This window comes from Myotis myotis, unplaced genomic scaffold (assembly GCF_014108235.1).
Source record: "Myotis myotis isolate mMyoMyo1 unplaced genomic scaffold, mMyoMyo1.p scaffold_m19_p_7, whole genome shotgun sequence".
Classification (NCBI taxonomy): Eukaryota; Metazoa; Chordata; class Mammalia; order Chiroptera; family Vespertilionidae; genus Myotis; species Myotis myotis.
In genome coordinates, this window is record NW_023416379.1 from 37,648,084 (window position 1) to 37,890,624 (window position 242,541).

Genomic DNA, 242,541 nt, shown 5'->3' on the forward strand with positions numbered 1-242,541 from the left:
GAGAGAGATGGAATCATCAATGATGAGAGAGAATCACTGATTGGCTGCCTTCCGAACGCCCCCTACTGGGGATCAAGCCTGCAACCTGGGCTTGTGCCCATGACAGGATTCGAACCTCAGGACCCTTCAGTCCAAAGGCCAAGGCTCTGTCCACTGAGCCAAACCAGCTAGGGCGGCCCCTTTCCCATTTTAACTTTCAGCCACCCTGGCTTCCTTGTTGTTCCCTTCCTCCCTCCCACCCTCCATATCCCTCCCCCCCCCCCCCCTGCAATATACACACACACACACACACACACACACACACACTTTCCTGCCTTAGGGCTTTGAGGTAGGCATTTTCTCAGCCTTGAAAGGTTTCTGCCCATACTCACTGACTAATGTCTATTCATTTGTCAGAATTCAGTGTAAGCGTCACTTCCTCAGGGAGGCCCTCCCTGACATTCTAATCTCAATCAAGCCACCCTGTCATATCTGTGAACAGCACTCGACACAGTTGGCTTAGTTTGTAACTATTTTTACATCAGGAGCTATGCCTGTCTGGTCACACTGCAGCCACAGCTCCCAGCCCAGGCATAGGGATGTGTTGTTTGAATGAACTGACCATAGGTGCAGGGTGTCTTAGACATGCCACCTGCCCTGCCAGGGACCTAATTTCTGGCTCCAGACTCAGGAAATGAGAGGTTGGGAGGTGAGGTATGGATGGCATTGAAGGAAGATAGAACATGATGTGAATTAGAAGAAATGGGTCCTGTCTTAATAGCTTAGGTTTTTAACCGCGGCCATTGCCAGCAGTATTATTTGCAAAAATATTAAAATCAGGTTCCTTTAAAACTGATTTTTCATGTATCAGTCACTTGTTTGCTGGCTGATGTGACTGTGCCAGTATTTTTAGTTTATATACGACACATATAATATGGATAATGACTCAAGATTCTAATTAAGAAGAGAAAGACTTTTCGATTAATAATCAATTTATTATTTTAGTTTTAATAGAGGTCATTTTTTTCTTTGAAGAAACTTTACATAGAACTTGCTTTGGATCTTCTAGTCTGTACATTTCTTAGTCACTGACATTGAATAATAGGATTTTAGAATCAAATGGGCTGATGAGGTTGAGTAATTATACAGTCTCCGTTTAGAGATGATGAGACAGAAGCATCATGGTTGGTGACTTTCTCAAGGTCATACGTGCATCTCCTGGTGAAGCAAAGCTGGAATCTGACCAGATCGTCTGGATTACAGACCAAAATAGGCCTCATTGCTTTCTGCTCCTGTGTTTATCTTTAACATAAAGTGAAGCTTCAAGTCAGCAGTTTTTCAGTATTGATGAAATCATTATTGTTCTGTGATCTTTTTTAAAGACAAATCTTACCATTTGCCCTTCAGAGAGCCACATAACCCCTCCTTTGACTGCAACAGAAGCTACTGAGTCAAGGGCCAGACCCAGCTGGCGCTTTGCAAATGCGCTAAGTCCAAGCAGTTGGTTGTTACCCTCAGCTAATGAAAGGGAAATGGGTGTCTGTAAGGGCCTGGTAACTCATTTATAGTGGACTGTAGAATGCTTCTAATAATATGTATTTAAATATGGGTGTGCCTGATGTTTGGCACATTCGTTTCAAGCCAAATAACAAGTCACACTCAAGAGTCAGGATAGGCCCAGCTGGGAGGCTGCCCTAGTTTCCTGAGCGTGACCTGGCTGAGTTCCCTGCCTCCCTGGCGGAGCAGGCGTTTTCCCCCAGCCTCCCTTCCCCTGCTGGCTTAAAGCTCAAGCTGGGAGCAGAGTATTCAAGTCTGACTAGGTCTCCAGACAAAACACAAAGTGAGAATAAAGAGAAAGAGCCATAGGGCACCCAGGTCTTTCTGATCCCTGGATCTCAAAGAGAGCAAACCTCCCATTCACTCCTCTGTTTAGCTGGTGTTTCTAGTGTAACAGTGTCACCTGCTCTCAACAAGAAACAGCTCCTTATAATGCCAGCCTTTCATTTGTCACGTTGTTACCAACACTGATGTCGTGGAGTCAGATAGACCTGGGCCCCATACCAGCTCTGCCACTTGCGTGCAACTTGTTGCAGGTCCCAGGACCGCTCTGACCCTCGGTTTCCTTTTCGGTAAAATGGGGTGGTTGTGATGACCGAGATCAGGGGATTCTCATAGCAGACGCTCAGGAAGTCAGAAGGGGTGTTTTATTAATATCAGCTAGCTGATGAATGACCTCAGGCTGTCTCCTCACCCGGAGCAGGAGGAGGTTTTGATCCCATAGGTCTCTCCAGCCCTTCTCAGCAGGGACAGTTCTGAGGGTCCTCACTCCTAGGCATTCTTGAGTCCTGGGACTCTCGTCCCCCGCCCACACAGCCCTTGCATTGGCTCCGTTCTCGGCAGCGAATGCCACCGCCCTCCCCCGCTCCCAACACCCTCTTTGTCCTCTCACTTCTCCAGCCGCCGTGCAAGCCGCCGATTTCGGAGTTCCCAGGCGTAACTCGTGCCCATTGCCCACAGGCTGGCTCTAGGGGCGGGCTTGTCGCGGGGGGGGGGGGGTGGGGCGCGGCGGACCACGAGCTTGAATCCAGCGTGGGGCGCCCGGGCCGCGGGTCTCCGGGTAGGAGAGTGAAGACAGCGTAGAGACTGTCCCGCCAGCTTCGGCAAACTTCTTGCCCAGCCCCAGCGCTTTCCGCCCAGCGCTCGGAGAGACCGCGGAGCAGGATGGCGGCCTCGCCGCCGGGAAGGGCACGCTCTGCGGACCCAGGCACCGGCAGAGAGCCGGGATCTCGGGCTCCGCGTCCCCCGCCAGGCCGGGTCTCCGGCCCACAAGCGGAACCCGGCACCTAAGGTGCCACGCCTTCGGGCACCACCCAGAGGACTGGGCGGGCCCGGGCTGCCCCGAGCCGGCGATCGCAGGGTAATGAGATGCTAATGAAGCGCGAACAAAGCTCCCGTGGAAGCCCACGCGCAGAACTCCCCGGCCGGAGGACCCGCGCCGCCCGCCGCCCAGCTCTCCATCCGAGCGCTCCCACCTCCCCCTCCCCCGCCCCCGCCCCCGCCCTCCCACCCGGCCGGCAGGAAGCGGCCCCACCCGGCTCCGGAGCCGCGGGTAAGTCGTCCAGCTTAGCCAGCTGTGCACCCCGGCCCGCGGTGGGGTGGGCATGTGAGGTGGGGTGGCTTCTGGGGAAAAGGGGTCCTGGGCGCGCGGACACCCCTCCTGGCCGGTCCCACCCGGCTTCCCTCGCCCCCGCCCCGCTCAGCCCGCTCCAGACTTTCCCGTCCAGAGTGAGAGTGGGCCCCCCCCCCCCCGCTCCCATCTAACTCCCCCCCCAACCCCCCGCCGCGGTCCGGCTCCTCTCCATCCTCCCGGACCTCTTGAGCCCTCGCACATCCCCAGTCCTGGCGCTTCCAGGCTCGGTCGCCCCTCTGTCTCCCGGGCGCCTTACACCCCCCTCCCCGGAGAGACCTTTGCTCTCCTGACCTCCTGCCGGCCCCGGCCCAGGACATTTGCATCGAACAACTTGGGTCTCCCTCCCCCGCTCGGCCGGGCCCGGCCCGCTGGTCTCCGGCTGGGACCGGTGGAGCGGCCGGCAGGGGCGAGAGGGGTGTCGATCCATCCCCGGGGAACTGCGCCCATCGAGGCCACGCACCTCTCCTCACTCCCCCAGCGGCAACCCCATTCTCCGCGCCCTCCCCTTCCTCCGGGCCCCACGTGAGAAAGCCCCCTGGTCACTCCTCAGTGTGCGTGGGGCCCGAGCTAGGGAAGGGGGACAAAGGGAGGCCTTGTTTGGGGAAATTCCTAGGAGAGCACGCCTGAGCCCACAGGGGATGGGGGTGGGAGGAAGCTGGGAGGGGGAACCAGGCTGCTGTGGCCCCCAGTCCGTCCTGGAGGCCCGCTGAAGAAGACAGGTCTCACAGGGGAAGTGTCTTTGACCACAGTGAGTCAGAAGTACACCCCGTGCTCCCTCACCCAGTCAGTTGTAACACCAACATCCTCCCGCTGTTTGTGAGGCATTTTGGGTGGTGGGAAGTGGAACCTTCACCCTTACAGACGTCCCGGCCCTCCCTCAGGAGGGCCTCACCGTGCTAAGGAGAAAAACGTTGCCCCTGGTGTAAGGCACACCCCACACCCACGTGGCACTGAGGCCATCAGGGTCACCTGGCACCGGGAGGCGTGGGTTAAGGTGGGGGAGTCTGTGTGCCCAGCAGCTGGGGTTGCAGGTGTGTGGTCTGCCCCACAAGGAGAGCGCTCCTGGCTAACATGCCCTGTCCATGTCTGAGAAATTTCCCGACTCTCCGCTTTCTGCCCTGTGGACCCCAGGGATGGAGCAGGGCTTGGAGATCCCTGGTCAGGGGCCACTGAGCTGGTGGCTCCTTCGCCTCTTGTGTGCCGTCTGTGCACAGGACTGCTGATTTTTCATTCCCAAATTTGGCCGCTTTCTCTTGGAAGGGAGAGCAGCTGTCTACAGAGCAGACTGGGAGTGGGCTGGGAGAGAGAAGCAGAGCCAATCAGGGGAGGACCTGGCCTGCTTTCCTCTCCTCCCCTGCCCTTTCCCTTCCTCCTTTTTCTAGCCTCCCCTCCTTCTCTTCTCTCCTCTCCAGCATCCTCTGCTTCTGTCCAGCTCCTCCCTTCCCTGAGGGATCCAGGGGCCTCCATGGCCTCACCCACGTCCACCAACCCAGCACATGCCCACTTTGAGAGTTTCCTGCAGGCCCAGCTGTGTCAGAATGTGCTGAGCAGCTTCCAGGGGCTATGCCAGGCCCTGGAGCTGGAGCCTGGTGGGGGGCTGCCCCAGTACCATAAGATGAAGGCTCAGCTCAACTACTGGAGCGCCAAGTCGTTGTGGGCCAAGCTGGACAAGCGAGCAAGCCATCCCGTCTACCAGCAGGGCCAGGCCTGCGCCAACACGAAGGTGAATACGTGGCGCCTGGGATGGGGCTTGGAGAGCGGGGACAGTCAGAGGGGAGATGGGATGCTACGCCCACACTGTCTTGTGTGTTCACAGTGCCTGGTGGTGGGCGCTGGTCCTTGTGGTCTGCGGGCTGCTGTGGAGCTGGCGCTGCTGGGGGCCCGTGTGGTACTGGTGGAAAAGCGCACCAAGTTCTCTCGCCACAATGTGCTCCACCTCTGGCCGTTCACCATCCACGACCTTCGGGCACTCGGTGCCAAGAAGTTCTATGGGCGCTTCTGCACGGGCACCCTGGACCACATCAGTGAGTGACGCCTGGCGGCCTGCATGGGCTGTGAGCCTGCGTTAGAGACAGCCCTGTAGGGGTCTGCTGGGCCAGCCAAGAGGCAGAGTGGAAAGATTCAGTTCATCTGGGTGACCTTCTGGACTCAGGTCCTTTATCTGTAAAATGGGCAGTTGGATGGCGTGATCTTTAAGACTTCCAGCTCTGACCAGGCGCAGACTGGTGCCTGGGGAGGCTCTGTGGTCCTGGGTCCCTGTTCCTAATGTCCTCTCCCTTCTAGGTATCCGGCAGCTTCAGCTCCTTTTGTTGAAAGTGGCATTACTGCTGGGAGTGGAAATTCACTGGGGTGTCGCTTTCACTGGCCTCCAGCCCCCTCCCAAAAAGGGTAAGTACTTCTCTGCTCCTGAGAACCACCTTCTGCCAAGGACATCTTGGCATGTGGAAGAAATAGTGGGGTGGGCATCAGCTGAGTCTCCCTTTCTAATAGTGTGGCCTTGTGCCAACTGCTCAGAGCCTCACTCTGAGCATCTGTAAAATGGGAGTAGTATTCCCTTCCCTCCCTACTTTCCATAGGAAGTTGCAAAGGTATTTTGACAATGTATCATTGCTTTCTAAACCATAAAGCCCTTTAACACATTTATTTAATTATGTCACTGGCTTGTCCTGGGAATATAGGGGCCCCTTCAGATTCCCACACCTTTGTGCCTCTCATGCCCTTTGCCTCAGGGAGTGGCTGGCGTGCCCAGCTCCAGCCCAATCCCCCTGCTCAACTGGCCAGCTATGAATTTGATGTCCTCATCTCTGCTGCTGGAGGTAAATTCATTCCTGAAGGTGAGTGATCCCTTTCCTAGAAGTCGTCAGCATCTTGAGCTTCTCCTGGGCCTTCCTAGGCTGTTACACCCCTCATTGTCCTGCCACTGTGTTCCTGCCCCCATCTCTAGGCTTTACAGTACGAGAAATGCGTGGCAAACTGGCTATTGGCATCACAGTCAACTTTGTGAACAGGCGCACCGTGGAAGAGACACAGGTGCCCGAGATCAGCGGTGTGGCCAGAATCTACAACCAGAGCTTCTTCCAGAGCCTGCTCAAAGCCACAGGTCAGGGCCCTTCTCTGTCATGGGCGGGGGGGGGGGGGGGTGGGGGGGTCCTTTCCCTGTCTGACTGTGGGCTGGCTCCCGCTTCTCCTGCCCGCCCAGACCTATCCTCCATCCAAGGAATCTTGGCAGCAAAGAACCGGTGCCCCTGGGAGATTCAGCAGGCACAGCCCCACTTTGCTATCCAGCATGACAGGCCTTGGAAATCTCACAGAATGGGTGTGATTTTGCTTGGTGCTGTCTTATATATGCTTTAATATATAAGCGATATAAATTCAAAATGAAATTGGTACTTCAAGAAGATGCCCCATGTTTATTTTGGTTTGGCACTGCCACACCCCGTGGGGGCGTGCGCACCCTAGTTCAAGAAGCCAGGCTGTCATCCAGAAGCATGTGCCCACGTGTTGCAGGTCTCCCAGCTGCTGCCCCACCCACGTTCCTCTCTTTGCTCCATGCCCTCCGGCCTTCCGGGCCTGGGACAGATGGTCTGTTGTGCCATCAGAACTCATGGGCTCCTGTGTGGGGGGCACCCACTGGAGTCAGAGAGGTCGGGCATGGCTCCAGTGTTTGGAGAGGTGACATATAAAAGGAGGAGACACATATCCTGCCCCCTGCCCTGCCCCCCAGGCATTGATCTGGAAAACATTGTATACTACAAGGACGACACACACTACTTTGTGATGACAGCCAAGAAGCAGTGCCTGCTGCGTCTGGGGGTGCTACGTCAGGTGAGGCCAGGCCCAGGTAGGAAGGGGCTAGGTGTGGGCCCTGGGAGATGGAGGCCAGGCTGGGACATAGTCTGCCTTACCCTCCACCCCTGGCGTGGAGAGAGCCTGTCCTGTCTCTGGCCTGACCTTTCCTCCACCTTAACGAGCTCCTCTCCCCTGGGATTGCTGGTAATCTGAATCCTACTCTGGGCTAAACCCCTGACATCAGCCACAGGACTACAGCCGTCAGCTCCCTGAGGGCAGGGGCTCTGTCTCTGCCTCTTTTGTTTGCTGGTTATTCCCAGTACCTAGAATGGTGCCTGGGTTGTGTACGTGCCCAATAACTATTTGCTGAAAGAACTAATTGAGCACCTATTATATGCTACGTGCTGTGGTGAGAGCTTTATATGCCTTGCATTTTCTCACCTAATTCCCACGAGGATTTGAGACGTTAGGTGTATTATTTCTAAATGATGGAAAACTGAGGCTCTCAGAAATTCAGTGACTTGTCTAAAGCAAGTGTATGATAGCAGCAATGGTTCTGGGCTCAGGAGCAGGGTGAGTGCTGAGGAAGGGGCTTGAGCCTGGGAGGCAGGACACTCACATGCTGGGCCTGGCTCAGCCTTCAGCTGCAATGCAGTCCGGGGAAGCCCCTTCTTGGGGCCTGAGTGTGTATACCTTCTACACTCAAGGGGACAGGGCTGCCCAGTTGACGTCGGTTCTGATCTGCTGGCCTTGCAGGACTGGCCAGAGACCGAGCGGCTGCTGAGCAATGCCAACGTGGTGCCTGAGGCTCTGCAGCGCTTTGCCCGGGCAGCTGCTGAGTTCGCCACCCATGGCAAGCTCGGGAAGCTGGAGTTTGCCCGAGACGCCCGAGGGAGGCCTGATGTCTCTGCTTTTGACTTCACAAGCATGATGCGGGCAGATAGCTCTGCTCGCGTGCAGGAGAAGCATGGTGCCCGCCTGCTGCTGGGGCTGGTGGGGGACTGCCTGGTGGAGGTGAGGAGTCAGGGTGCCCTGAGTGGGGGCGGAGGAGGGGCTTAATGGTGCTTAGAGAGACAGGGACTCCTTTAAAGGAGGCACAGGGGTTCCATGGTTGAGTGGGGGGAGGTGGGGGGAGTTTGCCTGTTGTGGGAAGGAACCCCCTCTGCTATGACCTGGGGAGCATCTGGGCTTGGACACTCCTGTGGGACTCTGAGCTGCTTCCTATCCTTCTGACCCTGCAGCCCTTCTGGCCCCTGGGCACTGGAGTGGCCCGGGGCTTCCTGGCAGCCTTTGATGCCGCCTGGATGGTGAAGCGGTGGGCAGAGGGTGCTGAGCCCCTAGAAGTGTTGGCAGAGCGGTGAGGCCTGAGTTAGGGGGTGGGGCAGGAAAGGGCTAGCCATAGGACGGACTGCGGGGGGGTCTGGGGGCGCTGGTGGAGGGAGGGGAGTGTTGGATGCATAGATGGGGGCCTGGACAAAAGAGAGGGGTGCTTGCTGATGGGTGCACTCTGACTCATGTCCCTGCCCCCCACTTTTACCCCTCCCACCCCAGTGAGAGCCTGTACCAGCTCCTGTCACAGACATCCCCGGAGAACATGCACCGCAATTTAGCCCAGTATGGGCTGGACCCAGCCACACGCTACCCCAACCTGAACCTCCAGGCTGTATCCTGCAATCAGGTCAGCATCCCTGGCACCCTCACCAGACTTCCCGGGGGGCCCCTCCTCCAGGGCAGGCCTTTCCTCCAGACCTGCGCAGTCCTACCCCAGAGTTGGCCCTACCCCGGGAGGGTCCGCCTGCCTTGAGACCTGAAATGGCTGCCGTAGGTGCGAGATCTGTATGACGTGATGGCCAAGGAGCCCGTGCCGAGGAAGAAGGACAGCACCGACGCGGGGAAGCCTGACAGTGGTGAGCAGGCCTTCCTCCCGGGCATGTCCAAAATCTTTACCAGCCAGCGAGGCTAAGCACCAATTACAGAACAGCTGCCACCTCAGCCCGGAGCAGGCACTGGAGCACTGATGGTGGGCAGGTTTGGGGCGTCTGGAGAGTGGAGGGAGGGGCAGTGGAGCCCTCAGCAGCAGCTGTTGGCCAGTGTGTGGAAGTTTTCAGAACCTCAACCACTACTTCCACAGCAGCTGAATGGCTGCCATGCTGCCCTGTGCTCGGCTGCTCTGCCTGACCCCTCCCAGCCTTGCAGACTCCAAGCTCACCTCTTTTTGAGCCGCTGGGCCTCCCTTGCCCCTCACTTCATAGCCTGCTGCCGTCCATGTAGCTAGCAGTGATTGCCCCTTGTCCATTCCCTCACTTTATTCCAGAAAAGGGTTTGTTTGTTTTTATGGGAAAATTGGGATGAAGGAGGTACTGCTGATGGTGTCAGGTTGGTGCCCTAGTAGGGGCGGGACCCTGCCTCCCTCTTCCTACCAACTACACCCTCGAAGCGGGCTCTCTGCGAGCCCAGGGGCCTTGGGCACAGCACACCCTCCTCTCCCAGGGTCAGCGGGCACACAGGAGGAACTGCTACGCTGGTGCCAGGAGCAGACGGCTGGCTACCCTGGTGTCCATGTCACCAACCTTTCTTCCTCCTGGGCCGATGGGCTGGCTCTGTGTGCCCTGGTGAACCGGCTGCGGCCTGGCCTGCTGTGAGTTGCAAATGAGGCTCAGGGGTCCCTGGCAGACCACACCTCTCCTTCACACCTCTGCCCCTCCTCTACTTCAGGCAGTGTGGAGTGGTGGGCAGATCACTGTGTGGGAGTTAGCACACCCAGCTGAGTCCCAGCGCCACCACTTGCCCAAATCACTTCCCCTCCCCAGGGGTAGTATTCCTGCCTGAATCTGCCTGTCCTCCTGCCTGAGAGTCTTATAAAAATCAGATGCATTCAACAGGGGCAGCTCTGTGAGTGGTAGAGATCTCCAAGCTAGAGGTTGTCCTGGGATCGTGGTGGTGGCGGCGGCAGTATAGCACAGAAAAGAATAACCCTTCCGCCTTCTGCCTTTGCACTCCCCCAGCCCTTCCCACTGTCCCTATACCCACCATCTCCCCCTCTGATGGGGCCAGGTTCTGGTCTCCCATTGGCTTCTCTCCTGATACCCACAGGGAACCCTCAGAGCTGCAGGGAGTTGGGGCTCTGGAAGCGACTGGCTGGGCGCTGAAGATGGCAGAACATGAACTGGGCATCACACCCGTGTTGTCCGCACAGGCAGTGGTGGCAGGAAGTGACCCACTGGGGCTCATCGCCTACCTCAGCCACTTTCACAGTGCCTTCAAAAGCACAGGCCACAGCCCAGGTGAACTGGAGGGTGGGACGAGGAGGTGTGTGTGTGTGTGTGTGTGTGTGTGTGTGTGTGTGTGTGTGAGAGAGAGAGAGAGAGAAGGGGAGGGGAGGGAGGGGAGGGGGGAGGGGAGGAGAGGATGCCTTCTGAGGGACAGCCTGGGAGAGGTGTCCCTTTGGGCTGGACTGTGGTTGGTCTATTCTGGGGGCACAGTATGGCCCACCTACCCTTATACCCCGACTCTCCCTGCAGGCCCCGCCAGCCAAGGCGTCCTGGGGACCTCCAGTGCTGTACTGTTCCTTGGCAAACTGCAGAGGACCCTGCAACGGACCCGGGCTCAGGTGGTCTGGGCAGTGGTTCCCAGTGAGGGTCACTGGGGTGATGGGGGGAAGGGGAGGACTGGTGGTGCAGAGCCCCATGCTGAGTGTAGGATTTGTTACAGGAAAACAGGGAGGATGCAGGTGGCAAGAAGCCACGCCTGGAGGTAAATACATGCAAGGGCTGGACAGTCCCCTGTCCCATGTTCCGGTCCCTTTCCCGGGACACTTCCCCATGTTCTGTGCCTCCATGTATTGCTCCCCCCGCCCACCCCTCTGTAGTCTCCCTTCCTAGTCTCACTTCCCTTCCCTTCCTATTCATCTGCACACATCCACTCCCCAGCTGATCCTGCCTCTACCTCTACCTCCCGGCTTGAACACTTACCTCCTTAGGTAGAGGCTGAGTCCCCCAGTACTGAGGAGCCACCTGTCCCAGAGGCTGGTGTACCCCTGACACCCCCCTCACATCAGGAGGTGAGAATGGGGGTTCTGCCTACAGGCAGAGGTTTGGGGTCAGGGAGGGGGTTTTGGGGATAGGGGAGAGCTTTCCAGCTGACCCAGTGGCACGGGGATGGGCGCAGGCTGGTGGCGAGGACCTGTGTGCACTTTGTGGGGAACGCCTCTATATCCTGGAACGCCTGTGTGCCGACGGCCGTTTCTACCACCGGAGCTGCTTCTGCTGCCATGTCTGTGAGGCCACACTGTGGCCAGGTAGCTACGGACAGCACCCAGAAGATGGTGAGTGGGCCCAGGAGGCCCCGAGAGGGACTTTGGGCATGGCCTGCCTGGAGGCAAGGAGTTGGAAGGTGGAGGGGAATTGGAGTGCTGGGCATGAGGTGGAAACAGCCTCAAGATGGCACTTGGTTCCCCTGAGCTCATATCTCTGTCTCCTCCAAAGCCCCAAATGTGGGGTTCTAAGGAACCAGGAGGCTAACGGAAGTTCACCTGCAAACCCAGAGTCCTATCACCCCACCTCCCTGATAAATGGAGCCCCTGGGCATGTGCTGCCTCCATCTGATGCCTCTCCCCCTCTTGCCCTCCCCAGGACATTTCTACTGCCTCCAGCACCTGCCCCAGCCACGTCACACAGAGGAGGGCAATGACAGAGGCCCCGGGAGTCAGGTAAAAGCTGAGAGTGTGTGCTGGGGGCGGGAACATGAACAGAGGACTTTAAGCATTAAGCCCAGAGGACTTTGCCGGGGGTAACTGAATGTTCCCCACTAGAATGTAGGTAGGGATTTCCGTTGTTTCACTTACTGCTGCAGCCCAAGTATTCAGAGCACTGTCAGACACTGTCCAGTAAATGAATGAATTCCAGGGCCCCCATTTGTCTAAAGGGATAGCCTCAACCCTGCACTGGGAAGGTCACTGACCAGACCACACGGTGGCTTTTCTAGGACCTCCCCATGCCATCCGGCCCCTCGACTCCCGTGGCCCCCCAGGAGGGGGCCAGTTCTGTCCCAAGCCCCAACCAGCCCACCCGTCGGCCGATTCGCCTCTCCAGCCCAGAACGCGAGAGGTTGTCCTCCCTTAATTTGACCCCTGACCCGGAAATGAAGCCTCCACCCAAGCCCCCCCGCAGCTGCTCTGCCTTGGCCCGCCAGGCCCTGGAGGGCAGCTTCCTGGGATGGGGAGTGCCAATCCAGAGCCCCCAAGGTAACTGCTCTGCCCGGAGGTGCTGACCCAGGGTGGGGATGGGCAGGTGGTGCTGGGATTCCTGGAGGGGCATGCTGGGGAAGGGAAAGGGAAAGGGAGATTGGGGACCCCAGGTCATGTCTACTTCTCTGCTCAGTTCTTATGGCCATGGAGGAGGAGGAAGAAGGGAACCCCTCCTCCAGTGAAGAGGAAGAAGAGGAAAAGGAAGACGTGGCTTTGGACTCAGACATGGAACAGGTGCGTGGAAGAAACCTGGCCCCCTGTTCTGCTCATGCCGTCCCACCCCCCGCCACAGGAGAAACCCACAGCTGTTCACGCCTCCAAACCCTGTTCTCGGAAGGCCTTCTCACCCAGTCTGACTCTTTCATGGCTCTAAGCTTCCATCTTTTCTACCAGAACTCACCCCCCTTCTAGCCCAGGTTCCTTTTGGTCCCTTCCAGACCAATCTTCCCCAACCCCTATCCACCAAGAGGCCAGGCCCTGCCCCTGACTGGTTTGACCCGCCATAGGCTCTGCTGACCTTCGCCAAGAACTCAGGCACCATGGACAAGTACCCCACCTGGCGGCGGACCCTGATGCGCCGCGCTAAGGAGGAGGAGATGAAGAGGTTCTGCAAGGCCCAGGTGGGACTAGGGCTTCCCAGTTCTGATGGGCTCAGTGTGAGGCTCGGGACCAGAGCTGCGCCAGTGCTCCGTTCTTGAACAATCCAGACTTCCGGGTCTCGTCTTGTCCTCCTCAGAGCATCCAGAGGCGACTAAATGAGATTGAGGCTGCTCTGAGGGAGCTGGAGGCCGAGGGGATGAAGGTGGAGCTGGCCTTGAGGAACCAGAGCAGTGAGTGAAGCTGGGGCAGGATAAGCTGGGGTACCCCTTTGCCTCTGGCACTGTGTACAGCTCCCAGTGATCCCCCAAATCCCTGAGCTCCGGCCCACAGCAGGTCCCATTCCTCATGCTCAGGACTCCTATGGCCCTGGTGGGAGGCCTCCAGACCACCCGTTCCTCTTCTTCTTTCTCATCAGGTTCCCCAGAACAGCAAAAGGCCCTATGGCTAAAACAGCTGCTACACCTCGTTGAGAAGAAAAACAGCCTGGTGGCTGAGGAGGCTGAGCTCATGATCAAGTAAGGGACATGGGGAGGTGACAGTGTCTTATGAGCCAGGCCCAGCTAGGTCCTTGGGCACCATGGACGCTGTGCCCCTCTATCCCTGCCCTCCACAGGGTGCAGGAGCTGAGCCTGGAGGAGAAACAACTGCAGCTGGACCAGGAGCTTCGAGGCTACATGAATCGGGAAGGTATGCAGGATGTGGGGAGAGGCAGACATCATGGGGCTTGAGACCTCAGTCCTCTAGTCAGAGTCCCTCCAACTTGAGGATGCCAGAGGAAGGGACAGCAGCCCCCACTCTGCCTGCAGTTCCATCAGAGCTGTGCATCTGGGCTGCCGCTGGGAAACAAAGCTAGAAAACCACTGGTGCTGACCAACCTAATTTACAGATTAGGAAACAAAGGTCAGGTTGTAGAAACCACACAGGCCAGGATTAGGCTGTGCCTCTCTCGCCTCCCGGCCCAGTTCTCTAAGCTTCGTCTTCTCCCTTCAGAAAGCCTAAAGACAGCTGCCGACCGGCAGGCTGAGGAGAAGATCCTGAAGAAGCTGGTGAGTGTGGTGAACCAGCGAGACGCCCTCATCCGCTTCCAGGAGGAGTGCCGGCTCAGCGAGCTGGCATCAGGGCCAGAGGCCCAGGGCTAGAGGAGGGTGTACTACCTGCCTTCCTCCTAAAAGACCATCCCACCCAAGGACAGTGCCACCCTGCTCATCTGGGCTGCCTGGGAGAGGGCCTCACTGTTGACAATAAAAACGTGTTTGCCACCCACAGGACTGAGGCTGCCCGCAGATGGGAGGTGGGATGTGTAGGGAGAGCAGATGTGTAGGAAGGAGCCTGAAGGTCTACACCAGTGATGGCAAACCTTTTGAGCTCAGCGTGTCAGCATTTTGAAAAACCCTAACTTAACTCTGGTGCCATGTCACATATAGAAATTTTTTGATATTTGCAACCACAGTAAAACAAAGATTTATATTTTTGATATTTATTTTATATATTTAAATGCCATTTAACAAAGAAAAATCAACCAAAAAAATGAGTTTGCGTGTCACCTCTGACACGCGTGTCATAGGTTTGCCATCACTGGTCTACAGTGTGACCGTGGCTGACCATTGGCCCCAGTCACTGCCTCTACAAGAAAAAAAGGCAGAGCCATCCAAGTGCCAAGCTTTATTGGTCCTCAGCCCTGTTCCCCTCCTGATGACCCAGGGACAAGGCTGGCTGAGACTCTGGACCCAGGTCCTGGGCCTCCCTTGCCCTTCCCAGCACATGCTGGAGCTCAGCCCGGGCCTTACATAAGCCCTTGGCCTCCTGCATGTGGAAGGTGTAGACTGCACCTGCCCCCAGCAGCAGTCCTACACTGGGGGTCCACAGCAGTATGGCAACTTCCCTGACCCCGCCTCCAGCTGCCAGGCTACACAGCACTGTCAAGAGAAGCAGCCCCAGACCAATCACGTAGCCAGCACAGGTGGCCCACCGACGAGCTTGAGCCACAGCCTGATCCAGCTCTGTCAAAGCCTCCCTGAGCACAGTGACCAATGGTGAATTCTCTGCTGGTCCTAGAACAGGGCAGGGCAGTGGGGCAGAAGAGAGGGTCAGCGTGGAAGGGCTGCCCTGTGGTGGGGAGGGACCAAAGGGAAGGGTGGGGTGGCTCACCATGGGTAGAGCTCGGGTCGTGCTGGGGTGGGCTGTGTCTCACACACAGAGTAGCCATCAGGGCCTCATGATCAGAGAGTGGGGAGCCACTGTGAGGGTCAAGGCCTGTGGTAGTTTTGAGAGTCTTACAGGAGATGTAGAACCCAGAAACTGCCTGGGAAAAGTAAAGGCCAGAGAGGGAACATTGCTTTCCCAGAGAACCAGCTCCTGGCTATCCCATTCTCCAGTCATCAGTGAACTAAGACTAGACTAGACTGGACACAGGAACCACACAGGTTGGTGAGAGAAGAGACACGGTGGGTGAAGACACAGTGTGGGGCGAGGCCTGACCTTGTAAAGCACATAGTCGATGCGGATGCCACAGGGAAATGGCTGCAGTTCCTTCTGGTTGACGTAGCAGTTGTCGGGTACCATGGTACAACCTTCTTCAGAGCCCTAGGTGAATAGTTGGCTTGTGCCAGGATGCAGGGGAAGAGGGAAAGAAGCTGGGCCTCCAGGTGGGGAAATAATCAGGCAAGTCCCTCACCTTGAAGTCCCGGGTCTCAAGGTAGGCATCACGCAGTCCTGTCCACTCCTTCAGGAGGCGGCAGCCCAGGTCCTTTGGGTGCAAGTTGAGGTCCCCGCACAGTAGAACCACGTCAGCCTTCTTGGATGTATGGCTGGGGAAACCGGGTGAGTAAGGCCAAGAATTCTTCCCTCGCCAGCCTCTGTCCTATGAGTGAGACCCTGGCCACCCCTCAGCCCCTGACCCCATCCCACTTCCCTTGTCAAGCCCAGGCTCACACACTGGATGAAATGGGCCAGTTCCCAAGCTTGGACCACACGATGTGCTAGGTAGATGTCCTTCTGTCGATTGTACTCTGCGTGGAGCTGAGCAAGATAGATGAGATTACAGCAGATGCGACTGAGGGTCCCAAGGGAAGGTCTGCATTAAGCCTGTGTCTGTCACTTGGCACGGTGCTCGGTAAAAGCGGGTGAACCTTGCCTACTGACTTTAGGAGAGCCTGCCCTCACGCCGCACCCCCAGGGCGGTCCAGCTAGAGGAGCCCCGTCTCTCCCTTCCAGGACCAGGCTGCCTGTCCCAGCCCCCAGCACTGCCCGCCCGCTTCACTCACATGGGTCACGTAGGCATTGAGGACCAGTCCACTTAGATGGAGCACCAGCAGCCCGACAGCCTTCCCGCAGAACCAGTCACCATGATGGATCTGCAGGCAGGGGCGTGCAGGAACTCAGGGCTGCTTCCCTCTTCCTGCCCATCCCTGCAGCCCTAGGAAGCTGCCTCCTTTAGGGTGTTAGTGAGGGGTCGGGAAGGGGGGGTGGAAGAGATCAGGCATACCATGTAAGGGTAGCCATTGAGAGTGTAGACATGCTGGGTGAATTCCTGGATTGGGTGTTTGGAGAAGACACAGAGGCCACTGCCAATGATGCCACTGAAAGACAAGTCCTGATTAATAACAGCCAGAAAAGCAGGAAGAGAAAGAACCAGTCCTCTTCCCTTCCCTTGTCTCAGCACTTATCAGCTACTTCTTTCTGTCTCCTGCTGGGGCCAGCCCCAGAACACAGCTCAAAGCCACAGCCTTTGTGGGATGAATGATAAGGTGACAGAATGATAAGGTGACCCGATGATAAGGCCGAAGGTGAGCTGAAGAGCTAGGATCTTCCTGGTTCCACCCTCTCCCGCTTCCACACCCAGACAAAAGTTGCTGGGGAAGAGGGGGGCGGGTGCAGGCCGGACAGGGGGATGGCAGGGCCCAGAGCCTCCGGTGTCCAGGCCAGTAGGCTGCTCACCTCCTGAAGTAGTGTGCAGATGGGTAGGTGGGCAACAGCTTCTGCCTCAGGTACTGGAAGTCCTGCTCACTCCACACCTGGGGGGCGAGGGGAGAGACAGTCCGCCTGGCTCTTCCCTCGGGGGGGGAAAGTGCAGCCACCGCTCCTCCCACCGGGCTCCCCCCAGCCCACCTCCTGCAGCAGAGCCAGGTCGAAGCTCTCCAAGTTCAGAAAGTCCGCCAGGCGCTTCATGCGGTCCGCTCGGTGCTTGCTCAGGTAGGGGATGGCCCTAAGGACGGAAGGGCCAGGGGGGGTGGCTGCTGGGGTGCTCGGCCCTCCGACCCACTAGCGGGGCCAGGTGTGGGTTTTGGAGGTGCGGGTTCCCCCAGCCCCGAGATGGTAGGACGGGATGTGAGGATGGCCTCCTCCTTCTGCGGCCCCAGATCGCACCCCGCGGAAGCACTCACCAGCAGTTGAGGTTAAAAACCCTCAGTCTCATGGAGAAGTTGGGCTTCATGGCGGGACGCGCTAAGGACAAGTGACAGATGGGCTTCCTCCGCGGCGGGCGCGGTCCGACCCGAGCGGGCGGGCGGCACCTCCTCCCGGGGCGGCGCGCACAGGTGGTCAGCCCCGCCCCCGCGCTCCCAGGAAGGCCGGGGCCCGAAGCCGCGCTTGGCTCCTAAGCCCCCGCCGCTCCAGCCCGGGGCCCCCTCGCGATCCGAGACAGACGCCCGCGTTACCGGGGCAACCGGGCTGCTGGCCCCAGCTGGCTGCCCCCCGAGCCGGAAAGGCGATCTGTGGCGAAGCCCGGGAGCGTACCGGAGCGAGGCCCGCGCGCGGGGGGACGCGGACGGGCGGCGAGCCGGGCTGAGGCACGAGGGGCGCGGGGCTCCCGGTTCCTCTCCCCCGAAGCTGTCCTGGGCCTCGGCGGCCCGCGCGCCCTCGCCCGCCTCCCACCCGGCTCCCCAGCAACAGGCAAACCAGCCGGGCCGCCGCCGCCGCCCGCCCTTGGCCCCGCCCCCTCCCTCCCCCCTGCGGACGTGGGGGCGGGGCCGCGCGGTTGCCCGGGCGACACGCACTGTTTGTGCTCGGAGCCGGGCGCGAGCGCGGGGATGGCGGGCCAGTGCCGTTCGCCGTCGCCGCCCGAGCGGCCGCTGCAGGTGAAGGTGGTGGGGGTCTTCAAGAGCTCCAGCTTCCAGATTGCGAAGAGTACCGCAGAGGTAACGGCGAAGCAGCCACGAGTGCGGCGGCCCTCCCGCGTCCTCGCCTCGCCTCGCCCTCGTGGAGGCCGACGGGGGCGGGGGGGGGGGGGGTCGATGTTCCGGAAGGCGGCGTCCCGGCTGAGCGGCGCCGGTCTGGTTGGACCTGAGCGTGCAGGGGAAATGTGCGGGTTCTGCGGGGCGGGCATTCCACTTCGAGAAGGGCTACCTTTAAAGGGCCTTCCGAGCGAAGGAAGCCTTCAGAACCTTGCGGGGCACAAAGGTAATTCCTCCCCTCTGCGTAGCCACACCATTGTGTTCCACATTAACTTTTAACTGAAATTACAGATTTTAAAAATTCACGAAAAAATGTTTAGGAAAAAGCTACCAAATAATTAGCTGTTTTTTATTTTTTACAAACTCCCACTCCAAGTGATTTTTGAAAACCATTTGGGAAGTTTTTTTTATTATTATTTAAAATTTCTATAGCAGTCACTACATTCCAATCGAAGTAGGTGCTTAAGGGGATTTCTTCATAAATGACCAACCATCAGGTGCTTTGGAGAATACAGATAATTATTTGTAAACACACAGAGTGATCTAGATGGAAAAACACTTTAATTGGAATGATGTGGCCAGGTCAGTGATGTTGCAACACTCCTATAACCCCAATGCCCGGGAACTGTAGAATGCAGCATGTCTTTGGGGTTTGCTCCAGAACTGATGCTTTAAAATTATGCCACGCTTCTCTCCTTCCCACTCGACTCTAGGACAATACCTTATTCATGTTTCTATCTTCCAAAGTACTCAGCTGGATACTTGACACAAAATGTTCCCAAACAGAAAAAATCTCAAATTGCTATCTTGCCTAGTCCAAGTCCACAGAGTTAAAGAAAAGTTTGTAATTATATCAAGTCAGGAAATAGTAACTAATTTGTGAAATAGGTAAAGTTTACATCAAAATGACGAGAATAAGTGATCAGAAGGCTGTGGAAACAATATATGGATCATCAAAACAAGTAGGAATTGTTTGTGTTAGTTGGGCTTAACCTAGTTTTATGGCCTAAATTGTAATTCATGTGTTTGAGGAATTTTATCCCTTTGTTTTTCTCAGCAACTTTTATGAAAGCACGTGTTTTCTGTGCCTGCTCCACACTGTAGATAAGGTGTGGGCAATGTTTTTGTGTAAAGTCCAGATATTAGATTATTAGGCCTTCGGGCCCATAGATTCTCGATGGCTACTCCCCAGCTCTGTCCTTGTGGTGCAAAAGCACCCACAGACAATATGTAAATGAGCGGTGGTTTTCCAATAAAACTATTGTGCACACCACAATTTGACTTGCATATAATTTCACATGGCATGAGATATGATTCCTCTTTTGATTTTTTGATTTGGTCTGCTGTAGAGCACACACTAAGTCAAGAAAACAGTGCCGTTATTATGTTAGTAATGATAATTTCCCTTTCATAAGCTTTGCCTACTGTAGCTCTATTTGAATATGAAGACATCAATGTAAATTCAGTTAGTTCTATCTCAGTAAAGGATCTGTGAAAATAAGTCCAATGTGATAATTCGTGAGCAATCCCAGATGCCTGAGTAACTGACAAAGATTCAGATTTCTAAAGAGTAAGTATTACATAATATACTAATTTGGACGAAGTCTATTTTAGAACAAACACTGAATTATGAAGAAAGTGTGGTTAAGTATGCTTAATTTGAAAGCTGTTGGGCTTATTAGTTATTCCAGGTGGTCCCTCAGTTCGAGACAGTCATCCTGCACAATTGCCTCAGACTCCGCAGAGCCCGGAATTGAGAAAAAAGCACACATCATCTGTTGGTTGGGGACAGTAGTCTAGGAAGGAAATGGAAACCAAGATGGCAGCATAGGGGAAATGGCCAGATTGCTCTTGCCCTCTTCTGCTATCCCTAGTCCCAAGGCAAGACGTACTCACATCCTGGCTGTCTACCCTTGAAACATGCCAGATCAGTGTCCTGTTAGACGACGATGGGAGAGGCCAGCTGTCACTGCTCCCTGTTGGCCCATCTGTTCCTCAGACCCACTCAGAAAGGTGAGGCCTAATTGTTGTTGCCTCAACTACCTTCTCTTGCTTTAGGAGGAGGCAAAGTATGACGGATGAGGAGTTAAAACTTTTTATTTTTGACAGGGATTGTTAACTAGTAAGAAAATTTTCTCTGAATCGTAAAGACAAAATAATACAGGTTAAACTAAAACATGTTCAATATCTAAACCTAAACATATTTAGTATTTACTTCTCTTTTTCCCAAGAGGTATAACCCCAACAATATCCTTTTGGTCATTCTCCATATATGAGAATTAAAGCAATAATTAAATAATTAAATAAATAAGCATCTATTTATTTTAGTTAAAAGTATCCATAGATCCACTGAGGGTTAGTAAGAGTTTAATTTAGGAAAACTGGTCCTAAACGAACGTGGCAGATCACAAAACTATTGGCACAAACTTGTTAATTTGTTAATTTGTTTATTCAGTTGCTATATGTGAATGATCCACTCAGTGCCAGATGTTGAGGCCAGTGGAAATATAGGAAAATTAAGACATAGTCTTTGTCCTCAAAGAAACAAATAAGACCAGTATGGACTGGGGAGTGACTTAATGGCAGTAAACACAGGGTTCTGGGTGGCTGGCAAGGGGCATCTAACTAGACTGCAGCTTGGATATGCGTGGTATAAAATTTCTTGGAGACCTCATAAAAACTGGGGGAAATTATTACTACTTTAAAAAAAGCTTACTATCGCTTCTCGGCCCTTTGGCTAAGATCAAGTGTAAAAAAGCTTACTCTAAACTAATTGTTCTATTTTGAAACCTAGTGTCTGAAGAGCAATTTTCCATCCAAATTTGATGATCCTATAATGGTTCCTCTTCAAGAATTTGCATGGGATCAATATCTACAGAAGAAGAAAAGGGTAAAGGATATTCGGGGTGGGGGAAATGAGCAGAGTTTTCCCTGAGGTATTTTTATGCATTGTTTTGGAAAAACTGAGGTAGTAATTTTAGTGCAACTAACTTTTATTTCTCTAAATCATGCACTTTTCCTAAATCATTTCATTCATTTACTAGGCTGATTTTAAGAAAAAGTAAAATATTTACAGGATTTTCTTTTTTTTTTTTTTTATTAAATCTTTATTGTTCAGATTATTACATTTGTTCCTCTTTTTTCCCCCCCATAGCTCCCCTCCTCCCAGTTCCCGCCCCACCCTCCGCCCTCACTCCCCACCCACTGTCCTCATCCATAGGTGCACGATTTTTGTCCAGTCTCTTCCCGAATCTCCCACACCCCTTCCCCCCCCAAGAATGGTCAGTCCATTCCCTTTCTATGTCCCTGATTCTATTATAATCACCAGTTCATTCTGTTCATCAGATTATTTATTCACTTGATTCTTAGATTCACTTGTTGATAGATGTGTATTTGTTGTTCATAATTTGTATCTTTACCTTTTTCTTCCTCTTCCTCTTCTTAAAGGATACCTTTCAGCATTTCATATAATCCTGGTTTGGTGGTGATGAACTCCTTTAGCTTTTCCTTATCTGTGAAGCTCTTTATCTGACCTTCAATTCTGAATGATAGCTTTGCTGGATAAAGTAATCTTGGTTGTAGGTTCTTGGTATTCATCACTTTGAATATTTCTTGCCACTCCCTTCTGGCCTGCAAAGTTTCTGTTGAGAAATCAGCTGACAGTCGTATGGGTATTCCCTTGTAGGTAACTGAGTTTCTTTCTCTTGCTGTTTTTAAGATTCTCTCTTTATCTTTTGCTCTTGGCATTTTAATTATGATGTGTGTTGGTGTGGTCCTCTTTGGATTCCTTTTGTTTGGGGTTCTCCGCGCTTCTTGGACCTGTAAGTCCATTTCTTTCACAGGTGGGGGAAGTTTTCTGTCATTATTTCTTCAAATAGGTTTTCAATATCTTGCTGTCTCTCATCTTCTGGCACCCCTATAATTCTGATGTTGGTACGCTTGAAGCTGTCCCAGAGGCTCCTTACACTATCCTCGCATTTTTGGATTCTTTTTTCATTTTGCTTTTCCGGTTGGGTGTTTTTTGCTTCCTCGCATTTCAAATCATTGACTTGATTCTTGCGCTCCTCTGGTCTGCTGTCGGGAGTCTGTATAATATTCGTTATTTCAGTCCGTGTATGCTTAATTTCTAGTTGGTTCCCCAATATAACATCGAGGGTCTTATTAGTTTTCTCGTAGATCTCATTAAGTTTATCGGCGGCTTCTAAACAGTTCTTGAGAGACCTTAAAAGTGTGGTTCTGAACTCTATATCTTCCATTGACAATTTTGTCCTGTTTCTTTGTCTCCGCATTTTGTTATGCTAACTTGGTGCACTCCCTAGTGGTCTCTGTGCGCAGTCTTGTAGTTAAGCCTTGATTGTTGTAGCTAATACCAGGGAGGGTTTGACCTCCAGGCCAAGTGGCTATGAGAATCAGCTGTGTCTGCAGTGAGAGAACTCAGAAGTTAGCACCTCTAGGGAGGTGCTAATCTAGCCTTTGCCTGAGGCTATCCGGTAAATGCCTCTTCGCAGGGCTTGGGCGGGGCGGGTCGCACAGGATCAACAGGGTGGGCTGGAGAGAGCAGTTATGGCGGCTCTCAGTCCTGTCCCCAGGGGCTCTGCCTCTCTGAGTCCCAGCACCCGCTGCAAACCTCGGAGAGAAAGCTGCACTCGCTCTGACCGAAGCCAGACAGTCCCGCTTCTCCCGTTTGAGTCTGGGTCCCTAAAGACTCGCCGGGATCTGGAGCTCAGAGTCTGCGACTCCCTCCCGATTGAAAACGCCAACCGCGCCCTCCGCCGCCAGCCCGCTCCGCGCACTCCGCACCTCAGAATTTGACTTCAGCACTGCGCCTCCTCTGAGTGTCCGTATGCGTTTCTCTTTCCTCCTAGTTGTAGGACTTCCATTCAGCCAGCGTTCCTGTGGTTCTGGGTGATGTCCGTTCCGTCTTTTAGTTTCACTTTTGAAGTAGTTGTTCAAGGCAGCAAACTCCGGCGTTAACCTATGTCGCCATCTTGGTTCTCCCAGGATTTTCTTTAGGAAGGCATGTGATAAAGGTAAGTTTTAAACTCTCAATGCTGCTATTTACCCCTCTTTCCCTGCACATTGCTCACCCACACTTCCTCTGACACCCTGATGCTCAGGTGTTATGGCCTGGCACGCGTCTCTCTGGAAGGTTTTGGTTTTGGATCACAGATATAATGAGGGGCTTGTGTTGCCTGGGGGAACTCTGATGACAGGCACCAAGTTCCCACAGGGTCGCCTTGTGCTAACTGAAGTTTCCTTCTCCGCCTCTCCTCCCCAACAGTATGCTTGGTGACTCCCAGGGCTAGCAGAGAGGGCAGATAGGTTTTCTCTTGGGTGCCAACCCTGATAAGTTGTAGTGCTGCCTGGAGGATGTGATGTGGATTCTAAGGTGGCATCGTAGCTCAGCAGTGTCTCATTTTGCGCAGTGGTGGGGGCTGGAATGGTGTATACGCCTTGCTTGATACCCCTGGCCCAGTCCCGTAGAGACTCCCAGTCCTGGTTTCCCTTCCCCACCCGATCTGGCCAGTGGCTGATGAAATCCCATGCCCCCTGACCAGATCAGTTTCGATTGTTCTGTGCTTGATTGCACAAGGAAGTCCTGTGACCCTGTGATTATCATGCAGATAGTGTTGCTTTACCGGACACCACTTCACTCTCCAGTCACAGGAATGGTACAGAACTGAGTCAAGAATACCACTCGTGAAGTCTCATGCCATTTTCATAGCCATAGTACCTTTCATTGGCATTCAAATAGAATCATAGCTAACACTTACAAATGGTGCTTATTATATGCCAGACACTATTCTAATAGCTTCTACATATATTAACTCTAATCCTGACACCAACCAGGGTGGCCGATGGCCCTGGTTTACCTGGGATGAAGGAGTTTCCTGGGATACAGAAATTTTAATGCCAAAGCTGGGTCAGTCCTGGGCAAACCAGGACTGTTGGGCACCCTAACATAAAACAATGTTTTTCTTTTTAAAAAATTTTTTTTTATTAATTTCAGAGAGGAAGGAAGAGAGAGATAGAAACATCAATGATGAGAGAGAATCATTGATTGGCTGCCTCCTGCACACTCCCCACTGGGGATTGAGCCCGCAGCCTGGGCATGTGCCCTTGACCGGAATTGAACCTGGGACCCTTTAGTCCGCAGGTCGATACTCTATCCATTGAGCCAAACCGGCTAGGGCAAACAGTGTTTTTCTTAATTTTTATCATCAGACTTACTATACTGTGTACCAACCAGCATCACGCTCTGCACCTCCAGGAACCATGGTCTTGGGTTTTACTTGCACCTGCTCCTCTGATGTTTTCCCACTATACTCTTTAAAGAGTATTTTCTTGCCCTTTTCAGCCTGGGTTGTTGACCTTGAAATGTTTTGTGTTCTCTTCTCCTCCTGCGTTTCTCATGCGGCCTGAATGAGGCTTTTAGATAATCATTGCTGCTGCTTTCCTATTCTTTATTCCTTATTCTTCCTTTCTTCCTTCTCTAACCCTCCTCTCCCGGATAATTATCACTTTACCCTTCTCTTCCCTTTCAGGCCAGTATTTTGTCCTTCATGTAAGTGTTGTGTCACGTGTCAGCTGTAGTGCTTCTTAGCACATTCGCGGTTAGGTCCAGGCTGGCCTTGGTCTTCAGCAGAATGTGTTGCACACCCGAGGGATGGCTTCAGGGCTCTTAAATGCCTTCCTCTCTGCAGAAAGGCAATGTCATACACCTAGTGCTGGAAAGCCCCAGAAACCAGCAGGTTCCGTCACTGTCCTGAGGCAGGCGAGGACTCCTCATGTACAGAAGACAGAGTTGAGGCATTATGTCTTCAGCCTCTGAGTAAAGTGTATCTCCTACTGTATGTCTCCGTGAAGCGAACCAAAATATCCACAGTTAAACTTTTTCTCCCCTTTTCCAAGTTTTGTGTCCTGTGAAATGTGATAACATTGGTCGAGTTAAGCAGTCTGGGAAGTATTGACCTGTAAGCTCTATCAGTGATTTACAGTTCAGCATGAACAAGTGTATTGTCTTTCTTTTTTTCAAAAATATATGTTTTATTGATTTCAGAGAGGAAGGGAGAGGGGAAGAGAGATAGAAACATCAATGATGAGAGAGAATCATTGATTGGCTGCCTCCTGCACGCCCCACATTGGGGATCAAGCCCGAAACCTGGGCATGTCCCTGGCCAGGAATCGAACAGTGACCTTCTGGTTCATAGGTTGACGCTCAACCACTGAGCCAAGCTGGCTGGACTCTATTCTCTTTCTTGAACAGGTTTTGATAAGGGCATGGGAAGTGACAGCTGAATAAGAAATCTCTAGAGGAGCTGAAATGGAACGAGTTAGCAAACTGAAGGCAGGCTGTTCCCTAAACCAGCATTTCTCCAAGTGCGGTCTCCAGACCACCTGCATTGGCATCTCCTGGGATCTTCTTAGAAATGAAAATTCTCAGGCCCCACCCCAGAATCAGAAACTCAGGTGGGGCCTTGGGAATTTGTAATTTTGATTGCCCGCTAAAATTAGAGAACAGCTGTCCCAAATTAGACATGGTTCTGACATGTGACATAACACTGGGAATAATAAACCAGAATCCTCAGAGGGGACACAACTGGGATTAGGAGGTTGACTGGCAGTGTCGTGTGGATGAAAACGCACTTAGTACTTGAAAGTGCTGATGCAGGTGAGTCCCCTTCCTCCCTTCCCCTCAGGTGCCCAGAAGGTCCTGTTGGCCCTCACCCTGACCCCACCTCCATGAATAAAGCATTCTTCCCATGCTTTGCACTGAAAACCGTGTCTTAGAACCCCTGACCTTCCCATGTATGCACACTCCATGTGTGCACACAGTCAGATGTGCTTCAGAAATGACACTACAGCCCTGGCCGGCCTGGTTCAATGGTTGGAGCATCGGCTGAAGGGTCTCGGATTTCATTCCAAGTTAAGGGCTCCTGACAGGGTTACAGGCTCACACCTGGGTTGTGGGTTCGCTCCCCACTCCCATCGTGGCATATGTGGTCAGTGTTGCCCCCTCCTCCCTTCCACTCTCTCTGAAAAGCACTGGAAAAAATATCCTCAGGTGAGAATTAACCAAAAATAAAAAAAATGACACCACAAATTGCCTTTCGTTTCAAGTTACTGTAACAAGTTTGCTACACACAGATTTTTATTACCAGGTCATCATCTATTTTCTATGATTATATCATTTAAGATTATTTTTAGGTCATTCTTTGCTTTAAGTGATGTCAGAGTCTTGAACAATGTTCTTAAATTCTTGCTGAGAGCAAAATTCTGAGAGGTGGCAAAAAATATATATTTTAGAGATTTAGACCTAGAGCTGAATTCAAGATCTGGCTTGTGGATTTAGCATGTGCTTATTGCTGTTGTTTTCTTTCTTTGTTACATTTTTTTTTTCCTTTACAGGAACTTAAGAATGAAGTCTGGGAATATTCTTCCAATGTCATGTGTTTTATTAATGATCTGCTGCTGGGTGATGCACTTGAACTTCAGAAATGGGCCCACAAGGTGTGGAATATGATTGACTTTAAGCCTCCTGCACTTTATGAGGCACTTACTATGGATTTTTCTACTAAATTCTTAAGCGACACCAAGGCAAGTTACACTGACTTTTAAAGAAAAATAGTGGAATCTTTGATGATTTATATTGACTCAGCATTAATTACTGATATCCTAATGAAGGGAATATAAAAGAGTAGGAAACCAGGTTTGCAAAGGATTATAATGTGGTAGGGTTTGGCAGCCAGGAGTATCTCCATTCAGACATTCCCACTCCCCTTAGAGCAGTGGTTCTCAACCTGTGGGTCGCGACCACCGGAAAACACATATAGCATATCAGATATTTACATTACGATTCATAACAGTAGCAAAATTACAGTTATGAAGTAGCAACGAAAATAATTTTATGGTTGAGGATCACCACAACATGAGGAACTGTATTAAAGGGTCGTGGCATTAGGAAGGTTGAGAACGACTGCTAGAGGTTTATAGACATTATCATTTGTGTTAAAATATAAAGACTCTCCGTCAAAGAAGGTCAAACCTATCGCTCACTCACCTTCAGTGTGAGATATTAATTAGTACTAACACCTAAGTGACAGTTACTGCACCAGGAGAATGGGAAGTTTGGGAAGGAAGGTGACATTTTAAAGCATGACACACAGTTGGTGAGAGCAGGATGCCATGTCACTGGGGTTTCTACGGCAGAGGACAGTCATGAAGTCTGAGGTCCAGAGAGTGAGGGACAGACGTCGGGATTGGATGACAATAGAGATAAAAGTACTCTGTAATTTTGCTCACAAAGTTTGTAGCAACAACTATACCACATGTTGAAGATTACTACATGCTCCTGGTGGCCTGGGCCTACAGAAAGATCCAGTGCCTTTCTGAGCTGTGCAAGGGCAAAGACCAGTATCTTGCATCCCTGTTTAACCACTGCTGGAACGGAATTTGAAACATAGTAGGTGGTCCATGAATGTTTGGTTGAATAAACAATGCACTTGGAAAATGTAGAAACTACGGGGTGCAAGGCGGCACTTAATGTGCAAAGCAGTACGTGGGGTGCTCTGGGAATAACTGGGACGGCAAGGAGACCAGAAGTACTGGGGAAACGCGGCTGGAAGAAAGAGTATCAGTCACGATTCTCGATGTCATCTATACTAAGCTACTCTGATTAATTTAGATTAAGGAGAAAGGGTATGTATTTAAGGGATATTGGTAACCTCACAAGTGACAGGTAAGCTGAGAACCTGCTTTGGTAAGCAGGTAGGGACCAAAGGAAGCCTGGCCACAGGAGAAAATGGCCAGAGTCACCCTCCCAGGAATGTGCAGCCAAGGACTGCCATGGGTGCCCGCTGGCCTGGGTTCAAATTGTCACCTTCCCTAAGAATAACTTCTCGCTGCCCTTGTGTCTTTGCGCAGGCAGGAGCACCTACCTAACTAGTGGAGCCCAGGTCATATCCCTGCACCCAGGCTCTCACAGCATGGGAAGAGGGAGAATCTGGCCCCTTCAGGGTTTGTGGACGGTGGCTGGGCCCTGTGGGGAATTGCCCAAATAGGAAAGGTCTTCAGCTGTTAAATAGGAAGAAGAGAAAAAAAAAAAACCCCAACAAACCAACGGATCCACGGAAGAAAGGTTAAATCAAGAAGGAACTTTTCATAAAAAGTATGACACAGTCCTTTGCTTTTCTGGAAAAACTTTTTTTTTAATATATATTTTATTGATTTTTTACAGAGAGGAAGGCAGAGGGATAGAGAGTTAGAAACATTGATGAGAAACACTGATCAGCTGCCTCCTGCACACCCCCCACTGGGGATGTGCCCGCAACCAAGGCACATGCCCCTGACCGGAATCAAACCCGGGACCCTTGAGTCCACAGGCCAACACTCTATCCACTGAGCCAAACTGGTTAGGGCTGGAAAAACTTTTAGGGCTGTGCAGAAACAGGCTGGAGTCAGGGAAGCCTGGTGGCAGGGCAGCCTTCTGGAAAGCTGCTATAGCAGCATGGGCTAGAGGTAAAGACAGTTTCCATTAACTAGTGGCAGTGAGGGAAGGGGACCTACGTTCCAGAGAAGATCCTTAGGTTTTTGTGTTTTTTCCCCCCCAAATGGTAGATTTTTCTTGCTCAGTAAAACCCAGGGACTTGTTTACCTTTGGGTTGGATTGATGTGCTACATAATTATATTTGTGTGTTTGGCTGCTAGGTGACATTATCTTGTATTGCCTTCCTTTTACTCTCTTTTCATTATAATTTTCAGAATTACCTGCTCTTGACAACCCCAGAAAAATAAGATATTATTGCACAGGGAATCATGATTTTCAGTAGATCCTTCTTTTTCCTTTAAGCCTGTGAAGTTGACTATGTTATGCCTCTTACTCTTTTTTTTTTAATTTGTTTTATTTTTATGCCTCTTACTCTGAAGTGATAATATTCTTTTATAATCAAGAAGTTGTAGTACAGAAGCTGAGAGGCACAAATCCTATGTAATAAAGAGCTAATATGCTAATTAGACCGAACAGCAGAATGACCGTCCAGACGAACTTCTGGACAACCATACGGACAAAGCCAGGCCTGTTAGGACCGAGACAGCTGCAGCCTTGCAGTTAAATCCCATTGGGTCGCTTGTTAATTATAATTAGTAGGGATGCCAGAATATACATTATTTTAATCTTTCCATTAAAAAGATTATTTAAAAGACCAGTGTGGCTCAGCAGTTGAGCCTTGACCTATGAACTTGGAGGTATTGGTTCTATTCCCGGTCAGGGCATGTGCCCAGTTGCAGGCTCGACCCCCAGTGGGGGACATGCAGGAGGTGGTCGATCAATGATTCTCACATCATTGATGTTTCCATCTCTTTCGCTCCCTTTCTTAAATCAATAATAAAAAAGGTTAAAGTGACATAAAATTAATGAGAGTGATGATTTCATTTATGTTTCCCAGATTCTTAAGAAATAGGACATGGCAAATTATGTACCTTTTAAATCAGGTGGCATTTTATGTATGAGAATGGTGTCTAATATTCAAAATGTGTTCCATTAGATGTGCTCTGCTCCCTAAATGAATGCCACCGTGATGGAGACTAGTGCTTTCATGCTGGATGCCTTTCGGTAGGGCTAGACATCTCACAAATGTTAGTTGTCTCTACTGGAAAGGATGGCAATTGAAAGCGAGCTGGGAGCCTCTGGGAACGTGAGGACATGATTGCACAGCACCCCTCTCCCAATCCCTGGAATCACATCTCCTATGGATTTAGGGGCCTTATTTTCCCTCTCAGAAAGGCTGGCCTGGCTTTGGTTAGCTAAGCTGAGCTGCCTCTGAAAATCCAGAACACATAGTAACCAAATCCATGGCACTCACACTGGCTTTTTCCCCAAAATTACTCAGGAAAGAAAAGAATTACCAGTCTCTTTTCTCAAAGGGACTGACTGTCCTTTCCACAATTAATTTGTGATGTAGTGGCTACCTAAGCCATGTCTTCTTGGTTTTGTTGATGGGTTAATGTTGCTGAAAGGTTTTAAAAAGTGTGTTATTTAGGTTGTAAAGACTTGGTATAATAAAATGAAACAAAACTCCTTAAATGATTCTTTTAATTTTGTTGTTACATTCTCCACTGGGAATGCTATTAACATCTTATCAATAAAAATATTGTTTTATCTTTGGTCATTTTTTAAATTTTCTTCCAAGATATTGACCTGCATTATCCTTTTCTCCTGAATTTTAATAGCATGATTTTGTGTTCTTGGATATTTCTATTGGTCTTCATCCAATTGGAAGATTGGTTTTTGAGGTAAGAGGTTTTGTTGTTGTTTGTTAGTAAGTTGGGGGGAGTGGAAATATGTAACTGTCAAAATGTTAAATATTTAATCTTTTAAATCTTTAATTTTATTTTGTAGCTATACTGTGAGGCATGTCCCAAAACATGTAAAAATTTTCAGGTCTTGTGCACAGGAAAAGCAGGGTTTTCTCAAAGTGGCATCAAGCTACATTATGTCGGTTCGATTTTTCATCGAATAGTAAAGAACGCTTGGGTACAAGGAGGAGGTGAGTTTACAAACTTAATTGCAACATCAAATCAGAATGTCCAAATTTTACTTACTTTTGTAAAATGCATATAGGATTAGATACATTTAATATCAGATGTTTGTGGGAACCCTAATCAGAGTACACCAGATGTTCAAGGCCAATTTGCCATATGCATGTACAAAAGCAAGGACACAGCGGTTTTACTGTATGTGCTGTGCAGATGTACCTTTCTATAATGCAAACATTGATGTCACTATTTAGCAAGAAGCCTCTTTTGCCTAAGTTGGTGTAAAGATCCTAGAGGCCCAGTGCACGAATTTGTGCACCGGTGGAATTCCTTGGCCTGGCCTGCAGGGATCAGGCCAAAACCAGCTCTCCGACATCCCCCGAGGGGTCCTGGATTGCAAGAGGGCAAGCCAGGCTGAGGGACTCCACCAGTACATGATCAGGCCAGGGAGGGACCGCAGGAGGGCTCCAGGGTGTGCCCGGCCCGTCTTGCCCAGTCCCAATTGGCTGGACCCCAGCAGGAAGCTAACCTACTGGTCGGAGCGTCTGCTCCCTGATGGTTAGTGCGCATCATAGCGGATGGTCAAACGGTCAGACACTTAGCATATTAGGCCTTTATTACATAGGATGTTACTGACCAGCCAGTACATGGCTGCTTTGCACAGCTGCTTTGAAGAACTGCTTTGTCTGATGGCTCCTTAGCAGCAATGGCTACTAGGTCTGCAATAAAGTCTCTCTCATATGCCTTTGACTTCTCATATCTTCTCCACCTAATACCCAGCATCTGGGGACCTGTACACCCCACAGTTGGCATAGTTGAGCAGAATCAAGGAGTAAGTGCTCCAACAATGTTGTATATATTTAAAGGATGTTTTTCATATGGCCAAATGATGAGTTCAGATATTCATACTCTTTAAAAATTCCCTAATTATTAAAATAAATCTAAAGTATGTTATCAGGAACATTCTAAAATAACAAGTCATATAAGAAAGTAGGAAAACATTTTTAATCAAAATGTATTTTTAAATGCTCACCTAAATAAATTAGAGTACTTAGAAAATACAAAGCTTTTAAGAAACATACTAAAGGTGGAGATTTGAAAATAGAATAAATGGAAAACAACTTATTTTTCACCAAAGATGTTACATTATTACAACTGAAAAGTAAGACCTAGAGCATTTTGGTTTCCTTTTTGGTTCTTTTCAGGTCAGTCCTTTGGCTTTACAGAGTAAGTGCCTGGTTAACAGCACAAAATTAAATTTGGGAAGCTTTGGGGGAAATATCCCAGAGGGAGAAATTAGTCAGCAATCTATATATATAACAGCCTAAGTCACTGGTCAACCGGTAGCTATGACATGCAATGACCACCAAGGGGAAGATGCTCAATGCACAGGCATAGAAACATGGAACAGACTGATGAATCTCAGAGAGGAGGGGGGCGGGGGAAGAGATTAACCAAAGATCTTATATGCGTACTAGAGGACTGGTGCACCGATTTGTGCACCGATGGGGTCCCTCGGCCTGGCCTGTGGGGATTGGGCCGAAACTGGCAGTCCAACATCCCCGAGGGGTCCCGGATTGTGAGAGGATGCAGTAAATATATATTTAAAAATATTTAAATCAAAATTTCACAGAGCGTCTTGTTCCGCTGCTTTTCTCTAGTGTTCACAAGGTTGGTGGCTTGCTTTCTGAGATTTCCTGGCTCTGTTCCCCTCCTTACCTTTGCTCTGGACTTTTCCTAGCCTTCAGTGTGATGGTCCACATCCAGCTCACTGTTGATTCTTCTCTTTCTACTCTGTAGGGGCCCAGGGTTCTAGGCCCCACTTCTGTGGGTTCTAGGACTTTGGGTGTCCCTTCCTCTATTAAAACTATAAAGAATTAGCCCTGGCTGGTGTGTTCAATGGTTAGAGCATTGGCTTGTGCACTGAAGGGTCGGGGGTTTGATTCCAGGTCAGGGGCATGTGCCTGGGTTGCAATTTGCTCCCCGCCCCCTGTTGGGTCATGTGCTTGCAGAAGGCAACCAGTGGATGTGTCTCTCACAACAGACTGATGAGAGAGTGCCCTCCCCCCCCTCCTGCTTTCTCTCTCCCCTCCTCCATCCCTCCCACTCTCTCTGAAAAGCAATGGAAAAAAATATCCTCAGGTGAGGATTAACAAAAATACTAAAAAAGTAAAAAATTGTATTTCACAGCTGCATTGATATTAAAAAATATATCTTTTACTTAAAAAAATCATTATATTACAAATGAACTCCATTTCCAAAATACCAGATAATGAGTTATCACTATAGGGTTCCAAGGAATGAAAATTTGAACAATAATTCTTTTTAAAGCACCTATTTTTATTCTTGCTTTACAAATATCCTACTGTTTCTATTTTATCCTCTCAGTTTAATCTTTCCATTTTTCTTAAAAGATGGACTATGTGATAACTTGTGAAGTAAGCAAAATTTATATGAACACATTTTAAAAAATCATTATCACAATTATAATTTAATACTTCATCATTTCAAAGTTTACATTGTAATTTAACCTACCTCCAAGAATTATTAGGAAAAAATAGTGTCTTGAATGTAAAATTGTTTATAAAATGCATTATAGTAATATTTTCATGGTATGAAACTTATCATAGTCATTTGTAAAGGGGAATCATAATTTAAAGCATTATTTACCCTGCCAATGTTGTGCTTTCGTTTTTAGTTTCATAATTATAATATTTACTTATTGTTATTTTGCAGATATAGTGGCTGGAAAAGGAGATGGTGGAGAGTCAATTTATGGGCCAACATTTGAAGGTATGTATCTTTAAATTTTATCAGTCATATATTAGTTGATTATTCAAATTTAGCAGGACAGGACAATTCACAACTTAAGATAGTGTTTGGGATAACATACTAAAAGTGGGAGTTAAAAATGGCACCCCAGGCTAGTCCAGAACAGTTTTGTACACACATTTTTTTCACTTTCCTAAGTATATTATTTCTTTAGGATAAATTCCTAGAATTACGATTGTAAGGTCAAAGGGAATTGATTCTTAAAGCTTGTAATTTGCCATTCTCAGAATTGGCACCTTGATTATCCTCCTGTTTAGGCTGTCAGGGACCCTGGGAAGATGGGTAGTGGTGGTGGTGGTGTAGTTTTTTAATTTTTAAAATCCCAAAATGAAAACACGAAATAATTAGATAGAAAAACTGAAAACACATGGATAACATTTATAACAAAACTGATAAGCTAAGTTACATAAATTCCAAAGTACAAACAGGGAAGGGCAGACTGCCAACAGCCACTGTCAGCCAACAGCCAGAAATCTGTGTGGGAGAAAGCAGGGCATCTGAGGGACCTGAGGACAGCTGAACCCCAAAATAGCCAGTCGCTGGTGTGTGCAGGGGGCTCGTAGTAAGGTTCAGTCTAGCCTCTGTGACTCTGGAACCTGATCTGAAATGGCCCTCTTCTAGGACAGGCTCACATTGAGGAGGTATTGCTGGGAATGGAATCAAAATTATGCGGGATATAGGGACAACAGTGAAGAAGAGGAAGAGGGGATAGGAACACAGTTAGGAAATCTCAGAAAGCAAGATGCATATCTTGACCTGCAATTGGAAACAGCACAAAAAGGTTTGTGAAGTTAGAAAAGCTTCTTCTAAAGCTACACCTGCTTCTAAATGTTTAGGAAAATTAATTTTACCTAATAATGAACAGCAAAAAGTTTCATGATTATTAGAAGGGAAAAAGGGAATAAGGAATAGAGTAACAGCACTACACATAATAAAAGCACACTAGAAAGACATGCTCAACTTTAAGCAATAAAACAATTAAAAAACCCCAATATAAAATAAAACAAAAAAAACAACAACAAAAATGAAAGACATGCTCAAAATAGATCAAAATTGACAATTTCAAAATGAGCTAAAAAACATGAATAAAATGATACAAGACAGAAAAGAACTCATAAATCAGAATTAGGAAAACTCAGCATGAGGTTATAAACTGAGGAAAGAATAATAAAAGAATTTCAGAAACAAACTAGACAGAACATAAGACCAGATAAACACAACAGATACGTACCTTAAAGAAGTAGAAGGGCCCTGACCGGTTCAGTGGATGGAGCATTAGCCTGCAGACTGAAGGGTCCTGGGTTCAATTCCAGTCAAGGGCATGTACCTTGGTTGTGGGCACATCCCCAGTAGGGGGTGTGCAGGAGGCAGCTGATCAATGTTTTTCTCTCATCGATGTTTCTGACTCTCTATCCCTCTCCCTTCCTCTCTGTAAAAAAATCAATAAAATATATATTTTTAAAAAGAAGTAGAAGGTAGAGGGAGGAAGTTGGGTTTATGGGCCTTTTTTTTAAATCCTCACCCCAGGACATGTTTTTCATTTAAGAGAGAGAGAGAGAGAGAGAGAGAGAGAGAGAGAGAGAGAGAGAGAGAGAGAGAGAGAGAGAGAGAGAAAGAAATTCATGTGAGAGAGAAACATTGATTGGTTGCCCCCCCCAAACATGGCCTGATGGGGCAGATGAAATATGATAGAGGCTAATAAGTAAAATATTCCATAGTCCTGAATTTGAATTGGAAATTTCACTTTAAACTCAAGAAGTATCTCATCTATATACTAGTATATAGCTGTGTCTACTGAATTGGTCTACAAACAACCACCAATCCGGTCATGATACACATTCCTAGCATTTAGATTGTTGTTTTGAAATGTCATTTCTCACTTAAAGAAACCAGGGCTTTTGGGAGAAATGGCAGGTTCCAATGATGGAACAGGACATTACAAAATGAGTCTGGAGCCTCATGTTTAGTCATGCTATCGTCAGAGGGCAAGAACGCTATTAAAGATTTACTAGAATCACGTCAAAGGCCTCAGGAGCCCATTTGAAGAGGTTCTCACTGGCCAAAGATGGAGTAATTTGAATAATAGTTGCAATGATTTGAAACCCAACACATATATTAAATCCATGAGTTCATAATAATATTATTTTATAAATAAAGCCTAATTGCTTAGAATTTGAACCTTCTGTCCAATAGAAGACATGTCTCAGCTCATCTCCTCACCTGCCCCTCTGGAATGATAGGTAATGAATTCATTATTTTGAAAACTGATAAATATAGAGAAAGAATCAACCATTTATCTTGCCTTTTCTATGAGAACTAGACTAAACTAGACAAGGGGAACCATCTTATCATATAAGTGTTCCAATTATTAGTGAAAAGGAAATAATGGAATATCACCATTTTGCTGCCCCCATTATAGGCATTTGGATGTAGGCGTTTGCTGCATCAGTCTCGGCTGTCATCCCCAAAACAGAATAGAAAACAGGATATTATGAGCCTTCTGTTGAGAGGACACACCACCAAAGGGATAGAACAGGAGTCTGATTGAGCTTCTGGATCCAGCTGCCCATTTGCAAGAAATATGACCAGTTCTGCCGTAATGTGTTCTTAAGGATCTCTGTGCTATGTAAAATCATGCAATAAAAACCACAGGACTTATGGCAGAAATGAGATTAAAAACAAAATGTTCTCGGTGACACATTAAAAAATAAGACAGTAACCTAATAAAAACAGAAACAGTGTTACACATGTTTTGGTTACGAAACACCCGGAGGAAATTGCACTTGAGTGGGCAAAATTCATTATGCTCAACTCCTTCTCTAACTTATCAATCAAGGTGAAATAAGCATTTTCCACACAAGCAATATAGCCAAACTGACAGGACAGAGAACAGAGAAATAAGTATATTGAACTGTACCATGTGTGTGCAACGAGCAAGCTCCAGGCTGGGAGAAATTCTAGAGGTTAAATAGTTAGGTTCATTAACAGATTAAGTGTAAGGAAAAGAAAGGGATAGAGGCAGAACCTGTAGATTAAAAGAGATTTAAAAGGTATAACAAGTTGGGGGTTAATGGGGGGGGGCGGGATGAGGACACATTTGTAATACCTTAACTAATAAAAAAAAATAAAAATGAAAGGTATAACAAGTCTTAAAATGGGGATGACTAAACTATACTACCTAGGGGATGCACTCTTAGATGGTAAAACTACAAGGAAACATTACGTACTTGATTATGTAGAAGTCAGGGGAATAGTGACTTTGAGGGTGTGGAGAGGGACTTAATTAGGGACTTAAGGGGAGGCTGGCAAAATTCTTCTCTTGGCCTGAGTGGTGGTTAAAAAGGTGTTTGCCTTATAATAATTAATAATTATATATTTGTTTTCTGTGGCTTTTTTGTGTCTGTATTTTAATGTAATGAAAAGGTTTTATTTTTTAATTTTTAAAAAAGACATATATTTATTGATTTTAGAGAGGAAGGGAGAGGGAGGGAGAGATACAAACATCAATGATAAGAGAGAATCATTGCCCTAACTGGTTTGGCTCAGTGGATAGAGCGTTGGCCTGCGGACTCAAGGACCCAGGTTCGATTCCGGTCAAGGGCATGTACCTTGGCTGCGGGCACATCCCCAGTGGGGAGTGTGCAGGAGGCAGCTGATCGATGTTTCTCGCTCATCGATGTTTCTAACTCTCTATCCCTCTCCCTTCCTCTCTGTAAAAAATCAATAAAATATATATAAAAAAAAGAGAATCATTGATTGGCTGCCTCCTGAACGCCCCCTACTGGGGATTGAGCCCACAACCTGGGCACGTGCCCTGCCTGGGAATTGAACTGTGACTTCCTGGTTCATTGGTCAATACTCAACCATTGAGCCACACCAGCCGGGCTGAAAAGGTTTTAAAAAATAATATTGAATCAGTGGCCAAAGTGTAAGGGAAAAGTAAAAGCTAGTTTCCTTTTAAAATCATGTGAGACAGCTTTATCAAATGAAACCATGCAAGTGACAGCATTCATTTATTTACTCATAAATCAGGAAACTCCTAGTTTGGTGCCTACAGTGGTGCCAGTGCCTTTGGAAACAAAGATGATATGACCAAGTTTCCACCCTCCAGGATTGTAGTGTTTTTGTGATGACAGATGCTTAAACAGGTAAACTATAGGTGCTGTGCTGATTTTTATTCCAAAGGAAGAACTAAGTGCTGTGCGACAAGAAAGAACAACTAACTGTCTGGGAGTGGGGGCAGTGGCCCAGAGCAGCTTATGAGTTCAGTGCAGACCGGCTCTTCCTGGAAGCTTTCCTGGCATCCTTAATCCCGACGAGAATCCACCCTTCCACTCCCGCCACAGCTGTTAGCAGATCACCCAGACTCTTTCTGCTCGGAGGCACAGTCTCAGACAACTCGGGCCTTCTGTCCAGGAGGAGACCCATCTCTGAGCTCAGTGGTCGGCAAACTCATTAGTCAACAGAGCCAAATATCAACAGTACAATGACTGAAATTTCTTTTGAGAGCCAAATTGAGGTACGTTCGCTGAGGTCGACCCCTTCCAACTCTCCCACCCACACTTACCTATCTGAAACAAGTATACAAGACAAGTGTGGATGGGAGAGTTGGAAGGGGTCGACCTCAGCGAACGTACCTCAAAACAATGTACCTCCCCCGTATCCTGGGGCCCACCTGCGCCGCGTCTCCTATCGCCCGACCGCCCGACACCCCCCACTTCTTCTAACGCCACTTCTTCAAAATAGACTCGCCCAGGCCGAAAACCGACTTCTGCGCATAGGCCAGGAAGTTTCAATCGCAGGTACGTGCGCGCCCGCACGTGATATTTTGTGGAAGAGCCACACTCAAGGGGCCAAAGAGCCGCATGTGGCTCGGGAGCCACGGTTTGCCGACCACTGTCTTAGCTCATCTGCTCACCTGCCCCTCTGGACATCCCTGTGGCTCTGTTAATTATCTTTCGTTTCTATCCTTAGACAGTTATGGGGATTTGGTCTCCAGATGGAGGCCTGGCCTCTGGTGCCCAGGGAGGCCCAGTGTGTTTAGGGAAGTTTCTGTTACTGTTTTGTTTGTGTGGAATGCAGAATTAGAAAACCAGTAACCAATCAAGTGAAGAGAGGGATGCTCCAGATGACTGTGGGCGAGAGACCATGACGAGTACTCAGAACAGCCACAGCATGGGTTTTCCTCCTTTCACCCCTGTGGATTGTTAATACATCGGACTGAGAGTCCATCCTCCAAACTTCTCTCATGGGACCCTGTTTCTGTGAGACGCAGAATTAAAACCCAGAGCTTGTTAAAAACACTACAACCACAAAACTTACTTTTATTAAGTTGAACACAGTGAATTCAAAAGAATGAATATATCATTTAATTTGATGATTATTTTATAAATTGGCTAATATTTTTTTTTTTTTTAATTTGAGGAAAACCTTTTTTGCTTTGAATTTTGCTTTTTTGTCTTCCCAAACCCTAGATGATGAATAGTAACCCTTTTTTTCTCCTTCTATTCTTTGTATAATAATCCTAGTCCTTCCCATCCTTGAAGGATTGGTGACTAGATTGGCTTGGGCTGACTAGAGAAATGGTCAGTTATATGAAAAGCCAAAAAAAAAAAAAAAAGCATACATTTTTAAATACTAAATTATCCTTGGTACATTAAGTAGATGAGTTTCTTAATATTAGCTTGGGCCCTAATAGACACATCACTTAAAGTCTAATTATCTACCCTTGCCAGGTAGCTCAGTTGGTTGGAGCAGCATCCCAGTACGCCAAGGTTTAGGGTTCAATTTCTGGTCAGGGCACATGCAACAATCAACCAGTGAATGCATAAATAAGTGGGACAACAAATCAGTATTTCTCTCTAAAATCAATTTTTAAAAATCTATTTGTCTAATCTCAAGATCTTTAAATGAAACTGGACATTAATAAAAAGCACAGAGCCTGATGTACTATCTACTCAACAATGCAACTGAAAGTTATTCAAAAGGTTTTTTTGTTAATCCTTACCCGAGGATATTTTTTCCATTGATTTTTAGGGAGAGTGGAAGAGAGAGGGAAAGACGGAGAGAAACATCAATGTGAGAGAAACACATTGATTGGTTGCCTCCTATATGAGCCCGACCAGGACCCAGGCTGGGGAGGAGCCTGCAACCAAGGTATGTGCCCTTGACCAGAATTGAATCCAGGACCCTTTGGTCAGCAGACCAATGCTTTATCCACTGAGCAAAACCAGCTATGGCTACAAAAGTATATATATATTTTTTTATTAGAAACAAGAACTGAAGAAGCCCTGGCTGGGTAGGTCAGTTGGTTATAGTGTCGTCCCGATATGCCAAGGTTACAGGTTTGATCCCCTGGTCAGGGCACATACAAGAATCAACCAGCAAATGCATAAATAAGTGGAACAACAAATTGATGACTCTCTCTCTCTCTCTCTACCCATTCCTCTCTCTCTCTAAAAAAAATCAATAAAGAAAAAACATTTTAAATAAGAACTGATATCTGGGTAGCTATTTAAGAACTTTTTTTGGTGAGATATATCCTATGTATAGAAGGTATAAATGTATATTTAAAAATAATTATAAAGCAAACCCTCATCATCTTTTTCAAGAAAAACCTTCATTTGTCTATCCTCAATAACTCAATCTTCTATAAATAAAAAATAATTCCATATCCCTCACTGCCTCTCTTCCTCCTTCCCTTCCACGGTCTCTAAAAATGAATAGAAAAAAAATACCCATCTTGCTAGGCATCACACTTCATTTACTTTTCTATAACAAGAAATTAGTGAATAACTTATTAAAATATTGATGGTAAAATTAGAGCAGTAGTTTTTAAAAATTGATATTATAGGATTGAGGTCAGAAAGTCTACTTGACATACGGTCCTCAGAAAATGATATGGAAATGTCCCAAACTGCCTGATTATACTTTTACCGGAGAGTGCAATGCAGTTTCCAACACTTAAAGTAGTTGCTTCCATTATAAGTATCAGAATGAGCTTTGTTTTTCTGAATTATGGTGTTTCTATTGGAAATTGAATTGACCTTTACATTTCAGAACCCTTTCACACCATTGCTCCCTTTTTGTCCTAGTCTTTTATGGATCACACCATTCAGCTCTCACACTCTCTCCCTTCTGATCTTTGAATCAGAATGAGCTTTATTTTAAATAAATTCAGAAACTGATTTTTTTCACATGAATTCTGATTTCTATTTCAAACAAGCTGTTCCATTTCACTGTTAACATCATATGTTACAAATGATGTCAGTTTTAACCACAGAGCAGTAAGGGCTACTCCTTCTCTTCCTGTAAGTGGCAGAGGCAGGCAGAACTCCTGACTCAGGCAGTGTAATGAGAGGGTTCTGAGTTTCTACCATAGCCTTTACCTTTCCGTAACTTCCTTTTACTCTTTATTGAAAGTCCATGCCTGTTCATGTGACCTAACTCACCCCCGCCTTCCCCCTGAGATTCCAGTCTGTTCCATGCTTCTATGTCTCTGTATCTATTTTGTTCATCAGTTTATTTTGTTTATTAGATTACACATATGAGTGAGATCATGTGATAATAGAAATATTTTAATGACCTACTGTTTATTGTCTTTTCTAGATGAAAGCTTTTCAGTTCCTCATAATAAAAGGGGAGTTCTTGGAATGGTCAACAAAGGCCGTCACAGCAATGGTTCACAGTTCTACATCACGCTACAATCAGCTCCCTATCTAGATAAAAAATATGTGGCTTTTGGGTACGTGTATTGTAAGTTAGTGTATATTATAGTCATATATGTAAAAATGTGGTTCAAAAAAATTGGATTAAGTATTGTATGAAGTCTATGGGTAACTAAGAATTTAAAAGCAAAAGTAATACAAATACAAACATTTAGAAACATTTTGTGAGAAACTTGCTATCCATAAAAACCAGAAAATATTTAGGAGGCACAGCCATTATAATATTCTGTTTATCTATCCATCCATTCATCCATTTTTGTTCAGCCTAAAGGATATTACCAAATCTAAATTATGTTGAATAATACCATAGTACTTAATAATGTAGATATATTTAGATGCAGAAGTGAGATGAAACCATTTAATTATCCATAAATACTGTGAAGAGATAGATGAAAACTATCTAAATTGCAAGTAACTTTTTAAAATCCTCACCTGAGGATATTTTTTCCATTGATTTCTAGAGAGTGGAAGGGAGGGAGGAGGGAGAGAGAGAGAAAGAGAGAGAGACATCTAGACAGATACTTTGGAACCAGAGAGACACATCAATTGGTTGCCTTCTGCACATGCCCCTATTGGGGCTGAGGAACCTGCAACCAATGTATGTGCACTTGACCCAGATGCAAAACCCACTACCCTTCGATCTTGGGCCACCGAGATCTAACTACTGAAGAAAAATGGCTTGGGCACAAGTAACCTTTTTTTACTGAACAATTTAAAATATGGAGATATCCCTGGTAATTATTAGAATACTAGAGGCCTGGTGAATTGTGCACTGGTGGGGTCCCTCGGCCTGGCCTGCGCCCTCTCGAAATCCAGGACCCCTTGGGGGATGTCAAACTGCTAGTTTCAGCCCAATCCTTGCAGGCCAGGCCGAGGGACCCTAGTATGCATATAAGATCTTTGGTTAATCTCTTCCCACCTTCCCCTCCTACCCTCCCCCTGAGATTCATCAGTCTGTTCCATGTTTCCATGCCTGTGCATTGAGCGTCATAGCTACCAGTTGAACGGTCACTTAGGCCTATATATATATATATAGACTAGTAGCCCAGTGCATGAAATTCTTGCACATTAAAAGGGAATTAATTGCCCTAACCAGTTTGGCTCAGTGGATAGAGCATCGGCCTGCGGTATCAAGGGTTCCAGGTTCGATTCCGGTCAAGGGCATGTACCTTGATTGCGGACACATCCCCAGTGGGTAGTGTGCAGGAGGCAGCTGATTGATGTTTCTCTCTCATCAATGTTTCTAACACTCTATCCCTCTCCCTTCCTCTCTGTAAAAAATCAATAAAATATATTTTTTTAAAAAAGGAAATTAATTAGAGATATTTTAATATTGCTATTTGCCCTTTCTCTATAATAGAAGTGTGAGAGAGGAAAGGAAATTAGTAAAATGTATATGAAAATAATATATAAATTTATTAATAAATAAACAGTAACAAAAGGATATAACAACAGAGGCATGATATAAAAATGACAAAAACATGATATGAAAACAACAAAAACATATAAAAACAACAAAAACATAAAAACAACAGTGATGCAAACAATGACTGATAAAGTGATTAAACTTATTCTAATATCTCCCTGTATACCACATTAAGAGTTAAAACACTTTCAGAGTGCTTGACTAATTTCCCTTATGATGAAGTACTTAGAACTTTAACTGTAACATCACATGCTCTTCAAACTCGAGAGAAAGCAACATATAACTGACCATGTGCAAAAATGGGTTTAGGCAGGAATATGCCTACTTTGTCTAGAGTTTGTCCTTGTGATTTATTAATAGTCATCACAAATGCTGGCATCATGGGAAACCATCGTCGAATCAATTTAAATGGGAGGCCAGTGTCAGATGGGGACAAATTAATTCTTGGAATCAGAACAGCCTCTCCCTCTGCAGATCCTGGTAATACTTCCGCTTCAATAATGTTAGGTCATAATCTTTTGATAATAAATCTGGTACCATTACAAAGACCCCATTTATTATTGAGATTTCTCAATAGCATGATGATTGCACCCACTTTCAATTTTAATTTATGAAATGGCATTTCTGAAGGAGTAATACTATTAAGAAATTTGATGGGAAAATTTTCCTTTTCAGTATCATCTGTGGAATCAATGGAATCATCACTCAAATATGTGTAAAAATCTCCATCGAGTATATCCAAATTTTCTTCATTTAATTTTTGAACATGCTCATTTTTTGGACAAAGAATTGCACATTTAGATATATTTTTAATATTATCTATAGCAGTGGTTCTCAACCTTAGTTGCACATTAGAATCACCTGGGAATCTTTTTAAAATCCTTATTCCTGGGCCTCATCCTCCAGAAATTGTTTCTTTGTTATGGGGTGGGGCCACAACATTAGTAACAAAGAAACAGGATTAAAACTTTATTGTGGGGAGCCACTACAGTGTTTCGGATAGGGTCAAGCCTTGGACTGATGAGAGGGCACAGTCCTCTCATTGCCACATGCAAGTTCCAGCTTGGAGGGCAGGGCCCTCCCAGCACAATTATAGCCAACAGCTGTAGTTGTAAGCTTGAACCTATGGTCTGAACATGTGGCCCCACATGCCTGAGTGATGTAGGCTTGATAGAGTTCAGGTGCATGTAGTTGAGTAGGATTGAAACCCAGGAGAATGTTGTAAACATCTTGGTCATGCCCTTACTTTGCCTCGTAGCATCTGCTATAAAATAAAGGCATGGCTGTGGGCGTGGTTGCTGTGTCTCAGAGAAGCAGCATCCCACCGAGACCAAGCTTTCATTCTCTTGTCTGTCTTTTCTAAGCCTTTCAGCTGCCCCGACTCAGGTTCACCCTTGGCTGTGCTGGCGCAGCACACTTTATAAAGATCTGCCTCCACGCTCCCAGGGTGGGTTCCTGCCTCAAACCCCACCCTTACAGGAAACAGCTCTGGGAAGCAGCTCAGGGGAGGGCGCAGCTGTTGCCAAGACAACCCCTGCAGGACTGACTAACTTCCACTTGGTCATGGTTCTGGTCTGGTCGTGATGAACACCACCCAGGGTTTTTATATAAGTAGATTATTAGCAAGATGCTTATAGGCCTGTAGACCTACAGTGGATGAATATACTTTTCATCACTTCAGTGTTTCATATCGCTACTTGATTATTGAAGTGAATATTCATTGAAGTTTACTTTTTCTTCCCTGAAATGATGTGAAGTGTTAGAATTTTTCTGAATAAGTATTAGATTATTCCAGTCACTCCATAGGGATAATTATTAACTCTTCATCCCATGGAGAAACTTCATGCCATTTTACATTTTAACCACAAAGTTTACATCTGGCAATTGGAGCACTTGAAATGTGGCTAATGCATCTGAGGAACTAAATTTTATTTAATTTTAATTAAATAGAAATAGCCACACATGCCCATATTTGGGCAGTGAAGGTAGATGAACTCCTAGGATTTTGGAATTAGTTGAATGGTTGGTGCCATTCACCAAGCTAGAGAAGACAAAAAGGATATGGGAGAGATCATGAATTCAGGATGGACAAGTTATGATTTGGATTAAGATACAACAGACAGGTGGTAACTCCTGAATCCCAGAAATAGGTATTCAAGCTGGCAAGGTGTAGAGGCGTGGATTTGGCAGCTATTGACATGGCAGCTGAGCTATAAGCTAGACCAGAGTACCATCATTCACAGAACAACCTCTGAGCCTTTGCTTTTTTGTTCATTCTGCCTCCCTTCAGTTTGCCAAAATTCTGTTCAAGGCTTAGGTCAGAAACCTCTCTGATTACGAAAATGAAACTGGTTGTCCTCTATGGCACACTGTGAATACCACAAAGTAGGGACTGGGTCTCATCTTGTGCCCTAATACCTGTAACAATGAGGAGGTACACACAGTAGGTGCTCCTTCAGTATTTGTGAAACCAGTTTCGAGAAGAGGCTTCACATTCTTTTTGGACTGAGGTGAATCTGTCCCTTTTCCCCTGCTCTTCATCCTCAGAATGTACCTTGTGTCCTGCTCTGTCATGGTTTCTGATTGGGATGGCAAAAATAGAGCCCAGAGGCAGACAAAGATGACTAGAGCATGATCAGTGTCAGCACTGACCATGTCCCTATGAAGGTTCATAAAATGGAAATTTACCTTCCCCTGAGCCATGCCTCAATACAAGCATTGGTAGAGAGCACATGTTTAGGACTGTCTCTCTTTTTGAGAGAACCATCAGATTAGCTCCACTCAGATTTCTAGCTTGTGGCCAGTGAATGTCTACAGATACTGAAACCAGCATGGTGACTTTGTTCATGTATCTTTTATTCATGTATTCAATGGATGTTGATTAGGTGCCTACTATGTGCTAGGTATTGTGCACTCAGCAAAGGCATGATCTCTGCCCTCATGAATGAATCAGAAATGAATCAAAGAAGTATTCAAGTAAATATCAAATTTACCCCTGATTATTCCTATAAAGGGACCTGGGAAACTTCCACAAGGAAATGATTGAGCTAAGACCTAAAGGAAGGCCAGGAATTGACCAGACATAGGGGTTGGTGGTGGGGACAAGAGCAAAGGAGACAGCAGTGACAGGAAGGGCTCAAGGTGCTACTGAGGTACTAAAAGCCAGTCCTCCTGGAGCAGAGAGCAAGGGGCACATGCTGCAAGACAGTCCTGGAGAGGTGTGGGAGGCCAGCCATGGTAGAGATTTTTGGTTTTATAATAAGCATAATGGGAAATTGTGGAAGTGTTTTAAGCAGGGAGGTGAAATCAGATTTGCATTTTTCAAACTTCACCCTGACGGTATTGAGAATAACAGATTTGGAAGGGTCCCAGATAGATGTGGAACCATGGCACTCTGGACACATTTAGAACTATTTATTAATCACTGATGTTACTTTAATTTGTAGGAAATATCCTTAGCTAAGTAGGGTAGGACTCAATTTAGGAATGTAAGCTAAATGTGGAAATGTATGACTAAATTTTTCACTTTTTCTCCTATATTAGGCAATTGATTGAAGGAACAGACGTTCTTCAACAACTGGAATTGGTTCCAACAGAGAATGAAAGACCAATACAACAATGTACAATTATTGACAGTGGAAGTGTTTATGCTTGATTTTCAAATCAGTATTTTCCGAGTTTATTATGTATCTGATCAGCTGTTTCTAGATTTAATTAAACCATGCTTGATAAAATGTAATTTGAAAACTGTCACAGACGCAGTAGCAGTTGGTTTACCCCAAACCCAGTATTTCCCCTTTTCCCTTTCTTGCCTCTGCCGTCTAGACTATAAAAGCACAAAACTCAATTTCCCAGGTTCCTTTACTACCAGGAGGAGTGGTCATGGGATACCATTTTGGCCAGTAGAATGCCAGTGGTTCTGACCCTTGCCTTTCATCAGTCTTGAATGCACTAGAGCCATAAAAGAAAGGCCAAGAAAACTGCAGAGATGTCAGTCCCAACTCTTGAGCTGTGGAACCAATACCCAAAACTACCTATCTCTGGACTTCTTACTATATGAGAAAAATAGAGCCCTGTTTATGTTGGTTGTGTATTTTGTTACTTGTAGCCAAAGCCATTCTTAATTTATAGCAGTACCTAATGAATGACCCTTGAATCCTAAAATATTTTTTTGAAATAGGTTTTTTATTTATTTGAGAGAGAGGGAGAAACATGGACAAGAACCTTCTATTGGCTGCCTCCTGCACACCCCCTACTGGGAATCAAGCCCGCAACCTGGGCATGTGTCCTGACCAGGAATTAAACCAGGGAACTTCTCAGTGCATGGGACATCGCTCAACCAATTGAGCCACACCAGCCAGGGCAAATCCTAAAGTATTTGTAATTATGTTTTTGTAACTACATTATCTACCATGAGAAACTTATTAAAAAACAAGAGACTATAGAAAAAAATAATTGTTACATTTCATTGTTCATACTTAGCATTCAAAAAAGGCTATGGTTGGATATTTTTATATGACATGAATAGTATGCTTATCTCTGAGCCATACCAACCAAGGGCTTGGGTTGCAGTCCCCATGGTGGTTGACTCCTGAAATGTTATTGGGGATCCAGCTTTATCAGAGATTAATCTGAGATTTTCAAACCCATGACACCTGGGAAACTTTTTCAACAAGACTGCTGGACCCTGTCCTTGCCCTCCTCAAGAGTCTCTAAGATGTGTGAGACAGGGATTCTGTGCATTTAGCTCTCTCCCCAAAGGTTCTTATTTAAATGCTGGGCACTAGTCATTTGGGAATCATTGCAAGATATAATGGTTTCAGCCCTCTTTTTTTAGTCAGTGACATGCTTGTTAGTGGTGACCCTGCTCAGCTGCTACCGCCATCACCATTCTGCTCCTGCCCTGCCCAGAGCCATTATGCTTTTCTTGCCCTTAGATTTGTCTTCAAACATAAAGTCTCTTTGGCCCTGGCTGGTTTGGCTCAGTGGATAGAGCATTGGCCTGCAGACTGAAGGGTCCTTCCTGGGTTCAAGTCTGGTCAGGGGCACATGCCTCGGTTGCGGGCTGGATCCCGAGTGGGATGTGCAGGAAAGAGGCAGCCAATCAATGATTCTCTCTCATCATGGATGTTTTTCTCTCTCCCTTTCTGAAATCAATTAAAAAATACGTATTAAAAAAACAAAACAAAAACATGAAGTCTCTTTGAGCCAATCTTATAGAGACAGATCTCTAATTGACTTGGAGCTTGCCAAAGGTAGGCATATACTTAAAAAAAAATGATAGCCCTGACCGGTTTGGCTCAGCGGATAGAATGTCAGCCTGCGGACCCAAGGGTCCCAGGTTCGATTCTGGTCAAGGGTATGCACCTTGGTTGCGGGCACATCCCCAATAGGGAGTGTGCAGGAGGCAGCTGGTTGATGTGTCTCTCTCATCGATCTTTCTAACTCTCCCTCTCCCTTCCTCTCTGTAAACAATCAATAAAATATAAAAAAAAAATGATAGACTCACAGGAAATTACAAAAATAGTAGTCTTGTGTGCCAATCATGCAGTTTCCCCAATATGCATATCTTATACAACTACAGTACAGTACTAAAATAGGCAACTGACATTGGTACATGTACTGTCATTTTATTGTGTAGATTCACATGACTGACACCACAATCAAGACACAGAACTTATCCAGTGCCACAGAGAGCTCCCTGGGGCTACCCCTTTGTAGTTATACCTAATGCCCACCACCATCCCTAACTCCTGAAAACTGGCTCAGCCCAGCCGGTGTGACCAAGTGATTGAGCACTGACCAATGAACTACAAGGCCACAGTTCAATTCCTGGTCAAGGCACATGCCCATGCCTGGGTTGCAGGCTCAATCTGGTGAGGGGCATGCAGGAGGCAGCCAATCAGTGATTCTCACATCATTGGTATTTCTCCTCTCTTTCTCTAAAATCAATAAAAATATATTAAAACACACACACACAAACCAGTGCAATATAACAAAAAGTTGTATACTAAGATCTGAAATAGAGATAAAGTATGCTGTCACATTCTCAACTGACCAGAAGCAGCCCAGTGTTAAGGATGTGTGTTTTAGAGGCAGACAGCCTGAGTTTGAGTCCTAGCTCTGCCATCCCTAGCTGCAAATGCTCAGGCAACAACTCCACTGTGTGTCTATTTCCTCATCTCAAAACAGCAGTATCTACCACATAACGTTGTTTGAGGATTCAAGGAATCACTCAATTGTATACAGGACCTAGATAGGAACTGTTATACTCTAAGTGCTCAATAAATATATGCTCAATAAATTAATTACCAGTGTATAACCTTCAGGAACTTGTATTTTTTATTTTCAGCTTAAAATAAGTTTGCTTAAGTACAAAGGGTGAGTCAACACAAGGAAAAACAGAAGTAACAGTACTTGGAGCTTGAGGCAGGTGGACCTCCTGGACAGGTGTGTGCCCTCTGGTGGGCCTGGGGCTATCTGAGGGTGAGGCCTCACCTGGACACCTTGTCTGCTTACAGGGGTCTGGTAGGGCCCCCACTAGCCTGCCCTACAGTTGCCTGGGCCTGGCAGGGCACATGCTCAAAGGCTTCACTGAGGACGGGGCCTGCCTGGGATGGGCAGGTCCTGGTGGCTGGACCTCAGTCACTGTCATGCCCTCTCCTCTTCTTGGGGGAGGAGTTGGAATCGTGCTTGCGATGGTGGGCCCTGGCCGAAGCCGAGGACAGTGAGGTTCTGTGCTCCTTTTCTCTCTTCTTCTCTTTCTTGTGCTTCTTCTTTTTCTTCTTCTCTTTCTTGCTCTTCTTGTGACTCTGGGGACCCTGCTCCACCTTCTCCTCTTGCCTGGGCTTCTTCCGAGCTGGGGAGGCCCCGGGTCGACTGCTGTCCACGCCATGGTGCGTGAACACTGGCAGCCCCAGCTTGGCCGCCTCCTTGTCTTCTCGGGACAAGGCCACTCGGCCTGCAGAACCGCTGGAGCTCCCCAGGCCCAGGAGCCGGTCCACCCCCTTCTCCTCAGGGTCACCACCTTCACGCTTGCAGATCTCCACAAAGTCCTCCTTGCTCAGGCCAGTGGGCTGCTTCCGCACATTCTTGTAGCCCAGTGCCGCCATGAGCGCCTCCTGCTCCGCCTGCCTCACGGCTGCCAGCTCCTGCTCTCGGCTCATCCCCGCACCCTCTGCCCGGCCCTTGGCGTACCAGGTGAGGTCGCGGCCCTTCTGCCAGCGGCCCACCGGGGCCATCAGCGAGTTGCCCAGGTAGTTCTCCCTCTGCTTGTCGGTCTTCACATCCTCCCAGCTGAACTGGTCCTGTCCCCCGCGCACGCCACCTCGGCTGGAGCCGAACATGGTGCTGGCGGCCCCTTGGCCTCTGGTCCGGAACTTGTATTTTTAAAGGCTCCTCAATGACTCTGATTAACAGCCAGATTTGGGAATCACTGAGGAGGAGCTATCTCCTCTTCCTCTAGTCTGAGTTTCAGCCAAGCTGAGAACTCAGGCTGTTTGAATGAAGCCTCCAGATCCACTCTGGGCCTGTGGATGGGTTCCTGTGGTCACACTGGGGACTTCTCAAAGGGACTCCCACCAGCTAGTGAGGCACTGGATGGATGAAACTGATGCTTTGAAGAGATCCTGGTTAAAACAAAAGCATCAATCATGCATTAACAAACTAATTCTTACTGGCAATGAACCCATATATTAAGACATTAAGTATTTTATGTGAAAGAATTGGATTATCTGCATGGATGTAAGAAACTGATTTCAGCTCCCTTTATAGATCAGTGTAGCTGCAATGTAAATGCTGCAAACTTTCTATAGAATGGCACATTCGGAGTCCTTTTGCTGCCTCTCCCTTTCCATTTTCAGGCTGTATAGAAGCTTTACTGATCTGTATAGGCAGTGGTCCTTATTACCCCCACTTAAAGGTACACACAAAGTAATACTTCTCTATCAGAATATAACATGTATTAGAATGATCTGTATGTTTAAACACGTTTGGAGAAACTGACTGTTACAAAGGAGTCAAAGCTTATCCCTATTAACTGCAAATATAACACTTTGATTTAACCAAATTGAAAGACTTTGATTAAACAGAAAGAATTTGACTTTTCCAAGCCTACGAATAGGAGAGCAAAGCCATTTTAATGATTATTCAAAATGTTAGTTATATGACCTTACCGTAATGGCTGATATGGCAGAGCCAAGTCCATAGACTGTATCTTACACTAAGCCATATTAATAAAGGAGTGTGGTATCTGGACATTTTTCTTATTTTGGGAGATTTGAGATAAACTTTTAAAATTCTATCTAAAGAATTTGTTTGCCCCAACTACAAACAGTGCCATTATTTGTTAACTAATGAATAGTGTGGTAACCTCAGGATTCCATACTCTATATGTATTTTAAATAAGGAATGTTTGTTTAGTCCCAGCTATCTAGCAATGGCTGGTCAAATCACTTTACCTTTCACTTTCCTCATTCGTAAAAGGAACAGAGAAGTAAAAAAGGTGTTGGCATCCTTCTAGCTCTAATCACTTTAGTGATTCTGTGTACATTTATAAATCAATAACAATACTATTATTTGCTTTGGGGCTTCAATTTCATTAGTTAAATGGAGGTACTACTATCTCACAGTGGTCTGTGGATTGAGATAATATGTGAAGATACTTCTCATGATGCTTGACAGAGCAGATATTGAATAAAAAATAGTTTCTTTTCTGGAATATCAACCCACAAAAACCAGTCAAGCTGCCACTGACAGAGAAACATCAAGTCCCTGTTATGTTCAGTATTACTCATTCTCATTAACACCATGTTAATTTTCAATTGACTGAGTTAATCTATCCTCAAAATTAAAATTGCTCTCTATTACACCTGGTGATACTCTCTCCTGTATGGAAACTAATTTTTTAAACTAGTACTATATTAACTATACTATTCACTACCCTTCCCCAAATGGAATCACAACTTAAAACTGGCAAATCTAGCCGAAACCGGTTTGGCTCAGTGGATAGAGCGTCGGCCTGCGGACTCAAGGGTCCCAGGTTCGATTCCGGTCAAGGGCATGTACCTGGGTTGCGGGCACATCCCCAGTGGGAGATGTGCAGGAGGCAGCTGATCGATGGTTCTCTCTCATCCATGTTTCTAACTCTCTGTCTCTCTCCCTTCCTCTCTGTAAAAAATCAATAAAATATATTAAAAAAAAATTTGTTAAAAAACAAAACAAAAAACTGGCAAATCTATTCAGTCCATATCTCAAATAAGTTTTATATAACATATAAAATATTTGTTGCAAACTCAATAGTAACATGTACAACATAAATTACAAAGTTTGGTATTTGATAGGGGGCTTTGAAAATGTAAATCGTAAATCATTAGGTTCTTTTACTTTAGTGTGTACCAGAAATGCTTGAGCCTCTCAAAACACAAATTCCTGGGTCTCATCCCAGTTTCTGATTCAGTGGATCTGGACTGGGCAGAAAAATATGCATTTTTAACAGGTTCCAGGTGTTGCTGATGCTACTGGTCTGGAGACCATACGTTAAGCACCACTGGGATGTATTGAAGACACAGATATATGAGAGACTGGCATGCTGGTATGTGGAAGAAAGGTAAAACACTTAAGTGTGACAAGAGAAAAGAAAGAATGAGGAAAGATGATGAGATAAGAAACTTTGGTTTTTATTAAAGCAGCAGGGAGTTATGAAAACACTGATCAATTAGAAGGGACAGAGACTGGAGGCCCGGAGCAGGGTCCTGCTGCTCCTGGCTGGGTGGGAGGCGAGCCCTCCAGGGCTGGAGAGGCAGCATGCCAGTCTGGGGCTTTGGGGAGGGACTGGGACACGGGCTCCACAGGGCAGTGCTCTTTCCCAGTCAATACAAAATCCCGTGAATATTTTAATAACCAGAATGTCCATCTGGGTGTATTCTGGGTGAAAATCAGCTCAACAAGACAGGATTGGGAGGCGCACACTGGCTGCCTGGGCACAGGGGAAGTAGTAACTAATGCAGGTTACCAGAAAGCTGCCTGGGGTGTAGTTTAGCTTGAACCTGGGGGTTGTTCCTAAGAAATGAGTTAGAAAGAGGGCTTTCTTCTGTTTCCTAAAGGACTAAGAGATAGCATGGGAAAAGCTCTAGCAGACCCAGAGCTTGAAGTGGAATAGAAATAAAAATAAGTGCAATCTGAGGTGCCAGCCTAGAGAACCGAGGCTGGGCTCCGCGACTCCCGCTCATCCAGGAGTCCTGTGCTGCTCATCCCCCGACTTTACATTTCTAAAACAAACAAAAAACCAAAGTCTCAAAAACGTTACATGTCTTACTTGATGTAGTTCTGTAGAATATTCACTATTAAGAAATGTAGCAATTTAGGAGGTAGAATTATAATAGTTCTCCACAGTGATAGTGTAAGGCAGTCTTAAACTTTCACAGGGGTACACATGTACATATGGATCTCGTTAACATGCAAATTTTGACTCAGGAGGACTGAGGTGAGGCTGAGATTTTGCATTTCTAAGAAATTTGTAGGTGGTATAAATGATATTCGTGAACCACACTTTGAGAAGCTAGAGTAGAGCAATGGCTTTCAACCTCAGCTGTAGATTAGAAACACCTAGGGAGCTCTTAAAACCTCTAATGACCAGGCAATATTCCAAACTAATTAAATCAGTACCCAGACATCAGCATTTTTCAAAACTCCCCACATGGTTCCAGTTCAGCCAAGACTGACAACAACTGCTCTACAGTGTAATGCTCCCCTCTGAAACCCTGGAACAGTTATCTAAGTATACAAAGTGAAGTGCCCCCTAATGAGAGACCTCTAATATGATACCAAGCCTAATCACGGTGTTAATACTCATAATATGAACACACAGTTTTAGCTCACTACTAATCTTTGATTTATTACTATCCTTCTCTAATTTGGTCAAAACATTTAAATATTACACAAAGTTTAATACATGTTGTTAAAACTGTATTATAGATACCAGCCCTTGCTCTGGAATGCAGAAAATGACTTTGGATGTCTTCCTTGATCTAGCTGAACAGGCGCCACGTAAAATAAAATAAAATAAAATAAAATAAAATAAAATGATGTGTTTCTAGTCTTAAAACAAAGAGAGCGAAATGTTCCCTTAAAAGAACTAACAAAAATCTGAAGACTAGAGTGGAACACCTAGATGACAAATTGTAAAACAATGGCCTCCGCAGTGAGGTGTGTCCATCCTAGGGCATAAACAAAATAACCCACTGGGGTATGAGAAGAAAACAGAACTTTTATTATATTTTTAACCTTTAAAAAAAAGTTGACTAGTGCCTTCATTTGGTCTGAGTGTCAGTCAGGCGCTAAATAAATACTATGTGAGAGGTATCCTGAGAGAACAGCAGAGCAGACTTTTCACTGAAGGCTGATGATGGGGCCTCATTTATGTTACTTGGCTGCACTCTCCTACTTGGATCATAGGTTGGATCAGTCGAAAATCGTCAGTTTCTTATTTATATCTGAGCAAATCTCCAACTAGTGTAGTCTTTTTGTGTATGTCCACAGTCATCAGGCTCCAGAAGGACCCCAATGATTAGAACCTAGGGAGTTATAAAAGCTTTCAAATCGAGGCCAGAAAAGAGAAAGCGCCGACAAGAGAAAAATGGTAAGTCCTAAATTAAATGACAGCGGGCCTGAGGGTAGAAGAGACATGGGCAATTAATCCGTTAACAGCCACAATATACTGCTCACCGTCCTGAATTTAAGTTGAAACTTGGAATCCACTTCGTTGGCATCTTGCTTACACATGAACTTTCAAATACTTCTTCCTTACGGACTATTCACCTATCCTGGAATTTTCTCACTTCACCTTTTCCCGCCCCCCTCTTATCTGTGGCCAATGTAAATTTAAAAACAACTTTTATCTTTCTGCTCCAAACTCATTCTACAAAAGAGCCCCCGTCAACCCCAAGACGGTGGACATATCTTCTCCATCAAGCTCTGCTGCTAACGGTCCAAACCGCACGTCCCGGGACAAATCCTTTCCCGACAACTTTTGGCCTGGAAGGTTTTGTTTAACAGCGCGATGCAGTCATCTTTTTTTGGTGCTTTCATAACAAAGCTGACCTCACAGAAGTAATTACTGTTCGTGTGTTATTTTATTAGGCTAGATGTGCACAATTAAGATTACGTGACAAATACAAAAAGCCGAAAACAGGCGACATTAAATACTTAGCTTTGACAATCCATTTTTTACCCTTGATGTAAGCATGGCTGCACTGAATGTCTCTGCGAGACTGGGCATCAGCTGGCGCTCACCGTCACGAAAAGCCCAAGCAGTGACAGGCATTTCGAAATCAAACCCGGACGCCAAACAGCGTCTTGGTCAGGTGACTTTTACGAATCTGTTTACTCACCTTTAAAACGCATCAGAGGGATTTCCTCCTCAGATCGTCTTCGACTTTTGGACTGTGTCGGTGGCACGGACTGGCTGCTGCAACCGCTGGAGGGAAACAGCAAGAAATTCGGAAAGATCAGGTTGGGGAGGTGTGAAAGGCAGACGGTGGGCGGCTCGGGCTGCAAGGCAGGAGACCGCCTGGGTGTTTCGGCGGCGCACGCTACGTGGGCGCCGGAGCAGAAGCCTTAACCACTTGGCCTCCCTTTCCCCCGGGAGTCCCAACACGGGGTGACTTACGGGAAAGTCGATTTCCAGGGTAAAAAGCACGGGTCCTACTAAGTACATATGCAAGACCTTGGGAACGCGGAAGCACCCCACAAACTTAATTCTAGCACCGGCTCTGAGCGCTCAGCAACGAATCAACTTCCGGCCCGGCGGGACTCGGGTCGCGAGGCGGGGCCCTGACGTCACGTGAGGCCGCGGAATTACGGCCTCGCGGGTCGCTCCGGAGGACGCCGTACGCCACGTCATGTAGGTTGTTCCATCCAAGCCGGGGGGGAGATTTTCTTATTGCAGTAACAGGAAAAGCCCAGTTGCGTACTGTATGGCACTCTTAGGGAAAAGAAAATAGTTTCCGGTGTCTTTCCAGTGTTTTGGTTATAGTATAGTCTCTTTGAGGGACAGCCTCCCTCGGTTTCTTCTCGATGTCTCTGCCCCCCTCTCGGAGGATTCCACTTGGTATCGCCCGTTCCCCGCCACCGCCCCCGGCCGCCCCCTGCACGTGACCCCCGCGCGCTCCCGCCGGGGAGCGGAGTCTGGGAGCCGGCGCCGCTGGAGACAGAGGGAGTCGGGGAGCGTCTTGCGCTGCAGCTGTCGCCGCAACCCCAGCGCGGAGTCGCGATGTCGGGACTCTCTCGCCTGCTCTGGGCCGCCGCCTGCCTGGCCGCGCTGTGTGTGCTGACCGCGGCTCAGAACTCCACCCTGGCCCCGAACGTGACTTCAGTGCCCGCCAACCACACAGTCACGACGCCGCCGACCGTCGCGCCGCTCACCACTGTCGTACCAGGTGGGTGACGGTCCCCTCGGCTTCCGACTCTCGCTCGCCCTCCCGCGCGGCCGAGCTGCTTTCCTGCCGGTGGTGCGCGCGGGGCCAGGGCGATCCGCGCTCCTGCAACATGGCGGTCCGTCCGAGTCCAGCCGGGGCCGGGCGCGGGGGGCCAGGGGGCCGAGGTGGCCGGGTGGGGAAGCGCCCCGGTGGGAAGGGGCGGTCGGGCCCTAACACAGTTCCTGACCCGCGTCCCAGTCCGCGGTGTTTGATGAAAGTGGCTCCAGCCTCGCGTGGGCGCAGGAGAGGGGACGGGGCTTTCCCCCTCGGCGGCGGCGGCGGCGGCGGCGGCGGGGTTGGTTCTGGGCCGAGGAGACCGAGCTCCTTGCCCGAGGTGGGTGAGTCGTTTGTCCGCCAGGTCGTCTCCCCGCCAGCAGGCTTCTCCGGAAGTTGGCCAAAGCGGGAAAGGGAAACTGAAGACATTAACTTTCGCTGGTGTCTCAGAGTTTAGCCAGAGATTTAATTAAGATAATCTGGCGGATAGGCACGGGATTTATCTGAGGTTTGAGTATTAAATGAATTAAAACTGTACACCCCGTGCCGGGTGAAAACGTCGCAAAGTTACCCATGCGTGCACCCAGAACTTCGCATAAGTCCCCGAAGCTAAACTAGAAGGTAGATGGTGAAACCAAGAAGTAGAGAGAGAGAAACTGCCGGGACCGTACGTTTAGCCGATTGTGAAGTTGGGGTTGGAACCGGGTCTGTCGGGTTCCTAGAATCCAGCCGAGAGCACACCTTTTGTTAAGCTCTGCGGCCCGCCGGTGGAGGCGCACACGGAATCCCTGAGGAGGAATCGGCAGTGTGTGGCCATGCAAAAAGAGGGAAGGGGACTGTGAGAGGAGGCACACTAGGTGTATAAAACTGCCGTCTAGTGCGATCGGTTATTCTAGTTAAACATTGGGTATTTTGACTGAAGAACTGCTGGTTTTTAAATGTGTCTTTTAAAATTTGATTTTTAGAGCGCTAGGAAGCGAGAGAGGAGAGAGAGAGAGAGATAGAGAGAGAGAGAGAGAGAGAGAGAGAGGAGGAGGAGAGAGAGAGAGAGGAAGAGAGAGAGAGAAACCTCCCTGAGAAACATCATCAATCGGCTGCCTGCCTCCTGTGTGCCCCCTGTTGGGGAGCAAGCCTGCAACCCGGTCATGACCGGGGACAGAACCGAGACCTACTGGTCCTTGGGTCGTCGCTCAACCACTGAGCCATACCAGCCGGGCTGGTTTTTATCTTTTCAGGTTGATCATATTGTTTTTACAATGCCTTCCCTTGTTTTTATATTTTATAAAAGCTTAGTAAAACATATGATGAACTTAATATTGTTTGTTAGAGTCAGAAAGATGTAACGTTTTAAAATGTTCAGACCTGGTGGTGTGGCTCAGTTGGTTGAGCGTCCTCCTTATGCACGGAAAGGAAAGGTGCCGGGGTTGGGGGCTCCATCCCCGGTAGAGGGCACACAGATGGCAACAGATGGGTGTTTCTCTCACCCTTCCTCTGTCTTAAATCAATAAAAACGTTAAAAAACTTTTTCAATGAAAGTAAATTGCGGTACAAGTTCTAACCGCACAATTTTTAAGGGGATAGAGCAAAATACGTTTTTGTCTCATTATTTGGCAGTTTTCTCTCAGAATTGTAGTTTTGTTGTGCTTTTTGATTTTTAAAGACAAGCTTGGAAATATGAAGTTAATTGCCTTTGTGTGATTTAAATGAGTGCAAAGGCGGTAATTTGTGTTTCCTGTAAGTAGTAGTTGGATAGGCTGCAGTCTGAAAGATAGCAAGTTTAGTTCATTATAAATATCATTCGCTCTGCTACCCAAATATTCATCATTCAGCACAAAAGATTTTAAACAAGTAACATTTTTCACCTGTAAACAAACCTGAAAAACTGATATCCCCCCCCCCCCCCCCCCACACACACACATCATATATGTGTCCTAGTCTCTGGTCGTACTGATGGTGAAATGTTGACATGCGACACTTCTGTGCTGTACAGGGTTGCTTTTTGAGGTACAGAGAAAGCAAAGGAGAATGTTTTTTGGAGGCATCTAGCTTCTAGGAAATGGATGGAGTCCAGTTCTATAGTCCATTTGTTTGTCCAGACACTGAATTGTAATTAGTCTTCTTTGAAGTCTGGTTTCTGGGCCATTTGGCTTAAATTATTGAAAAAGACCTTGCTAACTAGTTGTATTACATGTACATGAATGCAGCTCCCTCCAAATGTGTTCTCTTATCCTCCAATTATGGAGGACCGTTGAAAGAGTGTATCATTTATGAATTACAAATCTCTGAGGTTTTTCAGAATGGGCATCATCAAATCTTGGGTTCAACCTGTAATACATCTTTAGTACTGTTAAAAATTTTAGTGTCTCTTCTGATGTTTTGGGGCAGTAATTTCCCTGTCTGTATTGTTGACCTTATAATAGTCTTTTTTCCAATATTTGTATTTTTTAAGGATGCTTCAAAATGCATCAAGAAATCCTGGGTGTCTGAAAGAGTTGCCATGTAAAGGAAGGTTGTTTAGATAGATATCATGAAGTAGTACTGAGTGTTTTTTCCCCCTCTCTCTTGAGTTAACTCTGGCTTCCTAAGTCATTTGAAATTATTGGAATTTCTTAGTAAACCAGTTTATAAAGTTTTTTCTTTTTTTTGCGTGTGGTTAAAAAAAAAAGTCACATGAGATCTACCCTCTGAACAAATTTTTAAGGGCATTGTGCAGTATTGACTGTGAGCACAGTGGTGTACAGAAGATCTCTAGAACTTTTCATCTTGCATGAAACTTTATACTCATTTCCCCTCCTTCCAGCTCCTGGCAACCACCATTCTACTTTCTGCTTCTGAATTTGACTCCTTTAGATACTTCCTATCAGTGGAATCATGCAGTATCAGTCCCTCTGTGACTTGCTAATTTTACTTACTATAATGTCTTCAGGACCATCCATGTTGTAGAGTATAACAGGATTTCCCCTTTTTAATGATAGAATAACATCCCAGTTTGTTACCCTTTTATCTGTTGATAGGCTGTAAAGTTTTACCATTTCTCTGAGTTAGTAAGTGTGGTACTGTATATAATGCCTACTGTTTAAAAAAAGATAAGTAATACAAATTCAAAATCAGTTGCCAATTAATTGATTTCATGCATTCCTCCCCACCCCAGAAATCTGTGGAAAACACAACAGCTGTGTCTCCTGTGTTAATGCTAGCAATGATATTGCTAATATTTCCTGCTTTTGGATGGAATGTAAAGAAGGTAAGAAACGTTTGGATTGTTTCATTTTTTTGAGCACGCAGAACTTTTGTTGCAACATTTTAAAATATACAACAGAATATTCTTGAACATTCAAAAGTTACATAGAATGTTTACTATAGTATATACTATTTTTTTTATAAATCAAATACTTTTCCTTTACAGTGCCAATTGCTTAACACTTCCCTCTAAAATCTCTTCTTGTCTCCCCCCACCCACTTCCCCCCTTAATTCCTTAGACTTGGTAATTAAGGCTCAAAAGTTTTAAAGGAAGAGAGATTATAGAGTCTATAATATAGACCATTGTGTAGGATATACTGAAATTAGCTGTGAAAGAAAGTTGTGAAATGTTCTCCTGGAAACTTCCCCAGAAAAATGTTTGAGACATTTATCCTCAGTGTCTTCTGCTGCATGAACTATAGAGAGACCTTACAAACTTAAGATAGAGGAGAAGAATGAGGAGGGAAGAGTTGGTTCTTTCCTGTGCTTTTGTTAAGTTAGCTTTAATTTGAGAGATAAAGAATTAGATGGAGATACTTTGAAATGCCAGTTAGGTTTTTGTTAGAACCATGGGATTATAGTTAGAACCATGGGATTATAGTTAGAACCATGGGATTATAGCATAAATTACTGTTTTCTTAATGTAAGGTGCTTGTGTTTTTTTTTTTTATCAGTATAACAATTCTTTATATATATAAAGAAAAAGTCAAAGCTACCTGTTACGCTTCTTTATTCTTCACTGAAAAATTTAACATTACATCACCAACAAAGTTTAAGAGACTCTTTTAAAATTAGGGTATTGGGTCAATTGGAGGTTAAGTTTACTCTTGTAGCAGAGTCACTTTTTTTTTTTTTTTTAGATGATAAAATGGAATTTAAAAGTTTATCCCTACCCTGCATGTATGACGGAGTTGGCAAGTTTTGGAGATTGAATGCCCTTCTGTAGGATATGTTGGGGAAAGCACTGCTTACTCTTGCTATAAGTCTCCCATCCAGGAATTGGTTTTAGAAAGTGTGGAAGACTAACGCAGAGATCTGGAACAGAGGACTTCCTGCTGCTTGTAGGGCACCTCCCTGTTTACTGAGCCTTTATTAGATCCTGACCACTTCTCCCTACTGACTCACCCTCCTGTGGATTCTAGCAGCCTGCCTTGTGCACTAGTCATACCACAATCCTAAGATCTAAGTTTATCTGTTCAGTATGTTCATATGGGTTTTAAGAAGAGAATATTTGGGTCGATCCTGTATAATATTGCTAAAACAATGGGGAAAAGAGTAACAGTATTTTGTTGGTCTGTAGATAAACTTGAGTTCGATTTTGGGAAGCTATTCTAGAGCTGAGTAACAAAGTTAGAGATAATAAAAGTGAGTGAGTGGTGCTGTTTAACTTGGTTGTTGTTGTTGTTTTTCTTCCATAGCAGGTAGAAGCTACTGCTCACAAAATTCAACAGTTACTGGTTGCCAGGTGGTGAATAGTACAGATTTCTGTTCTGGTAAGTATTCACATTGGCTGCTAGGGCGAGGAAGATCATTGCTCCAGAAAGCCTAATGTCAGTATTTGGTTTGAAGCATTATCGTAGTTCTAATCTTGTTAGAAATTTCAGTATGAATGGCATTTATATTGATTGCTCAAAGGACAGTATTTTGAAGCTTGGTTTAGTGATTTGGTTATACTGTGGAATGCTGTATGTACAGATGCCTCCTCCATTATTATTATTATTGTTATTTTCACGCTTCCAGAAATTCATTGCAGTTTAGACCCTCTCTTTATTTGGGTTTTACAGGCCTGGGCAGTCTTGTTCTGTCTGGCACTTCCTTGCTTATGGTACTGGTGAATGTCATAATGTCCAGCATAGTTTATGCTGTGGTTAAATGAATCTTCTTTGTATTTATTCATTTTTTGTGCTTTAATTTGAGGAACTTGATTACTCTTTAACCTTTACTCAGGAATTAGTTAAAATTCCTAGCTGGAACAGTGGATTTTTCTAGCAAGACTATAAATTAATAGGAAAGTCAAATTTTTAATTTGGTGCATAGGTAATAATTAAATTAAGTAAAAGGTTTTTCTGAAGAGTGTCAATAACCTTGAAAGACTACCTTTATTTAATCTTGGTAGGAGCTTTCCCATCTCCCCCATCCCAACTTGAACTTTCTAACTAAGAATTTTATTAGTATGAGAACAGTTATACCCTATATAGAGTGTAGTAACATGGTTTCGGTGGTAAATGAACAAACATTAATAGTTATTTAAACGTGTTAGGAAAAACTAATAACTATATCAGACGTGATTTTGTGATTAATATTGCTTAGAAACAAGATTAAGTAAAACATTTTAAGAGACATTACTTATTTGATGATTTATCAATTTACAGTGGTTTGAGAAATAGGTTTACTCTGCTCTCGTGTAAAGGAAGTTGGCTCACGTGCAGCTAGAAGTCTGGCTCACTAGCAGCTCTTACAACCATTAGTGACCCAGGCTCCTTCTAGGCTTTTATTGTCATTCCTCAAAAATGGCTTTGACCTTACTCTACAAGGCGAGTTCTCATGTTTCGGCCACATAATTGGTTATTCTGCTAGCAGGAAGAGGAAGGGAAAGAGAAGCCCATATCTGCTTTACATATGCTTCTTAGAAGTTACACATGGCTTCCTACCTGCAGGAGAGATAGAGAAATCTCTGCTGTAGGGAGGGAAGTGTCACTAAAAATTGCTGCTCCTATTTCTAAAGAAGGGGAGTGTGGTACTTCACTGTCAGTCTTCCTTCACAGATGGTACTAAAATATAAAAATTGTAAAGTGGCACTCAAATGACTGCAGGTTAGGAAATAGTGTTATAGATCGTGATATTTTAGAAAGTTTTGACTTAATATGTTTGTTTTTTAAATAGTGCCCACCACCTCTCCGTTGCCAACCAATTCTACAGGTAATACAAGATAATTGACTGTTTTTCTCCTTTTTCCTTCTTTTAGGATTTTTAAGCTCTCTTGATAACATTTTAGTAAAAACCTAAAAGTTGTTGGTATGACTTAAAAAATTAGACATATTTAGTAGACAATGACATAGCTTTGGTGTTTCACATTTATTGAATCTGAGTGGATCTCCCATAGTTTTGTACATCGAGTCTGCAAACTGCTTTTTGTGGAAATCCTCAGAAATACAAAAGCCTAAAGGAAATTAAAATTCACTACAATTCCCGTCATCCAGAGGCAAACCAAAATGTTTTAAAAGTGGTTAAGTTCTTAAAAAAAAAATGGTTAAGTTCTTCCAGTCTTTTCTATGTGTATATCTAAATACATAAACTTATGAAACTGGATAACATGTACCTACAGGTTTGAATTATGTCCCTTTGTTGTATACACTTTACACATCGTGCTCTTGGTTAAATAGGTTGGAATACCTTAAAGGGAAATATTTGCTGTCATCTCTGACAGAAGTGATTCAAATAGCATTCCTAAGTGGTTATTTTAAGACTATCAAAACTGATTGCTTTTCATTTTCATCAACTTGAAAGTTTTTCACCATACTCTATAGCATTACCTAATGCCTTCCTTTTAAAAATCTTCAGCAATTTGATAGGAAGAGTAAATAATTTAAAAGCATCTACTCCAGTACAAGTACTAGACTAGATGATAGGGATACAGAGACAGAAGTAAGATAGCATTTGGTCTGTTGTAGGAACTGTGAAGAGGTAAGTAAGCACAGTGTGTTCAGGGATTTGTAAGGGAAGGTGTGTGTATTGAGTATCATGGCATTTATGGTAACAGCCTCCTGAGTATGCTGACTGACCAAGTGTTGATATTACCCTGGTGAGATATGTGGAGAATTTCCCAAGTGGAGCAGGGAGGTCAGCACATGTGAAGGAGATGTGAAAGAATATATTGAGGTCAGGGAATTGCATTTGGAGTGTCCAGGACAAGGTGAGGAAGAGTGAAACTAGATAGTCAACAAGTCAAGAGCCAGATTGGGAAGTGCCTTTGTATGCCTTGCTGATAGATTTGAAGCAAAATAGGTCATGTGATGAGACTTGCATTTTAATATGATTTTTCTTACAATATGGAGAGCAAATGAGAAGAAGGTAGGAGTGAACACAGAGATTAGATAACCTGTGGCAGTAATTCTAGAGAACCAGGAGAGGAAGAGTTGCAGATGTATGGAACTCAGGAAGTAGAAGGCCTAGGACTTGATGAGCGAGGTGATGGGAGGGCTCTTAGCTAAAATTAGTACAGATAAGTGAATCAGTGTAGGCAGTAAAGTCACTGAAGTAGTTTTAAGGGAGGAGAATAGGGTTTGAGGACCACATTCTTGGGAATAATAAGTCTAAGTCATGGGGAGAAGGCTGGAGAGGAGACTGAGTGGAGATGGGAAGAGAAGAAAGCCCAGAGAAGTGTGTCCAAGAAACTAACTGCATGTGTGATTTAGGTGTAGTTTTTCAGAGGAAAAAATGGTCCAATACTGTAACAAGGACAAGAGCTCATTTTAAAAGACTTAGGCAGTGATGAGCTAGCTTTCACCAGGTTTTGCTAGCCAGTTGTGCACAGCTGTTTCCAACTGCACATTCCGTGAGACCATGTTGGTAGCTTGGATTACGGCTACATTGGAAATACGCCATTGAAATCTGCAAATGCGGTGAAACTTTATTTTGGAGAGCACACAGTGGTGTCCTTTTAAACCATTAGCGGCCATTAGAAGTCATTGACTAGGAAGGAATTAAAGGTTGTTGAAAATATATGTTGAGAAAACTGATTTCCAGAAGGTGGGATGTGAGCAGAAGGAGAGAGGAGGAAATTATTTCCCCAAAATCATTGTGAGTCCACTTTTAATTTCTTCCCCATTAGTCTTGATGTATGCTTGCAGAAAATGTATCGAGTGGCAATTAATGGTTGAAAAACAAACTTTTATTCCATTTTTTCAGTGGCTACTGCTGAAGAGAGCAAGTTAGAAAATAAGGGACTATTAATACAAAGAAAATCTGATTTATGTAGGAAAGTGTTCAGTGAGGTTAATTATAAGTCTTCTACCAATACAAACAGTATAATTATACTTATAAATAACATCTTATAATAAAGTGACTAAATTATGCCAGAAATATAATGGAAAATGTTCGTAATATATTCAGTGAAAGACAAACTATATTAAGTATAATTTATTTATTTGTTACATACATGCCTAGAGAAATGGCTGGCAAGAAAAAAACATGCTTCTCAGAGTGATGGGATTACTTAAATTTCTTTACTGTATTTTCTATCACCAATAACAGCTTTTATAATCTATGAATTATTTTTTTTAATGAAAGGAACATACACTAGGACAGTGAAGGTATATTCACTAAGTAGTGCCTAATTTTGAAAATTTTGTTAATGTAATGCTTTGGTCAAAAGCAAAAATGTGTCAATGTTCAGACAAAATTAGTAATAGAGTTTTAAGATTAAAAAAAATTTGATAATATGTTTAATTTGTAAAGTACATTTTTTGCAGTTACACAGAATGTATAAGCAACAAAAACTTTGAAGGGATTATACATCTTCAAATAATCATACCCTCTAATCTGCTGGGAATTCTGTATAGGAATCAGTCCTATTGGAGATAAGATCAAATATTTTGCTGTAAGAAATGAAAGGTGACCTAACTGTCCAACCAAGAGCAGGGTGGGTAAAATGTGGACAGTGGTGAGAGAAAAAGAATATGCATGTGTATAAAAATAGCCATCAGTGTTAACATATTACTATCCATCAGTAGTATCAACACTAACAGAAGTCTTTTAATATTGTGCTTTAGTTCCTAAAATGTTACATTCAATCTAATTCTTCCCATGAATGTACATTTCTTTAGAGGCATCATCAGATAATTATTTGAGCTTTCCTTGGGCTCTTCTAATCTAAATTGGGGGAGCCATGGCCTCAGGGCACCTGCTCTTATAAATAAAGTTTTATTGAAGTACAACCATGCCCGTTCATTTGCATGTTGTCTTTGGCTGCTTTTGCACTACACAGTGCACAAGGCCTAAAATATTTACTTTCTGCCCCTTTAAGAAAAGTTTGCCACCCCCCTGAAATGAAGAAGATAAGCAAATCTTGATACCCATGTAAGAAATGCTGAGTTGTACTTGTTTTTTACCTTGACTTTTGAAGTTAGTAGTTTTTGTCTTAGAAGAAGTATTATTTATAAAGAACTGATAGTTCCTTCACCTAAACACTGATTTTTGCCCTTCTGTATGTCTTTTCGCAAACTTGATCCAGTTGTATACATACATTTTACATATAGATGTTAATAACATGGATACAATTTTATGACATCTCTTAATGTTTTAAAATACATTTAAAAGCTAGTATTCTGGATGTGTAGATGTTAGTGAACCATTAACTGAAATTTGGCCTTTATTTTCTAAATAATTGAAAGCATGTTGAAGTTGGTGGCATAACTTTAAAAAGGTAGATGCTAGATAACTAGGAAGTTTAGAAATTTAAGTTTCTAATACATTTTGTTTACATTCCAGCTAAAACCACAACTATGCCTTCTTCTACAACTGCTACACCAGGTAATTGAGGTTTTTTTAAACTAACAGTGAAGCAGGATGTATGTATACTGTTGCCTTTTACTGTTTCTGCCATCATTTTCCAATTTTACTCATCAATGGTATGCATGAAACTCATCTCTTATAGAGGACAACATAGTAGGCTGTTAAATCAATAATGATAGATTTGCTAAGAGTTCTTCTCTAGTTTTTTAATGTGTAATCACAGTTGGCATGACATGCTAGAATTAAATGATGTTTTTCCAAAACCCTTTTAGTACAACTTGTAGGTTATTCTTTTGGCTTCATTCTTACACTACCTTTATTTTAGTTTCAATGAAGCTATTCTGTCTTCACAAGAAGAATACAGAATAGTTGTAATTAATTTTCAAGCTGGTTAACTTATTATATACAGCCACCAGAACCAGTATTTATTTGATATTTAAGAAAAAAGTAGAATTTATTTTAAATATGAAATTGCTTTTTATTAAAGTGAGTGGTTCTCCATTTGAAACATTTTACTCCTTGAAAAGGAATTCAAGTTTTTGTGACTTTTTTTCCTCATGACTTGGTAATAACTTTCTCATACTGTAAAATATGCAGAGTAAGATAAGATACATTTGCTTATGGAATTATAAATTGCATATACTTAAGATTATTTTTGTAATTTGAAAAATTGTAACCAAATTTTTAAATTTACCTTATATGTTTAGTAAAATTATAAAGTTATTTGAGGCTCAGCCGGCATGGCTCAGTGACTGAGCTTTGACCTATGAACCAGAAGGTCACGGTTTGATTTCTGATCAGGGCACATGCCTGGGTTGCAAGCTTGATCCCCAGTGTGGGGCATGCAGGAGGCAGCTGATTAGTGATTCTCTCTCACTCTCATCATTGATGTTTCTATCTCTCTCTTCTCTCCCTTCCTCTCTGAAGTCAATAAAAATATATATTTTTTAAAAGTTATGTGAATTTTAAACACAAATATTAATATTTACTCTGACAATTAGGTATAGTTTGAAGAAATTGCAAATTTTTTGAAAAAAAATATTTTTATTGATTTCAGAGAGGAAGGGAGAGAGAGAGAGAGAGATAGAAACATCAATGAAGAGAGAGAATAATTGATCGGCTGCCTCTTATATGCCCTCTACTGGGAATCAAGCCAGCAACCTGGGCATGTGTGCCTAGACCAGGAATCAAACCCGTGACGAGCTGGTTCATAGGTTGACACTCAAACACAACTACACAGGCCGGGCAAGCAATTGCAAACTTTAAAAGTGCTTCACATGTTCCAGGATATAATTTATATATCAGGAGAGTCTTTTTCTGTCATTTTCATATTTGAAGTTGTATAGAGCCATAACCACTTGATAAAACCAGATGGAACGAAGGGGGAATGATAAATTTCTTCCTCAATTATATATAAGTTATAGTTGTAAAGACTTAAGAGAAAATATTTTATAGAATTTAACACATTGCAAAATAGAAATTCAGGTAGGTCTTGGAATTATGATAGAGGCTCATGAGACTTATTATTTCTTCTATCTTATTTAACAGGTTCAACTAATACTACTTTAAGTCCAACTTCACAACCTACGCGAAAGTCTACCTTTGATGCAGCCAGTTTCATTGGAGGAATTGTCCTTGTCTTAGGTGTGCAGGCTGTAATTTTCTTTCTCTATAAATTCTGCAAATCAAAAGAACGAAACTACCACACTCTGTAAACAGACCCATTAGATTAACAAGGACTGGCTTGTAACTCATTGAAACCAAAATATTATATTTCAAGATGTCCCACATGGAAGACGCTATTCCAGGATCTTTAAATTTTCAAAGGATGCATATAGGATATTTTGGAGCATCATGCTTGAAGAAAAATCAATTAAATCATTTTGCTCAACAGGAATATTTAAAGTATTCTGCATGAATCCTTGTGGCTGTCTTCTTTTATTTTAAATGGCTGCTGCTGTGGGATTATGTTCTCTTTTCTTGACATGCCAAATGTAACTCTGTAAGTGATGGAAAACATTGTCCTGTGCAGACAACCTCATGACTCTTGGCAGTGAAATTTAGTCATTTTAAAGCCTGAAAGCTGCATTATTTTATCCTAACTCAGGATGTAGTTTAGTGACCAGAATTGAGAAGAATGTGCCAAATGAGCATCAATCAGGTGGCATTTTGGCTATCATTTAAAAAATGGAATAAATTTAAAGTTTAATATCCATATAGAAAACTATCCTTAGAATAAAATTTTGTGCTTGATAACAATTATTTTTTCTACATTAGAAATAAGATGCCACACAGGGATTTACACATTCCAGATTTAAATGAATGGAAAGGATACAAACCATTAAAGTATAGCAGGTTATTGTTAATACTTATAAAGCACCTTATATTATTGAGAAAATGAAGAACAGTGCCTTAAAAGACAGACTGAAAGGTAGACTGTAACTTAAAATGCTTGTGATTTGTTCCCATTGAGGAAGGTAGAAGGTTGATCTGAGGATGTAACTGTTGATGTCAGCAGTAGTAAACTGCTTTTAGATACCATACTGTTAGTATTTGAAAACTTAACCTACTTTAGTTTAGACCTGAGTAAATTAAGCTAAAGAATGTTACACAAAGTTGAAAGTCTTATAGTGAACCTCCCAACGTATTTCTTTGTGGCTGTTAAAAATATAATAGAGCCTAAAATGGATATAATTATATTTTTCTTTGTACTTCAAAAAAGTATTCGAACACTGTTGTATCTCAAAAGGATTGTCATCAAGCCAACGTAACTTCTTTCATGAGGCAAGAAGGAAATAATCAGTTATTTTCGAACTCTTTAAATGAAACAATCATTTTAGGTTGTTTTTTTTTTTGTTTCCATTTTAAGTTTTGAGACAGCAAGTGTGACCAGTGTAATTTCAGAAAATCTGAAAGATTTTTGGTTGATCAGATTACTGTACATTTTTAATGATTGCCCTGGATATAAACAAGTTGAGCTTTCTTTTTTCCTTTCTCCTTCTCTCCGATACTTCTCAGTTTCAATTCCTATAGTATAGTGAGCATGCATATTTTTATTTCTTTCGTTTCTTAGAAAGCACTAGGTTTGTGTTTCGTTTTTTTGGTTTTAGAGGGATACGTCTCCCTCCTGCCTTTGACACATTGGATTAGTTCAGAGGCTTAAATTAGGTTAAAATATCCTTTTGCTTTTTTAGTTCATTAAAGTTTTGTTTTAGTTTCTTTAGCCTATAGTGGCTGAGTTTAACCTTTGGTTTTCAATATTTTATGGTAGGAAATGACAAGTTGCTTAGGTCCGTTTCATAAGCCAAAATTCCTTACATTTAAATAATTACGTTAAACGTTCTTAAATGAAGATTTACTTAGTTACTTACTGGTACAGCTAAAGTTTGTTTTACTTGCACATTTGTACGTACACCTAATGTTTTCAAGTGCCTTAATTGTTTAAAATCTCTGGCTTCAAAGGTTTTTGGGAAAAGGTAGGTTTACCTCGCATTTTTGTTTTCATTAGTAATATTCTAGGTACCTCACAAAAATTGTATTTATGGTGCCGTGGCTGTTAGTTTCTAGTGAGTACTATAAGATGCAAAATTTATTTGAAAGTATGTAGAATTTCCATTCTTCCCAAACTGGCAAAAGTTGGCTACAGATATTTACCTAGATATGAATACCTTGGCACACATTAATGTCAACACATACAGCAATTTTTGTGAAAATGTAGCTGATGAAGCCTCTCCGGTAATTTTGAATACTGCTCTAACAACAAAATCTTATCACTTGAAACTAGATTTTGCAAGAAGAGCTCTTAAAACAGAACTCACAGCCTTTTCCCCTCCTTTCTTTAGCAGTTTAGTATCTGGAGTCATTAATAATTTTTGGGTTTTTTAATCCAGAAGGTATATAGAAACCTTTTCAGATTTTTCATCTGATTATTTCATGCAGATGTAGTTCTATCAAAATACCTTATTTTATCTTAAAATATTTGTTGTACAGGCAGACACTGCTGTATTTAGAAATTTCTATTTTAGTTCATGAAAAACTACAACACCAATCTGTATCATGTACCAAACTGATTGAAAATAAATCTACATGTTTATTGAATTAATTTGTTCTTTTTAATAAACTGAAGTGTGTGTTTGCTTTTTGATTATGACAGTTAATGCTAGTGAATTTACATTATCACTTTGTTTGAAGATGGGTGTCTACTCAATTTCTATTGCTCCCCAAGACCAGCAGGTAGTAACTAAACTCTGTATTCATTAGTGGAGAACAGAGCCTTAGAAATGATAGTTGGAGGGATGACTTTATATGCCTGTGGAGTGATGTGCAAATTGATCTTCCACAAATCAGTAGACATCATCCACTTAGCTCTACCAAGTAACAAATTTATGAAACTGCCATTTGTTGTTATAAAACTAAAAGCTTGTAACTGCCTTTTAGTTTAAATTGCATGTAGAGTAAAATTGGGCTTCTGTTTAGAGTACTTTGTATAAATATCTAGTATCAAGCCACATGGCTAGTACGTGAAGTTTGGTACTTTTGGTCCGTGTTTTGGCCAAGATTATATTCTATATTACATCCCAGAATTTGGACTTAGAAGAGATAATACTCCCTTATATACCTAAAAACCAGATGATTGGATTTAATAATTTTGCTATAGAAAGTATGAACTTTTGGTTTCATATTAATCTTATATATGCTTAAGTTTGGTGAATATAAAACTCTGCCAAGCTTGAAGATACCCTGAAATGTTGCTAGAGACAAATTATTATTTTGATAAGAATGGGGTTCAAAATAGTTTTGTTTTTTTTAATATTTCTTTATTGATTTCAGAGAGGAAGGGAGAAGGAGAGAGAGATAGAAACATCAATGATGAGAGAGAATCATTGATCAGCTGCCTCCTGCACGCCCCCTACTTGGGATCAAGCCTGCAACCCAGGCATGTGCCCTTGGCCGGAATCGAACCTGGGACCCTTCAGTCGGCAGGCTATGCTCTATCCACTGAGCCAAGCCAGTTAGGGCTCAAAATAGTTTTTTTAGATGATAAAAAGTCCTGTGTACTTGGCAATCATGTAATTACTATTTCCTGTGCTCTCCATTAATTTGCTACTGGTATTTACCTTCTTCCTAAAGATTGTCCTTTAACCTTTAATATTTTTAGTTATGGTGGTACAGATATTGTTGATTAACTCAGTTTTTGTGTGTCTGCCTTAGTTTTTTGAAAGGTATTTTTATTGTATATAAAATTCTAGGTTGACATTTTTGCTTCCAGCATTTGAATGATGTCCTCTGTCTTCTCACATTGTGTATTCAGGATTGACCATTCCAGCCAGTAGAGTAATGCCTTTTACTGCCTATTGGTTTAGTGACATAAGAATCCCAAGACAGCCAACTGGCAGCCTCAACTGAGATCTTATATCAATAGACTCATGGTTGTACTCCTGGTTAAAGAATCCCTTAGGAACTAAGACCTCCAAACCAGTACCCCTTGAGGTTGCTGGGATGAGAAATGCAATCATGCTTTGAACTGACAAATGCAGACCTATCCATCAATCAAGCTTGACTCTTTTTTTCTTTCTTGGCTAGCTAATTGTTAGTAACACCCAAGTCCAGAGAGAGGAGGCAACAGGAGTTGGTGTTGAAATAGTTTGAGCCATATGTTCAATGGAAGCCACTTGTACCTTTCAGACCTGCCCAGCAAGCTAAGTTGAATGTATACCATTTCCACTGATGATAGATTGCTGCTGTGAGAGAGCCTTAGAAATGATAGTTGAAGGAATGACTTTGTATGCCTATGGAGTGAAAAGCAATCTGTGCATGCTCAAGTTTATAATTAGGTGGGTCCTACAGCACCCATGTTATTATGGGAAGCTCAGGCTACATGATCACCCAGTATGCCATGGTTAGGCATTGTCTACCAAGGCACAAAAGGAGGTAGTTACCTTCAGAAGAGTGCATAGGTTTGCTCAGAATCTTAGGGGTCAGCCTGTTATCTTACTGGTGCTTTGACAGAGGCTTTGTACAGTGTTCCTATATGCCAGGACATTTTTTAATATCTTTAGTATTGCTGGATCATAGGAACATGGCAGGGTAGATTGTATTGAAACTCAAAATCACAATGGAGCCTTTTCTAACTCTGGTCCTCACTCAGAATCGATAATCTTGTCCTGGTTGGTTTGGCTCAATGGATAGAGTGGCAGCCCAAGGACTGAAGGGTCCAGGTTTTGATTCCAGTCAAGGGCATGTACCTCGGTTGCAGGCTTGATCTCTGGCCATGGTTAGGGTACCTGTGGGAGGCAACCAATAGATGTGTTTCTCACATCAGTGTTTGTCTCTGTCTCTCCCCCTCCCACTCTCTAAAAGTCAATGGAAAACTATCCTTGAGTGAGGATTAACAACAAAAAATCAGTAATCTTATGGATGACTTTTCTAGGTGGGTTGAAGCATCACACTCAAATACGGTATATGTTGCCTTCAAAATCCAAAAAGGCCTATTGAGCATCATGCTTTTTTTCATGATACATGGAGTGAGATGAAGCAACTTGTTTTTCATCTTGAAGGGGCATATTTTAATGTTCTCTCAACCATTGAACCCCTAGAGAATTTTCATGAGGCTAAAGGCCCAGAATTTTTGTAGGGTTTATCTTTCACCCTCTAGTTCTTATACCTAAGTACTTAACTATTTTCTGCTCATGATATCAGCATTATTGATGGAGTGAACCAATATATTTTATGGAATATAATGATCACGAGAGTAGGAGAATTGACAAAGCTTTCAAGGAAGAATTTAAAGGTATACAGTGGCCTTGTAGAGTAAAGCAAACAACTTGTGGTCCTTGCAGTTTGATGTAGAGCAAAAGCTGTTATATTTGCATAACAAGTGCCGGAGACATACTCATTTGCCCCAGTAAAGATACCACATCTGGAGAGCAATTACAGTTGGAATCACTACCTGGTTAAGGTGTGGGCTTGGTAGTTCCTAGTCATTTTCCAAGATCCATCTATTTTCTGCGTAGGCCGAAGTGGTGAATTAAGATGTGATGTGATAGAGCCCACTGCCCTACCTTTCTTTCAAGTCTTGAAGGGGAAGTTCCAATTATCCCTTCAACAATGAGGTCAGAAAACCATTATAGGAATTCACTGGATCAGGGCATTGCAGAAGCCATGTGCACTGCAGAAGCCTGCCTGCCCAAAGGAGACCCCAGAACCTGGGAGAGAAACCCTTCTTTCTCCTCCAGGATCCTTCCAGCACCCTCTACTGACAAAGCTTAACATTTTGCCAGTTGGCAGAGAAGAAATACAGGATCCATATTAATTATTTCGCAGCAGAAAGATGAAATTGGAGCTGAGAGGTTTGTAAATTGGTAACTGGCACCATATCTTGTCCTGTTGAATTTTTAGCTTTGATATCAAAGTCATCAATATTCCTTTGGCTTTTGGTTTGTGTTTTTTTTATATATTTCAGAAATAAATTTGTGTATATGTCTATATGCACGTGTATGTGCATATAGATGTTTAATCCATTTGAAACTCATTGTGTATAGTGTAAGGTGATGATTTAATCTACTTCAGATAGATTCAACCTTCTTAATATGAAAAGCTACATATATATACTATATATATATATATATAAATAATACACACACACACATATATATAAATTTATGTAAATAGGTTTCTCTGGTCTATTCTGTTCCATTCATCTAGTTATTTATTATTTTACTCAAGATAGATTTTCTTGTCTGAATAAAAAGATGTGGATTATAAATTTATAAAACTCTGAAGAGAGTTTTGGCATTTGTAGAAGAATAAAAAGCCTGTTAAGAGAGAATGATGTTCTTAAGTGAAACAAACAAATGAGTTTTTGAAGTTTATTTGAGTTAACCTGTTTTAGTTTTCCACTTGTTAGTAGATAATGCTTAGTAGAAATGCCCTCTCTCCTGGCTATTTCATCTAGTCAGTATTTCTGGAACCCAGATGGAGAGGCTGCTGGGTGGCCAGAGGCAAGCCCCACATGGTAGTTATGCAAACCAATGCTTATGTTTTACAATCTAAGGCCACATCCTACTTCACCTGAGACTTTCAAGGTATAGTCATGTCAGCCCTTCTACACTACCTTCACAGCACTGATGATAAATATTAGATCAAAGGGTTAATGGAGTTTAGAATCACATTTATTTAAGTGCTTATAGAAATAAAAGTTGGAAAAGGATTTATGATTACCAGTTGGGTCTAAATGGGATTCTGGATGGAGCTGTTTGAACTTGAAAAGCTGAAAGTTGAACATTTTCTGCCACATTGGGTAGGAAGACATCATCAATCCTTCTTTTGTGTTTAGTAGGTACCTGCAATATAAATATTAAATAGATATTGGAGCTTTTAAGGAAGATGATGAATAATTCATGTTATAGCATCATTAAAAGTCAGTTACTAATGAGACCAAGATCACTGTCCGATCTGGATTAGGCCATTTAGTATGCCTTCTTGTACATATTTTGCCACTTGTCTTAAAAAGAACTGGTGAAGAATGGAACCATCAATGGAAAGCCATTTCCTGCTAAGGAAGAAGAGATAGCCCATATTTGGAGTAATCTAAAAATTCCTTAATATTTTATCATTTGTGTTAATGCAGTGCTTTTTTGTTTGTTGGAAAAAAATCATTGGTATTCTTACATTCCAGTCATGCATAAATTCCTTTTCCATCTGTCTTTATCTGACTTGTCTCATAGCCTTGCTTAAGAAGTCAGACCTTACATAGATTTGAAGAAGTTCCAACTAATTTTTTGCCTTTCCTGGACCTTCGGCTTTTTGCATGGGGTCTCTATACTGTACACAAGCCAGGGGTCCACAAGACACTTTCTTCATTATTACGATTTATGTTTTCAGTAGGATAATGTCCCACAATTAGCTTTAGACCATCACATCATCCTTCTAAATCTCTCCAACATAGTGGGTCCCCACTAATGCATTTACTTTGCAGCTTTCTGAACCATAGACTTGTGATCTCCCATGGTAGAAACATTCGCTTTGTGGAGTGAAATGGGGATGGAGTTCATCTTCAAAACCCTTGTGGTCCCATACACACCAACTAAATGTTGCTTCCTTTTGGAAAAGGCTTTCTCAGAAACAGACATATGGTAGAGTTTCACACTTTGGTCAAAGATGACTCCACAGAGATTGGTGAGTCAAGCAAACGGTGGGCATTAATAATGTGGCCCTACTTGGTCAAGGGTCTCAATTGGGTTTGTTCCTGACCTGTTTCTTCCCTCTCTGTGTATCGCCCCTTAGCTGCATTTTAGAAATGCTGCAACAAACATTTAGTCCAATAACTAGATATGAGCCATGGAATTACACCTTCAAAAGTGGCCTTACAATAGCATATTTTCTCTGATCGAATTATTTAATTTCTCTCAAGAGAGAAGGAATTTTTTAAAATTATTTTTATTTTTCTATTACAGTTGACATTCAACAGTACTTTAGTTTCAGGTGTACGGTATAGTGGTTAGACAGTTATATAACCCCATAAGTCTAGTACCCACCGGACACCATACATGGTTATTACAATATTATTGACTATATATTCCCTCTGCTGCACTTTACATCCTCGTGGCTAATTCCCCTTCACCTTTTTCCCCCCAGTTCTACCACCTCCCACCTGCCAACCATCAGTTTATTTTCTATCTATGAGTTTGTTTCTGTTGATTATTTATTTTGTTTTGTAGAGTCCACATATAAGTGAAATCATATGGCATTTCTTTCTCTGAATTCATTTCACTTAGCATAACACTTAGAATTCTTTAGGTATGTAAATCTCCAGGGGGGATCCTGAAAGACATTGGAGCAAGAGTGTAATGTGTATTCAAGTAGTACAAAGAAGGCAGTGGGTGAGGATGTAAATGCTGTTTCACATTAACTAAGAGCTGAAATATTTTTAATCTTCAAGTATGTGCTATACCTCAAGCTAATCTGCATTCCAAGAATTTCTTTGGAGGGCAGATTTCTCACGTGTGTTAAACTGACTTCTGAAACTCTGTTCTGCCAGGGAACGCAGATAAGGAGGAATCTGATGCTACTAGTTGATTATTGTAAATGAGTGAAAAAGGGGAGGAAATTGAGAGGCAGAACGTAACTGACTTTTACTGAACTGTAATTGAATAAGTGCTCTCAAGCTTAATTATTTCAATATCAGGATTTTATTACTGAGGAGTGATATCAGCAAGACCACAGAATAGGAAGCCCTGGGCCCTCTTTCCCTCCGCAAACACTGATTCAGCAGCTATTGATGGACAAATCCTATTATCCAGACCTAAGGAAGCACCTAGATAAGATTCTGACATATAATTTTTAATGTAAGTTTGAAGGGACCCTAAAACCATAACTTCATATCTACGTTTTTCATTGTTTCATTCATATATATATATATATATATATATATATTTAGATTTATCATTACTTACAGTCTTCGGCCTCTGAATCCTTCCTGTTATTTTATTGCCCATAAGATTAGTCTTTAAAAGGTGTTGCTGGGAGTATCTGGATGATGCGGAAGCAGAACTGAGGGAGTACGGAGCCCGGGATATAAGGCCTATAATGTTAAAAATGCTAAATTATATCTCTAATTGCAATGTACAGACCTAGATGTAATTTATAAAATTTTAAAGCTTAAAATGGGCATATAATCCAGCTTCATTAATTTTGAGTCAAAAATGTCAAAACCTAGATAGAGTCTTTTGCCTAAGGGGTAACATGACCAAGTTAAAGAGAAGGAGATGGTGGGTGACTTCGACTGTTGTGTGGAGAAGTGGACAGACCGAGAGATCTTCAAGTTGATAGGACTTAGTAATTAACTGGGTTGACAGGGTGAGGAGAAGATCTCCCAGATTTCTGGCTCATGCAACTGGATAGATGTTAATTTTATTTTACAATGGATTTTATGATCCTGGCACATACATGCTCAATAATTGCTGATTACAAGATTAGAAGAATAGATGTGTGGGAAATGGACAGATGTATAGACAGGAAGCAGATAACGATGAGTTCAAGGTCGCTGAGAAGGTAGGAGAGTATATGGGATCTTGTGCAGCAGGATTGGCCAGAGGAAGGAAAGGGCACCTTTTTAAATTTAACAGCAATATCGATGTAGGTAGGCTGGGGACAGGAAGTTGAGGGAGTTTTCATCTGAGAGGCTTGTAACTTTTTTGTGAAATGGGGGAGAAGGACAGTGTCCGAAGGCCTGAAGAGACCAGGAATATTTAAAATAATTGCTGCAAAGAGGAGAGAGTGGGCTGACCCCATTCTCGGCTCCAGGGGAAAAACTGTGTGAACTGAGCCGAAGCCCACCAAGCAGCTTAGTCTCTGTCTTAAGAGCTTTGTTTAAAATTGGGCACAGAGCCTGACCATGTGGCTCAGCAGTTGAGTGGTGACCCAGGAACCAAGAGGTCACCGGTTAGATTACAGGTCAGGGCACATGCCCAGGTTGGGACTCGATCCCCAGTGGACAGTGTGCAGGAGGCAGCCAATCGATGATGTTTCTATCTCTCTATCCTCCCTTCCTCTAAAAATTGATAAAAAAATATTTAAAATAATATATATTAAAAAATAAATAAAATAGGGCACATAGCCCTGGCCCGTGTGGCTCAGTTGGTTGGGCATTGTCCCATGCAATGAAAGGTTGCAGGCTCCATTCCCAGTAGGGGTTGTGCGAGAGGCAGCTGATCAATGTTGCACTCTCACATCAGTGTTTCTCTCTCTCTCCCTCCCTTCCTCCCTCTCCCTCTAAAAAATAAAATGAAGAATTGGGTGCAGAGCCCAATTGTTTTTGTCCCATCTCCACACCCCATTCCTGCTCCCGAGGTTCAACAGAGGATGGAAGCTACGCGGTGGTGGCATCTTGCTTCCCAGCATTCCTTTCTGCTCTCAGCATTCTCAGAGCCCAGCGATGGAGGGAGAGAAAACAGTCCTAAGGAATAGTTCCAACCTTCATCAAACTAACTGAAGCCAGTCCACTACTGACTATCTCACAGTTTTGTGAGTCAATTGATTTCCTTTTTCCCCTGAAGTGTTTTGAGAATCACTGTACTGGCACAAGTGATAGTTCCTCAGGAGCTGCAAGTTCCTAGGGCAATCCATGTTAATGCCAAGTTAGGAGAGTTTGCTCCGTCACCAAGGCTCGGCTTCTGATGTGAGGAGCAGGGAGGCTGCTGCCGCCGCCCCTGCAGAAAGGAGACACCCCACACTTCCCGCTGACTTACCCTGTGGCACTGGTAGCGTGGGTGATATTACCTGTCCCCTTGGGAGTGCTGGGTACTGAACAGACTGGTGTGACCCAGTCCCTCCCCTTTAATGAGTCTACAAGTAGGAAGTCCTCAGCTAACCCTCCTCCTGTCATTGCAGAGGGGCACAGATGGGGGCAGAGCCTGGGAGTGACTTCTACCTCTGCTTCCTGGGAAAAAGGTTCTCTTCCTCCTGCTACATCCCCAGTCCTGGGAATTAGGGCTCCCCCACCTTCCTCATGTCCCATGGCTCTCCTTCATAATTATGCAGGTGTTGAAGGACATGGGTGGCAGTTACATGACACACATTAACCCAGAAAGGGATTAAAAAGGCAGAGGGGAAGAGGAGGGGGGGAAACAAAAATCCAGGGCATGTGGAAAGGACTGTGTCACACTCAGGGCCAGTGGCCAAAATAGTGCCCTTGGATGTTCTTGATGTTCTTCCTCTTTGGACTGGGTGGCTGGGGCAAGGGACGCCAGCCTGCTGTCAGGGCCCAGGCAGCAGGCACAGAGGCAGCGGGGAGGGCCCCTGGGCTTGCCCAGCCCTGCTCTCAGTAAACCCAAAGGAACTTGATCTTTGTCATCTTGATCTTTGAAACGGATCTTTCTGCCTCTGAAAGGCTGTGTTTTCTCACATCATCCACACTGTAAGTGGCCAGAAGGAAATATAAAAGTACAACGCAGACATGAGAGTGTAGTAACCAGTATTTGCACACTTAGTGCTGCTATACTGTCTACACCGTGTGCCAGACATGCATGATGTCCTTTAATCCTCACAATAGCCCTTTGAGGAAGCTATTTCCACTTTACGAAGAGGCTAACTAACTGGTCTGAGGTCACATAGCTAGAAGTGTGGGGGACGAGGTTTGAATCTTAGTTACCTTAGCCCAAAGCCCCTGCACTATATCACCAGGCTACACTGCAGAACAGAAAAGAAGAGGCATGGCTGATCTTAACAAGAGGCGAATCGTGGTGACTGCCTTTTGATGAGATTTCCGACAGTCAGAGCCAGGAGAGAACCTGGACTTTACTTAGTCCTCATCTCATAGGGGAGGAAGCCAGAGTAGAGACACCCTGGGGTCTGGCGTCGGCTCCATGCTGCTTGTGGGCTGCAGAGCCCAGGGGACTGTGCCATTTCCATAAAACTCAAGCTCCCAGCACCCAAGAACCATAGTGGACTTTATGAATAACATCTCAGAAATGTGGTCATTAATATCCCAAGGCATTGAGATGCTTCAAAACCCAGTGAAGGACCCAATGTTCTTTAGGTGGTATGTTACACACTCCTGGGACCAGTTTTTCTGACTGGAACCATTTAATGTAGGATGGCAGGAACTCAAGGAGAACTAAAGTAGAAAATTCTGATGAGATTTGATGAGATTTCCGAATAAGTCCAGGTTCTCTCCTGGCTCTGTCGGAAATCTCATCAAATACCCACTCAATAACCCCTGGGTAGTTACGGCTAGTCCCTGGGACCCTTCTTCATCTCTGACCCGGGGCCCTGGGAGCTTGTTCTGGCCAGAGCAGTGCCTGTGCTTACCTCCTGGTGAGCTCATCGGGACAGACGACCTCACAGCGTCATTAAGCTGACTTTGTAGCTCCTCTACGCGCTGGAAAGCGTCCAGCTTCACGCTGCGCTCCTGGGCAAGCTGCCTTCTCATCTGAGGGGAAAGTGCTTGGGAAGCAGAGATGCTTTCTGGTGGTGCGTACGTTAGTTCCCCGGCTTCCTGGGGAGAGTGTGGGTCCAGGCCACCCCAGGAATACAAGTCTTCACGAGTCCTGGTCAGGCCGAACTCAGCCTTCTGAGCATCAAGAACTCAAGGAAGGCCAAGAACTTAACCAAAACAGAGCAGAGGTAGCCCTTGGGACCCCTTTTTACCTTATAAAAGTCAGGTGTTTAATCACAAAGTTATATCTTTTATGTTTATTTTACCAGAGGGAGAGGGGTGAAAGGGGGGTGGGGAGGGCCCTGTGCACAGAAGACCTCATAGCCCAAGCCATGCCCCTGCCCCAAGGACCTCGATGCAGGAGCCATTGCACGGTTTTAGGCAGAGGAAAGACGATCTCTCCCAGACCTCTGGCTCAGCTTAGCTCCTCGCCTTCAGGAAAAGCCCGAGGCCCTGATTGAAGGCCCACACCCGGAGGCAGCCTCTGTGTTTACTCACGGGGCTTTTCCCTGCACAGCTGACTCACGGTTCCTGGCCAGAGTCCCTGGGTCCAAAGTGCACCTCATCTGCACAGATCACAGGCAATTTTTCTTTAGAAATTTATTTTTATTATCGCCTAAGTTTTTAATGATAAAAAAGTAATAGCCTTGGCTGATTGGGCTCAGTGGATAGAGTGTCATCCTGCGGCCTGAAGGGTCCCCAGTTCGATTCCAGTCAAGGGCACCCGGGCTGTGGGCTCTATCTCCAGTAGGGGCGTACAGGAGGCAGCCAATCAGTGATTCTCTTTCATCATTGATGTTTCTGTCTGTCTGTCTGTCTCTCTCTCTCCCTTTCTCTCTGAAATCAATAAAAAATATAAAAAAGTAATAATAGTGCAGTGGATTGAATGGCCCCCCCAAAATCTATGTCCACCTAGAACCTAAAAATGTGATCTTATTTGGAAAGAGTCTTTGCAGATGAAACTAAGATAAGATGAAGTCATGCTGGTAAGAGTGGGCCCTAATTCCAATGACTGGTGTCCTTATAAGAAGAGAAGAGGGTTCATACACACAGGGAGACACACAGGTGCAGCCCGTGTGACAAGGGAGGCAGAGACTAGAGTGAGGTAGCTACAAGGCAAGGAGCGCCAGGGTTGCAGGCAGGTCCCAGCAGCCAGAAGGAACAGATGCTTCCTCAGAGCCTTCTAACGGAACGACACCTTGATCTCAGACTTCTGGCCTCCTAAACTGTGGGAGAACAAAGTCCTGGTGTTTTCAGCCACCCAGTTTGTGGTAATTTGTTACAGCAGCTTGCCTAAGCTAATACACATGCTAATCTCAAACATTCCACCGTATGTTTCAAATCCTGTTTCTAGAGACCCAGCCAGAAGGCCCCTAAACTTTCAGAGCTGTGGCCACAGGCTTGTCTTGCAAATGTGAAAGGGTAGTGGTTCCTTGTATATGAGGATGCTTTCAAGTGTAGTTTGACTTCCAGTAGATGATCAGGTCCTCAGAGCTAGGAAAACGTCCTAATATAAATTAGGCCTAAGGTTCCTCTATGTACTATGGGGATTTGTGTGGGATCCTCATTACCCACGAGGGGCCGGGGAGCCAGGGGAAACATGTTTGTAGCTCTTCTATGCGCTGGAAAGCGTCCAGCTTCACGCTGCGCTCCTGGGCAAGCTGCCTTCTCATCGGAGGGGAAAGTGCTTGGGAAGCAGAGATGCTTTTTGGTGCTGCATACGTTAGTTCCCCGGCTTCCTGGGGAGAGTGTGGGTCCAGGCCACCCCAGGAATATAAGTCTCCCTCAGCCAGTCATGGCTAAACCAATGGAAAAATACTAGCAAAGGAAAGAAACATGCTTGATAATGTATCAGCATATCCCACCTCCGCTTCACCGAGGATAGTGCAGTGACTCACCCAAGGTCACACAACCAGTTAGTGGCAGGGTCAGGATTTGAAGCCAGGTCTGTCTATCTATTTCCAAAGTTGTCCACCTTCATATTCCCAACAAAAAGACAAACAGCCAGTATTTATAGAGAGCTGTGTCAGTCCCTGTTCTGAGTGCTTCATTTGACTGACCTCATTTAATCCTCCCCCAAATCCCACGAGGTGAGCACATTATTCTCCATTGCACCAATGAGGACACTAGAGCCACAGACCTTACCCAAAGCTACACAGCTGGGGGCTTGGGGTGTGAAACAAGCAGTCTATGCCCTAAATGACTCCCCCAGGAGCAGGAGGTAGGCAAGGACATGCATGCTCTCAAGATGGGTCAAAGTCTGCCCTTGGAATTCAAGGTTGGAGATAGATTAAAGAAACCACTGCTGCCCAGCCCGCATGGCTCGGTGACTGAGGGTAGACCTATGAACCACGAGGTTGAGGCTCGGTTCCCAGTCAGGGCATATGCCTGGGTTGTGGGTTCGATCCCCGGTGTGAGGCGTGCAGGATTAAATGAGGTAATTCAAATGAAGGACTTAGATTCTCTCTCATCATTGATGGTTCTATTTCTCTCTCCCTCTCCCTTCCTCTCTGAAGTCAACAAAAATATGTTAAAAGTAAAGAAATATATAAAATAAAGAAACCACTGCTGGCCATGGGGGCTCTTGCAGGAATCCACCCTCCATAGTACTTGTTGCTTTTGCATGATTTTCTAAAGGATACCTGGCTCAAGGATTAGAACCAGGTGGAAATGTGTTTTTCAAGTGGGTTACGAAGGTGCCAACATACCGGGCCCTGCGGTAGGCAAGCCATCATCTCTCACATAAGCAGCTGGAACAATCGCCCAGGGTGGGCATAAATATTTCCATTTTCTTGGTGGGCCCAGAAGTGACGAAGGTGGAGAAACATTGCCTTGGGGGGCGTGAGAGGCATGGAAAAGATGGGAAGAATGACAGGGTTCTGCTGTGGCAGCCTGACCCGCTTTCGAGTTGTTGCTACCTGTCGCTGGAGTTACCTGTCGGAGTTCTCTCTCAGTTTTCTTCCTCTGGAGCTGGCCCAGTCTAGCAGCCCGCTCAGCCTCTTCAGCCAGGAGCTGCAGGTGCTGTTCTTTTTGCTCCACATCTTCCAAGAGCCTCTCCATGCTGGAGGTTTTCAGTAAATCCAGCTGCTGCCGGTGGAGAGATTCCTGGGTCGTTTTGTGTTCCAACTCTTTCAGCAATCGGGCCTGAGGAAGGAAAAGGCCAAAGGAAATGAGAAAGGCACAGTTTCTTCTCAGTACAAGGCAGGGATCTAGAAGTTGGGGGACCTCCATTAGGGTCGGGGGCAGAACTGTATGGAGTGTTCCTCAGTTCACGGTACGACAGCCCAGCGGCAACACCATCAGGATGTGGGCATGGCGTTTACTGTGAGCCTCGAGGCAACAGTCAGGGCAAAAGCAAGACAAAATAATAAAATCATAGCCAGGCAAGCGATAATGCCACTACCCAGCAACACCAGATCAAGTAATTTGGTCTTTTTAATACCAGAATTTGATGAGAATGTGTATGTTACTTAGCTTATTAACCGAATAGTTCTATCTATCAGAAATGGCATCTGTATCATCATTGAGCATTTATCACGAGGGAGCAGGGGTAACCTGGGGAGACAGGTGATCCAAGACACGCAATGAGTGGGGAGGGAGGGCCTACCCTGGCCTTCATTTGGATTTCCAAAATAGCTTTGGGGAAGCCAGATTCCAGATGGCTAAAGAAGGAAACAGTCGTAATAATTTGGTTCTGTTCTGAAATTATTCTAATTAGTAGCACCATAAGGACCATATGGTCAGCCTTTAATTATAGCACTACTAACAATGATTAATACAGCAGGTCTTTGGATAACATTGTTTTGTCCGTCATTTCATTATAATGTTGATGAGATGCTGTTAGAACTTAAATCTTGTTTCTATCAATTAGCCTGTGCTAAAATTGGTTTTGTTATGCATTGTTTTGCTTATAGTTGCAGAACCTATTGATGATGTTAAATGAGGACTTACTATACTTGTATGGTGACTTTGCAGTTTACATAATTATACACTATGATCACCTGCTGTACAATGATGGAGAAATTAGAATCCAAAAGGAACAAATCACATTTCTTGATTTAAATATGCCTAGCTTTCCCAGGCTGTTATTTAAACGTAGCCGTTCTCTCTCTAAACCGGGGGTCTCTGCCTCCTCCATGCTCAGAGGGTCAGCACAGTTATTAGGAGCTTAGACTTGGAAACATGTTATTTTTGTGCCAGCCCCTACTAAGCAGCAGAAATGTCTGAAATGAAGACTTAGCGTGGGTCATCAGGAAAGGACCGAAAGGTCTGCTTGGGGCATAATGACAGCTGGGCCACACTCTCATGGAAAGAATGCTTGGAAGATGAAAGGATCAAATTCAAGGCAGAGACCCAGACCTCTTGGGTGAAAAGATCATCAGAGAACCCGTCCCTCACCCCCAACACACACTCTTAAATAATCTTATGTATAAGTAACATTTCACCATCTAAGCCAAGTATGAATAAGAACGAAAGCCTTTCGGCCACTGCGCTTGGTTTCTGGGCTGGAAAGGAGGGAGAAGGGAGGCCAAGACCCGGGCCATCTTTCTCTGGCCGCGCCGACGGCTTGCCTTCACACCGAGGAGCCCCGGGGACTGCCACAGGCAGCACCAGCGGCTTCCGGAGGCCACATTCTGCTTTGCAGGGCGGGCCCCGGGCTCAGATACCTGGCTCTCCTGCTGCTCGCACATCCTCACGTTGTGGGCCTGAGCCCGGGCCAGGGCCTGCCTCAGGGCCAGCAGCTGTTGGCGAAATAAAACCACTTCTTGTTCTGCCATTAGCTTGGTGCGCACACACTCCTTTTTACTTTGTGTGGCCTCCTGTGAACATCCAAACACAGGAAGACGGGAAATGAGTCTCCTTCCCACAGTTGCAGCTTCATGTGCAGCCTCAAAGCCACCCGCCACCGAAGGCCGCTGCCCCCACCACGCGACTTCCGTTGAGAGCAGAGGACAGACCAGAGGGAAGGCTTCCAGAAGCAGTGAGTAAAAGTTCCCAGAGCGCTATACGTGCTCTGGTTTCAATTTACCTTAAAGAGGATTTTCCACTTATTATATTGTTACTTCATTTTCCTCAGATAATCATGTTTGAAACGCAAAGATTTGAAGTTTTTTTTTTTTTTGGTTTGTTTGTTAATCCTCACCCAGGGATATTTTTCCCATTGATTTTTTTAGAAAGAGTAGAAGGGGATGAGGGGGAGAGAGAGTGAGCGAAGTATCCATGTGGGAGGGACACATCAACGAGTGCCTCCCCCACGTGACCCGGGATCGAACCTGCAACCGAGGTACGTGCCCTTGACGGGGAATCAAACCTGTGACCCTTTGGTGCATAGGCGGACACTCTAACTGCTGTGCCAAGCTGGCCAAGGCTGGAGCATTTTGCAGAATGCCGCCTCAAGCCCTTGGTAAAGTCTCTCCTCCATATTTTCCCTTTCCTTGCTCTAAACTCTGATCTGTTTTCCCGTTTGCTTCTTTGCCTTTTGCTTCTGGCTCTTTCCTATTTCTCTCGAGGCTCTGACATTGCCTGTTCCCTGGAAAAATGCTCTACTGTCAGATCCTTTAAGATGTTTGGAGCAGCTGCAGTCAAGCCCCCCTCAGCCCACCCCCAGGGCCAGGCCTCCCCCATCGCTCACCTTCTGGGCCCTGCTCAGCTGGTCCTGGAAGCGAGCCTGCTGCACAGCCAGCCTCCAGCGGCCCAGGCTCTTCATTTTGCACACCAGGGCGGCCAGGCTGCAGTTCTCCTGCTCCAAGTCCCGCAGCTGCTCCTGTGAAGAAGGCTCACTTTCAGAAAAGGCTGCCCCCAACACTTTTCTTGGGAGAGCATGAACCCTAACGTCAGAAACATGCCTTCCAGAAGATGACACAGTTGTGCCCTTTTAATATGCCTAATGCGTTCATTGCTTTCCCAGGGGAACCCGACTGGAATGCAGAGTGAGCGGTGGGGTCAGACGCTGGAAGAAGTGCTGATATCCCATTGCTAAATGAAATCACATACTTTGGCTGCACTTTCTTTCATTCCTTCATCAGGTCTGGCAGAGCCCCATTTTTTCTTCATGTGATCCATCCATTCTGTTCTCACTTCGCTGATGAGCTCACACACTTTCTGGATCAAATTAAGCTGATTCTCATGCAACTTCTCCTGCAAATCGCAGACTCAGGTTCAGGAAGGGCAGTAGTGGAAGAGTCGTTTTGCCTTCTAAAACGCAACTTTCAGAAATGATTTCACATGAAAAAAGCATCCACCCACCCAGACAATTATTTCGTCAGGTATTACCTGGATGTCTCTCTAGCAGCCCCGTTAAGTGTGGTCTTCAACCCGCAGGGCTTCACCACCGGAGAGCCTGCCTAGGTTGTCAGACACCAAGGCAAGTCGAGTGAGCAGGAGAGTGGGAGATCACAGATGGAAAATTACCCCCCTCCCCCCGCCACGTGGTTACTTAGACATTTAAACTCAGGGATTTTTAAAAATATGTTTTTATTGATTTCAGAGAGGTAGGGAGAGGGAGAGAGAGATAGAAACATCAGTGATGAGAGAGAGAATCATTAATCAGCTGCCTCTTATAGGCCCCATTCTGGGGATGGAGCCTGCAACTCAGGCATGTGCCCTGACTGGGAATTGAACCATGACTTTCTGGTCCATTGGTCGATGCTCAACCACTGAACCATACCAGTTGAACTAAATTTAAGGATTTTTGCTATCAGGTTGACTCAGCAGAATCTGACCTGATAAAACACGGTGGATTAGTTACTAATGGGGAAGTCCATTAAAAATAGATACAACAGAGGAAGGAATTGGGCTGGCTGCCTTCCTAGTTAGGTCCAGCAGAAATCTCACTAATAAATAGCCTGTTCTGAATGGCTTATGGTGAAATGACTTGATCACTGGAAACTCAATGTTCTTCAGTTAAAGGTGAGAGTGGGGAACCTTCTCACCTTTGAATCACTTCCCTGGGGAGGAAGGCAGGAGGAGAGTGCCCCGCTGGGAGCCACAGCGGGGAGCCGGCTGCTGGCCACACAACAAAAGCTTCACCATCTTTTTGAGACCTTGGGGTAGAACAGGGACTTCCCCGTTAGTGACTAATCCACAGTGTTTTATCAGGTCAGACTCTGCTGAGTCAACCTGATGGCAGAATTGGGGGGCGTTGTAGAACTAGTTTAGCTTGGGAGAAGCACTGAATCCACTTTCTGTCTAGGAATCTGGCAGAAGCTACAAAGAACTTAAGACATTTTCAACAACCTCACACTCGAAAGATGGCTTAACAGATTCCAGCCTTCGATGTCTGCTCACCCCTCCCCTGCAGCGTCAGGCCCACGCATTTTGGTTTTGATCCTTTAATATTTGTAAGTGCTTGTACTCCGTGGGCCCTTCACAAGTGAGAAGGACTCTCCAGCCCTCTCTGGAATGAGCAGGCCAGGGCGGAGCATCAGCAGAAGCTTCTCTCAGTGTGATAAGCCTGGGACAGCCCTGGACTCCCCGGAGACATAGGGAAGGACCTGCTGGGGCTGGCTCTGGGGATGTCTAATGCGGGGAAGGGGGCAGTGGACTGGAGGGTGGTGGGTTTGAACTGAGATTTGTACTGTGGGACAGCTGGCCCGGGCTCTGCGATGACCCATTCTAGGCACCCAGGCCTCTATTTACAGCTGCTCGGATGTCATGAGAAAGCGGCAGGCTTCCTCAGCGCTGTGAGCACATGGGCACCCATCACTGCTCTTCCAGATGGGCCTCACTCACGAGTCAGCCACTCCCTGACACGGATGGTAGAGAAAGGCTGGTGGGCATTTTGAGGGCTGGAAAAATCTCGAAAGATGATCCAGATTCTGAATCTGCCCAGCGAGCTTTCTGGTGGTGCCTGGGGTCTGGCCTGGCCCAGGGCACTGTCCTCTTCTGTTTGGATGGTCACACTTAATAGACATTGGAGAAGAAGACCCCCCCCTCCCTTCCTTCCCTCAGCTGGCCGTAGAGTGAGGAAAAGAGCAAATTTCTAAATTACCTAAAATTCAGTGTCTGTTCTCGTAAAATAACGACAACCCATTGCTGACTCGTTCTCTGTAGAGAAAGCTCAGAGCTGGAAAATTCTTATGGCCATTCGTCGTCAACCCCGCTATGTTCAGCGCCATGGGGTCAGCTGCACCCGCTCCCCACAGGACTGCCCCGGTGTCCAACCCAGGCCACTTACTTTCATGTGTAAACAACCCATGAACAAGGTTTTGACTAAATCTGCATATTCTTCTTGCACTTCTTTTCTGATTTGCTTTTCGAGATTCAGATTCTCCTCTTCCAAATCCGTGAGGCGGGCTCTCAGAGCAGTGATTTCCATGATCATATCATGACTGAGCTCCGCAACCTAGCAGCAGAAACAGTTTCTTTCAATGGAAGATAGTTTGGGAATTCCAAACTGCCGCTACCGTGTGCACTTCTCCTTTAAGCCTAAGGTACAAGGTGAGTATCCTGCTGTGCAAATGTAGGTGGGAGAGTCTAGGTGGGTTTGAGGGTCAGAGAACAGTACCAGATTCAGAGTAGGTGCTCAGTAAATGGCTGCTGAATGAATGACCCCAGAGGATACACTAGTTAACTGCTTTTCATTTGGAGGAAAGATTTCAACTCTCTTGGTCTCCATGTCCAAATGCCCCTTGATACTTCAGCCTACACACCTCTTCTTCTTTGGAATTGCACTTTAACCGACCTCAAAAGAAACAAACAACACCTCTTTCCCAAACCCAAAAATAACAACAAAAAGAAAAAAGAAATCAATAAAAATAACAAAAAATACCGAATAAAACAAATAAAAAACCCCCACATTGCTTAAAAAGTGAACATCAGCCTTCAGATGTTTCTGCAGCACACCCTCATTGGCGGAGCTTTCCTCGAGGGGGCACAGGAAAGCAACACCAGGGAGTACCAGGCGTGGCTACCCCTGGGGTTGTGGAGTTGAGGAATGGAGAAGAGAACCGTTTTAGTAATAGCCGACCTACCTGGCCAGCATTATCCTCAGGTGGACTCTGACCTCTTCGTAAAACATCTAATTCCTGAAGAGAAGAAAGCAGTGCACAACTAAGCTCAAACATGTACTCTTCCAACCATGGCCAGTTCAGTACCACATACTCCAGACACTTCAGATTTGTGTTCATGGAGCTTCATTTAGATCAGTGGTTCTCAACCTTCTGGCCCTTTCAATACAGTTCCTCATATTGTGACCCAACCATAAAATTATTTTCGTTGCTACTTCATAACTGTAATGTTGCTACTGTTATGAATTGTAATGTAAATATCTGATATGCAGGATGGTCTTAGGCGACCCCTGTGAAAGGGTCGTTTGACCGCTAAAGGGGTCGCGACCCACAGGTTGAGAACCGCTGATTTAGATCCTTGGGCCCCACCCAGAGCCAGGACTGTGCTTCAGGATGACCAGTCCAGCATCAAAAGACAGCATCCACTTGCAGGTATCCACACTGACACAGAGGACTCAGCTATGGGGACAAGCCAAGCTGGGAGCCAGAGCCAAGACTCATTATTTGATATTTTAATGCTTCATTTGTTCAGACCTTTGCACCGTTTTTAGGTATGCACTGAAATGACACTGAACCTCCGATGCAATCCATTTCAAAAAGAACGCAATCTAGGACAGGAGAAGCGACTCTTGGGGCCCGCAGTGGGGTCTCATTTTAAGGAAGCCTCATCCGGAGACCCATGATGTGCGTCCTGAAGACGCTTTTGACTCAAGGATCCTGGCTTCTCTGCTAGACCAGAACAGCACCAGGTGCCTAGTGTTTGTCAAGGGTGGGAAGGTCAGCTATGCATCTTCCCTGGGAGGCCAGCTCCTTAGCTGCTCACCTCTTATTATATTCCCACTAGACACCTCCAACCCACACAACCCACTCTTGCCGGGGCCACCCCCTTTGCGGCTGGGAATACTAGCAGGAGAAAATGAGCCAATGAGAAGAGGAATTTGGAGCGCGCCATCCACCCCAGTTCTTGCATAAAACACCTCTCCCCACCCTCTGTTCCACTTTCTTCTTCAGAGTGACTCCGGGCCTCCCTCCCGCTACCTCCCCCCTTGCTTCTGGCCTTGGGGGACATACCTGCTCCGTCTGACTGAGCTTCAGCCTCGTGTGCTCCAGCACATGCTCGTAACACATGGAGTAGCTCTCGAAGTTGCTGCGTTCCCGCGCCATCACATCACACCCCAGGGAAAGGAGGCAGGCCTCCAGGTGGTCTTTCCTGAACGTGATCTGAAAAGGAAGGGGCACCATTCACAGCCGCGCCAGCAGGGCAGCCTCACCAGGCCCGGCTCGTGGCGCGGGCTGCCCGGGCTCACAGAGCCACTTCCCTTTCTCCTCCTTAGAAAAGCGTCAGCTCTAGCCTCTCTTTCAGGTCTGCCCTCAACATGCGCAGGACCAGGGACACGCATACAAGGGGAGGCCCACATACCATATGTCTAAGTATTCCGAATATTTAAAGGTTATAAATCAAACTAACAAACTATTAAGATAAAAATGTTTAATTCTCCAACTTTGGAAAACAGACCATCAAAAATGACTTGGGTAACAACAAATACATATCTATCAACAAGTGAATCTAAAAATCAAGTGAAGAAAAAATCTGATGAACAGAATAAACTGGTGAATATAATAGAATCAGAAGCATAGAAAGGGAGTGGACTGACAATTCTCCGGGGAAAGGGGGTGTGGGGGTGCGGGAAGAGACTGGACAAAAATCGTACACCTATGGATGAGGACAGTGGCGGGGGGGCGGTAAAGGCAGAGGGTGGGGTGGGAACCGGGTAGAGGGGAGCTATGGGGGGGGGGGGGGAAGAGGAGCAACTGTAATAATCTGAACAATAATGATTTATTAAAAATAAAAGAAATGACTTGGAAGGCAAAGTTTGAATTTGTCACTCTTGGACTACTCTGAGTTCTGTGCTGAAATGTGGTGACTTGGGGAGAGATACTCCCCACCCCAGTTTATAGTAACGACTCCCATCGCTTCTCCTTCTGCCTCCCATCACCCTGCAGAGGACCCTTGCAGGCAAGCAGACGATGCAGCCTTCCACGCCCATACACAGCCGCCCTGGACCACCCCTCAGGCCAGGTGCACACGCTGGCAGTGAGGCCCACGCTCCCTCTAGGGAGGATGAGCGGGGAAGAGGCCCTGGACTCAGGGAACGCCAGGGTCCCAGGCACTTGCGTGTGGTCTGGAAGGAAGGCCAGGGATCTGAGTGTGCGTGTCCCCCTGGCTGTGTGGATTTCTCACTCTGGGGGAGGGTGGGGCTGGACAAAAGCCAGAGGGCCCTCTGAAAAATGATGCATCTGGCAGTCCCTCTTCCTCTGGCCGAAGGGCCTACTCTTCACTCTGGGAGCACTCCCATTCCCTCCCTCTCTCCTTCTGAGGAGGTGGCCATTTGGAACAGAGGAAATGTCCACCCCTCCAAGGCAGGCTTAGATTTTGGCTCTGGAGAGAAATGGGAGCCGGTATGTGGAAGGTTGGACAGATCTACCTGACTAGGGCCTGCATGTCTATGTGAGTGCTTATGTGCGTCTGTGTGCATTTATGGATGTGTGAGTGTGTGCCTGTATCTCTCTGTATATCTCTATCTGTATCAGTGTCTCTGTGTCTGGGTGTGTCCCTCTAGGAGTATCAGTGAGTGTGTCTGTGTGTATCGGAGGGTTTTATGGGGCCCACTCTACTAGTAAGAGGCAGCCTTCACGCTACAGGAGCGTTATCTGTGATACTTCAGGGTCAGGAGGGCTCCAGCTCACTGGCAGTCTGCTGCAGAAACTAGGTCGTCCTTCCGGCCTGGGGTGGGTCCCTGGCTCTGGTTCAATTGCCCAGGCGAGGCCCAGGACACTGTCCTATCAGTGCAACCTCAGTGCCCCCCTAGACCTCCAGAGAAAGCTCAGACAGGCTTTGCCAAGGCAAGTGATTGAGGCAAACTAGCAGAGACGGCAAATAGTGATAAAACCCAGACTGGTGAGTGAGGAGGGTGGCCTGCTCACCACTGCTAATGGGAAGGGAAGTCAGTGTGTTTTGGAGGGCAGACCAGCAGTATCTATGAAACAACGTTAAAATGTTTGTGCCCTTTGACCTAATAACCCCTCCTCTAGGCATTTATCTTTAGGGAATAATAAATGCTACACACACAAAATAGGTAAGCAGATGTTGTTTATAGTAGCCTCTCTAATATAAAAGAAAAACGGAAATAATCTAAAGTACCTAATAATGGGAAACAGGTTGAATCCATCTCACCCATCAATACGATGAAATACTAAACAGCCACCAAAATCATTCTGTAGATATATGTTTACTGATAAAGAGACATATTTATAACACATAGTCAAGGGGGGAAATCACTGTAACAAAAGGGCATATAGAGTAATCATATTTTATTAAAAAGTACATGAATGAAAAAATGTTATAAAGTTTGGAAGGAAATATGCCAAAATAATAATAGTGATTATCAATAGAGGGTAAGATTATGAGTATATTTTCTAACACATATTCCTATTTTCTAATACAATGATAAAATGTATATATAATTGCAATAATTATATATAAAGCACATATAAATAAAATATATATTAATTAGAAGATAGTAAAGCTTTTGAAAAGGTCATTAACTGTAGCAGAATGGAAACAGTAGATGGAAACCTCTGCTCATGGGGGATTTTATGAGAAGGAGCCAGGGAGTCAGGAGAAGGTACCCAGCCTCCCCCACTCTAGAGCCTCCTCAGGGGACCCCTTGTGGAGTGGGGTGGAGGCATCTATCCGGCCCCTGGGAAGTGAGCCAGAGTTAGCTGCTGACACCAAGGCAAAGGGAACCAAGGTACCATCCCTTGGACCTTGACCTTTTTATGGTGAAAGGGCCAAGGCTATGTGAATTTAATAATCACAAAGGAAACACATCCTGGACTGAGGGGGAGTGAAAGCCTTAAGCCTTGAGACCATATTGGAGGTCAGCAAGGTGTGGCCAGTGGCCCCATCCAGGTGAGCTGGGCCCAGCGCTTGCAGTTGGCCAGCAGCACTGGGACGCGAATGTACCAGCAGGGCCTCCAACAGCCCTTTAGCAGGGCAGTCATTTCTCACACTGACACCACCAAGGCCACTGCAGATACAGGACCCCAACTAAACAGAAATGCAGACTTGAACCACAGTGGCTCTCTGCCTTCTCCTCTTGGCCAGCGTGGCACTTTTCCCAGCAAGGATGGGGAACCCTTGGGTGAGTCTGTCACAGTAAAGAGGTGGGAATGGCCAGGACTTGCCGTGAGCATCTCCGGAGGCTAGAGAAGTTGTGTTGCTTCCTTCCCTCAGTGGCTCTGCTGAGGCCTCAGAAGATTGGGCTGAAAGAACAGCTCAAGGGGATGGCACAGAGGGGCTGGTGTGAAGGCAGGGAGAGGTGGGAAGGGCCCAGCCAGGGCCTCTGCAGTGGCGACCTGGAAGGGGGAGCATTCCTGGGGTGGGCAGGCAGGAAGCTGTGACTGACAGGTGACAAGAGGTCCAGGAAGCTCCTGGCAGCCCCTCTCTGTGGGTGAACGTTGGTTCTGCCGCCTGCATACTCAGCCTTCCAGAAGCAGCGATTGGAGCTACCTGAGCAGCACCTGTTGTGGGACGACAGCCTATGTGGCTTCTGTTGGCACAATCCTTCTCTGAGCTCTCAGCGTAATTTGTTTCTTTCTGTTTTTTAATTGATTTTTAGAGAGAGAAGAAGGGAGAGGTAGAGAAAAAGAGAAACATCGATGTGAGAGGGTAACATTGATCGGCTGCCTCTTGCTCACCCAGTACTGGGGATCAAGCCTGAAATCTGGGCATGTGCCCTGACCAGGAATTGAACCAGCCACCTTTTGGGGTATGGGATGATGCCCAAGCAACTGAGGCACACTGGCCAGCACATAATTTGTTTTTCTTTTTTCTTTTCTTTTCTTTTCTTTTTTCTTCTCTTCTCTTCTCTTCTCTTCTCTTCTCTTCTCTTCTCTTCTCTTCTCTTCTCTTCTCTTCTTCTTCTTCTTCTTCTTCTTCTTCTTCTTCTTCTTCTTCTTCTTCTTCTCTCTCTCTCTCTCTCTCTCTCTCTCTCTCTCTCTCTCTCTCTCTCTCTCTCTTATCGAATGAGGCAATTTATTAACCCAGCATTTGTTCTTCTTATTGACAGCTGCCACCTGCCCTGCGATTCTGTCCAGATCTCTCTGTCCCTGAGGTGTCAATTTGCAGTCCCCATCCTGATTCTTTTCCACCATTTTCAGCCCCTCCAGGGCTTGGGGGACCCTGTGGGCCACGCTCTTAGAGCCTCTGCTAAAGTGGCGGGCACGGCACCATTTCTCTGCCGCCTCCATAGATCTTGGTCAAGGAGCCAACCCAGTGCCTCCCTGAAGGTGCAGGTGCCGCGCTGTGGAAGCGTCTCCTGTGCGGAACCTATTCTCATTGCAGGGAGCAAGCTCTCTATGCGTGGCCAGCGTGGCAGTGCCCATCCACTCAGGGACTGTCAGCTTCCCGGACTTTTGGAGGAAGGCTGCCAGAGCTCTGAGAACTCCCGCTGGTTCACATCTTTTACAGTAACTCCGGCCATCGTGCGGCCTCCTCACTGCCAGCCAAGGGAGAGGGAACATCGAGGTTTTCCACAATTTGTTTCTTAAAAGCTGTTCTGGCCTGGCCGGTGTGGTTGAGCATCGACCCATGAACCAGGAGGTCACAGTTCCATTCTGGGTCAGGGCACATGACCAGGTTGCGGGCTCAATCCACAGTAGGGGGTGTGCAGGAAGCAGCTGATCTCTCTCTCTCTCTCTCTCTCTCTCTCTCTCTCTCTCATGTTTCTATCATTCACCCCCTCCCTTCTTCTCTCTGAAATAAAAAAATATATATAAAAAAGCTTGCAACCCACTGCTGCCTTTGTAGGTTACTAAATGTCACCTCTGTGTCAAAATACAGTAGGAAGGGGCTTCATCAGCCAACTTCCCCTCCAAGGCCGGCCCCTGGTTCCAGAAGAATCCCAGAGTGAGGACCATTAGCTCAGCCCTCTAGTAAGCTGACTCCTTCACCAACATTTAACCCGGACCCACGATGATGGCACTGACTGATAGCTCGGGAGGTTGCACAGGGACCCTTCTGGAGCCAGTGTGAGGTGAAGCATGGCAGGTGCCAGGTCTCATTATGGCAAAAGTCTGGACCTGCTGGGAGCAAATTGCTCTTTTGTGGTTTTCTTCATCTGAGAGGCTCTCATGACAGTTTGTCTAACATCAGGAACACAAGGCGTTTTGATGATGTTTCTAAAACCCACCTCTGCTGACACAATGCTTCAGTGAATTCCCACCGACTTGAGGATGATATCCAAACTCCTAAGAATTGCACACCAAGCCCTGGCAGCATCTGGCCCTGCCCACCTTTCCAATGTCCACCTCTGAGTTCTACTATAGTCCCTTTATAGATTGCTCTGCCTTCTTTCCCTGACCCCTCTTCATCTGTTAAGTCCTACCTGTTCTTCAAGACTTGACCCAAGTACACCTCCTCCAGGAAGTCTTCCCTGATAGCTTTCTGCCCCCATCCTCTAGCAGGACTGTGCCCCCTTCTCTGAACTCATATAGCATTCTGTGTCTGCCTCTATCAAAGTACTTAATGCGAAGTGCCTTTCTCAACATTGCTGACATAACTGTTCAGTTCACATCACTGTTTCAGTAAGCTTTTGGGGGGCAGGGACTGTATCTTTTGCCTTTATACCTCTAATAAAGTGCTTGGAAAAAATGTATCTCTAAACACTTGCTGAATGAGTGAGTGACTTGGCATATAAATGGAAATGTTCTGGAATCCACAAAATAGACGATAGTTGCTCTGATTTGCAATAAAGGTTAGTCTCTGACTTCAGGCCAGGGTGTTTGGTATAAAATTTGAGCAAGATGTTAGAATTAATTGTAAAAGTCTGGGTTTTAGATTCTGGAGAAGGAAGCAAAGATTACTAGAAGCCAACATGGGTTCAAGAAAAGTTAGATCAGATTAACCTCAGGAAACAGAGTAGATTCGGCGTATTTGAATTTTAGCAGGATATCAGAGGTTTCTTCAGACAAGCTTGGGCACATGGAGAACAGTACAACTGGATGGGCTTCTGGCCACTGACAGACTGCGCCCAAAGAACCTAGTGAGCCTGGAGGGGACCCAGAGTGGGCAGCACAGGGCTTGGGGCCCATCCTGTCATACACTGTTTTTAAATGACTTGAATGAGGACAGCAAGGGCAGGTAGGGAGAGAGTGTATCCTGGATGATAAAAATCCAGGTTTTAAAGAGTTCAAAAGGTTCAAAGTGAACAAGAACAAAGCTAGTCACATGGCAGCTGCAGGATGCCTACAGGCAATGCGTGGGCCTCAGGTGACTTGTTAGCCTTGAATTGGCTGCCGCAACCTGACACACATGGGCATTAATCATCACAACCCCAGGTCAAGGGCATTCCTCACTGGACAGACAACCTTGAATTTAGAAGAGATTGATCAGGATGGCGGGGGCTCATGTAAAGTGATGAAGGAAGTGAAGTGGGTTAGTCTGAAGCAGAGAAGGCTGGGCATAGGCCCTCCATGTACTATGCTCGTGTCGTCGGGGCTCTTCACGGAGACCAGGTGAGGGGGGCCTGGCACCGGCTCCATTTTCCAGTTCATATGCCATGGCGCCGGGCAGCCACCTTCAGGAGGAAGGGGTGATGATTTCTTCTCCCCCACCTGTCTGGTTTGTCCTCCTGGAGCAGGCCCCTGGATGTAACGTTACAGAGGCTTCACACGTGTTAGCAATGGTGCTCACTGAGCTGCTCTGACTGACCTACCTGCCCTCAGATATCTAAGGCTCATTGTGAGGCGTCAGAATCATGACTTGTGGTGTCCCAGGATCCATAGTGGAGATGGTGGGATGGCCAAATCCAGCTCAGTAAGAGCTGCCTGGAACAAGAGCTTCCAGGAATCGGGAGAGAGGGAGGAGTTGGAAGAGTAAGTCCCGGTCACTGCAGATGATCCAGAAGAGGCCAGAGGCCCACCAGGCACAGGTTTTGCAGGGACCTCGCATCCTGGAGTCCTGTTATTCCAAGACACTGGCAGGCAGATACCAGTCTCTTCAGTGGGCCCTGAGTTTCCGTTGTACCTGATAAGGTTTGCTCCGTCTCTTACTAAGTACCAACAGTTCTTTCCTAGAGATCCTGTCTTCAGTGTTGGGGTGAAGTATGTGGATCAGGGATGAGCAGATCTTGAGTCACAAACCTTTCTTTTCTTATCGTGGTAAAAAGCACATCACATAACGTAAAATTTGCCATTTTAGCTGTTTTTAAGTAGACAGTTGAGTGACATTAAGTACATTCATACTGTTGTGCAATCAATCCCTAGAACACTTCATCTTGCAAAACAGAAACTGTACCTACTGCACTAACTCCCTCTTCCTCCTCCCCCTAGCTGCTGACTACCACCCTTCTACTTCCTGTCTACGAATTTGACTATTCTCCAATACCTCATATAAGTGGAATCATGCAGCATTTGTGCTTTTGTGACTGGCTTATTTTACTTAGCATCATGTCTTCAAGGTTCATCATGATGAAGCATGTGTCAGAATTTCCTTCTTTTTTAAGGAGAGCCACACATTTTTTAAAAAAAAAAAAAAGATTTTTAAATTGATTCTTAGAGAGAGAGGAAGAGAGGAGAGACAGAAACATTGATGTGAGAGCAAGACATCCATTGGCCACCTCCTGCATGTCCCCTACTGGGGATCGAGTCCACAACCCAAGCATGTGCCCTAAGAATCTGCCTGGCAACCATTTGGTGCACAGGACGATGCCCAACCAACTGAGCCACACTGGCCAGGGCAGCCGCACCATTTGGGACTCATTTTTCTGAGCCCCACCCTAATCATCTTTGTGCCTCTGGCTGAGAACCTCCAAGGTGTAAGGGACCCAGAAAGAACCATTCAGCCCTCATCACAACAGACAGTGTCCCACTTGGGTATAACTGAAAGCTTGAGGCAAATTCGTGTAAATCATCCAGTTCTGAGGAAAAGCATATCCCCAGCCAAGCTTGGGAACGCTCTACCTCATGATTAAGAACTGAAGTGATTATAGACTTTCTCACATTGTTGGGGAGAACCAAGATGGCGGCATAGGTTAACGCCGGAGTTTGCTGCTTTGAACAACTACTTCAAAAGTGAAACCAAAAAACGGAAGGGACAGCACCCAGAACCACAGTAACGCCGGCTGAGTGGAAGTCCTACAACTAGGAGGAAAGAGAAACGCATACGGACACTCAGAGGAGGCACAGTGCTGAAGTCAAATTCTGAGGTGCGGAGTGCGCGGAGCGGGCTGGCGGCGGAGGGCGCGGTTGGCGTTTTCAATCGGGAGGGAGTCGCAGACTCTGAGCTCCATATCCGGGCGAGTCTCTAGGGACCCAGACTCAAACGGGAGAAACGGGACTGTCTGGCTTCGGTCAGAGCGAGTGCAGCTTTCTCTCTGAGCTTTGCAGCGGGTGCTGGGACTCAGAGAGGCAGAGCCCCTGGGGACAGGACTGAGAGCCGCCATAACTGCTCTCTCCGGCCCACCCTGTTGATCCTGTGGGACCTGCCCCGCCCAAGCCCTGCACACAGGCATTTGCCGGATAACCTCAGGCAAACGCCAGATTAGCACCTCCCTAGAGGACAGAAGTTCTCTCACTGCTGACACAGCTGATTCTCATAGCCACCTGGCCTGGAGGTCAAACCCTCCCTGGAATTAGCTACAACAATCAAGATTTAACTATAAGACTTCGAACAAAGACCACTAGGGGGTGCACCAAGGAAGCATAACAAAATTCGGAGACAAAGAAACAGGACAAAATTGTCAATGGAAGATATAGAGTTCAGAACCACACTTTTAAGGTCTCTCAAGAACTGTTTAGAAGCCGCCGATAAACTTAATGAGATCTACAAGAAAACTAATGAGACCCTCGATCTTATATTGGGGAACCAACTAGAAATTAAGCATACACGGACTGAAATAACGAATATTATACAGTCTCCCGACAGCAGACCAGAGGAGCGCAAGAATCAAGTCAATGATTTGAAATGCGAGGAAGCAAAAAACACCCAACCGGAAAAGCAAAATGAAAAAAGAATCCAAAAATGCGAGGATAGTGTAAGGAGCCTCTGGGACAGCTTCAAGCGTACCAACATCAGAATTATAGGGGTGCCAGAAGATGAGAGAGAGCAAGATATTGAAAACCTATTTGAAGAAATAATGACAGAAAACTTCCCCCACCTGGTGAAAGAAATGGACTTACAGGTCCAAGAAGCGCGGAGAACCCCAAACAAAAGGAATCCAAAGAGGACCACACCAAGACACATCATAATTAAAATGCCAAGAGCAAAAGATAAAGAGAGAATCTTAAAAACAGCAAGAGAAAGAAACTCAGTTACCTACAAGGGAATACCCATACGACTGTCAGCTGATTTCTCAACAGAAACTTTGCAGGCCAGAAGGGAGTGGCAAGAAATATTCAAAGTGATGAATACCAAGAACCTACAACCAAGATTACTTTATCCAGCAAAGCTATCATTCAGAATTGAAGGTCAGATAAAGAGCTTCACAGATAAGGAAAAGCTAAAGGAGTTCATCACCACCAAACCAGGATTATATGAAATGCTGAAAGGTATCCTTTAAGAAGAGGAAGAGGAAGAAAAAGGTAAAGATACAAATTATGAACAACAAATATGCATCTATCAACAAGTGAATCTAAGAATCAAGTGAATAAATAATCTGATGAACAGAATGAACTGTTGATTATAATAGAATCAGGGACATAGAAAGGGAATGGACTGACTATTCCTGGGGGGGAAAGGGGTGTGGGAGATTCGGGAAGAGACTGGGCAAAAATTGTGCACCTATGGATGAAGACAGTGGGTGGGGAGTGAGGGCGGAGGGTGGGGCGGGAACTGGGAGGAGGGGAGTTATGGGGGGAAAAAAAAGAGGAACAAATGTAATAATCTGAACAATAAAGATTTAATTAAAAAAAAAAAAGAACTGAAGTGATTATAAATTATGGAAAACATTTGAAGAGCTTAAAAAATGTAATTTCAGAGAAAACATTGTCATGTAACAATGGAGTACATTTTGCTAAGCCAGGTTTTTAAAAATGGTTGAATTTCAAAGGAAACTGGATTCATGTCAACCTAATGCACGTATGTTTAATTTGTTAATGATCCTAAAAGCTCTGTTAAGGCTTAATATCCACATATACTCCTGACTTTTTGGTGGATTCCTTTGATTTAGGAAGGCACTGCTGTCAAGTGCCTTGGACTGTGTATATGTGTGTTGCATATACTATATAGAGTTGTTATGGATTCAAGTATGTATACACAGAAAAAGTGTTTGACACTGGTTTCCTTGTGGAGAGGAAGTGGGATGGTGGAATGGTGGAATGGAGGAGCGATAAAAATGTTACCTTTCTGGGCTAAGTTTTTTTTTTTTTCTCCCCATGTTGTACATTAAAAAAAAGGTTTTTAAGTGGTATTATAGGCTATTTTTGTTTCTCTCTTTAAATATTCTATACTAAAAAACCAATAATAGGAGATGTTGCTAAAAAGAACTCATTCATAAATAAACCCCAAGCTTACTTTAAAAAATTGGCCAAATCTGAAATTAGCCAGCATGCATATTCTAATTTCTCTCCCATCATTGTTAGAAATCAGACTTTTTCCAAAATTAAAGTGATTACTACCTTGAGTTTGGGCTCAGTATTCATATCTTTGTCCTAAGGGAGTAAGGAAAGCATTAGGAGTTGTGTTTATAGAACAATTTTCAAACTTTGTCATCTCATGGCACACATAAACTAATTACTAAAATGCTGTGGCACACCAAAAATACAGTATGTTTTTTTGCCAATCTGACAAAAAAATAGATATAATTTTGATTCATTCACACTAGATTGCTATTGTTGTGTTGGCTGTTGTCATTTTTCAATTTGACAATCTAAGAGAAAAGAGGCCAGTGCCCCTGACTGAAGAGTTAGGTATTGCATGTTTTAAAAATTCTTGTGGCACAGTGGTTGAAAATCACTGGTGTAGGGGAAAGTCTTCCTTGTTTGGATTTATGTTAAAAAAACACACACAGTACAGAATGACTACTTTTTAATACATACCTCTAGTCCACCATCCTGGTAATTCTCCATTAATCTCTGCATAAATTTTTCAACTATTTGTGGTCTGATAACTGAAAAGTTTTCTTTCATGACTTGGCATTTCCAAAGGTCTAGGGGAAGAGACATACCACTGCTAGTATCATGATTCAATGAACAACCATTAATGACTATGAAATGGTAGCTCTCTGAGACAGCACTGGACACAGCTAGCTGTCATTTCCAAATACATTAGTGGGGAAGTGGGGGCGGGAAGGAGGTGATTGAGGACACAGAGTCTTTCAGAACATGGAAATAAGGAAGATAACTAATAAGACGCTAATGAAAAGACTTGGAAAAGCACCTCTGAAGACAGTGAACAGTGTTGCTACTGTAACTAAAAGTCCTGAGTCAAATGTTATTGGTCCTGCATGACGCCACTGAGTGCCTATATGTATCTGAACAATGGTTCGGCCTAGCACACTCATCAGAAATAAATGAAGAGCTATCATATGTCTATATTTCAGTACATTCCGGGTGTTACAGGCAAAATTAATTTAAATATAGAGTTAATTTTAAAAAATGGGAGGAAATCCAAAAGGAAGAAAAGAGAGTCATAGGTTAGAAATGTTGAGAGTGGACAGACTATAAACTTCAGTTCCTAGACTGAAGCCACAATAGGGCTGACACTTATGAGATGAGGCATATACACAGTTACTCACGAAAGCGTTGTTTAGGACACAAAAGCTTGGAAACAAAACCTGAACTGTAGAATGTCCTTCAAGTGGAATAGTATGAAGCTGTAAGAAAGAAAGGACCTTCTCCATGTACTGATATGAAAAAAAGCATTGGTTGTTAAGTGAAATATTCAACTTGCAGGACAGTGGATATAAAATGCTATCTTCTATGAGAAAGATATGATAAAGATAATAAAGTGGAAGAATATCTCCTCAAGCCTATTCAACGTCATTGCTCCAAAATTTTGCCATTCTCCAATAGCATCACTTCTCCCCTCTTTCCTGGACCGCTCAAAATAGCACACATTATTTTTCCCACCTCATAAAAATCCTTCTCTAGATCCTACTTCTCCTGTCAGCCATTATCTCATCTCTTTGCTCCCTTTTTAGCAAAACTCTCAGAAAGAGATGCCAACCCTTACTGTGTGTGACTTCTTAAAGTCACTCACCCAGCTTACACCTGCATCACTCCAATGAAACTGCTTTTGTCATAAGTGCCAACACGATCACAACATGGCTAAAGCCGATGGTTTTACTTGACTACCAGCAACATTTCACACAATTTTTCACTTCCTTGTGCTTGAGAAACTTCCATCACAAGACATTGGGACACCACTCTGTCCTACTTTTTCTCTGACTCAGTGTTTGTTCCTTCTAGATCCCTTTCATTGATTCTCCTTTTCCCCTCCCCACTCCCAGCCCTTGACGTTAGAGTGTCTTAGGACTCATCCCTGAGTCAACCTCTTTTTCTATCTACACTCACTCCCTTGGATATCCCATCTAGTCTCATGGCTAAATAACATCCATATGCTGACAACCTTCACATTTAGATCTCATGCCCACTTGTCATCTCTCCTTGGATGTCTAAAAGGCATTTCACACTTCTCTTATGATTAATTAAATTACTGATCTTTCCTCCCCAACTTGCCATCTCAGTTGATGGAAATTCTATTTTCCCAATAGCTCAGGTAAAAAATCTTGGAGTTATCATGGATTCTTCTCTTTCCCCCATACTCAATACTCAACCCATTAATGACTACTTCAGAAACATACCCAGAATCTGACCACGTATTACTTCCACTGCTCCAATCTTGTTTGAGCCACCTTGCTTGGATTATTGCAATAGTCTCCCAACCAGCCTCTCCCTTATTCCACCCTTTCTTCCTTCACTGCCCCTTCTTAAAACAGGAGCCAAAGAGATTCTATTAAAATGTAAGTCAGATCATGTCACTCAGAGCCTTGGGCCAGCTCCCTATTACATTCAGAGTAAACACCGAAGTCCTTACAAGGCCCTGCATGATCTGTTCTCCTTTCACTCTTCCTCTCTGACTTCATCTCCTACTATTCCCCCTCAATCTTTCCATTCCATTCACACTTGGGTCTTGGTTGTTCCATAAACGTGATAGGCATGCTCTGCTTAGGGCAGTGGTTCTCAACCTGTGGGTCGCGACCCCTTTGGCGGTCAAACGACCCTTTCACAGGGGTCGCCTAAGACCATCCTGCATATCAGATATTTACATTACGATTCATAACAGTAGCAACATTACAGTTATGAAGTAGCAACGAAAATAATTTTATGGTTGGGTCACAACATGAGGAACTGTATTTAAAGGGCCAGAAGGTTGAGAACCACTGGCTTAGGGGCTTCATATGGACTGTTGTTCTGTCTGAATGCTCTTCCTCCAGATACCCATCTAGTTAACTCCGTCACTTTCTTCAAACTTTGATCAAAATGCACTTTCTCAGTGAAGTCTATTCTGACCACCCTATTTAAAATTGCCATGTGCCCCTTCAAAGCTCCACAGTCCTATCCTCCTTACTCCATTATTTCCTTATTTCTTAAGTTCATTGCTTATTGTATGTCTACCCCCTTCTAGATGATAAACTCCATTAGGGTAAGGATTTTTTGCTCCATAACAGTAAGGATGCACCCCCCCAAACAGTGCCTAAAATATAGAGGCCTAGACATAGTATTGAGAAAGCTAAAAGGCTATGTAACCCTGATGTTTGGGGGGCTAGCAATCTGAATCTGTGCAGTAACCTAATGTACATTCTTGGTAACCTATAATTAAGTCACTGCCCTTTTCCTCCACAGTCTGGTCTTGCAAGACCTGTTACCTAAATGCTCGCATTTTACAGAGGCCATAAACCACGAACAACACATAACCCCCAGAGGGGGTTATCAGCGCTGGCGCCAGGCCAGACCCTTAAATATGACCTCAAGACCCCCATCCCAACCCACGGGGCTTTTTGCAAAGCCCACAAAAGGTCCAGAAGTCCCCAACCATATCTGGGGGACAAAGAAACCAAAAGGGGATAAAAGAAGGGCTTCCATCATATTGGTTTGCTCAGACTCTGGAGGCAACTCCTCTGAGACCACCAGCATAATAAAGCTGTGTAACTCCATTTCTCTAAGTGTCGCTTGGGTTTCTTCAGTCTTCTACAACAGTATGAGCTCAGTAAATAGGTATTGAATGAAGGAATGAATTAGTTTATGCATAAAAAAACCCTGAAAGGATATATTAAAAACTAATTAAAAGTGTGGTTACATAGGGTGCGGTAGAAGAGGGTCAGTGGTGGCAACATGACTTCTAAATATACATTTTTAATATCATTTTGAATTTTGAACCAGGTTAAACAAATAAAATCAAATTTAAAAATAATGTGACAATGCTAGAACCATGGAAGTACGTCAACACTCCTTAACTTGCATGTGGAAGAGCAAAAGCACATGTGTGTGTTAGTTGTGTGGGTACGTAGGGCTCATTTCCTTGTGCCATGGCCCTGGGGGTGCTAGAAATAAAGAGAGACCTAAGGAGCCAGAGACAGGAGCCAAGCCTGACCACACTCCCCTTTTGTGTTGGGGGTGCTGGCCATCAGCAAGAGCATGCACAGAGCCACTCCCTGCCCCCAGCTGGCTCTTCCAAGTTGCAGATGAGGTTTCTGACTCACACTTTCATTTTTCTGACAGGAGACTCACTGCACATAAGAGGAAGCATCCAGCACAATCTTCCCAGAAATGGGAATATGACACAGCAGGGGCCTCTGGTATTTGCACTTACTACGTTATTTATTGGGAGGCGGGGGTCCTGTTTTTGCAAATGGGATTCCATTTTCTTTTACATTTGTCTACTTTCCATCATAAACAAATAAATCTGATTTTGTTTCTTCCTTTAGGACAACAAAGGCGGTAGACATGTCATCACTGTCCTAGCATAATTGAAGTGGAAAATCCAAAGGTTAATGTGCCTAGAGGTTCACACTTCTTAAGATGTCTAAGACTTTTATAAATCTAAGCTTTGACAATTCAGAGCTTATGTATATTTCAGACAAGAAATTGGATACTTTTCCCAGGATACTTTAGGGGCAGGTCTCTGGCTCAGAGAAGCCTAGTGAGGGCCCACAGCCATCACACACTTCCTGTTTGGGGACCATCACTCCTCTGAGACCACCAGCATAATAAAGCTGTGTAACTCCATTTCTCTAAGTGTCGCTTGGGTTTCTTCGGTCTTCTACAACAGTATGAGCTCAGTAAATAGGTATTGAATGAAGGAATGAATTAGTTTATGCATAAAAAAACCCTGAAAGGATATATTAAAAACTAATTAAAAGTGTGGTTACATAGGGTGCGGTAGAAGAGGGTCAGTGGTGGCAAAACGACTTCTAAATATACATTTTTAATATCATTTTGAATTTTGAACCAGGTTAAACAAATAAAATCAAATTTAAAAATAATGTGACAATGCTAGAACCATGGAAGTACGTCAACACTCCTTAACTTGCATGTGGAAAATACCTGCAGAACTGGTTTGGCTTTAGCTACAGGCTTAGCTGAAGGGGAAGTATTTTCCCTGCATGCTGGAAGATCTTCACTTCCTACTCATGAGTTCAAGCTTAGACATGCATCTGCATCTGTAGGAAGGAGTCAGGGGAAGCCAGGGAGAGCAGAATTCATCCAGGAGAAGTAATCCCTGGCCAAGTGGAGTTGGCAGTCTCTACATGTGTCTCATTTTCAGTATGTGTGTGGTCATGGCTTCTTTAAGATGAAGCAGTTTTTGACGGAAGCATGGTGGAGGTGGGAGACAGCACACTGGGGGCTAAGTGAGGGTTTGTTCTTTCCTCTCACCCTGTCCCCATGTCCTTTGACTGGAGGAAACTGACTTCCTGGAGGCCAAACCACTTCCCCTCTCTTCCTCTCTGAACACAACTGCACTCCTCGCACCCCCACCCTCCCCCAGTAGTTTCCACCCTCTAGGAAGGGCCTCTTTATTTGCTAGTTTTTCACTTCTCTAACACAACCACCAGCTGCAGTGCCTGAGTGGCCCCTGGGTCCTAAGCCACAGCAGACAGAAACTTAAAGGCACACAACTGCCAATCGAAGTTGTTCTCCTGATGTGGCAGAGGGGGTCCCCCCAAAAGGTGGGCAGGTTGAAAACCTTGTTGCTTCAAGCATATGTATGTATTTGTACTCCTGTGTTTCTCAAACTGCTCCCCAGAACACTAGTTCCTTGAGTTGATGACAGATGTTCCCAAGGGGGAGAAAAGGGCTCAGTGATTAAATAGATTTAAAAAGAGTTTCCTACTCTATCTGTCTCCTGGAGATTTCTAATTCACAGTAGGATAGTAAAGTCTTAAGAAGGTCTGGAGTAAAGAAACATTTTAAAAATTACTTACTCCAAATTTCTCAAACTTATTTTGACAAAAAACAAACACCTTTTTTCCTCTCAACTCCTGCAAAATATGGTAGAAATCCTCTATCTAAAGCAATTAAGTCTAAGAGTTGATTAGTCAATCAAAAGAAGCCTGTTAAACCAGAGAATGCTTAAAAAATGACATGAACTATCTTAAACATTTTATTTAACTTAAAAATACACAAATATGCAAACATTTGCCAATCTTCTAACATAAAGTCCAAGCCTTTTCTTTGTACATACCCACTCACTGGAGTTCTGTATCATCTTTCTTCTATAAACCATAATATACGTGCATGGTCTACAGTCTCTAGTGTTCTTTTGTTTGTTTGTTTCTTTCCTTTTATGGCGAGAAAACTTAAAGAGTGTAAAACAATCCACATGCGTCATGCTCACAGAAAAACTGAGCAGACAGTACAGAGAGTTCCTATGTATCTCCTGCCCCCACCACCAACACACAGCCTCCCTCAATATCAACATCCCACTCCATTGTGGTACATCTGCTACAACTGATGAACCACACTAACATATTATCATCCGAAGTCCATAGTTTCCATTATGGTTCAGAAACTATGGGTTTGACAAATGTGTAATGACATGTATGCACCACTGTGGTGTCATACAGAGTAGTTTCAAGGCTCTAAAAACCCTTTGTGCTCGACCTAGTTATCCTTCTCTCCTTTCTAAACCCCTGGCAACCACTGATCTTTTGAAAGTCTCCGTATGGTTGAATGTCATATGATTGAAATCATACAGCAGGCAGCCTTTTCAGGTTGGCGTCTTTGACCTAGTTATATGCATTTAAGCTTCTCCATCTCTTTTTGTGGCTTGATAGCTCCTTTCTTTTTAGTGTTGAATAATATTCCATCAACTGGATGTGCCATAATTCATCCATTTCAGCTTCAGGTTTTATAGAATAGATCCATTTCTTTTTGTGTTCCTATTTCATTGGGTTACATAATGCGGAATTAAATTACTCAAGCAAAATGACAAGTAAAAGTGGCATAAACAGGTTTGGAGCAAACAATGATCAATGATGCTAGGTGAACATATGCAACCCAAAGACTGGTTAGTAAGTACTTTGCCTGCGTTTGTTACCAAGGGAATGGGAAGCTTCAGGCAACCCTGAGTGTGTGAGTGGAGGGTGGTTGGGAGAACTTTCGCATTAACATGTTGAGAAACTTGTGTTCCAGGGCACACTGCTGGGGGTATGCTGGCCTGGACCATGCACTCCTACAGGTAAGTATTTTGATTGTGCTTCCCTCAAGTGAAACATTTTTATCCACTCACCTTTAACACATCTATGCTTATATATTTCTAATATTTCTAACTACCTACAATACAATCACTGGCTAACATTGCAAAGCATGATGTACTTAGGGTGTGGTCCATCAACAGTAAGAGTGAATCTCAATCCATATTCCCATAGTTCCCTTGACCTTTTAATCCTTTTGTCTGACTTCTTATCAGATGTGATTAGGTTATTTATTTCCTTTTTTTTTGTTAATCCTCACCAGAGGATATTTTTCCCATTGATTTTTAGAGAGTGGAAGGGAGCGAAGAGGGGGGGGGGGGGGGGAGAGGGAGAGGGAGAGAGAGAGAGAGAGAGAGAAACATCGATGTGAGAAAGACACATCAATTGGTTGCCTCCCACATCCACTCCAACGGGGGCCAGAGATCAAACCTGCAACCCAAGTATGTGCCCTTGACCTAGAATCGAACCTGGGACCCTTCAGTATGCAGGCAGACACCATAACCACTGAGACACCAGCCAGGGCTAGGTTATGTTTTTTTAAACCTCATAATATGGCTAAGGATAAGCATGTACCTGGATTAGAAATGTCACCTCTACTATTTTTTCATATTCCCTATGGTCACTTTAGGATACCTCATTGTGGAGTGTGACATGTGACTCTTACATATAAATTTAATCTACTTAGAAGTTCTAGTATTTTCTCCCCACACCCCTGAGATATATGCACTCTACTTGGAGACTACTGGCCTTATAACTGCTCAGAGAAGTTTAGGAAATCAATTAAAAATGACTTTAATGCCAAAATGTCTACGATGGAGAATGGCAGAGCCTTTCTGCATCATTGGAGTCCATGGCTCTGCTAAGGCGAATCCAGAGGCGGAACGGGGGTGTCTGGAGCCACTCCTGAAAGTTCTCAGGGGAGCATCAGTTCCACTACCGAGAGTCAGCACTAGAGCGGGTGTGGCTGCCACATTTCCAATGCTCACTGACAGACCGAAACTGAAAACTCACTCAGAAGCTGTATAGAAAGATGAAGCTCTACGACTAGGTGAGGAGGGGGGAAGAAGGTAGAGGGAAGATCAAGGGTTCCTTTCTGGCAGGTATAAATGTAGACACCTGAGCCCGCCAACAGGGAGAGAGGAGACCCTAAGGCAGCGATGGCGAACCTATGACACGCGTGTCAGAGGTGACACACGAACTCATTTTTTTGGTTGATTTTTCTTTGTTAAATGGCATTTAAATATATAAAATAAATATCAGAAATATAAGTTTTGTTTTACTATGGTTGCAAATATCGAAAAATTTCTATATGTGACACGGCACCAGAGTTGAGTTAGGGTTTTTCAAAATGCTGACATGCCGAGCTCAAAAGGTTCGCCATCACTGCCCTAAGGGGAGGACAGGCGCTTGTGATGTCCCTGGTCTCAGCCTCTTCATTCCTGACTCCTTCTAGAGCAGTGGTTCTCAACCTGTGGGTCGCGACCCCTTTGGGGGTCGAACGACCCTTTCACAGGGGTCGCCTAAGACCATCGGAAAACACATATATAATTACATATTGTTTTGTGATTAATCACTATGCTTTAATTATGTTCAATTTGTAACAATGAAATTGGGGGTCACCACAACATGAGGAACTGTATTAAAGGGTCGCGGCATTATGAAGGTTGAGAACCACTGCTCTAGAGAAACCCCTGGCCCCAAGTTACCTTGACCACAAAGGGTGGTCTCACATGAAAAAGCGGTCCCTGTTGGAAGCCCCATCCACTACGGCTGCTTCTTACTGCTGAGATGAGCAGGAGGTGGTTTTATCACCTTCTTCGAAAGCAGCCCACAGAGATCATGGGAAGCCTAGATGGAGGAAATGTACAGAACAGCACCCCGGCAGGCAGAGAGGTCTCTTGTCACTTGAATGGGGGGAAGGCGGTACAAGAGGGGACCCAGACCTCCATGTTAAGTCATGCTGGACAGACCCAAACCAAAAACCAAACACCCTTACCATTGGCACTTATTTTAAAAGCTTCATGAGTACAGAATTTGAGCAAGACTTTAGAATTGGCCAGTATAGTCTAGCCAGAGTAAGGTTTGGGCATATCAGCCTTACCACCATTCAGAATAACTCTACCCCTCCCCTCTGCCTGACTCCCACCAGCCCCTTCCTGACGGCCTTTCCAAGCACAGCTGAGCAGCACCCTGCCCAGGGCACACACCACATAGCCACAGAGCAGAGACACTTCCTCCCCTGGTCTCATGAGAACTACAGCCTGGAAACTTGCAGATGGCTGCACCTGCCGTGTGCTTGTGGATTTCCTCCCAGGAGCCACCTGGATGCAACCAAGGCAGTGCAGACAACAGGCACTTTGTGTCTTGTTAAATGTTCTGTAACTGGAGCTCAACCACACTCAGCTCTCTGGTGACATTCAGAGCTGCCCAGGGGCGTGGCTTGCCCTGTCACTGCACAGCCTTTTCCCAGAGCCCTGTTTACAGATCCAGCTACTTGAAGCACTGATCAAATGATAAGGGCTTAGGTGAGGACAGAGGGTATTCATAAACATTACAATCTGTGGGGTTGCCTCAAGAGGAAAACCTAAATTATCTGGCTAGTCAGACAACCCCTCCATAGCTCAAAGGTTGTGGATTTTCTTAAAGGATTAGTAGGAGTTAGGAATAGATACCGCAGTTCAGACAGGACCAGCTATGTACCCCCTGAAAAATAAAAATGCAGGGCTTCTTCTTCCAAAAGTAGGGAAAAAGTACCGTTATAGGTACTAAAAGCAGAGTTTTCCTTTCTTCCACAATCTCTCTCTTGATCTGCCACGGTGTTCTTATTTGTTTATAACATTGCACACCCAGGCCTGGGAATGCTTGCAGGGCAAGTTGGACCCTCATGGGCACCCAGAGACCCTGCCTTGTGACTGGGTACATGTGACCCACCAGGGACAGAGCTGAGGCCTCATGCCTTAGCCAGGAGCAGAGCCAGGCATGACCCCTTCTGCCCCAACCCACTGTAGATGGGCAACCCAAAGGTATTACACCCTCTGCCCTGGGATATTTTAGGTACCCAGGGAAGTGCAACAGGTTTGTCCCCACTGAGTCAACCATCCAACACACTGTGGTGCTGTCAGCCTGGGATCCCTTAGACACTGCCAGCTATACACACCCTATCCTGACCCTCGCCAGGCTCAGACCCTCACTGGGGTGAGGGCTGCAGCGATTGCTGATGGGTTGGTGAGGGGAAGTTTAGGGGTTCCCTGGGTGACAGAGAGCAGAGGAGCAGGCAGCTGAGAAGCCCTCCTAGCAAGCTGGGGAGGCAACAGGAGGCAGGACTGTTTGTGAGCCAGAGCTCCAAGCCCTTGGTGCACCCTCCATCTACTCACTGGATTCTACTTACTGAAGCATAGTAACCTCTATTTTGTAAAAACTGCTGTTTGAAATTTCCACTAGACACAGACAGTCCTTTGTTCTGTGAATTAATTCTGCTATGATTGGCTTCTGTAAAACACGTTTGCTCTAATGATAGGGAAAATCAGATCAACTGTCTGACCTTGCAAGCCGCTCCGCTGCCGTCCTAGCTACCCCCATACCAGGTGTCTTTTAGTTACCTGTACTCAAGGCTACTGAACTGTGTTGTACCCCAGGCTGCAAGTTTCCTGCAAGATATCTACTAAGCATACATAGGGCCCTTTGAAAACTTGCAAAAGGGACTGGAAGCCCCATATTTAGGAGACAAAGACATTAGAAAAATATAAATAGGGAAAGCTTCCTCCATGTTTTTACTCAGACTCTGGAAGCAATATTCCTCTGAGTCCGCTAGCCTAATAAGAGACTCCAGATTAATTTGGCTTATTAAGGCATCTTATGTTCAGCTCGCTGATTTCCAGTATACCATTACAAAACAGAAATTCTACGCTAAAATTAGGAGTTTCAAGATGGTACCCAAAGAGCACTGAACTCCAAGGGCCCTGAGTCCTGTGTGAGCACACTGGTTATGCGCCCGTGAAGTGACCCTGGCGTTAGATTGCTTTTCTACCCAAATGTGCGCATTTCTAACATTTTACATATATATGCCCTATATGTGTAATATATGCCTGCACACACGGAATAAGAAAAGCTATATGTGTTCCCTCATTTCAATTTTATTTCAGTTTCGAGTTAACAAGCAGAGTTGAGGCTGAAGTTAACAAATATTTTCTATGTATTTATTTATTTTTAAATTTCACTTATTGCAGTCGACATACAACAAATGTCGAAAGCCCTTTAAGTGGAAGCAAATATACCAAAGTGTTAATAGTACTTCTCTCTGGGTCAAGATGTTAAGTAATTTTTATGTAATTGTCTGGGCATTATAGATTTTTTTTTAGCCTGACTATGGATACATGGATTGCTTGCATAATTAGGAAAGAACAGTAAATGCTACTTGTGAGATAATAATAATTTACCTGTGGGGAGAGTAGGCTGCTCCTTGGACTTTTCTGACACAACCAGTGCTATCTCTCTGTTAACTTGTCTTAATACCTCCTGGATCATATGAATTTCAAGATTTTCCAGCAGTGTCTGAAGCTAGAGTAAGCAGTTTGAGAGTCAGTCTTCACACGTAGTTTACACTCTAGGCTTCCAAGTCACACTCCTGCAGAAGGGCCTTGGGCTGGTCCTGGCCTTCAACTGCCCCCTCCCTGGAAGGAGGAAGGGCTCCTGCCAAGGACTCCCAAAGGCTTCTGTGGGGGGAGGTAGGTCTTGGGGCGGGGCTGGGGAGGGGGGAGACATGTACACCTCTTTGGAGACCAGCATTTTTTCTTCCTAGCCTTTTTGCTAACAAATTCTGTTAAATTGCAGAGTGCTCGATGTCTGAGGTGACCTCATATGTTTTGGGGTCTCTAAATGTGAGCAGGAATTTTGTGATCTATTATTATATGAGAAGCCCTCAGGTCTGAAACTTGATGTAGGCATCAAGGAGAATTTCATGAGAAGATTTAAAACTCCATACATGACCAAGAGAAAACCCTGTTCCACTAACTTTACACATTATGCTCACAGAGCACATGTTGCTTGGGACTGGTGTGTGTGTGTGTGTGTGTGTGTGTGTGTGTGTGTGTGTGTGTTGGGGGAGGCGCTGATTTCTCCTTGACGCTCAGTAGTCATGCATCTCGGCAGTGACACCCAAAGAGTTAGAGGCTGTGCTCATCTGTTACAATGAGCACACCCACACGGAGCTTGTGTCCCAGGACCAAGGTGAACAAACACTTGGGAAAACCTCCTCTCCATACAGATCATCTAAAACACACATCGAATGGGCTAGCGCAAAAGTGGTGGTGTCTTATTCTCAGAAAAACAGTCACATGAACTATTTTATCCATTTCCATGGTGTGTGTATTGGGGAGGGATATCTGTGTGATGGATTTTATTTTTAAGATGCTAATGGTTATATTTTCTTTTGTCGTCTTTTTTTTTGTGGTGGTACACCGTAATTTGGGGAAACTAAAATATGGAAATCTAGATTTATAGTTCTGAAACATTAAGTGGTAGTTATTTGCTTAGTCAAAGCCCTGCATGCCTTTAAATACTTAGTTCCCTCTCAGCCTGTTCACTGATTTACAAACCTTCAATTTACACTTCACTTCTTAGAAAAACAACAACACACCACTTGGGTATATCTGTTAATACCATAAAGCAAAATGTCAAAGCCAAATTCAAAAGAGCTCCTGCATACCTGCTGAGTCTTTATTTCAATTTCCGAGGCTCCTTCGGGGGGAAGAATAGACTGACTACTTATTATAAGTTCTTCAAATGCATCTTCTTGCCCCATCCTCCTAGCTATAGCTTTCATGCTGGGGTACAGAATGTCAGTTCTATTAAAGGAGAGAGACTGAAGTTACAAACATACATATTTTTTCTCTCGTTCAGATTCTCTGACATTTATTTTCAGTTCTGTTTCTTGTCATCCTGTATAAACCTCCCAACTCATTACACACACATCAACATGCAAATTCACCACAGCTGCTACTCCCTTAGTCAATGTTAAATCTTGAGGCCTTTTCCCATTGGGTACATTTAATTTCAGTCTTCATTTTCCAAAATATTGACTAGTCTTCTCATTCCCTAGTAACGAGGGAAGCTGACTGTTAATAATTCATAAGACACACAATTCAGACTACCCCACCTTCTTGTGCTCGGCAAGGCCCAGGGTGGTGGGTGGGTGCTTAGTGAGTGCCTGTTTGGTGACAGACATGTGGCAGGAGCACTGTGTCTTTCCTGCCAGCTAAGTCATCCTGGCCAGGACTGATGATTCCTCTCTGCCCTATGAATTTCTGGCTGCAATGCAGGCAGCTCTCAGAGACTCAGCACGTGAGTCTAACGGGGCGGAGAGCGGGGAGGAATTCGCAGCAGCGTTTCCCTACCCAGATCCTATGAGCTAAAACGCTTAGCGTCCACACTCTGGGCACACTTTAGAAGCCCAAGTTCCCAGGGACAGAGCTCTGGGTAAATGATGTGTGGTGTTGCCTAGTACAGTGGTCGGCAAACTGCGGCTCACGAGCCACATGCGGCTCTTTGGCCCCTTGAGTGTGGCTCTTCCACAAAATGGAAGTGGGCACACATGTACAGTGCAATTGAAACTTCGTGGCCCATGAGCAGAAGGCAGAAGTCGGTATTTTGTGGAAGAGCCACACTCAAGGGGCCAAAGAGCCGCATGTGGCTCACGAGCCGCAGTTTGCCGAGCCAGTTTGCCGACCACTGGCCTAGTGGGATCCAGGGCTGTCCCTGCAGCCAACAGAACCCAGCTTCTCCTGTAAAGCACTGTTTGTAGAGACACATTGCCCAGCTTCCTCTGGGCTCAGTGGGGCTGGCCATCCCAGGACCGATGGACCAGATCTCACCCCCAGAGCAAGGGGCTGGAAGTTGCCCAACCCCAGGTTCCCATGCATTTGCACCCCGCCACACTCACTCATAGAGCTCCGAGAACTGTTTGTGCCGAGAGACAGAAGTGATGTCCTGGCTTCGCAGCCTGAGCCGGCCCCACTGCTCCTTCAGCACCTCCAGCTGCTTCCACAGCATCAGAAACGATCTCAGCAAAGCAAGGGACGCCACTGCCTCACAAGGGCCTCCCAGATGCCAGGGGGCCTTTGGGCTGCTCTGGAACTGACTTCGGAATCCTGACGCTCTGGGCAAATTTGGCTGAAAACATTGCAGAATTCCTCTTTATTGATCATGGACCAAGACAGGATAAACTTTTACCTGCAGCCATAGAAGTCTTCGCAGAATGACTCTTCTCCCCAGGAGGAGGGGTTTAGGGACCTGCAGCACTTGTAGGACTTAGGGAAACATCCTTCCGGGACTGACAGGAGAGGACGGCCTCCATTTCAGCTTTCTGCGTGAATCTTGAACCACTCATTTTCACACCTTTGGTACTTGGGTACTGACATTTTATCTCCCTTTGGAAAATTAAGCCTTTCATGTTCAGCCTCTGCGTTCTGGGAAGTGCTTGTAAACACACTCGAGATTTAACTCCACACATGGGAGAGCAATAATAGAACCTTAAATCGGGGATGTTGCCCATTGTATGGGTAAGGAAGTGGAAACTTAAGCCTATCTTACCTCCTGTTCCTTCTACCATCCTTTAAAAGGCAGATAGCACTTTTAAAGTGTCTCTTAATTGGAATTTACTATTCAATAGGAACTTTTACTTTAAAATTATGATTTGTTCATTCATCTTTTTGTGTTTTTCTACAGTAAGTGTTTGTTGAGGGGCTGCTATGAGCCCTGGAGGGAGAGGAGGAAGAAAGGGGTTCAGGTCCCTGCTCTCCTGTGACCAGTGGAAGGACAGACAGAATGGGACCTGTATCCAGGCCCTCAGTCTGACCATGGGGTCTCAGTCACAGGAAAAGGAACTTTCCTTTGCAAAAGAAAATGGCAAATCTGATCACGATGTTATGACAAGAAGGGCCTCAGAGAACAGTCAGGTGTTAGCACCGTAGGCAGAGTTTCCTGGGGAGGAACAGGAAGAACAAGCACCTGGTGTAACTGGATCCCCCAGCAGTGCTACTAACATTTGAAGGAAGGCATGGCTGCCAGAAGAGGGTGGGTTAGAGGGACAGCTGGCAAGACCTGGGGCAGAGTGAGCTCCTGAAGACAGCTGGCAACCCCTCAACCTGGTAGCCCGCTTCCTCAACAATCAGCTAATCCGTGCATTTCCAGATTTATTCAATCTTCAGAAACCTTTTTGTCCCATGAAATTGCACGCAGTAGCCCCAAATATCCAACAGACCAGGGCCAAACAGGGTGATAGGAGGTGCAACCTACAGGCCACAGAGTTGGCCCCTCTGTTCAAAAACCCCCAAGGTGCCTCTGAGGAACCCAGGGCTTCTGGGACCACAGTTTTAAAGGCCCTGAGCTAGTCCATCACTTTCCCTTTGGAGGTTTAGATTGAAGTCTAGGAGATCACAGAGCTGATGGCATAGCAGAAACAGGGAACCCAGAGTCATAGCTCACAGGCAGCATAAATCCCAGTGTTTACTATTGTCTGTGGATAGTTACCTACTCTTAAATAAAGCAAATCATAAAATAAAACTGATTAAAGTAAACAATAATCTTGAAGCAAACTCACTGTGTTAATATATAGTTGTCACTTGAACAACATGGGGGCTAGGGGCACCGACCCCTGCGCTGTGAACTTAAGTTGAATCGAGATGGGAAACCCGAGGGTAGAGGGGGCGAACTGTGCATTGGAAAAGCCCGTGTATAAGCAGACCCGTGCAGTTTCAAACCGGTGTTTTTCAAGGGTCAAGTATTCATATTAAGAGAAGTCTTCTTTTCCTATGTGTTTTAAAGGATAGGAGAAGGAATAGGAGGCAGGATAAAGAACAAGGTGGAGGAGTCGGGGGTGTTGGGGAATGATGGTAATCCGTCAGAAACAGGGCCGAAATATGGTGAAGAGAGGGACCAAAGGGTCCAGCATGCTTCTTGGTCTTGGCATTATTTGGTCTATACCCAGCTTTCAAACGCTCCTCCGCAGTGAAGCATCTGATTCTATTGTGACATTTAGATGGCGCATCTAAACACACTTCCTTTCTCACCAAAAGGTCTGACGTGGACCTGTTACTCAGGGTTAGTAAGACACAGGAAAGTCTATTGGGGGGCGGGGGTGTCTGGAATGTTTTTTCCTCCTTGATAAAAAGATAAAGCCTCCTAAGGAGAAAGCTTTTTGCTCCTCTTTTCATTTTACAAGGACGAGGGAGGCATTTGCTGACACACCAGGATGGCAGAGCTGGGTGCCAGCACCGACTGAGTGGCCTACCTCCTTCTAATCTTGTTTTGAAAGATTAACACACTCCTCTAATTTAAGTCATGGCTAGTGGGACAACCTGTTATTTGCTTAAAGATGGAAGATCAGAAAAGGCATTCAGAAAGCTGGTTTGGAAGTTGAAACCTGAAGGATAAGTAGGAGTTTATATTGGATGATGAGGCAGAAAGTGAGAGAAGAAGAAATTTTTCCACCAGAGGGGCCAGCTTGCAGGAAGGTACTGAGAAGAGAGTGCATGGTGCATTTGTCAACATGAAAGAAGTCGAGGGTAGAAATATTGGCAGGAGTCAAGTTGTGAAGATCTGGTTAAGGCATGTGAACTCTAGTCTTAAGGCATTTGGAAGTCCTTGATGGATTATAGGAGGGAAGTGACATAATCAGGTTTTCATTTTAAAATATTATCTTGGTGACTAGAGGGGAAGGAAGCAAGAGTGAATATAGGGGGTCATATTAGAGGTTATGATCATAGCCCTGCATTAGGAGGTGATGATTTGGACTGGTGGATGTGTGGTAGTGAGGGAGGATGGAGAAAAGTAGAAAAACTTGAAAGATATTAAAATAATAAGGTATTAGCCTGCCGGCATGGCTCAAGGGTTGAACATCAACCAGGAGGTCATGGTTCGATTCCCAGTCAGGGCACATGCTCGGGTTGCGGGCTTGATCCCCAGAGTGGGGCTTGCAGGAGGCAGCCGATCAATGATTCTCTTTCATCATTGATATTTCTCTCTCTCTCCCCCCCCTCTCTCTTTCTCTCTGAAATCAATAAAAATATGTTAAAAAATAATAGGATAGTAAACCTTGTATCTGACTACAGGGTATGACAGAGAGAAGTCAAAGAGGGGTGTCCAGATTTTTTGGTTTGGACAATGGGGCAGGTGGTGGTAAGTTGACAGTGAATATGGAAAGAGGAGCAAGTTTTGGGGCAGTAAAATGAGCTCAGCTTGGGACACACAGTTTCTGAGATGGAAAAGGTAGAGATGTTTCTGAGATGGAATAAGGCAGTTGAACATGTGAATCTGATAGGACTGAGATTTGGACTGGACATGTAGATTTCGGAGTCATCACATGCAAAGTCATCAAAGTCATAAAGGTAGATAGGTGTGGCTAGGGACAGACAGGGTGAGGCATGGAGCAACACAGTGGCTAAGAGTAAGAGGGAGCTCCAGGGCCAGACTCTTAGGTTGGCATCTGGGTTTGTCTCCTCACTAGGCATGTGATTTTGGGCACATCACTTAACCTTGCCAAGCCTTGGTATTATCCGTAAAAGGAGAAAAATGAAAGTACCTATCTCATAGAATCATTGTAAAGATTAAAGAAATTAATAAAGCAGTCTGAACAGATCCCAATCACAGCAATAGTAATATTCGGAGGCAACTTATTGATTAGATACAGAAGGCACAGTGCCTAGGGCCCACAAAATATTTTAATTTCTTTTACAGTAATAGAAAAAAGATTTAAGTTGAAGAAAATGTTTTAATAAATGATGATGTTAACACATATATTTTTATATTAACATAGTTGTAAACTGGAACTGTTAATTGTTTTTATGGAGGAAGGGGCCCACAAAGTAAAAAATGGCTGGAGCCACGCAAGTCAAAACACAGCCCTGGTGGCAGTAGTAAGGAGATGAAACCCAAAAAAACAGTTTCGAGGTTGGCAGAGGTAGGTGAGTCTACAGAGAAGTCTGGGAGGGCCCGGCCAACAGGAAAACGAGGCGAGAGCTGTGCTTTGGAAGCTCAGGGAAGAGAGGCTTCAAGAAGGACACACTGTGTCAATGCTGCGAAGGGGTCAGTTGGAAGGGGACTGAAAAGTATCCGGAGGACTAGTGACAAGGACCCTGTGCTCTTGATGACGGTGGGCTCAGTGGTGAGATGGTGAAGAAGAGAGATTGCGGTTTCTGAGGAGTAGATGGAAGGTAAGGAAATGGAGATGGCTGGTGCATGCATCTCTCAGAACATTTAGCTTTTGAGGGAGGCTCTTTAAATAAGGGCCCCAGCTAGCTTACCCTGTGTCCAGACAAGTCTCTATCTGGTCCCCAGACACATGCAGAATTGTTTCAATCTATGATGCTAGGTGGGCTAGTGGCCCTTGGCACCTTAGAGTTTCAGAGGGACACGTCTGAAGGAGGGAGTGCTTGCTTAGGGGTCCACCGGGTAGTTGAGTGATGATGCTCACCCGGGTCCTTCCGACTCCAGTCCTAAATGTGTGACTCTCAAGGAAAAGCAGCCATCAATGGAGTATTTGTTCTATTGGTTTCAATGGACCTCTCGAAGCCTTTGTTCTAGTTTTTTAATTAAAAGAAATGGATATCCCACTGACCATGGGACTTACTGTGAAAGACAATGCCTTGGAGTGGCTTTCACAGGCTAGTGCTGCTTCATTGCTCCTCCTGTGCAGCATGAGCACGGTCCCGGGACCCACTAGGAGAGGCTGTGGGACAGATGTGGCTTTCTAGTCCATCTGCAAACCAGGAAGGTCCTTTAGGACAACACAGCATTGGCCAACTGTTCACCAAGAATACCTGCGTATTTTTGTCTAGTGTGCCCTGCCGTCCTGGGGGGCCCTCCGCGATCATATGATAACTACTCAGAAGTACATCTTCCATTAGCAGTTGCATGTCCACCAGCTCTCCATGAGCCACCTTGAGGTCATGGTCACCCAGCCTACAGAGGCACAGCTAAACACAAAAAAGAACAAAACAAAACAAAACAAAAACATCCATTTTGAAGACTTCTATGTATCCTTTATGCATAGCTTTTGGAGAGAAAACTAGAAATAATTATGTTTACAAATCCCCACCTTCTCAACTATTAAAAAAATTCCACAATAATCAGAGTACCATTTCTAGCTCAAAGTCTTCTTGGAACATATCAGACTTTTGGCTCTGTATGGAAGTCCAAGTTTCCCAGCCCTTACAGTGGTGTCTGTACATGGCGAATGTATAGTGTGATGCCAATTTTCCTTTAAAAGTACAGATACAAACACATGTATGCATAGGGAAAATACTGGGAAAAAATAATCCAAAATGTGAAGTGAATTGTAATTGTCTCCTAGTGGGAGGCTATAATTATTTTTTTAACATTCTTACTATTTTACTTAGAAAACCCACACTTTTTGACTTATGGAGAACTTTGAGCATATACTATTTTGAAGCAAATTTATGATTGATTTTCATGTTGTTCTTAATTTTTTCTATATTTTAAAAAATGATTATTTGCTTAAATAATCAGGGGGAAACACATAATTGAAAAAAATTCTCTGCATGAGTTCTGCTTACAGAGTTCTCTTCCTACCACTGCTCAGAGACGGGTCAGAAGTCACATGTCTCTGGGCTGCCAGCCTGGGTGTTTCTCTAAGAGGCTCAAAGAGTGACTGGGAAAGGCTGGCCTCTCTTCCCGATCATTATGGGCCATGGGAATCTTAGCTGAGTTTACAACCAAGGTTGATACCAGCTCAGACCAGGATTCTCTTTGGATGTAAGAGAACATGTTTCCTCTTACAGTCATTGGGTTTACAGCCTCATTATAAAACACCCTGGTTAGCTCATAAATTATTCACCACTGCCTAGAGGGTGGAGGATCTGACTTATGGCCCAATGACACTTGCTTTGCAATCTGTATTCAGTTACTTCTGTGACAAGTGGGAAGACCTAGTCTACCTGCATATTATATTCCAGGGTATCTGGGCTGCTACTAATAACTGGAAATGGTCCTCCATCTTCTAGAAATGCTCTCCAAGGAAACAGCACAGATGCCTTAAAAAAACAAACAAATAATAAACATGATAATGCTGTACTGAGTTCATAAGTAATAGACATCTGTATATGAACAGGATACCTCTGTCTGCACCCCAAAGTACTGTGGGATGATTTATTTATTATGTAGAAATAGTTCTTAATGTATTGTCCCTAATGATGTAGAGGGGAGAGTTGTAATCTCATTTTGTTAAATTGATTTTTCAGAAAGTGGCTAAACACAGGATACTCAAGACTTCAGTGTAACTAGTCAGAACATCGTTTGAAAGTTCCAAAACAGTATAATACCAATGGGACATATTTATAATCAACAAAGTAAACTTACTCAAACGTTCTTGATACTAGGAATCTTAAAAATTTGTCCTTAATCACCATTGTGATTCAATTCTAGGTAAAAACTCAAAATCAATGCCACAATGTTACACTATCTTCTCCACATCACTGTCTAACAGCCAAGGCATCCCCTACTCCTTGTAGCACCACAAGCAGCCCTGGATATAGCGGACCTGTCCATCTGACCCCATCTGACCCCATCTGACACTTCCAGACCTGGTACTGGCTTCAGACAATTCCTAGATCTGGAGTTGATTCAGCTGGCAGGAGTCAAGATACCTGTATCCGCCTAATTCCAGGTGACACCCAGAGGCAGAAGGAACAGACCCAATGGTCATGGTCCAAGCTTGTCTTCTGGGTCTAAGAGAGGGTCAAGGCTTGGGCCAAGAGTCATTGTCTTACAGTATAGCTGGGGAAGATAGAAGCATGAGACCTCCATGGGGTTGATGTGGGTATTACTACATAAAAACATTAGGCTGGAGGTTTTAGAGTCAAAAGACCTAGGCTTGTGAGGTGGTTTGAAAGGTGTCCACCAATTTTTTGCTACATTGAGAGGTGGAGTTTAACTCTTCTCCCCTTGGTGTGTGATGAAATTAGTGACTCGTTTCTATGGAATAGAATATGGCAAAGGTGATGCAATGTCACTTCTGAATTAGGTAATAAAACAAATGTAACTTCCATCTTGGGTTCTCTCTCTTGCTCTCTTACATCGTTCACTCTGGGGGAATTCCCCTCCAGAAGAGCCTTGAGGTGATTACAGCAGGCCAACACCTTATGCAGCCTCATGAGCCAGAACTACTCAGCTGAGCTGTTCCCAAACTCCTGAGCCCCAGAAGCCATATGAGATTATGACTGTTTATTGTGTTAATATGCTAAGTTTTGAGGTAGGTTTTATGCAGCCATAGATAACTAATACAGTTTGTGAGCTAGTGCTGCCATGTCTACCTGGCAGTCTGATCTCTGGGCTTCCTGAACCTAAAGTTCTTTCGTTGTAGAAGGTGGGTAATACTGTTGGTGCCGAGGAGCAATAATAGTGGCCAGGATGGCATTTGATAACTCCTCCTCCTCCTCCTCCTCTTCCTCCTCCTCCTCCTCCTCCTCCTCCTCCTCTTCCTCCTCCTCATGTTGTAAGCAGGGCTATTCAAAACCCAGCTGCTGCCTAATTTATGTATTGTAATTGCTATCATTATTTATTAAGTGAAAAAGATCAAATGTTGGTTTTGCCACCAGCTGTGAGCAGATAAGTTTTGCCCCAATGAGCCTGTTGAGCAGTTTGGAGGTAAACACCCTGACGGGGATAAGAGCTGGCCTGGCCGTGGGGGCCACACCGCCCTGTCCTGTGAGCGAAGGGAAGCCACCCAAGACAGGGGTGCATGACAGCTGGAGAGTCCCTGCGATATTTAAACCAGATGGGAACAAAGTGACAAAATCCCCTATGCACAACAGCCTTTTACAGGCATGAAATACCTCTCAACACACCTGGGGGCTCTGTGGATCCAGCGGCGGGGGCAGGCTGAGCTGTGAAGCAAAAATGCTCCTCACCAGTGCGTTGCTCAGCGGTGGCAGCCCGTGGCACGAGCCGTCTGTGACAGACTGGCCGGCAGGAGCATTCCCAGCTGTCAGAAATGTTCTACCAAAAAATGGAGGAATCTCGTGAAAAGCAGTTACTTAAGCTTCTAACACTCAAAACTTCCTTCACTTACGTTAGCAAGATATCTATCTTTAAATTGATTTTAAAGAGAGAGGGAGAGAAACATCAATAAGCTGCCTCCTGCACACACCCCACCGGTGATTGAGCCCATAACACTGGCAACCTTTTGGCGCATGGGACGACACCCAACCAACTGAGCCATACCAGCCAGGGCTATAACTTCTTTAGTGAAGGTTTTCAAGCCAGCTCTGTCCATCGTTCTTGTGCATCTAGGCCAGTGGTTCTCAACCTTCCTAAGGCCGCGACCCTTTAATACAGTTCCTCATGTTGTGGTGACCCCCAACCATGAAATTATTTTCGTTGCTACTTCATCACTGTAATTTTGCTATTATGAATCGTAATGTAAATATCTGATATGCAGGATGCATTTTCATTGTTACAAATTGAACATAATTAAAGCATAGTGATTAATCACAAAAACAATATGTAATTATATATGTGTTTTCCGAAGGTCTTAGGCTATCCCTGTGAAAGGGTCGTTCGACCCCCAAAGCGGTCGCGACCCACAGGTTGAGAACCGCTGATCTAGGCGAACACACCTTTGAAATGCCCCCTTTCATACCCCTATTACTAAAGTGTGCAAGGGAACACATAATCTCATTAACTATACTGCAACCCAATCCCCATCTTGCTTTCTCCCACCTTCATACAATCTTCCTTAGTTGTCTTCTTAATTTCAAATGCATAAAAGAAATGGCAAACTTTTATTTTCCAGAGCATTTGAGATCTTGTTCCCCAGCATGTGTCATCAATTCGGCTCAAATAAATACTTATAAAAATTCTCTACAGGTTTGCAGGTTTCTTAGGTAGACACCCGCCAGACCACAAAATTATTTACCACAAAATTATTTAAATGAGCCAATTGTATCTATCCTCCCGTGGAAACCAGGGGACACCACGTCCTCTCGATGCACAAAGTCTGTCTCCCACAGCCCCTGGTTTTTCACTCTTCCCAAATGCAATTCCTCTGTGGCCCTGCCTGGCATAGAATACCCTCTTCCCCTGGCTGTGCCACAGAGAGGGAGAACCAGGTATTAGGTGACTCTATGGGGCACTGCCCTAATGTCCAAGAGCTTCGTCCTTCCCTGCCTCCCCCAGTCTGTGGGAGCATGCTGCTCTCGTTCTAGCTCAGAGTTCAGTTCTTTCTTTTCAGACTCTGGAGAAGCCTTCAGTTTACATAAGCCGAAAGTCCCCTGGGGTAAACAACCATATTTGCTCAGAGTTGGTGAGTGCTGGGAAGGGCGAGGGCACTTCCCAAGCTTCCTGTCTCTTTGATTATCTAAGGATTTTTCCTTGTTTGCAGGTTCAGCACTAAATAAAATCAGCAAGATGGATGACATTTACTGTTCAGCTTCTCTTTTTCTCCCGGCTCTGGGCTCCGAAACTCCAAGTCAGAATTTGCAAGGAATTTACGTAGGGCAAAAAAGCAGGCCTCCGTCCCAGAAGTTCCTTTGGATTCCAATGATGCAGGTTAGTAGGGGACTTCTCTTCAGAGTCCCCTTTTCTATCCGTACTGCTGCCAGGCACCCACCCGGTTCTCAGGTTTTGGAATCAAATGCACCTGGGTTCCGATTCTGGTCTGCCACTCTCTGGAATCGGCCACCTGAGTTGTTATAAATAAAAGAATTTACCCCTGGCCTTGTAGGTATTACGTACTCAGACATAGGCCACAGTGCCCTCCATTCTTGCAGACGGAGTCTGCCAGGACCAAGTAAGCCCCACAAGGCAATTCCTGGGGGAAGGGGAAAGGGTCCCCTGGGAGAACCATAGCAAGCTGAACCCCACATAGAAGAAATCCCCCAAAACCTTCTGGGATATTGTCCTATTTCTTTACCCTATGTAAATTCATTGCCAATTCTGACTTGGGGTTTCAGAGCCCAGAGGGCTAATGAATGGCCATCCTGGCAATTAGAGCCTTTAAATCCTACCTGCTGGACTAAGCTATAGCTCAGAAAGCTGTTTGTCAATAAAAAGAAAACAAATTAGCCGGATCCAGTCCCCTGATGCTCACAGTGTGGAAAAGGCAGAGTACAAAGAGCAAATATAGTTCAGTACAGTCCTCACACTTCCCTCCTCTATGGCAGCGGTTCTCAACCTGTGGGTCGCGACCTCTGAAAATACATCCTGCATATCAGATATTTACATTATGATTCATAACAGTAGCAAAATTACAGTTATGAAGTAGCAACAAAAATAATTTTATGGTTGGGGGTCACCACTACATGAGGAACTGTATTAAAGAGTCGCGGCATTAGGAAGGTTGAGAACCACTGAATGGACACCCACACTTCACACTTCCATCCTCCGTGGACACTGCTGGTGGGGAGGGATCATCATCTGCAGGGAGGAGCACTCACTGCCTCCTAGTCTCCCTCATTGGCTAAATACTCACACAGAGAACGAATCAAAGGACGTTAATTAATGTTGACAATTTAAGAATAAGGGGAGACCCTCAGGACTGACCTCTTTCCTTTCTACACAAAACGTATTATTTATACTGGAAACATAGTGACCCTTAATCCAAACTAATTTTCTCATCAGTCATGACTAATTAACCAAATAAACATTCTTTTTATATGCAGAGTACTTAATACCTACAAGGCCAGGGTAAATTTATTTATAACAACTTAGGTAGTCGATTCCATTGGCTTCAGAAGTACGGTGAAAACTCTGTTCTTTTGAAAGCTAGTTAAGGGTTGAAAACAATAAACAAAACTCTTGGAAAGGGTCATCTTCAGAAGTATAAAAAATATCATTCCCAATAAAATCATCTGAATATTGAAAGCAGCAATTGTTATGCAAACTAACTGCACTGAAATCATATTTAATAAAATCAAGAGTATTATTATCCGACAAGAACACATCCCACACCCGTGGGCTTTGTGGCAGAACACATTTGGTAGCCACAGTGTTCTGGATAGGACTGTGCCCCTGCCTATTTTAAGTTTGTTATCCAATCTCCCTCGATGGTCACTCAGAAACATCTGCCCTGCAGAATTTACTAGACAGGATTATCGCTCCAGCCCTTACCGGCTGAGGTGCCTCACTGCAGCATCAAATTGCAGAAACATAACCTCCCTTCGGAGCAGGAGTGCCTGGGACACCTGGGTGGGGTCTTGGGGACTCTCGAGGCTGTCAATCATTTTCTGCAGCCCTTGAAGCTCAGACACTGGAAGATGGACAACATTAGGAGATAGTGTGAAATACCAGCTACTTTAGCTAATCCAGTAAACCATCATTAACCTCCCAAAACAACTTTTTTCCTTTTCTCTTTGCTTGTGAGTAGCTAATTATGGTTTGGAAGTGCAGAAAAACCTTATGTTCTAGAATCCAAGGTCTGTGTAGCTTCCCTTCCTTCGGAAGATAAAAACTTATTTTGCTTTTCAGCAGAATAAGGAAAGGCTTTTGATTTCTCTCTCTCTCTCTCTTGCAGTCTTTAACAAAAGGGGGAGATGTTAAATTGAGAAGACTCTCACATACTTTAAAATTCCCTCAAAATATAGGATAAAATTCCTTCCAATACTAAAACAAGCAAACAAACAAACAAACAAACCCGAAAAGACTTCTGAAAGTTTTAAAATACATAAGGCTACAGTCTATAAAAAGATTAGAAAAGACAAATTACAAGGAATAGGAAAATATGGGACTCAGTAGACTCCTTAGGGGCTTGAAATTATTATAGCCCAGCACTCATGTCTCATGGCCATGCCATCCAACCAGCCTTCTCTGTCACTGGCTCATCCTGCTGCTGGCTCTGGATTAAAGAAGACTCAAGCCGTCCAAGGCAAGCAAACAATATACACGCAGAGATGTGTACACGCACACACACACACACACACACACACACACACACACCCTTCTAGGAGATTCTTGTCATTTAGGGAGTAGATGACAAGAGACCCAAAATTGGCTTATTTCTTGGACTCTTACTGCAAAAGTAGGCTGCTTATCAGTAGGTTTAATAGTATATGTGTTTTAGGTGGAAATTTAAGTTAGGGACCTTTGGGGGCACTCAATCCTCGATTGAAGAAACTGGCCTCGGTCTAGATCAGTGGTTCTCAACCTTCCTAATGCCGCGACCCTTTAATACAGTTCCTCATGTTGTGGTGACCCCCAATTTCATTGTTACAAATTGAACATAATTAAAGCACAGTGATTAATCACAAAAACAATATATAATTATATATGTGTTTTCCGATGGTCTTAGGCAACCCCTGTGAAAGGGTCGTTCGACCCCCAAAGGGGTCGCGACCCACAGGTTGAGAACCACTAGAGATGGTCTCTGCAATGGTCCAGGAAAGGAGCTGGTCAGAAGGGGAGAGCGCAACAAGAAAAGGATGAGCCCTTAGGGAGCGCAGGGGAGGGGGGTGGGGGGGAGGAGGTGGGGCACACTTGCTAAGATACCAGCATGCCAGTGTATCTGAACCCCTCAACAACTTCCTGTGAGGACAGGGATGGCTTTCTACTCGAGAGGCCATCCCGGCCACGGGAAAAGAAGGACTGTGGAAATGGATCGCTGTGCCTGATATGCAGCCCAAGCAGAAGTGAGTTGGGAGACCCAGAGCCATTTTGGGAGTTACTCCACCTCAACAGTCTGACCAGACCTGAGCAGCCTCTGCACTGCCTGGTCTGGCACTGGATCTCCTCCCATATCTCCAAGCCAGAGGAAAGGAGGGCGTGGGGCAGCTGCCCTCAGAGCCAGTCAGGGTGGAACCAGGACTGAGGATGGCTGCGAATACTTGCAGTGATACACTCTTGGCTTTAGGGAAAGATGAGCAGTCCAGGGTTCATGTGCATTTGATGTTTTACGCACAACAGAAAAATGTGTTTTGAGTATTTTTCCAGCTCCAAATGAATTCGGTTTAATCATCAAACTTTTTACGACTCCCATAAATCTGATGGTCATATTGGGCTGAAAAGGAATTTCCACCAGCAGAGGAGTCAGGTTAGAAGGAATTGTACAAGAACTTCCGCAGTGGGTGGGAGGAGGGGCGGGCCGTGAGCCGTATTTGTTCAAGGCCTGGTGTGTTTGCTCTGTAAGCAATACGCTCTGTCTACGCAGCAATCAGGGCGAAACGTTTATAATCCTCTGCAGTGACAATGAAAAAAGAATATGCAGCTGCACCTGCCCTGTGATTGAAGCTCTGTTAAGCGTAAGTGTAGAGTGTATTTGGGCAGGGGCTAGAAGGGAGTAAAGATAATAAAAATATTTCACTTGTTAGAGGGACTGGATTATGGGTGATTTTCTCCTTATATTATTTCCATCGCTGTTCATATTGTGCTGTGTGTGCACTGTTACCTGATCACTTCCCAGCAAAACTGCTCCCTGGGATAAGGTGGCATTTTCATGAAAATACAGGTGGGACGGACCCTTCCTTTAGTTACTTATTGATTTTAGGGTCCTCATTCAGGCTTCCCTGTCTTTGTGGGGTCACACAGCCGGTGGGAGGGGAGGTGGCTGGGACTGGCTGGGAAGGCAGCCTGTCCATGAGGACAGGGCAGAGGGTTCCCTGTGGTCCTGGTGGTGGGGTTGGGAGTAAACCTGCACCTGGAAACAAATGAGCCTCCTCCCCCTCCCCCCCTCTTCCCCCAGAGGCCTGTGCAGGAAATCAGAGAGAGGAATCACAGCGGCCCTGTCTTCATGTGACTACTCAGAGCCAGTACACCCTGTTCCTAGTTTGTCTCCAGAGTTCCTGAAACACCAAGATTAGTGTGTAGTATCTGGGCTTTAATTGACCTCCTAACCCTGACAAGGAAGTCGCAGTGTAACCTCCCACATTCTGATTACATCCTCTGCTTCATGCTGACTCCAAGGGGAGTTGCTGGCTTTCACAGAAGGAGGGAATTTGGCAGGGGCCACAGAGCTGTCCGCTTAGGATGCATGTAGAGCTGCCTCCTCAGTCAAGCGGGAGGACCAATGCTAAAATGCAGTGTCCCTTTAAAAATATTTTATAGCATACAAGTCCACAAAAGTCATCTTACCCAACTCCAAATAGCTCTGGGATGGCTGGAAGGAATTGGGCGGGTGTATGAACAGACCATCTCATCTTTTCACCTTGGTTCTCTTTGCTTCCTCTGGGAAGCAGGCCAGGAACTGAACAGTCTAGTAGTCTTTTTAAAAAGATAGTTTTAGAGTGGGATTTTTTTTTTTTAGTCCAACTTTATCTTTATCTATTTTCAGCAAAGCAGAGTATGCAAAACATTGCACATCCTCTTGAACACAAATGTTTTTGTTGGCAACACGACAAGGTGTGCGCCTCTAATCCTGCACCTCAGAAAGCCTGGGCCCTACCTATGTCAATGATTTCAGTTCATAAGCATATAAATAGTAAGAAACCAATTCTCTTCATTCTGCATTCTAGCACCTCAATAATTTGGCCTCATTTCCAACCATTCCTCAGGGTCATGCTGGTGGGTTCACCAGTCTTTGGACTGGCCACCGGGAGTCCTGCCTGTTGCTTTGCCCGTGCCCTTTGCTTGCCTTGCCAGGACCATCCCTCCTATTTTTCTCCATTGATTCAAGTGAGGACAAGTCTCCCTAGACCACCTTCCCTGCAGGCCTATAGGACCTCCTGTGCAATGACCTCCTTTGAAAACATGCTCTGGCTCTCTCTCGGCTTCTATCTCATCTTCATAAAGCACCTGTCCCCCCATATCAAAGGCAGGGGCGGCATTTTTCCTGGAAATTTTTCTTCCTTTCGCCTGTCCCTCATCTGAAGCTCAGCCCGCCACACCCTGGAAACATCCAGAAGCTCCCCAAAGAGAGTCTTAGCTTATTTTCTGAGTAAAGCTCTTTATATAGCAATTCCTGAATTAGTGAAAGGAAGGATCTAAGAGTGCTTTGGAACTTCTCTAATCTTTGCTGCTTCTATTGAAGACTTGCCAGTAGTTTTGGAAACTCGTTCTTTGGCAACAATTCTGTGCTTTCTACCGAGGCAGCATCAACCCTGCCCCACCTTCATGCTGCTTGTCCTCAGACACAGGCATGATCTTCCTCATGAATCACTGCTCACACCCTCCCCGGTGTCTCCCACCTGAATGCTTACAGATCCCTTCGGTGTTCATTAGCACAGTGTAAACCTACCTACTGGCAAGCCAGTCAGGGTCTCCACAGAGGTATCTCTTTTAAGCACCGACCAGAGAGGAACAGATTCTAGTTCTATTACATTGAAGACCACTAGATTTCAGTAGGTGTATTACCTCATTTTGCTGGTACTTGTCATCCTTTAAAATCCTTAGCTACTATGTTATACTATATTGCTATTAATTTACATTTACATGACTAATGGCATAATTTAGATAGGAGTCAATTTATTAGCAAGATCAGTTTCCCTGCCTCTGATGAGCCCAGCTTACGAAGCATTTCAGAATTGTGTGCATTTATCTTAGGACCTAGTACTGAGCTAGAGTTCATGGCTTAGCACTGGCTTAGCACTGGGCAGGCAACACTAAAGCCTCAATCGTTCTCATGGCAGGGCCATTGGGCCACTGTGAGCTAATCAAGGGCTGTCTGCAAGCTTCCTGACGGTGAATGCTTGGCTTTCCTTGTCATATCAGTTCACGAAGGCCAGGAAGGGACAGGGAATGAAAGGGCACTAATATGTAGTGGGGCTTATACATCCTTTTAGAATTTTTACATAGATTTTAATTTACAGAACATCTCTATGAGACAGGTATCATCCCCATTTTACAGATGGACAAACAGAGACCCATAGAGTAAAGTGTCCAACTTCCAGTAACCAAGTGGCAGAGGCAGGGTAAAAACCCAGGCCTCCTCACACCTGACTTGGTGTGCATACTTTGCGGTTTAACTTGGAATATTGGAATTAATCAGTTTGGAGACAGTATATAATAGGATTTTCCTTTGCCCTTATCACTGTAATGCATGAGAAAATATTTTAGTTCTGTCTTTCCAAGTATTAAGAGCTTCATAGTAATTACTAGATGAGGAAATCATTTTGTAATGTATGTGTGTATCAAGTCATCATGCTGCACACTTTAAATATTTTAAACAATTTTATTTGTCAATGATACCTGAGTAAAGCTGGGCGGGGTGGGGTGGGGGGGGTGAGTAGAGGACGAATTTCACAGAATTCTAACTGAATATTGAAGATGATTTAAATATCTTTAATCACTTACCAATGCCCTCAGTTCCTCCCCAGTCACCTCTCAAAGGGTTAGGACTTAGAGGAAATTCAAAACATGCTGGGAAATTCCCAAGTTTAGCGAAACTGAAAAGGTAGGCCACAATGTCATGGAGAGGAGCGATCAGCTGCAGCGTTAGCTTTAAGGCTCTAAATGCTGCCTGTGGGTAAAATCAATACAAAGAAGTAAGTTTTAAGAAATTTCTAAGAAGCATATAAAATACATGAGCAACTATTAAAGATAATATATTTAAACACAAATATTTAGATAACATTTTCATAGCATAATACAGGATAATAATTACAAGATAACATCTGAAAAACAGAACAACAAACATTCATAAACTGGGTTATATGCCTTTGGACAAGGTGACTCCTCGAATGGGGAGTTTAAAGCAATGTGTTTCTCTTTGTTTAAAGCCTTTGGTGGCCAAACATACATTAAAAAAAAGTTTGTATGACCATTGATAAATTACAAGGGTTACAAATAAACTCCTAGGAGGGACCCATAGAGATTTATCAACACAGTTTAAATATATAACTAAAAAAAAAAAATCAAACACTGGATCTTAAATATTAATGTCCAAGTGGAAGAGAAGTGTAAAATTATGATCTAACTGGATATATATATATATATATATGTGTGTGTGTGTGTATATATATATATATATATATATATATATATATATTTTACAAATTCTTCAGTGAAAGAAAGATTAGTTCTATTTTTTAATTTTTTGAGGAATCTTTATACTGTTTTCCATAATGGCTCTACCAGTACATTCCCATCCACAGTGAACAAGGGTTCTCTTTTCTCCACATCCTTGGCAACATTTGTCTCTTGTATTTTTTTTTTTAATTTATTGATTCGAGAGGAAGAGAGGAAGAGAGAGAGAGAGAAGTGTTTTTCCACTTATTTATGCGTTCTTGTATGTGCTCTGACCAGAGATCAAACCTGCAACCTTGGCATATCCAGATGATACTCTAACCAGTTGAGCTACCTGTCCAGGTCTCTTGTCTTTTTAATAATAGCTATCCTGACAGGTGTGAGATAATATCTCATTGTGGTTTTGATTTGCATTTCTCTGATGATTAGTGATGTTGAGCACATTTTCATTTACCTGTTGGCTGTTTGTATGTCTTCTTTGGAAAAATGTCTGTTCAGGTCCTTTGCCCATTTTAAAATCAGATTTCTTTTTTTTTTTTCCTATTGAATTCTATGAGTTTCTTACATATTTTAGGTATTACCCCCATATCAAATATATGGTTTGTTAGTGTTCTCCCAATCCATAGATTGCCTATTCATTTTGTTGATTGTTTCCTTTGCTATGCAGAAGCTTTTTAGTTTGATGTAGTCCTACTTGTTTATGTTCACTTTTGTTGCCTGTGCTTTTGGTGTTATATAAAAAAATCATTGCCAGGACCAATGTCAAGGAGCTTTTCCTCTAAGAATTTTATCATTTCTGGACTTACATTTAAGTCTTTAATTCATTTCAAGTTAATTTTTGTGAGAGGTGTGAAGGTGTAGGATAGGGGCCCAGTTTGATTCTTTTGCGTGTAGAGCTATCATATGATCCAGCAATCCCACTTCTGGATATACATTCAAAGGAAACAAACTCAGTATCTTGAAGAGATTATCTACACTCCTGCATTCATTATAGCATTGCTCACAATGGCCAAGCTAAGGAAATAATCTAAGAGTTCAGTAGAAAGGTAAATACATTTTTTAAATCACACACACACACACACACACACACACACACACACACACACACACGAATATAAATCAGGCATAAAGAAGAAGGAAATCTGGCCACTTGCAATAGCATAAATGAACCTGGAGGACATTATTCTAAGTGAAATAAGGCAGCTAAAGAAAGACACATGCTATATGATCTCACTCATGTGGAATCTAAAAAAAAAAGTCGAACTTATAGAATGGTGGCTGCCAAGGCATGGGGGAAATGGGGAGAGGTTGGTCAAAGGGTACAGACTTTCAGTTGTAAGATGAATAAGTTTGAGAACCAAGAGAATCGCTATTTGGGAAGCACTGATTCAGGCAGAGACCCAATATTGTTCTGATTAGAGGGTAAAGGCAAGAAGCTTTCATGAGAAAGGGAAGGGGAATAATTACATGAGGAGAAGGAAAAAATTTCTATTGTTGTTAATAAATCAAGGATGAAATTTCTATAGGTGCTTTGGTTATTCTTTAGCTATACATGATGTTGCTAATTCTAAGAAAGTCTTTAATTTTTAGTCCACTAGTCAGAATGTCTTCATTCCTATTAGCTTTGCAAATAATAGTTCGGACTACAATGCTGCTTTAGGCCCAGTCCAAAGGTTATATGGCTCAGTTTAAACATCCCAAAGGTCGGAGGAGTAAGATGCACGAGGGATGGCCGCTCTGATTCCATGTTGAAGTGGCTCTATTTGTATCATTTTCACCCAGTACTGGACATTTTCTAAGAAAGTTGATCAATGTTCCGACCACACACACACAAAAGGCAACTACGAGGCGATGGATGTGCTAATTAACTTAATTGTGGTGATCCTTCCACAATGTGTACATATATTAAATCATCAGGTTGTACACTTGTTCTTGCTAATTGCACCTCAATAAAGCTGAGCGGGGAGGGGAGAGAAGAAAGTGTGAGAAACCTAGGTCGTGAAACAGGCTTTCACTTACAAAGAAAAATCAGACTGTTCCCCAACTGCCATTTTCCTCACTGTGCTTTATTGAGCAGATACTTATTTGAGTGCTTTATGTATGACTATATTAACTCTTTTTATGGCTGCAGCATTATACTCTATCAGCAAGTTAGGTACTTGCTACCCAGAGCAGTACCTCCAACACAGGCTTGGCTGATTACTGTGCTTAAAGGTGATCTCAGCCTCTCATGAGTTTCAGGGGATCAGGGTGGTTTTTTTCTAAGGGTTTGGGAGGAAATTGAGGAATAATAAAGAATGTCAGAAATTTGAATTAGTGCTCATTAATGACCAGGGAGAAAGAGAACTCATAAAATAAGGAGGCCCAAGAGAAATGACAATGTTAGGAAAAAATTGTTAAAATAAAATAATAAATAAATAAAATAACATAATAAATATAATAATATTAGGAGCTGGGAGAAGATTTCCGTTATTAAGTGTTCCTGGAAACAAACAAGAGGCTTTCTCTGAAATTGATATGTTGAACCATGAGTCATGAAAAGCCAGCCAGTTTACACTCCGGTACACACACAAAAACACAAACCTTTTCTGCCAGAGTTTTGAACATAACCAGCACTTCGGAAGGATGAGGTATGAACCATAAGTTGAGGAAGACTTTCCCGTCAGCGGACAGCAGACACCGGGGCCGGGGCTGAGGACTCCTGCAACATCAGAGGGAAGAGTGGGTGTCACAGCGGTTCTCTCTGAAGAAGCGTTGCCAGTGTGAACTATTTATACCAGCCCAGCCTGTGGTGACACACGAGCCCAGCGTCCAAGCCTGCGGGCGGCAGGCCTCCTTTTCAGGCCGCGCACAGGTGGCCACAGCTATAGATGGCTCAACAGGAAAAGAGCGGGTGGGCTGCTTTTAGCCTGAGCTGTGTTGAGGAAGGAGTGGGCATTGGGGGGTGGGGGGGGAGGAGGGTGAGACAGGAAAGGAAGGCATGAATTAGGTGGCTGGCACCATGCGGAGTGTTACATATGAGTGGGTTCAGAACAGGCTCCCTGAGAAGTGCCACTTTGGCATGTGGATTGTTTTGAGCTGAAGGCATTTGAGACCCTGTGGACTCAAGAGAAACTTTTCCCTTTCCCTTCAAGAACATAAATTGGAGGCCTTGTCCATCATGAGAGTTATCACTAGAGATAACTTTTATGTCTACCTAGAGGGCAGGGCAAACTTCTAATTACTGCACATCTGCTCTTCTTATCATCCTCCCACTGGCCTTCCTCCCCCCAGAAGCCCTGGGCACCTTATCTCATTCGCTGTAGCTCTGAATGCCTTGTTTACCTTTCTGTCTCTCTCTTAAAAAATAAATAAATAAATAAAATATATATATATATATATATATATATATATATATATATATATTGATTTTCCTCCTGCACACTCCCTACTGGGGATGTGCCCGCAACCAAGGTACATGCCCTTGACCGGAATAGAACTTGGGACCCTTCAGTCCACAGGCCTACGCTCTATCCACTGAGCCAAACCGGTTAGGACCCTTTCTGTCTCTTAACCTCTTGTGAATACGGGGTCTTTGACTCTCTCATGTAGGTGGAGGCCTTATACATATGCATATAATTAAATTTGGGTTATTTTCTCTTATTAATCTGTCTCAACTCAATTTGATTATTGCACCAGCTGAGAGAATCAAAAAGAGTAGAGTAAAATTTCTTCCTCCTCCACACATATCTTCTCACTTAACTGTTATGCCAACCTTTGGATGTACATACTTCGTTCCCATTTCATAGATGAGAAAATTGAGGCCCTATGAGGTGACCTAGATCTTGCCGACTGAGATCCTAGGAGGTGAAGTTGGGATTTAAGTGCAGACCCATCCCGTTCCAGCACTCAAGGCTCTAGAGAGCGGTCCCCGTTTTCCTGCTCTCCCCGCCATGTCTCCTTGCAGGGATCCTCACTTCGGCCCTCTTTGTCTTCTTCCTCCTCTCTGCTCTTCACCACTTCTAAACACCTCCTCCTTTCTTAGGCAGCAGTATAGCTGTCTCTTGGTTCACATATAAACACACAATCCATATATGTCTGTTAAGGACTTGCACAAGCTCAGGTACCCACTGCCTGAGAATGACAATGCCACCAGGTTTTTTTGTGTTGTTTTTTTAAACTTTTCTGTTTTAATATATTTTATTGATTTTTTACAGAGAGGAATGGAGAGGGATAGAGAGCTAGAAACATCAATGAGAGAGAAACATCCATCAGCTGCCTCCTGCACACCTCCCACTGGGGATGTGCCCACAACCAAGGCACATGCCCTTGACCGGAATCGAATCTGGGACCCCCCAGTCCGCAGGCCGACGCTCTATCCACTGAGCCAAACCAGCCAGGGACAATGCCACCAGTTTTGTTGAAGCTTGATCTGCACCTCCCTGGTGGCCCCCAGAGGAACGACCACCCTGAATTTTACACTCATCAATACTAGATTTTCTTTGTAGTTTTATCACCACTGAATACACCATTAAAAGATTGTGTTGGCTTTTGCCTGTTTTTGACCTTCACACAAATAGAAGCTTATAATGGTTCTACTACGCTTAGCAGGAAGTGGCATCCTGACCCACAGTTTCTCCATCATCTCAGGAGTGAGGCAGCCTGAGAACGGGAACGAAGTAGGTAACAGAGGGTGAGGGTGGGGACTGCTTCCCCCTGAAATGGAGCCTTCAGGTCTATTTAACTGTGCTCCTCTAGGGTGGAAAACGGTGCTCTGCGCAGTTATCAGATGTGCAACCTGGCATCAGAGGACCTGAGCTTGAGACCAACATCCACCACCCTCAGCTCTGTGACTTTAGACAGATTATCTTCTGAGTCTTTTCATCCATAAATTAGGAATAAAGATTCCTAACTCACGAGACTGGCATAAGGAATGATTTTTTAGAAGAGTGTCAAGCATTTGAAAAATATTTTATGTCACGAGGGATCTCAGAGTAATTTGTTAAGAAGTGAGAGCCTGAACATGTTGATGAGAGGATGTCCTAGAAGTGAGGGTTGTGGGGTTAGGGGTAAGGCTAGTGCCAGCTTGGGGCTGTCTTGGTTATGCTGAGCAGGCAGTTCTGACAGGCAGACAGCAGAAGGAGGAGCCCCCAGCCTACACGGGCCTTGCCAGGTCTTCCTTGGGTCCACTCAGCCCTCTGCTCTGCTTTTCCCACTCTCCCCAGGTGATTTCATTCAGTCTTCTGGCTGCAACTACCATCTATTCGCCAGTGACTCCTGGACTCACATTTGCAGGCCTGGTCCCCTCCTGGGGTCCAACTTTCTCCATCTTGGTTGGTGCCTTAGATCAACTCAATCAAGAAAGGGAACAACTGAACTCCCCACTCCCTTCCATCCCTATCTTGTGCCTCTTACTGTGTTCAAAGAACCACAATCCTTCAGTCCCCAAAACTGGACATCGGGGAGTCATTTTGAGACCCTCTCTTCTTTACTCCTCAGGTCCTACTGATTCCATCACTCTCACATTTGTACCCACTTCCACTGCCTATGCAAGGGCTTTTGATGGAAGGGTCTTACCCACTTGGGGTTACTTTGGCAGTTACAGGGGCATTTCTTGACTGTTGCTATTATTTTGGGGTCTCTAGGGGAGAATAAGATGACCCTTTCCACTTATCAAAGGAAAATGTGGTTCATTTGACCTGAGGACTGAATGTTTTCAATATCAAACATTCTGAAAATGAGAACTTTTAAATCATGAAAACTCTCATGTGAATAGAGTGAATCACTGGCCTTAAACCTACATTTCAACTCTCAGGGTTTTCATCAGATAATCTGAAGCTCAGGAACAAAGTGTGGAGTTAGTTTGGAGAATTTCTTTATTTCAGCAGCCACGTCAGACTATTCTGTTCTGTAGCACATCAAAGCTAGCTTATTCCAGTCTTATCTCTGTTATTCAGTTCACGGCGTTTAATAGTGTCCCAAAGAAGCCCTGAATATCAACAATAAAAAGTCACAAGGCCTGTGTCTGAGCACATGTGGCTGTAGGCCATGGGGCTGGCAGCAGTGTGACTGAATCAGTCCTTGGCCTCTGAGAAGCACATGTGTCCCTGGAGCCACAGGACCCTCTACCAAATGATGTCCTTTACTCCTTATCCGTTTTTTTCCCTGCCATTTCCACCCCTGCCTGCAGGGAGCAGTCATTGCTGAGGAGGGGCTGCGAGGGCAGCAGAAAGGTTTGGGTGCTCAGTGCAAGACTGTAGCCCAATTCTCAGCCCCACAGGAGGGCTCCCCCATCAGGTCCTTGGCCTGACAGTTCCTTGACCTGCTCAGCATCCTCCTCCTTCATTTCATTTCCCTGCAGCCACCTGCTCTGGGGCATCACTGCAGACCTCATTATTACCTGGGGCTATATCACCTCAAAATCCTAAACTCAAATACCCTACTTTCCCAGCTCTACCTTCTATTCTTCTAGTTTTCTCACTCGTTCACTCCCACTAAACCTCCTTCATCCCTACAAAATATGCTCCTGATCATCGCTTAGCCCTCAGCCTCCCCTTCTATCAGTCAAGTCCATTCTGACCCCACTCCCTCCCTCCCCAGACAGGGCCTCAAGCAAGCACATGAACCACACCTTCAGTTCTTTGCTTCTTTGCCCTCACTACCCAACCTATCCAGCAAACCCCAACTCTGGACCCCTCCAGCTCCTCTGCTTTCTGCTTCTAGTCACACACAGCTGGAAGAAACCACACCACTAATTATATTGATGCCACAGCAAGCATTTAAATGGTTTCCATGGAGCCTGAGCGGTGTCACCCTGGGACAATCCTTTCTCTTTCCTGTGATCAGTTTTCATGCCCGTTTCCGTTTTCAATAATTCCAAGTCTTTTCTTCTCCTCCCCCACCCTTTTTTTTTTTTTTAAATTTCACAGAGGAAGGGAGAGGAAAACAGAGATAGAAACATCAAGGATGAGAGAGAATCATTGATCAGCTGCCTTCTGCACGACCCCTACTGGGGATTGAGCCTGCAACCTAAGCATGTGCCCTGACTGGGAATCTAACCATGGCCTCCTAGTTCACAGGTCAACGCTCAACCACTGAGCCTCACCTACTGGGTCCAAGTCAACTTTAAGCCTCAAACCAAATTCCTGCCAGCAGATGAGACATGTTCTGTTATTTCATAATTCAATTAAAAGCCACTGGTTGGAACTCCCTGCACTTCCTGTGGTCCAATTCCCCGCTTCACATCCTCGAAGACAGCCTCTGCCTTCAAGAGGCTTACATTCCAGAGCAGCTAGACATAAAACATGACTCAATGACAGAAGCAGGGTGGAATGGATGTGTATGAAAACACAGAAAAATCCAGAATAAGAAGCCTCAGAATTGTTGGGAGACTAATGAAAGAAATTCATAGCTGAAGCTACTGAGCTGTGATTCATTATCTCCCTCTTCATATTGCTTCCTCTTAATGGCACTGACATCCCTTTTTTCCCCATTTTAAAAAATATGGTAAAATATAACATAAAATTTACCATTTTAACCATTTTTAATTGTATAGTTCAGTGGCATTAAATACATTTGCATTGTTGTGCGACCATCACCACCATCCAGAACGTTTTTTCCATCTTCCACAATGAAAACTCTGTGCCCATTTATATATATAAAAGCCTAAGTGACCATTACCACTGGTCGACGGCTCAACCGGTTGCTATGACATGCACTGACCACCAGGGGACAGATGCTGAACACAGGAGCTGCCCCCTGGTGGTCAATGCGCTCCCACAGTGGGAGTGCTGCTTAACCAGAAGCTGGGCTCACAGTTGGTGAGGGCAACTGTGGAGGCAGGAGCCTCTCCTGCCTCCGTGGCAGCACTACCCAACAGTGGCAGTGGGAGGTGCAGTGGGGCCAGGATGAGCAGGAGTGGCGTGGTGCCTGGCCTGGGCTCAAGCTCCTCCCCGCCATCTGCTGCTTCATGCACTGCTACATCCCCTCAGGGGTCCCGGATTGTGAGAGGGCGCAGGCCAGGCTGAGGGACCCCACTGGTACACGAATCCGTGCACCAGGCCACTAGTTAAATAATAATGGCACTGCCATCTTTTTATTCACCCAAGCCAGGGACTCTGGGTGACATTCTAGACTCCTCTTTTTCCCTTAGCCCCATATTAAATCCAGCACCTGGCCTAGCTGATTTCACCTCCTACACATCTCTCATCTGTGCAGTTTCAATAGCATCCTAAATGACGTCCCTGACAATCATCTTGTTCATCTTTCTCTCTGTTTGTGGAAGGACAAATGCCAGACTCTGGATCTTGCCTCTCAGTTTGTGAATTCTATTTCTCATCGCATCCTCACATACTCTGGATAGGGGCCACTCACAAGTCTACATGCTGTCTCACATCTCTGTACCTTTAGATTTGGGGGCCTCCCAGCTAGAGCTAATAATGTTCTTTTCCTTGTCCACCTGAAACACTGATCATCCTTTAAGACCCAGGTTAAACATCCTCTCTTTCCTGAAACCTGCCTTGCTCCCCATGCCCACTTTCCCAATTCTTCGGATAATACTGAACATTTCCTGGTGGTTGCTTTCATTATACTTTTATTTTATTCCTTATCATAATGTTTCTGCCTATTTCCCCTTGAATAAAGGGCAAGGACCATGTTGAACTCATTGCTGTACAGTGCTTGGCAACAAGGCTGGCATGTACTACTGTTGTTCAGGTTGTGCCCTGAGGCAACCAGCAGTGGCTGAGATCCAGCCTTTATTTGCCAAGCTCTGCACCCGGACATGGGGCAACCTGCCCAGAGGAAGGGGTGCCTTATTCTAAGGCACATAAAGCAGCTGTATAGGATAGCAGTGGCTCTGCCTGTCACATAGTAAGGGTTCTGTCCTAATATTACTGTCCTTTCTCTCTGTGCCTTCTTTGCTCCTCCATCAGCTAATGCCACTGCTCTTGGGAGTGTGATTGAGTGCCATCCTAGTCTTCAGACTCTAGACTCCTCTGGTGCCATGAGGACATGGAGGCCTCAAGGGGCATCCTTCCTGGGAGGAGAGCTCCCCTTGGCTCCTCTTCTGTAGAGATTCTGGTTTGGTTCTGGGGTGAGGGTGGAGTTCTTTGCTAAAACTAAACACAATACCTTACAGGCATTACAGTCTCTTATGAATTAAGTAGCACCCAAGAATGTAAAGCCCATACAACTCATGGGGCTCTTCTTGTGAGGGATAGAAAACACAAGCAGGAGTCCACTTTCCTCCCTTTCCCTGACTATGACAGACATTGCCAATCAATTATAACACTGTCACATGAGGATGTCCCAGAGTCCTACACAGAAGGGCACTAATTATTGGAATTGGCACTTAAGGCAAAACATTTACTATCTTCAATCAAACCCAACTCCTTATTTTATGAATGAAGTGCCAACCCCTATCCTCCATGATCCTCATTCCTTAACTCTGTCCTTTCATCTCTAGTTAAACTTGGCCTGGGATGGTTCTCACTTACCATTTTATAAACACTTTTGACTGGCCCCTTTCCTGGGAGTCTTTCCTTAGCAGTCCCGTTCCTTAGAATCAAGCTCTAGACACCTTAGCACTAAGAACCATAACGTATTTCGCTTCAGAGAGCTGCTTCAGTTTCCTCACTCATTAGGTGAAGAATTGAGATCTAGAGATTGAAGAAAAGTGACCTGTCTGAGATCTCAGGGCAACTCAAGTCCAAATATTCCAACTATCAGGCTATGGCTCTCTCCACTATACCTCTTTGTGGCTGGTGTTCAATTTTTATTAATACTTACTTCATGGAATGAATCATAGACTTTGACGTTAGAAAGAATCTTATACAGTATCTTTTCCAAACTTCCTCAGAAGAAAGAAGTTCCTTTCTCTGTAATTCATTTTTATGTGAGTGTATTAAAATCTAGAGAGTTTAGGAAGCAGGAGATGGGTTTGGTGGAGAAACACAGAATCTCTACCAGTTGCTGCTCATCCACTACCTGACTGAATGAGTTGCTCTCATTGTGGACCAAACCCTTGCCCTGGAAGTATCACGCATTAACTGACTAGTTGATTTAGGGCTCTAGGCTCTCCCTCTCAAGGGACTGCTTCCTTTACGCTTTAGGAGACACACAGCCATCCACAAGAAATAATAAAGGAATAGAGCAAGACCCACAAGCTAGAGAGATATTTTTCCTCCATCTCTTCTTTCTAACCTTTTTATTTGGCTGCTACAAATAAAACAGATCAGAAACAAAAACAGACTTGCTGAATACCTTTTATCCTAAACACAAATGTAGTGAACTTATGGTTAGACTTCTGGGAACTATTTTTAAAATTTGATCCCAATATTTAGGTTGTTTTTATAAATGGTTGACTTGTCTACTGGATGGATGAGAGAATGGAACTGATAAGCCTTAGAAGATTATCCTGTGATGTTTTATATGACAGAAAGATGCACTTTAGCCTCATTGGGCAACAGGTCAAACCCTTTACCAAATAGTTGGTCTACTGAAGTATCTTTGCCCTACTTCTTTCTCAAATGCAGCTGTCATTACGTAAATCCTGAAGTCTACCCAAGTGAATGCATTGGCTGAGCTCTTGAGACAAAACACTGGTATCACAAATTGGGCACCTTGTCAGTATCAACATAGGAGTGACCACTATTTTGATAACCAGTTATCAAGGGCTTAAGGACTCAACTTCTTGCATTCTCTAGCATTCTCTAGCCTGTTCTGTTATCTCCATTTTCTTGATGAACTCCAACTTACCTGTCACCTCCTCCTTTTGAATTTCTCCCTGAGGCCCTGGGATGGAGTTAAACTCCTTTGATGCCATCACAGCTACTCTTTTGTTTGTAGAACTTTCCCCCACTAGCCTGAATTTATCACCAGAGTCCATGGTTTAATCACCTTTGTAACTCCAGTACATAGTGAAGTGCCTGGTACTAAGTCAGCACTGAATAAATAGTGTTTGAATGATGCATGAATGAATAAGTGAGTGAAAGAGTGGTCTGATACAAATGGTCTTTCAATCCCTCTCATCTACCTGTTCTATGATCGTAGTTATTATTACTGATACTCAGCACCGTGCAGTAAGGAAAGAGAAAGGAGGGAGGCAAGCTCATCCTACAGGATGTTTTTCTCCCCCTTGGAGACTGCATAACTATAAATCACCTCCTTTTTTTAAAGGAAATGTAGTCACTGACTGCACAGGTGTGCTAACTCCTCATCCAGGTGAGTGAGCTCTAGTAGGCTAAGGTAACATTTGGAAAACTGGATAAAGCATGATAAGAAAGTATTATCACTTAATATTACTACATATATTTTTTTCTCTGTCAGAGAAATACAGAAAAGCACTGATTTACCCAAGGCATTGGTATACCATTTTTCTCTGAATATCTCTTCTACCCCATTGAGTAAAATATTTGAAGCCAGGACAGCTCAAGATCAAGTCTACTTATTTGCTTTCTTATTTTAGAGGCTGACTTGTGTAAAAGGGTGTGATTGATGAAAATCTTAGGGCTCTCCAGGAGAAAATAAAACTGTATACATGGAAAAAGCAGTCAAATAGCCCATAAACAAAGAACTCCTCTGGGTTCAAATACAAAGATACTCTTATTCTTTTTTATTTTATTTTTTTTAAATTAAATTAAAATTTTTCCATTGCCATTTTATCCCCTCTATGCCCTCTTCCACCTCTACCCCCCCCCCTTCCCACCCCCACAGGTACTCATTCTTAAAGTGTTAATTCTTTCTTTTGCCCTTCTGGGCTGGAAAATCAAGGTCAAATGCAATAATGGGAGCAAGATTTCCATGCCAAACTTCACATGCTTCTTCCCTGTGAGGGGTAGGGTAGAGAGGGAGAGCAACAAGCTCTAACGGAAGTTACGCACCTGAGGTCATCCTTGCAGCCCTTCTTGGAATCCCTTAACCCCTTCTTCTCTTGTGGTTGCCCCACCATGAAAACGGTGTCCCTGACGGTAGGGAAATCTTTCAGCAGGGCCCTCAGGCTATTGCAGTAGGCCATGATCTGACCCCGAAGAGCATAGTGAGACATGCGGTGGTTAAATCTGAAAAATCAGAAGAGATGTCCAGAGGTGAGTCCTCTCTACAGAAGTTCTAGGATCTACTTTCCTAGACTATCTTTCAAAGAGAATAGAGAACCTCTGTCATGAAGAAATCTCTGTCTGGGTCAGATTGCTACTGCATGAAGGCAAAGGCATGGGCCCCTTCAAAGCATCTCCTGTCCTTCACTTCTCATGCTCCTTCTTCCGTGTGTCAGAGGTCAGCTTGATTTGATTTTATCTAATAGGATCATGGCTCAAACAAAACAGATCACCTCATACCTTGGAGAATTTCTACATAATTCTGGTGTTTATTGAATTCAGAGTCAGAGAAATCAGCATGTGTAGTTCCCATGTACTACATAGCCTATACTTACTTCTGACAATATTCCACTATTACTTCTCTCTTGGTTTTCTCAATTTCATCCTGTAATAAAAGAAGATGATAGTTCTTCTATTAAACAGTTGGTTATAAACACTCTCCAAGCAAGTATCTATGTAGAAACTGAGAGCAAACTTAAAGCAGAAAAAGGCCACACTGTTGAGAAACTCTTCCTGAAGGTCACCTTATTGGGAAACACTCCCCCAGGGGTGTCTCCCACTCCCCTACATTTTGCTGAGTGAGCGAAGAAGGCAAGGCCCTACCAATCTTTACGGGGGCCATTTCTAAGGGTTATGTTTGCAGAAAGAAGTCTTAAGGGATGAGGTAATGCCTCCCTCCAGGAAAAAGAGCAGACTTGCTATAAAAGAGGTGGGTTCCTCCAAACTCAGTATTACTCAACTGTGACAAACACCCAGTGCATGCATCCAGGCTCCCATGTTGCTCCCGTGGCCCTTGGGGAGCCAAGGGAACTGACACAAACACAAAGCCCATGTTGCCTGCTCTGCTATGAGTAATGAAGTTATTTTGTCTCTTAACCAGAGTCTTGTGTCTTCTGCCAGCCTCCACAAAACAGTCACAGGTTAACGTACCCGCTTGTAAATAGGCTAAAATCCCAGACTTTGGCAAAATTGACAATTTATTGCCTGAGCCCTTTCTAATCTGATCAGCATTAAATAATCCTATGAGCAGTTAATGAGTTATTACAATTTCCACTTGGTCAATATTTTTTAATATTATAGTAAAAAACTAATTTAATATCTCAGTGACTTATTAAAAGGAGTCCTTTCTCTCCATTATTGTTCAGTAGTAAACTTGAAATCTGGCCTCCCTCACATCCCAATTGGATTAGGTAAATTTAGGCCTTTCGTTTTCAGTCACAGGTAGGGAAAAAGCCTAGAGATTGTAAATATGTTTTACTTGAGCCATGATCCTATCAGAAAGATTGCCATTTCTTTCCCAAACATCGCTGCATCGACCTAACGATTTCCTCATCAAAAAATTAATAAATAATGAAATGATATTCACAAACTTAAGCAATACTTTTAACTGTTTAAAGACTTGCGCTTTATAAATATGTTTTGGAGAGATTGGGCCAGTATAAAACCCTTTAATAGGAACAAGGTGACCGTGCCTGAAAAAACATGATAACAGGTGAATTAGATGGCAAGAGTCTTTGTTCACGTTGTCTAAACACCCTAAGGCACCGGCGGGTCTCTCAGGAACGGGCAAATGTTCCAGAGCTGGTGCTGAAACTAGTTTCATTTAGAAAGTGACAGAACGAAATGTGACCTTGGGAAAATGCACATATTTTAAAAACCAGACTGCAGTTGGCTTGAATGGCTTCCTTCGTACTTCTTATTGAGCTCCCTTTTTCAGTTCTTTATAATATGTTTTCAATGGTCCTATCCAAATAGGCGAATGCAACAGGCTCTAAGTTAAGAATTTTTATTTGCTCAAATGTAAAAGATGATATGAGAGCTTTAGGGAGCCCTTCTTACTATACTCACAAGGTTCATTGAGTCAGCCATGGCTTGTTTCCTGAGGAGGAAGGCATTCAGCATCATGTCCCGCAGTCCCACCTTTTCTAATTGAATAGACACAAAAGCCTCCGGAGCCCTGACAAGTGAACAGAGACATCTGAGCCCAAGGCAAGTGGACGTATAGCAAGGAGACAACTCGAGAACTCTCTGAAGGACAGGGACACCTGAGGCTGCACATTGGGCACTGCAGCAGGGGAGCTGGTGGCTCTGTCTTCATAGTCCCAGCTGCTTCCTGTGCGGATGTGTCCTCCTCCTCCTCGGGACTCATGTGCACGAGGCATGCATTGGCAGTCCCGAACCTCACAGCCTGGCCCAGTGTTTGTACTATCCAAGTCTCTGTGTCCTCCAGACCTCATGCGTAGGGGCACCTGGACTGAGAGGCCCTCTCAAGGGTCTGCTGGACCAGCCACATTGATCATAAATCTTCCACCCACACATTGGGAGTGAGGATTTACGGCACCTGAACTCTGGCCATATGTCAGATTAATGGCATCTTGAGAAGTAGAGTAGCTTTGCCTGTTGTTGTTTTTTTCTCCCCATTAAATTTACCAGAATTAAACTAGAATATCATTGGTATGCCCCAATGAAATACTCAGAGTATTTATAATTATTGCAGAATACAAATATCTCTCTCTGTCATGGTGAGAAGAAATCAAGACATAATAGGGCATCCCTGCCTCATAGACATATCTTTTTAGAGACTGTCTCTTTGACAACACACCATTCTATTATTCTAAGCAAAGACAAAACTCTTGTTAGAATAGTAAGGATAGGTCTGTACTTCTCACTAAGAGACATTTGGAGAGGCCAATATTCTTTGTTCTTGTGTTCTACTCTTTTTCAAGTTTGAAAAATGTAGAAAAAGGGAGGAAGGAGAGGGAGGGAAAAGCAAGAGAAGGGAGGAGAGGGAAGAAGAGAAGAGAAAAGAGGTTGTAATTAGGAACTGTTAACTCTCCTTCATAGACTGGAGTGTATCAGAAGGAATGAGCCTTCTCACTGTTCATACAAGGTTCAAAATCAAACACATGCTGGTCACTCTGGGAGTTTTAGTCATTCTTCAGTCTCATAACACTCTGTTCTTAACTGACTTAAAAGAGGACACATTTATGTTAATCCTGCTTCCCTCTGATACAGTACCTTTTGATAGCCCTGGATCTTTCTGAAGGAAGAATAAAGGTGTCTGGAAGTTTCGGAGTTGGGGCCAACAGCAATCTCTCTATGCCATTTACAATTCTGGAATTTCTTCTGGTTGGACCCATTCCACCATCATTTCTCAGATCTGAACGTATTTCCTAAAATATTTCAAACCAAAGTGAATCCAAGTTGTTGGATTTATATGTCCTGTGGTACTGGCTATAAAATTATCTCACAGCCACAACTGACCACAAATACATGTAAATGACTGGATACCTGGGGAAGGGGTGGGAATGGAGAGAAGGGGGAGGGGAGGAAAGTACGGAGAGTAAGGGAGGGAAGGGAAGGGAGCTACTATTTTGCACAATAAAGGGGTGAGGCACTAAGAGTAACTATTTCCAGAATAGAATGCAATTATCTAAAGTGCTCTGACAAAAATGCTCCATTCCACAGGTGGCTAGTGGAATGCTCGATCAGAGGGGCCTCTCAAGAAATACTGCTGATGGGCTTCATGGCTGTGAGATCTAAGAACTTGTTTCGGGTGCCCATTCTGGTAGAGTCTAAGGCTAGCAGATGGAGGTGGGCTATATATGCTGCCATGCACCATGCAATGATGAAGGAGGGAGAGGCGGCGGGGAGGGCGGGGCGAGGAAAAGGAAGATGGAGAAAAAAAAGGGAAATCCATATTTTTCAATACTCCTATTGGTTATGGAGCTCTCGGGCACAATGAATGGAATTCTTTTACATTTTTCCTAAAATACTAACTAAAAAAAATATTGTCTTCAAAGGAAAGACTACTTTTTCAAAGAAAGAAGTAAGGAGTTCGCTTTACCTGAATTACTAAAGAAGAATGAGGCAAAAGGAAAAAATCCTGGGTAAAAATGTAATGTTTCCATCCTGACTTTTTGTGAAGGCCCTTGTGTTAGCCGGGTCTCTTGGAAGTGGTAGAATATCCAGGACAGAAGACTTCAGAGGTCTAAGAAAGGCTGTGAGTGAGCTAAGAGGGAAGAAAACACAAGCTCTGCAATCAGGTCGCAGTGCTGACACGCTTGTGATCTTGGTTCTGTCCTTAACTTTTCAGAAAAAGGGGATGATATTCCCCATCGCATGGGGCTGTTGAGAGGATTCCACGAGTCCATGTATATTCATCACTTAGCTCACTGCCTTGCCTGGACCACAGAAGCTTCTGAATTGAACTGTTAACTCTCTGACTCCCCACCTGCCTTCAACAGCCCAGCATGCCCATGTTTCATTTCTTTCTTTTTTATATATAAACTATTTTTATTGATTTCAGAGAGGAAGGGAGAGGGAGAGAGAGATAGAAACATCAATGATGAGAGAGAATCATTGGTTGGCTGCCTCTTGCGTACCCCACACTGGGGATCGAGCCTGCAACTTGGGCATGTGCCCTGACCAGGAATCAAACCGTGACCTCCTGGTTCATAGGTCGAAACTCAACCACCGAGTCACACCCACCAGGCCCATCTACATTTCTATCCTCAATTGCTTCCTCTTTTCCAGCTCCTTCCTACAAATATATTTATATCTATTTTATTCTTAATTATCTTGCCCCCTCAAACTTCCTCCGCAATTCTGACCAAACTTCTTAAAGAACTACTATGGACTAAATGTTTGTATCTCCCCCTAACTTCTTATGTTGAAGCCCCTTCCCCCAATAAGATGGTATTTGAAGACATTTGAAGATAGTATTGGAAGGTAATTAGGGTTAGGTAAGGTCATAATGGTGAGGCTCCAATTTGATAGGGCTGGTGCCCTTACAAGAAGAGAAAGACACAAAGTTCTCTCTCTTTCGCTGCCACGTGAGGCCACAGTGAGAGTTCAGCCATCTTCAATCAAGAAGAGAGCCCTCACCAGAAGCTGACCATGCAGGCACCTGGATCTTGGATTTCTGGCCTCCAGAATTATGAGAAAATAAATTTCTGTTGTTTAAGCTAGTCCATGGTATTTTGTTTTGGCAACCTGAGCTGACTAATACTGGAGCAGTAAATATACACCGCGTTTGTATTTTTGTCACCTTGTCACTCCTTAACACTGGCAGTATGCCTTCACTCCAACTCCATCAGAGCTGCTCTGTCAGTCAGCAGTGAGCCTTGGAGAATGTCAAAGGGTCTCATTTTAATCCCTACTCTCTGGTTCTTCCCTCTAGACTTAACTCTATCAACTTTCAACTTTTTCTTCTTTCTTCTTCTTTTTAAAAAATAATAGCTTTGCCTGGTTGGCATGGCTCAGTGGTTGAGAGTCAACCTATGAGTGATTCCCGGTCAGGGCACATGGACTTGATCCCCAGTGTGGGGTGTGCAGGAGGCAGCTGATCAATGATTCTCTCTCATCCTTGATATTTCTATCTTTCCCTCTGAAATCATTAAAAATATATTTTAAAAATCATAGCTTAAAAAATAGCTTTATTGAGGTACAATTGACATTCAATTAACAGCACATATATGAAGTATTCAATTAGAGAAGTTTTAGTATATGTGTGCAACTGAAACCATCACCACAAAAAAATAATGACCCACCCCCCTTCCCTCCCTCAAGTAACCGTTGCTCTGCTTTCTGCAATTATAGATCAGAATGCATTTTCTAGAACTTTATATAAAGGGAGTCATGCAGTATGTACTCTTTTTTGTCTGGCTTCATCCATATTGTTGTGTATATCAATAGATCATGTCTTTGTATTGCTGAGTAGTATTCCATTGTATGAATATACCACAATTTGTTTATCCGTTCATCTGGTGATGGGTATTTGGGTTTTTTCCAGTTCTTAGCTATTTTAAAATAAAGCTGCTGTAAACATTTGTGTATGTCTTTATATGGAAATGTGCTTTCTCTTGCATAAATATATAGGAGTAGACTGGCCGGATCATCTGGTAAGCTTATGTTTAATTTTTTAAGAAAGTACCAAAACTATTTTCCAAGATGATTGACCATTTTGCATTCCCATGAGCAGTGTATGGGAGTTCCAGATCCTTCTCATCCTTGTCAACACTTGGAATGATCAGCCATGTAAAAGTTAACCATTCAAATGGGTGTGCAGTTATTTCTCACTGGGGTTTTATATTTATCTAATAACTAATGGTTTTGAACTCCTTTTTTATGTGCTTATTTGTCATCTGCACATCTTCTTAGATGACTCATTTCTTCTTGAAACATTTCTCTCCTTTGGCTTTGGTAGCAATGCACAATTTTATTCTGTCTCTGTCTCTTTCCTTTTTCCCCTCCCTTTCCTCCCTTCCTCTTGGTCCTTTTCACTGTCTTCATCATTTATTCCTCCTTATTATCTCATTAGCCCTCTTCCTGTCCCACATTCATACGAAAGCATATAAATACACATACACATATATTCATGTATATTTATATATTCCTGTATATTTTACCCTAATGCCTCCTTACCCCTCCCAGTGCTATAGGTCTTTCCAGGCTATTCCTCTTCATGCCTTCCCTTGCCTGCCCTGTGCTCCCATCTAGTGACTTTCAACATTTGCTCCCTGGGTGGATCTCAAGAAATAACTCATAAGCCTCTCAATCTCTCTGACATTCATAACAACCCCACTTATACCTGTTTAATCATTGGTATTCCTCATAAGATTAAATTAATTAAATAAAGGAATCTATATGTTAACTTTGTATGAAAACCACAAGTGGTGATTAACCAGCTCATTTTTTTCTAGTCCCCATCTGCCCTTTCTTGCTTCCATGCCTGGGTATCTGAAGGGACTCCTCTCTACTCAGAATGATCACATGGTCATCTCTGCCTATCAAAAAGCTCATCCCCCAGGCTTTCCCAAATGCCTCCTCTCTGTGCTACCCTACTGAGGTGCCCAAATGGGATCTCTTTTTCTTTAAATTCTTTCAATAGCTTGTTGAATCTCTTTCATGCCTTGTGCATTTGAACTACTTGTTGGCCAGTCCCCCTAACCCACACTGGCCTGTAAGTTCCTCCGGAGCATGAATCATACCTTAGCATTACCTGATGAGCTCAAATGAACAAATAACAAAAGAAAGAATAGGTAAATTGAATTTATCAAAATGAAAAATTTGTTTCCAAGGGCACCACCACAAAAGTGAGAAGATGGCTCTCAGAATGGGAGAAAATATTTGCAAATATTATACTTGATAAGGGGCTTGTATTCAGATTAAATAAAGAATTCTTACAATAATGAAAAGACCCCAAAATCCAAATTTGTAAAAGGGCAAAGCATTTGAATAGACATTTCTCTAACAACGACATACAAATGGCCAATAAGCACATGGAAAGATCCTCAAATCATTAGTAATTAGAGAAATGCTGATGAAAACCATGATGAGATACCATTTACTCCCACTAGCATAGCTAAAATAAAGAAGTGAGACAATAACATGTTCATATTATTATTCATAATAGCCCAAAAGTAAAAACAACCCAATGCCTGTTAACTGATAAATGGAGAAACAAAATGTGGTATAGCTATAGGATATCTTTCATCAGTAAAAGGGAATGAAGTACTGATACATGTTCAAACATGGATGAAGCTTGAAAACATAATGCTAAGCAAAAAGAAATCTGACATGAAGTGGCATGTTTTATGATTCCATTTATATAAAATTTCCAGAATAGGCAAAGCTATAGAGACACAAAGCAGATTCCAGGTTGCTAGGGGCTGAGGGGAGAGGGGAATGGGAGTGACTGTTAATTGGTACAGAATTTCTTTTGAGAGTGATGAAAACTTTCTGGAATTAAATTGTGGTGATGGTTGCATGATCTTGTGAATAATATATGGTAAAGGGATAAATTTAATGTAATGTAAATTATCTATATATATAAAAGACCAAGTGACCAACTGTCCATCCATCCGACCAACTGACTGGCTGGTACATAGGACGCACACTGGCCATTTAAAAATAAATGTTGAATCGCGCATGCGCAATACATATAAAGCTCTTGCTGGCACCAATCACACATACGTGTTTTGATCTGTCATTGTCGATCATGAATTTGATCGACACTTCTATTATAAAGGGCAAATGGCGATATTAAAATATTTCTTCTAATTAATTTCCTTTCAATGTGCACGAATCCGTGCACTAGCCACTAGTATCTCAATAACAACCAAAAAAAAAAAAAAAAAAAAAAAAAGCCAGAAAAAGAAAGAGTATATATTGGGTGTTGACTTTTGTGGAAAAAAGAAGGCATAAGTTCGTTAGGTTTGATCAAATAATTGAATCGATACCCCTCCCCTGGAACTGCCCTTTAGGCCACTTCGCAATGAACATTCCCTTTCGCTTAGACCACATTCCACTTGCTAAGACCACATTCCACTTGCTAAGACCATTATCTCTCCCCTCTGGACCGTCCCAGGCTCTGGACCTGCACAGAGAATTCTCTGCCCATAAAAAGCCCACCTAGAGTCCTTTAAAACCTCTGACTCCCTATCTTTGGGTGCTGGCACCATTTGGAGGCTCAGCCCATCTAGTATCCAGATGACCTAATGAATTTATAATCCCTTACTACTTTGGCCTTGTGCATTCCTCATTTGGCTACCCTAAAAAAATTTTACTTTTGCAAAAAAAAGAAATATAGGAAGGATAAAATATAAAACAATGGAGTCCTTTATCTACAAAGGGCAAAGGTGGATGAAAAGGTTATTTTATTCTAGCTAGTCAATATTATAGAGTTACATATAAAGAAAAATTATTAGCAATAAAAGGTAAAAGACCAAGTAAAGATTTGGTCATGTGTTGAGTCACTTTAGAAAAGAAGAAATAAAAGAAAGGCAGGAAGAAAAGAAAAGAAAAATATAGGAAAGAAGGAAAAATGGGAGAAAGAGAAGAGAAAGGGGGAGAAGAGAAAGAAGGGAGGAAGGAGAGGTAGAGGTAAAGGTAAGGAGGGAAGTATGCAAGGAAGGAACAGCCTGATGTTAGCTGGTGGGTCATGGTAGCATGCCTCAGGCTCCCCTATCTTACAGGCTGACCTGGACATCAGCAGGACAGCCCCCTCGGGGAATGTGATAGAACGCATGCTGGACAGCCACCATCAAAGCATTTTTCTGAGCAGCTTGACAAGCAAGAGTCACTTGCATGTTTTCAACTCCCGAATGGAACAAGAGCTACAAAAAGAAAATATAAAACGGATTAGGAATTTCTCTCATAAAGAAAAGGGTAAATAAGCCTGTCAGAAAAAGACAAATATGACATGGCCTCACTCATACATGGATGCTAATGAACAAAATAAACTGATGAACAAAATAGGTCCAGAGACATAAAAGCATGGAACAGACTGCGGAATCTCAGAGGGCAGGTGGGATAGAGGAGGGGTGTGGAGAGATTAACCAAAGAATTTATATGCATATATGCATACCCCATAGAAAATAGACAATAGTGTGGTGAGGGTCTGGGGGAGGGGGGGTGGTATTAGGTGGAGGAGAGTCAATGGGAAAAAGGAGGACATATGTAATATTTTGAACAACAAAAATAAGTTCTTTAAAAAAAGGAAAAGCAAAATTGAGGGTTGAGATCACCACTTATGCAGCATCCTATATAATAAAAGACTAATATGCAAATCAACTGAACAGCAGAAAGACCGGTCGCTATGATGTGCACTGACCATCAGGGGGCAGACGTTCAACACAGGAGCTGCCCCCTGGTGGTCAGTGTGCTCCCACAGTGGGAGTGCTGCTCAGCCGGAAGTTGGGCTCTGGCAAGCACAGTGGTGGTGGCGGGAGCCTCTCCTGCCTCCGTGGCAGTGCTAAGGATGTTTGACTGTCAACTTAAGCCATCAGTCGGACATCCTCCAAGGGCTCCTGGACTGCAAGAGGGTGCAGGCTGGGCTGAGGGACCCCCACAAGTGCACGAATTTTGTGAACCAGGCCTCTAGTGTATATATAAAAGTCAAACTGCAGGATGAGCTGAGATCCTTGTTCCTCAGTCACAAGACTGAATCTCCCTAAGCAGCATTTCATCCAGGAAGGCAGCCCCAAAGCTTGATTTGCTCTGTAGCTGGACACCATCAGGTTTCCCCAAATGTCAGAAAAGGATGAGCAGGCTTTAATGGGTGAGCAAACACGCATAGGGGAAGGCTCTTGCAAAACTGCCAAGATTAGATTTATGTTTAAAAAATACACACACAAATTGAAGCCTGCACATACACACATAGAAGCAAAGGAAGCTATCTGAGTGACAGGAAAAAAACAGCACCATCTGACTTAAAAAGGTCAGATAAAAGCTCCAATAACAAGCGTATATTTTCAAAAGCTTGACACAAAGATGACTCACTACAAGTGCTTCTTTTTAATATCTAATAGAAGTTATTGCAAGGGGGGTTGCAGTCTCTATAGTTCAAACCAGGCGAATGTGCACATCAAATGAGGCAAGGCCTTCATCATTACTTATGAAGTTGGAAGCTTTTCTTATATAAGAGACCCAGCCTTATATGGATTAAACATTATGATTTTAAAGAAATACATGAGAAAATTGCTTAATTTTACTTTAGTTTCTTTTAAAAAAAATTAAAATAATTTACCTTAAGGATGGCTTCCTTTGTATAAAAACTAAATTTGCCAACTTGGTTATCATCCACCTCAGAGATGGCCAAGACAAGAGTAGTAGGAGAATATCTGCAAGAAGAAACATGTCACTGTTTCAGTCATTGTGCTGTGCCATAAGTCAAGAGATGCCCATTCTGATGGGACAGAATGGCCTGTGATCAGCTCTGAGACATCAGCAAGTGCAGATGTTATGCAAGACTTGATATTTCCACTCGAAGACTGAAGGGCTCTGTGGTCTTTTCAGTCCTTATTGGACTTGATCTCCCTATAGTTTCATTGTGGTGACTATCCACCCTGGAGCATTTGAAATTATTTTCTCTTGATCACTATACCACTGTTTTTCTCCTGTTTTTCCTCTTGCCTTCTTGACCTCCCCACTTTGGCATGTGGATTGTCTTGAGCCAAAGGCAGTTGAAACCCTGCCGGCTTCCAGAAACTTTTACCTCTCCCTTAAAGAATTTAAATTAAAGGCCTTGTCTATAATAGGAGTTTATCACCAGAGATAACTTTTTATGACATATCTAGGCCAGAGCAAACGTCTAATTACTGAACAAATGAGCATCTGATCTTATTGTCCTGAGAATGACCTTCCTCCCTGCTGAAGCCCCAAGGTGCCTTGCCTCAGTCCTTAGCTCAGAAAGTTATTACCTCATTTTTCCTTTCCCCCCGCTGAACCTCTCATGTATATGGGGTTCCCATAGAACATATATAATTAAATTGGATCATTTTCTCTTGTTACTCTGCCTCATGTTGATTTGACTATTAGACCAGCAGAAAGAGCCTAAGAGGGTAGATGGAGAGAAGTGTCTTCCTCCCCACAGCCTCATTTGCTCAGACCCCTCTCGGACTCAGACCCCCTTGTGCACTCCCTAAAAGTTGTCCAGTTCTAACTCTCTCCCATTGCCCTAATGGTCATCTAATATTCTTTGTAACCACGTTTCTGCCTTTGTCCATAACTATGAGACTCTATTGTGTAATTTAATATCTATGACTTTGGGTTTCTTTATCTATGACTTTATGTAAATGGGATATCACTTATCTCATATGTGGCTGTGACAAATATTAAGTGGAATCATATGCATGAATGTACTTTTTAAAATGTAAGTCACTATGCTTATGTTTGATATATGTTGTTGTCACAGCAGAACTCCAAAGTGGCAACTTTAAGAAATGAACATATATAAAACAAATGCAAACTCCAGACACAATTCCTTGGATGCATAAACCGTTCTCTAGGAATTCAGAAGGCTCCCCAGATCTTGCAGAATCTCTGGGTCATCACTGGGAGGACCAGCACTGCTTGGCCAGGACACAGAGCACGTGGGCAACCTGTGCTGTTTGGTTGATTCTGACTGAACAAAATAGGCCCTATCTCACGGCAGTGTAAAAGATCAGCTCCAGCAGGAGGCCCTCGAAGAGACAGAGAATAGCTTAGCTCTAGGTTGGAGACTAAGCCTTGCCTTCAGCTTCTATGAGATCCCTCTCTATCCTAACAATAAATTCTCTTTTTGGTTTAGCTCGTGTGACAGGATAGCGCGGGGGACATTTTGCCTTCAGAGGACATTTGGCAATATCTGGAGACATTTTTGATTGTCACAAATGGGAAGAAGAGGTATTACTAGCATCTGGTAGGTAGTGGTCAGGGGTGCTGCTAAACAACCTCTGATACACAGCCCCCTACAAGAAAGAGTCACTCTGCCCCAAATTTTCATAGTGCCAAGATTGAGAAATTCCAAGACATTGTATTCTATCAGCCTAACCCCTCCATTCTACCCATGCTCTCTCTGAGGAAGATGAGTCCCTTAACATATTAATATACTAACATATCCAAGTTGTATTTTGAGCAGGGATCCACATCAGCAAAACCAAGGTGACTTTCCCTCCTTGGGGTCACCCTTGCCTTCCTTGGGTGGGTGGGACCAGGACCAGAAATCTCTAAGGATAGAACTAGGGCCCTCAGGGGGAGGGCAGACTAGAGGGGAAGGAAAGAAGACAAAAATTTCTTCTCAGCATACATCAAAGGTGCACTCTCTGAGGGGGAAAAGATCCCTTTCTCTAACTGAATGGATTCATGATCTGTTAGTGGTAGGAGTGTTTGCTTTCTGCCAATGGGCATGAAATAGAGGTTTCACTGGTTTGAGTCAGCTTCTTTTATTGACCAACAGAAGAAACTGTATACGATATTGCCATATATGTTAGATTTGTACATTGTGTTAGAATTTCGAGGAAACAGTGCTCAAAAACACTTGACTGATTTCTTCCTGGTCCCAGGGAAAGTGAGAGAAGAGACCTGGACTTCTGATCCACGGTTCTTGCCCCATGAGATCAACCCTCACACCCCTTTCTACCCAGAAGCAACATAGTCAACCTGGGTAGCTGCCTGAGCCTGTGATTCCATCTCATTTGAACTCTCTGATCTGATTCTTCCATTTCTCAGTTACAAATTATTCCCCTTCATTGAGACCTTATTTTCCCCTCTTATTAAGAAAAAGGAAGAAAGAAAATAGATGGCATTATGGCAGACAGAATATAAATACAATTAGAAATACAATTGCATTTGCATGTCCAGTGGTGGTAGAAATTATTTTTCACTAGTCATTCATTCTACCATTACATTATTTTTACTTTGACCCTCTTAAGGCTCACCTGTCTACGCGATCACTGTTCTCCAGCAGAGAGGTGATAAAGACAGGCGGTGGATAATCCACCTTGTCCTTGTGTGTTGCAAATTCAAAGTGAACAGGCCTCAGATGCAAATGGAACTCTTCAAAGCCCATCTCCCATGCCATTTTCTTATAGAGACTAAAAGGGGCGAAAAGAGCCAAAACCATTTACTATTTATTTTCCCCTAAAAGGAAACTAAGTGGTAAGAAAACCAAAACATTAGAATAAGCACAAAAGCAAAAGGCAAAATAAAAGTAACACAAGTAGGGCAGGAAGTGAATGAGCCACAAAGGTCTTCTGTCTGCCCTTTGCCATGACAGTTGAAAATAGAAGTAACGTAGGAGGAGATGTGCTTGGGTACTTCCTTAACTCTCATTTCCTGCGAGCTAGCTTCTGTCCTCAGAGTCCTCACCAGATCACCTATATTGCCCTCAATACAAGGTTCATTTTCTTCCCGTGGAACTCTTCCCGACTGGCCTATGTCCCCTTCTTAAGGAACATTGCTCTCCTGGACCCAGGATGTCCACGCTCCTACTTGTGACCACTCTCTCTGTCTTCATTGGCTTCTTCTTGTCTTTATTTTCAAATCCTGGTGTTTCCTGAGGTTCCAAACCCAGTCCTCTTCTCATCTTCTCCATACTCTCCTTGGGGTGTCTGCCTTCCAGCCCCACACCCCAACAGTCCCCTCTAGGGACCCCATCTCCATCTTGCCCAACTCTGCATTCTACTCCCACGTTTCCACAGCTTGCAGCAAGGCTCCATTCGGGTGTCCCCTGGCATTTCAGCTCCCTGTGTCTAGAATGTCTTCTCCTCTTCTCTCACCCCCATTCCAACACATTTCTCCATCTTGAGAAATTGGCACGTTAAGGCTGAGTTCAAATGGCACCTATATTAGTTCTCTAGGCTGCTGTAACAAAGTACCATAACCTGGGTGGCTTACACAACAGCAATACATCTCACAGCTCTGGAGGATGGAAACCTGAGGTCAGGGTGTCCGCGGGGTTGGTTCCTTCTGAGGGCTGTGAAGGAAGGCCTCTCTCCTTGGCTTATAGTTAGCCATCTTCTCCTTGTGTTTTCACATTGTCTTCCCTCTGTGTGTGCCTTTGTCCAAATCACCTCTTCTTATAGGGACACCAGTCTTATGGGATTAGGGCCCAGCTCCGTAACTTCATTTTAACTTGATTTCTTCTGTAAAGACCCTATCTCCAAATAAAGTCACATGCTGAGGTACTAGGGTTGGGACTTGAAATATGAATTTGGGTCAGGGGGAGACACAATTCATCCCATAACAGCCCCTTTTCTATGAAGCTTTCCATGATCCCCTTAAATAGAACGAAATACTCCATTTTCTGTGCTCCCATAATATCTTGTTCACATGACTACAGTATCTTATCAAACTGTATCAGGGATGACTTTTACATTGTGAGCTCTAAGATTTATGACCAAAAATTATGGGGAAATAATATCATAGAGGTTAATAAATATCTTGACTTGTGGTTTAAATTTATATATTCTTCTATAATACTTTCTAGTTATACAATCTTAGGCAAATTACTTAACTTTTCTGAGCCTCTACTTCCTCACTGGCAAAATGTTTGCAAGCTACCTCAAAAGGATATTCTGAGAATTAAATGAATGAATGAATACACATGAAGTTCCCAGTACAGACCCAGGCCACAATAGGCCCTCACAAATGGTTGGTGGTAGATGACTGGATCCTTGTGTGTACAGGGCCTCTCATGAAGATCAGAACACAATCGAACTCACACAGGTTTGCAACAAATCCTCTAGTTCCATATTCTTCCTGCGAATGGAACATGTCCACTTGGATGTCTTACTATCACCTCATACTCATGCCTAACACCTAAGTCATTCATCTTTCCCTCCCCTCACCTGCTGAACCTACCACACCGTGCAAGGCCGGAATGGTATCACTGCCTCTCCTTTGTAGCCCTCTACTGTTTCTGCTCTGCTATTCAACTTCATTACAGTCAAGAGAAAAATCCAGTCAATATTTAGAGTGTTGGTGCAGGGCAGGCCTGGCCCCAGGTGATGAGGAACCATGGAAAGCAATACACACAGGGCTTTTGTATTCAGGGAACTTCCACTAGCAGGAAAACCAATAAACCAATATGAAGCATCTTATTTCACGGTAATGTGCTGAATGGAGAGGAAGGCCAGGTGCTAGGACCTAGCCTAGCTAAGTGGTCAGGGAGGCACATAGGAAGGCCTGGGTGAGAGAAGGAGCAAGCCAGGTGGCCATTTCAGCAATTTAGAAAGTTTCCACAGGCTGTTCCGGGGGCACGGAGGGGGCAAGGCTTGTAGACAGGAAGCCCCGCTGTCTGTTACCCCCCACCAGACCCTCAGTGCCCCCACTGACCGAGCCAAGCGTGCGCTCTCCAGGCTCATTTCTATCAGCCGGTGGCGGAGGGTCACAAGTTCCAGAAGTTTGGAAAACGTCTCCAGGAGCAGCACACGAGCACCTCGGCCTTGGTTCTGTCCTTCGGCTGCTGCAGACTTAAGTGCAAGCAGGCCTATCTCCTCCACAAGAAAGGGATCGCCCATCACCTTCGCTGAAAGCAGCTGAGAGAAAACCAAGTATTTAAAAAATATATGTATTTTTTTTTCCCAAAAGAAATATCACATATTAAGAAAAATGCTATTAGTAGCACAGATTCCGGATCCAGATTTTCTGGGCTCAAATCCTGGCTCTGCCACTTAAAATCTGTGAGATTTGGGGCAATTTACTCTATCGTGTTATCTCTTAGTTTCCTCATCTGTAAAGTGGGGATAATAACAGTACAAATAGGCACTAATAGATACTAAGTAATCACCTAGAAGGGATGTTAAGAGGCTTAAGTGAGTAAGTAGCTGTAAAAATGCCTGGTACATCCTATTTGTTGTTATCATTATTATAAATGTTTTAAGCCAAAATAAAGAATAGAAATGACAAAGACAACCTAAATAGAAATAGCAGTCTTGATACCTGTCAAATATTTTATGGCCAATAATAATAATAATTTCTTATCAGCCCCTCTGATCGCCTTTCAACAATTCAAACTATTTTAATCAACATTAACTTGTTTATTTTCACAAGATCCCCATAAAGTGGGCGTCACAGATGCCATGATATCCATTTGATCTGTGAGGGATCTGAAGCAACACTGGAACTTTCTAAGTGTCACACAGCAACACCAAGAGTACATTCAGGCTTCCTAATTCCAAGTTCAGCCTTTTTATAGGACACTAAAACGCCTTTATTTTTTTATATATACTTTAAAAAGTATATATATTTTTATTGATTTCAGAGAGGAAGGGAGAGATAGAAATATCAATGATGAGAGAGAATCATTGATTGTCTGCCTTCTGCATGCCCCCCACTGGGGATCAAGTTTGCAAGCGGGGCATGTGCTCTTGATCCCCAGTGGAGGGCATGCATGGGAATAGAATCGTGACCTCCTGCTTCATAGGTTGAAGCTCAACCACTGAGCCACACCCACCCGGCTAACCTGCCTTTACAGCGCTCATCCACTCAGAGCCAACCCTGGGCAACTTGTGAAATAATCCCATTGTTTTTAATGCCCTCCTGTCGTGGTCAGTTCCTCTACTCTGACACCTTTGCTACTCTCTAATACACCACTCCACAAGGACCCAGTTTCAGGACCCTGATCTGCCTTTCCAAGTTTGGCTCCCTGAGCGTGTACAAACTCCCCTATCCATCCATTTATCTACCAAAAGCCTTGTCTACTCAAGGATGCAATTTCTAGACTCTTAAAGTCTTCCAAAAGTGATAAAGAAAGTTATTAAACTAATTCCTACATGTCCTCTGAGGGTAATATGTGCCCTCTTTTCTGGCCTAATACAAAAGTTTAATTTGAATATTTATCATTTCTAGATCCAAATTTGAACACATTCAAAAGTAATAATTATTAAAACTGGGAACCTAAATAAGTATCTTAGATATGTATTATGATTTATAAGAGAATTTAAAATACATTTTAAAAATATGGTACCATGCCCTGGCAGGTGCGGGTCAGTGGTTAGAGTGTCAGCCTGTGAACCAAAGGGTCATTGGTTCAATTCCCAGTCAAGGGCCCATGCCTGGGTTGTGGGTCAATCCTCAGCCCCAGTTTGGGGGGTGGGGATTACGGGAGGCAACCAATCAATATGTCTCTCTCATATCAATGTTTCTCTCTCTCTCCCTCCCTCCTTCCCTTCTACTCTTTATAAAAAACAAACAAAAAAAAAATAGAAAAAATATCCTGGGGTGAGGATTAACAACAACAACAACAACAACAAAACACTCTGGTACCATAATACAAAATGAAAAGAATCCTCAATAAATTATAGGAGGATACATGACTGGTAATTTGAGGGGAATTTAATTTTGAGCCATACCTCACACCACACACACACCAGATAGAATACTAAACGGGTTAAATATATTTTAAATAAAATGAAAATCTTAAGAAATTAGAATAAAATAAGAAATATGAAAAATCTAAGGGAAGATTTGCTTTCTGGATTTAGGAAGACAGAAGAAATCACAAAGGAAAAGAACTATATGAAAATAAGTTTCTGTTAAAAATAAAAAGACAAATTAGGGGAAATATTTGCAGAAAACATGATGGATGAAAGGATTAAAGTTTTTACTTAAGAGTTCATGTGAGTGGATAGGAATAACATTAGAATTCGAAGAGATAAATAAACAAAGGGAGAGAACAGAAAATTCACACACACAAAAATACAGTTTATAACCAGACATTTATAAGAATATTTAACCTCAATAAATACCAAAAAAATAAAAATTGACAAGTCCACCTTTTCCGTATATGTATATATTGGAACCGACATTCTATGCTCGCACCTAATATTATACAACGTAGCAGAACTGGTGCTCTTAAACATTATTGATGGCATCGTAATTTGGCACAACTCTTTTTTGTCAATTTTTATTGAATTTATTGGGGTGACATTGGTTAATAAAATTATACAGGTTTCAGGAGTACAATTCTATAATACATCATCGGTATATTGTATTTTGTGTTCAGCACCCCAATTGGCATACTCTTGACAAGCAATCTGCCAAGATGTTAGCCAAAGACTTAAATTTTGTTTCAGCAGTTTCACTTCCAAGAATTTATCAAAAAGAATTAGTTCAAAATATGGAAAAATCTATAAGCAGAGATATATGTACCTTATAGCATTTTAAATAATATTGAAAATTTAGACACTTATTTGAATGCCCATCAATAGGCAAATTGTTAAGTAAGTTATTATTCATCGCTTAGAGAATTATGCAGTTATAAAAATGAGTATAAAGACTGGTTAGTAATATAGAAAGGTACATAATATGTTAACTGAGAAAAATAGGAGATAGCATTGTATGAAGTGTATGATTATAATTTAACATGCACATGAGGAATAATTTATTTTTATCAACTTAACATTAATTTAAAATAAAATAAAAATTTAGTTTGGGTAGGAGGGAATAGAAGGCTGAGCCAGACACATGAAACAGATATTTTTGGCATCTGGGGCCCTTGAAAATTCTTTCATATACAGCAAGTACCCACAAAAAGTAAGGTCAACCTGAAAACCCAGGTTCAACTGTGACACCCTTAACCAAAAACAAAAGAATTAAAATCCAACTGCAAACACTAAGTAAGTCATTGGACTACAGCTTGAACCATAGATCATTAGAGCTGGAAGGGCCTTTAGAGGTCATCAAACTCACCTACCACCACTCCCCTTCAAAGACAGAAGCATAATGTTCCACAATAGGAAAGTGAGGCTCAGAGAGGCTAAGACACCCAGTCAAAGGCACACAGCACGTTAATGGCAAGGCTGAACTTGAGTCCAGGTCCCTGACTCCACATTCAGTCCTCTCTCTCCCCTACCAGGCCTCAGCTCAGGACAAAAGGAGTGAATTTTCGAAAGAGTCTTAGTAGAAAGAAAACATATCATTTTTAATAAAAAATGTATATTGTTAAAATATAAATAATAAATCAGAAAACACTTCTCACATACCTATGTACATCTCCCTTTTAATTTCACTGTAGCAGCGTCCTGATAAACTAGAAACTTTGACACCCTCCTCCCCTCAAAATCACATAAAAATGCTGGCAAGGCCTAGGATTATGATCTGTCTCTGGCCAAATAGGGGAGGAATAGAGCCAAACAGAAAAGCAAAGCTAAGTAGGAACATCTGGGAGGAAACATTCCCTTCGCCAAGGGCCCACTGTCCACCCTTCAGAGAACCTACATCTTTCTGGATCTGTGCGCTGTACCAGGACTCGGGCGTGGCTGGGGTGAGCCACACATCCAGGGCCAGCTGTAGCAGCCGCCTCTCCAGCAGGGCGAGGCCGCTGGATGATGCAGGCCTGCAGATGTGGCGGGCCTCCTGGAAGAGGTGCTCGAGGGCTCTGGGGATGAGCGATGCCAGGCCCAGGGAAGGGTGGAACTCCAGCAGATAAATGTTTTTCAATGCGGGGCTTTAAAAGAGGAGCAAAGAATGACAATTTTACACAATGAAGAACTTAATCTCTTTCCAAAAGCATTTGAATTTTATAATTGTAAAGACCAGTAAAACAGCTCCTTTAAGCCGGGAGATTTTTTTTTTTTTTTTTTTTTTAAACCAGGAACTTGAAAGGGCCTCATAGGCTGTCTGGGGAACCCTTTAGATTATACAACATGTTCTTTACTTTCATATGAACTCTTTTAAACTTGGAAGATATGAGTTTATTCTAAAAGTGAAATAAGAGTAAGATTCTTAAAATATATACAGCAAACCTGTCAACATTTCAGTAATCAATATTTAGTCAAATATTTGAAAACAGCCTGGCTGGCGTGGCTCAGTGGTTGAGGGCCAACCTATACACCAGGAGATCACGGTTCAATTCCCAGTTGGGGCACATAACCAGGTTGCAGGCTCCATCCCCAGTAGGGGGCATGCAGGAGTCATCCATGTTTCTCATCGATTTTTCTATTTCTCTCACCCTCTCCCATCCTCTCTCTGAAATCAGTAAAAACACTTAAAAATATATTTGAAAACACAGTAATTTAAAAGTGACTAAATAGTAAACAAATAATTTCCATGGTTAGTTTCTATTTTTACTTGAGTCTTTACCTCCTTTCCCCCCAAAATGTTAATGGACGGAAGTGATTTTTAAATTCTGTGTACTACTGGAATCATTCATGTCTGCCATGAGGATGCTATGTTTTATAAATGAATGAGGCTGGAAATGATAAAAGGCTTGTCTGTGGGTATTTCTTTGGAAATGGAGGCTATAACACAAGTCAAGGGGCTTTGTATTCCTACATGGAACTAAAGAATAGAAATACGTTTTAAATCTATGCAAATGGATCCCTCTTAGTCCTAGATCTTAAAAAATACAACCTTCAGGATGAAAAAGAATTTTAACAAGCAAATAACACTTATTTTTGAGACTCTTCTGACAAGACTTAGTATCCATATAGGCCTAGCATGTTCTGCCAAAAACCATTTTCTATACAGTAGAGTCTTGCCACAGAAAGTTTCACATACACAGCTGGTGTCTGAAGCTGATCACAGTGAAGAAATCCGTCCTGAGAAATGTCTGTGGAGGAAATGTAGTCATGTGCCTGGGACCCCAAGGACTCTTTCTCAAGAGACAAGGTTGAATCTCAGCTATGACTTCTCCTGGCACCCCACTGTCCCCAAGATGATCCCACAGCCTTGTGGAATTTCCCACCGAGAGTCTGCCTATAGTGCCACACCGTCCACCTCCCAGGGGCACAGGGCCATGCCTCTGCTGCTCCCATCGGTGAGAACACGAGTGCACTCCCAGCGCACTGCCTACTGTATGTCAGTGCTCAACAAAGACTTGTGGGATGTTGAGAGGAGCTGGACAATATTCCCACCCATTTGAAGGCCATAGAGAAATTGTGATCTCAAGTTACATAGACCAAATTGGGGCTTGTCAACCACTTCCCAGTTCCTTCTTTACCCTCTGAGGCTGGAAGGGAACGGGGGTGGGGGTGGTAGGGAGGAGGGGAGAGGTCATACTACATATCAAGGGGGTTTTATTTATTTTTTTATTTTTTTATTTTTTTTTATTGCTTAAAGTATTACAAAGGGTATTACATATGTGTCCATTTTATCCCCCCGCCCTAGACAGTCCCCTAGCCTCCCCTATCCCCCAATGTCTTATGTCCACTGGTTATGCTTCTATGCATGCATACAAGTCCTTTAGTTGATCTCTTACCCCCCTACCTCCTGCCCCGCAACCCTCCCCGGCCTTCCTGCTGGAGTTTGACAATCTGTTTGAGGCAGCTCTGCCTCTGTATCTGTTATTGCTCAAAAGTTTATAATGATCTCTATTATCCATGAATGAGTGAGATCATGTGGTATTTTTCCTTCATTGACTGGCTTATTTCACTTAGCATAATGCTCTCCAGTTCTATCCATGACGTTGCAAATGGTAAGAGTTCCTTCCTTTTTAGAGCAGCATAGTATTCCATCGTGTAGATGTACCACAGTTTTCTAATCCATTCATCTACTGATGGGCACTTAGGCTGTTTCCAGATCTTAGCTATGGTGAATTGTGCTGCTATGAACATAGGGGTGCATATATCCTTTCTGATTGGTGTTTCTGGTTTCTTGGGATATATTCCTAGAAGTGGGATCACAGGGTCAAATGGGAGTTCCATTTGTAGTTTTTTGAGGAAACTCCATACTGTCTTCCATAGTGGCTGCACCAGTCTGCATTCCCACCAGCAGTGCACAAGTGTTCCTTTTTCTCCACATCCTCTCCAGCACTTGTCGTTTGTTGATTTGTTGATGATAGCCAGTCTGACAGGTGTGAGATGGTACCTCATTGTTGTTTTGATTTGCATCTCTCGGATGATTAGTGACTTTGAGCATGTTTTCATATGTCTCTTGGCTTTCTGAATGTCCTCTTTTGAAAGGTGTCTATTTAGGTCCTTTGCCCATTTTTTGATTGGATTGTTTATCTTCCTTTTGTTAAGTTGTATGAGTTCCCTATAAATTTTGGAGATTAGGCCCTTATCGGATATGACATTGGCAAATATGTTTTCCCACACAGTGGGTTTTCTCGTTGTTTTGTTGATGGTTTCTTTTGCTGTGCAGAAGCTTTTTATTTTGATGTAGTCCCATTTGTTCATTTTCTCTTTAGTTTCAAGTGCCCTAGGAGCTGTATCAGTGAAGAAATTGCTTCGGCATATGTCTGAGATTTTGTTGCCTTTGGATTCTTCTAGAATTTTTATAGTTTCCTGTCGTACATTTAAGTCCTTTATCCATTTTGAGTTTATTTTTGTGTATGGTGTAAGTTGGTGGTCTAATTTCATTTTCTTGCATATATCTGTCCAATTTTCCCAGCACCATTTATTGAAGAGACTATCTTGGCTCCATTGTATGTTCTTGCCTCCTTTGTCAAATATTAATTGAGCATATTGGTTTGGGCCGATTTCTGGGCTCTCTATTCTATTCCATTGATCTATATGCCTATTCTTGTGCCAGTACCAGGCAGTTTTGAGAACAGTGGCTTTGTAATACATCTTGATATCTGGTATTGAGATCCCACCTACTTTGGTCTTTTTCAGGATTGCTGCAGCTATTCGAGGTCTTTTTTTATTCCAGATGAATTTTTGGAGAGTTCGTTCTAGATCTCTGAAGTATGCCATTGGTATTTTAATGGGAAGTGCGTTGAATTTATAGAGTGCTTTGGGTAGTATGGACATTTTAATGATGTTGATTCTACCAATCCATGAACACGGTATGTTCTTCCATCTGTTTATGTCTTCCTCTATATCTTTTTTCAACGTCCTGTAGTTTTCTGAGTAGAGGTCTTTTACCTCTTTAGTTAAGTTTATTCCTAGGTAGCTTAATTTTTTTGGTGCGATGGTAAACGGGATTGTTTTTATAATCTCTCTTTCTGAAGGTTCACTATTGGTGTATAGAAATGCCTCGGATTTCTTGGGGTTAATTTTGTATCCTGCTACATTGCCAAATTCATGTATTAAGTCCAGTAGCTTTTTGATGGAGTCTCTAGGGTTTTGTATGTATAATATCATGTCGTCTGCAAATAAGGACAGTTTTACTTCCTCTTTTCCAATTTGGATGCCTTTTATTTCTTCTTCTTGCCGAATTGCAATGGCTAACACTTCCAGTACTATGTTGAACAGGAGTGGTGAGAGGGGGCATCCCTGTCTTGTTCCTGTTCTTAGGGGAAATGGTGTTAGTTTTTGTCCATTGAGTATGATGTTGGCTGTGGGCCTGTCATATATGGCTTTTATTATGTTGAGGTATGATCCTTCTACTCCCACCTTGCTGAGAGCTTTTATCAAAAATGGGTGTTGAATTTTGTCAAATGCTTTTTCTGCATCAATTGATATGACCATGTGGTTTTTTTCTTTCAATTTGTTTATGTGATGTATCACGTTTATTGATTTGCGGATATTGTACCATCCTTGCATCCCTGGGATAAATCCTACTTGGTCATGGTGTATGATCTTTCTGATGTACTGCTGGATCCGATTTGCTAAGATTTTGTTGAGGATTTTGGCATCTATGTTCATGAGGGATATTGGCCTGTAATTCTCTTTCATTGTGTTGTCTTTACCTGGTTTTGGTATTAGGGTGATGCTGGCTTCATAGAATGAGCTTGGAAGTGTTCCTTCCTCTTGAATTTTTTGTAGTAGTCTGAGGAGGATAGGTTTTAGTTCTTCCTTGAATGTTTGGTAAAACTCCCCTGTGAAGCCGTCTGGTCCTGGGCTTTTGTTTGCTGGAAGCTTTTTGATGACTGCTTCAATTTCTTCCATAGTTATTGGCCTGTTGAGATTTTTAGATTCTTCCTGATTGAGTTTTGGAATGTTGTATTTTTCTAGGAATTTGTCCATTTCCTCCAGGTTGTCTAGTTTGTTGGAGTAGAGCTGTCCATAGTATTTTTTAACAATCATTTGTATTTCTGTGGGGTCTGTTGTTATTTCGCCTCTATCGTTTCTGATTTTGTTTATTTGGGTCCTCTCTCTTTGCTTCTTGGTGAGTCTGGCTAGAGGTTTGTCAATCTTGTTTATCCTTTCAAAGAACCAGCTCTTGGTTTCATTGATTTTCTGTATTGTTTTTTTGGTCTCTATGTCATTTATTTCTGCTCTAATCTTTATTATCTCCTTCCTTCTGCTCACTCTGGGGTTTTCTTGTTGCTCTCTTTCTAATTCTTTGAGTTGTAGAGTTAGATGATTTACTACCATTTTTTCTTGTTTGTTGAGATAGGCCTGTAGAGCTATAAACTTCCCTCTCAGGACTGCTTTCATTGTGTCCCATAGGTTTTGGATTGTTGTGTTTTCATTGTCATTAGTTTCCAGGATGTTTCGAATTTCTTCTTTGATTTCATTGGTAACCCAATCAATATTTAATAGCATGCTATTCAGCTTCCAGGTGTTTGAGTATTTTGGGTTGTTTTTATTGTAGTTTATTTCTAATATTATGCCATCGTGGTCTGCGAAGACGCTTTTTATGATTTCAATTTTCTTGAATTTGGGGATACTTTGCTTGTGACCCAATATATGGTCTATTTTTGAATATGTCCTATGAGCATTTGAGTAGAATGTATATTCCCTGGCTTTCGGGTGAAGTGTTCTGAAGATGTCTATTAAGTCCATCTGATCTAGTGAGTCATTTAGGATTGCTGTATCTTTGCTGATTATTTGTCTAGAGGACTTATCCAGTGCTGTCAGTGGTGTATTAAAGTCCCCAACTATGATTGTATTGTTGTCGATGTCTCCTTTGATGTCTTCCAGGAGTTTTTTTATGAATTTGGGTGCTCCTGCATTGGGTGCATATATGTTTACCAGGATTATATCTTCTTGTTGTATTGATCCCTTTAGTATTATGAAGTGGCCTTCCTTATCTCTTGTTATGGCCTTCACTTTGAGGTCTATTTTGTCCGATATAAGTATTGCTACCCCAGCTTTCTTTTCCTTTCCATTTGCCTGAAAGATATTTTTCCATCCTTTCACTTTCAGTCTGTGTGAGTCCCTTCTAATGAGGTGGGTTTCTTGTAGACAGCAGATGTATGGGTCATGTTTTTTTATCCATTCAGCCACTCGATGTCTTTTGTTTGGAGCATTTAGTCCATTTACGTTTAAAGTTATTATTGAAAGGTACTTGTTTGTAGGCATTTCTGTTTTTGTGTGGCTGTTTTCTTTCTGAGCTTTTTATTTCTTATTTTTATACCAGTCCCTTTAGCATTCCTTGCATTGCTGGCTTGGTGGTGATAAACTCCCTTAGCCTTTTTTTGTCTGTGAAGCTTCTTATTTCCCCTTCAAGTTTGAATGATAGCCTTGCTGGATAGAGTATTCTTGGATTCAGTCCTTTGCTTTGCATCACTTTGTAAATTTCCGTCCATTCTTTTCTGGCCTGATGTGTTTCTGTTGAGAAATCATTTGACAATCTAATGGGAGATCCCTTGTATGTAACTTTCCGTCTCTCTCTTGCAGCCTGTAAGATTCTCTCTTTGTCCTGAACATTTGCCATGGTAATTATGATGTGTCTTGGTGTGGGTCTTTTTGGGTTCACCTTGTTTGGGACTCTCTGGGCTTGTGTGACTTTTTTCTTCCCCACCTCAGGGAAGTTTTCTGATATTATTTCTTCTAATAGGTTTTCTAATCCTTGTTCATCCTTCTGTTGTTCTGGTACCCCTATTATTCGTATGTTGTTTCGTTTCATGTTGTCCCAAAGCTCCCTTAGGCTCTCCTCCTGTCTTTTCATTTTTTTCTCCAATTGCAGTACGTTTTGGGTGTGTTTTGCTTCCTTGTCTTCTAAATCACTAATTCGGTCCTCCGCTTCTCCTAGTCTACTGTTGATACTTTCAATGGAGTTTTTCATTGCAGCTATATCACTCTTCATATCTTCTTGGGTCTTACTTAAGTTGTTGATTTTTTCATCTGTTTCTTCTAGCTTCTTCCATATGTTATCGATTTTTTCATCTGTTTCTTCTAGCTTCTTCCATATGTTATCGATTTTTTCATCTGTTTCTTCTTGCTTCTTGCTGAGGTTGTCGATTTTTTCCTCCATCCGGTTTATGCACTCTAGGACCCTTATTCTGAATTCTTTTTCTGTCATGTTGCATGCCTCTGTATTACTTAGCTGCTTTTCTGGAGAGTCCTCCTTCTCTTTCCTTTGGGGGTTTCTTTGTCTACCCATGTTTGATCTCACTGACATATCTAGACGTTGAGTCGTTCAGTGGCTGCTCCCTTGGTGGCAGTGACTCCTTGTTCTGCGGTTCCTCTTCGGGCGGTTGCGGTAGCAGCTGCTCTTCAGTTGGCAGCAACTCCTCTGGTGGGTGCTGTTCACAGCTGTGGTGACTCTTCTGGCTGGTGGGGCGAGGTTTCATGTACAGCTGCTGTTCCTCAGCAGAGGGTGTGGTGCTCAGGAGGTTGCTGTTGCTTGGATCTGCTTTCCAGGGGAGTTCTGCTCTTCCCGGCTGTAAACCGTCTCGTCAGCTGAGGAATTTCGCCAATTCGGGGTGGATGTTACTAGATTCAGCTGCTCACTCCATTTGCTCAGGGACACGACCTGGGATGCGTCTGCCTATACCGCCGCCATCTTCCTGAATCTCTCAAGGGGGTTTTAAAGTATGTACCCTCTCTGAGTGGTCTCGGGAGATTTAACTTGCTCCTTCAAGGGGTGGGGGACCACAAGGTGAGTCTGTAGAAACCTTTTTGGTGATACTTGCTAGAAAAAATAAATTCCCCTTTGAGAAACTTTTAAGGACATCAAGGTTCATGTATGTCAGCTATGTGCAACCTCTGATTATATCTTCCGATGGCATTTCAAGAGCAACTGTTTTGCTTTTTTTTTTTTTTTTTTTTTTTTAGGTTTTCTCAAGGAAGTGAAGATTCTGCACCCAGTGGCGTAAGTTTAAATTTGAGCCTCCTAGTCTTTATTACTTAAAGCAAGTGATACCGAGGGTGCGAGGGAGTCCCTCTTCTGTGGCTTTTATAGATAGTCTCTCATCTCCCCAAATACTTGAGAGGCGCTTTGTGCAATCGTGTTCAGACTTAACATCATACCCTTAACTTATCTAGGGGATTAAAAGTCAAATGTCAAAAGACAACACCAGCTTACCAGCTATTGTTGATGGAAATAAGTTGTTTGCAAATTATGTTAAGGGGAAGTCCAAAGTTATTGCTCTCATCGGGACGGCCTTCTTGCCAAAGCCTCTGGACATATTCCCGCTGCCGCTCTATCTAGAAATATTGCATAGACGTTGAAATTAGAAAAGTTAAACTTTCCCATGGATGTGAGTTCTGAGCCTTGGCATGAGAAAAACATCAGCCCTTTGCATCTCTTCGTTATTTGACCAATTTTCACTCAGACAGAATTTGGAGGATCCACTCATATAGGAACATGCTGGTCTCTCAGTCTGAGCCCAGGGTCAGCCAGGAGAAGCAAAGACAAACAGCTCCCGACAATCTTAAGAAGCACAAGAAAACTTCTTTTTGTCAAATAATTGAGTGCAAGGAGAAAAGTCTAACTAGGCCTAAGGTAAATGGACTGGAGCAATCTTTACCTCCCTCTACTTCCTGCCACTAGCTTCCCCCCAGACACCATACACTGTAATTGTTCCCTTTAGTCCTAAAAATAGTCACACCATTAAAAATAACAAACATGGTTGTATACATCAATGCCTTGTACAGGGGTATGTTTAGTCCTTCTTTCATTACCAGTAAACTCTATCATCTAATGAAAACAGGTTTTCCATTCTTTGTGGACTACTAAATGTAATTAGGGTTGGGAACCTCCCTTTAAGAAGGTAGCTATGCCCTAGCTGGTTTGGCTTAGTGGATAGAGTGTTGGCCTGCGGATTGAAGGGTCGCAGGTTTGATTCTGGTCAAGGGCACATGCCTGGGTTGCAGGCTCAATCCCCAGTAGGGGGCCTCCAGGAGGCAGCCGATCAATGATTCTCTCTCATTGTTGATGTTTCTGTCTCTCTCTCCCTCTCCCTTCCTCTCTCTGGAATCAATAAAAAAAATTTTTTTTTTTTAAAAAAGGCTGTAGCTATGCTTGGAATTCAACAATGCAAATAAGCTTACAAATAAACATGCTGCACATGCTGCCCTAGAAAACCCAGATTCTGGGCCCACAGTAAAAGGAAAGCACTATCTTCAGTTCTGGCCATGTTTTCCATCCCCTTCTCACATGTAATATTTTAATTTTTGTTACTTTTAAATTGATTTTAGAGAGAGAGGAAAGGATAGGGAGAGAGGAACATCAGTTGGTTGCCTCCCGTATGTACCCCGACCAGGGATTGACTTGGCAACCTGGGTATATACCCTGACTAGGAATCGAACCCGTGACCCCTTGGTGCATTGGCCATGCTCCAACCAACCGAGCCACCCGGCCAGGGCAGGGCACACGGGTAATGTTTTTAAGGACGCTGTACTCACGTGCTGGTTGAGGATGCCCCTCAGTAGCTGCTGGTGAAGCCTCAGGCAGGTGCATTCATCTCGGTAGGCCTTAATGAAGTAAGGGTGGCTGAGATCAAACCTGGGGCCCCTGTACATGATGTCAGTGATCACTTGTGCTAAGGCAAACCTCTCCTCGGGGTCCAGCGTGTGCTGGTAGGCTTCAAAGTAACAGTCGAGAAGCTGCAAATAAGGTTGATGGTCAGGGAACAGCAGGCAGTCCTGGGGCCCCGCAAGGAGAGGGGAGGCACCAGCACTCCATGCATTGGAAAGACCCTGGGCACCCGCAGGAGAGAGACAGTGCTGAACCTCTGGGTACAGGGCTGGTGCAGGCAGCTGCAGACCCATGCAACTCAGGGCAATTAGTAAACCCACAGGGAGGTCAGGGAGGGCCAGGGAAAGAATACTCGCTTTGCCTCTGTCCCCTTTTCCCTGCTCTCCCCAGATAAAAGGGGGGAGGGGGGCGGCAGAGGGAGGGGGGAAGTGACCCTGAATGCACTGTGATTGGAGCTTATAATTATTAAAGGTGATTAAATATATTTATCTTCCACACCTTTCTTCACAGACCCATTCCTCGCCCCCTTTCACTCCATCACCAAATGTATGTAGGCAGGCAGCCTCCTCCCCAGTTCTACATCCTCAGCCCCATTTCTGACTCCTTCTCTTTAATGGTCTTCCCAATGTTCACCTATGTAGGAATGATGGGGGTGTGGTAGAATGGAAGGCTGAGGATGAAAGTGCCCCCAAATGCAAAGACATTTCTCAAAGACAGGGCTCCACCAGGAGGGGCCCGGGTACAGAACTCTCAAAGGCATCCAGGGAGCTAACTCCTTTCCTGGTGGAGTCACAGCCTCCCCTAGAAACCAAAGAGCTCCCACACACGCACGGTTGAAGGGTGTTCTTCCTATGGGAATTCAGATGCTCTATTTTTTTAAATTAGATTTTTATTGATTTCAGAAAGAAAGGGAGAGGGAGAGAGAGATAGAAACATCAGTGATGAGAGAGAATCATTGAATGGCTGCTTCCTGCACTCCCCACACTGGGGATGGAGCCCAAAACCTGGGCATGTGCCCTAACCAGGAATCGAACTGTGACTTCCTGGCTCATAGGTCGATGCTCAACCACTAAGCCATGCCAGCCAGGCCAGATACTCTTGATTTTGCTTTTACATTTGTCTGTGAGGTTAAGGAATTTCTGTTCTGTGTGTAAATTCTATTTGTGTGTGATCAGTCATGGTGCTAATCAGCAAAAGCTCTTCAGAGTTCACTGGGCTGGAATCCAAAACAGGAACCTAAGGGCAAGGTAAGGAAGCAGCTCTGAACAATGTACTTATTATTTTAGAGTCGCTTTAAAACCTTCATTGGCCTTAGACGCTCTCACTTTTAGAGACCTTGTCTCACATTATAACAACATATTAAATATATTAAATATATTAAATATATTAAAATGTCCTCACATCCCCATAACATTTTTTTTTCTGTAAAAATGTTAAGTGGCATGTATTATTTTGCTCTTCAAAATATTTGGCCATGAGCAACACATTTAATTAATGACTGGCTATGATTTCCGGACAGTATGTACCTGGGGATTCTTATGAAGTGAGAAAGTCTGACCCATCAAGTGTTTTCAGATGTAATGAGAAGTTCATGAGTGCTCAGTTGACCATGTTCCTACATTTTACAGACATGTAATGAAGCATTTATTGATGTCTATTTTGTATTTTCTTTTCTTACTTTGGAGTAATGTATGTGCTATTGTGTGTTTTTTCTCAGATCTCAAGCATTTGCAATGTTCCCTGAAAAGCAATTAGGTCCTAAACACCCAGTCTATATGGCCTGATGGGTAAATTAGCTCGGACTGGAAGCTTCCGAACTATCATCCCCACTGGTCTTAAAATGGAACGAATTCCTTTCCTCTGCCACACGAATCCAACATATCCTCCCCCAGAGTTTCCGCTCCAGCTGTCCCTTCGGAAAGTCTTCTGGGACTAGCTCCTCTCAGGGAGGTTCCCTCTCCTGAGGTCTCGGTTCCTGTGGTAGCACTATCACCAAAGACACAGGCTGGCCCAGGGTAGGCACTGAATGGCCAGCAAGGAGGGAACTGCTGAGGCTGCAGTTTCTACCAGCCCCACAGCCTGCACACTGGGAGATGCAGTGGAGAAAGATAGGCATTGTTTCCCTGGGTGCTGGTTTTCCTGGTGGTTTCAGGCCTGAAGTCAGCCCTCTTCTTAAAAACCGAAGGCATTTCCTAAAAGGAGATAAAGAGCCCCTCTCATGGTGTGGCCTCCATAGCTAAGAATGCAAAACCAGAGAGAACAGAGAAGATGTTAGCACTACTTGAATACAGGAGGCAACAGCACAGAAGGCAAATGGGAGATAACGGGACCACGGTGCAGGAATAGCCCGCAATGTCTCCATTTTGCCAATCCTGGCTTCTGAGGCTCCCAAGGGAGGTGAACATTTGAAGATTAATAGGAGAGTAGGAATCAATGCCTTTTTGATAGACGTTCAGTACCTGAGGGTCTCAATGCTAAGGCTCAAGGAGGGAGAGCCTGGGGCACTTTATTTAGCATATAGTTTTGCAAGCACTCCTTTGGGAAACATTGGCCTAAGGGACTTTGGGTCAACCAAAGGAGGCCAAAAGCTCAGGACAGAATGCTCCATAGACACTCCAAGATCTCAGAGTTGAAATGACGGAAGGTGGAGATTCCCTGGCCCTGCAGGGAGAGCTAAATGATCTCGTTTTGTCCCCAGAGTTCTACTCTGTAGTAACTTTCTTTCTTTTTTTTAATATATTTTTATTGACTTTTTTTACAGAGAAGAAGGGAGAGGGATAGAGAGTCAGAAACATCCATGAGAGAGATGGATCAGCTGCCTCCTGCACGCCCCCCCAGTGGGGATGTGCCCGCAACCCAGGTACATGCCCCCGACCGGGATCGAACCTGGGACCCTTCAGTCCGCAGGCCGACGTTCTATCCACTTAGCCAAACCGGTTCGGCTAGAGTAACTTTCAATTATTAAGTAGCAGAAGACAAAGCAGGAGTGACTAGTTGGTGTAAGAAGGGTACCACTTGGAATAGTCTAGGGCAGTGGTCAGCAAACTCTTTAGTCAACAGAGCCAAGTATCAACAGTACAACGATTGAAATCTCTTTGGAGAGCCAAATTTTTTAAACTGAAAGTATATAGGTAGGTACATTGTTATTAACTTAATTAGGGTACTCCTAAGGCTTAGGAAGAGCCACACTCAAGGGGCCAAAGAGCCGTATGTGGCTCCTGAGCCGCAGTTTGCCAACCACAGGTCTAGGGGAAGAGTAGGAATGAAACAATTACTTCTCTAAATCATTCTGGACTAACTTGAACCATTTTGCTGGGCCAGGGCAATCCCAGGAGCTAGTTTGTTGCATTTGTATTGCCCTGACCTGTTTTTGTTCAAAGAGCCCGATTGTTTGGTAATTTGGCAGGAGAAGTTTAAGGGGAGGGCTCTTTTATATTTATTTATTTTTTTATTGTTGACTCTATTGCAGATGTTCCCTATATCTCCCCTTCCCCTTTGCCTCCCTCCTTCTTGCCAGTGATTCCAAATCTGGTGATACCAGGTTGCAGAGGTCGGAGCTAAATGGCCACACTTACTTTTGTTGCTAATAGGATTGACAGACTTAGCAAATAAGGATGCAGGTTATCTAGTTAAATTTTAATTTCTGATAAACAATGAATATTTTTTAAGTTAAGTACGTCCCAAATAGTGTCATATTTTCCCTGCAACCCTAGTTGTTGAGAAGGAGTACATGGCGCTCTTTTTAAACTGGCAAGGCCTTCTCAAGCTTTGGCTCCAATCTCGAGACGTTCTCAGATGGATGCTTGCATAATTTTATCATGAATTTTTTCCCCAGGGGTAGGACGGTGATCTTTCCACCTTACAGGTTCTCTTTATTACCTGTTTGCTAACTGGCCCACTTCCATTTAAACTCTGGCTGGTATTTGTCTAAGAAGTCTTCCTAGCCTCTCAAATGTCACCTGTGTGTGTCAGAGGCCAACTCTCAGGTACACACTGGTGGTAGGCATAGAATATTGGAGGAAATAGAAAAATAGCCAAAATGAATCATCTCAAAACTTACTTTGTTTATATTATTATTATTTGTTATTATTTATTATTATTTGTTAATCCTCACCTAAGGGATATGTTTCCATTGATTTTTTTAGAGAGAGGGGAAGGGAGGGGGAGAGACAGAGTGAGTGAGAAACACTGATGTGAGAGAGACACGTTGATTGGTTGCCTCCCTCATGTACCCTGGCCTGGGCTGGGGGTTGAGCCTGCACCTCAGGTATGTGCCCCTGCTGGGAACTGAACCCAAGACCCTTCAGTCTGCGCTCTATCCACTGAGTCAAACCGGCCAGGGCTATATTATTTTTAACTCAAACTTTTCTCTATTTCTGGGATTTGAAAAAAAATTAAATATTAGTATTTCAGGTCAAATGAAAGTGCAAAACAGAAAACCAATGCTAGATGCAGCCTGTCAACAGATTTTTTTTAAAGTGCTCCAAACACAAATTCAACTGAAAATGTGTCCTCTGGTGGCTGTGGAGAGAATTAACAATTGGTACAAGTATCACTCAGGAGCTGGCACTTCGGATATCTGGCTCCTCTAAGAGTCCCTTAATCAACCTAAATTCACACCAGCTCTGATGTTATGAGCATTTATGCATAATACGGTCACTTTAAAAATTTAAGACAACCCAATGTGTTCGAGCAATTCTTAACATCCTAGTGATCCCAGTAATTTAACAATCAAAACCAGCTGAGGAAACTTGGCAGCAGAACCAATGCTGGGGAAAACCAACCACATTCCAGATAAAAGTCCAGTTTATCCATTCAAAATAGGCTCTTTCGACAGGATTTCTGACTTAGAAGGCCCCGTGTTACAGTTTTGGCACAGACAGCTCAGTTTCTACGGGGAACTTATTCTCAGGGTAGAAAGGAATTAGCAGTGATTGTTTTAAGTTAAAATGGTTTCTTTAAAACTCCTGCCTGGATGAATACACTTGTCGAGTTTGAGGAGTCTGTCTTATTTACAATTAATGTGGCCTTTCCGGTTACTATACTCTGAGCCTAAATCCCTCATTTACTCAGTTGATCTTACGGTTCTAACTGGCTGATCAAGGTTGCAGATGCAAACTCTAAAGGCCAGTTGTCTTCAAAAAGAGGAACCGCATTCAAAGCCCAGGGTTTGCACCCTTTAAGCTCAGCCAGTTTTGTTGTTTTTAATTGGGTGACCTACATCTCCATGAGTAACACACCGGAGAGTAGATGAAATGGTAAACCATCTAATACCAGAAAAACAATTCCAAGAAAACATTTCCACTTCCCCTGTCTGACCACATCATACTGTATCCTGGCTCCCACCCCGTAAATCTTCGGAGAGCCTGCAGAGCTGGCCATGACCTCCTAGGGCTGGCCCGCCGCCTGGCTTTAGGAGTCGTCTTTCTGATGTTTCACTGCATTCCACACTAGTGGCTATCTTCTTCTAATTAAGACACATCTTTCCCGTTGACTTTCATAACACGACTCCTTCCATTTCTCTCCAGTCTCTTTGGCTACTCTTGGTTCCTCTCATGGATTCTTATGCCATGACTTTACCCTTGAAGGGGTGACCCAGGGGCCCACTTCAGACATCTCTGGCTTTTTCTAGTCATTTCGACTCATTACTGTGGTCCAACTTCCACATTCCTACCTCAGCTCAGACCTGCTCCTGAGTTTCAAAACGACAAGCACCCACCAAACATCCACACCCAGCTTCAGAACAGTCTCCCACAGGCCTTGCACCCCAGACTCAGTGTTATTCCCCCCAACGGGCCCTGCTGCGGCTGTGCCAGTTGATAGCTGCCTCCCCGACCCTGAGGAAGTCATTTCAGCTCCATCCTTACTCTCTCCCTCCAGCACCCACTGCCCTCTCCACTTCCCCAAAGAGCTCTCAGCCTGCTCCTCCTTCCTAGTCCCACGGCTACACCCTCAGCGGCGTGGGTCCTCCTCCTGACACTCAGGTACCTGTTGCAATACCTGCACTTCTTTCCCCAGGCGCTTTCCATTCCGCCATCCTCCGCACTGACACCACACAGCTACCACATGAAAGCAAAGCTGTGACCATGTTTCTCCCCTGCTGAAATTCACCGAAGGCTTTCCTTGCTTATAAGGTAAACTCTAAATGAAACGTGGATCAGCAGGCCCTTCTCAGGCTGCACCCAAAACACAGGTTCACCTTGTTTCCCAGCACCCCTTTGCCTCCGAGCCAGAGCAGTCTTCCTGCCCCTCTCCAGACCCCCCCTCCCCCATGTGAGACCGCCCCAACATTGCGAATGCTGTTTCCTCTGCTTACAGATATTTCCTTCTCTGGCTGACAATATCTTATGCACCTGTTAGTAACCAGGTTAAACACCTATTCCCCTGGGAAGACTTGGGAACATTTCCTTTACTCTGGCAGCCCCCCACCCCCCGGGGCAGATCCCCCCTCCGCTGGGGTCCCCAAGGCTCTTGCATGTGCCACTGGGTTATAATTTTGCTTAGAGATCAGATCAATGTTTACAGGCTACAAATTCCTTATAAATATTCTCTTGTGCCTATATGTTCCCAGTGCCTGGAACAGTACCTGGTGCAGAGTCAATACTTAATGTTTGATGAATAAACTCCCAACAGTTAGAGATTATCAAAAGGGCAACAACACACGCTAAGGAGCAGTTTGTCATTTATTACTGGGATATGAACCATTAACGACAGGATGGTGACTTAGTAACTCACTGTCTTATTGCGTTAAATTTACCCTGTAACTTGTTGCACTCGGCACGCCTTACCCCCTGCTCTCAGGCACCCACATGGGGCATACACTTCTGCAGGCCCCAAAAGGTCGTCAGTCTGTCTGTGTTTAGTAGACTGAGGGCTGTCCTGACGGGACAAGGAATATGCATGGAGTCATCTCTCATTCTCACTTAAAAGGGAGCTGTCAGAAAAGACCCACTGAGTTTTTAAAAGTATTGAGTTTTGTAAGAATGTTTATTTAACCAAAGTTTGTTTTCTAGGCAAGAATACCTGGCGCTTGTTTTCTAGAAGGGCTGCCTCCCAAGTCCACAGGTCACACAGCACAGCAAATCTGTCCACTCCTGCATGGGCCCATCCCCAGACCTGGCCAGCATTTGACTTGCTGCCCTCCCTGTGACCTGGAAGAGAAGGGATGACAATTTCCAGAGCCAGACCTCTCTCCACGAAGCTGCTCCTATTAGAAATGCGCCCTCGGATTATCAGCTCCGTTTTAGGAAAGAAAACGGAATGGCAACTGGTCTCTAAATCATTAAGGAGCCATCAGCAAAGACAAAGCCCAAAGTTCATACTTGTTGACTTAGTCAACAGGGATTCTTGTTTTGCCTTTCCAATTGCAGTTTTAAAGACTAATTTTGGAAATACAACCAAATTCAATTAACATAAAACCTTTACTAAAATATTCTCAAACCTGCAATTTAAAGGCAAAACATAATGTTTTTCTTTTCTAAAACCAGGTTCCTGGTGGTTTAAAAACAAACCCAGTTCCACCTGCTACTTCAATTGATGTCAGCCAAGTCAAAATTTTCAGAGAAGTTTCCAAGATATTATTTAATTACATTAATCATTAACCTATATAAATAAATGTAATCATTGTCATTATTCAGCAGAAATATTTGTCCAATATATTAATGTTTGTTTTCATTATCAGCATTATTATTGTTTTAAATTTTTAAGTGATCGATTTCAGAATGAAATATTTAACAGTAAGAGCTTTTCAGGGGCTAAAGTTTGAATTCAATAATTACCAGGTTTATGATGGCTACTGAACACAAGAGAAAGGCTTTGATCAGGAGTTTTCCTAGCAGCAGTTGGAAAATCATGGAAATCATCACCATGAATGACTGTATACCAATTAGTTCAGCTAAAAGATTTTCATGGAGCTAAATGACTACTACGTGTTTCAATCCAATTAAATTCTTAGCAGCTGGAAATAGTTGCATGGTATTATAAATTATTATCGACAAAAGTGATGCATTCATATGTAGGATAACCCGTAAAGATAAAGGTTAAGAGTTGAAATCAAATGCCCTGGAATGGTGGATGCCATTGCTGCTTCCCGAGTCAGATCCCAGATGGTCGGTGGCAAAGATAGGACAGAGAGTTCAAGCCAATAGTGAATTAATTCTGCCTAGGATCTGAAAGGTTAATTGTCAAACAGTCCTCAAGCAGGATTTTATAACAATGTGAATATGAATGGTCTTTAATTATAGTCTAATATATTACAAAATAGCATAAACCCTTGCTATCTTTCCTTTAGGTATTGCAATATATCTAGAAACTCTTAAGTTCTTTGCCAATGTAATGCTAATGCTGTCATATTATTTCAAAAGAAATATTCTTACCGCGCCTATTCTAAAATTGGATACATTTGAGTAGTGCCAGAAGGAAGAGCGAATACAGACTAACGGTTATTCAATTACCCTGAGTGATGGTTTCTCTCTCTGGGACTTGTCTGGCATCTTCTGAGCCAGATCTCCTCGCATCTAGTGGTTTTCTGTTATGAACCCAGGGATGTCCCTGCTTCTAACTGCAGTTTCCCAAGGCCAATCACATTTTTTTGTTACTTAGGAAAAAACAAATTGATTTCATGGCTTCCTTTGCTTCCCTCAGGGCCCTGCATGACATTCTCTGCACCCACTGGGTGATGCGGAAATGTCACTGGGCAACGAGTCTAAACAACAGTAAGAATTATAACCAAACCCTGAGGGAGTAGTCAGTCTCCAACAAAAGGGGCACTTAGGCTGACACAGAGCCCTACCTTTTCTAATGCGGGTGTGTGTTGGGAAGGAGTATGTGCTTATTAAATTATTGCATTTATATTTTGAGATGGGGGTTGTTAAATTAAGCCCCTTAGTGTTTTTTGTTTGTTTGGTTGGTTGATTTTTTCAAATCTGATTTCTGACCTTTTTCTTTCTCAATGTAATGGCTGGCCACCAGCAGCAGTTCTGCCTCTAGTTCCTTCAGGTCACTCAAGGCCTCGTCATACATGACATGCACCCCTTGCTGGTCCTGGGTATGGACGTAGCCAGCTTCGGTGCTATAGTAGTCATCCTGGTTCTCCACTTCTGAGAACTCCATGAATTGGGTGCCATGGACCTGCGTAAACATAGCCAAGCCTGGAAGTTAGTGGAAAAGGGAGAGCTGTATTTTTCCAGCCCAAATGCCAAACAGTAGGCTTCTTCTCCCATGCACAGAGCTATAGACATGCTGAAGGATCAAGAGCTGTATGTAGAGAAAAAGATATTAGCAAAGTATGCTGGCGGAAAAGGGAAGTTTCTGACATAGATAATAGCTGAGGAAGTGTTCTGATTAATTTAGGGTTCCCTGGGAAAAGGCAACAGAGCCAACCGAGCTTTGAAGGTGGACTCTGAAGTCACAATGCCCGAGTCCACAATGCCAGGATCTCACCTTGATTACTCATTCATCTGCCCTGAGCCTCTGTTTCCTCATCCGTAACGTGGGAACAGTAGAGACACCACAACAGCTGTTGTCAGGAGTATGTGACCCTGTGCCTAGGAGGCACGTGAGACCTATAAATGTTCGCTGCTAAAGATATCTTTGTTTTCATCTTCTAAATACTTCTAAAATGCATTAAAATAATCTCATGCCTTAGTAATACACTGGATTGAATAGTGTCCCCCCAAAATACATGTCTATCTGAAACCTGTGAATGTCACCTTATTTGGAAGTAGAGTCCTTACAGATGTACACAAGTTAAGACGAGGTCATATTGGATTAGGATGCGCCCTCATCCAATGACTGGTGTCCTTATAAAAGGACAAAACTTTGGAGACAACCGCAAAGGAGAAAAGGCCACCTGAAGACAGAGGCAGAGGTTTTAGTGATGCATCTACAGGCCATGGAATGCTAAGGGACCCCCAAGGATTGCTGGCAACTCCCAGGAGCCAGAAGAGTCAAGGAAGGAACTTCTCCTGGGCCTCCTCAGGGGCTGACCCTGGTGACTTGAGGCTTGTCACCTCTAGAACTGTGAGGGAGTAAATTTCTCTCCCGGTTGTTGTGAGCCACCCACTTTGTAGTGCATTGTTATGGTGGCCTTAGGAAACTAACATTATAAGTAATTTGAGGATTCCCATCATAATTTTATTTTTCTTAGATGACTGAGAACCTGTTGCTTTCTGAGATTCATTCTAATGATAATCTCATAACTTCAAACTTCTCCATTCTTCTCAAGCCTCTGAATTCACTCCTCTCCCCCATGCCCAGCCTCCCTAAATCCCAGCAGAAGCCCCTCCACCTCTACACACACACACACACACACACACACACACACACACACACACACACAGTACATTTACACCCTCCTCTCCTGCTTCTTCCTGCATGATAGTGGACGATTCTCCTCCCCTTCGCCAAGGTCTTTCTCTTCCCAGCCCTCCCCGCTCTGAAGCATCCCTTCTCCTTCTTGGATATCCAACTCCACTCAACCAGATATTTTCCAATTGACATGCTCATGTCCCTCTCATTTTAAACCCTCACATCCTTCCCCAGGCTCCATCTTATGACTTTCCTCCTCATGGTCCAACCTCCTAAGATGTTCTCTATACTCACTGTCTCCATTCCCTTACCTTCTACTCCTCCCTCATTCCCATCTGGGGCCTATCTCCATCAAGCCACCCAAACCCCTTTTACCACGACCAACAATGACTTTTTTTGCACATCCAGCAGGCTTCCTTCTTAACTTACATAATCTCTCAGGAGCATCTGACACAATTTAGCACTTCCCGCTTCTTGACTCACGCTCTTCCTGGCCTCCCAGGACTTCACATTTTCCTTGATCTCGCCAACTTTCCAGCCGTCCCTTCTCTGGTGCTTGAGGTGTATTTTTCTCTATCATGTCATTAAATAGCGGCCATACTCAAGCCCTAGTCCTAGGACCTCATCTTTTCCTCCCATATTCCTTCCTCAAGAGACATTACACTTTGACAGCTGAGATAACCTTCCCTAGACATTTGCTCCCCAATTTATATTTCCAATCCAGACTTTCTAGAGCTCCAGACCCACATATCCAATTACTTATTCGGCATCTGTGCCTGGGCATCTCAAAGGCCCCTCAAATTTAACATGATCAAATTGTGTGATCTTCTTCCACCAACCTAGGCCATCTCCAGCATCCCCATTTTCGTAAGCAGCACCACCCATCCACTTCCTCTTGCGTGAATCACTCCTGATGTGTCTTTCTGCCTCACCCTGCATGTCCAATTTAGTGCCAAGTTCTGTTGATTTTACTTCCTATCTCTCAAATCCATCTACTTCTCTCAATCCCACCGCCCACCCCCTGTCCAAGCTGTTATTATCTCTCACCAGGATTAGTTTAGGAGCGTCTAAACTGGTTTAGCTTCTAATTGTTCTATCCACATTCCTCTGGCTTTCCCTCCCCTCCATTGTACTCACTGCTGGCAGAGGATCTTCGAGAAATGCAGTTTTAACTGTCCCTCCTCCTTCCTTTTAATATCCCTAAAAGCTATCCCATTGCCCACAGAACAAAGCAAAACATCTGAACAGGGCCTACATGGTCTATTTCTCTCCAGGGGTTCTCAGCCAAATGTGGTTTTGTTCCCCAGAGGACATTTGACCATGTCTGGAGACATTTTTGGCTGTCACACTTGAGGTGAAGTACTACTGATATCTAGTGGTTAGAGGCCAGGAATGCCACTAAACACCCTAGAATATTTAGGACAACCTCCCATAACAAAGAGTTATCAAGCCCAAAATGTCAATGGTGACGAGGTTGAGGAACTATTGACATTTGGGCTAGTTTCATTTTGCTTTATTTTCCACATGGATCGCGGTGTCCCAGCCACTCATGTCTTCTTTTGGGTTCTGTTGGGTGCCATACTCCCTCCCTTTGGCCATAGGTCCTTTGCACAGCCTATCCCTATCCATGGAAAGATCTCCCTCCCCATTTTCCTGGTTAAAGCCTTCATCTTCCAATCTCAGCTCATCATCACTTCACAGGGACCTCCTCCTGGCTTCCTCAGCACCAAGTTATCACTGTTTTGAGGCATTTACTGAGGTTGCTATTTTACATTTATTTGTGTGACTTTTCACTAATATTTGTCTCACCCACTGAATTATAAGTACTATGAGGTTAAGGAACATGTTTAATTTTGTTTATTATTGTATCCTTAGTGTTTGGCACAGGGCCTAACACATAATGATTGCTTAGAAAATCTATATAATAAAAGCATAATATGCTAATTAAACCAGATGTCCTGGTTTAATCCTTCCTTCCAGACAAAGCCGCAGCGGGCGGGGGCCAGGGCCAAGGCTCTTGCACGAATTTCGTGTATCGGGCCTCTAGTATATAAATAAGAAAATGGATGAATAGATGAATGGTTTTTGATACTTTTTGCATATAGACTTCTTTTAGTCTATCACCTCATGATCCCAACTTGTACTTTTAATATATACTGTAAGAAATAAGGCGAGTCCCCAAATTCAGGGGTCCTGGTAGAACACAAAACATACTCAGGAGCCAGACAGCAGGGCAAGTATCTTTCCTCCTGCAGGAGGGTGCGCAGCACATGGTCTGGGAGCACATGAACACTGAGCAGGCGGTCTGCTCGGCCTTTTAACCCTGACGCACGTGACCTGTCCCTCACTCTTGATTGGAGCTCAGGCGCACAGCCTTTCACGATTGGCTAATTCAAAGGGAGGAGTTGGCCTTTGCTGTTTCGAGATGGTGGCCACCAGGGGAGCTGCAAGTCATGTGGCTGACATGGTGGCCGCCAAGTCACATGAGCCAAACTGGCAGCTGCCTTAACTGTTCTTTGACAGAAAAGATGACTATTTATTCTCACATATACCAGTCAGAAATACTGTGTTTTGTCCTTATAGACTCTCATCTCATGTCATTACATACTAATGCATGCATTCTTAATGAGGGTGGAAAGTAGTTCCTGGGAGGCAAAAAAAATCTTACTCTTTTAATGTATAAAACATAGGCATACATACTGTACACATATATGGCATATCTCTACTATTAATATTTCTTTGGAAAAGGATCATCAGGGAAAAGTATCTAAAAAGAGTTCTTTGGGGGGCAGCAATAATAAAGAAAAGGTTAAAAACATTTGGCCTACTTTAAAAACATATATATATATTTTCTAAATGATAAAATACACATAACATATTTACCATCTGAGCCACTTTTATGTGTACAGTTAGGGTGGCGTTAAGTACATTCACATTGTTATGCACCCATCACCACCATCCATCGCCAGAGCTCTTTTTATCTTACAGAACTGAAACTCTGTCCCATTAAATAATAACTCCCCCTTTGCCTTCCCCAACCCTGGGACCACCATGCTACTCAGCGTCTCAGCTAGATGACTCCAGATACCACCTGTAAGTGGAATCATATAGTGTTTGTCATCTTGTGACTGGCTTATTTCACTTAGCATAATGTTCTCAAGGTTCGTCCATGTTGTGCATGTATTAGATTTTCCTTTCTTTTCAAGGTTGCATGACATTCCATTGTGTGTATATATGTGATATTTGTTCATCCCTCAGTGGACACTAGGGTTGCTTCCATCTTTTGGCTATTGTGAATAATGCTCTATAAAGAGAGGGGTACAAATATTTCTTTGAGATCATGCTTTCAATTCTTTTGGATATATACTCAGAAGTAGAATTTCTGGATCATATGGTAATTCTATTTTTACGCTTTTGAGGAATCACCATATTCTTTTACATCAATGACTGCACCATTTTACATTCCCACCAATAGTACACAAGGGTTCCAATTTCTCCACAACCTCTCCAACACTTGCTAATATATATGATATATATATTCTGATTTTCTAAGTTGTTATTTATGAGTCATTTTAGCTATGGAACCAACGGTTCCCAATATTTTATCCCCCAAATTTTACCCCCCATCTATTCATTCTTATAACATAAAATGTTTGCTAAGTTAAGTAATTGATTGTTGGGTACAATCCATTGATTTACAAATTTTAATAAGCAGTCATATCCTATCTCTGAATAGACCTGTCAATTGGTTTGTATATGTGGCATTGCCTATTGTATAACTACGGGAACTTCTCTGCAACCTTCATATTCAGGGAAGAATATTATCAGCATGGATAGTTAATTGTCAATATCAGAAAGGTGGGTGAGGGGTACTCTAGGGGTGCATTCAGTCCTGTGCTACTATAATTAGATTTAATGTGCTGTTATAAGTACACCAGATGACGGCATACTTCATTTCCCTGAAGACTACTCTTTAATGAGCTGCCCATTCAATTATAGGCTCTTAATTATTCAAGCAGAAACTTAGAAGTTTTTTTAATAAGTAAAAGGATGAGCATTTCTAAATAATAGCTGTGGTTTGTGTTCCATTAAAAGGATATTTCATAGTTAAGCATTTCTCTAGTAGGTTGTTATTTTTGTTTACTTTGCTTTTGGCTAGTCTTCAGATATAAAACTTTAAAAATTAGGAACTTACTTTGGCTAAGAGTTCCAAAAGTCAAAGTTCTGTTTTTTATAGAATGATAGGCACCAATGAAAATAGAAAAAATGCTGAGAAATGACATGCCACATACAAAAAATTAAACAACTTGTTTAGATTTATAAACTAGCATGTTGACTTCTGTTGGCATTTAGCACCTATCATCTGTTATGCAAAATGAGCTCTCCTTTATCCACTTTACTGGAAAAGACCTTTCCCAAATTCTTGTACAGGGAAATTTCATAAGATGTAAAGAAATGACTACTGTATTAAGTACTGAAGCAGATGAAAAGCAAAGCGTGTTAAAACACTGACTATAATGCCATCATCTATTTAAATGGTCTCCTTTTCCACTCTCCCCACCCCATCTCATTGCTCAAGCCCTTTATGGACATGCAGGTTTCTTCTCCTTCCCTTTCGCAGTTCCTGTCTTTTAAATGTATGCTTATGTCCAGTGAGAGACACCTTGAAGACCAGATGGCCAAATTATTTCGTACGGGGTTATGACTCAGTTGTTATCATATTTCCTTTTAATTTTAATTTCTTCCTTGGCCATGTGAAGGACCCTTCTTATAAAGTTTTAGTGGTCAAGAAAATTGATTCTTCAATATTATGCTTAGAGGAGTGGCAGGAAGGGGAAGACAATAATTACCTGTTTGGGCAAAAAGTAATCTGGTCTTTGGAATGATTCATATGGTTGTAAGTCTGCAAAGTAACTGATGCCAAGATAACTATTCGAGTACAGTAACTATAGGAAAATCGGTGGCCCATCATTCATTCTTTTCACTCTATTGGTTGCTGTCATCACTTGTTAATATGAATTTTAGGTTCTGATAATGTAGACACTATTTCTCTGACTAGCTTTTTCTAAATCATCTTTGCATTAATTTCAGCTAATAATAATCTAAGAATTTCATAAAGAATTGTTAGGTGAATGACTCAATCCATTGGCTATAATCTCAAATACTTAAAGAAACTTTTATTACTTGCAGAGTATGATGTTATCATAACAAATTGTTTTTCATTTGAACAGCATGATATACTTGACAAGACACTTTTATGTATATTGTCTTTTTGTGAGCTCTCAACCAGTCTGTTAATGTCCAACAAACATTAATCAGATACCTAGTATGTGAAAAATATATACAGCAGGTCTTCAATTGACATCCTTTTGTTATAACATTGATGAGATTCTTAATTTAACTCTTGTTTTTGTCAATTAGCCTGTGGTAAACTAGTTTCATTATACACTAGAGGCTCAGTGCACGAATTCAATCATGGGTGGAGTCTGGCCAGCCAGCCTCTATCATGGCCAATCGGGCTGGGTTGGGAGAGGGGATGCAGGTGGTTGGAGGGCTGGCCCTGCCACCAATGGGGGGGCAATCAGGGGCGGGGCTGGCTAGGGGGAAGGACTACAGACGGTTGGCCAGCTGGCCCTGCCCCTGGTCAAACTCCTGGTTGAACAGACAATTTGCATATTAGCCTTTTATTATATAGGATAGTTTCACTTAAAGTCATAAAACCTAATGAGGATGATAAGTGAGGACTTACTATACATCCTTTTGCTGCCTGAAGCATCTAAGAATTTTCATGTCCTAAACTGAGATCCTGGTATTTCCAACAAACCTCCTCCAACCACATCTCAGATGGTGGCAACTCCAAACTTTCAGATGCTCAGGCCAAAACTTTTGAATCAATTTTGACTTGTCTTTTTCTCTCCCATTCCACTCTCTTCTTCCTGGAAATCATGCTGGCTGTACCTTCAAATATATTCAGAATCTGACAATTTCTCCCCATGCTGTCTTCTCAGACACTGTCTCTAGTTTTGTTTTGTTTTGTTTTTTTAAACATTTTATTGATTTTTTACAGAGAAGAAGGGAGAGGGATAGAGAGTTAGAAACATCCATCAGCTGCCTCCTGCACACGCCCTACTGGGGCTGTGCCTGCAACCAAGGTACATGCCCTTGACCGGAATCGAACCTGGGACCCTTCAGTCCGCAGGCCGACACTCTATCCACTGAGCCAAATCGGTCAGGGCTGTGTCTAGTTTGATAAATGTAATAACCTTCTAACTAGTCTCTGCTTCCACTCTAAAGTACTGTCAGTCTATTCCCAATACAGTAGCATGAATGTTAAAATGTAAGTCAAGCCCAGCTGGTGTGGCTTAGTGGTTGAGTGTCGACCTAGGATCCAGGAGGTCATGGTTTGATTCCGGTCAGGGCACATGCTCAGGTTGTGGACTTGATCCCCAGTGTGGTGCATGTGCAGGAGGCAGCGATCAATTATTATCTCTCATTATTGATGTTTCTATCTCTTTCTCCCTCTTCCTTCCTCTCTGAAATCAATAAAAATATATTTTTTAAAAATGTAAGTGAAGGCACATCCCTCTTCTACTCAAAACTCACAAAGGGCTCCACTTCTCATTCAAAGTTAAAGTCAAAGTCCTCACAGTGGTCCATAACTTGTTCCCCACCACTCCAATCTTTCTAACCCTATTTCCTGCCAATTTCTGCCTCATGCACTCTACTGCTCTTAACTCCTCGCTGTTTCTGCAACACTGCCAGACACTGTCTGCCTCAGGACCTCTGCACTGTCCTCCCCTGTACCTGGCACTCTTATTCCAGTTAGCCACGTGGTTTGCTTCCTGATTTCTTTCAGGTCTTTACTCAAATAATACCTTCTCAAGAAGACCTTCCATGATCACCCTACTTATAACTGGAACAGCCCATCACCAACCTCCCCCACTCTCTATCCCCCTTTTCTTATCAATTTTTTTTTCCTGTAGCACCTAACACCATTTTTGTTAGTCCAGAAAGGCTAAGTTATTCTCTGATAAGTAACCCCAAAGCTCAATAGCCTACAATTAAATTTAATTTCTCACTCATGCAAATCCTACTGCAGAACTAGTTGCTTTTAGACAGGTATATTCCAGCAGTGATCCAGGGATCAGGATGGTTTTATTTTGTAGTCTGAAACATGCATTCCATTGGCTGCAGCAGGGGAATAGAGCTAGGGTCATAAACCAGTTCCTAAATGCTCTGGACTGGAAATGACACATGTCATTACTGCTTACAGCTCCCTGGCCAAGGCTCACCACTAGGCCTCATCCAATTGTAAGGGGCCAGGATGTCTGGGAAGCTTTGGTGCCAAGCCATCTGACATTTTGTATATTATTTATTTAATGTCTGTCTCTTTCCACTCAATAGTCCCATAATGGCAGGGATTTGTGCTAGTTTTGTTTACTGCTGTATCCCCTATGCCTAGTATTTTAATTGGTCAGAACATTTGTGGAATGAATAAAGGAGTGGATGAATAAATGTCAGCTCCCCAGGCTGGTGAGCCCAATGATTTTGCTCCCAGTAGCCTTGGCCCTGGGCCTGGTGAGGCCAACCCAACAAATTAGCATCTGTGCCTCCCATCCCCTACCTGGGGAAGAATCACATAGTTAGATCTGGACATTCTCGTTTAAAAGCTGACAAGGCCACACACGGAGTGCAACCAAACCACATGACCCTATTGAAGACCCCGTAAAGGTTACTTCCTTGAGATTCTCATGCTAAAATAGTAGCTGCTGGCAGCTTCTATGGGTGCTGTTGTTTCTAACATTTATGACAGCACAGGAAAGAAATACTGCATTACCCTTGAGAAGCTCCTCCTACAGTCAACGGGGCAGGATAGGATTTGTCTCCCCTCTTCTCCTTCATTTCTATGAAGCGAAGCCTGTGTATGGTGAGGGGGCTGGGAGGGGGGTATTTATTAGCAAAGGAGACCAAAAAGAGAACTCTCCTAAATAATGAGTTGGACTGTAGGTGACTGGATGAAAAAAAAAATGTTTTCTTTTTTTTTTTTTTTAAGAAAATATTTTTTCGGAGAAGGAAGATGGCGGCGGTATAGGCAGACGCGTCCCAGGTCGTGTCCCTGAGCAAATGGAGTGAGCAGCTGAAACTAGTAACATCCACCCCGAATTGGCGAAATTCCTCAGCTGGCGAGACGGTTTACAGCCGGGAAGAGCAGAACTCCCCTGGAAAGGTAAAAAAACCAGGGATTTGGGCAGGAAAGTTTGCCAGACCTCTGAGCCCAGAGAGTCGGAGGGAGACCGCGTGGCAGACAGCCGCGTCCCTTGGGACAGGCACAGCCCCTGACGGGGGAAAGGAGAACCGCGGGATTCCTGGCGCTGCCGGGGGAATTGAGAGCTCGGTCTGTGATCACAGAGGACTGAGCCTAAAGGGGGCAGCCTGAAGAGCTGACCAGACCATGCAGTCCCGGTAAGAGAAGAAGCTTACAGAAACCAAGCCTTCCCCATTTCCGCGGCCGGCGTTTGTTTGTTTGTTTTCACTGAACCCTGTTCATGGGACATTTCGGATACAGACACTCACCTGTGCTGAAGAGAGGGAGAGTGTGCGGAGGAGTGGAATCTGGGGAGAGGCTGAGGAGAGAAGGGGGGCCGGGAGAGGTGGCAGCGAATTGAGTGCTGAGACACCCCTGAGCCCACTTCTGAGGCAGCCATTCTCTCCGGAGAGTGAGACTCCTCCCCCCAGCCCCCAGGCAAGGAGCACAGCCACACCCAGATTCCACCCTGTAGGAGATCAAGGATTAAAATAACCTGATCAGTCCCTGGGAGTTAACAGGGTCTGGCCTATAGAGGGATTTTCAATCCCAGCAACAACACAGCACTGGTAACTCTTACGCAGCCAGCTCTGGGCAGTGAACTTCCACTGGACAGAGAGGCCCTGTAGCCTCAGAGGCCAACCCCAGAACACTGCCACCCAGAGGCTGACCCACAAACTGACTCTTTGCTAAACACAAAATAAGGCAGTCTGGGAAACAAATGCGGCTTGCTTTAAAATAAGGACTGTGGTTTACAACACAGAGGAACAGTGTATCGCAGGGAAACTCAACACTCTCCTGAATACCAGGCAGGTCTAAGGCGAGCCACACTGAAGAATAGAAGAACCGAAGGACCTTCACTACTGCAATATTTTTTTTTTTGTTTTTTCACCTTTTAACTAAGAAACCAATTTTTTTTCTTTTTTTTTTTCTTTTTTTTTTTTCTTTTCCTCTTCTTCTTTTTTTTTTCTTCTTTTTTCCATCACCTGATTTTACCCTTTTAATTACTACCTTCTTATTTTTAACCAGTATTATTACTGCTACCATTTTACCATTTTTTTTAAAGTGCCATTTTATTTTCTCTTTATTTTATTTTGGGATTAGTGTTCTCCATTCTATTTTCATCGTTATATTATTGGTTGTTTCTAGTTTGCATTTATCTCCAGGGAGCTGTTGCTGGAATTTGTTGGGATTAATGGCTGTTCTATAGGAGCATTCTCCTCATATAAAAAGTCTCTTCCCCTCTTCCACTTCATTCTCTCTTTTCGCTCTTTTTTTTTCTTTTCCTTTCTTTTCTCGCTTTTACTTTCCCCCCTCCTTTTTCCCACTTTCATTTTTGCACTCCTTTTTTTGGTCCCTAATTTTCTTTTCTTTTTTCTCTTTTCTCTTTTTCTCTTCCTTCTTCCTTATCCCCTAATTCTCTTAATTCAGGTGGTCACCTTTATTTGGGGTTATTAATATCGTGAATATATTTGTGTATAGTGCCTGGTACGTGGTGCCTTGTTGTGTTGTATTTTGTGCCTTTAAATCAACACAGCAGATCCAAGCAACAGCAACCTCCTGAGCACCACACCCTCTGCTGAGGAACAGCAGCTGTACGTGAAACCTCGCCCCACCAGCCAGAAGAGCCACCACAGCTGTGAACAGCACCCACCAGAGGAGTTGCTGCCAACTGAAGAGCAGCTGCTACTGCAACCGCCCGAAGAGGAACCGCAGACCAAGGAGTCACTGCCACCAAGGGAGCAGCCACTGAACGACTCAACGTCTAGATATGTCAGTGAGATCAAACATGGGTAGACAAAGAAACCCCCAAAGGAAAGAGAAGGAGGACTCTCCAGAAAAGCAGCTAAGTAATACAGAGGCATGCAACATGACAGAAAAAGAATTCAGAATAAGGGTCCTAGAGTGCATAAACCGGATGGAGGAAAAAATCGACAACCTCAGCAAGAAGCAAGAAGAAACAGATGAAAAAATCGATAACATATGGAAGAAGCTAGAAGAAACAGATGAAAAAATCGATAACATATGGAAGAAGCTAGAAGAAACAGATGAAAAAATCAACAACTTAAGTAAGACCCAAGAAGATATGAAGAGCGATATAGCTGCAATGAAAAACTCCATTGAAAGTATCAACAGTAGACTAGGAGAAGCGGAGGACCGAATTAGTGATTTAGAAGACAAGGAAGCAAAACACACCCAAAACGTACTGCAATTGGAGAAAAAAATGAAAAGACAGGAGGAGAGCCTAAGGGAGCTTTGGGACAACATGAAACGAAACAACATACGAATAATAGGGGTACCAGAACAACAGAAGGATGAACAAGGATTAGAAAACCTATTAGAAGAAATAATATCAGAAAACTTCCCTGAGGTGGGGAAGAAAAAAGTCACACAAGCCCAGAGAGTCCCAAACAAGGTGAACCCAAAAAGACCCACACCAAGACACATCATAATTACCATGGCAAATGTTCAGGACAAAGAGAGAATCTTACAGGCTGCAAGAGAGAGACGGAAAGTTACATACAAGGGATCTCCCATTAGATTGTCAAATGATTTCTCAACAGAAACACATCAGGCCAGAAAAGAATGGACAGAAATTTACAAAGTGATGCAAAGCAAAGGACTGAATCCAAGAATACTCTATCCAGCAAGGCTATCATTCAAACTTGAAGGGGAAATAAGAAGCTTCACAGACAAAAAAAGGCTAAGGGAGTTTATCACCACCAAGCCAGCAATGCAAGGAATGCTAAAGGGACTGGTATAAAAATAAGAAATAAAAAGCTCAGAAAGAAAACAGCCACACAAAAACAGAAATGCCTACAAACAACTACCTTTCAATAATAACTTTAAACGTAAACGGACTAAATGCTCCAAACAAAAGACATCGAGTGGCTGAATGGATAAAAAAACATGACCCATACATCTGCTGTCTACAAGAAACCCACCTCATTAGAAGGGACTCACACAGACTGAAAGTGAAAGGATGGAAAAATATCTTTCAGGCAAATGGAAAGGAAAAGAAAGCTGGGGTAGCAATACTTATATCGGACAAAATAGACCTCAAAGTGAAGGCCATAACAAGAGATAAGGAAGGCCACTTCATAATACTAAAGGGATCAATACAACAAGAAGATATAATCCTGGTAAACATATATGCACCCAATGCAGGAGCACCCAAATTCATAAAAAAACTCCTGGAAGATATCAAAGGAGACATCGACAACAATACAATCATAGTAGGGGACTTTAATACACCACTGACAGCACTGGATAAGTCCTCTAGACAAATAATCAGCAAAGATACAGCAATCCTAAATGACTCACTAGATCAGATGGACTTAATAGACATCTTCAGAACACTTCACCCGAAAGCCAGGGAATATACATTCTACTCAAATGCTCATAGGACATATTCAAAAATAGACCATATATTGGGTCACAAGCAAAGTATCCCCAAATTCAAGAAAATTGAAATCATAAAAAGCGTCTTCGCAGACCACGATGGCATAATATTAGAAATAAACTACAATAAAAACAACCCAAAATACTCAAACACCTGGAAGCTGAATAGCATGCTATTAAATATTGATTGGGTTACCAATGAAATCAAAGAAGAAATTCGAAACATCCTGGAAACTAATGACAATGAAAACACAACAATCCAAAACCTATGGGACACAATGAAAGCAGTCCTGAGAGGGAAGTTTATAGCTCTACAGGCCTATCTCAAAAAACAAGAAAAAATGGTAGTAAATCATCTAACTCTACAACTCAAAGAATTAGAAAGAGAGCAACAAGAAAACCCCAGAGTGAGCAGAAGGAAGGAGATAATAAAGATTAGAGCAGAAATAAATGACATAGAGACCAAAAAAACAATACAGAAAATCAATGAAACCAAGAGCTGGTTCTTTGAAAGGATAAACAAGATTGACAAACCTCTAGCCAGACTCACCAAGAAGCAAAGAGAGAGGACCCAAATAAACAAAATCAGAAACGATAGAGGCGAAATAACAACAGACCCCACAGAAATACAAATGATTGTTAAAAAATACTATGGACAGCTCTACTCCAACAAACTAGACAACCTGGAGGAAATGGACAAATTCCTAGAAAAATACAACATCCCAAAACTCAATCAGGAAGAATCTAAAAATCTCAACAGGCCAATAACTATGGAAGAAATTGAAGCAGTCATCAAAAAGCTTCCAGCAAACAAAAGCCCAGGACCAGACGGCTTCACAGGGGAGTTTTACCAAACATTCAAGGAAGAACTAAAACCTATTCTCCTCAGACTACTACAAAAAATTCAAGAGGAAGGAACACTTCCAAGCTCATTCTATGAAGCCAGCATCACCCTAATACCAAAACCAGGTAAAGACAACACAATGAAAGAGAATTACAGGCCAATATCCCTCATGAACATAGATGCCAAAATCCTCAACAAAATCTTAGCAAATCGGATCCAGCAGTACATCAGAAAGATCATACACCATGACCAAGTAGGATTTATCCCAGGGATGCAAGGATGGTACAATATCCGCAAATCAATAAACGTGATACATCACATAAACAAATTGAAAGAAAAAAACCACATGGTCATAGCAATTGATGCAGAAAAAGCATTTGACAAAATTCAACACCCATTTTTGATAAAAGCTCTCAGCAAGGTGGGAGTAGAAGGATCATACCTCAACATAATAAAAGCCATATATGACAGGCCCACAGCCAACATCATACTCAATGGACAAAAACTAACACCATTTCCCCTAAGAACAGGAACAAGACAGGGATGCCCCCTCTCACCACTCCTGTTCAACATAGTACTGGAAGTGTTAGCCATTGCAATTCGGCAAGAAGAAGAAATAAAAGGCATCCAAATTGGAAAAGAGGAAGTAAAACTGTCCTTATTTGCAGATGACATGATATTATACATACAAAACCCTAGAGACTCCATCAAAAAGCTACTGGACTTAATACATGAATTTGGCAATGTAGCAGGATACAAAATTAACCCCAAGAAATCCGAGGCATTTCTATACACCAATAGTGAACTTTCAGAAAGAGAGATTATAAAAACAATCCCGTTTACCATCGCACCAAAAAAATTAAGCTACCTAGGAATAAACTTAACTAAAGAGGTAAAAGACCTCTACTCAGAAAACTACAGGACGTTGAAAAAAGATATAGAGGAAGACATAAACAGATGGAAGAACATACCGTGTTCATGGATTGGTAGAATCAACATCATTAAAATGTCCATACTACCCAAAGCAATCTATAAATTCAACGCACTTCCCATTAAAATACCAACGGCATACTTCAGAGATCTAGAACGAACTCTCCAAAAATTCATCTGGAATAAAAAAAGACCTCGAATAGCTGCAGCAATCCTGAAAAAGACCAAAGTAGGTGGGATCTCAATACCAGATATCAAGATGTATTACAAAGCCACTGTTCTCAAAACTGCCTGGTACTGGCACAAGAATAGGCATATAGATCAATGGAATAGAATAGAGAGCCCAGAAATCGGCCCGAACCAATATGCTCAATTAATATTTGACAAAGGAGGCAAGAACATACAATGGAGCCAAGATAGTCTCTTCAATAAATGGTGCTGGGAAAATTGGACAGATATATGCAAGAAAATGAAATTAGACCACCAACTTACACCATACACAAAAATAAACTCAAAATGGATAAAGGACTTAAATGTACGACAGGAAACTATAAAAATTCTAGAAGAATCCAAAGGCAACAAAATCTCAGACATATGCCGAAGCAATTTCTTCACTGATACAGCTCCTAGGGCACTTGAAACTAAAGAGAAAATGAACAAATGGGACTACATCAAAATAAAAAGCTTCTGCACAGCAAAAGAAACCATCAACAAAACAACGAGAAAACCCACTGTGTGGGAAAACATATTTGCCAATGTCATATCCGATAAGGGCCTAATCTCCAAAATTTATAGGGAACTCATACAACTTAACAAAAGGAAGATAAACAATCCAATCAAAAAATGGGCAAAGGACCTAAATAGACACCTTTCAAAAGAGGACATTCAGAAAGCCAAGAGACATATGAAAACATGCTCAAGGTCACTAATCATCCGAGAGATGCAAATCAAAACAACAATGAGGTACCATCTCACACCTGTCAGACTGGCTATCATCAACAAATCAACAAACGACAAGTGCTGGAGAGGATGTGGAGAAAAAGGAACACTTGTGCACTGCTGGTGGGAATGCAGACTGGTGCAGCCACTATGGAAGACAGTATGGAGTTTCCTTAAAAAACTGAAAATGGAACTCCCATTTGACCCTGTGATCCCACTTCTAGGAATATATCCCAAGAAACCAGAAACACCAATCAGAAAGGATATATGCACCCCTATGTTCATAGCAGCACAATTCACCATAGCTAAGATCTGGAAACAGCCTAAGTGCCCATCAGTAGATGAATGGATTAGAAAACTGTGGTACATCTACACGATGGAATACTATGCTGCTCTAAAAAGGAAGGAACTCTTACCATTTGCAACGTCATGGATGGAACTGGAGAGCATTATGCTAAGTGAAATAAGCCAGTCAATGAAGGAAAAATACCACATGATCTCACTCATTCATGGATAATAGAGACCATTATAAACTTTTGAACAATAATAGATACAGAGGCAGAGCTCCCTCAAACAGATTGTCAAACTGCAGCAGGAAGGCCGGGGAGGGTTGCGGGGCAGGAGGTAGGGGGGTAAGAGATCAACTAAAGGACTTGTATGCATGCATAGAAGCATAACCAGTGGACATAAGACATGGAGGGATAGGGGAGGCTAGGGGACTGTCTAGGGCGGGGGGATAAAATGGACACATATGTAATACCCTTTGTAATACTTTAAGCAATAAAAAAAAAAAAAAAAAAAAAAAAAAAGAAAATATTTTTTCAATATCTAGAGCTGAACTGTTCCATATAATAGCCTCTAACCACATGTGGCTATTGAGCACTCCAAATGTGGCTTGTCTGTGTTGAGATGTGCTATACATATAAGGTACACACCAGATTTTGAAGACTTAGTACAAAAAAATGTATATCTTATCAATAACTTTTTTATATTGATTATATGTTAAGGTGATACTATTTTTGATACAGTGGGTTAAATACATTATATTGAAATTAATTTCATTTTAAAAAATAAAATTAATTTCATGTCTATTTATACTTCTTAATGGGTCTACTAGAAAATTTTAAATTATATGTGTGGCTTGTGTTGTATTTCTTTTGGAAGTGCTACCGTAGACTCTGTATATTAATGGCAGGGGATCGTAAGATTTCACACCCTTACAGACATGTCAAGTATAAGTCAGGGTTCATACAAGCTTAGAACATGACTTGGTTTGGTAGCTAGATTTAATTTTCCACATTTGTCAACCTAGTATCTTTAAGAAGGTAAAATTCATATTTAATCCTACCTTCAAGAATAAACTTTCTGGAGATTGAGATGAAAGTAATGCAAGAGTATCTACAATAGTCCAAGAAAACAGGCATTTTCAACTTTGCTCCCAAAGGAAGGGATTTAATATGAACTTTGTAGACAACGTAAAATACACTCAAGAGAGAGTAAAAGCACCAAGAGGCAAATGGGTTTTTGGAGGAATAAGAGATTCTTTATTGTTCAGCTCTTTCAAAAAATTTTCTACCTTTGTTTTTTAATCTACTTTTTTCATGTAAGGCTTGGAAAACAGGCACTAGGCAAAAAGGTACCCCTCGCAATGCCAGGGAGGGCCTTACAAGAGCTGCTCTGTAAGGACATGTGGCTTTCGGGCAAGGGTAACAGAGAGGGCCCCTCGTGCTCTCTACCATAGAGTCCACACACCAGCAGCTGAAAGGTCTTCCTTTGCATCGTGCCCGCCAGGGCTGCTTTTAGAGTGCTCTCCGCCTGTGTCCTGCTCTCCAGTGGACCCAGCATTTTATTGCGATTAAAAAGCCATTTCCCTTTTCACCACATTTTAAAAAAAATCCTTTCCATAAGACACCCCCACCTGTTACTCCATCAAGTTAACTGATTGCAGGTGCCTGGAAGAAGGGGGCTTGGGAGACAGGATAATGGAGAAAGAAAAAATTGTAGCAGAACACCTTACCTTGTGCTCGGCAGGTGTCCTGTGGACATAGTGGTGAGCTCCCAGGCCTTGCAAGGTGCCCGATCCTCCTTTTGCCGTATTTACCCAGGAACTCCCTTCTATGGTGGGGACCAGGCTCCCTGCGACCAAGGTAAGGCCTGAAGTGTTGATCGTCAGCGTCCGCTCCACAGATCGGAAGTAGTTCAGAATTCCTAAGCAGATGCGCTGAAACAGAGAACAGCCTCAGGACTTGGCCCTTCGCTGGCCACGCCTAGAGCAAAACTTCGAATGGGGCCCTGGAGGTGGGCAGGTCCATCCTACTGCTGAAAAAGGAACACACCACCCCCAGAAAGGCCCGATTGCATGGACAAATCAGAACAAAGAACAAAGTGTAAAAGTGTGTTGCTCTTGGAACAGAAGGAAAGCCCCACTTCCAGACAACCAAGCATTTCAGATGCCTGAAACCAGCGTCCACGGACCTGCAGCTCCCTGATTCGCAGGTGGCGCAGGTACAGAAAGGACAGGTAGGCCCCTCTCCTTAGGACAGGATCCTCATCACTAGGCCCAGTCCCATCATCCAGGCCCAGCAGGAGCAGGGCCCTTGCGTAGTTGTACCTGTAGCAGGCAAGAAATATGGAATTAATCTCAAAGTGGTCTGGAAAATTCATATACAACAAATTGAAGTCACTTTACTTAACTTAAGGGAGTTTCATAAAAGCCACTCTTTAAAAATTGCACCAGCCGAACTGGTTTGGCTCAGTGGATAGAGCGTCAGCCTGCGGACTGAAGGGTCCCAGGTTCGATTCCAGTCAAGGGCATGTACCTTGGTTGCGGGCACATCCCTACTGGGGGGCGTGCAGGAGGCAGCTGATCAATCTCTCTCATCAATGTTTCTAACTATCCCTCTCCCTTCTTCTCTATAAAAATTCAATAAAATATATTTAAAAAAATAAATAAAAATTGCACTGAAGATAAAGTAATTACTTTATATGTATAAATATAAAAAGACATTTCTCTTAGCAATCCCTCTTGTTAAAAGTGAAACACTAATTTAGCAGTTTACCTGCTTTCACAGTCTTGTTTTTATTTCAGCTTCAAATATTTTAGCGTTAACATATAACCTCTACATCAGTCAGTCACTCCGTGTTCCCCACAGTGTTTAACCCATCTCCGTGAGTCAACAATGAAATGGTTTAGCTTTACCCAGTCTTTGTTTCCTGCTTGACAGGCTCCCCAGCCCATTGATGGAGACTTATTTGCGCTGGGCGATTTTCGTTTTGTTCCATGGAAAGGTCATCTTTCTTCATGTTTTCATTCTGTCAAAAAAAGTGGCATTAGTTGGATTATAAAAACACTTGCAATATTATTAACAAATTCAGAGTTAAGTCATCACGAAATTAAGTCTGATGACCCAAGACACATTTAGATGAAAACTGGGAAAGCATTTTGATCCATTTCAACCTGACATGAAAATCTATTTCTAAAATACATTAGGGATCAGTATTTTAATATTATTTAGTCTTTGTTTTACAAAACTATTCACAGCTTTTAAATACCAGCCATCCCTACCCCCCTTTTTCATGTAAACCTTCATGATTATAATGAGTTGATACACTTCTCTAGTAGATGTTTGGAACCTTGAGCCTCTAATCCAGACTTGATCCAGGCTAAGAGACATCAGTGGATTAAACTCCTCCTTCTACTTTTTAGCAAGTGTATGATTTAACCACTTAAAGTCTTCATCCTATTTTTGCATTTGTAAGATGGCATGATAATGGAAAATAAGTTGCTATGAGAAGTAAATGACAGGATGGATAAAAGCTTAGTGCCTGGCACCTTATAGGTGCTCATGGGTTCTCTCCTGCCCATGGGTTCCAGCAGTCAGCCAGCCCTGAAGGATCTATCACAGAATTCATGGTGTACTCTTATTTCTTTTTTTTTTTTAAATAGCAAAGGTGGAAATTTATTGAAGAACAGGTACAGACTCCCATGCGGGGAAGGGGAAAGAATCTCACAGCACAGACTCCCATGCGGAGAGGGGGGAAGAGTCCCTATACACTTATTTCCACATTCCTCTTTCCTGATGTCGAGAAGGATGAGGTCATGCACCCAGAGCCTCTAGGAAAACTGGGAAGAGGGTGATATTGGTGTATGGTCCTGCCCCTGGCCCTCTGAGCAGCCCCTTTCTTAGTGGCCCTCTCTGCTGGTCTCTGGACACAACCCCCATTCCCAGAAGCCATGATCTTTCATAGTGACACCGATCCCCTGGAGAACATTGAGTGGCAATGGCTGAGGTTGGAAGCCCCCACCCACCCCCTGCCCTTTGGGTTACTTACATTTTAATTTTGGGTTCTTAAAATTCCAACAACGGTAGAAACTACTGATTATTCCCCAAGATCCATTGTCCTCTTTTCCCACAGTAATGTAATATCTATCTTGGCACACGGCCACCCAGATAAAGATGACATTTCCAAGCCTCTCTTGCAGCTAGGTGTAGCTGTGTGACTAAGTGCTGACCAATGGAATGAACATGAAAATTCCACATGGCAGCTTCTGGGCATTTCCCTGAAGTGGCAGCTTCCCCACCCCTCGTCTCCATCCTGCTGCTTAGCTGAAGCATTGTCTCAGACCAGGGGTTGATCTTGAGTATGGTACGTGCATTAGTTGGAACTCCTGGATAGAAGGAGCATGGGTCCCTGAGGACCCCACGGAGCAAAGTCATCACACCAGCTCTGTACTGCCTACTCCTGCATGTTAACTTGAGGGAGGGTAAGAAATTTTCATATCCTTTAATCTCCTGTTATTTTGTGTCTAACTATGACCAACAGCCAACCTAATCTTAAATAACACAATCCCAATATTCTAAAGATAAACTACCAGTCTTTATGACAGGCAGTGGGAAGAACATTTTGGACAGGGATATTAGCAAGAGCAGGGGAGAGAGAACGCTGTCTAACCGGGTGCCATTAAATGGCTTCCCACTCTGCCTGTGGGTAGAAGGTCCTGTCTGTTCCGGGTTAGTGTACACGTCAGTGTATTTCTGTGTAAACGTCCCACAACCCTAGGACTGGAAAAGACCTTGGAAGGTGCTGTGGTACACCCCGGTTCCTTAATACAGAAACACAGGATCATTATCCCAAAATAAAGAGAATGTCCGTTGTGTGTTTTTTTAATCTGTAGGAAAGTACATACTCCATGAAGGGAGATGAACTTTGACAGTTGCTATTTGACCCAGAATTTGGGGTGAGAGGCGCTCTAGGGAAGCCCTTTGCCTCCCAGCCTATGGCACTCTGGTGTTGCAGTTCGGCATTGCCCAGTGTGTGCGGCTCCAGAGGGCCCGCTCAGAGCCGCAGCCTTTCTCTGATGGCACTGTGACATTTTCAGCTGTTCCTAAAATTACCCAGAATTATATAGGAAAGAACAGAAAGTGACATAAATTGCAGTGAAAGAACTTGAAGGAAAGACTGAACAAACCACAAAAGTACTGCTGGGCCAGCAGATTGCCAGGAAGAGAGGAAGGGGGCACAACAGGCTAGGGTGAGTAAGGCCAGCATCTTCCAGGAAAACAGAACCAACCACAGCCCACAGAAGGAAACTGCTTAGGAAAGGCCAAAGTCCATGAGTGTATTCCCCTAAGAGAACTGGACCACAGTGCAGATTGGCGGCACGGCTGACCAGAAACAGAACGTCAACACCACCTGTGCTCATCCTGTCTTCCTGGGGAGGTAAATCCTTCGACATCTGCTCGATCTCATAACTGCATGGTTGAGTTCACATATGTTGACAGTTCTGAGATTGCCACTGATTGCAAATCTCATTTTCTTCTGGGAAATTGGCAGTGGTCATGGAGTGGAAGAAATAATAAAGGGAAAGTAATTCTATTCTGTATTCCTCTCCTCAACCTCTCTGCAGCTTACTTGTGTATATCCACAGAATAAAAAGACTAGAAGGACATACACCAACTGTTAACACCGTGGTTATATTTAAGTGATAAAATAATGGGTGATTTTTATTTTCTTTCTTTAACTTTTCTATATTTCACAAATTTACTATGATAAATACATAGCACTATTGTCATTAAGAAATGGGTGTTTGTTTTTAAATGTTCTATTAAATTTGATGAGGGAAACCAGGAAAAGGTTGTTTTGTGTTTCCCTGAACTTCTTGCACATTGGAGTTCCTATAGACAACACCACTTCTGTGAGAGCACATCACTTACCCATGACATCACATTGTCTCTGGAGGTGGAGGGGAGCATAGCAGAGATGGGGAAATGGCTGTCACCACTTCCCTCCTTGGTGTGGCCAGTGAGAAAAAGCAAAAGAAGAGGCAAAGGGTGTAGTATTTTCTGCCACTTCACTGCTCCATAAAGTTAAAGAAAAAGCACCATTTTAAACCATATCTTTAGAAATACAATGGTCAATAGTAGCACTTAACGTTTGTACACTAGATAAAGATTTTAGTAAACTGTGTTTTCTTGGTGAATGACACTGGACACTAGTAACCCGATATAACAGAATTACAGTTCTGGAAGGATTCACACAGAGCTAGCTGGGCCATTTCTTCTGGTCAGGACGATAATTAAATTATTTTACTTACCTTCCCCCTCCCCCCAAGAATATCCAAAAAGTACAGTTCATTTGGACCAGAATTCTCTCTTTCTAGTTACACATTATTTTCAATTCACAATTACAAGTAAACTTGATAGTTTTTTCTTCATCATCCAAACCCAGATCAGATTTTTACGCAAGTCTGGAATTAGAACTGTGATTGAAGAAAAGAGTGGCCAGTCTTGGATGCAAATGGTAAGTAATGGCCAGTTCAAACTATGATAAAAACATTACAAACATTATTAATGTTTAGATAAACATTGCATTAAAATGGACGTGGAAAACAGGTTCCCTCATAAGTTGCTGGTTGGGGAACATGGTATACCACATTGACAGGACCTATAAACATTTTGAATGTGCACATTCTGTGAACCAGAAAATTTATTTCTAAATATTTGTTCTAATAAAACACACATTGCACAAGGAGGCAGGTATAAGAAAGTTTACTAGTAGTAGGCAGGGTTTCTAACAAGGGGGAAAATGGCAACAAGGATTTGTAGGGAGCCAATATGTTATCTGCAGAATACAACAAAATATAATGCAGCATTTAAAGAGAACAGGAGAGACAGGTCTCTAAAACCTATTGTTGGGTGAAAAAGGCAAGTTACAGAAAGAAATCCATAGGGTATGACAGATGGCTAATATAGAAACTGGACTGTGATATATGTATCACAGAGAGAGAAAGAGAAAACATCCATGTGAGAGAGACACATTGACTGGTTACCTCCCACACGCTCCCCTGAGTGAACCTGCAACCCAGGTATGTGCCCTTGACTGGGAATCGAACCCATGACCCTTCAGAGCACAGGCTGATGTTCTACCACTGAGCAACACCAGCCAGGACATACTCTCTCTCTATTTTTTTGTGGGGACATATGTATGAATATAAATGTATTGAAAAGGCTGGGAGCAATAACAATGTTTACCTCTGAGGAAGTGGAATGGGGACCAATATTTGAGTCCCCATTAAAGTTAAAGCATTAACTTTTCAGAGATGTCAATTTTTATATGGAGAAAAATTATTTGACGTTTATTTATTACTTCTGTATTTTAAAATTCATTAAAAAAAACTACTTGAAGAGAAAAATAGTAACTCTACAGTGGATAAAACTGGCAACCACGTGATCAAGATTAACATCCCCAGAGATGTCATGTTGATAGCATCTGCCCCTGATATGATGTGACAAGAAGGGCACTTCACCTCTTGGGGTGTTCTTCCCCCAAACCTATAACCTCGGTGTAACCATGAGAAAAAACATCAGACAAACTCAAATTAGGGAACAATCTACAGGTTGCCTAGCCAGTACTCCTAAAGACCGCGAAGGTCATGATAAACACGGAAAAACTGAGGAACTGGCTCAGACCTGAGGAGGCTGGGGAGATGTGATAATTATGCGCAGTGTGGTACTCTGGATAGGATCCAGGAGCACAAGAAGGACATTGATGGAGAAAACAGTGAATTCCAATAAAAGTCTAGTCTAGTTAACAATAATGCACCAATGTTGGTTCCATAGGTGTGACAAATGTACCATAGTAATATAAGATGTTAATAATAGGAGAAAGGGGGCAAAGGAATACCTGAGAACTCTTTGTACTATCTTTGCAATCTTTGCAACTTTTCTGCAAACCTAAAACTATCCTATATAATAAAAAGGTAATATGTAAATTGACCCTAACAGCAGAAAGACAGGGAATGACTGGTCACTATGACACACACTGACTGCCAGGGGGCAGACGCCCAATGCAGGAGCTGCCCCTTGGTGGTCAGTGCACTCCCACAGGGGGAGGTCTGCTCAGCCACATGCCAGGCTGATGGCTGGCAGCACAGCGGTGGTGGCGGGAGCCTCTCCTGCCTCCTCAGCAGCCCTAAGGATGTCCAACTGCAGCTTAGGCCTGCTCCCCGCTGGCAGGTGGACATCCCCCGAGGGGTCCCAGGCTGCCAGAGGGATGTCTGACTGCCAACTTAGGCCCGATCCCCCGGGGAGTGGGCCTAAGTCAACAGGTGGACATCCCCTGAGGGTTCCCAGACTGCGAGAGGGCACAGGCCGGGCTGAGGGACCCAGCCCCCTCCCGAGTGCACAAATTTTTGTCCATTGGGCCTCTGGTTCTAAAATAAAACATTTATTTTTATTTTTAAAAAATTCCCTAAAGGAAGGTTATTGGTGAACAGTATTCACTGAGAATTGATCAGAAACTGTTCTGAAGTTGCACCACAATTAGTGCTTACCGTCTCCCAAATCGGACACAGAACTGTCAAAATGGACAGTCCTATGGGGTTTGCTTCCCTTCATGCAGCCATCCCTTAAGACAGTTATTTTTCATGAGGGATTGGTTGTCGCTTGCCAACTTCAGAATCAGGATGCTCACCAGCATACAGATGCTAAAATTCATACTTGACTGCTACAGGCTTGCAAAATAGTAACAGAGCTTTAAAATTCATACCCCACTCCTGTGACCCCTCCCAGCGGCCACCTTTTACTTAACCCTCATCTCCTCTGACTAGCATTCACCATTCAGAGTGGCAGCCTGCTACCACTGGTGCTCTCATACTGTGTAGAGTGACTGTACCAAAGAGGAAGAAATACTTGAGGAGGTCACCACGTAACACCCACAGGAAAATGTGAAGCAAAGTGGAAAACTATTGGTTACTGCCTTAGGATTTCCTTCCTTAAACCCCGTGCTATTTTCTTCTTTAAATATATTTTTATTGAGTTCAGAGAGAAAGAGGGAGAGATAAAAACCTCAATGATGAGAGAAAATCATTGATTGGCTGCCTCTTGCACGCCCCCTACTGGGGATCGAGCCCACAACTTGGGCATGTGCCCTTGACAGGAATTGAACCCCGACCTTTTAGTCCCCAGGTCGGCGCTCTCTCCACTGAGCCAAACCGGCCAGGGCGCTGTGCTGTTTTCTGTTCCCTGCTCGGAAAGCCTTTCTGCAGCCCGTTTGCATGGCTAACTCCTTCATTCATCAAATTTCAGCTCAGATGTCCCTGACTCTGAAAGATCTTGGCCCATCTCTCTACCTGTGGGTGCTCCTCTCTGCCCATTGCCCTTCCTCCTGTGGATTTCTTCATGGCACCCACAAGCTAGAGATGCAGATTTTCTTCTTTGTTCACTCATTTATTACGCGTTCCATTTCCAGAGCCCAACACAATTCCTGGCACAGAGGTAGCATTAGGTAATGATCACTGAATGAATGAATGAATGAGAAACGGGGGAAACTTGCACGACACTAGTAAGTACGGTAATTTGTGTGTGTATATTTGCTCCACTTATAGAACCTATAGGTATTCTAAGTCTCTTTAGGGCCTAGTTACCATGAACCAGCTTGAAAATACAGCACTCACATTTTTTTCCCTTTGATCAATTCCAAGAGCAACATTTACAAGTCAGAAAATAGCCAGGGGAAGTGGTTTTCTTTCTTTCTCCTTTTTAAACATTTGGACAACTGCATTCAAAACAGATCTGATGAAAGCACAGACTGCCTTTTATTAGTGCCCCGACTTTCCATCTCCCTGCAAAGGGAGGGAAACAGTAGCAGAGAATAAGAAGTTCTCGCCACTGTGTGGCTGGGCTCCTCACACTGTTGCTCTAACTTAGTGCTTTCTGCCTCTCAATGTTTACCTGAGCCATCACTTCCTGCTCTCACTATGCACCTTCTGCTTTTCACTGACACAGTGACCCCACAGAGGAAACCGCCTTCGTCCCCGGAGTCCCCCTGGGCACTGCCGCAACTCTGTCCGACCACAGCCTGGGCCTCAGCACTTCCCCGTGATTTCAAACATGAAGCTCTTCATCTCTGACTCCATCTCCCATTGCCTCCCACCTCTCCCTCACATTCACCTCCCTTCACCCTCATTTAGCCACCAGGAGTTTAATTCTCCCTGTCATCTCAGCCAAGGAGGAAAACAGATGTGTGATGAAGAAGCTCAGGTGTGAATACCAGAGCTTCCCAGATAAAGGAAGATTACATCGGCATCCAGAAACCGTCTGTCCAGGATGCCAGGGGCAGAGGTCTTATTCAGAGATACCTGGGCTGAGTCTGCTTTTTCCCTTTACCCCCCCCCCCCCCATCCCCTACTCCCAACCCTCTTCCCCTTCAGTTTGGTTCAAGAAGTAGAAGAGCCAGATGTTTTTAAGTGTCTCCTTATTAGTACAAGGTCTTCCTGAATGGTGACATACACCTGATCGTGACATGACAATAGGATAGGGAGAATCTGGCTGTTTTCTCAACTCCGGCTAGCTGAGGAAAGAGAGTCACTGATGGGTGCACGCACTATCAGGGAATCCAGGGGCCAGGGAGAGCCGTGGTGTGATATGCAGCATTTGGTCCTGATCTGTGTGGCTGTTTTTTCATTCGATTTTCTAGATCCTTGTCTAAACAGATTAAACAGTTATAGAAGTTGTGTGTGTGTGTGTGTGTGTGTGTGTGTGTGTGTGTGTGTGTGTGTGTATACCTCTGTGTCTGCTTCCAGACAATCTGTAACTCATTAAACCCATTTCAGGTTTCTCTTTCTCTCACAAACAGCCTGGGATGGTGGGAATCATGACAGTGCTTCTCTTTCTAGAATTCTACTAAACTTCTCTGTGCTTCCGACTTTATGTATCATTTTTATTCACTCTACAGTTGTCTTCAGGGGCAAAAGTAATAGAATTATTACTCAGAGTGGGCTCAAATGCAAATTCATGCCCCCTTATGTCAACTGGGCCTTCTTAGCTACATGGTCATCCTTAGGCGTTCCTCTCTTTGGTGATTTTCCCACATTGATACCTGCTCACACACCACGCTCACCTTCCAACTCACTAACCCGAACATCTTCCTCTTCCTCTCCCTCTTGCTCTCCAAGGCAGCAGGTCATCCACAAGCTCCTGCATCATATCTTTTAGCACCGGAAAATTCTCCGTGCCTCATTCACCTCAAGGGAAGTGATGCCATTCTCCCTTTCTCAAAATTACTCCTCCACCTGGTTTTTTCACCCCATTCCACCCCTCTTTCCCCAGGATCATCTGTGTCTCAAATTTACTCTTTCATATCTTCCATCTCTTCTTCTCCACTGCTCCTTCCCTTCAGAGTATAAATAAACACACTGAGTTTTCTCATCTTAAGTAAGCAAATGAAACAAAACTCTTCTCTTATAGAGCAACAAACAATAGCAGATTATAGCTTCGAATGCTATTGTACAATTGTAAAGACAAATATCCACTAGGTTTGAGTAGAAACTCCCGTTCCTTGCCAAACTTCATGCCTATCCCATGTAGTAGCTACCTAACTAGTTCCCTGCCTTCAATTTCTCCGTCTGTCAACCCAATTAACACCTGGCTGCCGTGTTAATCTTCCTAAAAAAATATAGCGTTGCATATAATATTTGCCTTCCAGGATGAAGCACACATTCTTTATGGAACTTACATGCATCTACTACAACCTGCCCTCTCCTCACCACTAAAAAACGTCTCTTCACTCTATTTCCACATGGTCTTCCACTCCACCAAATTTGAACACTCCACATAGTCTCTCTTCCGCATTGTTGTTCATACTTCCCTCCTGGAATGTGCTCCTACTTCCCTCTCCACCACCCCTTCCCTTAACCCTACGCTTTCTTCAAGCCCAACTAAACACCAAGTGAGTGGGACGGTTGATAAATATTGTGAGTGTTTAGACAGAAAGTGGTCCTCTTGGGGCTGGTTCTATTGAGAAAAACCTTTTGAAGGAGGAGGAAACTGAGGGTTTGAAAAACTACCAAAGTAAATTTATAAGGTCTACACATAGGTGGTGAGTTGAACAGAAAGGTATATTTGATATTTCCCCCTGTGGTACCTGGTAGAGGTTGGTGTTACTATAAATATTCTCCCAGATTCGGTCATAGTTGCACTGATGCAAACCCTGGGAAGCCACAGAAGTGGGATGAGATGGAGCCAGCCGGACTGTCTTTGCAGCGTGATCTTGGAGCACTTGCATTACTCGCTCAGGGCTGGAAATCTTGAGTGGAACACAGAGGAGAAGGAGTGGTTGGGAGAAGGGTTATTCCCTTCTTCTCACAAGAATTTGGTCGTGTAAACATGAATAAGAAAGAAGCCCCAGGTGAGACTTTATTCAGTTTTAAAAAATCATGATTCCCTTAGGTATATTCATCCATTCAGCACTGTAAGTATTCAAATACACATAAGAGCACATTTAAAGTTCTGTTACAACTCCCTAAGTACAAGTGTTGTGGCACCAATGAAACACCTATCCATTTGGGGTACAAACTGTCTGCAGTTAGAAAGTTGCCAGGAGATGGATGAGGAGGAAGCAGCTGGGTAGTATGAGGAAAGCACAGGCTTTGTAAGGACACGGACCTGGGCTTGCATCCCTGCTGGAATCCTGTCTTTTTAACACAAAGCAGGACAAGTCAACCTAACAAGGTCACTAATGATGTCTCTCCCAGGATCGCTGCAAAAATGCCTGGCATGTAGCAGGTGCTGAATAAATGTCCGTTCTCCTCTTCTGAAGGTAAAAAAATGGAATGATAATTCCAGAGCTAAACTTCTACTTCAGTGATTCACATGTTACCATATTTTAATCATTTTAATATCACTAAACCTCAGAGATCATTTAGGCCGATCCCTATCAAAATCTCAATGGCTTTTTTTTTTTTTTTTAGAATAGAAAAATTTATCCTCAAATTCATATGGAATCTCAAAGGACCCCAAATAGCCAAAATAATTTTGAAAAAAAAAATGGTCACATGTCGCATGTCCAGGTTGCGGGCTTGATCCCCATTGTGGGTGTGCAGGAGGCAGTCAATCAATGATTCTCTCTCATCATTGATGTTTCTATCTCTCTCCCTCTCTGAAATCAATAAAAATATATTTTAAAAAAATTTAAAAAATAAAAGAAGAGCATTCTGACATATTCAACAACCTGGATAAACCTTGAGGACACTATGGTGGGTAAAACAAACTAGTCAATAAACAAAAAGACAAATATTATGATCCCACTAATATGTGGTACCTGGAGTAGTCCAACTCATAGAGACAGAAAGTAGAATGGTGGTTGCTGGGACTTGGGGGAGGGAGGGAGGAATTGTCTAATGGGTATATAGTTTCAGCTTTGCCAGATGAAAAGAGTTCTGGAGATGGATGGTGGTGATGGTTGCACAACAATATGGATGTACTTTATACCACTGAACTGTACACTTAAAAAGCGTTAAAATGGTAAATTTAATGTTGTGTGTATTTTACCACAATTTAAGAAAAAAGGAAAAAATTAATATAAAGACAGGCCATGTACCCTTCACTTCGTTTCCCTCAATGTTAACATCTTGCAAAACTACAGTACTGTACAGTATCACAACCTTGATATTGACATTGATACAATCAAAATATAGAGCAGACCCATCACCACAAGAATCTCCCCTGTTACTCTTTTGAAGTTACCCTCCTTTCCCTTCCCCACCATCTCTCCTTAACCTGTAGAATTCATGAATCTGTTCTCCATTTCTATAGTTTTGTCATTCCAAGGGTGTTGTGTAAATGAACTCATACAGTCTTTATAGGATTATCGTTCTTTAGCCATTCATCCATGTTCTTGGGCACATCACTAGTTTGTTCCTTTTTATAACTGATGGCTATACTAGAGTTAGCTTAATAGGAGGTACAGATTTTCAGTTTTACAAAATAAAAAATTCTGCAGATGTTTTGCAACAATGTGAGTATACTGAATACTACTGAATGGTTAAGACGATAAATTTTATGTTAAGTGTTTTTTACACAATAAAAATGAGATAATTTAGTCTAATCATTTTGTTTCACAGATGAAGAAACTAAAACTTGAGGAGGTTATATGACTAGACCAACATCACTCAGAATCTAAAGTTGGACTATAATCCAACTCTTTTGACAATCGTTACTCTCTACTGAAAGCTAACAGGATCAGAAAAGTTTGGTAATTAGATTAGAAAGTCCCAACCAAAGCCTTCACAGTAAATTCATGGCTAGCATTTTTAAAAGGGAAAGAAAATTCCATTTTTCTGAGAACAATTTTAGTAAGAATTTTATCTATAAGGGAACATGGTTATTTTCTTACCTTCAAAAACTTCGCTTGGAGTTGCATTAATATATCTATTCTTCTCTGTTCTTTTAGCTTGGTCAAAAGCTTCTTTTGCCAAGGATCACATTTTGGCTTAATCTAGTGGATAAACATGTTCACATAAAGTTACAACATAACACAATGGTTCTCTACAAAAGTTGCTAGCAAAGAGATTCAAGGACTTTCTGAGAAGGAATCTGGCCTCAGCGCTAGAAAGTTGACTAGAGCATGTGAAGTCTTGGAAAGGGTCTGTGTGGGTTCACAATACTGTGGAGGAAGACAGCTGGTGCCTGTCTGTGAGATGCAGTAGCTTCATCTGGGATGACAGAGCACCATCCATGAACAGAAGGGACCCTGAGTCCCTCAGTGTTAGTCATTTTACTTGATTTATGGGGCAAGTGAAGTTCACTCACGAAGACTCCTTGTGATGCCACATGTAAAAACTTCAACTTTCATATTAACGAGCTATATTTCAAAAATTAGTTCTATGGCTAAATAAGTAAATCAATATGTGGATAACTCTCTAAATATATGTCTAGTTCTAAGCTCCTCCAGGCGGTTATATCCAACTTTCTCCTTGACACCTACACTTAGTTGGCCTGTGTAACAATCTAAAACAAAAGGTATGGCTTCCCCTACACCAACCACTTATTTGCTCAAGCCCCAGACTAAGGAGTAATGATTTCTCCCCTTTTCTCCCATCAGTTTTTATCGCTTAAGACTTTTCCTTCCTTCATAATACAGGAATACATAATATAAGAATACATAATACATGAGTGCATAATCCATGAATAATGAAGTTCAACTCCTCATTATTCATGGACTTCATGTTTGCAAACTTGCCTACTCACTACATTTTATTTGTAACCCCAAAATTAATGCCAGCAGAGCTTTCCTGCACCTTCATGGACGTGCACGGAAAGGTGAACATTTGAGTTGCCCAACTCCACATTTCCAGCTGAGGTCAAACAAGGCAACATTCTGCCTTCTTATTTCAGGCCTTAGACTATAAGTAAGTGTCTTTTTGTGGTCTATGTAGTGGCCTGTTTTTATACTTTTGTGCTTTCTGTTGGTGATTGCACTGTTTAAAATGGCCCCCAAGCATAGTACGGACGCTCTGCCCAGTGTTCTTAGGTATAGGAGGCAGTGATGTGTCTTACCGAAGAAACATGAGCTTTGGTAAGCTTCGTTCAGGTGTGAGTTATAGTGTTGCTGGCCATGAGTTCAATGTTGATGAATCAACAACACATATTAAATAGTGTCTTTAAACAGAAACGCACATAAAATAAGGTTATGTCTTGATCAGTTGATGAACCTAACCCTGTATTTTTCCTATGAGTAATAGTTCAGTTTTAATTCCATAACATTTGTGGCAACTTTATGGAACATAATTACCAAATGACAAGAATGGACTGTACTTATCATTACCTAAAATCATTTCAGTTAATCTGCTAACTTGTTTATTGTTTGTGAATTGTGTATCTCCAGCAGCCAGGCCCATGCCTGACACACAGCATGTAGTCAGTCAATAGTTTTGGCTGAAAAAGCTGGATTTACACAAATTAATTATACCCTCAAGTGTTATTCTTTGTTGTTGCCAATTAGGCAAGATGACTAACAACAAGATGTGAGGGTATCCAACAGAGAGGTACAGTAGGGGGAATTCCAGAGAAGGCAGAGCAGAGGGGCTAGCTTCAACCTAGACCCGAGGCAGGAGGGAACAGGGGGATCCGGCACACAAGACCAGATTCTCTGAGCTGCCTCTTCTGAGGAGATGAAGGCACTGACCCTATGTCCTAGGGGACAATTTTCTGAGGGAATGAGGAGAGGGGACAACACGGACCTGATGACCAGGTGCTACCAGGTTGGCTGGCCTGCTTGGAGGGGACTTTGCAACACTGTTGACCTACTGACAGGCAGGTCACCATCGCCAAGGTCTACTTACCTTTATAAAGGAAATCCAGTTGGCTCTCTTTTTCAAGGCCATCCCAGGTCCTGCCAAGCCCAATTTCTCCACTTTAGCTTTCCCAATATCATAGTCAGGAAACGTTTGCATTCTCTGTTGCTCTTTGAAGATGCTTTGAAATTTTTGGGAAACCTAAACAGAATTAAGGAGAGAGTAGAAACCAGGGGGAGGGGACAGGGAGGGGAGGAGGGGAGAAAGAGTGTTAGATTGAAGGTAATTTCAAAAACAGCTACTGTCTTTGAAACTAATTGATAAAACGTGACTCTTATGACAATAACAGGACCTTAAACGTATATATCTGTGAGACACATGTATTCAGTCAACTCATTACTATAATTGTGTGTGTGTTTTCGTTGTTCTGAACATCTGTTCCAAAGATTGAGAATCATGTAATGTGTTTCTTTGTATGTATGTTGAGTCAGACCCTAAAAGAGGTCTAGATTTGGAAATGTATTCACTATTTCTGACCACCTGGCAAACTAGAAAATCTCAGGGCTAGCCTGAGCCTGACCAGGATGCTGACCAGGATGCTGCTAAAGAAAAGGGTCCAGATACTAGGACCTGTTAAAACTTTTAAAGGTACCTCAGCCAACCCCTGCACATCTCACTTCCAGACTGAGGCTGTGACATAACTTCCCCCTGCCAAAATGCCAGTACTTCTTCCTCCCTTCTCCAGGGTGGGCCAGGGCCCACCAAGCTGTGGTGGTGCCTTCATCATTGCACTGGCCACACTGCATTATGATTTCCTCACTACAAGATAAGCTTCTCGAATCTCAAGAACCTACTGTATGGTGATGGTTGTACAACAGTGTAAATGTACTTAATGTCACTGAACTATACACTCAGAAATGGTTAAAATCCTATGTGATGTATATTTTATTACCCCCCCCCCACACACACACACACAAACACACACAGAATCTACCACGGTGCTGGCACATAGTAGGGCCTCCATAAAGGTATAGGAATAACAGAGCAAGTTCAATGAGTCACAGAGTTAAAGATTCCTCTAGTTAATGCTGATGCCTCCCAGGCTGTGCTGTCCAATACGCTGTTCAACATTTAAATGTGAATTCATTAAAATTAAATAAAATCTAAAATGTAGTTCCTCATGTATGCTACCCACATTGCAAGTACTCAGTGGCCGCATGTGACTAGTGGTTAACATACTCAAAAGACCAGATATCGGTCTTATCTTTCAGTGCAGGAAGTTCAATGAGACGGTGCTAGACTAGGGCTGGGGTGCAAACCTTTTCTTTTTATTGAATATAAAGCATTTTGCCAAGAGGAAAGTTACTACAACACATTCTGAGAATTGCAGGCTTTTAGACACTAGACAACTCCACCATGCAAATTTGCCAAATCTTGGCTACATTTATATCATCTACTATGGACTAGAACCTACCTTTTATTTTAAATCTTGCAGAACAATAAATCCTACAAACCGTCTGGCTTGGAGAGTCAAGGGTGCCATTACTCTTATTGAGAGGAAGTTAAACTGCTAATCTAAATCTCACCTATTACTCTTATATTTTATCACTCTAAAAACAATTGTGGCAGCATAAATATCCAACTTGTGGCAAATACGAGTGTTGCCTTTCACGAATACCTATATTCAAATTAAGAAAGAGTCCATCAGGTACCAAGGAAAACAGTTCTATCTCCTTAGCAGCATCCCTCAGCTCCTCTACGTCATAGGGGATATTGAAATGAGAGAGCAGGAGCCTCAGCTGAGGTTTCAGTTCTTCTGTTTCTGTTGTGTGTTGGGGCAGGACAAACGCAGCTTCGGTTCTCATTGGCCCTGAAAAAATCCAAAATCAATAATAGTAAGACCAATGAACACCAGACAGGAAGACAAGTGGAAGGGTCCTTTGAGGTAGCTGGAGACAGGGCCTCCTCTGCGGTGGGAAGGGCCATTCTGCTCCTTGGCCTTCTCTGCCACAATTTACAGAGTGCACCCCACTGAGCCAGGGCTATTTGGCAAACGCCTGGTTCTGGCTTTCTAGATGAGCTAGCCAGGCTCCTCCTCCCCTCTCACAGCCTGCAAGAGAGACAGAACAGAGCCTCTGGGGAATGACTAAGTGGGAGCAGAACTACCTATGGTCCTTCATGGGAAACGAAGAGCACGATTTCTGAATTAACCAAAAAATTAGAAGAAGGTGAGAGTCTTCACCTCCTTTTGCCTGCTCACCCCTACTCATCTCGACAAGTACCCAGTTTGGACTCTCCTCCTTTGAGACACCATCTCTGATTCCCCACTGGGTTAGCTGCCTCTCTGGATGCACCAGGCCTATACCCTAAAGCAAACACATCACTCAGAGAATCCTCATCAGGTTTCATAGCCATCTGTAACACAAGGCGAAGGCAGGAAGACTACTGATTCAAATAAGGAAAGTCTTTTAAAATCATGTAACCTTAAAAATGAAAGAAATCTTAAAGTGCACGTAATATGAAAGGTTTATTTTGGAGATGAGTAATTTGAGGGCAAAGGAGAGGAAATGACCTAAACTTGCAGGCCCACCGTGAGGCCACAGGAGAAACAGGTCTACAGCTCAGCACTCCTGACTTCAAGTTCATAGCTTTTTTTCTCCCCCTCTCTTATTTGCTAGTTATAAAGATGGAGATAATAATGTCTAAGGAAAGTGTTTGTTATTTTTTTCCACCAGAAATGATCAAGTTAACACTTATTTATTAAGATGATAGAACTTTTTGGTATATAGAACAATTTCAAGTGAGATCATGTGACACAACAGCACCTGAACAGCACATGTGGAAAATCACAACCTCCTTCCTCCACATTACTCTCAGGAAAGAAGACTAATTTCTTACCTGAAACGCTGGTGTCCATAGGGCCTGGAGATGCAGACCCCTGGGTGTCAGGATTGGTGTCATTGGCGTGGGCCTTTTCATTTTCCTGACCAACCTCGGAGACTTCGTCAACAGCCACACTCAGCACGTTGGAGACAGGCACATACTGGAGGGCCTGCAGAAGGGCACAACCAAGAGACTGCACGTCAACTCCGTTCTCACGGAAGCTCCCAGATTTTGGTTCAGCAGCAGCATTTTGCTTTGACAGAGGACAGGGAGGTGGAGGGGGGCCTCAGTAACCTGCCCAATCATGAGAAGCAAAATCTGGAGCTGGGAGGCCCAGTGCTATCACCAGCTCTGAATGACCTTAACCTGTAGGCAGGTCTACATTGACCAAGCACCCATAACGGACAAGGTACTCTGTGAGGTGGTAGGGACACAAAAATGAACATGGCATGGGCTAACCTCAAAGAGCTCACACTCTAGTGGGGGACCCAGACTTATGAGCGGATCGTTATTATCCCATGTGACTGGGGAGAGATAATTCAGAGGTAGACCCCCACAGTGACTGATTGGGAAGGAATAATGTCCAAGTGATGGTCAGGTTTCTGGTTTGGGTAACTCTGTGGTTGGTGGTATCACTGAGATAAGGTGTAGAGGAATAGGAAAAGATTTAGGTGGTGTGATCATGTCACTCCTTTTTGATGCCTCTACCCTGGACTAGGGACTCTCTTCTGTGACTCTCTTTACCTTGCACTTATACTTATTCTACTTTTCAAATCACATTGTATTTCAGTTGGCTATTCACTTGTCTATTTTACTAACATCCAAGGGCCCAATTCCTTTTCAGCAAAGACTATTATCTTCTCTACTTGGTCCACGACATGTACCTGGCATATATTAGGCCCTCATTAGATATTGCTGAATAAAAAGTAGGTCTACATTGAAGAGCATAAATACTAAACAAGATGATGAAAACAAGAACTTACAGAGTGAATATGAGATAGTACAACAGAGACAAAGCTAAATTAGTGGTTCCAAAAGAAAAAGATTTCAAAGAAAAGAGCTAGTGATCCATTATTTTCCTGTCATTTGTGGAATACAAAAATTGAAAATCCAAAGTTAGGTGACAGGTGTGACCAAACACTGTGCTGGCCATCCTGGGAGGGCACTGCATTACCACATAACTATGCTTTACGTACCTGCACGTAGTGGTGAATAGTCTGGAGTGAGTGCAGGTGACACACTAACCACTTTGTGTAGACAGTCAGGTCTTCCTGTGTTACTAAGTTCGGAGGATTGTTTTTTCCCATAAGAAAGTTTTCTCGCGCAACAGACAATCTATCAGCTCTCTGAAGGGCATCACTGTGCTCCTGCATAATGTAGGCAACTTGTTTCTGTTTAAGAGAAATGCAAAGACAGACCTTGGTTATTTGCAAGCTCATTCTCTGGTGTCATTTGCTTCTGAGCATACAGTAATACAGTTTGGAGGCCAAATAGGGGCTCTTGGAATATCAAAATTCTTTAATATTCTGAATTTGAATGACAAGGGTAGTGGTCACATTCGCAGGACTTTGAAGGAGGGAGACTCCAGTAAACAGTCAGTGCAGAAGGATGCTTGGTAACTGGAGTTGGCTTTTTAGCCTTTTTCCTATAGTAGGGGAGGATAAGTCTATGAAGAAAAATTCATTTTCTATTATATAAAGTTCCTTCAAATCGTATTTGTAAAAATAGGAACCATTATCATCTGCCATAAGCAGAACAGGTATCCATTAGTTCCTTTCCCATCTTTAGCCATGGCTTTTAAAAAAAAAAATTGACAACTTACACTGTTGGTGCGAATATAAATTGGTACAGCTATTATGGAAAACAGTATGGAGATTCCTCAAAAAAATAAAAATATATGGGTACATATCTGAAGAAAACAAAATCAGTATCTCAAAGATATTATTCAACCATGAAAAAGGAAATCCTAATATTTGCAACAACAGAGAAAAACAAATACTGTATTATCGCACTTATGTGTGCAATCTAAACAAAAAAAAGTTGAACTCATAGAAGCAGAGTAGAACAGTGGCTACTGGGGATGAAGGGGGGAATGGGGAGATGTTGGGCAGAGGGTACAAATCTGCAGTTATATAGATGAGTAAGTCTAAGGCATGATGGCTATACTAGTACTTAATGATAATGCATTGACAAGCCATTTTGTTTCATATGAAATAAGCCCACAGGTTCTATTCATGGACTTCCTACCTTGTAAAGAGGGTAAAGTTGCTCCATGATCTTACTGTGCTGACAAAATCTCTTCCACCTAAGCATGTGTAAATATTTACTCAGGGCCAGCTGGGTAATTCTCTCTGTATAATGCTTGAACAACAGCAACAAAAATTAACACAGAATACAATTATAATAGGAAGACTGAATTAAGTCTTGAGAATACTCACATAAGAAAATCGGTCTCAGGTTATTTTGGAAAGATAGATTTTTCTACGTGCAGATCATAAAATTTAAAAACCTAGCTCAAGATACCTTTCATATTTAAATACAGCAAATAGGCATGTCTCAATTTACATGACCTGTTGCCAACCCAACAGATTATAGTTTCATTATCAGTTCATGAACAATTTTAGCAATAACATAAAAGCCTGTAAATTTGCCTAAAGCTGAACTCAAAATGTCTTAAAAACAAAAGTTATGTGTGTAAAATACAAAGCATATTACAGGTAAAATTATAGCTTTTAACCTTACACCCGAAATTTTATTTATACTTAAAAGTAGTTAAATGAGCCAACTCTTTTTTTTAAATGTTTATTTCTAAGAATAAAAATAATACTGGCTATGATGGAATCAGCAGGACAGACATACCCTTTCATCATAAACAACTAGAAAATAGGATAAATACACAAGGCAACTGCTTTCTGATGTGGGACAACAAGCAATGCAGGACTGCGGTTCTTGAGGGAAACAAATGAGAAAAGCCCTACGGTAACCTTGGATTTCTGCTTGAGAGGGAAAAGGAATTCTAAGCATAGCATGATGGTTTCTTTGAGTTAAGAAGAGAGAAATGAAAGCTTGGGAAGTTGAGTCAGCTAAAATTTGCAGGGGAGAGTACTGGGGAAGAGGAAGTTAGGCAGAGAAAAGGTTCCAGAAATCTGCGTAGAGATCTCTTTCAGTTTTCTGCTATTAAGCCATGGATACAAAGGAAGAAAGAACTCTAAAAACAATACATTCTTATTTTAGAAAATGTATAAAAGTAAAATGAGGGAATTCATTATCCTGCCATCCAAAGAAGTGATTGCTAACATTTTGGTCTATGTCCTTTAAGTGACTTATCTATACATTGCATGGCCATTATTATCACACACACACACACACACACACATGCACACACACAGAGACACGCACTTTTATTAACTAATATTACATAATACCATAAATATTCCTTATGCAAAAGATGTTTGGTGGGAGAACAATATTCTATCAAATAGCACACTGCTTTTCTTAACTTTTTCTGCTAGTATTAGACATGTGGGCATTTCCCTACTTTTATTAGTATAATGTTACAAAAATAATCTTCATGGAAAATGGTTTAGCCCCATAATGTGAGTTATCTTCCTAAAGCAGAGTTCCGGAAATATCTCCCCTAGGTCAGCTAACAGCCTGCTGAGGACTGAAACTGTCTTAGTCAATGTATTGCCTCATAAAACCAGCCCAGGGAAACAGTTGTTCAGTGACTAAACTTAACTACAGCATGGCTCTCTAACAAAGAGGAGCGTTTACACTAACCAAGTTCTGCAAACCACACATGCAGAGAAAATTCTACCCTGGCCGGAGGATACACCAGAAAGCCAGCTGTGTTCACACATTTCTACTAAATTCCAGATCTCCTTTTCAAATTGCACACTGGACTCTTACCTGCAAGAGAAGCAAAGGTAAATTTTCTGGAGAGTACTCTCTTCTTAGGCAGGTCTCTAGCTCCCTCTGCAGGACATCTGCTTGAATAACAAGAGGCTTTGCCTCAGCCACCTGAAACCAGGGCAACAGAGCAGACAAAGGGAAATAAGAAAACAAAACTATCAGTTTTTACACAACACATTATGCTGTTATACCTAAGTTTTTAAATAACAAACTTTAACATCACAAATCAAGGAACCATCACAAAAATCAGGTAACCCTCAAAGCAGTCGTGGCCGGATCTGATGCAACAGTGAGCTGAGTGTTAGGCTGCTTTGCCCTCTGTCAGTAACATCAGCTCTTTGTTTGCAAAAATAAACTTTTTCTGAAAAGAGTTTCCAACAAGTTAGGAAAATCTAACCTATCGTATTGAAACAGCCCACTCTCCTACTCACCTGCACAGTTTTCTTTAGGGCCAGTTCTCGTTCTCTTCTATAGTAAGAAATGTCCTTTGGCATTTGAACAGAGCTGCAGAAAGATTCCATAATAGAAGCCATAATTACAGAAGCTGTAATAGGTCAGGTTATAGGCCCTGAGTGATCTGTAACTTCTCACAGCTCTTTTAAATAAATATATCATATCATACTGGATTGTCGGGCCAAGTAAAAGCCACATGCTTCTGTCTTAGTCAGAATCTCTCTGGTATATACCTCAGGCACTAAACCTTTCCCCAGGCCAGCTTTTCTCTCCTTCTTCCCACACAAACAGTCTTTCCTTCGACCCCTATTTCCAAGTCCAGATGCAGAGACAGGCACAGTGGTGGGGTCTTATTTCTCCCGCCTGAATTTCTTCCAGTAACTTAATCTCTAACAACTACACTGCTTCTCAGACCTATATCTCACCCCTAGTTGACAGATCAAACCAGTATCTTATAATTTAAACAACATGTTCTTAATTTTAGGTTTTTGCTCAAATATCTGGAAGTGAAAATGGCCCTTAGGTATCAAACATGAAATACTTTGGAAAATATTTTAACCAAACTTACTGCCTCAGGAAAATTCTTTATCCCTAGGGAAAACTTAGCTGATTTGCCTGCTTCAGCAGCCTTGGGGACTGAGGCAAGCCACTGGGGGGTGGAGGGTGGTCAGTGAGAGGGGCGCCTGGGTCAGGAAGAGAGGAGCTCTCCCCATCTGGTGTAAGATATGCCCAAGGCTTGGCAGCTTAGGGAACATCAGGGGACAGCAACCCTGGTGCATTATCACTTTCTTGGGATGGGGACTTTGCAAACATTGGCAAGGGAGCCACAGCAGGTAGTTCTAGAGCACGCGTGAGAAATTGCCTCGAGACCTGAGGGGCATTGTAGGCAGTGGTATTTAGGTTAATGTTTATATGCTCTATTGGTCCCCATGGAAACATTTTAAACAGCGGTTCTCAACCCGTGGGTCGCGACCCCTTTGGTGGTCGAACGACCTTTTCACGGGGTAGCCTAAGACCATCCTGCATATCAGATATTTACATTACGACTCATAACAGTAGCAACATTACAGTTATGAAGTAGCAACGAAGATAATTTTATGCTTGGGTCACAACATGAGAAACTGTATTTAAAGGGCCAGAAGGTTGAGAACCACGGCTAGAACCTAGCATGACACCTGGCAAACAAAAGGTGCTCAATTAGTATTTGTTGGATGAACAGTTAGATTCTTCCAGGCACGGTGCTTGGTGGTTGGGGGAGCAGAGAAATACTGATATTCAGAGACTTCCCACTATTCTGTCCTAAAAAGACTTCAGGAAGCCTTTCTCATCACAGTGTACATCAAGGATCCACTTGCTTGGAGACATTTAAATTGTAGCAATATCAACACCTGATCTTTGCATGGTGTTTTCTCATTTTCAAAGTGCTTTACCATGCATTATCTCAGCTGATTTTTATAAGGTAGACAAAGTACATGTTTTTAACTTTGTTTTTCAAATAAATAAACTAACGTTGAGAGAAATGATGGCTTCCATGGTTCCCTTAACTTTCCACTTCATCACACAATCCTTGATCTGCTTCACACATCAAGGGCTTTAACTACCAAAGTACGAAACACACTAGATACTGGTTCTTCAGAATCATCTCTGGAATGAGATAATAATACACCTGCTTACTGCTGCCTCTCCTGACCTCCCCCCGCCGCCAACCTTCATCATCCACATTGTGTTTACTCAGCTACTCAGCCTAACAGAATCCTTATAATTGTTCCTCTTGATCAACTGTGGAAGTCACAAAAATAGAGGGATATGAAAGTCCTGGGCCCATGAGACTTGCCACTTAGGGGCTGATCTGGCTACCCTGTTTCTGTAAAAGGATTAAATTGCTATTGTTGGCAGCATTCACCTATAGAATAGTTCCTAACAGATCATCATTTTGCAGAATGCACTACCAAATACCTAGCATTATTTCAGTTTTGAAATTCCTCATCAAAACCAAGGTCAAACTTGATTAAAATATTATTGGGGAAAAATGAGATCTCTTTTCATTGAGTGTAATTGATATAAAAGCTTCTGGGACTTTAAGACAATGGCATCTGTGAAACGTAGGAGCCCTTTCCGGTTTTCTTTGGTAGGACATTGCCTCTAAAAACCTTGCCAATCCTAGTATACAGGAAAACCTTAAGGACAGCAGTCAAGTCTGAGCTTGGGATAATGCCAATTGTCCAAGTAAAAGGGGCTGATGGAGATTATGGGGTGATAGTGGGGGTTAAATCCCTAAAGACCATGCTTTTGTGGCACCCCTATTCACCTGTAAGCTCGACGAGCTGTTCCCAGAAGAGGCCCCTGTTCTTCTATCTCAGACTTCAGTTCAGTCAATCGCACAGCCAGTTCTTTCTCCAACATCTGGATCCTTTCGGTGGAAGCGACCTTGTAAATGTCATCCATGGTGCGTGCCTACTGTTTTCCTGTATCCCTGAAAGAGAAGAGCGCACAGCTCTGGCTGGCGCCCTCCCTGACCATTACCCAGTGTGTGGGACTGTGCCTATCCCTGTTCAAGAAATCATGTCCACTTTGTGGGAACGCATGCTTTCGCAGTTTGAAAAAACAGCTGTCAGTTATGGCGAAGTTACTGTGAAGTCAGCAGCAGGGGAATGTAGGTTAGAGTCTCCACTGACCGTGGCTTTGGTCAGCCAGTTTCCTTCAGAAACCTCTCTGCTCCAGCTGTCACTGTGGAGGTTTAGTAAATGAAAATGCATCCCCTGGTCCGACCCCTGTCGTCTTCAGAAAGGCTGTGGGGATTGCACACTAAGTGATCTGAATGGTGCTTATTTCTGACTTCTAATATCACCTCAACTGGAACAAAATGTAGGTGTGTACAGGATTCCTCTGCATGCCTAGAGCTGTTCTCCAGAAGTCTTTTTTGAGCATCTAACCAGGGAGGATATACTGAGATGGAGAACTATCTAACATAATCATGATCCAGGCACTTTACGGTTTGGAAGAAAATCAAACTTATGCATTTGAATGTGATTTCTTAATTATGAATGCTTACATTGTTCCTATGCTTTTACCATTAAGTAAAATAGTTGGGAACCCCCTACCCCACTCAGTTCACAGCCTGTCAAACTCAACACAATTGCTTACTAAGTACTTAGTTTCAACATTCTACTTAACAACAGATTAACTGCAGGTCCCAGAATGGAACCCAGAACTGCAGGGATTCGCCGTCCTAGACAAGTAGGGGTAAAGCCACTCCTGGCCACATTTAAGAGGTTTAAAATATCGAAACCTTCCTTTTTCCTTTGACATTTCTAGGATTTTTAGTTTTCCTTTCAGAGATATTTTTTCAAGTTAATCTGCAGCTGTTTCAACAAATAATTAAGCTGTAGAGATGTTTTGGTAGAGGTTTCCTTTGGGGGCCTATTTGTTCTTTTAATAAATATTAAAAATGGAAGAGAGGAACCTAAGAACTATATGATTTAACTCATATGTGGGATAGAAAACTGAAACTTATGTGCACAAACAGCAGTGTGTTTGTTGCCAGAGGGACGGGGTGGGGAAAGAAAGGGGTCCTAATATGAGGTGACAGGAGAAGATTTGACTTTGGGTGGTGGGCACGTGGTCCTATATACAGATTTTGTGAATTAGTAATCCACACATGAAACCTATATGTCATGTAGGCTAATGTCACCACAATAAAATTTAAAAAAAGAATGTGGTTGAGGGTGTGGGTGGGCTCTGGATGGTTGGTGTGCCCTGGAAAAGAAAGCTCTTAGGCAAGTTGTTTACTATCTCTAGGAATTGGCTAACACTGGGAGGGGCAGTCCCTCCAGAGTCAGCAAGGCTGTTGATGTCAAAGCAGCAAATGCAGGAAATAAAATACATGGTTCACACACACACACACACACACACACACACCGTGGAAAGGAGCATCCACGCTCAGCCGAGGTTGTGAACCTTCTGGGTAATGTCAGCGTGTTGGGCACATTGCCGAAGCTCAATAAAGGACACAGTTGTTGTTCTCAGCAAAAGTGAAATGTTGTTATGAAAAATATTTGCCACTTGGCAGTGTCCTTTCAAGTTGGGCAAACAGTTAAACAGCTGCCTTAACAGCTGCATTCCAACCGGCAGCCAAGAGCAGCAGCAACATAGACGGGCTGATTCTTCTCCCAGAGGATGGACGTTCTGTCTTCATTTCCTGATCAGTTTCAACACTTCACAGCTCAGAAATGAGAACAGTTAATCCTGCACCATTTAGCTTGCTACACAGGCAAGTACAGTATTCACAAAATTAACATCAGGACAGGCCAGGCTTTGACAACTGTGCATGAAATGGATCCAACCCAGAGGAATCCATGCCTGCTGAGCACTCATGTCTAGCACTAAAGTGACAAACAACTGTTTACTTTGGGAGGGGGGACAGGTTTTATTTATTGAGCACCTACTCTGTGCTAGACGTTTAAAGTCTCTGCAAAGAGATTCTCAAGAGTTGCTCAATAGTATTTTTTTAAAAATAAGTACATTCAATAAATATTGATTGTAAACAACAAACCTTTTTATGTGTTTAAAAAGTGGTAAAATCTAAGCTCTAAGAGAAAGATAGGAAGATTGGCTTGGGCAGGGTGTGAGGTTGTTCATTGGGTGGTGAAAATGGGCTTTGGTGGGTGAGAGCAGACATATTTAGATAAATACATACTGAGTAACTTTGGACTCAGCTAGAAAAATGTATAACGCATGTCAAAAACTGGAAAGTGACTACTAGAAGAATAGGAATGCAACCTAGAGCTTTCCAAACAGGTGGGGTTAAGAGGCAGAAATGCATCTTTTAAATCCAATAGAAAGCAGGAAAAGAGAGAAAAGGGCAACAAAAGGAAGCATGGTAGAAATAAATTCAAATATATCAGCAATTGTAATAAATGGAAATAGATTTAGCCCAACACACAAATCAACCAAACACACAAATCAACACAACTTCACACATTTTTAAAACCCCTAAAATTTGGTAATGCAACGTGTAAAAAACAAAACAAAACACACACAATGAATTTTATTCTAGCAAAAGCCAGAATTGAAATGGATGAGCAAGCTGGCCCCACAGCACCAATCTCCTTCATGAAGAGCTGCATGAATAAATACTCTATAACCTCCTTGGACAACCGTGTTTCATGCTTGGTCATGTTTGTTCATCAAATGCTCTTCCCATATACAAAAGCCAGAATTTAAAGCCAAGTTGTTTTAACAAAAAGGCATAGTCATCAGTGGCTTAAAAGAACAAAATGTTGTGTGTTTTGTTGTTGTTGTTGTTAATCCTCACCTAAGGATATTTTTTCCCATTGATTTTTAGGGAGAGTGGGAGAGAGAGGGAATGACAGAAAGAAACATTGATGTGAGAGAAACACATTCATTGGTTGCCTTCAGCACATGCCCCCACTAGGGCCTGGGCCAGGGAGGATCCTGTAACCCAGGTATGTGCCTTCGACTGGAATCAACCAAGGACCCTTTGGTCTGCAGGCCAACCCTCTATCCACTGAGCCAAACCAGGTAGGGCAGGAACAAAATGTTTAAGTGTGTCTAACAGAGTGATGCTGATGTGAATGGTCCAGGGGAACAGAGCAGCTCTGCTCCTCTTGGACATTCAAGGACCCAGGTTCCTTCCAAGCAGCTCCACCTTCCTCTAGGCATTGTTCAGACAGATGCATTAGTGTCTACTCTCCAGTGTGACTCAGGACATGACCTTCGGTCAGGGACACATGACACTGATTTGATGGTTTGAATTCAATAACCTGGTTGTACTTCTAGTTTACTGAGAGTTTGCGTTTTCTTTCTTGAATGGGTATTAAACAGTGTCAAGTCCTTTTTCTGCATCTATAGAGATACTGTGACTTTCCTCATTTATTTGTTAATGCAGTGAATTTAACGGTTTTTTTTATTCTTAGTCTAAAACTGCTTTCTTGGACTAAACCCCTCTTGGTCATAATTTATCTCTTTTTAAAGGAAAGTGGACTCAATTTGCTATAATGTTGTTTAGAATTTTTGCATTTATGCTCATGAGAAAAATTGGCCAGCATTTTCTTATGATGCTCTTGTCGGGTTTTGATATCAAGATTATACTGCCCTCTTTTTAAAAAGTTGTGAAGTGCTCCCTTCTCTATTTTCTGAAAAAGTTTAAGATTAGTATTATTTCTTCCTTAAATGTTTAAATTAATTCACGTGTGAAAAATCTCAGCCTGTTTATGGAAGGGTTTTAAATTACATATTCAATAACTTGAACAGATTATGATTATTCACATCTCAATTTCTTTTTGTGTTCGTTTAATGAAAGTTTTTTAAAAGAATATTTCATCTAAGTAGACAATTTTTTTGATGTAACATTTTATTCACAATATCCTTTAATATTTCAAAAGCTTTTTAACCCACTTAGAGTATACAACTCAATGATTTTTAGTGTATTCATGGAACTATTCAACCATCACTACAATCCATTTTAGAACATTTTCATCACCCCCCGCCCCAAAGAAAACCCATATCCATTAGCCACAATTCACCATCTTTCTCTAACCACCCAACCCTCAGCAATAGGCAACCACTAATCTACTTTCTATCTGTACAGATTTGCCCATTCTAGACATTTTATATAAATGGAATCATGCAATATATGGCGTTTTGTGATTGCATTCATTTTGCATGTTTTCAAGGTTCACCCATGTTCTAGCATGTATCAGTATATCATTCCTTTTTATGGCCATGGAATTTCTTTTTAATCCTTTTAAATTGTCTGTGTCTTTTGTCTGTTGAATCCAATTTAAAAATCTTTTAGTTCATTTACATTTAATGGTCTTACTGTTATAGTTGGGCTTAAGTGAACAATCTTACCATGTATTTTTTTAATCTTTTTTAAAATTTTGTTTTATTGCTTAAAGTATTACAAAGAGTATTATATATGTCTCCTTTTTTTCCCCCCTTGACCTTCCTCCCGGCCTCCCCTACCCCCCAAAGTCTTGTGTCCATTGGTTATGCTTATATGCATGCATACAAGTCCTTCGGTTGATCTCTTACCCCCCGCCCCCAACCCTCCTTGGCCTTCCCGCTGTAGTTTGACAGTCTGTTCGATGCTGCTCTGCCTCTGTATCTATTTTTGTTCATCAGTTTATAATGGTCTTTATTATCCATAAATGAGTGAGATCATGTGGTATTTTTCTTTCATTGACTGGCTTATTTCACTTGGCATAATGCTCTCCAGTTCCATCCATGCTGTTAACAATCCAATCAAAAAATGGGCAAAGAACCTAAATAGACACTTTTCAAAAGAGGACATTCAGAAAGCCAAGAGATATATGAAAACATGCTCAAAGTCACTAATCACCTGAGAGATGCAAATCAAAACAACAATGAGGTACCATCTCACACCTGTCAGAATGGCTATCATCAACAAATCAACAAACAACAAGTGCTGGAGAGGATGTGGAGAAAAAGGAACACTCGTGCACTGCTGGTGGGAATGCAGACTGGTGCAGCCACTATGGAAGACAGTATGGCGTTTCCTCAAAAAGTAAAAAATGGAACTCTCATTTGACCCAGTGATCCCACTTCTAGGAATCTATCCCAAGAAACCAGAAACACCAATCAGAAAGGATATACACATCCCTGTGTTCATAGCAGCACAATTTACCATAGCTAAGATTTGGAAACAGCCTAAGTGCCCACCACAGATGAACGGATTAGAAAACTGTGATACATATACACAATGGAATACTATGCTGCTGTAAAAAAGAAGGAATTCTTACCATGTATTTTAATATTATATTTATTTTTCTATTTGTCCCATCTATTCCTTGTTCCTTTATTCCCCCTTTCCTTTATCACTTTGGGGATATATATATATATATATATATATATATATATATATATATATATATATTAGAGGCCCGGTGCACAAATTTTTGTGCACTCGGGGGGAGGGGGGATCCCTCAGCCCGGCCTGTGCCCTCTTGCAGTCTGGGACCCCTCGGGAGATAACGACCTGCTGGCGTAGGCCTGCTCCCGGGGTGCAGAGGGCAGGCCTAATCCCTAGGTGCAGCCCCTGGTCGGGCTCAGAGCAGGGCCGATTGGGGAATTGGGGCGCCGCCCCCTGTCATGCACAGAGCAGGGCGGATCAGGAGGTTGCAATGCCACCCTCAGTCACGCTCAGGGTAGGGCCGATTGGGGGGTTGGGGCACCGCCCCCTGTCACACTCAAGGCAGGGTCAATTGGGAGGTTGCGGCGCCACCTCCTGTCACGCACAGAGCAGGGCCCATCAGGGGGTTGGGGAGCTCCCCCCTGTCATGCACAGAGCAGGGCCCATCAGGGGGTTGGGGAGCTCCCCCCTGTCATGCACAGAGCAGGGCAGATCAGGGGGTTGGGGCGCCGCCACTGTCACACTCAGGGCAGGGCCGATGGGGAGGTTATGGCTCTACCCCATCACACACAGAGCAGGGCCTGTGGGGTGGGGGGGTTGGGGCGCCTCCCTTTATCACCCACAGAGCAGGGCCGATAAGGGGGTTGGGGCACCGCCACTGTCACACTCAGGGCAGGGCCGATGGGGAGGTTATGGCTCTACCCCGTCACACACAGAGCAGGGCCCGTGGGGGGAGCGGGGGGGGGGGGGTTGGGGCGCTGCACCCTGTCACACACAGAGCAGGGCCGATCAGAGGGTTGGGGCGCCACACTCTGTCACACACAGAGCTGTAGGGCGATCAGGGGGTTGGGGAGCTCCTTCCCCTATCAGGCACAGAGCAGGGCTGATCATGGGGTTGGGGCGCCTTTCCCTGTCACGAACAGAGCAGGGTGGATAGGGAGGTTGTGGCCCCGCCCCCTGTCACACACAGAGCCTCAGGGCGATCAGGGGGTTTGGGCGCTGCCCCCGTCATGCTGATCCTGATGCCGGGAGGCCTCACGGCTCCGCTGATCCCGGTGCTGGGAGGCATATTACCCTTTTACTATATAGGGTAGAGGCCTGGTGCATGGGTGGGGGCCGGCTGGTTGCCCTGAAGGGTGTCCTGGATCAGGGTGGGGGTCCCCACTTGGGTGCCTGGCCAGCCTGGGTGAGGGGATGATGGCTGTTTGCAGCTGGTCACAAACCCTTCAGGGTGGGGGTCCCCACTGGGGTGCCTTGCCAGCCTGGGTTAGGGGATGATAGCTGTTTGCAGCTAGTCACACACCCTTCAGGGTGGGGGTCCCCACTGGGGTGCCTGGCAAGTCTGGGTGAGGGGCTGAGGGCTGTTTTCAGGCTGGTGGGTGACTGAAGCTCCCAACCGCTCCTATTTTTCTTTTTTTCTTTTTTTTTCTGGGCCAGCTTTAGCTTTGAGGCTTGGCTCCAGCACTTAGGCCTCCGCTGCTGAAAGTAGGTTTCTGGCCTTTGCTTACAGTGTTGTGATCCTGCTGGCTGAAGCCCGGGCCGGACTAAAGCAGGTTTCTGGGGTTTTGTTTAGCTTCTATATTTGTTACATACTTGCTTAGAGTTGCAGCTCAGAGGCCTGCAGCAGCAGGCAGTGAAGGGTGAACGTTGGAGTCCTCCGTCACTGAAGCAAGCAAGCCTCATGTTAGTTTCAAGCTTCCTGGCTGCCAGCCGCCATCTTGGCTGGAAGTTAATTTGCATATTGCCCTGATTAGCCAATGGGAAGGGTAGCGGTCGTACGCTAATTACCATGTTTCTCTTTTATTAGATAGGATTCCTCACCTGAGGATACATTTTTACTGATTTTAGAGCAAGAAGGAAACATCAATGGGAAAGAAACATTGATCAGTTGCCTCCCATATGTGCTCCAAGTAGGGATGGAACCTGCAACTCAGGTATATGCCCTGACCAGGAATCAAATCCGCAACCTTTTGGTGCATGAGATGACGCTCCAACCAACTGAGCCACCTGACCAGGGCAATCAGTATTTTTATTATTCTATTCTCTTCTATTAAGTTTTTTCCTTTTTTAAAAAAAACTTATCTTTATTGTTGTAAGTATGACAGATGTCGCTTTGTTTCTTTGTTGCTGGTTTTTTCCCATTGACTCCCTCCATCCTTTACCCACCTCTCCCAAGCCTTCACCACCCTATTGTCTGTGTCCATAGGCTATGCATTTATTAGGTTTTAAATTAAACCTGTTTTTCTTTTGGTAGTTACCTAGAGCAGTGGTTCTCAAAGTTAGTGTGTCTCAAATCACTTAGAGGACTTGTTCAGACATAGATTTCTAGGCTCCACCTCCAAAGCTTCTGATTTAGTAAATCTGAAGGAAGCCTGAGAATCTTGAGTTCTAAGAAATTCCCAGAGAGTTCCTATGTCTTCTCTGAACAAAGAGCAGTTGATATTTTGAGCCTAAATAGCACAAGTTTTTTATATTACCAAAATATTCTGAGACTAACATTTTGTGCTTTTGTCATGCCCTTGAACTATTTTTTCTAAACAAAAGTTCTTCATCTTTAAAAAAGTTTTCCAAAAATATCATTACTGATGCTTAGTTTATTTTAAATATTGCCTGTAACCTTTTTTCTTTAGTCATGTAATCATCTTTTCTTCTCTCTCTTTTTTTTTTGAGATTGCATTTCTCAAATTCAGCCCCCAAATTCAGAATAATGAACTCTTACTACTGTCTTTTACACCAAAATTGTCTTTGGGAGTTTCCTGATCAGGTGCTACACAGCCACAAAGGTGTGCTCATTTATTCTAGTAAAGGAGGAATACTAAAAATAATTTGATACTTTTGGTTTACTCCAGATTTTTTATTAGCTAGAAAATACTGTAAAACTCTTCAATATGAAAAGACCTTGAAGTCCATAAGAGTTTAAACTAAGTTAATCACACTTAAGTAAAGTTTATTACTATGAATGTAAAATAAATGTGTGTGTGTTGTTTTTTTTTTAGCAATTGTGTAACTTTCAGGTTTTACAGAAGCATACTCATGTCCATATATAAAGACTGGCGCAATAACTATACTTAAAAATTGAATTTTTTAAAAGGAATATTTTGTTTTCAGGTGACAATCCCCAAATGTTTTGTGGGATAAATGAAAAGCTTGAGGCTTATTTTTCCTCTTTGGGTTACTATTGACTAAATCCTTATAAGATGATTATGTGTTATTTCAGAAAAAAGGATTCTGCTTTCCACTATTCTCGCATTGTTGGCTATTACAAATGAACCTGAGCCATTGAGACTTGTCATCCACAGACAGCTTTTGCTTTTCCCTTACATTTGCCTGAAGTCCCTACTATAAACTGAGTCTTCTGGAAGAAACATAAAAAGAATGAAAGCCCCAGTAAAGGTTTTTACTGTACTCATAACTGTTGATTCTACAGGGAGTAACAGATGTTTCCGTATAAGCTGATATCAGCATAGCAAACAGATACCTGGCAGATTACCAAGAGATCGAGTTCTAGGATTCTTTAAATCTAGAAGCAGATGACTTTGTGAAATTGCTTGCATTGCCCCCAAATCAGAAAAATAAGAATTCATTACCTAGGACTAAATGAGCTAATTATGGCTAATATTCTATTTCCAATGGGCATATAAGAAAAATTCCTCTCTTTTTATTTTGAACTCTCTATTGGCTACACTTGTATAAACTGGAATGAAAACAACTCTTTAAGTGATATCTTGGTCTAACTGACCCTTTGTAATTCAGATGAAATTTCTATGAAAATTCTTAATGTAGCTTGTAAGTAACACATTATCAGAAAAGCATAAAATAATAATTCTGGAGAAAAATGACAAAAAATACAAAAGTATCTCCAAATGGTAAAGTGGTAAAATATTAGCCTTTGCTTTTCATAGCCATGTAGTTATTTTGCATAGGTTCAGTGAATCTACTCCCCTTTCCACCTGCCAGTAATTTAAAAATCACTTTGGTGACCATGCTTTAAAAATCTTATTAAATTAGGTACGGCAAGCCCATTTTTAAACAAAGTCCAAGTGAATTAGCTGGTTCTTGGTTCCTGATCTCAGTATATGGGCTGATGAGAGCAGTATCTTACAGATAAAACTAATGACCACCTTATGAACTTTACAAAGCCTCCAAAGCCAACTCTTCAATTTTAGTATCACATGGCTCCAGCTTTATTAATCATGCTAGGGGCCCGGTGCACAAATTGCCCGGCCTGCACCCTCTCAGAGTCTGGGAGCCCTCGGGGGATGTCTGACTGAGTGGGCCTAAGCTGGCTGCAGCAGAGGTGGTAGAGGCTCCTGCCACTGCCACTGCACTCACCAGCCATGAGCCCAGCTTCCGGCTGAGCCACTCTCCCCCTGTGGGAGTACACTGACCACCGGGGGGCAGCTCCTGCATTGAGTGTCTGCCCTCCTGGTGGTCAGTGCACATCATAGCAACTGATCATTCCGCTGTTAGGTCAATTTTCATATTAGCCTTTTATTATATAGGATTATAGGGTCTTTGTAAACTAAGCATCACCTTTTCTCACACTTATATACAAAACTGGCCAAATAAAACATCAAAATAGTGATACTGCATCAGAAAATCATTAAGTAAATTTACATGGTCCAAGTCCCACCTTAGGAGGAAATTTGGAGGCAATATGGACACCTTAACCAGATGGGTAAGCCATGCACATTACATTCCAGAGCCAGAAAATAAAACAAAACAACACTGTGCAGTGAAGGATTGCCACAGCCTGTCTAGGTTGTATAAACCTTTCATAGTCCCAAGAAAGGTTTGGCCCCTGCTCAGCTCCTGGGAGATAGCCATAAACCCTTGGAATACCCTGCTTGATAAGAATGTTGTTGTCTGCCTGGGGAACTTAGGCCCTGCCAGACAGTCTATGTTAACAATGTGACTTATGGTGAGGGGCCTTGTGCCATGGGGTCCAGCTTGAACTCTAGAGGGGCTGGTCACCTGGCATGGGCAGTCAGCCATGCCTGTGTGACTGGCCTACAATAAAAAACTTGGCCACCAAGGCTTGTAGGAGCTGCCCTGGTTGGCAATACTCCAAGCATATCACCACACATCGATGCAAGGAGAAGTAAGGGCTGTCTGCATGACGTCACTGGAAGAGGACCGTGGGAAGCTCATGCCTGGTGTTTCCCGAAATTTGCCCCATGTCCCTTTTTCCGTTGTCGGTTTAAATCTGTATCCTTTCACGGTAATAAACCCTAACAGTGCTTCTCTGAGTTCTATGTGTCCTTTTAGTGACTCTTTGGACCCGAAGTTGATCTTTGGGGACCCATGAAACACACACTGCAACCCTGAGATAAAGTAACAACAAAAAGTCACTCTGTCTAGTTTTTGTTCCAAGTAAATGAAGCCTTTGAGTCTCTCTTGTAAGTTACTCTCTAAAAAAAACAACTATTTCTTTGAAAATGCTGATGTCTGAATATACATAATGACCTTTTTGGATATGACAATTATGTGAGAAAATTGCTGTTTTCTGCCTTGAAGAGAATCACGGTAAGCTTGGTGACTTTGGTACCTTAATCGTTTTTTTTTTCACCTTTAAATACTTGTCATAGTTTTAATTTGATAAGGCTCTCCTTCTAAAGCTTTGACTCTCTCGTAAACTGCCTTTGAATATACTAGTAAATGCCTTTTCTTTTCTAAATGCTTTAGTCTCTGAGTGGTTTGTGTTTTATTTCAGCAGATGAATCAATATTATTTTAGTAGACTGGTTAAGGGAAGCAAACTGTACTTTCTGCAGCATAGCCATAGGACTGCTCAGAAGTAGCTCTGAGAATGAGAAATCACAGGCAAATATCCTATCCAAATACCAAGGGCACACCCGCCCTCTTCTCCAGAGCTATACTGTAAGAGCACAAAGAGGAAAAACCCTTCCTGAAAATTTAACTTAGGTGCTCAATATTTAAACCAAACCACAAGAGAATCTAGGTATGTAATACTGATATAAAATTTCCAATCTTATCAGAGAAGTTATACACATAAAATCATAGAATAAGATTTTAAAAGATCAATTACTTTTGAGGTGAAAGAAAAAGTAGAAATTCATAACCTAGAAATAAATTCTTTTAAGTCTGGTACTGAATTTTCCAGCTTTACATTTGTAGCTTATTTTTGGGAAAAGGATGGTAATGCTTTTTATGTTGTGTTCAAGCATTCAATATTTAAGATATTAATAGTGCTATTCTCTCACATGTATTACATATTGTGGATTTAGCTATCCCTGAAAAAATATTTTTAAGGTATATTTTCTTTTGCTAGAAATTATAAACTATAAAACCATTAGTGTTTCATGGAATTTTCAGAAATGTCCTTAAATTTAATTTTAAATGAGTTTCCTGTGTACCAGTATGTTTTAAATAACACATTTGTAAAGTTAAAAGGACCCACAGTGATGGGCAGTGAAGTACGTTCCAGTTCAGCAAGAAGATTTTGAGCAACTGCCCTGTAAGCATTAATCTTATATTTCAGGCCAGAAATACTTCACATTCTGTGCTAGCTCAGTAATAGATTTTTCTAAGAAATGCCCCACAAGTCAATGTACATTTAATTTTGAGAAAAACTAACCAAAAAATACCTTACAAGGTTTTTCAGAAGTTATCCTAAAATTTACTTAATCAGATTAAGCAAAATTAGTTCAAAAGGATATTATTTTAGCTCTGACTAGAACAGTGGTTCTCAACCTTCCTAATGCTGCGACCCTTTAATACAGTTCCTCATGTTGTGGTGACCCCAATTTCATTGTTACAAATTGAACATAATTAAAGCATAGTGATTAATCACAAAAACAATATGTAAGTATATATATGTGTTTTCCGATGGTCTTAGGAGACCCCTGTGAAAGGGGTCGCCAAAGGGGTCGCGACCCACAGGTTGAGAACCGCTGGACTAGAAGGTCTGACTCACTTTACAATCCTTTTTATAAAGACTAAAATTCCTTTCTTTTCTTTTTTCTTTTTGTTAATCATCACCTAAGGATATTTTTCCATTGATTTTTTTTTTTTTTTTAAGAGAGAGTGGGGAGAACCAAGATGGCGACATAGGTTAACGCCGGAGTTTGCTGCTTTGAACAACTACTTCAAAAGTGAAACCAAAAAACGGAAGGGACATCACCCAGAACCACAGGAACGCTGGCTGAGTGGAAGTCCTACAACTAGGAGGAAAGAGAAACGCATACGGACACTCAGAGGAGGCGCAGTGCTGAAGTCAAATTCTGAGGTGCGGAGTGCGCGGAGCGGGCTGGCGGCGGAGGGCGCGGCTGCCGTTTTCAATCGGGAGGGAGTCGCAGACTCTGAGCTCCAGATCCGGGCGAGTCTTTAGGGACCCAGACTCAAACGGGAGAAGCGGGACTGTCTGGCTTCGGTCAGAGCGAGTGCAGCTTTCTCTCTGAGCTTTGCAGCGGGTGCTGGGACTCAGAGAGGCAGAGCCCCTGGGGACAGGACTGAGAGCCGCCATAACTGCTCTCTCCGGCCCACCCTGTTGATCCTGTGCGACCCGCCCCGCCCAAGCCCTGCACAGAGGCTTTTGCCGGATAGCCTCAGGCAAACGCCAGATTAGCACCTCCCTAGAGGACAGAAGTTCTCTCACTGCTGACACAGCTGATTCTCATAGCCACTTGGCCTGGAGGTCAAACCCTCCCTGGAATTAGCTACAACAATCAAGGCTTAACTACAAGACTGCGCACAGAGACCACTAGGGGGTGCACCAAGGAAGCATAACAAAATGCGGAGACAAAGAAACAGGACAAAATTGTCAATGGAAGATATAGAGTTCAGAACCACACTTTTAAGGTCTCTCAAGAACTGTTTAGAAGCTGCCGATAAACTTAATGAGATCTACAAGAAAACTAATGAGACCCTCGATGTTATATTGGGGAACCAACTAGAAATTAAGCATACACGGACTGAAATAACGAATATTATACAGACTCCCGACAGCAGACCAGAGGAGTGCAAGAATCAAGTCAATGATTTGAAATGCGAGGAAGCAAAAAACACCCAACTGGAAAAGCAAAATGAAAAAAGAATCCAAAAATGCGAGGATAGTGTAAGGAGCCTCTGGGACAGCTTCAAGCGTACCAACATCAGAATTATAGGGGTGCCAGAAGATGAGAGAGAGCAAGATATTGAAAACCTATTTGAAGAAATAATGACAGAAAACTTACCCCACCTGGTGAAAGAAATGGACTTACAGGTCCAAGAAGCGCGGAGAACCCCAAACAAAAGGAATCCAAAGAGGACCACACCAAGACACATCATCATTAAAATGCCAAGAGCAAAAGATAAAGAGAGAATCTTAAAAACAGCAAGAGAAAGAAACTCAGTTACCTACAAGGGAATACCCATACGACTGTCAGCTGATTTCTCAACAGAAACTTTGCAGGCTAGAAGGGAGTGGCAAGAAATATTCAAAGTGATGAATACCAAGAACCTACAACCAAGATTACTTTATCCAGCAAAGCTATCATTCAGAATTGAAGGTCAGATAAAGAGCTTCACAGATAAGGAAAAGCTAAAGGAGTTCATCACCACCAAACCAGGATTATATGAAATGCTGAAAGGTATCCTTTAAGAAGAGGAAGAGGAAGAAAAAGGTAAAGATACAAATTATGAACAACAAATATGCATCTATCAACAAGTGAATCTAAGAATCAAGTGAATAAATAATCTGATGAACAGAATGAACTGTTGATTATAATAGAATCAGGGACATAGAAAGGGAATGGACTGACTATTCCTGGGGGGGAAAGGGGTGTGGGAGATGCGGGAAGAGACTGGACAAAAATCGTGCACCTATGGATGAGGACAGTGGGTGGGGAGTGAGGGCGGAGGGTGGGGCGGGAACTGGGAGGAGGGGAGTTATGGGGGGAAAAAAAAGAGGAACAAATGTAACAATCTGAACAATAAAGATTTAATTAAAAAAAAAAAAAAGAGAGAGAGTGGAAGGGAGGAGGAGAGAGAGACTTGTAGATGTTAGAGAGACACATCATTGGTTGCCTCCCGCACATGCCCTGAACAGGGCTGGAGATTGAGCCTGTAACCGAGGTATGTGCCCTTGACCAGAATTGAACTTGGGACCCTTCAGTCCTTGGGCCGATGCTCTACCCACTGAGACAAACCAGCTAGGGCTAAAATTCCTTTCTTTAACTATTTAAGCAACTTTAATAATTTGTAATGGTGGAAACTTACAAGTGGGTAGAAACCCATTATTAACATCATTCCAAGTTTACTTCCCTGTGGCACTTCTTCCTATGTTCTGACCATAGCTCAGAGCAAAATTTCACAAAATACTGATAACCTTCTCTATGTGTGATGCACTCTATTTTTAAAGCTATTCTGTAGCATTTAAAAATGTTGGTAGTGACCCACTAAACTGATTTCATGATCCATTAATAGGATATGACCTGCAGTTTGAAAAACAGACTTGGTCCAACAAAGGAGAAATATGAAGTGTGAAGAAATTGAGTAGCTTAAATTCATAAAGAAAGTGAGTGGCAATCATTTGCATATTTTGTACAAGTCAATAATTAACCTCTAAAATGTAACCTTTCTGTATATTATTTTTTTATTAGTCTAATCCGTGGTTGGCAAACTGCGGCTCGTGAGCCACATGCGGCTCTTTGGCCCCTTGAGTGTGGCTCTTCCACAAAATACCACGTGTGGGCGCGCACGTACAGTGTGATTGAAACTTCGTGGCCCATGTGCAGAAGTCAGTATTTTGTGTAAGAGCCGGTATTTTGTGGAAGAGCCACACTCAAGGGGCCAAAGAGCCGAATGTGGCTAGCGAGCTGCAGTTTGCCAAGCCGCAGTTTGCCGAACACTGGTCTAACTCATTATTGCTTGATTTCTGCTCCCCTTGCTCTCCATTCCCCATTTACTTTGTTTCATACACAATTTTCTCTATTCAGGCCTTGAATTTGATACTGTTTATGTGGATAGTATTAAATTTAAACTTACTAGGTGAACTAGTATCTTCAATCAACAAGCTTATAGATCAAGAATGCTAGATCAATACTGCTACAGGTAAAAAAACAAGATGAAAGCTATATATATATGAAGAAATACCATCAGGCCAACTTTATCCAGAGATGAAAACAGATTTAGTAGACAAATATTTGTTGAACACTTCTCTGTGCTAGTCATTATATCTCTATGTCACATATTGTTTTCTTCCTTGTATTATATTTAAGTATGCCTTATTTCCCCTATCAACTTATAAACAATTAGAAGAAAGAATCCATGCATAATTTGTCTTTGAATCTCCTATAGCATTTAGCACAGTATCTTGAGATCAACAAATAGTTGATTAGAGATGGATAAACACTTGCTGAATGAACAAGGCAAACATACCAATATAAAAATCCAATATATAAATAAAGAACTACCTTGGCTCTCAAGCCTCTTCCTCTTAGCATTATAATAGCAAAGAAAGCATCATTTGAGTACCTATGGTCTGTGCCCCCAAATAGACAAACAATAAGATACTGGCATAATCTTAACCAGGGTTATGTAAAATATGATCACATATCCTTGAAAGGTGAAACAGCTGAACAGCTGACTTGGTGCCTGAAACAGCACCTGATCCTAGAACAGCACCTGATCACTTAGATGAGACCGCCAGAATATATTTTCATTACATTTATCAAACACTTATTGAGCGGTTACTATGGGCCGGATATTGTGCAAGGTGCTGGGCTACAGTGGTGAACAAGAAAGGATCTTGTTTCTAGAAGCTTTCAGTCTACTGGGCAGACAAACAAACAATAACAAGAAAGTTTGCTAAATACAAAGACAGGAGAAATACCTAGAAGAGGCAGCCAAGTCAGATTTGGGAGAAGGCAGGGTGTGAAGGGGAGGCTTAAAGAGGGCTTCTTAGAGGAAGCAATAAATTGAGATCTGAATAACAAGGGAAAGCTAGGTGAGCAAAATCTAGGTAAGAAAATCTAGACAGAGAATATGATGGATAACTTCACCCTTATTTTAAAAATTCTAGAAAGCTGATTATATCATTCATCTAACTTTTTACCTTCCTTTGATAATTCATAATGCCCAACATTCCTCTTCCAACCACCACCACCTGGATCCAGCCTTCAACATTACAGACAGTTGAATTGGTCATTAATAAGTCTTACATTGTCACATAACTGCCTCAGAGCAAAAGTAACAAGAGATCAACAGTGATTTTCTATTGTTTTCTACTAAAACTGCTCAACACATGGGTTTATAATGGGACATGCACATACTAGTATAATAAAAAATAAATTTCTTCAGGGGTGGGAGGGCGGTATGCTCATTTATAATTCTGATTACCCACAACATCTAGTAGGATCTTTCACCAAATGAAAACTCAATGGCTCCATACCAATAAGGAGAACACTCTCAAAACACCCACCAGAAAAACAAAATCCACCTATGTTTTTTAAATTATTTTTTACTTTTTTGTTAATCTTCACCTGAGGATATTTTTCTATTGATTTTAGACAGATTTTAGAAGAGAGAGGGAAAAACAGAAACATCGATGTGAGAAACACATCAATTGGTTGCCTCCTGCACAACCCCCCTACCCCCCCACCCCCCTACCCCTTTGGGAGGAGTCTGCAACCAAGGTACATGCCCTTGACCAGAATCAAACCCTTTGGTCTCAGGCCGTAGCTCTATCAACTGAGCAAACTGGCTAGGGAGATTCTTTTTTAAAAAAATATATATTTTTATTGATTTCAGAGAGAGAGAGAGAGAGAGAGAGAGAGAGAGAGAGAGAGAGAGAAAGAAAGATTAATGATGAGAGAGAACCATTGATCAGCTGCCCTCTGCACATCCCCCACCACGGACTGGGCTCTGCAACCCGGGCACATGTGCCCTGACCCAGAAATGAACTGTGACCTTCTGGTTCATAGGTCAACGCTCAACCACTGAGCCATGCTGGTGGGGTGCACCTAATTCTTGAAGTAAACAATTAATATGTAGCTATGATACAAACAAACGCTGGCCTAGACTATATTTTAAAACTTTAACTTTATAACTTTATGCCTAATTCTCCTTACATTAAAAAACACACAAAAAAGGAATTAAAGGAGGAAAGTTACATGAAGGTAAGGATATAGGTTACGAAGATAACCGCTGAGGCAAGGGCAAGGCCTATTTAATTAACAAAAAGTAAAACATATTTTTATTTATCTTCACTTTGCTTTAATTAAAAGGTGCCATGGCACCCATAAAGTGTTTTTTAAAATCTAACAGATGCTATTATGTCTTAGAGAGGTTTGTCTTGCATACATCTGGGAGTCAGCTTGTACTTATCTAAACCTCACATACAGTTAAATGTTCTCAGTAGGCACAGCTTTAGGTACAGCTGAATGAAGTTCCAGGAAACCCCATTAGGAGTTTCACTATTTACTCACACCAACAATGGCAGCTGGTGCGTTTTGGCCATGGTGTTCCCTCCTACTGTGCAAGACCTTTACCCATAAGTCAAATTTTAATTTAATCTTTCACATCTCACTAAAAAACTATGGATAATACTTTACAATTAAAGCTGTATTTTAAAAGGCTACACAGAAAGCTCAGAAATAATTCTGAAGTATATCATCCCAGACAGCTAGCTCACTACACTAAGCATACCCTTCTTTCAACTTATACTGCTGAAACGGAGCATTTCCCTTCAACTCTCCCAGCTTTGGCTACAATCTAATAAAAATGGCTGGGTTGCCAATGACCCAAATAAGTACAGTTAATTCAAGATTCCAATTCCTATCTCCAGGATTAGAATATTCACAATACCTGCTGCTTTAAATGTTTGAACTTTCTAGTTTTACAGTTTCATCAAAGTTGAGACCTATCTTGGCTAGAAAGTTCCAATCTTATTTTCTCAATTTCTGATAAAAAACCAACCAACCTGGTTTTCACTTTTGCGAACAAAATCAAGGATCTCTTACTGTGTTTCGGCTAGGCGGTGCACAGCTGGAGGGTTGCTACTGCAACTCTTGTACACTGACTACAGACAGTCCTGGTCCAGGAAGGAAATCATTTGCTCCACCCCTTGAGGAGTCAAAGGCTCTGGGGAGCAGCCGTCTGTGAGCTGAGACACATTGTTAGTCCAGTAGGTGTGATGGAGCAACAAGAGGCCATTCTTTGTTGCCTCAGTAAGAAATGTCACCCCAGCAACCAAACCGAGTTGCTGTGTGTGGTTAGGTAGCTCTGCACCATGGTAGGGCTGTATTCTTTACCCCCCTCGTCCTAGAAACCTGAACTAGGGAACAAACAAAAGAATTTCCTTCCAGGCACATAGAAAAAGAAAAAACAAAAAGCAAAGATACTCCCCCAAGGAAATTAGAATATTCCCACTGTTAGGAATAATGCATGCCAGCTCTTGCTTTCAGGCTTTAAGCCTGTAAACTTGGGTTCTTGACATTTTCCCCCACTCAGATTTAACATTTATTGAATTTTTACTCAGTGCCAACCTTTTTGCTGAGGGCTTTAACATGTTATTTCATTTACTCCTCACAAAAACTCCACGAGGTAGATAGTAATATAATCCCCACTTTACAAATGAGAAACAGAGGCTCCAAAAATTTGATGTTTGAGCTACTAAATGGTAGATTCACAATTTTAACCCAAGTCTTCTAATTCTGAAATCACATTTTTTTTTCTACTACACTACACTGATTTTGCAAGAAAATTCTAAATAGAAATATTCAAGCGTTCTTGAAAGTATCTTTAAAATTGTTTATGGTATTTTGTTTTAGAAATACATTTCTACAAGTAATGACTTCACTGCTGATAAACTAAATATATATTCAGTCACTTTCTTAAGTGCATAGAAAAAGGCACAGAAAGATAGGGCTACCTTATGGTCCTGTGCTTGTTGTTGCTGCTGCTTTTTGTTTGTTTGTTTTTGCTAAATATAAACTACAGAACTCACATTATTAAGAAAGAA

The 242,541-nt window shown here is 43.5% G+C and overlaps 6 protein-coding genes and 1 pseudogene across 14 annotated transcripts; 3 read left to right on the top strand and 4 right to left on the bottom strand.

The window, feature by feature from the left end:
- Positions 1-3,034: 3,034 nt before the first annotated feature.
- On the top strand, positions 3,035-14,068 carry MICAL1 (microtubule associated monooxygenase, calponin and LIM domain containing 1). Of its 2 annotated transcripts, none has more exons than XM_036318003.1 (25): positions 3,035-3,088; positions 4,582-4,892; positions 4,986-5,193; positions 5,453-5,557; positions 5,899-6,003; positions 6,114-6,269; positions 6,894-6,994; positions 7,715-7,972; positions 8,200-8,315; positions 8,510-8,636; positions 8,784-8,865; positions 9,449-9,596; positions 10,052-10,242; positions 10,480-10,568; positions 10,670-10,711; positions 10,938-11,018; positions 11,126-11,282; positions 11,590-11,666; positions 11,942-12,200; positions 12,337-12,437; positions 12,710-12,823; positions 12,940-13,033; positions 13,219-13,318; positions 13,417-13,490; positions 13,794-14,068. In XM_036318003.1, exons 2-25 carry the CDS (start codon positions 4,635-4,637, stop codon positions 13,940-13,942), a joined length of 3,192 nt encoding a protein of 1,063 aa, XP_036173896.1. In that variant the 5' UTR covers positions 3,035-3,088; positions 4,582-4,634; the 3' UTR covers positions 13,943-14,068. The 2 variants fall into 2 exon arrangements, with proteins under 2 accessions (XP_036173896.1, XP_036173897.1); XM_036318004.1 differs by lacking the exon at positions 3,035-3,088 and adding an exon at positions 3,899-3,917.
- Positions 14,069-14,448: 380 nt separating this feature from the next.
- On the bottom strand, positions 14,449-17,735 carry SMPD2 (sphingomyelin phosphodiesterase 2). 2 transcript variants are annotated; one of them, XM_036318027.1, is made up of 11 exons: positions 17,538-17,734; positions 17,186-17,246; positions 16,911-17,007; positions 16,740-16,816; positions 16,288-16,381; positions 16,067-16,156; positions 15,739-15,821; positions 15,478-15,610; positions 15,282-15,386; positions 14,952-15,105; positions 14,449-14,854 (listed from the first exon to the last, which is right to left on the bottom strand). In XM_036318027.1, exons 2-11 carry the CDS (start codon positions 17,233-17,235, stop codon positions 14,466-14,468), a joined length of 1,272 nt encoding a protein of 423 aa, XP_036173920.1. In that variant the 5' UTR covers positions 17,236-17,246; positions 17,538-17,734; the 3' UTR covers positions 14,449-14,465. The 2 variants fall into 2 exon arrangements, with proteins under 2 accessions (XP_036173920.1, XP_036173921.1); XM_036318028.1 differs by lacking the exon at positions 15,282-15,386 and having other exon boundaries at positions 17,186-17,735.
- A 25-nt stretch (positions 17,736-17,760) lies between these two features.
- PPIL6 (peptidylprolyl isomerase like 6) lies at positions 17,761-46,232 on the top strand. Of its 6 annotated transcripts, none has more exons than XM_036318030.1 (9): positions 17,815-17,938; positions 19,849-19,987; positions 20,769-20,864; positions 26,384-26,572; positions 30,203-30,265; positions 30,372-30,519; positions 33,245-33,301; positions 40,949-41,084; positions 46,037-46,232. In XM_036318030.1, exons 2-9 carry the CDS (start codon positions 19,895-19,897, stop codon positions 46,146-46,148), a joined length of 894 nt encoding a protein of 297 aa, XP_036173923.1. In that variant the 5' UTR covers positions 17,815-17,938; positions 19,849-19,894; the 3' UTR covers positions 46,149-46,232. The 6 variants fall into 6 exon arrangements, with proteins under 6 accessions (XP_036173925.1, XP_036173922.1, XP_036173926.1 ...); XM_036318031.1 differs by lacking the exon at positions 17,815-17,938 and adding an exon at positions 18,057-18,200; XM_036318032.1 differs by lacking the exon at positions 19,849-19,987 and having other exon boundaries at positions 17,761-17,938; positions 30,414-30,519.
- A 2,578-nt stretch (positions 46,233-48,810) lies between these two features.
- CUNH1orf35 (chromosome unknown C1orf35 homolog) lies at positions 48,811-55,500 on the bottom strand. Its single transcript, XM_036318035.1, has 3 exons — positions 55,161-55,500; positions 54,883-54,968; positions 48,811-50,121 (listed from the first exon to the last, which is right to left on the bottom strand). Exon 3 carries the CDS (start codon positions 49,837-49,839, stop codon positions 49,135-49,137), a length of 705 nt encoding a protein of 234 aa, XP_036173928.1. The 5' UTR covers positions 49,840-50,121; positions 54,883-54,968; positions 55,161-55,500; the 3' UTR covers positions 48,811-49,134.
- Positions 55,501-55,651: 151 nt separating this feature from the next.
- Positions 55,652-69,814, top strand: CD164 (CD164 molecule). Of its 2 annotated transcripts, XM_036318036.1 has the most exons (6): positions 55,654-55,929; positions 59,114-59,206; positions 60,622-60,696; positions 62,087-62,122; positions 65,693-65,734; positions 67,265-69,814. In XM_036318036.1, the coding sequence occupies exons 1-6, from the start codon at positions 55,764-55,766 to the stop codon at positions 67,429-67,431; spliced, it is 579 nt and encodes a 192-aa protein (XP_036173929.1). In that variant the 5' UTR covers positions 55,654-55,763; the 3' UTR covers positions 67,432-69,814. The 2 variants fall into 2 exon arrangements, with proteins under 2 accessions (XP_036173930.1, XP_036173929.1); XM_036318037.1 differs by lacking the exon at positions 62,087-62,122 and having other exon boundaries at positions 55,652-55,929.
- A 22,788-nt stretch (positions 69,815-92,602) lies between these two features.
- On the bottom strand, positions 92,603-94,212 carry LOC118660199 (annotated as a pseudogene).
- A 35,473-nt stretch (positions 94,213-129,685) lies between these two features.
- Positions 129,686-223,213, bottom strand: LOC118660659. The gene is made up of 29 exons (XM_036318300.1): positions 222,994-223,213; positions 220,664-220,736; positions 220,230-220,340; positions 218,568-218,681; positions 217,517-217,711; positions 216,336-216,489; positions 215,150-215,307; positions 213,486-213,638; positions 211,538-211,639; positions 209,288-209,449; positions 200,064-200,176; positions 199,340-199,475; positions 198,882-199,085; positions 181,073-181,265; positions 179,160-179,287; positions 172,064-172,264; positions 170,742-170,863; positions 162,879-163,107; positions 158,994-159,196; positions 156,596-156,751; positions 153,925-154,018; positions 152,378-152,512; positions 146,412-146,566; positions 145,242-145,350; positions 143,729-143,778; positions 143,181-143,357; positions 133,903-134,020; positions 130,648-130,813; positions 129,686-129,708 (listed from the first exon to the last, which is right to left on the bottom strand). The coding sequence occupies exons 1-29, from the start codon at positions 223,128-223,130 to the stop codon at positions 129,686-129,688; spliced, it is 4,071 nt and encodes a 1,356-aa protein (XP_036174193.1). The 5' UTR covers positions 223,131-223,213.
- Between the last annotated feature and the right edge of the window lie 19,328 nt (positions 223,214-242,541).

Excerpts from the sequence above, each read along its gene's own strand:
- LOC118660659 (XM_036318300.1), bottom strand. The coding sequence starts at position 223,130 with ATGGATGACATTTACAAGGTCGCTTCCACCGAAAGGATCCAGATGTTG. Across the intron at positions 199,476-200,063 it reads AAGCAGGAAACAAAGACTGG|GTACAACTACGCAAGGGCCC; the intron begins GTAAAGCTAAAC and ends TGCCTGCTACAG. Across the intron at positions 146,567-152,377 it reads GCTGTCCTGCTGATGTCCAG|GAAATACGTTCAGATCTGAG; the intron begins GTCAGCCTGTAA and ends GAAATATTTTAG.
- CD164 (XM_036318036.1), top strand. The coding sequence starts at position 55,764 with ATGTCGGGACTCTCTCGCCTGCTCTGGGCCGCCGCCTGCCTGGCCGCG. Across the intron at positions 55,930-59,113 it reads GCTCACCACTGTCGTACCAG|AAATCTGTGGAAAACACAAC; the intron begins GTGGGTGACGGT and ends TCCCCACCCCAG. Across the intron at positions 62,123-65,692 it reads GTTGCCAACCAATTCTACAG|CTAAAACCACAACTATGCCT; the intron begins GTAATACAAGAT and ends TTTACATTCCAG.
- PPIL6 (XM_036318029.1), top strand. The coding sequence starts at position 17,831 with ATGGCGGGCCAGTGCCGTTCGCCGTCGCCGCCCGAGCGGCCGCTGCAG. Across the intron at positions 20,865-26,383 it reads ATCTACAGAAGAAGAAAAGG|GAACTTAAGAATGAAGTCTG; the intron begins GTAAAGGATATT and ends TTTCCTTTACAG. Across the intron at positions 26,573-30,202 it reads AATTCTTAAGCGACACCAAG|CATGATTTTGTGTTCTTGGA; the intron begins GCAAGTTACACT and ends GAATTTTAATAG.
- MICAL1 (XM_036318003.1), top strand. The coding sequence starts at position 4,635 with ATGGCCTCACCCACGTCCACCAACCCAGCACATGCCCACTTTGAGAGT. Across the intron at positions 10,712-10,937 it reads GCAAGAAGCCACGCCTGGAG|GTAGAGGCTGAGTCCCCCAG; the intron begins GTAAATACATGC and ends TTACCTCCTTAG. Across the intron at positions 12,438-12,709 it reads TGGACTCAGACATGGAACAG|GCTCTGCTGACCTTCGCCAA; the intron begins GTGCGTGGAAGA and ends GACCCGCCATAG.
- SMPD2 (XM_036318027.1), bottom strand. The coding sequence starts at position 17,235 with ATGAAGCCCAACTTCTCCATGAGACTGAGGGTTTTTAACCTCAACTGC. Across the intron at positions 15,822-16,066 it reads TCAATGCCTACGTGACCCAT|CTCCACGCAGAGTACAATCG; the intron begins GTGAGTGAAGCG and ends TATCTTGCTCAG. Across the intron at positions 15,106-15,281 it reads TCGACTATGTGCTTTACAAG|GCAGTTTCTGGGTTCTACAT; the intron begins GTCAGGCCTCGC and ends TACTTTTCCCAG.
- CUNH1orf35 (XM_036318035.1), bottom strand. The coding sequence starts at position 49,839 with ATGTTCGGCTCCAGCCGAGGTGGCGTGCGCGGGGGACAGGACCAGTTC.